Source organism: Pinus tabuliformis, chromosome 8 (assembly GCF_031772625.1).
Source record: "Pinus tabuliformis cultivar Carrire ecotype Pingquan chromosome 8, CPIR1, whole genome shotgun sequence".
Taxonomy (NCBI): Eukaryota; Viridiplantae; Streptophyta; class Pinopsida; order Pinales; family Pinaceae; genus Pinus; species Pinus tabuliformis.
This window is the reverse complement of record NC_142294.1, coordinates 25,460,619-25,748,976: the sequence shown is the minus strand read 5'-3', so window position 1 is coordinate 25,748,976 and position 288,358 is coordinate 25,460,619. Positions and strand designations below refer to the sequence as shown.

Genomic DNA, 288,358 nt, shown 5'->3' with positions numbered 1-288,358 from the left:
ATGGTGGGGACAAAAATAATTATCATGTGGGCAAAAGCCAACACTTGAGCTCTACCCCCTCTTTCGAATATTATCTCTGCCCCTCACTGCAAAAGATCACTTCGATCACTCCTCTAGCGACTATTGTGCTGCCTTCTCTGAGAAATTCGATCTTCTTGATCTCTCTCGGTGTGTTTTCCAAATGACCCTCAACCTCCTTAAATAATCTTCTCGTTGACATTCAACGACTCAAATTAGAAGCTAATCAATGGCTAAGATAATTTCTGCTTGATCCTCGTCTTCTTCTAGAAGTTACACCCACAGTTAGATTAATACCCATTAATTATTTTAATTTCCTAAGTTTAGACTTAGGGACCCATTAAAAAAATTAATTATTTTAATAAAATTGTCTCTGGGTGGAATTTCCCAAAACGCTTTTTGGGTTCTTTGGAATACATGTGCCCAAGCCTCCCTGCAAAAATTGAGACTTAGAGCACATCCGATGCTATCAGAAATCAACATTTCTCTGCCACTTGAGCCAACCATGTGGTCCCTCACCCACCTGTATTGATCGTATGTTTGAAGGTGGGTCTCTCGAATCTAAAGGTATGTCTTGTCATTTGATAATTGAGTATTGGGTTTACTTATCATGGATATTTCTTGGTATGGATTGATGGGGGCATTTGGCGGAAAGAGTGGGCTTAGTTTGTACTCTTGATCTGTTTTGGTTATTACCCTTGAATCGTAGTCCCGTGGGATCTCCTTTATTGACCATTTGGTTCTAGGGTGGTACTACTTGGAAAACCCCAACTTTGGGTGCGTGGTCCCTCTCCTTTAACCTCATATATTACTCCCTTCCCACTCATTATAGCCCCATTCATCATTTCTCCCACCTGGGTCCACATTCCCATTTTGGGTCCACATAGGGCTAGCCTCCCTATCCCCTTGCCCCCACCCTGAACCAGGCCTAGAATGATGCTTCGGAGGTTGAAGCAACTAAAAAAAAGAAGAAAAAGCATAATTGGCCACATTTAACAGGAAATTGTACCACAAAATGCAAAAGATGGTCGGGACAAAAATAATTAGCACGTGGGCAAAAGCCAACACATGAGCTCTACCCCAATCCATGGCCATCACCTTGGTTCCATAGGCCCTAGATGAGCCTCCTTTATCATTCAGGAACCCATGATTGTCCCAACCCCTGGAGGGCAATGAACCACCCTACCTTAAAGGGGGTAATCACTGCTATATCTTACACATCATGCTCTTGTCCTTTGAGCCCCGAGCAGTTAATTAAAGAAAATTCATAAAAGGCAAAAGGCATATAAAGAAGGGTGGAAAAATCAAGGTCGGGGCACCTCATGTACCACAACTGCTCCCTCCTATACATTACATATCCAGGTGTGGGCTTCCCCTTATCTAGCTACTCCTATGCCCCACTATGTGCGCGGGACTGCCCCTCTCATTCCCTATTCCCTCTCATTTATTTGTCACTTACCACCCCCATTAGAGGGATGTACCTTGGACATACTATCTTCTCTAAGGGCTGAAACCACCTAATAAGGTACTTGGCTAACCCCCTTTGGAGCTTGGAGACACTAGCACATGCCAAAGCCCACTACGGAAGGGCATGCCATTATGAAGTGCCCACTTTGTTATCCATGATTTGTAAGCTCTCTTACTCGATTATTTTAATGATTGGTTGTACTCGAAGCTTAGGGGACACATTGAATCTTATGCAAGATTGCAGGTGGGTTCCATTTGTGTTTGGTTTCCCTATATGGGATCCTAACCTCCAGAGGTCTACATTGGCCCATGTAGGGTGTGCACAGAGAGCCATGGACCTCAACAACAACAGACAATACTCCACAGATCTTCATGGATGTTCAGAGATTACTAGCGATCCACTTTCGAGATGATGGTGATATGCTTGGTAAACTATGCCCAGCAGCCCCCCATAGGAGCCCCACACTCTTGGCAAGTGTCCCAGCACTTGCACGATGTCATGGAAATTTTCATTCCACCACTTGGACCATTGCAGAGGATCTATAGGCATCTCTGATTCATATGGAGACCCATGGGGTCATTTATGTGCCCTCAAACTCATCGAGAGCACCACAAGTCTACTACTTGGAGAAGAAGGGGCCACCCCCTTGTCCCTCATATTTCAAGGAATTTATTCCTCAATATGGCACTATAAGATATTATTTAGCCTTTGGAGGGCCCTACGACATGCACATATTATTATTTGGTCCCTTGTGAGGCTTATTTTTACATTTGTGAGCTAGTTTGGTGGGCTTGTTACCAATAGGCATTTTATTTGCACATTATTTTACCATTAGGGGCTGATGTAGTCCCATAGGCTAAATCGAACTCTTTAGGAGGTTATATGTTGATGTTAGATACATTCATTTGTATCATCATTGACTTGGGATCTCTCTAATTGGATATTTTTTGGAGCTAGATGGATTTTGATGCATGGATTTGGGCCATTTCTCTTATCTTGGAGCTTTATTGAGCATAAGAAATGCTGGTTGGATATACTCTATAACGTTGTGAGTACATTTTAATGCTATTATTCTTGTTGCTGCATACTGCTAAAATTAGGGCTAGTTGCTGCATTATTAAAATGTGGAATTGAGCATGTTTTAGCTAATTTAATGTATGGGTCAATGTTATATGAATGAAATTGTTGGAAATTATACTGAGAGGGGGGGTTGAATCAATATTATCAAATCAATTATTTTTATTTCACAATCAGATCTGTATACGCTACTTCAGCTATGGGAAATTGCGTATATACGCTACTATGTCTAAAGAAACCAGTGTATATCAAAAAACTTAAGATTCATTAATTGATGATCTTTAAATATGTGCATCAGGACTTCATTAATCATAAAAACAGTAAACAGGAGTAGTAAAACAGAACAGATCATCACAGACATGGACACAAAGATATAAGGTGGAAACCCAATGTGGGTGAAAACCACCTGCTGCAATTCGTCTCTATCTTCTTTTAATTAGAAACTTCTTTTTACAATGATTCTGTACTGGTGCAGTCTTATACCAGTACGCAGGCTGCTACCTGCAGAAGGCTACAACCTTCTCTTGTTCTCCAGCTTCTTCTGGAAGGGAGCTACAACCCCCTTAGCTCTTGTACTAGCTGAGGTACTAGTACGTAGGTGTTGACTTACAGAAGGCTACAACCTTCTCTTCTCTTTCAGGGACCACGTTTCATAAATTTTTAGACTGGATCCATGAATAACATCAATCAAACATCAAGTATATCTGCATCAACCAATCTCCTTTGCACCAAACAAAACTGAATCAAATAGTCACTTCTCTGAATGTTGTACCCAGAAAATAGTAATAGTAACCAGACACCAATTCTGAACCCAGAACACTGCAGCAATAAACAGAAGTAGCTAAAATATATTTCAAGAGACGTACGCTACTTCAATGTGTACAACTTGCGTGCATACGCTTCTGAATTAAGTCCAACCAGCGTATACGCTATTCTGCATTACAAAACCAACGTGTATACGCTCATTTTCTTCGCCGAACTTGCTTACAAATCTATAAAAGATAATTTATCCTTTTCACTTATTCAGACATCAGTTATATCTAGATTATCAGATTTATAGATCAAGTCATGCGCCAAAATAACAGATCAAAATCACACAAATATACTACTATTCAAGCCTTAAGATCTTGATCCATCAATAGTACTTATCCTTCTTCTTGCGCTCAGGTTCCTCCTTGATTCAGATCCAGCTATGCACAATAACTCAATGACCAGTATTCCAGATCTAGTTTTTCATAAGATATTCAATACTTGAGACAATGCCTTTGCCTAATGATCTCCTTCCCCTTTTATAGTCTTAGGCCTTACACAATACCATGGTCCAAAACCATAAAGAATCAATACCTTGGACCAAATACCTGGGTTCAATACTTCAGACGAGATACCATGGTCCAAAACCATAGGTCCAAATACCAAGGACTAAATACCATGGACCAAAAATAAGTTTTCCCACACGTACGCGCTTTTTCGTGCATGAAAGCGCGTGCAGACGCATACGTGACTTGTGATCGACAATCCCACGTGTATACGCTACTTCGTCAAAGGGAACCTGCGTATACATCTTTTTCTTTCATTCTGATAGCTTGAACAGTGATTTGCCATCTGAGTGAGTTGCCATCAAGGACAACACCTGTGTCATAGTGCCAAACCTGTGTCATAATGCCAACAATCTCCCCCTTTGGACTTGATGGCAACCCCAAGACACTCAAAGTCATTCTCCCCCTTTGACATCAAGGGCAAAGGGTTATGCTCCTCTTGAGTTCATGCTGAAATCTCTGCTCTGCTGTGCTGTCCATGCTCCCCTAACTGTAGGAAAGGTCTGCAAGAAGATGTTGTACAAGAAGATACAGAACTTTATACATCATAAATAACCTTCCTACCACCAAAGACTCATACATACATCCATCTCCCAACCAAGTGGGGATTGACTCATCCACCCAACCAAGTGGGGATACATCAAAAGTTTACACAAGATGAAACAAGAACATTACATAATCCATCCCAGGCATAGTGGGGAAACCAAAGTAGGCCGTTACATGACCTTGATAAGAAGAGAAATACATGACATAGAGACGAAATATCTACAACCAGACTATGATAGTTATCAACAACTATCATCAGCAACATCTGTCAGTCATCATTCAGCAACCATGTTCTCCTTCTGCACCTGTTCCCCTGAAACCAAAACACTGTGAACTTGAACCAAGATCTTCTAGGATAATGCCAACAATGCATTATTAGAAGAATATATATGCTCCCCTGAACCTGTGCCAGATGGTCTCTGTCAGACCCATATCAGACTTCTTTCATCCTGAGCCTGGCCCACTGTTTGTCTTTAAACCAACATATATGCGACTGTATCCAAATAAACCAGCGTATGTACGCGAATTCTCCTCATTAAACTCGTGTACAACCACTTTTCTCTGAAACAAACACGTTTCAACAGCAAGATGATGCATCAACTACTCCCAGCGTCTGTCTGAGGTATTCAAATGTCTCCCTGGGCAGTGGTTTGGTGAGTATATCAACAACCTGATCCTTGGAGGGAACATACTCCAATTTGACCTTTTGTTCAAGCACTTGTTCTCAGAGAAAATGATATTTGATAGGTATGTGCTTGATCTTTGAGTGCATGACTGGATTTTTTGAAATACTAATTGCACTTGTATTATCACATAAAATGGAGATAGGTGGAGTACAAGTGATTTGAAAATCTTGCAAAATTTGCATCATCGAAAGGAGTTGTGTGCAGTAAGATGCAGCAGCCACATATTTCGCTTCCGCTGTAGATAAGGCAATTGAACTTTGTTTCTTGCTGAACCAAGATACTAATCTGGAACCCATAAAGAATGCACCACCACTAGTGCTTTTTCTGTCATCCACGCTTCCTACCCAATCTGCATCTGTATATGCATGAAGTGTGAGATCTGTATCTTTAGGATACCATAAGCCATAGTTTTGTGTCCCTTGAAGATATTCGAAAATTCTTTTAACCGCCTGAAGGTGTGCTTCTTTCGGATTTGCCTGGAATCTTCCAACTATTCCCACTGCATGCATGATGTCTGGTCGGGTCCTATCAGATAGAGCAGACTACCAATCATGGAACTATAGGTTGGTTGATGAACTGCTGCTGAATCATCATTTGCATTGAGGCTGCATCCTGTTACCATAGGGGTACATACTAGTTTTGAATCTTCCATGCCATATTTCTTCAAGATCTCCTTGAGGTACTTGGTTTGTGATAAAAAGATATCGTCTTTATTTTGTTGGACTTGTAAACCAAGAAAATATGTCAGCTCACCAAGCAGGGACATTTCAAATTGTTTCTGCATCACCAAGGAAAAGTTTTGACTCATGGCTTCTTCATTGCTCCCAAAGATGATATCATCAACATACACGACAAGTATTAGCAATTTATCATTATCAATTTTTACATATAGATTGCTATCTGCTGATCCTTTTGAAAAACCTTGTTGATGGAGGTATTTGTCCAGACGATAATACCAAGCCCTTGGAGCCTGTTTAAGACCATAGAGTGCCTTCTTAAGTCTGCATACAAGTTTTGGATCATTTCCAAGGATGAATCCATCTGGTTGCTCAATATACACTTCTTCTTCCAAGTCTCCATTTAAAAAGGCAGATTTCACATCCATTTGAAAATCTTTGAACTTCTGAAAGCTAGAAAGAGCAAGGAACATTCTTATGGCTTCAAGTCTAGCAACTGGTGCAAAAGTTTCTTCAAAGTCTATACCTTCTTTTTGAGCATACCGTTTACAAACAAGTTTGGTCTTATTTCTAATAACATCTCCATTTTCATTCAGCTTGTTTTTGAATATCCATTTTGTCCCTATGACATTCTTATCGTTTGGTCTAGGGACCAACTCCCAAGTGTTATTTTTTTCAATCTGCTCAAGTTCTTCATTCATGGCCTTGACCCAGCATTCATCTTTGCATGCTTCTCTTACATTTTGTGGTTCAGTGGAGGAGAGCAATGCTAGATAACTTGAAGCTTCTGAAATAGTTCTTCTTGTTTGTACACCCGCCTCTTTCTGCCCCAAAATTTGAGTTTTTGGATGATTCTTCTGAACGTACCTGGATGGAGTCTTTTCTTCTATCCTTATCTGTTCTTCTGGTGCCTCATGGGTTTCTTCTTCATCATAAGTCTGATTTGATGTTGAAGGATAGTCCTCATCATCTTCGAAATCTTCGGATTTCACCTGCCTAGGAATGTTTCCTTCTTCATCAATCACTACATCAATACTTTCAACAATTTTTCCAAGTCTTTTATTGTAACACTTATATCCTTTGCTGTGGGGAGAGTAACCAAGGAGAATGCCTTCATCTGCTCTAGGTTCAAACTTGCCAAGGTTTTCATCAGTCCTTTTGATATAACATTTGCTTCCAAAAATTTTGAAGTATTTAACTGTGGGAGTCTTACCATACAAAAGTTCATGAGAAGTTTGAGTGCTGTTCACCCGAACGTTTGTCTTGTTGAGAATAGTAATCGCAGCAAATGTAGCTTCACCCTAGAAGGTTGCGGGAGTTCCAGATTCATCAAGCATAGCACGAGCCATTTGTTGAACCGTTCTGTTCATCCTTTCCACTACTCCATTTTGTTGAGGAGTCCTTGCAGTAGAGAATTCCCTTCTTATTCCATGTTCTTCACAAAAATCGAAAAATTCATCCGAGGTAAATTCCCCTCCTCTATCAGACCTGAGGCATTTGATTTTGCGATTTGATTCGTTTTCAACCAAGGCTTTGAATGCTTTGAACTTTTCGAAAGCTTCGTCTTTATGCTTCAGAAGTCCTATCCAACACATCCTTGAAAAGTCGTCAGTGAACAATATGAAGTATTCTTCTCCTTGAGGTGACCTCTTCCTAGTTGGACCACATACATCAGTATGGACAAGTTCAAGTGGCCTCCTAGCTGATCCTTCCTTCTCAGGGAAATTAGTTCTGGATTGCTTACCACACTGACATGATTTGCATATTGTATTGTCAGGAATTCTGATCTCAGGGAGATCACGAACCGCCTGATATTTGCATGCTTTCCTAATCTGAGAGAAGCTTAGATGCCCCAATCTTCTGTGCCATAGCCAGTGTTCATCATTCTTGCTTAGATAGCATTGTTGTTGTCCTCCCTTGAGAATGTATAAACTATTTGGAGTTCTTATGCCTTTGATCACTGTTTCTCTTGTATCAAGCTCACGAACAATACATCCATTTGATCGAAATATTACCTCATTTCCTTGATCACACATTTGACTGACACTCAATAGATTATGTTTTAAGCCATCAACATACATAACATTTCTAGCCTTGACTTTTTCTTTCAAAATAATAGAACCTTTACCTTTTATGAATGTAGGGGTGTCATTTCCAAATGAGACCTTCTTTTCCTTTTCAAAGGCACTATATGGCTGAAGTTTTTCTTTATCACCTGTCATATGTTTTGAGCATCCACTGTCGACGTACCACTGATTTTCCTGTCCTTCCGCATATAAGGCTATACCACATCTTTCTGGTTGCGGTTTTTTCTTCTTCCATGTTTTGGGACTTAATGAAGCTTGCTCCTTTTGAGTTGTTTGCCGAAACCTACTCCTGCACTCAGAATCTTCATGACCGAAGTTGTTACAAATAGAACATTCTATTTCATTTTCAAGAGTAGAAAAGTTATTGTAGGTTCTTTTCATGATTCTAGTCACACTCCTTTGATTTCGTGCTTCTCTGGTCATGATAGTCTTGTAGGCAACACATTGAGCTGCTTTGTGTCAAAAGTTATGACAAGAGAAACATTGCCCATTGAAGAAATTCCTGCGATTATCAAACCTTTCGTCCAGGTGATTGTAATTTCCATAGACATTCATTCTTGAGGCAAATTGAGAATGATTTACCTGTGGTTGGTTATAGCTTTTGTTCATCCTTGAAGTAGAGTGTCCCTGATTTACTTGGTGATCTGCATTGTGCCTTTGCTGTCGATTGTCAACTTGTTCACTTCTTCTTGCTGCTTCAAGATAACTTTTGGAGGTAGATGGCTTCTGTGTTTGAGATACTTCTTTAGTATACCCAAGACCTGTCTTGATTAGAGGAGAACGCTGCACTTTGATAATCTCATCTAAAGTTTCAGATCCTTTAGCAAATCTAAGATTAAGAGCTTTTGTTTTCTCAATATCTTTTCTAAGTCCCACAATTTTACATTCTAACTTTTCATTGTGTTTTTCCCTTTCAGCAAGTTGGAATGTCAGAGTATCTATAATCATATTCTTTTCTTTTATACAAATTTTAAGTTTAAAAATTTCTTCATAAAGACCACCTTCATCTATAGCATCCAAGAAATCATCATCTTCAAAAGCCATCAGAAGTCTATAATCATTACCTTGTTCATCTTCATCACTATTTGAAAATCCATCACTGTCTTCATGTCTATAATAGTTCTTCTTACTTACATTCTGTTTTCTGTTCCATCTAACTGGTTCCTTACCTTTTTCAAGCTTATCTTTATGAGGACACTTGGTTGCATAGTGACTGACTCTTCCACAAGCAAAGCATTTAAAAGGTAGCTTACCTCTAAATCTTCCAGAACCCCGTTGAAGGTTCTTGAAAAAGTTTGATTCTTCCTCTCCTTCTGACATATGTCCTGACTCATTGTATTCTCCTTTTCATGAGGCTTTGAATGTAGATTCTCTCATGTCTGATGGTCCCCCTTTTCTCATTTCGAAAGTAGTTAGGATTCCGTGCAGCTGTGACATGGTAATGCTTTGAAGATTCTGCTTTTCTTCTATGGCCGAAACTTTTGATTCAAACTTAGAAGACAAATATCTTAGAACCTTTTCAACCAAAGTAGCTTCTTTTATCTCTTCACCCAAGTTTTTCATACAATTAACAATCTCATCTATATGTAAGAAATAATTAGCCACACTTTCATCATTGTGCATTCTGAGATTTTCATATTGGATTCTGAGAGTTTGTAGTTTTGCACGTTTTACCTGATCATCTCCTTCATAGCTTAGAATGATCTTGTCCCATATTTCTTTTGCGGTTTTGAGTTGCATAACCTTGATGAATTCTGATTGAGATAAACTCCCTAATAGAGTATTGACAGCCTTTGCATTTGTTTCATACTGCTTCTTACCAGCCGTATCTGTAGGAGTTGCTGATGGAAATGTGTATCATGTTTCCACGATATCCCAAACTTCTGTACCAAGAGATTGAAGATAGGTTGTGATTCTTACCTTCCAATAGACGAAGTTGCTTCCATCAAAGATTGGTGGCCTGATAGATGCCTCCTTTTCGTAGTTGCTCATGATGATAGATCTTCCTTCAAGCGATCAAGCTTCTTCTGAAGGACCTGCTCTGATACCAATTGTTGGAAATAATACTGAGAGGGGGGGGGGTGAATCAATATTATCAAATCAATTATTTTTATTTCACAATCAGATCTGTATACGCTACTTCAGCTATGGGAAACTGCGTATATACGCTACTGTGTCTAGAGAAACCAGCGTATATCAAAAAACTTAAGATTCATTAATTGATGATTTTTAATTAGTGCATTAGGACTTCATTAATCATAAAAACAGTAAACAAGAGCAGTAAAACAAAACATATCATCACACACATGGACACAAAGATATAAGGTGGAAACCCAATGTGGGTGAAAACCACGTGCTGCAATTCGTCTCTATCTTCTTTTAATTAGAAACTTCTTTTTACAATGATTCTGTAATGGTGCAGTTTTATACCAGTACGCAGGCTGCTACCTGCAGAAGGCTACAACCTTCTCTCTTTCTCCAGCTTCTTCTGGAAGGGAGCCACAACCCCCTTAGCTCTTGTACTAGCTGAGGTACTAGTATGTAGGTGCTGACCTACAGAAGGCTGCAACCTTCTCTTCTCTTTTAGGGACCACGTTTCATAAATTTTCAGACGAGATCCATGAATAACATCAATCAAACATTAAGTATATCTGCATCAACCCATCTCCTTTGCACCAAACAAAACTGAATCAAATAGTCACTTCTCTGAATGCTATACCCAAAAAACAGTAACAGTAATCAGACACCAATTCTGAACCCAGAACACTGCAACAATAAACAAAAGTAGCTAAAATATATTTCAAGAGACGTACGCTACTTCAATGTGTACAACCTGCGTGCATACGCTTCTGAATTAAGTCCAACCAGCGTATACGCTATTCTGCATTACAAAACCAGTGTGTATACGCTCATTTTCTTTGTCGAACCTGCGTACAGATCTATAAAAGATAATTTATCCTTTTCACTTATTCAGACATCAGTTAAACCCAGATTATCAGATTTATCGATCAAGTCATGCGCCAAAATAACAGATCAAAATCACACAAAGATACTACTATTCAAGCCTTAAGATCTTGATCCATCAATAGTACTTATCCTTCTTCTTGCGGTCAAGTTCCTCCTTGATTCAGATCCAACTATGCACAATAACCCAATGACCAGTATTCCAGTTCTAGTTTTTCATAAGATATTCAATACTTGAGACAATCCCTGTGCCTAATCATCTCCTTCCCCTTTTATAGTCTTAGGCCTTACACAATACCATGGTCCAAAACCATAAAGAATCAATACCTTGGACCAAATACCTGGGTTCAATACTTCAGACGAGATACCATGGTCCAAAACCATAGGTCCAAATACCAAGGACTAATTACCATGGACCAAAAATAAGTTTTCCCACACGTACACACTTTTTCGTGCATGAAAGTGCGTGCATACACATACGCGACTTTTGATCGGCAATCCCGCGTGTATACGTGACTTCGTCAAAGGGAACCTGCGTATACCTCTTTTTCTTTCATTCTGAGAGCTTGAACAGTTATTTTCCATCTGAGTGAGTTGCCATCAAGGACAACACCTGTGTCATAATGCCAACAGAAATGTCCTAGAGATTTATTTATCTCAAGAAGGTTGCATCATTTTCTTTAAAGTATAAATGCTTGAAGGTCACTTTTCTTTTCTTTTCTGAACATTGGATTAAGTTGACTTTTCGGGCCTCCTTGATCAGGAAACCTAATTCTTAATCATCATTATCCCAGACTCCATATCCCTAAGTGAACTAGGCACTTATCCCTCAAAAAGGATGATCATTTTAACCCTCTTTTTACCATTTTCCCCTTTTCCCCAAGTCTAGTCCCATTAGGTCACCTAGGGCGTCAATTTCCCGGGAATTGACCCAAGGAAAAAGTTCGATCTCCTATAGGCTATTGCGCTGGTGGGTCCCCTCTCTCTCCAAATTTGAGGCAATTATAATGGTAGAATCTCCGGGAATTCGAAGCCCTAGCTCTAGGGTCGAATTTTGCCTAGGCATCCCCAAGGCTATGTGAAATTTCCTACACTTGAAGGAACCCCTACTGCAACAAATCTGAATCTACTTCACCTACTTGATTTAAATTACATTCATCAAGTTATTCTTTTGAATACTGAAGCAAATTAGATCTGCAACCTACACTAATTAAATATTTGATCTTATGAAACAGAAAACAGAGCAAGAAACAAGATACATAGGACACACTTATTTTTGGACACAATAGTCCCCGGAAAAACCCAATGCGGGAAAACCGGTGCAACAGTTCTGAGAGTTTATTATTATGCAGGAGAAATATCTGAATACAAATCTAGGATGCTCATCTAGCAATCCTTTACAGAGAAAATACTGGTGGAAAATCTGAGTGAGTTTTACCTCACTTCACCCAGCAGAATTTTGGCTGATCTGGCACAAGACTGGCTAAACCCGATACTTCCCTGTTGGCTCTGTGTCAGCCATGCGTCACCTTCTCTGCCCTCTTCATCAGCTCTCTCGACTGTTCCGACAGTTCTTGTCAATTCCCGATAGCTTCGGCTGTTCCGACAGTTCTGGATTCTGTGTGATAGTCAACGTTTCTGCGTTAGCTCTCCCGGTTACTGCGTTGCCTCTACGTCAACTCTCCCAGTTGTTTCGGCAGTTCCCGATAGTTTCGACAGTTCCCAGCAATTTTGTAATTCCCGGCAGTTCCAGCGTTTGCATGACAAACAACTTTTCTGCTCTGCGCCAGGGTTGCGTGGGCCCAGACTGGCCCAGCGTCAGCTTCCCGGCTACTGCGCTGCCTCTCTTCAAGCTCTCTTCGCCTCTCTGTCAGTGTTCTCCGGAAAGTCCTCCCGGATTCTCTCTGCCCCTCTGTTGCAGAATGATCACCTAGTTCCACCTAGTTCGAATTTTTGAGCTTCCTAGCCCCAAAAATCAAGCTCTGGATCAATTCGTTCTCTGTGTGTGTGTTTCCAAATGAACCCCAAGCCTCCATTTTATACTTTTCCGGTTGAGTCTTCAATGCCGAGATTAAGTTTCTAATCAACGAATAAGATTGAAACATGACTTGATCTGCCTTCTAGATCATTTTCACCCATATTTTGATTAATACCCATTAATATTTTAATTTACTTAAGTTTAGACTTAGGAACTCCATTAAAAATATTAATTATTTTAATAAAATACAATCCAGGTGGAATGTCACCAAATGGTTTCTGGGTTCTTTAGAACTCATTTGCCTTAGCCTCTCCACGAATTTTCAAGGCTAGAGCACTTCCGATGCTACCACAAACTAACACTCCCTCTTAGCAAGGAAAGTTCTCTAGCAACAGTGTCCACTTGCATGCTTGCTCTGTTTCTGAAGCGCCTCCTTTCTGCACTGTTGTTGCCACCAACATTGTGCTGCTGCTGCTACTATACCGCTGCCCATGACACTGCCATTGCCACTGCTGCATCTGTACTACAACTCCCTCTCAAACACTGCATCTGCTATGCTGCTAGCATTGCCAATGCTAACATTGCATCGGTACTACAACTCAGTTTATGAGAGAAGCAACTGAAAAACATCCAAAATTAGTTGAACTTAACTGTGTTCAACATAATACAATGAATTTTGGAATCTGACTGCTGTTGATTCTGACTCTCTGAATCTTTTGCATTGCGGCTGACTTCTGCACTGTGCCATCTGCACTGCTGCCAACCTTGCTCTGCGCTGTGTTGATTTGGGGTAGCATTAGATGTGCTCTAGCCACAAAATTTGGTGGAGAGGTTGGGGCACATGAGATCTCCAATACCTAGAAAGGGTTTGGGCAGATTCTAAACAGATCAAGAGATATTAAAATAATTAATATTTTTAAAGGAGTCCCTAAGTTTAAACTTAGGGAAAATAAAATATTAATGTGTATTAATATGAATCTGTGTTAGAATGGTCCAAAAGACATGGATCAAGCTAGATCTAATCTTAGCCGTTGATTAGGGACTTATTTTCAGTTGTTGATATGTCAACAGGAAAGGTATAAGAGGAGGCTTAAAGGTCACTTGGAGAATGCACTAGAGTGATCAGTCATTCTATTCTCTAGAGCGGGGTTTGCTAAGAGAGATAGAATTAGTGATCGGGAGATGCAGCTGAGGGGCATTTGAGTATAGAGAGACAGAGAGGCAAAGATAGTGCTGGGAGAGCAGCGCAATAGCCAAGGAGAGTGACGCAGAGCCAGCCAGGGCTCACGCAGGGCCACGTAGAGGTAGTCGGGAGTTGCGCCACATAGAGGTAGCCGGGAGTTGCGCAGAACCTCAGAGAGGGCAGCGTTGTTGACGCAGAGGGCCAGAGGCCGACGTAGGGCATCCCAGCGCTGACGCAAACGCATCCGGGGTGACGCAGGGCCAACATGAGAGAGAGGGGCTGATGCAGTCCAGAGAGAGGCTGACGCTGGGGTTTTTGGAGCAGATTTGTGCTGAGTAGCTACCAGAAGAATTATCCGAGGTTTTAGCCAGAAAATTTGTCAAAAACTAAGAGGTATTACTGCCAAGGAAATTTTCTAGTGGGAAGGCCAGTTTCGGCACTCAGATTGTATTATGATATTGCTTAATAAGAAAACCCTCAGATAGCTGCACCGATTTTCCCACATTGGGTTTTTCTGGGGACATTAGTCCAAAAATAATGTTGTCATATGGTGTGTTTGTTTTTGTTTGTTTTAGTTGTTGATCTGTAATATGTTGAGCATGCACTAGTGTTTATTTTCAGTATTTACATTGTAAATAACTTGTTAACGAAAATAACAAGTAGGTAGGAATAAATTAGATAAAGTGCATGGATGGTTTCTAACTAAGTAAACTTAGAAACTTCAACATGGTATCAGAGCATCATTGCAGATCACAGGAGGACTAAAGGACATCAGCTGAGCGGAGCAATAGCAGTAGAATATAGCTGTCCCAAGGTGACAAACGTTGTTTCTAGTGGAGCAACAACAAGGGAGGGTGACGCAGTGCTTGCGTCATCAAGGGTGAGTCGAGAAGAGGCAGCGCAGAGGCTAAGGAAGGCAAAAGAAGCCTCACGCAGTAGTTGGGAGTGCTGACGTAGTTGGCTGAGGAGGCCGGGTTGCTAGTGCCGAGATTGCGCAGAGCCTTGGAGCTCTCACCTTCAGGTTGCTGAGGTTTAGAAGGCTGTGGGAATATTGCAGAGTGGAGCTAGTGAGGTATTGTAGTACCTGACAGAGCAAGGCCAGAGGAGTTGCTATTGAGGGTTTCTAGCTGAGGAACCTAGATTCGTGGTGTGGTTGCACAAGATGATCAGAGTAGGGGGCATCTCGACAGTGGCAGAAGGATTTCCAGAAGGGAAATCAGGACTTAGAGGGAGTCCAGAAGAGAACTTCCAGACGGGAGGTAGAGACTCAAAGGAGTTGAACGGAGAACTTCCAGGAGGGAAGTAGAGGAGCATCATGGCACTGCACAGAGTAAGAGACCAGGATAGACTGGATGGAGCATCGAACTTCGTAGTCTTGAAGGCTAGAATCTTATCCATACTTGATAGGAATCGTGTCAAGAATTTCGCCTTGAAGGTAATAGCTATCCCAGTTGACCCCAATGATAATGACAAGTACGAGGAGGCGATGGCGAGGGCCAAGAGAATTATCCTTGACGGGGTCAAGGATCATGTAGTACCACACATAGCCGAGAAGGAAACGACATTTGAGATGTGGGAGGCTCTCAAGAAGCTGTACCAGCATACTTCTGTGCAGAGAAGAATGCTGCTTGAGAATCAGTTGAGGTCGTATCAGATGAAGAAGGGAGAATCGATTGACACCTTCCTCGAAGGACTGAATGAGATCCGAGATCAGTTGACTGCTATAGAGGCGACACCGGATCAGGAGTTGATGGTGAGGACAACCCTGAATGCTGTCTCAGAAGACTGGGAGGTATTTGTCCAGAGTATACTGGGCAGAGGGACTCTCCCACCTTGGGACGAGATGTGGGCAGCTCTTCGCCAAGAAGAGATCAGACAGCAGTTGAAGACAGGTAGCAGCAGCAAGGGGATCAAAGTCAAGCAGGAGGAGGAAGATGTGGCCCTAGCATCTGAGGGAAAGCAGGAGAAGCGAAAGAAGAAAGATCTCTCCAAGATCAAGTGCTTCCACTGTGGGGAGCTGGGTCATTATGCGACCTAGTGTCTAAGGAAGAAGAGTAAGGGAGAGTCTTCCGAGACTAAGGTAGCGCCAACACGGGCAAAGAAGGAAGTTTTGACAGACGATGACTGTGCCATGAGTGCACACGCGCCACTTGAGCGGAAGTGGGGAGACATCGCGTTGTAGTCAGGTGGACTACAGGCGATGAGGGGCAGGATCCTTGAGGTACCCAACCTCTTGGATTAGACCTTGCTACGGGAGCCCCGAAGAGGAGTAGTAGGACCGACTGAGTCGGGTAGAGATGGATGCAGATGGAGCGACAGAGAGAGCTACAGTGCAGGAGTCCCAAGGCAACGTGAGGCTAGCAGGCTGTAGCAGTGCGAGAGGCACAGGAGTGTTGCACTAGTGCAGGATGGCACAGACAGGTTTGCAACAATGTGAGATGTAGGGAGTTGTTGCAGCAACGTAGAGGTTAGAGAGGGAGAACTTGTCAGTGACAGAGGCAGCTTTAGCATCAGTGGTGTCTCTAGCCCAATAGGGGGGTCAGATTGGGAGATTAGTTACTTGCTTCTCAGTAACTGAGTTGCAGTGCAGCAGTGGGTAGCACGATGCAACATGATGAGAGGAGGTGCAGTGCGGATGCAGTGCCGGGAGAAAGGACCAACAACAACACGGATGCAGAGGAAGCTGTCATACAGATGCAGCAGTGGTAGTGGAAAAACCATGGGCAGCAGCATAGGATGCAGCAGTGCAGAGGATGTTAGGCAGGAAGGCCTAGCATCAGCACATGTACCGATGTCGGATGATCAGAGTAATACTCAGTGAGGAGTATTGTTAGAGCACAGTCCTCACTAAGAGGGAGTGTTGATTTGGGGTAGCATCGGATGCGCTCTAGCCACGAAGTTTGGTGGAGAGGTTGGGGCATATGAGATCTCCAATACCCAAAAAGGGTTTGGGTAGATTCTAAACAGATTGGGAGATATTAAAATAATTAATGTTTTTAATGGAGTCCCTAAGTCTAAACTTAGGGAAAATAAAATATTAATGTGTACTAATATGAATCTGTATTAGAATGGTCCAAAAGACATGGATCAAGCCATATCTAATCTTAGCCATTGATTAGGGACTTAATCTCAGTCGTTGATATGTCAACAGGAAATGTATAAGAAGAGGCTTGAGGGTCACTTGGAGAATGCACCAGAGTGATCAGACATTCTATTCTCTAGAGCGGGGTTTGCTAAGAGAGATAGAACTAGCGATCGGGAGATGCAGCTGAGGGGCATTTGAGTACAGAGACACAAAGACGCCGAGATAGTGTTGGGAGAGCAGCGCAGTAGCCAAGGAGAGTGACGTAGAGCTAGCTAGGACTCACGCAGAGCCACGTAGAGGCAGCCGGGAGTTGCACAGAGCCTTAGAGAAGCCAACGTTGTTGACGCAGAGGGCCAGAGGCCGACGCAGGGCATCCCTGGGCTGACACAGACCCATCTATGTTGGAAATAATACTGAGAGGGGGGGGGTGAATCAGTATTATCTAGCAATTTAACAAATCTTCCTTATTTGATCTTTTGAATTATTCTTGCATATCAGTACCATAAAATAATGAGCATGAACAAAGAAAATAGACAGTCACACCAAAGAACACAAGATGTAAGGTGGAAACCCAATGTGGGAGAAAACCACGTGCTGCAATATGTCTCTATCTTCTTTCAATTTAGAAATTCTTTTACAATGATTTTGTACTGGTGCAGTCCTTTACCAGTACGCAGGCTGCAACCTGCAGAGAGCTACAACTCTCTCTCGTTTTCCAGTCTCTCCTGGAAGGGAGCTACAACCCCCTACTTCTTTTCATGAAGAATCAAATGATCAACAAGCATACAACAGTTACAGTCCACTACAGTTATCAGATCAGTAATCACAGAACTAACCCAGAACACCTTATGAACAGAAAAATACAGTCAACAGATCATCTTAAGACAGGGACGCAATTTTTCTTTCTGTGGCCTGCGACTGGACGCAGTTTACCTTCTGCTGCTCTGCGTGCCGACGCACTGTTCCTTTAAACTGCTCTGCGTACCGGCGCATCCAACAATACTATCGCGCCGCGTCTTTCGCTTCAGAGACGCACCTGAGCCCTTACTGTACTGCGTCTCGGCGCACTTGCCCTTCACTGAACCTGCGTCCCTTCAGATATAAAAGATATGAAGACTTCAGAACTAGCCCAAACATTCAGATCTGCAGATCTGAACATGCGCCATAGAGATCACAGTCCATTAGAAGATTCGCCCTCATAGATCTGGACTAGATCTCACCAAAAGATATTCAACCAAAGACCATGCTTAATCCAAATGAACTCCTTTGCTTTATATAGGCAAGCTCCTCCCCAAAACATGGAACAATACCACGAGCCGACACCATAGAAACACAAAACCGTCGGCTAGATACCACACAAGAAACCCCCACGTGCTTTTCTCTGTCTTGAAATGTGTGCACTGGGTGGACGCACCCCCTGAACGGCTGGCCTGCGTCCCTGGACGCGGGTTCTGCATGGTATACCTGCGGGGTCGCACTTTCTGAACAGATTACCTGCGTCCTTCTTAAAAATAGAGAGTTGATCATCAAGAATAGTGATCTACCACCTGAATGGGTTGCCATCAAGGACAACACCTGAATCATAATGCCAACAATCTCCCCCTTTGGACTTGATGGCAACCTCATGATCTTCAGCTTCATTCTCCCCCTTTGACATCAAGGGCAAAGGGTATGCTCCCCCTACGCTCATGCTCCTCCAGATCTGCAACAAATAACCAGAAATCCACCATGAAAGAGATAGAGACATATTGCAGCTATTTCCAAGATCTCCTTCTCCATAATGCCAACAATGCATTATGTGCTCCCCCTGAGCCTATACCACCAATAAGAAGATGTTCAACAATAAGATGATGCATCAACAACCCCCAGCTTTTGCCTGAGGTATTCAAAAGTGTCCCTGGGCAACGGTTTGGTGAAAATATCAGCAACTTGTTCCTTAGAAGGAACATACTCCAACTTGACCTTCTGTTCAAGTACTTGTTCCCGGAGAAAATGGTACTTGATTGGTATGTGCTTGGTTTTTGAATGCATAACCGGATTCTTTGAGATGCTGATTGCACTTGTGTTGTCACATAAGATAGGGATTGGAGGTGTACAAGTGATTTGATAATCCTGCAAAGTCTGCATCATCCAAAGGAGTTGGGTGCAACAAGATGCAGCAGCAACATATTCCGCTTCAGCTGTAGACAAGGCAATTGAACTCTGTTTCTTGCTGAACCAAGATACCAGTCTGGAACCCATAAAGAACGCACCACCACTTGTGCTTTTCCTGTCATCCACGCTTCCGGCCCAATCTGCATCTGTATAAGCATGAAGAGTGAGATCTGTATCTCTAGGATACCATAAGCCATAATTTTGAGTCCCTTGAAGATATTTGAAAATTCTCTTCACTGCCTGAAGATGAGTCTCCTTCGGATTTGCCTGAAATCTTCCAACTATTCCAACTGCATGCATGATGTCCGGTCGGGTACCTGTCAAATATAGTAAACTTCCAATCATAGATCTGTAGGTTGGTTGATGTACTGCTGCAGATTCATCATTTGCACTGAGACTACATCCTGTGACCATGGGTGTACATACTGGTTTTGCATCTTCCATGCCATATTTCTTCAAAATCTGCTTGAGATACTTGGTTTGAGATAAAAGGATTCCTCCTTCCTTTTGTTGGATTTGCAAACCAAGGAAGTATGTCAGTTCTCCTAGCAAGGACATTTCAAATTCTTTCTGCATGACCGAGGCAAAGCTTTGACTCATAGCTTCTTCATTGCTGCCAAAAATAATGTCATCTACATACACAACAAGTATTAGCAATTTGTCATTTTCAACTTTTATATACAGATTGCTATCTGCTGAACCTTTTGAAAAACCTTGTTGATGAAGATATTTGTTCAACCGGTAGTACCAAGCCCTTGGAGCTTGTTTGAGACCATAGAGAGCCTTTTTCAATCGGCATACAAGATTTGGATCATTTCCAAGAATGAACCCATCTGGCTGTTCAATGTACACTTCTTCTTCCAAGTCTCCATTCAGAAAGGCTGATTTCACGTCCATTTGAAATACTTTGAAGTTCTGAAAACTTGAGAGAGCAAGGAACATTCGGATGGCCTCAAGTCTTGCAACAGGAGCAAAAGTTTCTTCAAAGTCTATTCCTTCTTGCTGCGCATACCCTTTACAAACAAGTCTGGCTTTGTTTCTAATTACTTCTCCATTTTCATTCAATTTATTTTTGAAGACCCATTTTGTTCCAATAACATTCTTATCCTTTGGTCTAGGAACCAGCTCCCAAGTGTTGTTCTTTTCGATTTGCTCAAGTTCTTCATCCATTGCTTTCACCCAACATTCATCTTTGCATGCCTCTTTCACATTTTGTGGTTCAGTAGAGGAGAGTAATGCCAAATAGCTTGAAGCTTCTGCAACTGTTCTTCTAGTTTGTATACCTGCTTCTTTCTGTCCCATGATCTGAGATTCTGGATGGTTCTTCTGAACATATCTGGATGGAGTCTTTTCTTCTATTCTTGTTCGTTCTTCTGCGTCTTCGTGAGGTTCTTCTTGAGATTCTTCTTGAGGTTCTTCTTCTTCATTATTCTGTCTTTGAGGGTAGCTTTCATCTTCTTCGATGTCTTCACGATGTATTTGCTTAGGAATGTATCCCTTCTCATCAACCACTACATCAATGCTGTCAACAATTCTGCCAAGTCTTTTATTGTAGCATTTGTATGCTTTGCTATGTGGAGAATAGCCAAGAAGAATGCCTTCATCTGCTCTAGGATCAAGTTTGCCAAGCTGCTCCTCAGTATTCTTGATATAGCATTTGCTCCCAAAGATTTTGAAGTGCTTTACCGAAGGAGTTTTACCACTCCAGAGCTCATGAGGAGTTTGAGTGCTGTTCACCCGGACATTTGTCTTGTTGAGAATAATAACCGCAGCATGTGCAGCTTCACCCCAGAAAGTTGCGGGAGTTCCTGATTCATCAAGCATAGCACGAGCCATTTGTTGGATTGTTCTGTTCATTCTTTCAACAACTCCATTTTGCTGAGGAGTTCTAGCTGTAGAGAATTCTCTCCTTATCCCATGTTCATCACAGAAATCGAAAAATTCATTTGAAGTAAATTCCCCACCTCTGTCGGATCTGAGGCACTTAATTTTGTGACCTGATTCATTTTCAACCAAGGCTTTGAAGGATTTGAATTTTTCGAATGCTTCATCTTTGTGCTTCATAAGTCCTAACCAAACAAACCTGGAGAAATCGTCAATAAATAATATCAAGTATTCCTCTCCTCTAGGTGTTCTTTTCCTGAATGGTCCACATACATCTGTATGTACTAGCTCAAGAGGCATGCTAGCTGATCCTTCTTTCTCTGGAAAGTTAGTCCTGGTTTGTTTTCCAAACTGACATGATCTGCATATGGTGTTGTCAGGAATTTTGATATCTGGAAGATCGCGAACTGCCTGATATTTGCATGCTTTCCTTATTTGTGAGAAGCTTAGATGTCCCAACCTTCGATGCCATAACCAGTGCTCTTCATCCTTGCTTAGATAGCATTGTTGTTGTCCTTCTTCAAATATGTATAGATTATTTGGAGTTCTTTTCCCTTTGAGAACTGTTTTACCTGTATCAAGATCACGAACAAGACATCCATTTGATCTGAATATAACCTCGGTTCTTTGATCACACATCTGGCTGACACTTAGTAGATTATGCTTCAATCCATCAACATACAAAACATTTCCAGCCTTAACATCTTCTTTTAAAGGAGCAATACCTTTTCCTTTTATAGTTGCAGGAGTATCATTTCCAAAAGAGACTTTCTTTCCCTTTTCTAAAATAGAATAAGACTCAAGTTTTTCTTTATCACCTGTCATATGCTTCGAACATCCACTGTCAATGTACCATAGATTTTCTTGTCCTTCTGCATAAAATGCTATCCCACATCTTTCTGTTTGAGGTTCCTTTATTCTCCATGTTTTGGTGCCTGAGGCTTGTTCCTTTTTCCGCTCTTGTTCCTTTCTTTCCTGAAACCTGCTTCTGCATTCAAAGTCTTCATGACCAAAATTATTGCAAATAGAACATTCAACTTCATTTTCAAGAGCCGAAAAGTTGTTATAGGTCCTTTTTGTAATCCCTGTCATACTTCTTTGTTTTTGAGCTTCCCTAGTCATGATTGTTTTATACGCAACACATTGAGCTGCTTTGTGACCAAAGTTATGGCAAGAAAAGCATTGTCCATTGAAGAAGCTTCTGCGGTTATTGAATCTACCAGCCAACTGATTGTAATTTCTATTTTCATCTATTCTTGAACCAAACTGGGAAGATTTTACCTGTGGCTGGTTGTGGCTTTTGTTCACCCTTAAGCTGGATTGCCCCTGATAGTTTCTGTTTGAAGTTTGTCCCTGCTTTACCTGATGATCTTCATTGTGCTTTTGCTCATTTCTTCTTGCTGCATCAAGATAACTTTTTGAAGTGGATGCTTGAGAAGTTTCTCCATTATAGCCCAGACCTGTCTTATTTAGTGGAGACCGCTGCACACTGATAATCTCATCCAAAGTTTCAGATCCTTTGACAAACTTGAGATTAATAGCTTTTGTTTTCTCAATTTCTTTTCTAAGACCAACAATTTCACCTTCTAATTTTTCAAGATGTTTTTCCTTTTCATCAATTTGAAATTGTAGAGTATCAATGATCATGTTCTTTTCTTCTATACATCTCTTGAGTCTAGTAATTTCATCATAAAGGTTATCCACATCTACAACATCCTCATAATCATCATCTTCAAATGCCATTAACAACCTATATTTATTACCTTGTTCATCTTCATCACTGTTTGATAAGCCATCACTATCTTCATGGGTGTAGTAGCTTTTCTTATTTGCACTTTGTTTCTTGTTCCATCTAGCTGGTTCCTTTCCCTTATCCTTATAAGGACATTTTGCAGCATAATGACCTACTCTTCCACAAGCAAAGCATTTGAAAGGTAGCTTACCTCTGAACCTTCCAGAACCCCTTTGAAGATTTCTGACAAAATTTGATTCTTCTTCCTCTTCTTCTGGAACATGGCTTGCTTCATAGTGATCTTCTTTGCCTGATGCCTTAAAAGCAGCCTCCCTTCTGTCTGATGGACCTCCCTTTCTCATTTCATAAGCAGTTAGAATTCCATGTAGCTGAGACATAGTGAGAACACGGAGATTTTCTTTTTCTTCTATTGCAGATACTTTAGATTCAAACTTGGGGGATAATGATCTTAGAATCTTTTGAACTACTATAGACTCTTTTATTTCTTCACCCAAATTTTTCATACAATTAACAATCTCATCTACCCGAAGAAAATAATTAGCCACACTTTCATCATTATACATCTTGAGAGTCTCATATTGAATCCTGAGAGTTTGAAGTTTAGCTTGTTTTACCTGTTCATCTCCTTCATAGCTCGTGATCATTTTGTCCCATATTTCTTTTGCTGATTTGAAGTGCATTACCTTCATGAATTCTGTTTGGGATATACTTCCTAATAGAGTACTGACTGCTTTTGCATTTGTTTCATACTTCTTTTTCTCAGCTGGATCTGTAGGAGTAGCTGAAGGAAAAGCATAGCCTGTTTCTACAATGTCCCAAACTTCTGTACCAAGAGATTGAAGATATGCAGTAACTCTTACCTTCCAATAATTGAAGTTTGTCCCATCAAAAACCGGTGGCCTGATTGATGCTTCTCTCTCGTAGTTGCTCATGATGAACGATCTACCTTCAAGCGATCAAGCTTTTCTGAAGGACCTGCTCTGATACCAATTGTTGGAAATAATACTGAGAGGGGGGGGTGAATCAGTATTATCTAGCAATTTAACAAATCTTCCTTATTTGATCTTTTGAATTATTCTTGCATATCAGTACCATAAAATAATGAGCATGAACAAAGAAAATAGACAGTCACACCAAAGAACACAAGATGTAAGGTGGAAACCCAATGTGGGAGAAAACCACGTGTTGCAATATGTCTCTATCTTCTTTCAATTTAGAAATTCTTTTACAATGATTTTGTACTGGTGCAGTCCTTTACCAGTACGCAGGCTGCAACCTGCAGAGAGCTACAACTCTCTCTCGTTTTCCAGTCTCTCCTGGAAGGGAGCTACAACCCCCTACTTCTTTTCATGAAGAATCAAATGATCAACAAGCATACAACAGTTACAGTCCACTACAGTTATCAGATCAGTAATCACAGAACTAACCCAGAACACCTTATGAACAGAAAAATACAGTCAACAGATCATCTTAAGACAGGGACGCAATTTTTCTTTCTGTGGCCTGCGACTGGACGCAGTTTACCTTCTGCTGCTCTGCGTGCCGACGCACTGTTCCTTTAAACTGCTCTGCGTACCGGCGCACCCAACAATACTATCGCGCCGCGTCTTTCGCTTCAGAGACGCACCTGAGCCCTTACTGTACTGCATCTCGGCGCACTTGCCCTTCACTGAACCTGCGTCCCTTCAGATATAAAAGATATGAAGACTTCAGAACTAGCCCAAACATTCAGATCTGCAGATCTGAACATGCGCCATAGAGATCACAGTCCATTAGAAGATTCGCCCTCATAGATCTGGACTAGATCTCACCAAAAGATATTCAACCAAAGACCATGCTTAATCCAAATGAACTCCTTTGCTTTATATAGGCAAGCTCCTCCCCAAAACATGGAACAATACCACGAGCCGACACCATAGAAACACAAAACCGTCGGCTAGATACCACACAAGAAACCCCCACGTGCTTTTCTCTGTCTTGAAATGTGTGCACTGGGTGGACGCACCCCCTGAACGGCTGGCCTGCGTCCCTGGACGCGGGTTCTGCATGGTATACCTGCGGGGTCGCACTTTCTGAACAGATTGCCTGCGTCCTTCTTAAAAATAGAGAGTTGATCATCAAGAATAGTGATCTACCACCTGAATGGGTTGCCATCAAGGACAACACCTGAATCATAATGCCAACAATCTAGGGTGACGAAGGGCCAGCGTGAGACAGAGAGGGGCTGACCCAGTCCAGGGAGAGGCTGACGCTGGGGTTTCTGGAGCAGATTTGTGCTGAGTAGCTGCCAAAAGAATTATCTGGGGTTTCAACGAGAAAGTTTGTCAGAAACTGAGAGGTATGACTGCCAAGGAAATTCTCTAGTGGGTAGTCCAGTTTCGGCACCCAGATTGTATTATGATATTGCTTAATAAGAAAACCCTCAGATCGCTGCACCGGTTTTCCCAAATTGGGTTTTTTCGGGGACATTAGTCCAAAAATAATGGTGTCATGTGGTATGTTTGTTTTTGTTTCTTTTAGTTGTTGATCTGTAATATGTTGAGCATGCACTAGTGTTTATTTTTAGTATTTACATTGTAAATAACTTGTTAAGGGAAATAACAAGTAGGTAGGAATAAATCAGATAAAGTGCATGGAGGGTTTCTAAGTAAGTAAACTTAGAAACTTCAACATGCTGATCAGTCTCTGGTCTCCGACTACTGCATTTGTCCTCCAAACAATCCACTGCATTATCTGACACTAAGTCCATCTCGCTACTGCTGAATCTTGGGCTCCCGTAGGAAGGAATTGATCCAAGGGGTGGAGTCCTCAAGGATCCTGCGCACATGTATTCCTCCCGACTACAGGTCAATATTGCCCCATCTCCCTCTTGGAGATGTGAGGGTACACATGGCAAACTCATCTTTGTCAATCTTTGTTGGAGCAGGCTTAGGATCATGTTTCTCATCCTTATCCTTTTTGTTCAAAGGACACTGGGATGCATAGTGGCCCATCTCGCCACAACTGAAACATTTCACCTTCGAAATGTCCTCCTTTCGCTTCTGCTTCTGTTGTCCCTTTGATGCTAGAGATGTGTTCTCCTCCTCCTCCTTGGTCTTCGTGCCACTCCCATTGCTACCATTGAGGTTGACCTTAACTAGGTCCCTCCTTAATTCCTCCTATTGAAGGGTTGCCCACATCTCCTCCCATGAAGGTAGTTTGTCCCTGCCCAATATGCTTGGGACGAATACTTGCCATTCATCCGAGACTCCATTCAGGGCTATCCTCACCATTGCGGTTGGCTGAGGAGTGGACCCCACTGCAGCAAGCTGGTCTCTAGTGTCCTGAAGACATTGAAGATAGAGGTTCATCGCTTCTCCTTTCTGCATCAAAGTCCGCTGCAACTTCTGCTCCAAATACGTCTTCCGCTGTTCGGAAGAGCCTTCATACAGAGAAGACAAGGCTTCCCACGTCTCTCGGGTTGTATCCTTTCCCGACAAGTGTGAGACCACATGATCTCGAACTCCATCGAGAATGAGCCTCTTTGCCTTCCCGTGCTCGGCCTTGTACTCCTTCTTTTGATTGTTGTCAACAGGGACAACTACAACACTTTTGACATAGGCCTCAAGATCATATTCCTCCAGAGCAACTAAGATTTTGGTCTTCGACATGACATAGTTGGAAGCTCCTTCCAACCTGTCTTGATCTCTGAGCCCATGTGATGCCATCTCACCCAACTGTCAAACTGACTCCTCTAGTCACTTCTTAGCACTCTGCTCAGCTGCTGAGCAAGTGAGAAATTCAAACTTTCTGGTGGAAAATTTTCTGAGGAGAAAATTCCCCTTCTACGTGTTTTCATTCTTTTCCAACGGATTTTTGGCCCGATAGAAACCGCGGCCTTCAAGCACCGCACTGAGGCTTCGCGTCACTCCCTCTACCTCTACAAACTCACAAACTAAAAATCGTACCTCTCTGTCGTCTCACTCAGAGAGAGATTTCCTTGGATCTGCTTCCCGACAAGGACTGCACAATCCCTTAAAGGGAATTAGAATCGCTGCCAAGTGCATCTTTTGGCCTCACTGCTTAGCATTGGATCTGCTCTTTTTGTTTCAAAATCAATGCTCTGAACCCATACGAAAATTCCTACACTCGAAAGAACCCCTACTGCAACAAATCTGAATCTACTTCACCTACTTGATTTTAAATTACATTCATCAACTTATTCTTTTGAATACTGAAGCGAATTTCTTTTGCAGCATACACTAATTAAATATTTGATCTCATGAAACAGAAAACAGAGCAAAGAACAAGATACATAGGACTCACTTATTTTTGGACACAATAGTCCCCAAAAAAACCCAAAGTGGGAAAACCGGTGCAACAGTTCTGAGGGTTTATGATTATGCAGGAGAAATATCTGAATACAAATCTAAGATGCTCATATAGCAATCCTTACAGAGAAAATACTAGCGGAAAATCTGAGTGAGTTTTACCTCACTTCACTCGGTAGAATTTCGGCTGATTCGTCAGAAGACTGGCTAACCCCAACTATTTCTGCGCTGTCTCTGCGTCACCTTCTCTTCCCTTCGCATCAGCTCTCTTGGCTGTTATGGCAGTTCGTGATAGTTTCGACTATTCTGGCAGGTCTGGATTCTGTGTGATAGGCAACTTTTTTGCGTCAGCTCTCCCAGCTGTTCAGACAGTTCTGACAGTTCCCGACAGTTTCGACAATTCCCCACAGTTTCGATAGTTCTCAGCGGTAATGACTTGTGCATGACAGGAAACTTTTCTGCTCTGCGCTGGCCCTTCTGGCTCTACGTCAGGGCTACATGGACCCAATATTAGCTCTCTCGGCTACTGCGCTGCCTCTCTGCAAGCTCTCTCTGCCTCTTTGTCAGTATTCTCTGGAAAGTCCTTCTCCCAGATTCTCATTGCCCCTCTGCTGCAGAATGATCACCTAGTTCGAATTTCTCAGCTTCCTAGCCCCAGAAATCGAACTCTAGATCAATTTGTTCTCTCCGTGTGTGTTTCCAAATGAACTCCAAACCTCCATTTTATACTTTTCCTGTTGAGTTTTCAACGACCGAGATTAAGTCTCTAATCAACGAGTAAGATTAAAACATGACTTGATCTGCCTTCTAGATCATTCTCACCCTTATTTTGATTAATACCCATTAATATTTTAATTTCCCTAAGTTTAGACTTAGGAACTCCATTAAAAATATTAATTATTTTAATAAAATACAATCCAGGTGGAATTTCACCAAACGGTTTCTGGGTTCTTTAGAACTCATGTGCCTTAGCCTCTCCACCAATGGTTAAGGCTAGAGAGCTTTCGATGCTACCAAAAACTAGCAGGCTAGACCTCAATAGGATCAACTCAACTTTTCTGTTGGAAATACTTAGAGGGGGGTGAATCAGTGTTCCTTTTCAATTGTTATTTTTATCAGTTAAATCATTTATATTTAGAACACAAAATGAACGATAGGGATAAATGCTTTTATTAATATAATCTCTACAATAAATCAAGTACAATGTATATAGGGCTTCAACCAGTTGCCAAGCACCAACTTGTACATTTTGTGAGGCTCCAACCTCTAGGGCACCAACCCTGTCTTGTCAAGGCGCCAACTTTGGATTTAGGAGCACCAACTCCAAGGACACCAATCCTTCTGTTGTATATTGTCTGGATATGTTTGGTAGTTATTCTCTGCTCCCAACCCTGCTAGACCTACGACTTATTTCTATCCTCCTACTCACTTAGCTCTCTCTCCATCTTCGGCTTCTTTTGTACCTTCATCGTCTGCCAGACCTTTGGCTTCTCGACCTTTTGACTTCTTCTGTCATTCGCTTGACCTTCCAGCTTCCTCTGTTCTTTCAAGTTCACGAACTGTTACCTCTTCTCTATGATAGATGCCCGAGATACATTACCCATATGGAGATCCCACATGCCACGTCATTACCTTAATCGAAATCGGCAGTTTACCATCGTTACATTTCATCAAGACTTGCGATATGCGACAGAAGCGATATTCCAATAAGTTATGTCATAGTGGTGTAGTCGGGTCCACCATAATATCGCAATTGCAGTTTTTACTGTGACATCCATTTATGAATTGCGATATGAAAGTTCTGACACAGTAGATGCGATATTACAATAGGGCATGTTATAATGGAGCAATCCGGTCCGTAATAATATCACGATCAGAGGTTTTAACATGACAAGGCTTTAAATGCTTGTGGTATGGCGGATGCGATATTTTTTTAAGATGTATTATAATGGTGCAGCGGGTCCACACTGTTATCTCAATCGACGGTTTGCAGGGCTTTGATTGACACATAGATTAAAATCCGGCCTTAACCCCCGCAGTTGACCGTGATCTAAGGGTTGACTATGAGATCAACGACTAGGATTTAGTGCAGGACTTCAGCCACGATCAAGGAAGTCCATACTTTCCTACCCCCACTCTTTCGATATGTTAACTCCCTGATACTCTGCAATACTCCTTTGTTATCGCTATTCAATTGCTCCTGTTCAATTGCTGGTCAATAGAAGTCAATTGTCCTCTTGCTTCAATTGCTGTTCAATCGACCTCCTGTGTCATTTGCTGTTCAATCGACCTCTTGCGTCATTTTATCATCATGTATCAAACTTTCATCACTATGAGCATTATGATCAATGGGCATCAATGGGCAGTTATTGTATCAAAGAATTTGCCATCACAAACACTGCTATATTGACATCAATGACAACCTAGAATAACAATCTCCCCCTTTGTCATTTATGGCAATATTCTTCTTCTCTCCCCCTTTGACATCAATGGCAAAGGAGTGCACAAGGACTCCCCCTATCAAACTGCTCCCCTGCCATGCAACATCTTTATGACTCAACTTAATGTGATGCTAAAGAAATAACCCCCATCTTTTGACGAAGAATCCTTCTCGAGGAAGAGGTTTTGTGAAAATATCAGCTATCTGCTCCTTAGTATCGATATATTCCAAGTTGATGTTTTATTCAGCTACTTGTTCACGAAGGAAATGATACTTGATTGGTATATGTTTGGTCTTTGATTGCATCACTGGATTTTTGCTGAGGCTGATAGCACTTGTGTTATCACAACAGATGGTGATTGGTTGATTTGTACCTATGTTGACATCTTTCAGAGCTTCCTTCATCCATAATATTTGAGTACAACAATCTACGGCAACTATGTACTCAACTTCAGTTGTAGATAGTGATATGGATGTTTGTTTTTTGCAAGCCAAGATACTAGACAATCTCCCAGGAAGAATGCATTTCCACTAGTACTTTTCCGATCATCGACACTTTCGTCCCAATCAGCATCGGTGTATGCAGTCACTGTAAGAGTTGAGCTCTTAGGGTACCAAAGACCAAAATCAGGGGTTCCTTTCAAGTATCTGAGAATTCTTTTTACAGCCAACAAATGGGATTGTTTAGGAGCTGATTGAAATCTTCCCACCATTCCTACTGCTTGCATAATGTTGGGTCTCGTAGCAGTTAAGTATAGAAGTGCTCCAATTATTGACCTGTAATGAGTTGCATCTATCGAAGGAGAATCATTAGCTTTGCTTAATTTGCAATCTGTGGTCATAGGTGTGCTCATGGGTGTACAATCTTTCATTCCATATCTTTTAAGCATGTCTTTAAGATATTTGGCTTGAGATATGAACATGCCTGCCGTGGTATGAGATACTTGTAGTCCAAGGAAGTAAGATAACTCTCCTATCATCGACATCTCGAACTCTTTTGACATATTTTGAGCAAACTCATGGCTCATCTCATCATTATTACTAGCAAAAATCAGATCATCAACATAGACAAGTGTGACTCGTAATTTATCCTCATCCGTCTTTATGTAGAGATTACTTTCAGTTCTTGCCACCCCTTTCTTGAAGCTTTGTTGTTGTAGATAGTGATCCAATCTTGCGTACCAAGCTCTAGGAGCTTGTTTCAACCCATATAATGCCCTTTTCAACTTACAAACAAAGTATTTTCCTTATGCTAGATTAAACCCTTTTGGTTGCTCCATGCAGACTTCTTCCTTGAGTTCCCCATTCAGAAATGCTGATTTTACGTCCATTTGATAGATTTTAAGTCTTTTTGAGCAAGAAAATGCCAAGAACATCCTTATAGCTTCCACATGAGCTACTGGTGCAAAAGTTTCTTCAAAGTCAATTCCTTCAATTTGTGAATAACCTTTACAAACAAGCCTTCCCTTATTTATGATGATTTGTCCATCTTCATTCATTTTGTTTTTGAACACCCACTTGGTTCCAATTATATTTTTATCCTTCGGTCGAGGTACCAACGCCCATGTCTCATTCTTCTCGATTTGAGACATTTCTTCTTCCATGGCTTTTACCCAATGAGGATCCTTGCTTGAGTAAATGTTTCTGGTTCTGTCATGGATAGAAGAGCAACGTCATTGTTCTTTGGTGTAGTTGTCATCCTTCTTCGGGTTTGCATCCCTTCATCTATATTGCCAATAATCTGCTCTTCTGGGTGATGTTTTTGGAGAAACTTCATCTTTGAAGGGGTTTGAGATGGTTCTTTTTCCTTGTGTTTTTCTTGATCTTTTTCCTCTTTTTCAGGTTCTTCTTCAATGAGAGGGTCAACTTCATGATCTTCAATTTCTTTTTCTGGAAGGTCTTCATCAATCTTCACATCAATGCTTTCCACTATTTTCCATAGTCGATTATTGTAGCACTTGTAGGCTTTGCTCCTTGTAGAATATCCAAGGAATATCCTTCGTCAACCCGAGAATCAAATTTCCTCGTGAGCCATCATTGATTTTTATGAAGCACTTGCTTCCAAAAATCTTGAAATATTTTACTGAAGCAGGTCTTCCTTTCCATAATTCATAAGGAGTCTTCTCATTATTTGGTCTTAGTTGAGTTCGATTCAAGGTATAAACAACTGTCCCGACTGCTTCTCTCCAGAATTTTCGCTGCAAGTCGGCTGCTATTACCATTGTTCTTGCCATTTCTTGCACTGTTTGGTTTCTTCTTTCAATTGCCCCATTTTTCTTGGGTGTTCTGACAGCAGAGAGTTTTGTTTCGATTCCATGTACTTTACAGAATTCATCAAATTCTTTTGATGTGAATTCTCTCCCTCTAACTGTTCTAAGACATTTAATCTTAGAATCCTTTTCATTTTCTACATAAGCTTTAAGATTCTTAAAACATTCAAATGCTTCAGATTTATATTTTATGAAATATACCCACATCATTCTAGTATAGTCATCAACAGATAAAGCAAAGTACCTCTCTCCTTGGAGTGCCGGAGTTCTAGTTGGTCCACATAAATTAGCATGGATGATCTCCAAAGGTTTTGATGTAGAGAACTCCTTGGTCTTGTGGCTAGTTCTAGTTTGTTTTCTATGTTGACATGGACCACATACTCCTTGATCTGGCTTGAATAACTTTGGGATGTCTTTTACTGCGTTAATCTTGCTGATATTGATCAAGTTATCGAAACTTGTATGTCCAAGTCGCTTGTGCCACAACCAACTTTCATCTGTTTGACTTAAGTAACATTTATCTTCTTGAATTTTGTTCAGAATGTAGACGTTATTTGATGTTCTAACTCCTTTCGCCACAAGTTCCCCTGAGGAAGAGTTTCTTATTTCACAGTCTTTAGTGCTAAAGACAACATTATGTCCTTGGTAACACTCAGGAGATTGTGTTTGAGCCCGTTTACTAGCAAAGCATTTTGAGCCTTTCCTTTTCCATTAATAAGGGTAACAGTTCCTTTTCCAACAATTTTGGCAGATCCACTTCCAAAGGATACATTTCCTTCCTTTTTGTTCAATGAGACAAACTTCCTTTTGTCCCCTGTCATATGTCTGGAGCACCCACTATCCACAAACCAATGATTTTCATCACTGTGAGCACATAGAGCTAGGCCACATTTATCCATGTTGGGATTCTCATTTTTTGCTTTTCTTCTTTTGAGAGGGCAATTTTGTTCATTATGTCCATTATCATTACATAACGAGCAAATTGGATCAAATTTGGCCAAGGGATCAAAAGAGTTGTAGGTCTTGATTTGTCCTTGCCCTATGATGCCATATGGTTTGTTTGTTTGATCCTTCAATTTTGGTGTTTCATTCTTACGGGCCATGCAATGTTTAGCTTGATGACCAAAATTTTTACAATAAAAACAATCCCCAAAAAAGATAGTTTTGTACTTGTTGTAATAGCCATGATTTGAATCAACATTCTTCCTTGAAGTTACTCTCTCTTCATTCTTTGGATTTGAGATGGGCCTTTGATGAAATAATCTTTCTTCTTTTGGGTTGCTGGAAAGTATGTCAGCATAGCTTTTTGCATTATTCTTAGTACTTGATGATTCTCCTTTAAAACCTATCCTAGATTTGTCATGTTGAGGTTTTTGATTATTTAGGATAGAATCAAGTTTTTGAGAGCTTTCCCAACCCTTTTTGACTTGCTCCAATTCCTTCCTCAAAGATACTATTTCGGCTTCACGTTCTTCACAAATTTCTTCTTTTTCTTTTAGCTTATTTTTCAAGAGGTCTTCCCTTCTTTTTGTTTCCTCGTTTTCTACCTTGAGAGAGATGATTTTATTTCGTAATTTCTCATTTTCTTCAATGGCACTTATTAACAATTCATCTACATTTCCTTCTAGACCTGAATCATCATCATTTGTGAATGCCATGAATAATACTTCTTGGCTTCCAGCATGGTCATTTTCTTCATCTGATTCTTCATTACCTCCTTTGCGGTGAGGGGACTGATTAGTTGATTTCTTTTTGATGACTACAAATTCACCTTCACTAGACTCATCTTGTTTAGAGAAGAAATTCTTCTTATTGGACCCTTTCTTTTTGTATAGCATCCTTTTAGAATTTTCCTCACCATCACTATCATGCTTATGAGGACATTTTGCAGCATAATTACTTATTCTTCCACATTTGAAACAAATAAGAGGGTACTTACCTTTAGCTTAGATCCTTTCTTTAGTTTTCGTACAAATTGCGCCAATTCGGATTCAACATCAGAGTCATCACTACTGGTATTCCATTCTTTCCCATTTTTTGATTTTGAGGCCTTGAATGCTGCATCTTTGGAACTTGGGATTCCTTTTCTCATCTCATAGGCAATGAGGATTCCATGAAGTTCATCCATCTTGAGAGTATCTAGGTCCTTCATTTCTTCTATAGCACTTACTTTGGAGTCAAATCTGTCTGGGTGAACAATAGTGCTTTCTTCAATGTTTTCTTCCAATCCTTTAAGAAGTTGACCACTTCAGCTACTCGGAGAAAGTATGATGCGATATCTTCTTCATCATCCATTTTCAGACTTTCAAATTGCCTTCTATGAGTTTGAAGATTTGCCTTCTTAACTTTGGAGTCCCCATCGTATAATATAACTAGCTTATCCCATACTTCTTTGGCCGAGTCACAATTCATGACTTTTGTAAATTTAGAATCAGTGATTCCACTAGTGATGGAATTTAAGGCTTTTGCATTTGCAATGTAAGCTTTCCTTTCATCTTGATCTGTTGGAAGAGTGGAAGGAGCTGTGTATTCATTTAAAACCGAATGCCAAACTTCAGGTCTAAGGAACATTAAGTAGTAGGACATTCTTTTTTTCCAAAAACCAAAATTTGTGCCATCGAACAGAGGAGGTCTTCCTGACACTTCTTGATTTCTCATTGTGACTAAGAATCCTTCTTCTAGCTGTTACGCTGATATGAAGAACTTGGCTCCGATACCAATTGTTGGAAATACTGAGACGGGGGGGGTGAATTAATATTCCTTTTCAATTGTTATTTTTATTAGTTAAATCATTTATATTTAGAACACAAAATGAACAACAGGAATAAATGCTTTTATTAATATAATCTTTACAATAAATCAAGTACAATGTATATAGGGCTTCAACCAGTTGCCAAGCACCAACTTGGACTTTTTGTGAGGCTCCAACCTCCAGGGCACCAACCCTGTCTTGTCAAGGCACCAACCTTGGATTTAGGAGCACCAACTCCAAGGACACCAATCCTTCTGCTGTATATTGTCTGGATATGTTTGGTAGTTATTCTCTGCTCCCAACCCTGCTGGACCTACGACTTACTTCTGTCCTCTTGCTCACTTAGCCCTTTCTCCATCTTTGGCTCCTTTTGTACCTTCATCGTCTGTCAGACCTTTGGTTTCTTGACCTTTCGACTTCTTCTTTCGTTCGCTTGACCTTCCGACTTCCTCTGTTCTTTCAAGTTCACAAACGGTTACCTCTTCTCTGTGATAGATGCCTGAGATATGTTACCCATATGGAGGTCCCACGTGCCACGTCATCACCTTAATCGCAATCAGCGGTTTACCATCGTTACATTTCATCAAGACTTGCGATATGCGACGGATGCGATATTCCAATAAGTTATGTCATAGTGGTGCAGTTGGGTCCACCATAATATCGCAATCGTATTTTTTACTGTGACATCCATTTATGAATTACAATATGAAAGTTCTGACACAGTAGATGCGATATTACAATAGGGCATGTTATAATGGAGCAATCGGGTCCGTAATAATATCACGATCGGAGGTTTTAACGTGACAAGGCTTTAAATGCTTGCGGTGTGGCGGATGCGATATTTTTTTAAGATGTATTATAATGGCACAGTAGGTCCACACTGTTATCTCAATCGACGGTTTGCGGGGCTTCAACTGACACATGGATTAAAAACTGGTCTTAACCCCCGCAGTTGAACGTGATCTAAGGGTTGACTGTGAGATCGACGACGAGGATTTAGTGCGAGACTTTAGCCATGATCAAGGAAGTCCGTACTTTCCTACCCCTGCTCTTCCGATATGTTAACTCCCTAATACTCTGCAATACTCCTCTGTTATCGCTGTTCAACTGCTCCTATTCAATTGTTGGTCAATAGAAGTTAATTGTCCTCTTGCGTCAATTGCTGTTCAATTGACCTCCTGCGTCATTTGTTGTTCAATCGACCTCCTGCGTCATTTTATCATCATATATCAAACTTTCATCACTATGAGAATTATGATCAATGGGCATCAATGGGCAGTCATTGTATCAAAGAATTTTCCATCACAAACACTGCTATATTGACATCAATGACAACCTAGAATAACACTTTTGAAGTAAATATTCTTGTTTTGTCCTTTGCCCTCACCTTGTCAAGGATAGGAACATCATTGGTTGCTGCATTCCATCCCCGAACCTGGGCTGGGTCCATTTGGCCCCGTGTGGTCCCGCTTTTCAATAAAGATTATTGTCAAAGACCATTTGGGAATCTAAGTTTCCCAAGGATTATAGGGATTGAGAACCTTGTTTATAAGCCTCTCCTTTCTCCCTCAACCCTCCAATCCTCACCCCTTACCCCTGGTGGACTAAGTACCTTGCTTAAAGAGCAAGTAAGTTCCATTCTTTACTCCATCCTTGGGAAAGGGTTTTCAGGGCAATGTTGCACGAAGCGGGAGCGAAGCGGAAGCGCGAAGCGGAAGCGCGGAAGCGTCATTTTCCAAAAATCTAGGGAGCGAAGCGTCCGCGGAAGCGTCTGCTATATATATATATTTTTTTATATTTTTTTGCATTTATACTCAAAACAAACATCCCAAATACCAAATTAATTGTAGAAGACATGAAAACATGCATATTTTTGCATAAATCAAGATAGATATGGCATCCATGATTCCATTGTAGTTACTAGTATGTACAACAATCATCTATATTCTAGCTATTACAAACATACATCAAATTTTGAAGCATATTATAAAACATAAAACATTTAAGCATATTATAAAACATAAAACATAGAGCATATTATGATTTATCTAGCAAGTGAGCAACTGTCAACATTTGTCATGTCCAAAATTCAAATAATAATGTTTACAAAATATGTCACTTGGTCACCGCCAAGCCAAAAAGGTTCAAAATTCAAATTCACAAGTCTACAAGTCTAATGAGTAATCTATGACAAAAAGAAGTAGATTGTGAATATATCTACTAATCTCTCCTCCTTCCACCACGAATAGAACGTGATGGCGGGCCTCCACGTGGTGGCAATGAAGAAGATGGTCCCTGTGTAAGTCGTGGCACTGGAACTGATGAAGAAGAACCTCCTCTAGTAGAAACCAAGGGACCAGATGGGGGTGGGGGTGGTGGCATATCAACACCCGTGTCATCATCCTAGAATCGCTCAAAAAATTCATGCAAACAAAAAACACTAGTTAACAAAAAAATTAAAAACATGAATTCTTTATAAGGGAAAATTGGAAAATTCATACCACAATGGACATACCTGGATAAGAGAATCCTCTAATTGCTCTAGTCGCAACACTCCATCCTCCAAATTGGGCTCCTCTGGATTCTTGTCCCAAGTCAACAAGTCTTTATTAGACTTTGCATCTTCACAGTAATGGGACAACAATCGCAAGTTGTAATGAACATAAACCAAGCTCTCTGCCCGGTCTAAATTCAACCTATTCCTTTTAACACTGTGGATGAAAGAATAAGAGCTCCAACACCTCTCTGCAGAAGAAGTGTTTACCACCTGTGATAGCACCCGCAATGCCAAACTCTGTAGAAGTGGAGTAGGCCCTCCATGCATGTTCCACCACTCAAGAGCAGAAAAATTCTCTCGATCTTGAATTGCATGCATGCTCGAAAATGGACCAGTGCTGCTCGTATAGTTGCTCACGTGTCTCCGTACCAATGCAGCCTCCTCCTCATCAGGGATTAATCTACTCAATGCAGCCATATATTTTTCGTGAACCTCTTTATCTTGGTGTGGTCTTCTCCTGACTCCCCCCCCAGGTGCTGGTTTTGAAAGCCATGATGGATGATAGTATTTAGGTGTCAAAACATATGCTAATGCATGCAATGGAACATTTAGGCTATCCCATCGTTTTACCACCTCTTCACGAATATATTTGTACAAGGTGGTATCTCTAGGCTCAACAATGTCTTTAATCTGCCCCAACATGCTATCCATTTGCTCATACACCTCCCCAATTACTGGTCGATCTGAATCTGCAAACTTGATCATGTAATAAATTGGTTTGGTGAATTGCAAAACATATTTAACCTGTGACCAAAAGTAACTGTCAAGAACAATGTCCTTGACTTCATTAGCACCATCTGTGTCATTGTTAATTTCATCCCATGTTTCAGCACACACCAGATTAGTTAAAGCTTGTCTCACCCTCACTAGCCGCCTAAAGGTGAGGTAATAACTAGCAAATCTTGTCTTTGCAATTTTAAGCAATTGCAACTTGGAGTAAGTGCCATAGAAGTAGTTTACCCTTGTATGCCCTGTGATGAATTTAATGAGCTGCTTCCCTTTCCTGTAAACCTCAGCAATCCACCCACAATCTTTGTGTTTCACAATATCATGCATCAAAAGGTTCAATGTGTGAACCAGGCACCCAGACCAAAAGATGTGTGGATGAGTACGCTCAATAATTTTTCCTGCTAACTTACAATTTGCTGCATTATCTGTGATCACTTGAATCACATTATTCGGACCAACATCTTTGATTGATTTCAATAGGAGATCTGCAATGTTTTGTGCAGTTGCACTGATGGAGGAGGAGTCATGAGATGCAATAAATACTGCACCACTAGAAGAAACACCAAGAACATTTATCAAATGTTGGTTTCTAATATTTGTCCACCCATCTGATACAATGGATACCCCATAATCCACCCACTCATGTGTAAAACGTGTCAAAGCTCTTTGAACCTTAGCTTTTTCTCTTTCTAATAACACTGTTCTAGCTTTCTCATAGTTGGGGGCCTTGTATCCTTTTGGGGCTTCATTGATGGCCTTTACCATGTCTTGCCAATAGGGAGAGCGAAGCACATTGAATGGTACACCGCAAGCACAAAGAAAACGGACTATCTTTCCATCCACATCATCCCTCCCAGTAACATTAAGGAAATCCCCTATTGTTTTTCTACCTCCAGAGGTTGCAAAAGTACCATGAGGAGATGGGCAACTACCAAATTTAGAGGTTGCACTTGATTCAGAATGAGTTTTTTGTTTCTTGTTTTTTCCTTGTGCAGCCATCTCTAATTTGATGTATTTTTGTCTTTGTTCACTTGAAATGTTTGGGCAAATGTTTACCCCCACGGAACCCTTTCTTTCATCACTGTCTAGCACCCCACAAAGATGCCTCCTCAGACGGGTATATGAACCCGTATATGGTTTTCCTCCATGACAACCATGAGGGCACATCCATTTGTAAGATCCACCACCCTTTCCCCCTTCAAGTTTGGTCACAAAGGTCCACAAGGGATTTGATGTACCTTTCCCATCTTGTGCTTCAGTGTCCTCTTCAAGTTCATCCCCTTCCTCTTCAAACCCTTCCTCCTCATCATACATTGGGTCACTACTATTAGGACCAAGTTCATCCCCTTCCTCTTCCCCTCTATTCCTCACCCTTGCCATCATTAAAACCAAGAGTGGAATGATACATAGAAGCCAAAAGAACACCATCTTGGAATATGGATATAGGTGGTGGACAACCTGTAAATAAAGGAGCAAGTAGAAACAATGGGAAAGAGTAGGAGAGGGAGGAGAAAAATACAATTTTTTTTTCAAAAAAACAAGGGAGTTTGGGGTTTGAACTTACCTCTTTAGCTCTTGTAGATGAAGTCCTCCAAGCTCTTGCTCCAAGCTCCTCCTCCTTCTCCTAGCTCCTCCTCCTTCTCCTAGCTCCTCCTTCTTCACTCCTCCAAGCTCTCCTCTCTTCTCCTCTCCTTTCCTCTCTTCTCTTCTCCTCTCCTCTCTTCTCTTCTCCAACTCTCATAAACTCAAAGTGAGAAAATGAGAAGAGAATGGGGGCTTTATTCTTTTCTAAAGTCACCCTAGACTCACCCTAAACCAACCTAACCCACCCCCTCATGCTAGTTAAGACTCAAGTTAAAACAAATTAAAAAAAAATCAAGTTAAAAAAATGATGCCGCGGGTTGCTTCCGGAATCGCCTGGGAACCGTGCGGGTGGCGTGCGGTTCCGGGCCGGAAGCTTGGCGCCACCCCGTGCCCGAACCGCCCTCGGATCCGCGGTTCCGGGGTGGCCGCAACCTATATGGCAGGAACCGCGTCTAAAAGACGGAACCGCGCCCCCTCCTCCTCAGAATCGCGATTCCTAAAGGGATTCCGGGACGGTTCGCTCCGAACCGCGGTTCCGGGTTTGGATCCTCCGGGGGGGGGCGATTCCTGCAACACTGTTTCAGGGTCACTTCTCACCTATCCATTCACATATACTTTACAAGTGAATCCCTACACTACCGGACTATCGGGACTCGTCCCATCGGTGAAAGTCCATAAAGAGAAGGGAGACTTAGCTGTGGTGACAGTGGGCTAAGCCTCCGTCGTTGCTCTTAACCTAATAGTTGCCCTCTTAGGAACCCCTTTAGGTCCCTTGCTGGTTTGAGTGGTAACAAGACTCAAGGGTACAATAATTTTATTAATGCCCAACGAATGACCATAAATAGGTCAATGGGACTCAAGGATACAGGTAGTATGACTATAATGTGGGAAGGCTAACACAACTCCTAGAAATTGCCAAGGTTAAATCTAGGAAGATATGAAGTAAAAAGGATACAATAATAATAATAAGGCTACCTCATAAACATGTACATAAATGGATCATGTAGAAAGCTAAGTGAGTAAGTCGATGGCTAGAGGTTGATGATGTCAAGAGAGCCCGAGTCTAATAGCTGATAGCAAGGGGGGTGACAGTGGCGATGGCTCGCTATTAGAGCCTTCTAGATCCAACTAAGAGTCTCGCTGCATGATCCTAGGGGAACGTAGGAACAGGGGATACTCCTAACATTCGAGGCCAAAGGAAAGAAGCTCTGGATAAGTCTCTGGTTGCTCCATTGGGGTTGGGGAGGAACTCATCTTTGGGGTGAGGGGTGTTTGGGAACTGTCTGCTACTAAACCCTTTGACACTCTGGGTGTGAGTGAACTTATGTGTTTTTTGGTAGCGCCAAAATGGCCTCCAGGGTACCGGTTGGCCTCTCAAAGGGAGTGGGCTGAGGGAAGACTCGAGGTCTCAATGCTCTACTATTTGAAATACACTAGAACTCTGCTCGTTGCTTGTTGCTCCGATCAGCTAGATCAACTTGGAAGTATGATGTGATTGTTTGAAATGTCTCTGAGTCAGGCAGGGCATGGAGGATCTGAGGTTCGTGTCTAAATATCTCCATAATGAAAAGGGCTTGGCATCTCTGATCAAGATACAAGAAGAAGGTAGAGAGGGATCCTCTCAATTCCCTATATGGGCAATGATATCTTCCTTTGATGTCATAGTATATGGGACACCGAAAGATGAGGTGAATCTTAGTGTCCAACTCCTATAGGTGTCACAATTGGCTAATGCTATTAGATCTTGGTATATGATGATCGGTCTCTACATGATGTCGATGTGACCCAACTTGACACTGCCCCAATGGGATCCTAAGTGAATGCATCCAATGCCTACGTGTATAAGGGGGGGCGGGGGATGAAGTCTAGTGTTGAGTGGATGTAGTGTTGAAAAGTGTAACTAGGTTTGGTCTTCATAATGACATGTGTAATTATGATTTTATGTAATTGATGTAAAGAAGAAAATAAAATTATTTTTGTAGTACTTGAATCATGGGTTTCATGATCAAGGAATTTTATTTTAGTTAAGGTTCCCATTGTGAACCTTTAGGTTTTGTCATCAAGTCATAAAAGTCAAATTGAGTCAATGTCATGTATGAAGGACCCTTCTTGGGCATGTTACATTTTTGTATGAGTCATTAAAAGAATAAGAAGGCCCTCCAAGACCAAGCAAAAACATCTCCTTCAAGTCGGCTACAAGATGGAATAAATGATCTTCACCAAAGGACATGTTGGCTCACCCTCACTCAAGTCGGCTTATTTGATGAGCAAACCACTATAAATAGGGCAACTCAACTTTCATTTGAGGCAGAGATTTTCAGTCAAGCAAGTCTGCAATTAGGAGTGCGAAAAAACACTTAGAAAGGAGTCTTATAGCCAACGAAAGGAAGGAAGAGCGAGGTTGTTTGGGACTGGGTTGATTTCCACTCACACGTGTGAAGAAAAGGAGTGTCACTGTTGCAGAAAAGGGCCAAAATAGAGTGCAGGTGTGAAGCAGAGAAAAGGAAGCCGAATTCTGAAGGGTAGCCGAAAAGGAGGAAGAAGCATAGGTTTGACTATTGTTGACTCAAGCAAGAAAAATCTCATCAAGAAGACTTTGTGTCTTGGTCATGGAGTGGCAAATAGTTCAAGGGTCTTGGTCTTGGTATTCGTCAATTGAAGTCTCTATAAGAAGAAGAATTCATTTGGGTTTTCCTCTGAATTCAAAGAGGTTTTGGCCCTAGCTGATAGCCTGCATTGTGTGTCTCTTGTCTCTTTATGGTTTATGCATTGGTAACGGTTTGATGAAGAAGAACACTATAATAACATAAGTAAAAGAAGATCATAATCTAAGAAGTAAAAAGCATTCACAAGCAGATATCTATCATAGAGAAATCACCTAATTTCTATGCCCTAGATTTCTCAACACCTAGTTGGGTGACCTTGGGGAGGAGCATGAGCACCACAAGTAGAGATTCTCCTAACACTTGAGGCTGAAGAAAAAAATCTTATGATATTGGCCTGGCTTGAGCTAGACCATCTAAGGTCCAGGGAGAAGGTGGGTAATCATCTATGGCATTTGTGTTAACTTAATTGACCCTTGATTGAGTTGATGTACAAAGTCTCATTGGTCTGGTCCTTTCTTTGTCAATTGGTGATTTGTGCACTTCTCAGTGGAACTAGGTGTAGTAGGTTGGCAAAAGAAGGTAATTACCTTGGCAAGGAAGGATCACATGGAAATTGTATGGTGTTCTCTCTAGGAGCCAACACCCCACATATGTATATAGAAAAACACCTCTGGATAGAAAAGATGATCAAAGTGGAGAAAGATTGTCATGATTGCAGAAACAAATGGTGATATCCTCATTGAATCTCATAGTAGATGGGGCATGTGAACATTAAATGTTACTTAGACACCTCTTATAGGTGGCATAACTTACGAATCTTGTCCTCTTGTGGGATGTAATGCTTAAGCTTAGTCCAAAGATGATGAGAAAATACGTTGAATTGTTTGAGTCAAAAGTTAAAACTTGAGATAATGAGACTAATGATGATGAGTATACTCTAGATGAAAAATGAGGCCATCTCTCAACTCTAGAAAGTGCTCGAAATAGGTCAGATTTCATGTTCAAGTTGCATTTGCACTATTTCAGATTTTCCCTTCCTCATTTTGGTATTTATTAATCATTAATGCATGATAGAAGGCTTCTATGTTACAGTAGTTTGGTAAGGGAACGTCTCAGAGGAGGATTAGCTTGAGGAGATGAATGATTCTTATAGAGATAGACATCCTTAATGTCCAAATGGATGGTTTATAGTTAAAGAACAGTGGGACAACTTGGATAGATAAAACTAAGGTGGGTGTCCCTATTTTTGCTCCCAAGTTGTATTTGTTAGAAAATGGGAAATGCAAAAAGATTTTCTTATACTTGATAATTGCTTGTGAGATTCTTGTGTTCTTATGAACTTTCTTATGTTCTTTTATCTTAGTTCATCAAGCAATTACCAAAACATTAGCATGAAGATCAAGGGCACCAAATGTAGGTGGACAACGAGGAAAAAGCCCCAATCTTGGAGAAAACCCAGTCAACAACTCTTCCTTCAATAGTTTTCCTGAGATAATCCAAGACTCTTGAGATAGACACAAACTTCCTCCACACCAAGTCAACCCTTTCCTTTTTCAGCAGATGATCACTTTCTAGTACTGTCTTCGACCTAGATGCAGTAGTAGCAGCAACAACACTTCGATGCAGTAGTATCTTTGACCTAGAAACTTCGATCTTAATGCAACAACTTCGACCTTGAAGCACTTAGCTCTTCGACCTTGAAGCAACACTTCTACCTTGGAGCAACATTTCGACCTTGATTCCGTAACAGAACTTCGACCTTGATGTCGTAACAAAACTTCGACCTTGTTGTTGTAGCCCAGAAAATCACACGTTTGAGAGAGAGAGATAACCCAAAACTTTTGATCCTTAAATTCTCCTTCCACTGCAACTTCGCATTTTTCACGACTTCTTCTAGGAGATCGAACTTGTGTGTGTGATTCTCTTCCAAATGAATCGAAATGCTTCAATATATAGGTTTCTGGTGAGGTCGAATTTACCTTTCTTGAGGTCGACTTGGTGTGGAGGTGACATAATTCATTTTTGACTCGAAAATAATTCTTTTTACATGATTCAAAAGCCCAAGAAGGGTCTCTTTAAATGTACAATGACTCAATTGACTTAGAATAAATCCTATGAGTCCTCAATGGGGACTTTGGCCTAAAACATGACGACCCAAGCATGAAACCCATGCTTTAATAAGTCATAATAATAATAATAAAATTTCTTTTCATTCTTTTTTATAAGTACATTTTATTATGACTCATACAATTATGAAGACCGAACCTTGTTACATTTTTCAACACGCCCTCTTAACTAGGGAGGTATTCATCATATACAAGTACAAGGAAGATCTCCAACTATGTGAACTATGAAGAGTTTAGTCACCGTAGTGCCATGGACTAGATTCGTGACCAGGGAAATCTATCCAAGGTCTCTCAACAATTTAGGCGCTGCAATGCCACGAACTAGATTCATGACTAGGGCAATCTATCCGAGTGGGACTAAGATGAACTAAAACTTTCAACCTCGTTAGGTACCATCAGGCTTACTTGCTAACCACCAGTCCAGGGATCTAGGTGCATATCTGAGGTCAGATCTCTATGACCAACACCACCCTCCTTACTTTGGGATCTAGACATCAACACATAGTGTCGGTCTAATGTCCTCCCAGACAATGCTTCACTCACAAAGCCTCAATAAATCCGATTTTTACAATTAGTGGAAAATCCATCTTGATCAAATAGATCGGTAACAACAAATCTCTCTCGATCAAACTGATCGATAACAACAAGCATGTAAAACATGTTATCAAAACTTATGAGAGATTTACTTGTACAAACACAAACCCAATCAGTAACAATCTTTCAAATGTACAAAAGTAAACACAAACCTCCGGGGTCTTCCAGACAACTGATGTTGCATCTCAATTTATCATAGTAGGACTTCCAAACGAATCTTAACAAAAGATTCCTTAATCATACATCTTCCTTTCCTACTTAACATGCAACAACATATTCTACAAACAGGTCTTGCTTTTCTTATCTCAGCAGCTTCTCAAAATGCGTTCTCCAATTTTCTTCTTTCAAGGTGCCCATCATGACTATAACATGCCCTCCCTCTTGACTAGGGACTTGTTTCCATGAAGACAAAAGTGATGTGTCCGTCTCTCACTCGTGGCCTTTACCAAGACTTGCGGCTGTTAGTCTTAGTCTAGTGCATGACACATGAAGTAGAGAACCATATCCATCACTCCCTCTTAACTAGGCCCCTCTTAACTAGGGAGGATCTAATCATTCCTATACAAGGAATATCCCCAAGCTACCTCTTAACCTAGGGAGATCAACTTCTTTTCTATGACATTAGAGAATCTTTCATGGCTTCCATCCTCTCATCAAAGTTAACATGACCATCATCATCCATATAACTTTCTTCATCATGCTTATCATATCAACTTTACTTATGAACATCTTCACCATCTTGAAGATTATGTACCTACACAACTTAGGTAGCAAGTACAACCAAATCTATAGAAGCATGAAGTTAACTATGAAAATTTCTAAACTGAAATTATACTACTGTAGCAACTGGTTTATTTCACCTACGTATTATTCACAATAAGTTATTTACGAAATCCCTTCATGAAGAGACACTTGCCTGATATATAAGCAAGCCTCTCGTTCTCATTTGTAATTCATTCAATAATTCTTATTCACACATTTAATATATAATGTTTGTATCCTCATGGATATCTTGATATTCCAAGTCTTTTGGAGTAATTAATTTACGGAAGGAACTTTGTTCGCTTCACTTAGAAACCTCAACAGATATTTCATGCTTCTCTATGATGATGTCACGAGCTCTTGCTTTTAATGCTTCTATGATGCCATGATGCGTCGTATCATTTTCTGTAGTGACTCATGATAGCCATATCTTACAACAAAAAACTTGAAATCAGGAACTTGAAAAGAACTAGGTAAGGAAGACTATCTCAATCATAGTAGAGATCTTTTACTTCCTCTTTCTTGGACTTCTTTTCGGCTTCCTCCACTTCTTCGGTGATATGGACTTCTTCTCTACCTCTTTTATTATCGTCCTTCTTGAGCTTAGGACAATCTCTTTTGTAATTTCCATATTCTTGACATCCATAACATTGAACCTTAGCCAGGTTCTTCTTCATTTTTCGAGGACCAAATTTTCCAGAATTTCCTCTTCTCTTTGTCATAGCAGCATATGCTTGATTTTGCTCACTTGACCCCACATCAGTTTTAGCCTTCAACCTGGTTTCTTCAATCTTGCATAGTGACCATAGATCCTGGAATGGAGTAGCTTCTTTCTTCCCATAAATGCTAGAAGTAAAGTTACCCCATTCCTTTGGTAGTGCATTTAATACTACAGTGGTCATCTCCTTGCCAGATATTATTTCTCTCAGATCTTGAAGTTGATCCCTTGTTTCAGATATACTCATAAAGAATGAGGCTATCCCTTCTTCTTTTGATATCCTTAGCTTGTAGAGTTCTTGCCTTAGAGAGATAACTTCTCCTGTAGTGCTTTTAGAAAACAACTGTACCAATTTGTCATATATTTCTTTTGAGGTGTCGAGTTTAGATACATGTGGAATGAGGGGATCCTTGATGGATTCTATGAGAATCCTTTGAGCCCTCACTTGCCCTTTCATAAACTTTGCAAGTGCTTGAGCATATTCCTTCGATGGTTTGGTGATAGAGCCTTTGAGATGATCCATCACGTCATTTTCAGTGAGATTTAGATCTGTCCTCTTTTTCCAAGCAAGATAGTTTGAAGCTCCAACCAATTTGTTGTTTTCCTTGCAAAAAGACATTTTGACAGATTCAGACATAAATATACTTACTTGTGAAGATGCTTCTTCCACTTGTTGCCTCTTTGAATTTTGATGATGATATAGTTAATAATAGATAACTTCTCCTTGATGAAAATACTTCTCTTCAAGAATGGTCCTTGACCCTACAAAGAGGGAGATCATTTTATATCGTTTGATGGTGATGTCCTTGTTGATGATGATCAATGATGGCTTCTTGATGCTTCTTGGCTGATCTTCTACAATGGTAAGGTCCTTGCTTCAATGAGAGGAAATTGCCTTAGAAATTTTGAAGATGATGACAACGTCCTTGATCTTTCTTCTCTAGCAAGAAACTTGATTTATAAGTCCCTTCATCTTGAGTAGGGTCTTTGTGGTCCTTTTGATGACTAGGGGATCCCAAGACTTCTATTGTTGTATACTTCTTCGATCTAGTGTTTTGATACTTCTTTGTAGATCTTGACTCCAAGATGATCTTCTTAGATTTGCTTTAATGTCTTTCTTGAGATTTGATCCTTGAGTGTCCCTTGATAAGATGCCCTTCTTTGACTTTGTCACCTTAGCTCTGAAACCATGTTGAGAAATCTAGGGCATCAAGATTAGGGGATTTCTCTAACGATAACTGCTTGTGAATGCTTTTTACTTCTTTAGATTAGGATCTTCTCTTTACGTAGATTATGATTATGTTATTCGTCATCAAACAACTACCAATGCATAAATAATAAAGAGACAAGAGACACAGAATGTAGGTGATCATCTCGGGCCAAAACCTCTCCAACTTGAGAGGAAAACCCAAACGAATTCTTCTTCTTATAGGGACTTCAATTGACGAATACCAAGACCAAGATCCCTTACTTGTTTCACCTCTTCAGGACCAAGTCACAAGGTTTCCTTGATGAGTTTCTTCTTCCTTGAGTCAATGATAGTCAAACTCCTTGCTTCTTCCTCCTCAGCTCTCCTTCAGAATTTTGGTCTCGTGGAACATATCTGCAACTTTCAGCCCTATTCAGAAGCCCTAACTAAGGTATATGAGAGAGAGAAACACCTTGATTCCCTTCGCTTTGGATGGAGACCTTCTCTCCTTCAACTCGTCTTGAGAATCACTTTGTTTTTCTCCCAAAACTGCCCTCTCACTATGACTGTGGTATCTCGGTCCTTCCTGTAGTAGACAACCTTGGATCTTTGCACGTGTGGAGTGTACTAGCCCAAAAACATATCAAAAAAACACTTCGGTGATGATCTTCCTTACTTCGCTTGGTGATGAGACACTTACTTGAGAGCCTCGCACTTTTGTTCTCTTCTTCTTTCTTGACCGAAAGTCTTGTTCTCAAATGGAGGCCGAGCTGCCCTATTTATAGTGTTTTGTCAATCAATATAAGCCAACTTGAGAAAGTCCTAGGCCGACATGTCATTTGTTGTAGCGTCATTGCTCCATTTAAGGCCGACTTGTTGGAGGTTCTTGAGCTTGGTCTTGGTCTTGGAGGGTCTTTTGACTCTTTTAGTAACTCACATACATATGTAACATGCCCAAGAAGGGTCTTTCATACATGACATTGATTCAATTGACTTTATGACCAATCTTAAGAGCTCACAATGGGAACCTTAACTAAAAATAAAATTCCTTGCTCATGGAACCCATGAGACAAGCATTACAAAAATAATTTCATTCTCTTGTTTTCATCAATTACATATCATCATAATTACACATGTCATTGTGAAGACCGAACCTAGTTACACTTTTCAACACCCCTTAGAGGGGTTTTACCCTATCTTGGAGCCTACATCTTGTGTTCATTGTTTTCTGTGTGATCTTCATGTTTTGTATGCCTTATAATTGATTGATGAAGAAGAAACATAATTAAATTAATAAGAAGCCAACAAATTTCAAAGAAAGATAAATCTAATCTAATTTGCCAACCTCGTGATTTCTCAACAACCCATTAGCCAAAACCCATGTCATTATCATTAGAACCTTTTGATTGGGGTCAACAATGCTATTGTTGGTTTACTAGCTCAACAAGTCGTTACTTGTAGTCATGTCTAGAACCCCTTGACAAATGGTGAAACCCTGGGCCCATTTATCATTCCCACATGTCGTCACATGCTATTGAATGGTAAAACACTTGCCCTATGCTATAAAGAACTCACTCAACCTACTAGCCAAATAACCCTTGGCAATATGGTCAAAATCTGCTCCTTAATGCTACAACATCAACATTCCTTTTAGCCATGGAAAGCATTCTCAACCACTCCAAGCTTGTTCCTGAAGTATACAAATTTCATCTTGGGACAGAGGCTTTGTGAGAATGTCAACAACCTGCTTGTCTGTAGAAATGCATATGAACGTCACTGCTCTCTTTTTGTACCATGTGCTTCGACTTGTGCGGTCGTTTGTAGTATCTAATCAAGCAATCCTGCGAGCAACTTCTTAAGCTACACTTCTCCACAACTCACCAAACTAGCTACAATATACTCGACCTTTGTAGTCCTAAGTGCGATGGATGTCTGCTTCCTTCCCAAGTAGAATCCAAATTGAGTTATCATCTTGATGTGCTCTTCTTGTCTTCACCACTCTCTGCCCAATCTGAATTTGTATGTCTCTACAACTATACTTCATCATTTGAGACATATCTCAATCCATATCCAACTGTATCATGCCGGTACCTCAACACATGTTGTGCCACATGCCTTAGCTCAACCATAAATTGACCGACTTCTTTCATTGGATTTATCATCATGGCTACTTTCGGGTCACCTAAATTTGGTGCTCCTTCTAACACTAAAACATATCTTGTTGTGGAAACCCTGGTTGCTCCCTCAACCACTTAGCAAGTTAGCTTCTTCATATTAGTAACCATAGGAGTGGCCATGTACTTGTTGTCCATCATTCCAAATCGCTGACAGATCGTAACAATATACTTCTGTTCACCAAGGAAGATTGCACCCGACTTCTGCCATACTTCTAGTTCCAATAAGTGATGTTTCTAACCAAGATCCTTCATCTCAAACTTAGAGGTCAGCTCCCTCTGACACTGAAGCAGGGCTTGACTTCTCCCTCTATTAGGGAAGCGAATGTTTTGGCTACTCTTGCTTCCTTTGTCATGTGAGTCTGTAAGTCATATAATAACAAGATCGACCAAAACTCATCAGATATCCGTCAATCCAAGTGTTGTCACCCTTTGAAAAGAGAGTTCTAGTTGCACAAATAGGGAAAAAGTAGAGAGGAGGTTGTTGTGCTTTGCAAATTGGAGATTAAAGGGGGAAGAGCAGGTCGAGCTTAAATCGTTTTGGAGAAGTTTCCATATTTTCTAAAAACCATTTCTTTCACAAGCCCCGTTTTTTCCTTGTTTTTTAAACTCTAGCTATAGTGACCCATTTTTAACTCTAGTCGAGATCCCTTGTATATCCAACTCTTGCTGTGTTTTTCATTCCCCTTTGAAATGTTTTAAAACATTCGAAGATCATGTCGAAACCCTTTTTAAGCGTCGGGACCCACATACCATAATTGCTATCAGCCCTTTCCCTTTTTGTGATACATATCTGCCCGACACCACTCCTTCTCGCCAATTGTGATGGAATCCCTCCTCCGCTGATATCACATATCGCAATGTTCCCTCGCTGATTGCCATATCCGCCCGTCAAAACTGCTTCTCGCTGATTGCGATAATTCTTTCCCCCCCGATTGCGATATCGCAATCAAGGATCGCACAAGTCAAAGTCCCTCCTCCGCCGAAGTCCCCTCCATATTGTGATTGCGATGTGCGAGAACCCTCCCAGATGTGATATTTTATGTATCATGCCTTATTGAAGTTTCACGTTCGGGCAATCAGCGAGCACTATGAAATGTGGTAAAAGGGCCCTCTCCTGTAGTGCGATTGTGATATCCTGGGTGGGCCCAATCCCACATATCAGCGATCGCAATTTTCAAGGGGAGGCACTCCCGTCCCGTAAGGACCTTTAATGGAAAACTCCGATGCGATAGCTCTGCGATGAAGTAACGCAAAGCTTTAAAGGCGTGGTGGGTTGGCAGCTGAGGCATTTAAGAAAGGAGGTGTAGCATTCAAAATCGACATGGGCTGACCCAAAAAAAAGGTGTAGCATTCAAAATCGACATGGGCTGACCCAAAAAGGCCCCTTGTGACACGAAACCAGGGTCGACGAATACAGAGTAAATGAAGACATGGAAGGTCAGGAGGACTTGATGATCCAACATGGTGCTCCACGTAGAGGGAAGATGAAGTACCGCCCAGGGGACCTTTGCTTCTATACCTTGGCATTAAACTGATAGTTGACCGCTCCCAGTTTTGAAGAACGAACGATCCGAGCAGTAAAGGCAGAAGCGATGGGAATCGGCTGAGTGACACAGGTGACCAGACCGTGGGCAAGCAACAACCTGAAGCAAAGGCGATCACAAGGATGGGCATGGAGATATTTTGTTGGTGTGTTCATCTGATTGATTGACTTGTTTTGTTTTCCTGTGATGTGTCGCCATTTATTGAAGCAATTAATTTTTGTAGTCATTTTTGGGCCACAGAGCCATCCCGGGTCGAGACAGCTAGTCGATCTGATAGCTGAGGCTCAGCTGAGATATTTTGTTGTAATCACTGTTCAATGCTCCCCTCTCCAGATAAATAGGGGGAAGCAACACTTCACAAAGGTTCAGAATTCTAAAGAAAGAACTACATGTTATTTTCAAGATTGTATGATTTTATGATATGCGTCTTTTATAATATTAAGAAAATGGTGGTGATTCCTCCTTTGAGTGCTATAGTATGTTATCCTTCTGTTAAATTCCATTATGTTCATGTTTCCTCTCTGAATTCATGTAATCATAGTTGCTAGAAAAGCTTCCTATCTTCTTATAGACTCATTTGTATTGATTCTTTAATGCATGTGCCTGTATGGATATTTGATATTACATCTTTAAAATTGTGCTCCATGAATCATTGCTCCCATCCTCTTTCATCCATTATGTCTACCTTTAGCTCAAAAGTGTAGAATTCTGGAGGCTTCAAGCTCTATGCGATAAGTGTAGAATTCCTAACGCTTCAAGCTCTATGTGATGAGTTACTCTATCTCCTTATCCTCTCTCATTTCTCTGCAAAAAACTTATTAAACTGTATTCCCTTGAGCTACTCGGCCTCCACTAGTTTTCGTATATTTCTGTGAGTCGTATATGTGAAGAAGTACCAAAAATGCATGGCTTACGCCTTTAGATGAATGAACCAACCCCAAGTTGTTTATTATATATATATGAATATATATATACAAAAATATATGTGATGTCTCCAACTTCTTGAGAATCATATGAGACACAAAATCTAAATGTTTTAGGCACTGGTCTTGTAAGCAATCTGAGGCTGTTTTTGGAAGCGACAACATCCTTTGGTGCCGTTGCGGGGGAACTTATTGAAGGATTTTTCCCTTGGGATACAACAAGTTAAGCACTCTTGTGTAGGTGAGGAAAGGCGTACTGATTGCATCCTCATCACCTTGGTGACTCCACAAATCCCATTATCATTTATCATCCTTGCTTTTGGAAAGCCTCACACTTGCTTTGATACCTCTCAGCAGAAAACCCCATTTGTATTTGACCCAGAGAAATCAATTTTCAGGAGAGTTTGGAAGGAGAAAACCCCTACTACCTATGCGACTGTCTGATCATTCTTTGAAGCTTCCTCATCCAGCTCCCAACCCGCTGCTATTCACTGCTCATAATTTGCTCCTAAGATCGTTACATACCCTGCTCTCAGTTTAGCTACTCCAACCACTGTGGCTTTGGCCCAAGTTCCTCTCGCAAATCTCAACCACCCTCCATTAATCCAGATGGTTGTTCCGGGTTTCTTACTGAATAAATATGCCCCTCTTGATTTACCTCAACCTCTAAGTGCTATGCCTCAAGACTACCTAAAGCTTTTGCCTAGGTTCAATGGGGATGATGAAAACACTGCACAGAGACACATTGAAACCTTCTGTGCTTTTGCTGAGAATCTAAATGTAGAACAACTGGACGTGGTCCTAAGACTCTTTGTACAATCCCTTGATGGAGAAGCCAGAAAATGGTTTAAAGCCCTACCCGATGCCTCCATCACTACCTGGGAGGAACTCGAAAACTCTTTCACACAAAAGTGGGGTGAAAAGAGAAATCATGAGTATGTCCTCACAAGCCGGAAGAGGATATTTCAGAATTCATAAAAAGGTTCAATAAGCAGTATAATAACCTGCCTGGTGAGATAAAGCCTCCTCAAGCTGCTGCTTGCGTAGTATTCGTGGGAGCCTTTGAATCTGACTTTGGTTTTACCCTAAGAGAAAGGAAGTCTCGCACTTTGGATCAAATTCAAGTTGATGCTCTTGAGGTAGAAGCAAATTTCACCTCGGCAGGGAAGTCAAGAGGTAAGGATGAACCTATTGAGAAGAAAAGGGGGAAAGAAGAAACATCCTCCTCTGGTCAAGCTAAAGAATCACCATATCTAAAGTGGGAGGAAATGGATAAAATCATCAAGAGTTTATCGCATAAGGTGGTGAATCTTGAGCTGGAGAATAAGAGTCTCTTGAAGCCGAGTTCTAAAGGTAACAACCGAGGTTATAACCTGCAGTATAGAAGGCCACCATTGCAGATACTTTCAAGGGAAAGAAAGGACCAACTTGATTGGATCCCTCATCCTCTATATTTAGAAGATGATCCTGATGAACAATCATCGGATACACATGAGATGCAGGGAAACTTGTATTCCTGTTTCTTTGAAGAAGAACATGAAAATATGGATCGCCAGAGACCAGTCATGATAGAGAAGCAACAACAAATGAGGAGGACATAGGTGATTACTGTAAACAGTTTGCGGGTTTCATGCAAGCACAACTCCACCAAAGGTATGATCTATGATCTTCAAGAAAGAGGTCGAGGGAACCAGAACAACAAGAAGGAATTGCTCCCCAAGATATTCCCCCAGTGCCAAATAAAGGGAAATGTAAGCTGAATCCTAATGCATCCAAGGTAAAAGTCTCCTCAAATAAAGAATGCAATAGCTCCGAGGAGCACCCAGGAAAGAAGGCGTCTGTTCTGATAAAAAGTACCAGTGATAAGGAAAGGGAAGCAGAGGTAGGAGGTGTAGAAAAAGGCCAACATGCATTCAATCATCAGAAGGAACTCGAAAAGGTAAAGGTTCATGTTCCTCTTATCGAACTTCTAAAGCAACTCACTTATAAAGCTCATGTCTCTCAGTTCATGCTTCCATCCATCTCAGTGCCTACCCAGGACTGTTTAAACCTTCAAGAAGAAAGACTAATGGTTGTTGTTGGGCCTCATGTTGAAGAACTTGATCCTTCCACTGCACCCTTCTATGTGACCATGGTAATTCATGACCTCTTATTGCATAACTGCATGTTGGACTCTGTGTTGAAAATAGTGTAACTAGGTTCAGTCTTCACTATGTCAAATTTTGGAACTATGTATTTTTGTATCAAAGAATTATTTTTTTTGTGCTCTAATTGAGAGCCATAGACAAGTCATGTAAATGAAGACAGTCATGTATTATTGTTCATGTAAATGTAATGAATGTAAGTCCTTCTAGATCACCAAAGAAATACTCAAATGTGTACCCACAATTTTACTCAAGAAACTACTCAAAGGAAGGCTATGAAACCATGTTGTCTCAGCTAATCGATCAAAGGTTATGTCGGCCTAATCTAAGGTCATGTTGGCCCAATGTATGAGAGGGCAAGCGTATATATAGGCTATGTGTGGCTCCTCCAAATAGCAATTCGATTCATGTCTCTCATGAAGAAGTGAAGTAACGTTAAGGTCGAAGAAAGAAGATAGTCGCAGCACATGAGGAAGTTTGTCCCCTCATGCAAGTTACCATCGAGCTTGCTCTTCGTCTCGACATACGGATCAGGGTTAGGGTATTGCATTTCATGATTGCGTGAAGGGTTTGAAGGGAAGTCTTGACCTCAAACGAAAGGAGAAGACTGCGGTTGGATAGTGCGAGGGTATCGTAGGGCTAGAAGAGCCCTAACTCCATCCACGTATATGCATACGCTCTGAAATCTAGGGCTTCTCCCTTTGCTGTGGTGACAGTCAACCTTATTACCTTGTGGAAGCTTTGTAAACCAACTCTATTCATAACTGTGACAACTTATAAGACATCTACATGTGGAGCGAGGATAGATCGAGGCTAGGAGAGCCTATCCGAACTGTTTTGGTGCAAACTGTCATAATCATTCAATTACAGAACTGAACAGTGTGATTGGGTACACATTCTGAGGTATTGTCATTTGATGTTGAAGGCATTTCAGAGTCAAGTTTGGGTCATGTAACTTCTCAATAAAGATTTTATAAGAAAGAGTTCAAGGGTTTTTCTTGTAATAAATCTGACCTAAAAATATATGACAATACAAATATACCCAAGAAATAACAAGATTTGAACATAGAAATGTTTCACTTTATTAATCAAACCCTTAAGGTAGGGCAACACCATACATTCACTCCTTAAGGAAGGAGAACACTCCACAAGCCATATGCTTGTTCATACAATAATCCTTGACATCTCTCAAAGGGGAGTCTCTAGCCTCTATATAGGCCTCATACATACATTACCATGGGTCATTACCATGGTTCCCTCAATACCATCTATCTAATACAATGGGCTTATTACATTATTGCTAACTACTTGTGGTCCCTTACATGATACGGGTTAACCACTTTATTTATTAATATGGCCCATCCCATTATTACATTATTCCCTTGGATACCTCGCTCTGTACCCCATACTATCCTCCCTAGGTATACTACATTCCACCCCCTTTAAACATGTTTCGTCCCCGAAACATAAGAAGAACACAAATAATAAGATCTACTCAAAAGAGTAGTTCACTGGTACCATGCATGTGCATCTAGCCATCCAAGATAAAGGTGAACCCTCGATCTCGCTGGTGCCTTGCTTGCTTGAGATGGAAGTTGATCTTGGCGGCTCTTCTGTGTTGTTGTGTAGTAGGTGGATTGTCGCCCCTCTCTATTTGTCATGCGGGGGTTTTTGTCCCTGTGGATAATATGTTGCCATCGTGTTAGTTGTTTTCTTGCAGGGTGATGTGGGTGGTGATATGCTGAAGTTTTAACCAACGGTGTATCTTTCTTTAATTCACCACCTAATGGACTCTGATTGGTATTTGGTACATGTTATGGTGTCTTTTATTGTTGCTTATCTTCCAATATTACTTCAACCACAGATTCCTCATCTGATGTATCCGTACCTGTAACATTTTCTGCTTCAGCCTCCTTGGACTCTACCTGTTTTTCTCGTACCTGGTTTGATGTTTGTGTTTGGTTGTCGACCATCAAGGGCTCATCATCTGATGTGTCAGTCCCTGGAACATATTTTGCTTCAGCCTCCGTGGACTCTACCTGTTTATTGATGGAAATATCCTGTAATGTAATTTTCTTCTTTTTATACCAGAGCTTCAGGAATTTCTTCTGCACATTAATATTGATAGTACCCATAGATTCCATCCAAGGGTATCCCAAAACAACATCCACATTAGACATATCTGAAGCATAAAAATCAGAATGCAATACATACTTGTCCATAAAAATCTTCAAATCTTTATAAAGTTGAACATCCTCATTATCAATCTGTGCGGTTTCAATGTGTTTTGCTAGAACTTGCAATTATTTTGCCAAATTGTTAAACACACACATGGGAGCAACACAATATGAATGATAATCAGGAGAGTACTTTTATTATTAACAAATGATATACATTTATAGTACATTGTGTGACCGTTGGGTTCCACATCCCAAGGTCTCTTGGACTTCCTTAGTCGATTCGGCTTCCACACTAACCCATAGAGGATTAGGTGTCCAACATTCCCCCTCTTAATCCGAAGGGTTATGTATGAGTCCAAGAAGAGAGATGTAATACAAAATGTGCAAAAAATGCATGGCAGCACTAGGCTGAATGTGCTCTCTGAAATGTTGGTATAAAGAGTGGTGGTTTAAGGATGACCACCAACACTGGAATGCTTAGTGCAGTTCCCGGAACTCTTCCAATTCTGGCATGAAGCTCAGGTCTTCCGCTAGAGGAAGTGCTCCTGATGTTTTGAAGAGGGAAACCTTCAACCATGAAAGGGAGGTTTCACCCCGCATAAAAGTGAGAACTTCAACCTGAAAAGGGAAGTCTCAACTTGTGATGGTTTAAGGATGACCAACAACTCTAGAATGCTTAATGCAATTCCTCGAACTCTTCCGAAACTGGCAAGAAGATGAAGTCTTCTGCTAGAGGAAGTGTCCCCAATTCTATTCCCGGAACTCTTCCGAAACTGGCAAGAAGCTGAAGTCTTCTGCTAGAGGAAGTGTCCCAAATTACCAACTGATGGCATGCTCAGGGGCATCTTTGTCTTTGGCTACAACTCTGAAACTGGTGTGACAGGTTGTGGCTCAGGCTTGCCTGATGTGGCTTTGAAGCTTGTAGATGACCATCATTTCCCCCCTCTGACAAGGTGAGATGATGGAGAAAACTCAACTGCAAGACTGTTCAATACTCTTGAACAAGTTCTGACATGTGACTGAAATATCTTCTTGGTTGTTGATGCCCATTGCCAAGAAGCGATCCATCCAAGATGAATCTTTGTTCTTGCAGGAGGTTTGTTTCTGAAGCATCTGTTTGAAGAATGACTGGTTTTATGACAATGCTTACATGGATGAAGATCAAAACAGTGATCTTTAAGATGGCCAACTCGGTCACAGTGTTGGCATTTCACAATCTGTTGTTGTTGCTGTTGCTGTGGAAGAGGGGCAGAATTTGGAACAGCTGGAGGTGAACTGTCATGAGGAGTAGGTGAAGATGAACCGTCCTGAAGAAATCCAGCACTTTGAAATTGGATTGGTTTGGAGTAGTTTGGAATATGAAAGGACACGCCCTTGTCATATCCAAGATTAGTTCTGTGCTTGTTGTGGACAAGCTCTTCCCAAGCTCTGATGACCGACTTAGAAAGTGCAGACTGAATTTCTGCATCTGCATGTACAATTGCTGCTTTGTTGGGCACTGGATCTGAATGAACTTCAACAATATTGACTTGCTGTTTATGGGAGTCTGTTTCATTGTTCTGAACAGAAACAGGTTCAGAATGACAACTCCATTGTTGTAATTCTGCTTGCTGTAGCTGAGATTCAAGCTGCAAAAATTCAATCTTCTCTTGTGCATTTTGTAGACAAGTTCGAATATTAGAGAGACCATTTTTACTAATTTTTACCATATCATGAACAGTGGAATGAATGAGGTTATTCAACAACTCTAATGCATCATCAATTTTAGCCATTTTTCTCAACAAATCAAACTTACACTTCCAACATTGATCACAACTATGAACCAAGAATCAACACCCACTCACAATACAATGTCACTACAATTGGATTATACAACAACTTGCAATTGTCTTCTTAAACATACATATCTTTGTGAAGCAGAATATGCAACAACAATCCCTGCTAATATATAAATTATAGAAACCTCAATTAATATGTTGGTGACCCCGTGTTGCTTCTTCAAAGTGCTCCTCTTTTTGTGCTAAGGGGACCCCTCTAACTGGCTATTATTAATTAGGGACAGCTACAGCCTGTAAGTGCCCCCTTCCTTTGTAAAACCTCTGCAATGAATCGTGGATATTTCTTAGAGAATTGCACCCTCTAAGCCAAGGAGAATCTGCACACACTTAATTATTCTTCTCAGGCTTTCGTTCAGCAATTGTTGTGGACTATACACCCTCAATTTAGCCTCCAATAGCCCTTTCCACAATGCAATTCGACCCTTATTTCACCGCAGGAATTTCAGACACCAATAGAAGGAGAAGTGCGCCCCAATATCTCTGGAACTTCACTCTTCAGATCTGCAATTACAAATTTATCTCATGGCACAACTATTTATGGAAAATTCAAGAGATTAGTACCTCAGTGAGTTGGAAATTCTCACAAATCTGCATCTGTCATTTTTTTCTTCCATGACAATGCACCCAATGGCTGAACCTTGATGATCCAGCTCTAATCCAGCTAATCAATTTCAAGGATGCATTTGTGTTCTCGATCAAATATCATCACCGTCCTCATCAAAATCTAGATTTTACTGCTTTGATGACTTAGCTCGCAGCGGCCTATATCAGGATTAAATTTAAACAGTTGGATTTGCACGCAATTCAAAATTGAAATATTAAATCTGAATCGTTGGATTTGCAATTAATTCAAATTCGACGGCCTCTATATCACAACGCGCAGTATTAAATCTATACTGTCGGATTTGCCATCAATTTACATCGGATGAACTCTATATCAGAAGCCACGGTATTAAATTTTCGTCGAGGGTGGATATTAATGGCGAGAGATATTTCCATGGTAACATACATACACGCAGCATCCACATAGAAATTTTCCGGCAAATAACGAATTACAGGAAACACGGAGTATCATGTACTAATTTGACCATTGCAATGTAAGCTGGATAAAAAAATGTGGCCCGAACAAAATATATCCAACACATATCATTGAGACGACTCGTGAGAGGATAAAGAGTATTATGATAGCAGCGGTTATGAAATAAGTGGTAATACAAAAACTGTGTATTAACCGGACAATGGTGGCAGCCAATGGCGAGTGCCCGTATATATATCCTCCTCTCCTGAACCTTGCAAGAGCACACACACCATTGAAAGAGAAACTGGATAAAGTAAATCTAATTTTCTGAAAGATTGCCAAAGGTAAACGTACTCATGCTTTAAACGACGATATTGCATACATTCTTAGCATCATCAGATTACAAATGCCTTGGAACAATTTCTTATTACGAGACAAATTTGATGTCCAGGAATATCCCCTAAATATCAGAATCCATTGCAGGCAAAGTAGTTATATTTACAAAGTTCATATCCATTCACATACGAATTCCAGTCAAGCAACCTTTCTCTTTAACTGCTCTGCGGATGTACTCTCAAATATCTTATCAGCATTTCCAACTTCGAAACCATCTCGTCTATGCAACTCTGAGATTTGGAAATTCTTCCCTAGATAGGACTTTCTAGCCATTACGGATAAGCATCATGAGCATGTATCAGTGCTCCTCTCCAATTTTGGAACCACACTTCCACTTGACGGGGTGAGTTGTGCACATGGTCTCAGGATGGCCTTAACGCAGAGCCATTACACGACATTACACCAATCCATGAATAGTGTAACTATTGACCTTCAAAACATTTTTCAACGCACAACAACAGGTGAACATACCAATCAAACACACCATTTATCTTCATATTGATATGCCATGATATCCTCGCTTCATATAACTTTCAACGCACTCTCACGGTGTTCCCACACAGCGCCAAAGTTTAACACACAGTTCAACGCACTCTCATAGTTTTAAAGCATTAAAATTTTTTGACAAGCATTCAACCCAAACACAACACCAACAATTTAATTCAACATTTTGAGATTCCAAAGGAACCTGAAACAAAATTTGAGCAGGCAGAGGGCAGAGCATAGTTTTAATGGTAGGAAATAGGATACCATTCCGCGGCGACCTTCAAATGACCATGGCCTTCGAATTTCTCCAGGCAATAGCTCGTTTGCATCAAACAACTTCTACAATTCCGATAGTGCTACCACCATTTTTTTTTTTGAAAATATTCAACGCATAGTTAAAGGCATATGCACTTATGTAGCATGTAATTGATGTACAGAGAGCAGCGACAAGAGCAACGTTTTGTATGCAGGTGAATAATAGTGAATAGCAACAAGTAATTGATGTACAAAGAGCAGCGACAGGAGCAGTGTTTTGTATGCGGGTGAATAATAGACAGAGAGCAACGTTTTGTATGCGTTCAGGCCAGTGGAAGCGTCAGAGCTTCCAGGCTAGCCAGTCTGCATAGGATTCAGAATACCATAGGCAGAATAGGGAGTTACAAAGCAGAGGGAGCCAAAAATGGCACTGGAGAAATGACAGAGGTTGCAGCTAGAATTTAGCTGAGAAAATATTCATGAAATGCAGAAGTGATGGCAGAAACGACCTGCACAGAAAAGCCATAAGACAAATGGCTCAAAGTAGTTATGCAGGGCAAGGATACGCCTGCTCTGATACCGTGTTAAACACACATGGGATCAACACAATATGAATGATAATCAGGAGAGTACTTTTATTTTTAACAAATGATATACATTTATAGTAAATTGTGTGACCGTTGGGTTCCACATCCCAAGGTCTCTTGGACTTCCTTAGTCTATTCGGCTTCTACACTAACCCACAGAGGATTAGGTGTCCAACACAAATTAACACTTATAAGATTTTCTTGCAACTAGGATTTATAGACACAATGATCTTATCCTTCTGAATATATCCATGAACCTGTAATAATGAGATACCATCAGAAAATAGCCCCTTACGAGTCTCATTCCCCTGTTTTCTAGCATGAGACCATTTTTCTAAAAGGATTTCTTCTATTTTTTCATGAGGAAGTCGCAACACTGAATTGTCAAGTGAGTACCACCATTTAGCAGCCTCATCTTTTATATTAAATAGTAGGCAACTTGTCCAAAATTGTTTGTGTCGAGACTTGTGATATTTTATAAATTCTTCAATAGTAGGACCCTTATCGTTCCCTGTAAAAAATTCCTTGCTAGAAGCTATGTTGAGGGTTTTAAAAAAATTCACTCACTTGGCGAAAATTTGAAATGGCCACAATTCAGTCAATATTGCTCAGAATCCCTATTATGACCTGTTTTGGAAATGGAACAACCATTCTGCATCTTCCCATGTGATAGAAATCTCGATCTAGGCACTGAAATTTCAGATTCGCGCTGCAATTGTCCGGCCGTCACAAAAAATTTCTGAAAAAAGCGCTGATTTTAAATCAACGATATCTCTCTCATCCAGACTCTGATTTGATTGATTTTTTTTTGAAATTGGGTACTTTTTTACAAAAAACACAGAGCTTTACTTAGATTCTACAAATTTTGCACTAGAACATATAGATCTGATCTGCAAACTTGCCGCCCTGAAAAATGTCTACAACACCGCTGATTTTTAAATCAACGATATCTCCCTCATTCAGACTTTGATTTTTCCGATTTTTTTTTTCAAATTGGGTATTTTTTGCAAAGAATCTAGATCTGCAATTATATTCTACAAATGTTTCCATCGAACGTACAGATCTAATCTGTAAATGTGCTGCCCCAAAAAATGTGTGCAACACAACTGATTTTTAAATCAGCAATATCTCCCTCATCCAGACTCCGATTCGGTCGATTGTTTTTTTTCAAATTGAGTATTTTTTTGCAAACAACCTAGATCTGCAATTAAAATCTGCAAATTTTGCACCAGAGCGTACATATCTGATTTGCAAAGTCGCCGCCCCAAAAAGCTCCTGCAAAAAAAAAATTCCGCTTTGCCCAAGAAAGTGCTCTGATACCACTTGTAATATATCTGAGCTGAAAATATATGACAATACAAATATACCCAAGAAATAACAAGATCTGAATATAGAAATGCTTCACTTTATTAATCAAACCCTTAAGGTAGGGCAACACCATACAGTCACTCCTTAAGGAAGGAGAACACTCCACAAGCCATATGCCTATTCATACAATAATCTTTGACAGCTCTCAATGGGGAGTCTCTAGCCTCTATATAGGCCTCATACATACAATACTATGGGTCATTAGCATGGTTCCCTCAATACCGTCTATTTAATACAATGGGCTTATTACATTATTGCTAACTACTTGTGGTCCCTGACATGATACGGGTTAACCACTTTATTTATTACTATAGCCCATCCCATTATTACATTATTCCCTTGGGTACCTCCCTCTGTACCCCATACTATCCTCTCTAGGTATACTACATTTTCTCTCAAGTTTTGGAGAGGTTTTTGCCCTGGCATGGTGCCAATATCTTGTGTACTTGTGCATGGTTGATTTTCTTGTTTTGATCGCTGGTTGATGATAACACTTCATGTTAATAATAATATCAATAAAATATAAAGAAAAATAATATCTCAAGCAGTAATCAAACTAAAGAGAGATAGATTGAATGTGTTGCCCTTAATTTCTCAACACTTTGAAGCCTCGCATAACCTCATGCCCTTAGCTGTGATGGAACAACTTGGCTTGCAGATCACAAGGCCCTACAATGACCTATACTCCTTTGACTCTAAGAGGGTCAAATGCTTGGGAATGATAAAAGATTTGGTGGTAAACCTAACACAGATCCCTGTTAAGAGCTTAGTGATGGACAAAGTAGTGGCAGATATTCCCCCTCAATTCGGTATGCTACTATGTAGGTCTTGGGGTTCCAAGGTAGGGGGCTCCATCAAATTAGATCTAACTTATGCCACTATCCCCACTTTTGGAGGCGAAGAAAGGAGGTTGTACAGAGGGTCCAGATTTGTAAAAACTGTGACCCTAGCTGAAGTTTCTAAAAATTCTCCACTGTATGGAAGAGAAAGCGACCTCTCCTACCTGTTCGTAGAGGAAGATGAGACCATCTTAGAAGAAACGCAAGTACATCTAACGATGTCGTTAGACGACTGTATGGAAATTATACTTTGATGGAGCGAATTCCAAAGAGGGAAATGGAGTAGGAGTATCTTTGGTAAGTCTTGAGGGCAGCTTGATACCCCTCTCATTCACGCTGGAGTTTGAGGCAACCAACAATGTGGCTAAGTATGAAGCATTGCTCCTTGGGCTACAAACAAAAAGGAATATGAATATTGAATGCTTAATTGTGCATGGAGACTCCAGGCCTAAGTTGCAAGAAATGTTGGAGAAGGGTCCGTTTTCGGCCAGAAACGAAATGTAAACAAGGAAACTCGTATCGTACAGCCTGGAAACTCATTTCTGGCCGTACTAGTCCATTTCTCGAGGATGAAAACGTGGCCAATATGGCCGGAAACGCGTTTCTAGGCTGTACAGTGGAGTTTCCTCTTCTAACTTGACTTTTTCTTGTATTTTTTTAAATTTTTTTGCTTCTAATTTTTTATTGGGCGACTAAAATATCTTCTGGATGCTTCTAGATGCCTCTAAAGTAAAAGTGACATACTCCTTTATTTTTCATTTTCATCATTTTACTTAAATTTTTAACATTACCATGAAATGACTCAGCATGTTTGAGAGTGGTTTTGCCCTCATTGGATTTCATATGGAGAAAATAGAATTTTAGATCTCACTCAAAATCCAACAGACTTATCTGTTTTTCAGGATTTCAGGATTGGGGGATTGCAATGTTTCCATTGGATTTTGTCATGTACTAGGGTATGGAACTTGTATTTAATCAAGATAACCAAGCACTCTATGCAGGGGAGACTCCTAATAATCAAGAGCACGTAGGGTACTAGGGTATGGAATTTGTATTTAATCAAGAGCACTAAGGTCGTTCGACTATGTAGGAGGAGACTCCGAATCAAGCATGAGACAAAAAATTAGAAATTTCTCGTGGCTAATTTTGGATATTGCTATTTTCATTATGTGATCATTCATGAGTAAATGTGATGTAAATTTAGAAACTTATAGTTTATGCATTGACAATTGACAATTTAATCATAATGTAATAAATTAGAATTTATCATAGATGCTTTATGATTGCACATATTTCATAAATGTCATCATGTATATATATATTGTGTTTCCCCGTTTCCAAAATTTGGGGGGGTCACTTTTCGTACTCGTGCCCGTTTCGGAAACTCGTACTCGTTTCCCTGTTTCGTGCAACTTATCTCCAGGCTGATTGTAAAGTAGATCCGAAATCAGTGCCAGGCTAAACACCCCAAATTGAGGAGTTACTGGAATGAAGTGTGGGATTTGGTTGATAACTTCTTCCTGGCCCCTAATATCCAATTTTTGCCCAAAGAAGGAAACATAATCGCTAATTCCCTTGCTGTAGCAGCAAGCAATTTCAAACCCCCTCAAAATCTGTGTCTCAGGTACGAGGTGGAACACCCCAAATTGAGGACTTACTGGAATGAAGTGTGGGATTTGGTTGATAACTTCCTCCTGGCCCCCCTAATATCCAATTTTTGCCCAAAGAAGGAAACAGAATGGCTAATTCCCTTGCTGTAGCAGCAAGCAATTTCAAACCCCCTCAAAATTTGCGTCTCAGGTACGAGGTGGAGATCAGATATAGACCCTCTATACCTGATAATGTCAAACACTGGCAGGTATTCGAGGATGATGCACGCAGGTCAAACGATTCATAGAAGTCGTTGAGGAGTTTGCTAATTCAACCATTGATCAAGGAGAGGAAAAAGAGGCAGCTCAAGTACCCACTTAGTGGGAAGACACTATGGCTGGACATAAAATTCTACAACTGAAAGGGAATACCATTCCTCGTGGGCTAGTCCCGCTGGAAAGATTATTTAACAAGGATGACGTAGCCTCCAAACCAATGGCTCCAGAGATGGACGAACAAGTAGAAGATTGCAATATCAGCTCAGAGGATGAACCCCAGATGGTCATACTATCAAAAGGAATCCCCTTGCAATATAAACAAAGGTATTTAAATCTTTTCAAAATCTATAAGGATGTTTTTGCTTGGTCTTATGAGGATTTAAAAGCATTTGATACCAACATCATACAACATAAGATTCCTTTAAAGAGTGGTATAAAACCATGCAAGCAGAAGCTCAGGCAGATTAATCCACTCTTAGTCTCCTCTATTGAAAAAGAAGCGAGGAAACTCCTACAGGCTAAAATCATAGTGCCTTTAAGGTATTCAGAGTGGGTGGTCAACTTAGTCCCAATTCGGAAAAAGAATGGAGAAATAAGGCTATGTGTAGATTTTCGGAACCTTAACAGGGAATCGTGGAAAGACAACTACCCGCTACCGAAGATGGATTACATAGTGCAGAAGGTGGTTGGGTCAGTCAGAATGTACATGATGGATGGGTTCTCTGGTTACGACCAAGTGGCAGTCCGCTCTGATGATCAAAAGAAGAGTGCTTTCACCACCCCGTGGGGAACATTCATGTACGCTCGCATGCCTTTCGATTTTATTAATGCAGGGGCCACGTTTCAGCGAGCTATGGATATAGCTTTTGTAGGGAAGAAAGACAAATTTGTAGTGGTATATTTGGACGATATCACAGTTTTCTCTAAGACCGATGAAGAACACATCCTCCACTTGAAGCTCACCTTTGAGAAATGCAAGAGGTATGGTCTTTCTTTGAATCCCAAGAAATCTCAGTTCGCCCTGAGTGAGGGGAAGCTACTAGGACACATAGTAGCGCAAGGAGTGAAAATCGATCCTAAGCGAGTTGAAGCTATTAGTCATATCCCTCTACCAAGAAATAAGAAAGAAGTCCAAGCCTTTTTGGGGAGAATCAATTTCTTGAGGAGCTTTATACCCAACTATGCAGAAATAGCAAACGGTATTACAAATATGCTAAAATAGGAAAATGAAGTCAACTGGAGCCCTGCCCCTGAGATTCTTTCACCAGAATTAAAGAAGCTTTGGCTGAAGCCCTGATACTTGTCAACCTTGACTACTCAATGCCTTTCTATATCTTTTCTTTTTCTTCTCTGCATACTATTGCTGCAGTTCTACTACAAAAGAATAAAGATGGTTATGAACAACCCATCGCCTTCTTCAACCAAGTCTCGAGGGGTGTTGCGCTGAAATATAACATCTTGGAGAAACAATCCTATGCGCTAGTCAAGGCTTTGAAGGCATTTCGAATGTATGTGCTACAATAAAAAATCACAATATTTGTCCCAACAACAGTGGTCAAGGACATGCTTGTGCAAGGAGACAGTGAAGGAAAAAGGGGTAGGTGGATAGCAAAGATACAAGAATATGAGTTAGACATAAAGCTACTAAGCTCATAAAAGGTTAGGGGTTGGCCAAGGTTTTATCAGAATCTAATTACCAAGCTTTAGAGATAAACCTGATAACAGAGAAAGGCAAACCAAAGGTTCAGTAGAACGGGATTAAAACATCAGAGCAAAATATCTATGCTAAATATGAGGGATCACCCTGGCATAAGAATATCATCCATTATCTCTTATTCTTGAGTTGCCCACTAGGGTTGGATAAAGCCAACTACAAAACTTTGAGACTGCAATCTGAAAAATATATCATATCCAATGGTCAACTCTACTGGAAGGACCCGGTGGGAGTTTTGCTATTATGCTTAGTAGAAAACAAAACTCACAAAGTGATTGAGGAATTTCATGGAGGAGTTTATTGAGTTCATTACAGCTGGAAGACCTCAACACACAAAATCCTCAAGACAGGATTCTACTGGCCTACACTGTTAGGAAATGTTCGTTCCCAGGTCAGGTCGTGTCAGAAGTGCCAAGTGTTTGTTGAGAGACAAAAACTTTCTCCTCTCCCCCTGATTCCAGTGCATGTGGAAGAACCTTTCAAACAGTGGGGACTAGACTTCATAGGAGAAATAAACCCACCTTCCAGTGGCCAACACAAGTGGATATTAATGGCCACAGATTATTTCACCAAGTGGGTAGAGGCCATCCTAGCCAGAAACACTACAGACTCAGTGGTAATCAAGTTTATGGAGGAGAACATATTATCTCGCTTTGGTTGTCCTATCAAAATTATCACTGACAATGCTCAAGTCTTCAAATCTGCAAAATTCACCAGCTTCTGCCAGAAATTCAATATCATCATCAGACACTCCACTACTTACTATCCTCAAGGTAACGACTTGGCTGAGTCCTCAAACAAAACTGTGGTGAGAGTGCTGAAGAAGACCATCACTGAGAATCAGAGGAACTGGGACTCCCAATTGAAGTTTTCCCTCTGGGCTAACCGAGTAACTCCTAAACGATCCACTGGAAAATTGCCTTTCGAGCTAGTGTATGGTAAGGCTGCAGTCTTCCCAATCCAATTAGCAATGTCAGTGGCGAAGTTACTACAAGAAGCTGAGGAAGAGCCAAGTGCCTTGACACAAAGGATAAACCAACTGGTCAAACTTCATGAAAACAGAGAACAGGTGGGGGTTAAATTGTCAAATTACCAACAGAAGATGAAATCCCTATTTGACAAGAAGGCCAAGGGTCGACCTCTTGAACCAGGGGATTTAGTTCTCCAATGGGACGTCCGACAGGAAGAAAAAGGCAAACACGGAAAATTCGATCCACTTTGGTTCAACCCTTTCAAAATTTTAGAAGAGAAAGGAAATAACACGTACCTGCTCGAAAATTTGGATGGTGAATTGTTGGAACTGCCAGTGAATTGTCAGATCCTCAAACTCTATTTCCAGAATTAGAGGTACCTGTCTTGCACTCATTGTAAATACCGATGTGTGTATTGTAATTATTATATGAAATTTCCAGTTTCTGTTGAAAATTCCACTTTCATAAAATTATCATTTGTTTAGAAAAGACTCCATGCCCAAAGGAGAAGTTCACAATTTGCAGGTTCTTGACGCATTGCAATCCAATGCCCTGTCCCCAGTTGGAGCCAATGTTGTCACCTTCTGAAAAGAGAGTTCTAGTTGCACAAAGAGGGCAAAAGAGCAGAGAGGAGGTTGTTGTGCTTTGCAAATTGGAGATTAAAGGGGGAAGAACAGGTCCAGCTTAAATCGTTTTGGAGAAATTTCCATATTCTCTAAAAACCATTTCTTTCACAAACCCCATTTTTTCCTTTGTTTTTTAAACTCTAGCCGCAGTGACCCATTTTTAACTCTAGCCGAAATCCCTTGTATATCCAACTCTTGTCGTGTTTTCCATTCCCCTTTGAAATGTTTTAAAACATTTGGAGATCATGCCGAAACCCTTTTTAAGTGTCGGGACCCACAAACCATAATCGCTATCAGCCCTTTCCCTTTTTGTGATACATATCCACCCGACACCACTCCTCCTCACCGATTGCGATGGAATCCCGCCTTTGCAGATATTTCATATTGCAATGTTCCCCCGTTGATTTCCATTTCCACCTGTCAACACTCCTTAACGATTGCGATAATTCTTTCCCCCCCAATTGCGAGATTGCAATCGGGGATTGTACACGTCAAAATCCCTTTGTCGATATCGCATATCACAATGTTTCCCCGCCGATTGCCATATCCGCCCGTCACCACTCCTCACCTATTGTAATAATTCTTTCTACCCCTCCCCGGATTGCAATATCACAATCGAGGATCGCACAAGTCAAAGTCCCTCCTCCGCCAAAGTACTCTCCAGATTGTGATTGGGATGTGTGAGAACCCTCTCGGATGCAATATTTTATGTATCATGCCTTATTGAAGTTTTGCGTCCAGGCAATCGGCGAGCACTATGAAATGTGGTAAAAGAGTCCTCTCCTGTAGTGCGATTACGATATACTGGGTGGGCCCAATCTAGCATTTCAGCGATCGCAATTGTCAAGGGGAGGCACTCCCATCTCGTAAGGACCTTTAATGGAAAAATTTGATGCAATAGCTCTGCGATGAAGTAAAGCAAAGCTTTAAAGGCGTGGTGGGTCGACAACTGAGGCATTTAAGAAAGGAGGTGCAACATTCAAAATCGGCATGGGTTGACCCAGAAAGGCCCCTTGTGACACGAAACCAGGGTTGACGAATACAAAGTACTTGATGATCTAGCATGGTGCTCCACGCAGAGGGAAGACGAAGTACCGCTCAGGCGACCTCTGCTTCTGTGCCTTGGCATTAAACTGATAGTTAACCGCTCCCAGTTTTGAAGAATGAACGATCTGAATAGTAAAGGCAGAAGCGATGGGAATCGGTTGAGTGACACAGGTGACCAGACCGTGGTCAAACAACACCCTAAAGCAAAGGCGATCACAGGGATGGGCATGGAGATATTTGGTTGGCGTGTTCATCCGATCGATTAACTTGTTTTGTTTTCCTGTGATGTGTCACCATTTATTGAAGCAATTAATTTTTCTAGTCATTTTTGGGCCACAGAGCCATCCCGGGTCGAGACAGCTAGTCGATCTGACAGCTGGGGCTCGCCTGAGATATTTTGTTGTAATAATTGATCAATGCTCCCCTCTCCAGATAAATAGGGGGAAGCAACACTTCAAAAATGTTTAGAATTCTAAAGAAAGATCTACATGTTATTTTCAAGACTGTATGATTTTATGATATGCGTCTTTCAAAATATTAAGAAAATGGTGGTGATTCCTCCTTCGAGTGCTACAATATGTTATCCTTCTGTTGAATTCCATTATGTTCATGTTTCCTCTCTAAATTCATGTAATCATAGCTGCTAGAAAAGCTTCTTATGTTCTTACAGATTCATTTGTATTGATTCTTTAATGCATGTGCCTGTATGGATATCTGATATTACATCTTTAAAATTGTGCTCTATGAATCATCACTCCCATCCTCTTTCATCCATTATGTCTACCTTTAGCTTAAAAGTGTAGAATTCTGGAGGCTTCAAGCTCTATGCGATAAGTGTAGAATTCCTGACGCTTCAACCTCTATGTGATGAGTTACTCTATCTCCTTATCCTCTCTCATTTCTCTGCAAAAAACTTATTAAACTGTAGTCCCTTGAACTACTCGGCCTCCACTAGTTTATCATATATTTCTGTGAGTTGTATATGTGAAGAAGGACTAGAAATGTATGGCTTACGCCTTTAGATGAATGAACCAACCCAAGCTGTTTATTATATGTGTGTGTGTGTGTGTGTGTGTGCGTGATTTTGATGTCTCCAGCTTCTTGAGAATCATATGAGACACACAAAATCTAGATGTTCCAGGCACTGGTCTTGTAAGAAATTCGAGGTTGTCTCTGGAACCGACAACACCAAGAATACCATGCCTGAGTTATAATAAAAAGCTTTATTTAGTCTGCAGACATGAGATTCCTTCTCATATACCTCGAAGCCCTAAGGTAGCTGTAAGTACACTTCTTTCTCAATCACTCCATTGAGGAAAGCAGTGTTTATATCCATTTGATGTAACCTTCAATCCCTAACATAAGCAATAGAAATAATAATTCGAATAGAAGTGTACCTGGCAACTCATAGTACTTATGGGAGAATTCTCATGAATCTCACTTTGTACTTCTCTATATTGCCATTTGCGGTCTACTGCATACTTGATCTTGTAGATCCACTTTGAAGTCACCACTGACTTCTCTTTGGCACAATTTCCTCCATCATAACATCCTTCAAATTTGTTGGCTTGCTTGCTCCCTCTTAACTAAGAGCATTTTTGGTCATCTGGCACGGTTCTAGATGTTAGCACAATTTTTACCTCTTGAACACAAGTTACTCTAGCTAATTTTATGCTTGAACCTCGGAGAAATCCTCTTGCCACAACTTTGCTTCGTTCTTCTCAATGCTTCCTGTTACCACTCAATTTAGTAGGGGTCCTAGGAGGGGTCCCTAAGGGACAACTACTAGACCAAATGACAACAATGCGACAAAGATCCTCTGTCACCTTAGTCACTGTTCCCCGCTCTTTATGGACTTTCACCAATGGGAGGAGTCCCGATATAAGGGAAATCACTTGAATGATAGGATCAATGGCAAGGTATGATGTGATTTCCAAGGCCCATCCAAAGGAGAGGGTCAAATAATGGCTCAATGCTTTGAGAAGAACCTAATGGCTCTCCAAGAAAGGCCTATGAGGAGGCCTAGGCCTAGGAAAAATGTTATTGAATTACAAAAGATACTCCTAGCCCTAAGGCTTCTTAAAGAGGGAAGACCTCTGTAATTGTAATATGATGGTCATATAAGGTTTTAACACCAATAGAGAGACCTAGGGAAAATCCAAGCAAGGCCTAGAGCTTATAGTGATTGCAACATAATGATCTTCAATGTGACTACTAGGTCAAGTGAGGAAAAAGGAGAAGGCTGAAAATATTAACTTCCTTTGAGTTTTCAAGTGCTAGTGACCTTCAATGCTACCACTAGCCAAAAAGTTTAAGGGTAAAATCAATGTTGGAGCTAGGGCTTGAGATTTATCTCAAACTAGCCACGGGAATTGTCTGAAATTTGGAAGGCTATTAGAGGACACAATAGCGCAATAGCCTACCAACTCGCTCTAAAAAATACCTCTTGTAAGGCAATTTGTATTAGGCCCTAACTGAACTCCCAGGGTTAGGGAAAAATTCGTAAAGTATGAAAAGAAAAGGGTTTAAGGTTGATCATCTAGCATTAAGACCTAGTTCCTTACTGTTAAAATTGGCAACTAGGGCCAAACTCCATGTGGGTCATCTTATTAATGGCAGCTGACATTTTTCTTGGATCCCTCTCATCGAGAGGTGTAGAATTGATCTAAAAATCATCCAATTCCGATAAGTATTCATGGAGTTATGAATTTATTTGTGTTATAAGACAATTTGTCAAGGTCGGCTAGCAACCAAATAAACCCCACATGTGCTCAACGTTTTAGTATAAAAGGAGATGACTTGAGAGTCATTTCTTACACACACTTCTATCTTGATTTCTCTCCACTTGTCTTGGGTTTTAGTGGAAGAGAAATCTAGGAGTGGAAGACCTAGACGTTAGAGGATAAGAGGCTGCCCTAGATGCAGTCAAGAAGAAATACGCTGCCCTAATCTAGAGGGAGTGCCCTAGGCTCTACGCTGCCCTAATGAAGAAGCCTTAGACGCAGTCATGAAGAAATACGCTGCCCTAATCTAGAGGGAGTGCCCTAGGCTCTACGCTTCCCTAATGAAGAAACACTAGATGCAGGATGAAAGGAAGATCTAGCACGGTGAGGGAAGCCCTAACGGTGCCCTATGGAGAAGCCCTAAACGCTGCGCTATGAAGTAGCTGTAATACGCAGCCATGGAAATGAAGGCATAAGGAGAAGATATGCCCTAAACCTAGTTGCTACGTTGCCTAATGGAGATGGCACTTAAATGCTGTCCTAGAAGAACTGCTCTACACATGGAATGCCCTTGCTGTCATGAAAGGAAAACCCATTATCCTATACGCAGTCATGAAATGAATACCATTGCTGTCATGGAAAGAATGCTCTCACACGTAATGCTGAGATAAAGAAGCCACATCTTCAGCTATCCTTAACGCTGTTCTAAATAAGTATGCTCTAATCTGCTGTTTGGATTGAATCACAGTCATGAATGATAGATCCAAGTCTTATGATGAATGTTGTAACATTACAGACAGCATAGTATATGACAGCAAGACATATGGGACATCAAACTAACTAGTGCAGCAAAATGCGTGGGACAGCAAGGTAACTAGTGCAGCAAAATGCATGGGACAGCAAAGTGACTAGTGCAGCTAAGAAGCATGGGACAGCAAAGTGACTAGTGCAGCTAAGAAGCGTGGGACAGCAAGGCTACGTAGTGCTGCAAAGATGCATGGGACAACAGGCTACATAGCAAAGATGCATGGGACAATACACAAACTTGGAATGAACAGTGGGACAGCTGTATGCCACATAGGACAGCAGTGACTAGCTTGTTACAGCAAAGGCACATGGGACAGCAGCAAGCATGGACAGCAAGGCAAGCATGGTGCAACATGGCAAGCATGGTGCAACAATATGATCTGTGCAACAATATGATCTGTGCAACATGGTCATGAGGTCCAGCATTATGATGGTGGGTGTAGCATGGTGCAAAACGGTGAGGTGCAGCATGATGACGAGATGCAATACAATGATAGGTGAAGGAGTCACCTTGGAGAATCAGTTGAAGCAATATGTCTTCAACTGATCTCATGTATCATCTTCTTAGAAATGATCTATGCTCTTATTTGGATAAGTCAAAGTGTTGATTTCTGTTGTAAATGTACTATCTCTCTCTCTCTCTCTCTTCGTTGAACTATTGAAGAACATATAAGAAGAATTGATCAAGGGTTTCCCCATATTGGGGTTTGTCCCTGGCTAGTGCCACATCTTGTGTCCTTTTGTCTTTCCTTGTCTTCTGCGATTTATGTTTGTGTTCTATCTGCAGTTTACTTTAATGCTGATGTGATTGCTAATTTGGAAAAGATATTGAGCTAACTATGAAAATTGAAATAAATTGCTCTAAGCATAGAACATACCTAAACTTAACATGGTATTGGAGCTGAGGTGAAGACAAAGCCCAAGCAAGAGTGAAAGAGCAATCACTGAAGACCACTGGGAAATGACAAAAGGATCAATGGATTCCTCATCCCTCTTCAAATTCACCAAGGGTAAAGTCGAAGCAGATTATATCATCAGAATGGTGCAGCGGAAGCTTCTGATGGCCTACCTATAGATCACTTCATTGGGAAGTCCAGATCTAAGGGTGGTAGGAAAGGTAGATGCCTTGGTTGCAATAAGTTCGACCACTATGCGAAGGAGTGTCCGAATGGCAGGGACACATCACTTGATGATGATAACAATCATTCCAGGGACATCTTCAATGATTAGAGGAATGACAGGTAATGCAGGTTATCAAGGAAACAACCCACTCTTCAGAGAAAGCAAGGAACCACAGGTATGAAGAATTAAATGTTGTTTCTGATAAGATAAAGAAGCGTTATCTTGTATTGGCTCTCTCCTTCAAATTCTGTGGGACGCTGGCTTATTGATTATAGTGCTTCAAGGCACTTCATCGGATAGAAGGGTGCTCTTTCGAATTTGGTAAGAAACAATCATGGGATTATACTTGGAGCCGATGCCACCTATCCTGGAAAGGGTGTAGGAAATGTTACCCCTCAATTGAATGAGGGTAACTCGATTCATTTACAGAATCTCTTTTATGTACTTGATCGCAAAAAGAACTTGGTGTCCATTTCGGCAATGGAAGTCAAAGGTTTTAGGGTGGCATTCATCGATGGAAAGGTACGTGTTTGAAAATAGAATTTTCAAAGATGCTTTTACTCATGGGTTCAGGGTTAGCAGTTTGTACCAAGTCGCAGGATGGTCCATTGGTGACCATGTCAGTTGACACATCTCATCTATAGCACCGGAGGTCTACTTATGGGGCCCTACCCGATGTGAGTCAGATGGTGACAGGGATGCCTGAATTCAAGAAGAGCATAAAGGTACATGTCTGAGATGTACCGAATGAAAATCTTACAAGGGGACCATTCCCCTTATGTAGCAGGTCCACAGGTTTGGAACAACCCAAGGAGTTTGAGATTCATGATCAGGAATCTCATGTATACAGGTGGAAGAAAGCCCTCTATGGCTCGAAGTAAATCACCCTGGGCATATTATGAGAGGATTGATAGCTGTTTGATGAAGCTGAGATTCACTAAGAGTGAAACCAATCCAAACCATTGCTCAAAGGTTGTGGATGATAGACCCCTCTCATACCAGCACCTTCTATGGACTACTTATTTCTGACAGGTGCAAACCCTCTCATTTGCAGGAGTAATAGGAAGTTGGATTCCGGATGTGGAAAGATAAACTGCAAGCCCGTGACTACCTCGAGGATCTTAACTTTCAAGAAGTTATATGGTAGTGATGCTGGACCAGATTTGGGAAATGCCTCTGGGTTTCATAAACTCATTCGCATTGATGTTCTTAGTGAATTTCCGTCTGGACATATGTTTTGCAGTTAGCATGATGAGCTCGTATACGGTTGAGCCTCACTGGATTGGTGCTAAGAATCTTTTGAGATATCTTCGAGGCACAATCTCTCATGAATTGAGATACACTGCCGGAAATGTGAAGCTGCATGATTATTCAAATGCTGACTAGGCAGGCAGTGTGAAGGATCACAAGAGAACTTCTGAGTGCTAGTTCTCTTTGGATTCTGTTTCGATATCATGGATGAGCAGGAAGAAGAAGTCGGTTGCTATAAGCACTGTCGAGACTGAATACATAGCTACGAGTATGATCTCGTATGAAGTTGCCTGGTTGTGGAAGCTCTTCAGTAAGCTGTTTGTACACATGATGGATACCACCATGATCTTCTGTGACAACCAGGGGGGATTCGAATGTTGAGGAATCTCGTATTTGATGATTGCTCCAGCAGATAGACATCAAATACTACCTTATCTGGGATATGGTAAGTCGATGAGCGAGGAGGCTCCATTGCATTGAGACTGATGTACAAGTCGCAGACATTTTGTCAAAGCCCTAAGGAAAGTTCAAATCTATGACTTTCCTGAATGACTTGGAGTCGTTGAGAGACCTTCGTATAAGGGTCTTGCATGTTGCATTCATTGAGCTCTGGGAGATTTGGGGGGGCTTGGGGTACTTACTGGAGCAACACACGACCATAGGGCGACTTACCCTCCCCTAATGGTGTGCTGTGTACAGGGTGAATAACTCAGCCTTCCCTTGTGATACCCTCGAGGCGACTTTGGGACAGGATGATTCGTTCTCCTATGAGCCAGGATGATTAGTTCTCCTGTGGGACAGGATGATTAGTTCTCCTGTCGAGGCATCCTACCCATGCAATTTGGGACTCATGGGAAGTACCTCTCATTTGATCAATGAGCAGGTAAATGGGGTTAGGCACCATAGTAGTACTATTGATGGACGCATCGTTGTATCTACCGTACTCCCTATGCTAGGATGACCTCCATTGATCTGGGATCAATGTAACTGATTTGGGATCAGTATGAGTGGTTTGAGACACTCTCTTGTGATATTGATCTGGGATCAATAAAATTGACTTCGGGTCAGTAGAGAATGGTATGAAACATTCTCGATCAATTTTTCTTCTTCATGGTTCATCAGAGCAGAGCAGGGCACTAATGGTAGAGTTAGTACAGTCTGGCAGATGGATTAGCGGATGGAGTTCTCCCTAGTTGAGAGGGAGTGTTAAAATTGGCAACTAGGGCCAAACTCCATGTGGGTCATCTTATTAATGGCAGCTGACATTTTTCTTGGATCCCTCTCATCGAGAGGTGTAGGATTGATCTAAAGATCATCCGATTCTGATAAGTATTCATGGAGTTATGAATTTATTTGTGTTATAAGACAATTCGTCAAGGTCGGCCAACAACCAAATAAACCCCACATGTGCTCAACGTTTTAGTATAAAAGGAGATGACTTGAGAGTCATTTCTTACACACACTTCTATCTTGATTTCTCTCCACTTGTCTTGGGTTTTAGTAGAAGAGAAATCTAGGAGTAGAAACCCTAGACATTGGAGGATAAGAGGCTGCCCTAGATGCAGTCAAGAAGAAATACGCTGCCCTAATCTAGAGGGAGTGCCCTAGGCTTTATGCTGCCCTAATGAAGAAGCCCTAGACGCAAGAGGAAAGGGAGATCTAGCATGGTGAAGGAAGCCCTAACACTACCCTATGGAGAAGCCCTAAACGCTGCCCTATGAAGAAGCAGTAATACACAGCCATGGAAATGAAGGCAGAAACCCTAGCCGCAGGTCTAAGGAGAAGAGATGCCCTAAACCTAGTTGCTACGCTGCCTAATGGAGATGGCACTTAAACGTTGTCCTAGAAGAAGTGTTCTACACATGGAATGCCCTTGCTGTCATGAAAAGAAAAGCCCTTATCCTATACGCAGTCATGAAAGGAATACCGTTGCTGTCATGGAAGGAATGCTCTCACACGTAATGCTGAGGTAAAGAAGCCACATCTTCAGCTATCCTTAACGCTGTTCTAAATAAGGATGCCCTATCTGCTGTTTGGATTGAATCACAGTCATGAATGATAGATCCAAGTCTTATGATGAATGTTGTGACATTACAAACAACATAGTATATGACAGCAAGACATATGGGACATCAAGCTAACTAGTGCTGCAAAATGCATGGGACAACAAGCTAACTAGTGCACCAAAATGCATGGGACAGCAAGCTAACTAGTGCAGCTAAGAAGCATGGGACAGCAAAGTGACTAGTGCAGCTAAGAAGCATGGGACAGCAAGGCCACATAGTGCTGCAAAGATGATGGGACAGCAAGCTACATAGCAAAGATGCATGGGACAGTAAGCAAACTTGGAATGAACAGTGGGACAGCTGTATGCGACATAGGACAACAGTGACTAGCATGTTACAGCAAAGGCACATGGGACAGCAGCAAGCATGGACAGCAAGGCAAGCATGGTGCAGCATGGCAAGCATGGTGCAGTAGTATGATGTGTACAACATGGTCATGAGATCTAGCATTATGATGGTGGGTGTAGCATGGTGCATCACGGTGAGGTGCAACATGATGACGAGATGCAACACAATGATAGGTGAAGGAGTCACCTTGGAGAATCAGTTGAAGCAACATGTCTTCAATTGATCTCATGTATCATCTTCTTGGAGATGATCTATGCTCTTATTTGGATAAGTCAAAGTGTTGACTTCTGTTGTAAATGTACTATCTCATTCTCTCTCTGTTGAACTAATGAAGAACATATAAGAAGAATTGATCCATGGTTTCCCCACATTGGGGTTTGTCCCTGGTTAGCGCCACATCTTGTGTCCTCGTCTTCTACGAATATGTTTATGTTCTATTTGTAGTTTACTTTAATGCTGATGTGATTGCTAATTTTGAAAAGATATTGAGCTAACTATGAAAATTGAAATAAATTGCTCTAAGCATAGAACATACCTAAACTTAACACTTACCAAAACTTAACACTTACCAATTGGGAGAATTCGAGTCAAGATTTATTTTGATCAAAGAACTTTACTCTATCAAGGATACCTATGAAGCTTTTGTTACCTCTAAAGAGGCAACAACTTGTCTACAATAGATATTTATACTTCGTTTGGAAAAGATTGATGGAGATTCAAGGATGCAATATGCATAATGAGCCTCTAGGAACATTCATTCACATTATCTATGAGTAATGTATGCAATACTTCAATATCCCAGTGTTTTTATGAATTTGTATTAAATTAGGGCACATAAAAGATCATGACATGATATTCCATACATTAGACATGTAATAATGTAAAAAATATAGCATCAAATTGCACTTACAAGATAATGAGAATATATCCATCCATCGACTTTGCAAATAGAAGCTCCAAGCCATGATAGCGAAATTCCCACACATCAAAATGCATCAAAACATCCAATTTCATCCATCAATTGTAGGTTCAAATTCTTTTACAAGAGAGATCCCAATCTAAATGATGACGATCAACTACAAATGAGGTCTCTTTAATTTATATGAGCCTCTCACAAGTTCGAATTGGTCTAATTAGCCTAATTAAGCCCCTAATAATATTTTAATGTGCAGATAACAACCCTTGTGGTGACAAGCCCAACAAATAGCTCAATAAGTGAAAAATAAGCCATCCAATGCTAGTCGAAATGATATAATAATAGTCAAGAGGGCCATTGGAAGGCCAAAGTGAGTCGTCTAAGTGCTACGATGTAGAGGAGGGCTCCCAAAATGATGATCAAGGGGGTGGCCTCTTGATATTGAAGCAAAATATCCTGTGGTGCTCCCAAGTGGCTGTGGGGCACAACCAATGGTCTCATGGGTATTGAGTGGCTCAATAACAAGTCGATGCTCCATCAGTGATGGTTAGAAGATGATGCATGATCCCCATGTCTCTTCAGATGAGACAGAAACCCATATGGGCCTTGGATCGACAACCAAGTCTCAGCTGCAAATGTGTGGTTGGCTAGGCAACTTGGTCCAAGTGCATCATCATCTCTGTATTACTGGGTCACAAACAAACAATGTGTGGTGTTGAAGAAGTCCATGACATGGCAATCAATGCTTTGCTATGGTGGAGGCCCATGGCTCTCAACGCTCATCCTACAAGTGCCATTATGACCCTCTGTAGTGCTTGGACCCCGTATAGGTAGACCAAGTCCAAATGGAGACCCACCTGCAATCTTGTATAAGATCCAATGCATCTCCTCACCTTCCAGTACAACAATCCATTAGTGCAATTGAGTAAATAAGCTTGCTAACTAGGGGCAAAAGTGGACACGTTATAGTGGCATGCCCTTTCAAATGGGCTTTAGAATGTACAGGTGTTAATAAAGGACCCTATTAGGTGGTTTCAACCTCTAAGGGAGTAATAGGTCCATGGTACATCCGTCAAATGGTGGAACAAAGTGGAGCAACAGGGAAGGCTCCAAGCCACATGCCATGGTACAAGGGTAGCTATAATGAGGGAAGTCCACACATTGGGTGTATGGATGTACGAGGGAGAAATCGTGGTACATGAGTTACCTCGAACTTTGTTTTTCCACCCTTCTTCATATTCCTTTTGCCTTCTATTGATTTTTCTTTCTTTTAACTGCTCGGGGCTCCAGGGGATGAGAGCATGATGTGTATGATAAAGTAGTGATTACCCCATTAAGGTTGGGCAGTTCATCGCCCACCAGGGGTTGGGACAATCATGGGTTCCTTAATGATGTAGGGGACACTCATAGGTGCCCTAGGAACCAGGGTGATGGCCATAGTGATAGGGGGTAGAGCTCATGTTTGGCTTTTCCCACACGCTAAATTTTTATGTCCCAACCATCTTTTGCATTTTGTGGTACATTTCCTATTTTAAGTGGCCAAATTATGCTTTTATCTTTCTTTTCAGTTACATCAACCTTCGGGGCATCATTCCATGCCCAACCCAAAGTGTGGACAAGGGAAAGGGGAGGCTAACACCTTGTGGACCCAATGGACAAATGTGGACCCGGATGGGAAAAGTGTGAAAAGGGGTTATAATGAGTGGAGGGGAGTGAGATATATGGTATTGGGAAGTGGGACCATGCAACCAAAATTAGTGTTTCCCATGTAGTGCCACTCCTAAAGCTAGTAGCCAATAGAGGAGATCCTATAGGACTAGAATACAAGATTAACCACCAAGTTGGGACAAGGGAACATGAGTACAATCCAAGCCCATTCTTTTCACTGAATTCCCCCCACCCCCACTTATCCATTTCAAGAGGTGCCCAAGAAAAGCAACCATAAACACCCAATTACATAATGAAAAGCCATACCTTTGGGGTTGGAAGACCCACCTTCAAACATACGATCATAACAGATGGGCGAGGGCACACATTGGCTGACTTAGTGGCAGAGAATGGTGGCACATCGCGCTATCGGGTGGCTGCTGGCTGCTAGCTAAAGATAAATCTAGGAGAAAAATTCTCCTATAGGGGCCATCCACTGGTGGTGGGTAACACTTCCATCTGCTACTAGAGCCTTGGCAGCCTTCACGATGTACCTGCAATGCTGCAACCCTCATTAGGAGGTCATGGAAGAAACGATTATAACCAAGCAAAAGATACAAAGACAAGAGGCTGACCAAAAATAAGGCAATAATCAAGGAAGAAGGATATAAAGTACTTATCTTTTGATCTGAGGATTGTATAGGGAATTTGTCAACTCCCTCTTGATCCTTGCCTTCTTGCAGAAATCATCGAAATCCATCTGGAATCTCATCATCCTCGTCCTCATGATTAGCTACTAATGCATGTTTCATTCCTTCCTTGCATGAGCAATGATTTCTTTATTTAGCCGAATCATCGATCTAGGTCTAGCTGTTAATTTTAGGTAACAATGGTATGTTCTATGCTTAAGAGCAATTTACTTCAATTTCTTTATTAGCCCAATATCAATATCCAGTTTAGCAATCACATCAGCATGATAGTAAAATGCAGATAGAACATAAATATAAACAGTAGAAGACAAGCCAAGACAAGAGGACACAAGATGTGGCACCAGCCAGGGACAAACCCCAATGTGGGGAAACCCTTGATCAATTCTTCTTATATTTTTCAATAGTTCAGCAGAGAGAGAGATAGTACAAATTACAAATCTGATAATTTATGACAGCAGCAGAAAAGCCCTAACCAGAAAAGTCAACGCTGGTCAAACAGGGCAGAATTCTTCCTCTAAGCAGCTCGGTCAAACCCAGTCAACTTCGGCCTCCAACAGCAAGCTCAATCAGCCCAAAACAGTCCGAAAAAGTCCAGTCAAAGACTGGTCAACGAAAGTCAAACTGCGGCCAGACCTAGGGCAGTCAACACTGGTCAAATGAGAGGTCAAATCACCTCGATTTCAGTGCCCAGATCTGCAGCCTGCCAAGGAGAAGAAACCTCACCCAATCTGCAGCCAAAGGAGGTCAACGCAGCCCAAAAATGCAGCCTCTGAAATTCAGTCAACGCTGGTCAACGAAGTCAAACAGTCAAACAGTCAAACAGAAAATGTCCTCCTTCCTTCGCACGTGTGAGAGATAGCTGCCCAGATTTGCGTACCGAATTAAGTGAGGAGAGAGAGATGTGTGAAGATGAGATGATGATAAAATAACGTGAGGTCTCCTTTTATATGCAACGTTGAGGATGAGCTGGGGGTTTGAATGCCTGTTTTACTTGCTGGCCGACTTAGACAATTTGTCCATAATATAAATAAATTCATATCTTTATTTTTACATGTCGGAATCGGATGATCTTTAGATCAATCCTACACCTCCCGGATAGAGGAATCCAAGAAAAATATCTGCTGTCATAAATAAGATGATCGATGTGGAGTTTGGCCCTAGTTGCCAATTTTAACACTAGCACTAGGGTTTTATCCACAAACCCTATGGTTTTTCTAAGTCATAACCTTTACGATTTTCCTAGGGTTTACATACCCTAATTCTACCAGCTCTTCCAAGAAGAGCTCATACTTTAGCATGAGAGTTATGACTTTCTTTGCTTTATATGAGAGAGTGTTTCTCCACAGCTCCCTCTACCAATGGAGTAACTTTCAATCTGTTCTTGCAAGACCTTAGCAATATATCTCAGTCAATGTAAATTTCAACAGCAGATGCAAGGCATCTCTTACATAAATGAGCAACACTCTTGATTCTGACTCAACAGATTTCAACTTGTTCTTGAAGCTGTCCAGCCAGGCCAAAACATTTGTCCCTTGTCTAAGTTTAAACTTGGCCCTGCTATTCTGCTTTCTAGAGTTCTGTTCAGCCTCTTCAACTGCCATGTCAACAAAGACAAAAATACTGTAGGTCGAGCCTAATCTTCAATAAAAGTAAGATGTCTACAAAAGAGGCAATAAGACCATGGCATTCCAATGTCTTCCAAAAAAAAGCTTGTTTCATCAACCAATCCTCAATATATGTGCAAGTAACAATCTTCAAGTGGCACGAGCATGTGATACTTGAAATGGTCCTATTCAAGCCATATCAGCAATATCTGTCCACAGGTTTTGTAGAGTAGAGGTTTCGGCCCTTCTTCTAGAGCATAAATAAAATATTTTGCAGTTCTTTTAAAAAAACAAATCAGGTTAGCCACTCCATGTCAAATGTAGATTTGTTCTGGTACTTAATAACTTCCAATCACATCAAATGTCATGCCTGAATTATTCAAACTGTAGACTGTCTCACCAATCATTCTTGTAATGGAAGTTGACGAAGAGTTTGACTCCATTTCAACTGTAGGTGTGCCTTCCTGGCTCCTGAGTTCTGCTCCTGAAATGTCCTTAGGATGCATCGTAGAAGATCCTCAGACTTCCCTTGAAAGCAGGCCTAAACAAGCCCTCTGTAATCTAGACATTCAGACCCAACTCTATCAGTGTACTTATCAGCCTCCTTTATCAACCAGATTAGCATAACCTTGTTGGATTTTCCACAGGCTTGAGTTAACTTCACACTTCCTGGCCACCACCTAAGGCTTCTCAAGTTCTCAGCCTCCATGGTTGTCACACTGAGGCTTTTTGGCCCTCCTGAGGTGACCCCTGAGGCTTTTCGTCCCTCTGTAACTCAGACTGAGGCTTTTTTGGACCTCTCAGATCTGAGTTTTCTTCCTGCAGCCCTAAACCTCAGGCTAGGGAAGCCTGCGGCCTTGGCTCTTTTTCACCCTTTATCCATCTGCTAACCTTCTTTGGCATGATTTAATTTTATTCCTGAGGCCTTTCAGCCTGCCTGGGCTGGTCACTGAGGCCCTCAATCCTCTCCTAGGGCCATGACCAAACCTCAAAATAGCCTTAGGTTACTGTGATCAGCACCTTCTCATATAAACAGACTCCCAGTCTTCTTCTGGCAGCCTTGGTCTATCTTATAGTGAACTGAGTCGGGTATTTTTACTCCTATTCAGCCTCAGATCAGGCCAGAACTCACAGAATCTTGGGCTTCTTTCAACAGAACTCTTCTAAACTCGGCCTCTACCAACATATGAGCTACTAGACTTGGCTTGCATGCAAATGCTGATGTCAACAAGTCATTCTACTAGGGCTTGAGAGCTTTATACTATGAAGACACTTTCCCAAACTTGGCTTCTTCAATTTTATTTCATGGCTGCTCTTTAACCTTGCTCTGATACCATATTGATTTTTCATGATATTCTACTTAGATAATTACTTTCCAATGATTTCTTAATTAATTCTTCTTGTGTCACATTCATCATTAAGCAATTATACATAGAAAAGCTCAACCATAAAACAATAATGACAGTAGGATCATGATGAGATAGCCAAACACAAAAGACACAATATTTTACCCTAGGAAAACCCTAACTAGGGAAAAACCCAACAACTGTTTCTTTGGAGAAATTGTTCAATTCAACAAGAGATACATTCTGATTTTCCAGTCAAATTAGGTCAAACAAGACCAGCAAACTATCACAGGTCAAACCTCATCAAACTGCCCAAAAATAGCCTCAGTCAACCTACTGCCTAGACACAGGCCGAATTTCAGCCTGCTGCTGCTGCCCAGAAACCTTGGTCTGCTGCCCAAAACTTCTTCAGAAAAACTCTACTTCTTTCCTAGACTCCTTCGCATGTGTGCACAGAAGATTTGATGCTTCTTGTGAAGATCCAAATTGCTTTTGAAGTGATGAGGTCGAGTGACAATATATAATGATTGGGCTGCCCGAATTGGTGTCTTTTCACTGAGCCAACTTGTACTTTGTTGGAGGGCCGACTTGATTTTTTGGATGCAAAATAAATTCAAATTTAAATTTTAAGTTCCCTCATTTTTTTTCCTTTTAGGGCCGATTTAAGGTCATTTTTTGTTGTTGTGGGCTAATACAATCAATGAATACCGACTGCAGCTACCAACACTCTGAAAGAAGTATCAGGTAGTTTCTGTTATCCATGTTTGTCAAGAAAGGGCATGAAAATAAAGTGTTAAACATCTATCAATTCACTATTGGGCTGGAGCTTAATCTTGAATTAATTAAAAATTCTTCCTTGGAAAACTGATGGATACGATTATTTTTGTTGTTTATGTTATTATGTACTTTTATAACTTTTCTGTCATTGTAGTTAGTAGTTCCTCAGGTTATCTTTCTACTGGTTCCAGTTTGTGGAAGGGGATCATGACAAAAAGTGAAGATTTTGCTGAAGCATTCATCAAATAAATGAAAGATGATCCAAAATCTGACACCAAAGGAAATTGAGAGCACTAAATAATAAATATCCAACTGCTGAAACGATAGGCTCTATAATGAACAAATTTTTTGACTGGTCCTTTATTCACATCATTCTACTGTGTTTTATATGTTTGATGTTACAATGTTGGTGGGGTCTTTCTGTTGCAGATGGGAAACTTTCAAACAACAAATGCAAGCAATGCGACGCCACAGTGATGTTAAAGGAATTGAAATTAGAAAGGTCAATGCTTCAGTATATACCTTTCCTACACCAGATTGCATGTGCCGTGAGAAAAGTTTCGGTTTGGTCTGACTACTATGAACGAAGTATAGTCAAGAAAGGGAGGATTTTACTTTCTTTGTTTGAATTTACCAATGATGCAGCCATGCGGCTTTAATTCTATTGTTTAGGTGCTTGAGACATTCTTTATCAACACAATCTTGCTGCATTGTCCTCAATTTTTTTTATCCTGGAGAAAAGGATGGATTTATTGATCAGTTACTTCAAGATTTAATCGCTGAAAATTCATTGTAGAGCACATTGGCTCTATACAGTTTCCACTTGAGCTTTGATGAGCTATTCGGTAATGGCATTGGAGAAATCTTATCTACGAGCGTGCGGGTATCTATCACGAGGCCAGTTTATGTTTCCATAATCAGAAGAATTCCAAGAGGATCCCAGATCAAAGCTGCAAGGAAAATATTAAATAAGCAGAAGCTTGATTGTATAATATCTGTATACTTTTGTCAGGGAGGTTGTATCACGGCTCATTATTTGGTAACCATTTCAGGGAATGAGTGTTGCCCCATTTTGTCCCTCGGGTTTGGGAGATTGTATCATTTTGTGTTTAGGCTTTGTAAGAATTTTCAGAAGCATGCACGATGGGGAACTTAAGATTAAAGATCCTTGGTGACTGCATGATTATTTCTTTTCTTATTTTCATTTGCAAAAGTCTCTATTCATTTCTGCCTTGGCTCTTTATATCACGTTCTCTTTCTTGTTCATCTAGTTTAAAATACTGCGTGACAAGGTATGCTGTTATTAGAACTTCAGTATTTTAAGAGAAGTCTTAATTATTATTATATTTGTATGTGTAAAATTTATAGGTCACTAGAGACTACCGTGTAGAGGACTATTCTAATGAACGAAGCATTCTTTGTGCTTAAGCTATATAATCTTCTTAAGATGCCCGTTGGTAGGGTTCAGGTTTTTGCTAATCGAGTCTTGTAACTGCAGCAATTTCCTTTGGGTGGTGCTTGAATCCATAATAATCTATGAATCTTCTACTTATTACTCTTCTAAAAGTTCAGATAAGCTCTGGTCTTTTATACAGTTGACAGGATCTGTCCCCCAAAACTGTATGTGTGATTCTCATCTTGTGCGGGTCATCCTTTATAGTTTGTCATAAGGTGAATAATATATGAAATTGGGAAAGATTCATATCCAATATTATGGCTTGACAGGGGCTAGGGTGTTGCCATCAAATCTCTCACAATCATTGCCAATTGCTTTTCCTATTTCTTGGTGTTTCTACAAGAGTGAAATGTTGAGTTTGATATGCACAAATAAGCATTAAACTAGTTACAGTTAGTGCAAAGGTTGCACAACTAATTCAGGACATGTTGCAGACTTGAAGTGCTTTGAATTTCTAAACAGGAGATAATTTTAAAGAACAAAACAATGTATTCTGATAATACGATCTCTGGAACTCACTGACACTTTAGTTATCAGAACTTTTGGTCCTGTTCTGCGTGTTTCATGACAAAATGGGCCCAAATCAGGCTGGAGGCCAGTTCTGTCCCACATTGATCATTTCAACAAGTTTCCAGGTTGAAATGGTCTTCAGTGGACCCAAACAAGATGGTTTGGGACAAAACAACCAGGACCAGTTGCTTCTGTTTGTTCTGGAGTTGGACGAGCCCTTAGTGAAACCCACTTGCTCTGAAGGTGAAAAGTCCAGAAAACTAAAGAAAAAAACAAAACAGCAAAAATATTGCCCATCCCTCACAAACCATAATCCATCACTATATAAAGATGTACACCCACCGCAAGCTGCCCTCAACCCCCACCCCAAACTCCCTTCTTTTTGTCACATTTCTCATTGCTATTTTGTGAGCATTTGGAGATTTTAGAACTGTGGTGTAGGAGTTAGTGCAGGGAGCCTAGTACTGATTCAACATTGTTGGTGGGCTGCTTTTGGTGGATTTGTCATCTACATTAGTGGTCTACATGTCATCTACAACCTTGGAGGAGATTTGAGATCAAATTATTTTGCCATACGAAGGTATTCCAAGAATATTGCAAACCCCTGTTATTCTCATTGTTACTGCATGAAAATGAAAAATATAATGGATTTTATCGGATGCATTTTATCAGCAGTAAATGTGAATTTTGACAGCTTGGGTTTATTGTTCTTTCACATGGTTGAGGGGTGTTTATGTCTTTGGAGGCATGTTTTATTGTTGAATTTACATATTTGGAGGCAAGGGTGCACATGTGGCAAACATTCACCTTATGGCGTAGCTATCTACATATTTTCATGGATATTTCTCCATTGCAAGGTTCCTTTGGGGTATCTTGAATCTTCACATTTTTCACAGTGAAAGTTACATATTTGGAGGCATTTCTCGCCACTGCTTAATCTCACATCACATGAGGTGTTTTTACATATGTTGAGGCATGACTCGTCATTTTGTGGGCTTATTAAAGAGGTTTCTAGAGAATGCCATTATAAAGATTGAATGAGTCTCCTGGAAATACTCTCACAGTGATGTCCAACTTAGTAGATGAAATGGTTGGATGGTAGATTTTGCACTATCCACACCTAGGTTCAATCCCCATCTAGACCTTTGGCCTATTGTGATGAAGCTAGAAGGGTAGACGTCTGCCAAAAGTGTCCCCCGCCCTCTCACCCCCTTGTGGATGTGTCTTTGGACATCTTGGCCCTTACTAAGTTATAAGGTTCTTGCTAGCATTGGCTTACAAGTTGTTGGCATTAGGTATGTCTTTGGATGTCTTGGCTTTTGCTAAGCCATGAGCTCCTTGCTAGTGCTATCTTGTGCATTGCTGGTCCTAGCTTGGGGTTTATAGTGGCAACCACTTAGTTGATTGCCACTATAAATCCCTTTTCACTAAAAAATAAAAACCCTTTCACAGTGGTCAAAGATTATTCAAGGAAGGAATACTGTCATTTTGAGGGATATATAGGGGTTTCATGGCATGGTCAAGGGTCATGTGTAGGAAGGAAGTTGAACACACTAGTCAAGGAAATGACACTTGGCATTCATATCACACATGGCGTAAAGGAGGACATTTGTGAAGAGCGCTCCATTTAGAAACATCTAGAACAATGGTTTTTTCCCTTTTTTGAAGAAGAGCAAATTATCTTTCAATGAAGGTGCTTAGATTGTCCCTTGGTAGATGCATAATGGCTGTGACATTTCCCAATTGTGGTCATAACAAGTTACTTGATAAATATCGAGGGATCTATGGTGTTTTGAAATTTGCTGCCTCAAAACCCTAGCCACATTTGACTATTTTGGGAAGATAAAGCTACCAATTGGTCATTATTGGAGAATACCTAAACTAGGGATGGGACATGTGGTGCATAAACCCTATGGAAAAGGTTAAACATAATGATTTGAGGGAGCACCCTCCATGAGGAAACATGGCATCAAGGAATCATTTGTGCCTTATTTGGTGCATCTTTTCACTTCTAATGAGTGCCTAGCTTGAAGGAGGCTTTTAGACTTCCGTGCCTTTTGATATTATTATTTCTATTAGGATCATGTATATAGAAATTAATAGTGTTTTATTGTAAAATGTTTGACGAGAAGCTCTATAAAAGGAAGAGAGCTCTCATTTGCAGATGCATGGTTGGATGAATGGGATTTCCCCTCCAGACTTGTTGAAGATTTCTTGTAAGACGAAGTTAAAGGTCAATCTGAATGTAAGGTTTCTTCATTTCTCCTTCATCCTTTATAGATGGCAAAGGTCTTGGAGGATGGCCCTTGTATATGTTGCTGAAATAATCTTTATAGAAGGGCATTATTGCTCCAAAAAGAGGATGTTGAGGATGCAATAAAATCCTCAGTAACTCTTGATGTAACTTACAGAAATTGAAAAGATCTGCTATATTGGTTATAGCTATTCATTCATTGTTTGAAGTTTGTTGTAACCATAGTCACTTGGTTTGTGTTTCTAATGATAATGAAATTTGACAAAAAAAAATTGTTACACAAAATCAAGTTCAATGAAGTTCGATATTAAATTCAACTAAGTATACTCTATATATTATTAAAAATAAATTTTATATATTAATTTTATACCATCAATAATTTTGAATAGATATAAATTTATTAAATTTTATATAGTTAGTATATATAAATTTGTATTAAATTATCCATAGCATATATATACAAATTTATATATGTAAATATTAAATGCTTCTAATCTTATTAATTTTTTAAAAATATACTGTAATTTAAGTAACAAAATAGTTACAATTATTTGAAGTTTTAACCCATGAAAATTAATAACTGGTTTAAAACAAAATTGATCTGCTATCCTATGTAATGTCTTATTTATGCCAACAATCTTTACAATTCATGACAACTCTTGACTCGATATACTTACAAACCACCAATAACAATAACAAATTCATGCAAGGTGACATTATCTAGCCCTCCATCCTCCTAAATTCCTCCTGCACCAATCTTCCATCTTTTGAAAATGTGTTGAAGACACTATTGAATTGGTATAAAAGTTCAATGAATTTTTAGGGCATCTTTCAAATCTGCGAGAATTCGAATTTCAAGTTCTCACATAGGTGACCTTGGTGACTTAGGCCTCTTGATCTCATGGTAAAAATGGATTTGAAGATATGATATGTTGTTGGTTGATCATTCAATTAGAGGGCTGCCATGCACAATCTACATCATATGGTTTGATATGTGGTGGTTTCACAAGATAGCACTAGCAGGAATAAGATCATTGTGAAGTAAAAGTGTGCTAGAAAGGAAATGACAGTAAAATAAATATATTCTCCTTTTCAGGAAAGGAAAGTCCTAGATTACTCTTGCAAGAAATAAATCACTCCTTGCTTAAAAGTAAATTGTGGGAAATGAAATCTATATTAGTTGCAGAAATCATCATTTAAGAAGCAAACAATGCAGAAACTAAATGGTGACCTAGCCAAGCCTCATCTCAGAGCATTCATGGGATTTTTTAAGACATAAATCTACTTCTACCATGAATTTGAAGTGAATTTGGGCACGAGAAGAGCTCGAAAATAGACTATTATACGACTCTCTTATGTTATAGGAAACTTTCAGCAAGCTTGTTTGTTCAGTTACCCTGTCAAATTCCTAAGCTAATCAAGTGCAAATGTTGTAGGGTAAATTTTGTTATTAATGTTGAAGAATGTAACTAGGTTCGGTCTTCATAAATGTATTTGAGTCATTATGCAATGTACTTATCAAAAAAATGAAAAACATTTTTTTATTATTATTTCTACAATGACTTATTAAAACACGGGTTTTATGCTTAGGTCATCTTTTATTAGCCAAAGTCCCCATTGTGGACTCCTAAGATTTATATAGAGTCATTAAAGTCATTGTACATTTTATGAGACCCTTCTTGGGCTTTTGAATCATGTAAAAAGGTTTATTAATGAGTCAAATAAGGTATTTAACACCTCCACACCAAGTCGGCATCAAAGAGATCAAGTCAACTTCAAACTGGCCAATTCGACCTCACTTAAAGCATATATATACAAGTAGTTCAAATTCATTTGGAGTAATCTCTCACACAAGTTCGATATCCAAGTGAATGAGGCAGAAAAAGTGCGAAATTCCAAGAAGAGAAGTGCTTGAAGTATCAAGGTTGTAGGTTTTGGGTTATCTCTTTCTCTTTCTTATGCGAAGTTACTAGGTCAATTGTTGGATCGAAGATTTACTGCTAGAAGGTTCGAAATTCTGAAAGTTCTCGTTCAAAGATTTTGTTGTTGGAAGGTCGAAATTATGGATTTGTTGGGTCGAAGTGCCACTGTTGTAAGGTCGAAGTTGCTGGAAGGTGAGGCTGACTTGGTGGTTGGAGGAGATCTATGTCTAGGTTGAAAAGTCTTGGATTATCTCAAGAAAACGATTGAAGGAAGAGATTTTGATTGGGTTTTCCCATAGATAGGGGTTTTTCCATGATAGAGTGTTTACATCTTGTGTCTCATGTTTTTGTAATCTTCATACACACATAATTTGGTAATTGCTTCATGAAAGATAATATAACAAAGAAGTAATTCACAAGTAATTATCAAGAAAGAGAAATCTAACCCTAACTCTAATAGCACTGATTTTTCAACAATTAAGTTGAATGTTTTTAGACTTCAATGCAAGTGGAAGAAACTCAAAAGAGTTTTATTAACACATGTTAAAATTCAGTAGAAATTTACTACTAAAACCCATAAATTTGAGAATAGTGATATAGTAAGCTGATCTAAGTACCCAAATGCATAAGCTAATCAAGTGAAAATGTTGTCGCATAAATTGTGTTATTAATTTGATGTTTTTAGACTTCCATCCGAGTGGAAGCAAGTCAAAAGAGGTTCATTAACATTTACTAAAATTCAACAGAAATTTACGACTAAAACGAGAAATTTCAAAACTAGTAAGCTAATATAAGTAACCCAATGATGAAAATGATTCTATTAAGCTATGCTAGTGATGCATCACACTATTGCTTATCTAAATAAATTGAAAACAAATTGATTTCAATCATTTAATCAATTTAACCTACGAGAAATGAATCATGAACACTAAGTGCGTAAATGATAAATGTAACTAAGAAAATAAATGTTTTTAAAGAAGAGAAATAAAATACATGGCAGGGATCTGAGGTTCGTGGGATGGCCAAACCCAAGGATACTCAAAGTCCTACAAAGGAAACCAAGCCTTAGAAGTTGAAAATGAAATCAAACTTCAATTTTCATTTTTCTTTGATTGGAGTTGTTAATAGATATTGGAAGATTCATAGATATGAGTTTTGATATCGATGTTTTAGAGAAACTATCAATGTTTTAGGGCCATTATCATTATTAGAATCAAGTCAAGTACATCCGTGCTGGAAATGAAAATAGAATTACTAAATAACAAACGTTCTTCTCAAAAATACCGAAAATTCCCCCCCTCTCCAAGGCTAATTCAATTTGTAGCTATACAAGTTGATGGGGAAAGGAGCCTACTTGAAAGGAGGGTTGCTTGCCCCTCCAAAATCCCTCAAAAAGTGGATCTGGTCCCCAATACTAGGAATATTCATTAAATGTTGAGTTCTAACTTCTCTTATAGCAAGGAACACATCCCTAGATTTCTTCAATCAATGGCTCTTCAAAATTTGTTTAATAATTTCATAATATCTTATTCATTTACTATCAAATCCTGGTCCATCCTATAGTAGGGACTAAGTCCCTAAATTTCCTCATTTTGTAGATCTTCAAAATCCGCCCAATATTTTCACAATATTATGAAAAATAATTAATATTAGACACGTAATAAGCAAACCATCTTTAAGCCTTCCTAAGAACATATTAAAGCTGAAAAATACATTAGTAAGTGTAGAAGGTGTTGAATTTGTAACTATGGTTGATCTATATAATGCACTTTCAGTCACTTGATGTAATTATATTTATCATTGTAAAACATATTTATAAATACCTGAGTCAAAGAAAAGTTTATCTTGAGTCAAAGTCCCATTGTGAATTTTAAAAGATGTAAATTTGAATGTTTGAAATGTAATTTTTGGCTCCATAAAGTAACAAGTTGGCTTTCCTTCAAGTCAAGTCGCCCCTGGCCAAGAGACGCGCCTATTAACCTAAGACATACTACTATATAAAGGCAACTCGAGCTTCTCATTTGGCAGATTCACATTCCTCACTCAAGACAACATCTGGGCAAGCGAAGGAGGTCAAGAAGGATGAAGAAGGAAAAAGAAAGAAGGTTGAGTTTCTCTCTCTCCTCTTTCATCAATTTGCACATGTGGATAAAAGTCTCTCTCTATGATTCACACTATTTATGGGCATTCTGTTGCAAGGGGGCCAAAATTTTATGGGTTACTAGGCAATTTCTAGGGGTCAAAATTTTGGGTTACTAAACAATTACTGGGAGGCCGAAATTTCTGGATTAGGAAGGCAAAACAAAATGCAGGATCCTTTTGGGTGACTCAACTTGGAGGAGAAGATTAGGTTTGACCATAGGTATACGTGTGTCTCTTATTGGACAAAAATAATTTCACTATTGAAAAGGTTGCTGGGTTTTTCCAGGGTAAATCTTGTCTCTCTTTTGTGCGTTATGATCTCTATTTTTGAATTTCTGAAGTATAATTACTTAATTATATATTGAAATAAGATAAAGGAAGATCTACATCAAAAGTAATTATATGAATTTTAGAAACACTATGCTAACCTTAATTGCACTAGAAAAATCAACATGGTATGAGAGCTTTGGTGACGAAAGAAAGGTATATTGAGATTTCTTTTGCAGAAACCCTAGAGAGAGCATCTTACACTAGCACAAATGGGGCCAAAATATGATGCACGTTCGTTGGATATTCAACTCGTTGTCGTCAGTTATTTGACACATACGAGTCATAATTTTCGCTGGTGAGATTTTGTGGGATATTCGACACTTTACTACTCATCTGATGATCAACGATATTGAGCCAAACATCTGCCTCCTATGATGGCCAGTCATCGAACATTTTGCTGATGACTTGCAGTAGGATATCCAACGATGTAGTTTTATGTCAGGTATTCGAAAATATATTTCACTAATCATCGAGTATTTTTGATGGCTTGCGGTCGGAAAATTGATGTTAACCTTGTTGGCTTGTGTCGGACATCTGATGAACATTAGTGTCAGATATTCGACGTCTTAATAGCACGTTCGACAGTAATTGCATGACTATGACAATTTGTTTCGTCGTTCTAGAGTCGAATATTTGACGATGTTGACACCTAATCCTCTGCGATTGGGAGAATTTGGAATGCGAACTGTCATCAAAAGATGAATTGAGCAGTCACATTCTTTGTATATAACAATAGCTACCTAATGAAATAAATTGTATCAGTTTTCTGCCAAACTGGAGTTACTCCTGGCCTGACATGGTATCAGAGCCAGCTCCTTTTTAGCTCTCATGCTCCTTGTAACTCCTCTGTCTGCTCTCCATATACCTGCGCTGCTCCTCCAGAGCTGCTCCTGACATTGCCTGCGCCCTCTGTTTGTCATATTCTATATACTCAGGCCTGACATGGTGGGCAGGTCTGAACGCTGAACGCCATAACATTTTCTGCCATTACCTACGCTCTGCCCAGCCATGGTTGAAGACTGAAACTTCAGTAACTGCGTTATTCCACAAACGGTGGTATGGTGAACCTAACGTGAAGCAAAAAGACTGTTCTGCGGTGATTGCTGGAGTATGCATTCAATCCTGTCGGTGATTGCTGGAAGCCCAGACGCTGTCACATGAATGTTTGCTAGAGCAGAACGTTTGAGATTCTTCAAACAGAGGCTGCGTGAATGGTCGAAGGAGCCATTTCATTTTTCTGGAAAAAGACAGTAAAACTTTCAGGTAACAAAAGATTGTATCACCGTAGGATGGATTGTGCATGAAACAGTGCGATTTTTGGAACCTTTGTTGTGAGATATTGCTAAAGTTATTTATTTCTGCGCACACAAGCTTGAAAGAATGTCAGTGACAGAGCTGGGCTTTGCGTTTAAAAAAAAAAAAGGCTCATTTGAATGCGTTGAATGATGGTTTTAACGCTGTCCAATTTTTAACACAGCGTTTGAATTGTTGTGTACGCTGTTAAATTAATGTTTATATGGTATTTGAAACGCTGGTATGGTGTATTGAACTGCGTTGAATGTGCTGACATGGTATTAACGCTGTTTATATGGTATTTGAAGCGCTGTGGGTTGTATTAACACTATGGTTTATGTGAGCTGTGCGCTGTGGGTTGTATTAACACTGTGGTTTATATGAGTTGTGCGCTGTGGGTTGCATTAACGCTGTGGTTTATATGAGCTATGCGCTGTGGGTTTATATGTGCGCTATGGGTTTATGCGTAGAATGGTATATATTAACCAGCATATATATTGAATGATATATATTGACCAGCATATATATATTGAATAGTTTGTAGATATGCGTTGAATGGAATATGAACTAAGTTTGTAGAATGGAATATGGTGGATGTATTATATGAGGATCCTTTTATAAACATTGGAGGGATTTGAAGAAACATAGTACATAAAAGTATTTGAAATCTTTTTTCCCTTTTGAGTACAATTTCACTGTATATCAGCAGAAGTATTTTTTCTATCAGCAGAAGTTTTTTTTTACAGAATGCATTCAATCATCTCTATGGTAGGAATAGTTCTCACTGGCAAGGAGAACTATCCTGAATGGTCCCGGATGATAAAACACACCCTCATCTTCAATGAGTTGTGGAAAGGAGTGTGTGTCGGAGAAGGACACAATGACCTAGTACAGCCTACCTCAGACAAAGAGCTCGTCATTTGGGAAAACAAGAACAACAAAGCCTATGCATTAATCGCAGCATCTGCAAATGAAGAGGTGAGTCGCCATATTTCATCATATTCAATTGCCTTTGAAGCTTTACAAAAGCTGAAAGAACTCTATGACTCACATTCTGCACTTGAAGTTGTTCAGCTCATGATTAAAATCCACTCTTGAACTGAAAAATAATGATCCTCTTGCTCTTGCATCGGAAGTAAAATCTATAATGCATGATATCAAATCCACTAAGGTTGAGCTGGATATCCCTCTTATTGCTTTTCTCAAGGCACTCTATCCTACTTACTCCAATTATCTTGAGTCTTTACAAGCAAATGGAAATCTTAAAGATATAACCTTTGACTCTCTTGTGAAAAAGTTTGCTGAAAGAGAAAGCCTTTGGAAAGAAGATAGCCCCTGAATCTTCTGAAGAGACTGTGTGCCTTGCTCATAAAGAAAAGCATCCTGCTCAAGATTCTACAAGAGGAAGAGGTGGACGAAGAGGAAGAGGAAGATATTTCAGAGACAGGGCGGGCAGACATTCTCAAGGAGAAAAGGCAGACTTACATTGCATTCGCTGCAAAAGAAATGGATCACATGATGCCTCTACATGCAAGCTACCATGGGACAAAATTGAGCAGAAAAGAAACCAACAGAAAGGTAAAACTGATGATACAGACAAAGGTAAAGCACCTGAATCCGCTCACTATATTGAGGCACAATGTAACATTGGAGTAAATGAAGATTTGTTTAATGCTTCAATTGCTTCTTCGAAAAATGATTGGTTGCTTGATTCAGGAGCAACCTGTCATATGACTCATAGAAAAGATTTTTTTGAAGATTTCACTGATAATGTTGATGGAGCAGTATACTTTGCAGATCAGTCAAAAATCAAGCCATCAGGGCTTGGCACAATCAGGCTTAAACTGCCTGGTCTTCCAGACTTTCTTCTGGATCATGTTCTATATTTCTCACAGCTCAAGAGAAACTTGCTGTCCTTGGTCCACATCCGCCAGCAAGGTCACTCCATTCATATGTTTGATGGCAAGCTTGAGGTAAGAAAAGCTTCTGGCCACTCACTTGTCATGAGGGGAATACAAGAAGAAAGGCTTCTCAAACTGCAAGGAACCTCTGCTCATGCACAACATTTCTCATATATTTCTCATCATGAAGAAGGTACACTTCCATCAAGTTTATTATGGCATGCTAGATTTGGACATTTAAACTATGACAGTCTCCGCTTATTGAAGAAAAATGGTGTTGCTGGTTTGCCTACAATTCCTAGGAAACATAAGCAATGTGATGCTTACATTCTAGGAAAGCATAACAAACAGAGTTTTCATGATTCACATTCAAGAGCACATAGGAAGCTTGAACTCATTCATTCAGATTTATGTGGTCCAATGCCTGTTCCTTTTGCAAATGGAAATAAATATATCATGACATTTATTGATGATTACACCAGAATGTGTTGGGTTTATTTATTGAAGAACAAATATGATGCCTTTCAAACATTCAAGAATTTTCATAAATGGATTGAAAATGATGCACAATCTCATATTGGGTCTATTCGCACTGATAATGGAAAAGGATATACATCAAATGAATTTGAAAACTATCTTCGCCAACATGGGATCAAACATCAAACAACTGTGCCTTATAATCCCCAACAGAATGGTGTAGTTGAAAGAATGAATAGAACAATCTTGAATATGGTACGATCCATGCTTTTCTTAAAAAATGTAAAGATAATGTTTTGGGATGATGCTGTTCTGTGTGCTGCATATATAAAGAATAGATGTCCATCTAATGCTATAAGAAACAAGACTCCTTATGAATTATGGTATGGACATGTTCCTTCGGTAAAACATCTCAGGATCTTTGGTTCCACCTGTTATGCTCTGATACCAAAGGTACATAGAAACAAACTTGGTGCTAGAAGTCGTAAGTGTATCTTCCTAGGGTATTCAACAACCTCCAAAGCATACCGCCTCTATGATGAAGTAAATAAAAAGTTTGTTGTATCTAGAGATGTAATTTTTCTTGAATCATCCAAATCTGACAATGTTGTTGAGCGGCAACTTGATCGCTTGGATAGATTCGTAAAAACAAAATCATTTCAAGAATTTGATAATCAGATTCCACATCTTGAATGGGGGATTCCTATACTAGATCAACATGTGGAATCTTCTTCTGAAGAACACTCTCCCCCGAATGAAACTCCAACAATGGATGATGCTTTAAGTGATGTAATTGATAGAATTGGGAGACTCAATCTTGATTCAGTCCCAACTTAATCAACAGAGCAGCCTGGTCCATCTCAGAAAGGTCCCCCAAAGTTGCTGACAAAGACACTTGAAAGTGGAGGTGATGTAGATGACTCTAATTCACCTGTTGATATGGATGTTTCTTATGATTGTGAATTGAAATTGTCTACAGATTTTGAACCAACTTCCTTCAAAGAAGCTGCTTCTCATGATGAATGGAAAGAAGCGATGCAAAAGGAGTATGATGCCCTCATAAAGAACGACACTTGGAAGTTGGTTGATCCTCCATTTGGAACCAAACCAATTGGCTGCAAGTGGGTCTACAAGAACAAGTACAAAGCTAACGGCTGACTTGACAAGCACAAAGCTAGGCTTGTGGCAAAAGGATTTGCACAGAAGGAAGGGGTCGATTATGAGGAAACTTTTGCCCCCACAACAAAATGGGCCACCATCCGGACACTCTTTGCACTAACAGCTCAGAACGGTTGGAAAGTCCATCAAATGGATGTAAAAATTGCCTTCTTGAATGGAGATCTAAAGGAGAATGTTTTTATGTCCCAGCCTGAAGGATTTGCTGTGAAAGGACATGAACAAAAAGTATGCAAACTTGTGAAAAGTCCTTGTATGGCCTCAAACAAGCACCACGAGCCTAGTATGAAAAACTAACTGAGCATCTTCTGAAACTCAACTTTAATCATTTTGATCTTGATGATGCAACTTTATTTGTCAAGAAAGTTGGCAAAACAGTTGTATATCTTTTGGTATATGTAGACGATCTTTTAATGACAGGGAACAATGAGAGCTACATTGCATCCATAAAGAAGGAAATGGGGAAAAGTTTTGAAATGACTGATTTGGGATATGTTCATTACTATCTTGGCATTGAAGTAACCCAACATCCAAAATCCATATTTCTTTCTCAAAAGAAATATATTGGAGATTTGTTAAACAGATTTGGCATGACAGAGTGCAATCCTCTTTCTACTCCAATGGAACAAAACTTAAAGCTCACATCTATTGAAGGAAAGGAATTTGAGGATGCAACAAAGTATAGACAACTTGTAGGAAGTCTCATCTACCTCACTATTACCAGACCAGACATTTCATTCGCTGTTGGAATCCTCTCCAGGTTTATGCAAAAACCTTGTGAGGGACATTGGTCTGCTGCAAGAAGAGTTATAAGGTACTTGAAGGGAACTCAAGACCTTGGAATCAAGTATACACAGATGGACGACTTCAACTTGATTGGATACTCTGATTCAGCCTTCGATGGAGACAAAGAAACTGAGGTATCTACTTCAGGATATGCTATGAGTCTTGGATCAGGAGCTGTCTCTTGGAGATCACGCAAACAATTAGTTCCAGCAGATTCCACAACAGAAGCAGAATACGTGGCAGCAGCGGAAGCAACGAAAGAAATTGTGTTGCTCAGGAAAATTCTTGAAGATTTGCAGGAAAAACAAGTACAATCAACTCCACTCATGATTGACAACACCTCTGCAATAAAGTTGGCCAAGAACCCAAAGTTCCATGATCGTACAAAGCACATCAATACTAAATATCACCTGATCCGACATCATGTTGAGGCCAAAACAATCCATCTCCGTCATTGTTCCACAAATGAGCAAATTGCAGACATCTTCACCAAAGCGCTTGGAAGAGAAAAGATTGAAAGATTCAGAACAATGCTTGGACTCACCAACATCCCTTCAGATTAAAGGGGGGAATGTTGACACCTAATCCTCTGCGATTGGGAGAATTTGGAATGTGAACAGTCATCAGAAGATGAACTGAGCAGTCACATTCTTTGTATATAACAATAGCTACCTAATGAAATAAATCGTATCAGTTTTCTGCCAAACTGGAGTCACTCCTGGCCTGACAGACGATCGTATATTATCATTGTCATAAGATATTCGAGGGTAACTAATAACAATTAAATATTCGACAGTGCTGAACATTAAAAAAATAAAATTGATCCCCATTCCTGTGGCCAATGAAGCAACCCATAACTAGCATTTGCACTAAGAGGTGCAAAGGGCATGTCGATTTTGTTTTGGGTTTTTTTTTACCCTTAAAATATATATACAATAAAATATGAAATAAAAGTGTTTCTAATGTCTCACTAAAGGTTGCAGATCGATTGGTCAAATGGGCTTGGAGGTTGGTTGGTCAAACGAGCTTGGAGGTTGGGTATCTCTTCAAAAGTCAAATGTGTCGAGGGGCTTGACTATGTGGGATGCCATTTTATAGAAAGGGTTGTTACCTGGAAGGAGATTGTAGCTACACATAATCTTCTCTATTTCTTTGTGATTAGCAATAGCTAAATGTTACTTTTTTGTGTAACTTTTTTTTTATGAAATCTACAAGCATTACTGCGGTTGATATTAGTTGGAGTCAAATCACCAGTGCCCTAGACAACTATACGTTCTATCAAATGCCAAAACAGTTAAAGGTGATAGGTCCCTATCACAAGTTCCATCTCTTTATGCAATTATGTTTGAGCCATATGTTGAAAAGTGTAACGAGGTTCGGTCTTCATAATGGAATCTAATTGTGGCTTTTGTAATTGATGTAATAAAGGAAATAAAATTATTTTTGTCAGCCTTGCTTCATGGGTTTCATGAGCAAGTGATTTATTTTAGGTGGCTCCCATTGAGAGCTTTAGGATTTATCATTAAGGTGAAAGAATTAATGTCATGTATGAAGATCTCTTCTTGAGCATATGTAAAATGTATAGGAGTCAATCTAGTGTCTAGAAAGCTCTCCAAAAGACAAGCACAATCCTCTTGACTTGATGTCGGCCTACAATATGAAGAAAATAACTTATGTTGGCTCACCCAAATGTCACACCTATTTGGATGCTAAAGTCGGCTTAATATATGGTCGAATCACTATATATAGGAGGCTAGGGTCCTCACATAAACACAGGGGAACAAAATTCACATAGCTCTGAGATTTCGGTGAACAGAGTCAACATAGAAAGTTCAGATTCCTTGTTTCGGTGATCTATTGCTATGGAGAAGTTCGAATGTCAAATCATTGTTCAAAATTCAGACAAGTAAAGACAACAAGGCATATCTCTGTGGTTTTCAGATAGGTAACAATAGAGGGAAGTTCGTGTCTATATCTCTGAAGATTTCGGGTATCAAGATCTGTAAAAGGCTACAAAAGTTCAGATGCAGAGATCAATTCAGATTAGTCTAAGGACTAATCTCAGGAATAGTAATTTTGAAGGAGAGTCTTGGTGCTACAATAAGGAGATCATAGATTGGTAAATACCATACTAATGACCTCGGTATAATCTTTGTATTACAACAAAGAGGACTCGGTGCTATCTCAGGAAAATGATCACTGGTATGTGACAAGGTCTCAGTACTATCACATGATGGAAGATCTAGATGTGAATAAGATCGAAGTGGAAGAGAATCGAAGAAGAACACTGGTAGTGAAGAGGACGTGTGTCTTGGTCTTGGAGAAGCTACTAGGTCAAGGGTCTTGGTCTTGGTACTCGTCAATTGGAATTTTTGAAAGAAGAATTTGTGCAAGTTTTCCTCTCAAAGAGTGAGAGGTTTTGGCCTTGGAATATAGCCTACATGTTGTGTCTCTTGTGTATTTATGTTCATGCATTGGTTACTGTTTGATGAAGAAGAACACTAATAATCTAACATGAAGAAGATCCTAACCTAAAGAAGTAAAAGGCATTCACAAGCAGTCATTCATCAAAGAGAAATCATCTAATACTAATGCCCTAGATTTCTCAACATGGTATCAGAGCTGAGGTGCTAAAGTCAAAGGAAGGGCATCAAATCAAAGAGACACTCAAGGATCGAGTTTCAAGAAAGGCATCTAATCATGTGGAAGGTTATCAAAGAAAAATATCAAGATCTACATTGAAGAATAAAACCCTAGATTGAAGAAGCAGTGTACAACAACAATTTCTTTTGGATCCTCTAGTCATCATCAAGTTATCTACAAAGCAAGATAGCTTGAAGAAATTTAAAGACAAAGATCACATCATCTCGAAGAAAGTCGAAACCCTAGAAGAAAATCTGATTTGCACTCATTCACTACTGAAGAAGTCAAAGTATCTTGAAGGCTAGAAGGCATTGTCATCATCTTCAAGGTTATAAAGCAAGCAAGGATCCTTTCCTTGTCCTTAAAGAAGATCATCTAAGGAAGCAACAAATCATCCTCATCAAAAGGAGCAACCTTATTTATCGAAGAAAGGTTTTTTCATTTGGAAGATCATCCTAGAGGGAGCACTAATACATCTTCTTCAACCATCATCAAAGTGATCAAGATGAATATTTCATCTTCACTTGTCAAGTAAGTATCTTTCATTCCTTATATAAATTTGGTAAAGTGAATTCATGTTTGCAAGGAGATCTATAAGTTGGTTGGGACATCGCAATTCCTTACATGAAAAAGGATGATAGATATAGTCCTCAAAGAAAGTGAAGTCATTGAGCACATCAATTAGAAAGGTCTCCTCTGAATTTATGGAAAGGGATCCTTATGAAAGGTCCCCTCATATAGAAATATTGGAGACATCAAGGAGATATGATATGCTCGTAAGAATATTCTTTGAAGATGCGATAAAGGTGGTCACATGGCTTAGATCTGATCTACACAAAATTGAAGGTATCAAAGAAAATGAAGGGATATCTTCATAATATCTCAATTGTGGGATCTGGAGAGATGATAAGAAGATAATCATCATTATTTTAAACGCACTAACTCATGAATAAGGTAACAAATGTCGATGGGGATAATAAAGTTACCTCATTCGACAACTTGTGTTTTATATGCATGATAGAAGAATACAAGTTGAGGGTAAAAGTGTTGAAGGTTACTGGACTCAAACATTTGCAGGAAAGAAAGGGAAGTTTGGAAAATTATGGTCCTCAGAAAAGAAAGAAGAGCATAGTTGAGATTCAATGCTATGGAAGTAAATACTATGGACTTTACAGGAAAGATTGTCCTAAAGGGACAATATCAAAAGAAGAAAAGAAGCCCATATCACTGAAAAGGTGGAGGAAGATGAAAAGAAGTCCAAGAAAGGAAGTAAGAGATATCTACTATGTTTGAGATATTCTCCCTCACAAAGGGTGTTGACATAGCTTCTAAATCTTATGTTATAGGATATGGCTATAATAAATAATAATATGCATCATGGAAACATTAGAAACAAGAGCTCATGACATTACCATATGAAACATGAAGGATGCATGATAGTCAACTTTGAAGGATATGGCTCTTGGTGACCTCATTGAAATATTCAAGGAAGAAGTCATCTAGGACAAGTCTCATCATACATAAGTTTAAAAGGGAAACATCTGCTGAATAAGGATATGCGAGATCGAATCCTCATTAGAGGATTCAACGATCTAGAGAGGAAGAAAAGAATATTCTTTGTGGGACTGGGGAGTCCAAGAAAATAATAGTCCTTATGGAGCATATCCTGAGTGAACCCGGGTGGGGTATGTTCCTAGAGAGAAAATGATTAGTATGTATATAAATCAATGGTCTCACCAGCATTGTGCTCTGATATTGTGGAGAGATAGAGTTGTTAGTCAAGGCCTTGCTATATAACAATGTTGGTGGATATGATGCTATACAAATGAGTTACAAATCCGTATTCTTCTTATGAAAAATTCTTCAGATTGAGAATGACCAAGTACCATTATGAATACCTCCCTAGTTAAGAGGGAGTGTTGAAAAATGTAACTAGGTTCGGTCTTCATAATGACATGTAATTATGACTTTTGTAATTGACGTAATAAAGGAAATACAATTATTTTTGTAAGCCTTGCTTCATGGGTTTCATAAGCAAGCGATTTTATTTTAGGTGGCTCCCATTGAGAGCCTTATGATTTGTCATTAAGGTCAAAGAATTAATGTCATGTATGAAGAGCTCTTCTTGAGCATATGCAAAATGTATAAGAGTCAATCTAGTGCATAGAAAGATCTCCAAAAAGACAAGCACAATCCTCTTGACTTGATGTTAGCCTGCAATATGAAGAAAATAACTTATGTCGGCTCACCCAAATGTCACACCTATTCATATGCTAAATTTGGCTTAATATATTGTCGAATCACTATATATGAGAGGCTAGGCTCCTTGCATAAACACAGGGGAACAAACTTCGCATTGCTTTGAGATTTCGGTGAACAAAGTCAACATAGAAAGTTCAGATTTCTTGTTTCGGTGATCTATTGATATGGAGAAGTTCAGATGTCAAATCATTGTTCAGAATTCAGACAAGTAAAGAAAGCAAGGCATATCTATGTGGTTTTTGGATAGAAAACAATAGAGGGAAGTTTGGGTCTATATCTTTGAAGATTTTGGGTATCAAGATCAGTAAAAGGCCACAGGATTTTAGATGCAAAGATAAGTTCGGATTAGTCTAAGGACTAATCTCAGGAATAGTAATTCTGAAGGAGAATCTTGGTGCTACAATAAGGAGATCACAGATTGATAAATACCACAGTAATGACCTTGATATAATCTCTGTATTACTGCAAAGAGGACTCGATGCTATCTAAGGAAAATGATCACTGGTATGTGACAAGGTCCCAGTACTATCACATGTTGGAATATCTAGATGCGAAGAAGATCGAAGTGGAAGAGAATTGAAGAAGAAGACTGACATTGAAGAGGACGTGTGCCTTGATCTTGGAGAAGCTACTAAGTCAAGGGTCTTGGTCTTGGTATTCGTCAATTGGAATTCTAGAAGAAGAATTTGTGTGGGTTTTCCTCTCAAAGAGTGAGAGGTTTTGGCCCTGGCGTATAGCCTACATACCCTGTCTCTTGTGTATTTATGTTCATGCATTGGTTAATGTTTGATGAAGAAGAATAGTAATAATCTAACATGAAGAAGTTCCTAACCTAAATAAGTAATAAGCATTCACAAGCACTCATTCATAAAAGAGAAATCACCTAATATTAATGCCCTAGATTTCTCAACACCATGAGCTTTGTTAGCTCAAAATCAAAAGTTTATTCATCTTAGTAGTTGGAGGGATGTAGTTGAAAACAAGTTAACTAGTCACTATAGCAATCAGTGTCTTAAAAATACAACAGTGTGCACCAACAAATGCCATTGTAGATATATGATGTATTTAAATACATGAGATATAAATGTTACCTTCAAAGAATATGTTGTGACTTGTATTTTGTTGTTTGTTTTATTTATTATTTCATTTGAAAATCACTTGAAAATCATTTTAAAAAATAAGGCAAGAAGGAGGGGCAATAAGATATATATCGGAATCCAAATACATGAAAGAAATAAAAGAAAATGTTAGAATTACAAAAGGAGCACGTATAAAGGAAATGACCCATGTGATAAAGTCAAATCGTAGTGATATGGAGCGGGCCTTATATATATGTGTGTGTTAACGATGCGATTAGATCGCAATATCAAGAGGTGCAGCAGACAGTTACATGAACTATACCACAGGAATTGCCGATCGCCGATTGCGATTCTTGAAAACTGTGCAAAGCTTTGAAAAGGCTAAAGGTTATATGGGCACACACACACACACACACACACACACACACACACACATATATATTGCAAACATAACTCTATCGAAATCAAAATACAAAGGGAAATGAAGAAATAAAGCACATTTTCGAAGAAAACAAGTGTTAAAAGGACCAGACCTAAAATATTATATGCTACATTTTAAAGTTCGGTGGGTCCGTGTCAGGGACGGTGGCATCACAGATAAACGCCGATTGTGATCAGCAATTGGGTTACGGACCCGAAAACTTATATGGTGTATTTTATAAAAGCGGCGGGTCCAAGGGATATGAAACACTTATGTTATATCAAGTGACCCTGCCAATCACGATATGCGATAAGGGTCCGACCCAAACGCATATACATCATGTTTTAAAGTCCGGCGGGTCTCCCCTTTATGCGTATGTGTGTTGATAAACGCCGATTGCGATTTATTGAGTCCGGACCATATATTTGATGTATTGATTTGATAATCCCTCGCGTCCGATTATATTATGGGTCATAAAGGTTTATGTGATATTCATATATATTGCGTTGACGCAATTTTATATAAAGTTTTATTACAATGGATTATAATAGAAGGGTTAGACTTGAAAACATGTATGTGTTATATTTTAAAGCTCGGCGAGTCCACCACCGTTGTGCAACACTTTATATATATAACATGCTGACTGTGGGCCGATAGCGATATATGTTGTGTTATATCAAAACTTGACAGACCATTCAATCTGAAAAGCATAGATCAACAGTGGAGTTGAATTCGCAGGAAGGATGCCTTGGGAATTGCGCTAAGTTACACCTTATCATATATTTTCATGATAAACGCATAATTCCAGTATTTTCATGGTTATTGCAGCCGGGTGCATAAGTTAAGTTCCTACAGGGGTTTGGGGCTGATTACGATTTGCAATAGAAGACGACAAAGCGTTGAACAATTATAAAACCGGATCTACTCTTGTTGAGTTTCAGATTAATGAAAAATGTTAATCGCGCTTTGTAACGTGGAAAATCAGGGATTAGAGCCAGGGTTGAAAGGAGAACAAATCTGATATATATTTCTTGGCATTTTGTCCAATCAGAATACAATGTAAGCCCAAGATTATGCAAGCATCATTATAGCGTTTACAAAGGCATTCAACATTAAACCGATAGAGCAAGCTAGCAGTTACCATCTGTTTCTAAATTTAGTTTTGTTTTTGTTATTTCTTGTTCTTCGAGGTGTTTTTACCCTCTATAAATTCTGTAGCAGTTTTATTCATATAGTTAGAAAGCAGTTAGATAGGTTTCAGAAATCAATAACTGTTCCACATGTATAAAAAGTGGAAAATTTACTAAGAAAGGGTTGGAATTTTGGAGAACTAGGCCACTGTATTTTTTATAACATCATTGATTAATAAAACAACCAGAAGTTTCCAGGAGTTGTTACATATAATTTGTAAGTTTCACTATCATGTGTCATGCAATGTTTTCTTCTTTTTAAGTGTAGTAATGAAGCTGTAGGGTCAAATCCCTTAAAGAGAGCTCCTATACTTAAAGTCCTCATTTCCTTTCTAAGTTATAGACAGTAGTTTCTGTGAGAGATCATCATATTGTCTATGATTATTCTTCATGATCATAATTCCTCTAAGTTACAGATAATAGTTCCTGTGAGAGATCACCATATTGTCTATGATTTATTCTTCATGATCATAATTCCTATAAGTTACAGATAATAGTTCCTGTGATAGATCAACATATTGTCTTTAACTTCCCTTTCTAACTTCCTTCATTCATCATTTATATTTAGCAGCAAATGACATTCTGATAATTTCTGATCATACATGTATTAAGAGTTTAAGGCCAAGTTTTCCAAGTCCTTCATTTGGTAATCTAATAAACAATAAGTGACAGTAAATAATCTTTATTAATGTCTTAAGCACAATTTCCCTACAACCAGGAAATTGGTTTCTTAAGGAACAACATAATACATAACCATATTCAATGGAACACAACTAATTGAAGATTTTCTTAGAATATAACTCTTCATCGTTCACTCAAAAGGAAAATTGGCATTTCCTTTGTTACAAAAAACTAGGCATAAGTGATAAGAAACAACAACTCTAAATCATGACTTAGTGTATAGTTTCATGTCTTAACAAACATAAACTATGAGGAAGATTGTATATGCACTACACATGAGCTTACAAAAGTTTAATATAATTACTCTTTTTTTTTCAAAACTGTTAACTTCGTTTTTACAGAAAAAATTGACAATAATAAAAAATGGTTCACCAAATTCATCAAGAACCTTATGTTGGTTAAATGTTAAAAAAATTCATAAAAACAAATCACTTCATATATTGGAGTCCAAAGATGATGGTAGACTTCTGGAATTTTAAGACTCATAATTTGGGGCAGGCTAGATCATGCCCATTGCATTTCTCCCATGTAGGTACTTCATCAGACCAACTATCTTGTTTTTGAAACAATATATAAATTTTATTCTTGATGAACTTCACAATATACAAACATAAACTATAACTTTTTTCTTGTACAAGAAAACAATTTTATAGCTCGTTGTGTTATCCCATAAGCACCTTATGATAAAGTAAATAAGTAATCTACCAAGTCAACTGCATTTTTGAAATGAAAGAGGAAGACACATACAATAATATTTATCTGAATTGATGCAATCATAACCTCAAGTTCATTACCATAAAATATTTCATGGTTGTCTCGATCATTAGCATGTCCCATATCTGTTGACAGTCACAGAAACGAAGGCACACGAAAATGTCAATCAAAAGGCCAACTGAAATTTGAAATAAGGTCTAAACACTTTTGGTAGTTGCAAACTCTGTCTAGTTCTCATATGGGATAAAATGGATACATCACCCAATGTCAACTCATTTTAAGTCTAATACATGCAGTCAAGTCAATTCATAAGATGGGCCAACCAATGTTTAAAGTTGTCAAAGAACAATAGCTAACAAGTGGAAAGTCTACTCTTAGTATATGACAAAAACATGGGTGAGAAAAGTTTTATTTTACATTGATGCGAGACACACAAATAAGACAAAGGCAAGGAAATTTTGTTGAATTATTTTTCATTCTAAAGTCTACAATTTTTCTTCCCACTCCTCTTACCTTTCTTGCTTAATTCCCCTCCTAAAAATACAAAATTGAAATAACCAATGTGCCTTTAAGGTAAAGGATAAAAAGAACACCATACTTTTAATCCAATTAATGGGTAGAGGATATTGTATTTACTTACATGATGCAAATTACTCCTTTTTCTGTACCAATCTAATATGATTTTATTTCAACCTTCATCTGTAATGAATCCCACATGTAAAGGTTGCAAATATATTTTTCATCTCCCAAGAGAAATAGTAAAGATTCTATTAAATTCTCTGCAAGTTATAAAAATGGCTATTAGCCTCCATTGGTATTTGAATTAGACCACATTCAAATATAATTCACTATGAAAACACTTTGAGATGTAAAACACATGTCACAGATAGAGAACTCATTGTAAGATGATGGCAATACAAGATAAACATACATTTTTCTCTGTCGACTCTGTTGCCATAAGTTTGAAGCTGAGAAGTGTAATTTTTTATGGCACCTTCAAGGCACATGCTTATTTCTCCTTGGGCATTATGGCAATCCCCTGTTTGCAAACAAACAGAAAAATTCTAAGATCTCTAATAAGGTTGTTACTAAGATATTTCTTATAAGTTAAAATCCTTCAGTTTATCATGAAGATGAGATAATTCTCTTGAGAAATTCATGTTATACCCATCTTATGATGGTAAACACAGATACATAAAAGTACAAAATTGATGGGAAATCCAAGAGTATTTGACTAAAAACAAAAACGAAAACCCAAATTAAAGTAATTAATTATGGGATGAAGTTTATATTAGATAGAATAACTTACTGGAATAAACATAAGAACACTTATTGTCTTGTTGTCAATGAAGTGTAATGGACTTGACTAGGGATAGTGGAATCACATATGATCAACCCACGAACAAAGAGAAGCAAGATCACCCTCTGCATACTCAGGGAGCAGTTTCTTCACTGCCATTGATGCTTCTTCACTTAGGAGTGGTTGCACTTTCCCATAAAACACTAGTCGTTGTAAGTATCAAAATGTCTATGTAAGTATATATATAACTCAAACAAATATCCTCATCTAGGTAATAGTCCCTAGACTCCCAACTAAACAACCAGTTTTAAAGATTGACTAGGGCGGCTTGGGGATGGATGGTTTATTGTCCTTACCTGTTTAGAATCATTTAAAATTAAAGGCTCTTTCTCATGTTGTGTGGTTATTTGGTTTACAATTGTTTCCAACAATGGATAGAGAGGATGCTTAATGCTTGGTTTGTTGGGTAAGGTTAAGGAGCCTTATGGTGGCCATTTACTTGGAAGGTGGGGGGAGTCTTGAATAATGTAACTTGTTTCGGTCTTCATAATTGTCATTTTTTACTCATGTGATGATGTAATTCTTATGTATCTATAAAAAGAAGAAATAAAATGATGTAAAGGTCAAAAGAAAATATTTTTTGTATAGCATGGGTTTCATGTATTAGGTCAAGCATCCATTGAATGCTCCTAGGATTTGTCATGAGTCAAGATTCCTTGTCATATTGTAAAAGATCCTTTTGGACACTTGTATCAAGAAAAGGAAAATTATTTTGAATTTAGAAGTGTCTAGAAGGCTCCCAGGACCAAGTCGGATAACCAAGGAGAAGTCGACCTAGAGAGGGTTGTTCGAGCCTCTTGGAAAGCTATAAAATTAGGCACTTTGACCTATTTGAGATACTCTCAAGAATACACATCTTGGATTCAATCTGAAGTTGAAGAAAGGGTGTGAAGACCTTAGAAAGAAAGGAGAAGGACAACAAAGCAAGGAAGAAGCCCTAGTAAAGTTTAGAAGTCTGAAATTTTCCTTCTACTGGTCACACGTGCAAGTACCCTAGGGCTTCTAGGGTTTCCTCAGGTTTGAAATTGCAGGAGGTGTTACAGAGTGCCTTGGTGAGCACAAAAGGCTAGAAGAGCCCTCATCTTGAGAAGATTTTTTTTCGCTACCCTTGGAGACTCTGCCTTGCAGATTGGCTGGTTGACTTAGTTATTGGTAGGAGGCTTGGTCTAGGTTTTTGGTCTTGGAAGTCTCCTTTGAATTTGTTCTATAAGAAGAGAAGTTATTTCTGGGTTTTCTCCTTTGAGGGTTTTTTCCCTGGCTTGGAGCCTATATCTTGTGTTCATGGTTGCGATATTCATTGTTTTGGCATTTGTTTGATGATGAGAACATAAGCATAAGTAATAAGAAGAACATAATGTCACAAATAAATGTCAAGTAAATGGAAAGTGAAATTAAAATTCTACCCTAATTGATTTTCCAACATGGAATCAGAGTAAATGTAAAAGGAATAGGTAGCTAAAAGATCACTATTATTGGGACTATTTGTCCTTAAAGCCAATTTGATTAAGAATAAATCTAGATGTGAAGTAAAAAAGCAATTTTGGGCACACAATTTTGAGAAATGTCTGTGATCAAGATCAAAAACATCTGAGGATCAAAAAACTATTTCAAACCTCTGTTTAAGGGCTAAATCAATTGAGAATAAAGGTCGCAATACTATATAAGGCTGAGAAGCATATTAGGAAGACCATTCTAGGCCAAGGGTCCTATACATTTTCATATGAATAAATGAATTTTAAGCCTAGTATCAAGGTTATTATAGTGACAAACAAAATCCTAGCTAGAGGGACGAGGTTGCAGAGTAATAACACAAGTCTGGATCACATGAAATTGGTACCATATCTATTGTTGAAGGTTCCGAAATAATAAAAGGCTTTGAAGCAAGGATATGTAATAGAATCCCTAGTTTGAGGGCCGAAGTTTCAAGAAAGGCTTCAGAAGTACCAAGATATATGTTGAGTCTCAAAATTGTCTTCCATATTCATCCATATTTCCATCATTTCATAACCATTTAGCCCTCATTTCATAACTATCTAGCCTAAAACCCTACATCAAGTAACCATATTCATGATTATATGGGTTAGGATCCTTGTTTTCCAAAGTTATTTATTTTATGTATTTAAAGTGAATTTATGATTAAAAACTAGGAAATTAACATGGTTTCATACATCTATATATGCGTTATGAGTTTTGTGACATGTGTAGGCTTGTTTGGAGGTTCTAGAAGGATATTACTTGGCCCCCCAAGCACAAATTCGAATTTCAACTCAAGAGGTGGACCATATTCCAACGATAAAGGTCATGGGATTTGTATAAAGTATGTAGGGATAAGTTGAGACAAGTATGGATCTAGTAGATATTCAAGGGATTTACATTTATTGAGAAGATATCTCTAATTAATGTATAAATAAGAGGAGCATCCTTCAAAGGAAGCCAACAATTATCAGTTATTCATTAGCATCGGATTTATGATTGTTCATTTAGCATGAATAATATCATTTTGTCAAAAATTATGAGTCATGAGTGTTGTTTGATTCTTAAGGTGTGATAGCTATTCATGTGTGCTCATTGAGGAATGGAAGGATCCCCATACCAAGCAAAATACACTTTTTTGTAGAGTAATGTTCATAGTTGTGAATATACTAGTTTTAATTCTGGATGTTCATCTTATTTCTTTGCTGTAAATACTTGTAGATAATTTCAGTATGAATTCATGTTATGGCCATGTTTTGTTGTGTGAAGATTGATCTCCTTTCAATAATTAGTTTGGATGTGGAAGGACAACCAGGACTCTTAGAAAAGAGCCTCTTCTCCGTGAACTAGGACTAGACGGAATCAAGATTCACTTTCTTATATGCTTTCCTAGACTAAATTTATATGCTTTCATAGTTACATTTCATCATGCTTTCTTAGATGTTTGGCAATGTTATTATAGAAGGAATGTGGAAGGACAACCAGGACTCTTGAACAAGAGCCTCTTCTCCGTCTTCTAAAATAGACTAATCTCATTGACCAATCATTTATATGCTTTCATAAAATAGATTTAAATATTTTATTTTCAAAATAGTTTAGATTTGTAATATGAATTTCCATTCTAAACAAACTTCCTACAACAGTTTCATCTGAGGTCCCATATATTTTGGTTTTCTTCTAAGTTTATGAAACCCTTGGGTTGACAAATTAAATGATAGGGATTTAGCATATAATTAAATCACCCTACAATATATATAGACCAGAAATAGGACCTATTGTTAAAAAAAATCAAATTAAAGAAAAATAATCCACAATTATTTGAAGAAGGATAAGGATGAGTTAGAAGGAATTTAATGGTAATTACAGTGTACCCTAACCAAAATACAAAAGGAGCAACAACTTGGCATCCCAGACAAAGGAATTTTTTATGTGTCTTGGGATAATTTAAAGCAAGCCTACAATTGAAATGAATCTTGAAGTGAGTCTTGGTAGAAATATAGTAACAAAAGTGGAAGTAATCACATTTTGATTGATGTAATCAATATTTTGAGATCTTGAAGGTCTGGTAGCAATGTCCAAGTGATCATGAAAGACAAAGGTACTTGTCTAGATTAAGATAAAGGGTCGTTAAAGAGATTGAGGTTTTTGTAACATGTTTTGTATGGCTAGAATCTATGGTTCATGAACTTTGCAAGTTTTGGTATCTATGAACCCTAGATGGAACTTGGACTAGAAAATCCTAGTTAAGTGAAAAAACCTAACACTAATCTATTTTTTCCTCATAGAAACCCTAACTCTTGATATCTAGGCTTTGTAGATAATATAGGGTATATGGTAATCTTTAGCAAGGGTGAAATTGTATGAAATATAGGATACCACATCAAAACCCTAGGGCTGATGTTTCCAAGAGAAATATCAAAGGAATTTAGGGTTTTTTTCACAAGAATCCTAGGATAATTCCCTCTATGAAAACCATGGAAACCCTAGATCATCATCATTCTCTTGTATTTGTATATTTTACTTGGTTGTACTTGTCAATGAATATTGCAGGTACATAATAAAGGAAGCAAAAATGAGAAGGATGGATAAGCAAAGTAGTCGTTGTGCTTGTTAATGATGAGCACGGTGAAAGGAGGGAATGGTAAGGACTCTAAAGAAATTGATAATAACAATTTCATTAAAGGAGTAAGCATGAATCACTGTGTTTTCTAGAAGCATATTGATTGAGTATGGCATCATAGATATAAGCACGTAATGGTAACATATTTATAATCTACTTGATTGAATTTCTTTGCAAGGATTATCTAATATTTCAAGAATGAGAAATTTGGGGACCATTTTGCGTAATGTTTATCCATAATTTTTTTCTAACATTATGTTAGAGGTAGTCATTTTGCCAAGGTTGATCCTCAAGCTCCTCTAAGAACCATCATTTTGGGAGGTTCTTGGAAAAGGCATTATTCCAAGGATTAGTATATATGACATATTGTTTGGAAACAATACTTTGAAAACGATTAAAGGTTGTGATTGACCAAGTTGCAGGCTCATTATGAGATACATATAGCTAAATGGTTGTGTGAAAGATTAATAATGCATGTTTAAAGTAACTTTTTGTAGGATTCATATAATCCTATAAGAAAAGTTTGTCATAAATTATGCATGGAAAATATTTCATTTGGTTAAATGATTCCCACTAGGATGAATTAAACTTACTATAGAATGAATGAAATATTAAGACTTTATTGCTAGAAAAATAATCAACATCTAGTATAATCTCCAGAAGAAAATTGTAACTTGGTAACCAAGTTCGATCCTTGGGCACTGATTGATCTGAAAATGGGGCTCTTAGGATTCTTGTCTAACTTACAAGAACCTCTCCCACTTCCAAAGCTTTAAATTTTCCCAAGTCTTAATGATTAACCAATGCGGAATTAAGAAATGCTTGAAAATAAGGTGTATGCTGGCATGTGTTTTTAATTGTTTATGTGCTTTTAAAATTCGGTTGTTCGTGCTGATATGTAAATACATATGACAATAGACAAATGCAGTAATAAGCAAACACATAAGACAGCGATTTAATACGAATTTCACCCGAAACGCTTGGGCTAAATCTCCTTTAGCTCTAGTCAACTCGATTAGGCTCCTTGGGATTATGGCAACAATTCTTTTACAAGTTCCACACTCAACTCCAATGTTTTACACAGGAACATTGGGCTCAGAACACCATCTTATCCCTTGGCTCTTGGAGCTCTTTGAATTTCTGGCTCTGGCTCTTGGCTCTGGCTCTAGCTCTTGCTCTGGCTCTTGGCTCTGACTCTAGCTCTGGCTCTTTGGCTCGGCCTCTGGTTTTGGCTCTCAGCTCTCACTTTTGGCGCTTGCTCTGGCTCTTGGCTCTGGCTGTGGTTCGTGGCTTTCTACTCTGGCTCTCTAAGCTCTTTCTCTCGGCCTTTTGCATGCCTCTATGATTCGATCGACCTCCAAGCCACTTCAACAACAATATCGAGCTCTCTGGCTTTTCACTCGACCTTCGAGTGACTCCAAATAATCTCTGCGCATTCAACTTTTTCTCGTTGTTTGCTCTCCTCTCTTCTTCTCTCTCCTCTATCTATGTCAGTCTGTGGCTTTAAGCCATCTGCTTGCTCACTGTTCGTTTCCACTTTCAGCTCTCTCATTCCCTGCCTTTGTCCATTCGAATCCCTTCTTCAACTGTTACAGTCACTGCATCACACCTCACAGGGAAGTGGCCACCTATTCTGTAACAGATAAGTGTCAGGTTCACTGGAAACACTCGATCGTTTGAAACAGTCGTTATTTCTGTTTACTCCAAGAATGCTCGCAAAACACGAATCTCTGCCAACTCATCGTCCACGTCGGACTTCAAAGTCCCACACAATCTGCTTTATGACTTTGTCAAATCTGGTCATCCATCGGTCACATCTCCGCCATTGATCTGGAGCCTCTAGATCCTATGGTCTCCATCCATATCGCGCGGGTAAGTTGCGTGACCTTTACTCGCGCGATGTGAGTGGTTTTCTCTCTCATCCACTGGACACGTGTCACCCAGTGTATGGAATCGCGCGGGACTCGGTCGAACCCGCTTACCGCCTGAAGTGCTCGCGATATCCTGCCAGTTTTGGTGCGGGACCCGCCTTTTGATGGAATCGGCGATTCCCGTACGGTTTTATGCCTTTTTCTCATGACTGAGAGCTTGGGACTTTCCTTCACTAAGGGGGATTCCCTGTGATGCGCAATCGCGTATCAGAAATTGCCTCTGTTTTTGGATTTGGCCTCCCAATTGCCAATTTATGCTAGTGCATGGTCACCATGGGCCAACAATCTGCACGCTTTGACCGAGGGTCCTCGTTGTTCCGTGATGACCACGAATTTCCATTGTTCAAAGGTTATTTCTGATAAGCTCGATATCCACAAGACTTTGAACTTCGGCATGAGTTTCTTTACAGAGTTTGGGTAACTTTAAGAGAGTTTAAGGATCCAATTCGGATCACTGATGCATGAAGGAAGATTCATGAGGAGATGGACCTTGAAGATGTTGATGAGAAAGTTGTCATGATGAGGTAAGTATAATGTTAATAATTATTATTGGTTATCTAGTTAACATGTTGTTTTTCTACCTGGAAGAATGTTGCAAGAGCTCATGATGATAGTTAAGGAAAGTTCAACTATATGAATGGAATACATGAAGAATGTTGAGAAAAGCTCAATATGTGACATCTGGAGACTATGAAGTCAAGATGTACTCATCTTGGGATTGAAAGGTAGTAGTGTGAAAAGATAATCTGAAGGTCAAAGGAGATCACTTTCATGAGGAAGTTATGATCAACAATATGCAGGCTATAACTTCCAGTCACACATTTGTTTTCTAACTTAATAAATCTTGTAGTGAATTTAAATAGAAACTTAAAGATACACAAATGATGAAATCATAAAGCTATAAAGTATGGTTATTACAAAGATGAATAATGAGGGTGATTTAGTTTGCATATGTTTAGAGAGTTAAATACTAAAGTAGATGGACTATAAAAGGATGGAAATCAAGTTGACGTAGGGATGTTACATTTGGAGGAATCCCTTGAGGGGGATATAAATTTGTTTGTTGTACTTGTTTAATCACAATTTTTTCATATTTAAATCTTAGCTATCTAATAGAGTATATGAAATAGGGGAACAAACTGAAGCAAGTGAAATGACAAAGTGAATAAGTGGACATATTTTCAATATTTGGTAATAAATTTTTTTTTTGATAACAATAACGAAAAATTGAATGCTAAATGTAATGTTACCATTTTGAGCTATATTCTTCCAATAGTTGTTTCACTTCAACATCTAAATTGATACTAGTTGTCCTACACATATTCATGAGACCAATGAGAATAACTTAGATTAAATTTGACCAAATATTAAATTTAATTGCATGAACGAATAATAATTAAAAATACTTGAGTGCATGAAGACTTGAATGAGCTCCTCTCGATTTCTAGAATAAATTATTGGAGTAGTTTAAATTTGGAGCAAACCTCCATCTACTTGATGAAGCAATAGAGAAGTCAACATTGACTTTGTTGTTGCTTTGTTGGATCGAGGGTGTTTTTCTCCAATATTATCCGAATCATAATTTATTCTCTAATAAACAGGGCCAACCATATGAAGGTGGATGCTCTCCCGCCCCCCCTCACATCACTCTCAATTCCCCAATACCCAATCTATCTACTAGGAAATAGTTGAAAGTAAGACATACATAAAGAAACAAATAGTAAACATTTATTCATTCGTTCATTTGTAGATCCACAAAATATTTCATCTCAATAAATTTTATCAACAAAAAATATGTTTACATAATATGAAACGAGATCGTTCTAATTATGTAACAAGTACAATAATTTATTATTCGGCCTCTTTCTCTTTTTTAGGAATTTAGCAAGAACGTAATCTTCCCCTTTAGTTGTTATGGGCTATGTATGTCTTGCTCCCAACCTGGTCATATGTGTATATTGTTGCAAGTGGGGAGGAGCATCAACTGCAATAAGAAAAAAATGTTAAATTCATAGTTATAGTTATTATTATTATGATTGTTTTATTAATAAAAAGAGCAGTAGAGTGTTCTTTACCTACTTCAGTAGTGGAGGGAAGTGGATTACTTAAAGACATGGCCATATGTTCCTCCCCTTTTTTGGACTCATCCTATACATGCTATGGAGTAGAAACAAGAAAGGTTATAATTAATACACCATTTGCATTAAATATTTTGAAGAATCTAGGGCAGTTAGAGTTAATTAGATTCTCCTTGCATGATAAATATTTGTGAGTTATTTAACTTGAATTCTTCACTTTTCATTATTATTAGAGTGCGTCTTCTTAGTTCATCAAATAGCTATAAAAAACAAAGAGACAAGAACACACGGCATTGGCTTTTTGCCAAGGCCAAAACCTCTCCCTCTTGGAGAGGGAAACTCGCACACAATTCTTCTTATAGAGATTCCAATTGACGCATACCAAGACCATGACCCTTGACCTACTAGGCCACTCCAAGACCAAGACATGAGTCATTTTCTTACTGATAAGGTCATCATCATCATTACTAATTCATAGAGGTCTTCACTACTGCTGCACTATCAAGGCCATTACTGAGATTGTTACAACATCTTTATGGAGGACTTTACCATAATAACGAGATCATTGTTGTTGTACCATAGATGTGTCTTCACCTATATCCTTGCTACACTCTCACTGAGATCATGTTCATATCAACGAGGTCTCTATAATGTATGAGATTTTCACCGAGATATATGATTACCACCTTACTGAAGTCATTATTGTGTCTAGTATGCCGAGAATGCATCATTGTGGGATCACCGAGCTTCTTCTTCTTATCATTATGCCAAGACCGCTGAGACATGACCCTTATCCTAACTAAAACACCGTGTTGCTCCTTATTCGAGATTCCTGTAACCCTGAATGTGACTAAAGATGTTACTTCTCCTTATCTGAGATTACAGAGGATCACAGATTTTGTCCTTCTTGTACCTATCCAATAATGAAGGTACTTAAGGTCTGTACTTATCCGAAGTTTCAGTGATATCCAAGTTCTCTAACAGACATCCGGAGATCTCAGACAAGTCCGAGTTCTGTAATTCCTGTGGTGCCCCTAGTGGGGTATTAATAGGTGTTTTTCCTCGATAATTAGCCAACGTGTCCATGAATCGTTGTGTCTATTATTTGAGCCAACTTGACTGCCTTTTAATTCGATTTCCAAGCCGATGTGATAGAGAGGATGGGGCTTGTCATTTGGAGGGCTACTTGACATTGTTTATGACTCAAAAATATTTTTTCTCATGCTCAAGAAGAGTTGCTTCATACATTCTTTGACTCTTTGACTTTCCTATAACACTTCAACATATGCTAGACCTATTCAATGAGAAAGAAACTCGTCTTTTTATAATTTACAAAAATAATATTTATTTTCTTTTCCAAGTACAAAGATCAAAATTAAATTTATGAAGATCAAATCTAGTTACACTTTCTTCAACACTCCCTCTTAACTAGGGACGTATTCATAATGGTACTTGGTCATTATCAATTTGAAGAATTTATCATAAGAAGAACCAGATTGGTAACCCATCTGTATAGCATCATAGTAACCAACATTGTTTCCATAACCATGCCTTGATTGACAACTCTATCTCTCATTAGATTAGAGGACAATGCTGGTGAGACCAATGACTATATACACCTTCATAATTGTATCTCAAGGTACATACTCACCCAGGTGTTCACTAAGTATGAACTTATAGGGATATTCTTATCTTAGGTTCCCAACTTTCAAAGAATATTGGTCCTCTTTCCTACTCTTGTCTTGGATGCCCTACACATCCTTAAAGAGCATAAAATGCCAGATGATTACCCAATCCTCCATTGTTTCTTCCAAAGTGAAGACAAGAATGCTGTGTCTATCTCTCCCTCTCAATTGGGGAAGATATGCCCAAGTTTCCTCTAATTAGAAACTTTCCCAAGCTCCCTTTTAATCAAGTACTTTTCAGAGCTCCCTCTTAGCTAGGGACGCTTCTATACACCAACAAATTCTTCTTCATGGGTCCTTCAACTTCTCTTCTTGAGGTCATGAAATTCAGTTGAGCTTCTTCCTTGTAGGGAAAAAACCATCGATCGGTTTGCTCCTTCGTTCGGCATGTCATTCCTTTCTTCATGGAAAGTGGCCGCCTTCATATTTGGAACCTTCGTCATACGGCTAATGCTTTATCATGCTTTTTCTATCCTTCACATGAATGCTAGTCGTACTTGTATTTACAACTCTTGTCTGAGTAGCCTTGCATGAACTTATCCATATATTATTCAATAAATCAAAACATATCATTAAATCAAATCATACCTTACTATATGGCTCTTCATCATGACATCTTTCTATAGGTATCATCCTCCTTCATACATGTTGACACATATCCCAAAGATATCTATGGTCAAGGGTATTCATCTTTTCCATCAGAGTCTTCATATCCTTTTGGGAGATTTCCTGGTCAAGTCTTCTTGGTCTTTTGGATGTTAATTACCTTCATCAGGGTTGCTTATCTCATAATCTTCTCCTTCTCCACACATTCCATTCCTAGGTACTTTCATAGTTTCTTATTTGTAGTCATATTATGTTGATTTCATCTAGTGTGTCTTATTCCTTCCTCAAAGGAGGATATCCTTTTTCTCTTGATCATGCTTCTTAAGATAGAAGTAATGATCCATGTTACCTACAACCATATGGCATGACATTATAATATTAAACACAAGCATACATACCTTATTTCACCTTTAGGTCATTTAGGCTTCTTCCAACAACTTCCTTGATTGAAGTGTCTTCAACCCCTTGATCTACTTCTTCTCTTATGTCACCATACTATCATCCATGAGTTCCACAAGTTGGAGTTCTTAATGAAACACTTGCTTCCTCTCTAGATTAGTGAACCCTACGATGAGGATTCCATTAGAGATTTTTTAGGATCTTGTATATCGCCAACTGGAAGATGTTTCCTTTTTGACTTGATGTATGATGAGCCTTGTCCTTGATGACTTATTCCTTTCCTTTAATGTCCACTGAGGTTTCCAAGAGCTATATCCTTCATGTTTGTCTATCCTGGATTTTTGTCCTTCATGATTCCCATGGTGATGTTATGAGCTCTTGTTTCTAATGATTCCATGATGCCACGATGCATCTTATTATCATGGTCATATATGTAACACAAGATTTAGGAGCTTATGATGGGACCCTTTTGTGAGGGATACCATCTTACTCATAATAAATATTTGTTACTTCCTCTTCCCTTGGCCCCTTTTCTTCATCTTACTCCATCTTTCCAGTGATATGAGCTTCTTTCTTTAATGTTTTCATAGCCTTCAATCTTAGATATACTTATTCTGTCTTGCTTGAGGACCAAACTTGCCTTTCCTTTTTGCACATGTCTGAGTTCCTTTAACCATCAATACTTTTTCCATCATCTGGTCTTTCTCTATTTAGTGTTGATTTTGGGTAGCATCAAATGTGTTCTAGCCATGAAAATTGGTGGAGGCTAAAGCACACGAGATCTCCAAGACCTAGAAATGGTTTGGACAGATTGTACCTGTTAGAGTCGGTCTAGTAGCCCTCCACCAGAGATCAAAGCTCTTTGCATTTCATGATTAGGTGTCCCATCAGTGTGATCATGTTGCATTCCATTAGGCATGCCATAATCCTGGTGGAGGGAGTTTGTTTCGTTATTCCCCTCTTGTTTGGCACTACTGGTTCAGGTTTGTTCAAGTAAATAAAATCCTCAAAGGGTCATTCATCTTGCTTTAAGTTTTAAGGTCTTAGGTCTAGGGTTGAGTCCATTTTTGTCTTGAGAGGTCATAAAGGACCAGCAGGCCAGAGGGATGTCCTTCATTAAACATTATTTCAAAAATTCTCATCATTGTACAACTAAATTTTCACCTTGTTCTCAAAAACTCTGTTTTTGAAAACAAAGGTCATTATCTCATTTTTTAAAAATTCTCAAAATTTCAAATTCTTCAAATGTCGAAGTGAAGCCTTGGTCTCCTTTGCCAAAGCATCCTAGAAGCTATCCCTACAAAAATTTTCAGAAGAAATCATCATTTCAACCATTTTTTTCAAAGAAAAGAAATCAAAGGTCAGAGCCAATTAATTCAAAAAGTGTCAACACTCAAAACATTACAAAGTGGGTTTTGGGCAAGCAAAAATCAAAAGGAAACCTATAAAAGCGCATCACTCCTCATTTGCAACTCATTTTCCTCTTACAAGCTAAGTGAATCCTTGCAAAGTCGATTTTAGGAGTTCTTGAGCAAGTTGAGCAGTTTCAGAGGCGTGCTACGCGTCAGGAGAGGCGCGCTACTCGTCAGGGGCGCGATACGCGTTTGGGGTGCGATATGCGTCAGGGAGATTTTTTCATTGTTATTTTGCACGTGCGCTATGCGTCAGAGGGGCGCTACGCGTTGGGCAGGGTGCTCTACGCGTTGGGAAAATTTGCCAGTTTTGCATCTTCAGCACAGGAAAACGCAACAGTGACTAGTTTTGACTTTTTGGTTGGATTTTTCATCCTCCTTGATGTATTTGATGTAATTTCATGATTGACATGACACTTTTTACCTATTCTAGAAGATTCATTCATAAAATGGCAAAAATTTAATGAATGAATTGGTTTCCTAGCTTATAGAGGCAAGTTGTTTTGATTGCCTAGATTGTAGTGCTCAGTTTAGAATTGGGTGAAACAGCTCCTAGGATGATGAGCTCGACCCCTAGAGGAAAGGAAGTGTGTTAGATTGCCTATATTATGTACTTTCTTAGTAATTTTCATGGTTGGACTCTTGAGGGATAATCTTAGACTGTTTTATACATTGTATCTCTGTAATTTTGGCAAAGGAAAGACCAGGGTTTTGCAGCACTATTTGGGATTCCTGTGGTTATTTGTGTTGATGGTGTGTTTCTCTCATGTACTTGTAAGTTTGTTATTTGCATCATTTTCCTACTCTTCTCTTCTGAAAATTAAGTAAATGAAGTGTTAATGTAGAATTCATGGTTTCTATGCTCTGCCTTTAAGTTTGCTTAATATCAATGTTTTCATCTGTTTAAGGAGAACTCTCGATGGTTTCTTTCTCTCCTTGACTCCTCACCAGTCATATCTATCCATTAAATTATTTCAAAGGCATCAAGACAATCTCCTACCTTGCCCCAAAAATACCTCTGCAAAAACTGTGTCTCATCCCCGCACCCAAAATTGTCGTGCTCGGTTTTCCAACAAAACCCTAAAAATTTAAAATCAAACTTTCCCTATCAGTTTACTAGCCTAAAATCAGTGTTCTTTATTGGTCATATCCGCCCTTTGAAGACCTTTTGCCGAGATAGACCCGGAGAGAGCCCTCTCCTGTCCCCGTAGGGCTAGCTACGAGGCTAAGTGGTTTGATGTTGCCTTGGATTTTGTCTTTTTCAGCCTGAGGCCAAATTCAAGCGCTAACATATTGGCGACCATACTGGGGAGAAAAACTTGTTTGTGGGTTGATGTGTTTGTTTCATAAGTCTTAGACGGAGCCTGAAGTTATGCCAGGTAGCCTTCGAAACACTTTTGATTTGCATAAGCGGAAGTAGATAAACGCTGCTTCAGTCCATCTCCGTGAGCTTGTGAATACAACACTTCGATTGTATTTTTACCCCAGTATATTTGTAAACTTTGAACTTTTGATGATAAGTTGAGAGTTTGCACAGGCTGATTGGCTATTTGTTCCTTGATATCCAAACTGGATTCAAATTCTAGTCATATATTCAAATCTCATTCATGTCCAACTGTTTTTGAGTATCTTGAAGACATTGATTTTGACGAGAATTTTGAGTTGTCCTTGTTCAAAACCAAATCTGAAAGTGCACTTGGTTCTCTAGTTCCCAACCCTGATTTTGCTGCTGCCCTTGAAATCGAGAGACACAATAAATTGGTTGAAAATTTCATCCTAAGACACCTTCAGACGGATATCCAAGTCACTAATCTTGCTGATTTCCTCGAAACTATATCTAGCAATATTGGATCTACTATCACGGCTTCAGTTCCGCACGAACAGACCAATCCTCCTTTTATTTCTATATCCCCTATAGTTACACATCCTGAATCCACAGTCAATTCTCCCTCTTCATCACATATCGCTTCTCCTTTGCCTACACCTCCCTATACCCCTCACACTTCAGCTACACCTACTCCACCTGCTACTCCTAGACCCAATCTACCTAAAGCAATGGCTGCTCGGTTTGCCCCACTTGCTCTTCCTCAAAATCTGCATGATATGCCAGTTGATTATCAGAGTAAAATTCCCATGTTTGATGGCACTCCTCAGGGTGTTTCCGCTCAGCAGCATATAGACAAAATGACAACTTTCTTTGATCTATATGAGATAGATGAAGAAGATGTAACTATGCGTTTGTTTGTGCAAACATTCAGAGGAGAAGTAAGAAAATGGTTCAGAGGTTTGACAGCTAGAAGCATACCCACATTGGAAGAACTTCAGAAGCAGTTTCTAGATCGATGGGAAATCAGAAAAGATCCACTTCAGATCAATGCTGAGTACAACAATCTCAAACGTAATCATGGTGAGTCTGTCCAAGATTACATTATCAGATTTAACACAGTTTACAATGCTATTCCAGATGATTTAAGACCATCTAGAAAATCAACACTTCTCAAATTCCTGGATGGCTTTGATCCGGAGATGGCTTATTCATTGCGAGATAGAGATCCGCCTACCTTGGAGGATATGCAGAAAATCGCTGTTAGTGTTGAAGCGAATTTGAATGATAAAAGAGCAAGGATGAAAGCCAAAAAGCGAGTGACAATCAAAGAAGAAGCTTCTACATCAGATCAGCTCCTTCGCAAGGTAGAAAGGGTAGAAAGGTTGCTCGAAAACACTCATCTCAACAAGCCGGAACCGTAGATCCGTAATCCTAATTTCTGAGGTCCACAACGGCCACAATACAAAATTAAGCAGCGTGAAACAAGGGCACAAGAATCAACAGCTCAGCAGAAAATAAAACCTCCACTTCAGCAGAATTTTGTTAGCCAAGAATCAGAGGATGAAGGTGATACTATCAGGGAGGAAAATCATTTTTTCACTCTTGATGATCTACCTAATTATATTACAGAAGAAGAAGAATTGGTGAGAAACTCCATCATCCAACAAGATGAGGATTATATCTTATCAAATGATGCAGCCCTCGTGGAAGAATCGAAGGAGTACCAAAGAGGATATCTCAATGCTTTGTCCGCTCAGCAGAGACAATTAAGAAATCGAGCTGTTCCCATAAATCCCATTCAGAAGAGGAAAGATAATTCATCAAAAAATGATTCAGCTTCCCCACAGACAAAAGGAAAAGATATAATTGATCCCCCAGCAAGTCAATCATCTTCAGCGGATAAGGTAAATCAGCCACCAAGCACAATGAGGGATGTTGAAAGAAAAGAATTTCCGGCCAAAGAAAGTGAAAAGGTTTCAACATTTAGTTTGGAGAATGAAATTTCAAAGCTGAAAGTGTCTATTTCATTGACTGAAATCATGAAAAATACCAGCTACCGAGGTCAAATTTCCAAAATTCTGAATATTGATCCAATGCTTGACATGGTAAATGTAGAAGATGATCAGCCGGAATTAATTTTTGGGCCTGCTTTAAATGGTGAGTCTCCTGAAAATGATGTTCCTACCTTCTATATCATTTTGAGGTTGCACGAGTATATTTTACATAATGATATGTTTGACTCGGGTGCTTCGCACAATTTGATGCCAAAAGCAATCATGGAAAGGCTGGGATTGGACATCACAAGAAAATATCATGATTTGTATTCATTTGATTCCAGCCGGGTAAAGTGTATCGGATTGATCAAGGACTTGGTGGTAAGCCTAGATCAAATTCCAGCTAAGAATGTTTTGATGGATGTGGTTGTGCCGGATATTCCTCCGCATTTTGGTATGTTGCTTTCAAGATCTTGGGGAGCTAAGTTGAAAGGTACACTTCAGCTAGATTTTTCTTATGCTACAATTCCAGTCTTCGGTCAAATGAGAAAGTTATATCGGGAGCAAAAGATGAAATACATGATAACTAGCAAAGAAAAGCCAATAAATCATCCTGTAAACTATGTACATACAGGTTTGGAGTCGTTCGTTTTGTTTGCTGATAATTTTAATGAGATACTAAGGGCATGTTTTTATTGGCCTTCATTGTTTTCAGATGTATATAATGCTGTTAAGAGTTGTCATGAGTGCCAAATTTTTCAAGGAAAACAGAAATTACAGCCATTGCCTCTCAAACCAATTGAATTCAGCGCACCATTTCAGCAGTGGGGTTTGGATTTTATCGGCGAGATTCATCCGGAATCATCAGGACAGCATAGATGGATATTGACAACTACCGATTACTTCACAAAATGGATTGAAGCCATTCCCACCCGGCAGGCCACGGGTGCGGTAATTATTTCTTTCCTTGAAAATAATATACTGTCACGATTTGGCTGTCCAGGTAAGTTAATTACAGATAATGCAACAACATTTAAATCAAAGAGAATGGTTGACTTTTGCTACAAATACAATATTAGCTTGGGGAATTCTACCGCCTATCATCCGCAAGGAAATGGGTTGGTAGAATCTTCAAATAAGTCCTTGGTAAATATCATTAAAAAGTTGCTAGAAATCAATATAAAAAGTTAGTGAATGCACTGTGGGCTGATAGGGTAAGTCATAAAAAGTCAATTGGCATGTCTCCTTTTGAGTTGGTGTACGGGACAGATGCAGCGTTTCCTACTTCGCTTGCTATTCTGGTAGTCAAATTGCTTCAAGAAGCTGATAGTGAGGAAGATCCCATGCAGAGGCAGATTAATCAAATGATTTATTTACAACAGACACGGGAGGAATTTCTTCACAACACACTCAAGTTGCAAGAGTGCATAAAGAAGATTTATGACAGGAAAGCAAAATCAGATGACTTCCAAATAGATGATGTGGTCTTGAAATGGGATGCTCGGAATGAAGACAAAGGGAAGCACGACAAATTTGATAATTTATGGAAGGGTCCCTATAAGATCGCAGCATATCGTGGCCAAAATGCTTTTCTTCTCAAGGAAATGAACGGAGATGATTATCCCGGAGGGTCGATCAATGGTCGGCTGCTAAAGAGGTACCATGTCTGAGTATTTTCTGTTCTTGTCACCATCATTGTATATACCGTTTTACTTCTATTTTATCACATGTGTGTACTGATCTTTCATCCTCAGTCTGGGGCCCGCGGTGAAGGCTATAATTCTGAAGATGGAGATTGGTTGGTTTGAGGTTTGTCAAGGTGTTTTTATCAGTCCATTTTCTGTCCACAATTGAGTTAGTTTGGGTCAAAGTTGTGTCCAATTTTCAGTCAAATCTGCAGTCACTAAAGCTGTCAGAGTTTGTGTCAAATGAGTAAACAATGACTCCATCGCCCAATGGTGGAAAGCACTGGTCTGCTCTCCCAGAGGTCTGCGGTTCTTGGCACCTCCAAGGAGCTACCATCCCCATTAGAGCCAATGTTAGAGTCGGTCTAGTAGCCCTCCACCAGAGATCAAAGCTCTTTGCATTTCATGATTAGGTGTCCCATCAGTGTGATCATGTTGCATTCCGTTAGGCATGCCATAATCCTGGTGGAGGGAGTTTGTGTTGTTATTCCGCTCTTGTTTGGCACTGGTGGTTCAGGTTTGTTCAAGTAAATAAAATCCTCAAAGGGTCATTCATCTTGCTTTAAGTTTTAAGGTCTTAGGTCTAGGGTTGAGTCCATTTTTGTCTCGAGAGGTCATAAAGGACCAGCAAGCCAGAGGGATGTCCTTCATTAAACATTATTTCAAAAATTCTCATCATTGTACAGCTAAATTTTCACCTTGTTCTCAAAAACTCTGTTTTTGAAAACAATGGTCATTATCTCATTTTTGTAAAAATTATCAAAATTTCAAATTCTTCAAATGTCGAAGTGCAGCCTTGGTCTCCTTTGCCAAAGCATACTAGAAGCTATCCCTGCAAAAATTTTCAGAAGAAATCATCATTTCAACCAATTTTTCAAAGAAAAGAAATCAAAGGTCAGAGCCAATTAATTCAAAAAGTGTCAACACTCAAAACATTACAAAGTGGGTTTTGGGCAAGTAAAAATCAAAAGGAAACCTATAAAAGCACATCACTCCTCATTTGCAACTCATTTGCCTCTTACAAGCTAAGTGAGTCCTTGCAAATTCGATTTTAGGAGTTCTTGAGCAAGTTGAGCAGTTTCAGAGGTGCGCTACGCGTCAGGAGAGGCGCGCTATGCGTCAGGGGCGCGCTACGCGTCAGGGAGATTTTTTCAGTGTTATTTTGCACGTGCGCTATGCGTCAGAGGGGCGCTACGCGTTGGGCAGGGCACGCTACGCGTTGGGAAAATTTGCCAGTTTTGCATCTTCAGCACAGGAAAACGCAACAGTGACTAGTTTTGACTTTTTGGTTGGATTTTTCATCCTCCTTGATGTATTTGATGTAATTTCATGATTGACATGACACGTTTTACCTATCCTAGAAGATTCATTCATAAAATGGCAAAAAATTAATGAATGAATTGGTTTCCTAGCTTATAGAGGCAAGTTGTTTTGATTGCCTAGATTGTAGTTTAGAATTGGTTGAAACAACTCCTAGGATGATGAGCTCGACCCCTAGAGGCAAGGAAGTGTGTTAGCTTGCCTAAATTATGTACTTTCTTAGTCATTTTCATGGTTGGACTCTTGAGGGATAAGCTTAGACTGTTTTATACTTTGTATCTCTGCAATTTTGGCAAAGGAAAGACCAGGGTTTTGCAGCACTATTTGGGATTCCTGTGGTTATTTGTGTTGATGGTGTGTTTCTCTCATGTACTTGTAAGTTTGTTATGTGCATCATTTTCCTACTGTTCTCTTCTGCAAATTAAGTTAATGAAGTGTTAAGGTAGAATTCATGGTTTCTATGCTCTGCCTTTAAGTTTGCTTAATATCAATGTTTTCATCTGTTTAAGGAGAACTCTCGATGGTTTCTTGCTCTCCTTGACTCCTCACCGGTCATATCTATCCATTCACTTATTTCAAAGGCATCAAGACAATCTCCTACCTTGCCCCAAAAAGACCTCTGCAATAACTGTGTCTCATCCCCGCACCCAAAATTTCCGTGCTCAGTTTTCCAACAAAACCCTAAAAATTTAAAATCAAACTTTCCCTATCAGTTTACTAGCCTAAAATCAGTGTTCTTTATTGGTCATCTCCTCCCTTTGAAGACATTTTGCCGAGATATACCCGGAGAGAGCCCTCTCCTGTCCCCATAGGGCTAGCTACGAGGCTAAGTGGTTTGATATTGCCTTGGATTTTGTCTTTTTCAGCCTGAGGCCAAATTCAAGCGCTAACAGTACCCTGTTTGGGAGATATTAAAATAATTATTATTTTTAATGGAGTTCCTAAGTCTAAACCTAGGAAAAATAAAATATTAATGGGTATTAATATAAAACTGGGTTAGAAGATTCCAAAAGTCATGGATCAAGCCAAATCTAATCTTAGTCATTGATTAGAGATTTAATCCTGGTCATTGATGGACCAACGAGAAAAGTATAAGAGGAGGCTTGAGGTTCAGTTGGAGAACACACCAGAGTGATCAATCATTCACTTTGGTAGAGCGGGGTTGCTAAGAAAAAGTGAATCAGTGATCAGTAGTGAGGGGTAGTGACTACGAGGCAGAGAGGTAGGGACAATACTGGGAGACCAGCACATAAGTGGAGAGAACTAGAGCAATAGTCAGTCCAGGCTATGCAGAGCCTAGCAGAGGCAGCGCAAAGCCCTGAGAGATTGCGTCATACATGCAGAGGGCAGAGCGAGTGACGCAAAGGCTCCCAGAGGTTGTTCAGTGCCTCATAGGGCTAACGTAGAGGGTCCTATGGATGACACAGGTCAGTAGGAGGCTGACGCAGTGGCTAAAAGGGCCAGTGTTGAGCTTTAGTTATGCTGGAGAGGGTTTCGTGGGACAGGTTTTTTGAATACATGTTTCCAGATATAGAGGTATTGTTGCCATATATTTTTCTCTATCGGGTGATCTCGTTTAGGCACCCAGTTGTACTCTGATAAATTGCATAATAATATAACCCTCTGAATAGCTACATTGATTTTCCCACATTGGATTTTTCCAGGGACATTGGTCCAAAAATAATGGTGTCACTTGTGTGCTTGTTTTCTTTTAGTTAATGATATGTAGATGTTGATACTATACTTGTGTTTATTTTCAGTATTTACATGGTAAATAACTTGTTAAGAAATTAAACAAGTAGGAAGAAATAAACCAGATAGTACATTAAGAATTTCTAACGGGTTAAACTTAGAAATTCCAACATGGTATCAGAGCATGGTTGCAGATCATAGGAAAACTAAAGGCATCAGCCAAGCAAATCATTTGTAGTAGATTCAACTATCGTGAGTGATAGAGTTGATCCTTGTAGAAGGCGAAAGAGGAAGGAGTGACGCAGAGGGAATGCATCATCATTCTGGGCCAGAGAAAGGCATCACAGAGGCTAAGGGAGGCAGAATCACACAGAGGCCAGGAGGGCTGACACAGTTGGCTGGGGGAGCTGATTTTTTGGTTCCAGGATTAGGTAGAGCCAAGTGGCTCAATCCTTCAGTTGCTGGAGTATAGGAGGTTGTGGGTAACTTGCGGAGTGAAGATGGTGGGGTACTATGGTCAGAATAGTACTTAATAGGGCAAGACCAAGGTGGAGGGAGTTGCTACCAAGGCGGATTTATAGCCAAGGTGTTAGGGTCAAACCCTAAACCCCTTATTTATGTAATAGGATCAAGTCATAGTTATAGAGTCAATAAAGCCCATATTAATAATTGTAAGTGGTTAACCTGCTTTTAATGAAGGGACCACAGTTAGTTGCAAATGGGCCATGGTATTAGATAGATGGTATTAATAAGAACCATGGTATTGCATGTATGAATCCTGTATAAAGGATAGAGACTCCCCTAGAGGAGCATCGTGTCTTATTTTGTAATTGAGCTCAGCTCTATAGGAGGTTGCCCCCTCGAAGAGGCAAGTGAACATTGCTTTCTGAATAATAAAATACTTGTTGTTACTTCTCATTGTTCTATGTTCTGGGTATATTTCTTCGCATATTTGGTATTCTGGTATCGTCTTGCAAGTTAAGAGCATAACAAGTGGCATCAGAGCACTTTCCAGGGCCAGCGGGATCTCCAATTTTTAGCAATTTTTTTTTGGCTAGAGACGTGTTCCGACGTCTTTAAACCACGGGATCTGTCGTTAAGCGCATAAACCTGTGGATTTGGGGAGGCATGCACGCAGGAAATAAAAGAGGTGGTCACACTTGTTGGACTCCCTTGTAACCCCTATGGGTACCCCTTCGAGTAGTAGCACATTAGACAGAACCGCGCATGAACTATCTTCCAAGTACCCTCTAGGTATATCGGAAGCCCCCTAGCTCCCTTGAAACCTCACCATAAATAAACCGTCGGCCGTCTTGCTGCTACACTACACCAAGAACAACACTCGGAGAGACCACTCGTGCGTATGATAGGGTAGTCGGGTTGTATGGCTAAGGATACAGTTGATCCTCCTTGGTTAGTGCCATGAAAAATTGGGCCGAGTACTACTATCAAACCCTTATGTATATTTCGATCTGTAGCACCTGACACTCCTGGACACCATAGTTCCCTTCTCTATCTCTGGATCATGCATAATATCTGCTAGATCAGATCTCGCAAGTGGGGTTCTATCACAGTAACAACAATCAGTTCCGTCGTTCAGATCTATCAGATCAACCATTCAAATCTATCAGATCCATCAGATCCACAATAGCAATCTGTTCCGCTAGATCAGCCATTTAGATCTCTTAGATCCATTAGATCCACCATCTAGATCTAGCAGTTTGGGCTCTGTAGCCGTCGCAACAATCAGATCTGCTATTCAGATTTGACTAATTGTGTGGGTTCCTATACCTGGGCGTGATTTTCGCAGGACTTTGGGCAGCTTTGACATTTCTGGGATTCAGCTACTGCGAGACTCGTCGGGGCGCTTATTGGCAACTTAGCCCATAAGAATCAGGTCGACGAGCTGAGCAAGGTGGTACCATTCAATTGTTAGTGCCAAAAATTTTGGGCGGTCCCAAATTTCAAGTACATCGGATCGGTGCATGGTACAAACTAGAGCTCAAGCTATGGCCAATGAGAAGATTGACAGCCTTGAAGCACAATTGAAAGATGTCATGTTGCGACTGAAGAAATTAAATGAAACACTCTCTAAGGGCAAGGTGGAGGAATGCACGGAGGCATATATTGGCAATGAAAACATTGAGGGCGAGTCTAGTGAGTCTCTTCACCTCTTTGGCACCCACCAACAATCCCATCCGCGACCACCCAAGCTGGACATGTATAAATTTGATGGCTCTCACCCAGCTGCATGGATAGCACAAATGGAGCAATATTTCACACTGAATTACATCTTGGATGATGCGACTCAGCTTAGTGTGGGTATCATGTACTTGGACAATGAAAGATGGCAATGGTGGCAATGGCATCAACGTTGCTATGGAAGGCCCTTGACTTGGCAGACATTCAAAAAAGCTCTTACGAATCGCTTTGACCATGAATCTGATTTTTTGGGTCGTCTCACTAAGCTCTGATAGACAGGAACAATGAATGAATATATTGCAGCCTTTGAAGCCTTATCTTTCCGCACTGGAGGTCTACACGACAAGTTCTACGTGGAATGTTTTGTCAATAGTCTCAAAGAATCCATACAAGCCCACGTCCGACTGGACCACCATAGCTCATGGCTGCATGCTTGCAGGATAGCTCGTGAAGTCGAACGTGTGTTAGCAACCCAGTCCAATTGCCGAAATTTCATCGCCAAGGGTTGCCCTACACAAGCTCAAAGCACTACCCAAACACTCAAGGTTCAAAAGGTGTCACTAGCAGAAATGGCGGAAAGAAGAAAGCAAGGATTGTGTTACTACTTTGATGAGAAATACTCCCCCAGGCATAAATGCAAGGAGCCCAAATTCTTTCAAATTGATGCTACTGATCACAATTTATCAGAGGAAGCCCCACCACTTGAGGAACCAGAGGAGGAAGAAGAGGACAACCAACAGGACAATGTACTTGAAGAACTAGTTATCTCGTTGCATGCTTTGGCAGGGATTTCTTCTCCCCAAACTCTCATAATCAAAGGTTTTATCAAGCATCGCCCAGTAGTAGTCTTGATTGATAGTGGCCATACACATAATTTTATCCATCAAAGAGTTGCAGAAGCAGTGCATTGTTTTGTCCGAACAGTTTCTAACTTCCAGGTCCAAATTATTGATGGGGGGACAATGGAATGTGAAGGCTGTTGTGAAAATGTCAAAATTGAAATGGGGGATTATCAGTTAAAGACCCACATGTTTGCCATACACATGGGAGGGTGCGACATTGTCTTAGGTACTGAATGGCTTCGCACACTGGGCCCAATCACAATGGATTTCCAGGAGTTATATATGAGCTTTAAGCAGAACAACCACACACATACCCTCCGAGGACTCCAGGCGGGAGCTCCCTCTATCATCAGCTCACATCGGATGGAAAAATTGTTAAAAAAGGGCCACCATGGAGTTATAGCCCAATTTAATGCCATCCAGGCCTGCGAACCCAATTCTCTTCATATTCATCCTGAGATGCAATAGATCTTAAACAACCATTTGCCAGTCTTTGACAAGTCTCATGAGCTTCCACCCTTGAGAGGGGAACATGATAATAGCATTACTTTGGTCCCAGGAGCCCAACCACCAAATGTGCGCCCTTATATATATCCGTTCGCCCAAAAGAATGAAATTGAAAAAATAATCAAGGAACTCTTAGAAGCAAGCATCATTCGACCCAGCATTAGTCCTTATTCATCACCGGTGGTCATGGTGCTCAAGAAAGATGGGGAATGACGTATGTGTCCAGACTTTAGGGCCCTCAATAAGTTGATAGTAAAAGATAAATTTCCCATCCCTGTTGTCGATGGTTTGCTGGATGAACTAAATGGGGCTCAATTCTTTACTAAGCTCGACCTTCGCTTGGGCTACCACCAAATTCGCATGAAAGAAGTAGACATTCCAAAGATTGCTTTCCGAACTCATGAAGGCGATTATGAGTTCCTGGTCATGCCATTTGGTCTTTGTAATTCCCCATCCATTTTTCAGAGCCTTATGAACCACCTTCTCAAACCATATCTCAGAAAATTTGTCCTTTTTTTCTTTGATGACGTCCTCATCTACAGTTGCACTTGGGCCACACTTCTTCAGCATGTAGATCTGCTCTTGCAACTGCTCCACAAGAATAAATTATTGGTGAAGATGTCCAATTGTTCTTTTGGCATGGAAGAAGTTGAGTATTTGGGCCACATTGTGGGGCATGATGGTGTCAGGGTGGACCCCAAAAAGATCCAGACAATGCAGGATTGGCCTCAACCAAAGACCTTGAAGAGCTTGAGAGGATTTTTGGGCCTCACATGCTACTATCGCAAATTTGTCCACAATTATGGTCGCATTGCTAGGCCCCTCACTCAACTCCTCAAGAAAAATTCATTCATCTAGAATGATGAAGCACAACAGGCCTTTATAGCTCTCAAACATGCCATGTGTTCCAGTCCAGTCTTAGCACTACCCAACTTCACCAAATCTTTTGTGATTGAATGTGATGCTTTTGGTACGGGTATTGGGTGGTCTTAATGCAGGAAGGTCGACCCTTGGCCTTCACGAGCCAACAACTAAGTGGGAAGAATCTAGGACAATCTACGTATGAGAAGGAGATGATGGCCATCTTACATGCAGTAGATACCTGACGACCATTCTTATTGGGGTGACGTTTCCAAATCCGCACAGACCATCAAAGCCTTAAATATTTTTTGGAGCAACGCCTATCCTCGCCACAACAAAATAAATGGCTTAGCAAAATTTTGGGATATGATTATGAGATAATTTACAAGAAAGGGCACGAAAATATTGTACTAGATGCATTATCTTGCCAATTTGAGGAGGAAAGTACCCTGCTCGCAATTTCCCTTCCCATTCCAGAATGGATTGAAGAGGCTCGCAAGGAATGGTTTTCACATCCTTGGCTCTCCCAACTCATTAATCAATTGCAGGCGAATCCAAATTCCACAGCGGGCTACTCGTGGTAGGATGAGATTCTTCACTACAAGGACAGAGTCATAATATCACCAACATCCACCCTCAAAAGCTGCATTTTGGTGGAGTTGCACTCATCTCCCACTGTAGGACATTCAGGCTTTCAGAAGACGTATGCTTGCACTCAAAGATCAATTTTTTGGATAGGCATGAAAAAGGACATTCTTACTTTTGTAGCTGAATGCGATGTCTGTCAGTGCCACAAAGGAGAAATAGTCAAATCCCTAGGCACATTACAACCATTTCCCATCCCGGACTCAGTGTGGATGGAGGTTTCTATGGATTTCATTACGGGTCTTCCAAAGTCAGGAAACAAGTCAGTCATCATGGTGGTTGTGGACAGACTTTCTAAGTATGCTCATTTTTGTGCCCTACCACACCCTTTTACACTGACTTTGGTCGCTCAATCTTTCATGGATCAGATCTTCAAATTACATAGCATGCCCACTTCCATTGTGTTTGATCATGACCCGATCTTCACCAGTAACTTTTGGCAGAAACTCTTCCAGCTACAAGGTACCCAAATACAACTCAGTACTTCCTATCATCCACAAACTGATGGTCAAAATGAAGCAGTCAACAAATGTCTAGAGACCTACCTGAGGTGTTTCACTTCAGAAAAGCAACATCTCTGGGTACAGTGGTTACCTCTAGCCAAATGGTGGTATAACACCAACTATCATGCCACCACCAAAATGACTCCATACGAAGTAGTTTATGGTCAACTCCCTCCTTCCCCTACTTCTTATATCAAGGGATGCTCGAAGGTACAAGTAGTGGATCAACTCCTACAGAACCACACAACCATGCTAGCCCACCTTAGAGAGAATCTTCATCAAGCCTAGAATCGCATGAAGCAATAGGTAGATCAACATCGCTCAGAACGCCAATTTCAAGAAGGGGATCAGGTATTTTAAGGCTGCAACCATATATGCAAACATCACTCAAAGACAAGGGTTGTCAGAAATTATCTCCAAAATTCTATGGACCATATCAAGTACTTCAGCGCATTGGATAAGTCGCCTACAAGCTAGCTTTGCCACCCATTGCAAAAATCCATCCAGTATTCCATGTCTCATGCCTCAAGAAAGTGATTGGGAACCATTGCAGAATTCAAACCAGTCTACCTGAAGTGGATGAAGAAGGATCAACTTGGCTCCAACCTGAACAGGTTCTTGACACACGAGAACGACACCTGCGTGGCCGCACGATCAAGGAAGTCCTTGTCAAGTGGAAAGACACCTCTCCGGAAGATGCAACCTAGGAGCCAGCTACTATCCTTCAGCAGTTTCTGCAACTTCAGCCTTGAGGACAAGGCTATTATTATGGGGGAGGGCATGTTAGGGTCCAACCCTAACCCCCTTATTTATGTAATAGGATCAAGTCATAGTTATAGAGTCAATAAAGCCCATATTAATAATTGTAAGTGGTTAACCCACATTTAATGAAGGGACCACAGTTAGTTGCAAATGGGACATGGTATTAGATAGATGGTATTAATAAGAACCATGGTATTGCCCCATGGTATTGCATGTATGAATCCTATATAAAGGATAAAGACTCCCCTCGAGGAGCATTGTGTCTTATTTTTTAATTGAGCTCAGCTCTATAGGAGGTTTCCCCCTCGAAGAGGCAAGTGAACATTGCTTTCTGAATAATAAAATACTTGCTGTTACTTCTCATTGTTCTATGTTATGGGTATATTTCTTCTCATATTTGGTATTCTGGTATCATTTTGCAGGTTAAGAGCATAACACAAGGAATCTGGATTAGTGGTGTAGTTGCACAGATGATTGGAGTGGAGCAACTCGACAGTTGGTAGGAGGATTTCTAGGAGGGAAATCGGGACTCAGAGGGAGTCTAGAAGGGATCTTCCAGACAGGAAGTAGAAAGACTTGGAGGAGTCAAACCGAGAACTTCCATATGGGAAGTAGAGATACTTAGCAGGAGTCGAACCAAGAACTTCCAGGCGGGAAGTAGAGAGACTCAGAGGAGTCGATAGAGAAGAGCAGAGAGATGGTTGTGAATGGGCTGAGGGATTAGGATAGGCTAGACGGAGCGTCCAATTTTGTGGTCTAGAAGGCCAGGATGCTATCCATTCTAGACATACATTGTATCAAAGGCTTCGCCTTGAGAGTAATGGCTATCCCAGTTGACCTGGTAGCTAATGAAAGGTACGAAGAGGCAATGGCTAAGGAAAAGTGCATCATCCCTGATGGAGTCAAGGATCATGTGGTCCAACATATTGCCGAGAAGGAAATGACAAAGGAGATGTGGGACACTTTGAAAACATTGTACCAGCATACTTCCGTGCATAGGAAGATGCTACTGGAGAATCGGCTAAGGTCATTCCAGAGCAGAAGGAAGAGTAGATAGATCTCTTGCTCGGTCGGTTGAAGGAGATCGTGACCAACTGACTTCCATAGGGACCACACTGGATTAGGAGTTGATGGTGAGGACCACACTTAACGCAGTCTCCGAGGAGTGGGAGATATCTTTTCAGAGCATACTGGGCAGGGCGAGTCTTCCAGATTGGGAGGAACTGTGGGCGGATCTTCATCAAGAAGAGATCATATGGTTGACCAAGACGGGGAGTAGCAGCAAAAGGGTCAGGATCAAGAAGGAAGAGGAAGAGGATGCAACTCTAGCATCTACGGGAAAGTAGGAGAAGAGGAAGAAGAAGGAACTCTCCAAGGTCAAGTGCTTCCATTGTGGAGAACTAGGTCACTATGCAAATGAGTGTCCAAGGAAGAAGACTAAGGGAGAGGCTTCTGACTCTAAGGTAGCACCAACGAAGGCAGAGAAAGAAGTTGAGGATGATGATGATTGTGTCATGAGTGCTCATGTGCCACTTGAGAATAAGTGGGGAGACATCGAGCTATATTCAGATAGACTACAGGCGATGAGGGGTAGGATCCTTGAGGTACCTAACCTCGTGGATTATACTATGCTACAGAAGCCCCGAAGAGGAGTAACAAGACTAGCGGATGTCGGTAGAGACATATGCGGATGAAGTGGAAGAGAGTGCTACAGTGCAGGAGTCCCCATACAGTGTGAGGCTAGCAGGCTACAACAATGCGAGAGGCATAAGAGTGCAGGATGGCACAGAGAGGTGTGCAATGGTGCGAGATGCAGGAAGTTGTTGCAGCAGCACAGAGGTCAGTAGAGGGAGCACTTGTTAGCGACAGAGAGAGCTTCAACATCGGGAGTTTTTATAGCTTGACAGGAATGTCAGAAGTTGGGTGGGTCAGTTACCTACTTCTTAGTAATTGAGTTGCAATGCAGTAGCACAATGCAACATGATGAGAGGGGGATGTAGTGCAGATGTAGTGTTGGGAGGACGGACCAGCAGCATCACGAATGAAGAGGGATCTGCTGTATGGATGCAGCAGTGGCAGTGGCAGGGAAATGGGAAGCAGTACAAGATGCAACAATGCAGAGGATGTTGGGTGGGGAGGCTTAGCATCAGCATAGGTACTGGTGCCGTATAATTAGAGTGATTCTCAGTGAGGAGTGTTACTAGAGCACAATCCTCTCTAAGAGGGAGTCTTTATTTGGGGTAGCATCAGATATGCTCTAGCCATGAAAATTGGTGGAGGCTAAAGCACATGAGATCTCCAAGACCTAGGAATGGTTTGGACAGATTGTACCCGGTTTGGGAGGTATTAAAATAATTAATATTTTTGATGGAGTTCCTAAGTCTAAAATTAGGAAAAATAAAATATTAATGGGTATTAATATAAAATTGGGTTAGAAGGTTCCAAAAGTCATGGATCAAGCCAAATCTAATCTTAGCCATTGATGGACCAACGAGAAAAGTATAAGAGGAGGCTTGAGGTCAGTTGGAGAACACACCAGAGTGATCAGTCATTCATTTTTCTAGAGCAGGGTTGTTAAGAAAAAGTGAACCAGTGATCAACAACGAGGGGCAGTGAGTACAAGGTAGAGAAGCAGGGATAATACTGGGAGACTAACACAGAAGCAGAGAGAACCAAAGAAACTGTCAGTTCAAGCTACACAGAGCCTAACAGAGGCAGTGCAGATCCCAAAGAGATTGCGTCATACATGCATAGGACAGAGGGAGTGACACAGAGGCTCCCATAGGCTGGGCAGTACCTCAGAGGGCTGACGCAGAGGGTCCTGGGCCTGACGCAGGTTAACATGAGGCTGACGTAGTGGCTAGAAGGGCTAGTGCTAAGCTTCAGTTGTGCTAGAGAGGGTTTCGTGGGGCAGGTTTTCTGAATACCTGTTTCCGGATATAGAGGTATTGCTGCCGTATATGTTTCTCTGTCGGGTGAGCCAGTTTAGGCACCCAATTGTACTCTGATAAACTGCATAATAATATAACCCTTTGAATAGCTGCACCAGTTTTCCTGCATTGGGTTTTTCTGGGGACATTATCCAAAAAGAACAGTGTCACTTGTGTGCTTGTTTTCTTTCAGTTGATGATCTATAGATGTTGATACTATACTTGTGTTTATTTTTAGTATTTACATGGTAAATAACTTTTTAAGAAATTAAACAAGTAGGAAGAAATAAACCAGATAGTACATGAAAAATTTCTAACTGGTTAAACTTAGAAATTCCAACATTTAGCATAGAGACCATAAGTCATCGAATGAGGTAACCTTCTTATCCCATGGATATTTGTTACCTTGATTATCTGTTAATGCATTATAAATCAATCATGGTTATCTTCCTTCCTAGATCTTGTAGATGAGACCTTATGAAGATATCCTACATCCTTGATACCCTTTACTTTCATGTAGATTAGATTTCATGTGATCTTGTTCATTGTGCCTTCAAAGAATGAGTTTATCATATACATGTCTTTGATGTCTCTAATGTTGTTATATGAGGGGATCTATAAGTATCCCTTTCATAAATTCAGAGGAGACCTGTTAATATGTTCAATGACTTCAGCTACTTATAGGACATGTTTGTCCTTCTTCTATATATAAGGAATCTTGATGACCCATCCAACCTATATATGTCCTTGTAATCATGAAGTCATTTAACCAAAATTGATTATAGGGAAAGATACTTACTTGGCACATGAAGATGAAATCTGTTGGAAATAATACTGAGAGGGGGGGTGAATCAGTATTATCACATTAATAGAGCTTTTTCATTTCCATATTCAGATTCATATATGCTACTTCCACAACTTCTTATGATTCAGTTAGTTGATCCTTAATGAGTGCATTAGAACATTATCAACCATATTAACAGTAAACTGGTGCAGTAAAATAGAACAGAACATCACACATAAGTCACACACATGAACACCATCATATAAGGTGGAAACCCAATGTGGGTGAAAACCACCTGCTGCAAGTCATCTCAATCTTCTTCTTAATAAGAAAATCCTTTTACAATATTAGTACTGGTGCAGTCTTATCCCAGTACGGGAGCTACAACCCCCTTCGCTCTTGTACTAGCTTAGATACTAGTACGTAGAAGCCAGCCTACAATCTTCTCTCCTCCAGGTACCACGTTTCATACATTTTCAGACTGGATACACCTGAAGCAAAATACATAATCTGAAAGGCCACGTTTCATCCAATTTTCATACTGGACCCTTTAATATCATTGAAGCACATAATTCTTTTGAATCACCCAATCACTAGATCAATACACTTTACAAGGATAGTATGTATGATCGCAATCAGATCTAGTTACCCAAGCATCAGATCCATATACATGACAGTTATCACCCGATTTAGTCAACAGAGGCTGATATTAAGACCCAAAAAGAGGATTTACATACTGCTGCACACCTAGAGGCTGTGGGTGACCGCTCCCACAACACCTCCTGAATAGCGATTCTCCACACCCGAAGAGACTTCTATCTTTTGCGTGTCTGCGGCTGCACAGTTTCCTTAAGATCTTCAATTCATAATCGATCCATTACCACCGGATCCCCTTTCTCTTTATATAATCACACATTTGATAAAACCATGAATCGAAACCATAGGATCCGAAACCTGAGGCGCAACTATTTTGACCAATTATCTTAAGAGAAGGCTTAAGCAGGAAAACTATGATAGCGGTCCAAAACCACAAAAGGCGGGATTTTAACTTAATGCATCCAAACTAATAATATATCGGGTCCAATCCTTATTGCTATCAGCGCCTTCCCATCTCATGGTTTATTCCTGACGTCCGATCTGATGGATCGGATGCGACATGCCCCATTAACCGGCCTTTATTTATATATCGGGTCCGCTCCTCATCGCTAACAATACATGCCCGGTGTCCGATCCGATGGATCGGATGCGATATGCCCCATTAACCAGCCTTTATTTATATATCGGGTCCGCTCCTTTCATCGCTATCGGCGATTTGAAGTGGGAGGCTATTATAAGATGGGTGAACACCGCGGATGCGATTTAATATGAAATGCTTTTAATTCCTTCATCGGGTCCAACCCCTCTTATCGCAATCGGAGGATTGGGGTGGGCGACCCTTTATGTATTCCGATATATTGTGGACGCGATATTATTATACGTCAAGTTTAATTCCACCATCGGGTCCGCTGAGTTATGCCATCGGGTCCATATGTGCCGAACCATATTTAACTTGTGTTGTTTCCGCCAAAAAGGAAAAAGGCCTTTGATTATTGTAAAAGCATATATATATGGGTTTTACGCACCCAACCAACTCCCGATAATATAAATGCATGCATATATGGATTTTGGGTGCCCAAATACCTCCGATAACATTAATACATGTGTATATGGCCTTTCTTCTCTAATACATGAGTATATGGCCTTTCTTCTCTCCTCTTGGCTCTTCTTGTCCCCATCATGGTGTATATAAGAGAAATGACCGTCCAAGAGAGGGTTGCCATCAAGTTCAACATATGTTCATAATGCCATAATGCCAACAATCTCCCCCTTTGGACTTGATGGCAACAACACCATCCAAAAAGCACTCTCCCCCTTTGACATCAAGGGCAAAAGGCGGATATCTGCTTCTCCTAACTATTTCTCCCCTAGAGAGATTGCTCCTCTTGATTTTTCCCCTCTGACTTTAGGACAGAAGGTCGAGCTATTCTGGCTATATATAAAATAGGAACCGCGCTATACTGCCTACATATAAGATAATTCAACATCTTTATTGTGGATAGATACAGTTCATTTACCCAACATGTTCCTCCTTCTATAATACGATAATGCCAACAATGAATTATGCTCCCCCTGAACTTTGTACGCGTATACCCCATCAGAACCTCGCGTACAAGTACCAATCTGAGAATTAACAGCAGGATGATGCGTCAACAACCCCCAGCTTCTACCTGAGGTATTCAAAGGTCTCCCTGGGTAATGGTTTGGTAAATATATCAGCCACTTGTTCCTTAGAAGAAATGTATTCCAACTTGACCTTTTGTTCAAGCACTTGTTCTCTGAGAAAATGATACTTTATCGGTATGTGCTTGGGTTTTGAATGCATGACTAGGTTCTTTGAAATGCTGATTGCACTTGTATTATCACATAAGATGGGGATAGGTGGAGTACAAGTGATTTGGAAATCCTGTAAGGTCTACATCATCCAAAGAAGTTGGGTGCAACAAGATGCAGCAGCTACATATTCTGCTTCAGCTGTAGATATGGCAATTGAACTCTATTTCTTGCTGAACCATGATACTAATCTGGAACCCATAAAGAAAGCACCACCACTTGTGCTTTTCCTGTCATCCACACTTCCAGCCCAATCTGCATTTGTGTAAGAATGAAGTGTGAGATCTGTGTCTCTAGGATACCATAAACCATAGTTTTGAGTTCCTTGAAGATATTTGAAGATTCTCTTTACTACCTGAAGATGAGTTTCTTTTGGATTTGCCTGAAATCTTCCAACTATTCCAATTGCATGCATGATGTCTGGTCGGGTACCTGTCAAATAAAGAAGACTTCCAATCATAGATCTGTATGTTGGTTGATGAACTGCAGCTGATTCATCATTCGCACTAAGACTGCATCCTGTAACCATGGGGGTACATACTGGCTTTGAATCTTCCATGCCATACTTCTTCAAAATCTGCTTGAGGTACTTGGTTTGTGTCAAGAAGATACTGTCTTTATTCTGTTGGATTTGCAATCCAAGAAAGTATGTCAGTTCACCTAGTAGGGACATTTCGAATTCTTTCTGCATTACCGAGGCAAAGTTTTGACTCATAGCTTCTTCATTGCTGCCAAATATAATATCATCTACATACACAACAAGTATTAGCAACTTGTCATTTTCAATTTTTATATAAATATTGCTATCTGCTGATCCTTTTGAAAAACCTTGTTGATGAAGATATTTGTCCAAATGGTAGTACCAAGCCCTTGGAGCCTGTTTAAGACCATAGAGAGCCTTTTTTAATCTGAATACAAGATTTGGATCATTCCCAAGAATGAAACCATCTGGCTGCTCAATGTATACTTCTTCTTCTAAGTCTCCATTCAGAAAAGCTGATTTCACATCCATTTGAAATACTTTGAACTTTTGAAAGCTTGAGAGAGCAAGGAACATTCGGATGGCCTCAAGTCTTGCAACAGGAGCAAATGTTTCTTCAAAATCTATTCCTTCTTGTTGGGCATACCCTTTACACACCAGTCTTTCCTTGTTTCTAATTACCTCCCCATTTTCATTCAACTTATTTTTGAAGATCCATTTTGTTCCTATGACATTCTTATCCTTTGGTTTAGGAACCAACTCCCAAGTGTTGTTCTTTTTTATCTGTTCAAGTTCTTCATCCATTGCCTTGACCCAACATTCATCCTTTCATGCCTCTCTTACATTTTGTGGTTCAGTGGAGGAGAGTAATTCCAAATAGCTTGAAGCTTCTACAGTTGTTCTTCTAGTTTGTACGCCTGCCTCTTTTTGTCCCAAAATCTGAGATTCTGGATGATTCTTCTGTACATACCTAGATGGAGTCTTTTCTTCTATCCTTATATGTTCCTCTGGTGCTTCTTGAGGTTCTTCTTCTTCATCATTCTATCTTTGAGGGTAGTCTTCATCTTCTTCGATATTTTCATGATTTACTTGCCTAAGAATGTATCCTTTTTCATCAACCACTACATCAATGCTGTCAACAATTCTTCCAAGTCTTTGTTTGTAACACTTATATGATTTACTATAAGGTGAATAACCAAGGATAATGCCTTCATCTGCTCTAGGCTCAAGTTTGCCAAGCTGTTCATCAATATTCTTAATATAGCATTTGCTTCCAAAAATTTTAAAATGCTTTACCGAAGGAGTCTTACCATACCAGAGCTCATGAGGAGTTTGAGTGTTGTTTACTCGGACATTTGTTTTGTTGAGAATAACAACCATGACATATGCAGCTTCACCCCAGAAGGTTGCAGGAGTTCCAGATTCATCAAGCATGGCACGGGCCATTTGTTGGACTGTTCTGTTCATCCTTTCCACCACTCCATTTTGCTGAGGAGTCCTTGCTGTAGAGAATTCCATTTTTATTCCATGCTCTTCACAGAAATTGAAAAATTCATTTGAGGTAAATTCCCCACCTCTGTCAGACCTGAGACACTTAATTTTGTGATCTGATTCATTTTCGACCAGGGCTTTGAAGGATTTGAATTTTTCAAATGCTTCGTCTTTGTGTTTCATAAGTCCTAACCAAACAAACCTGGAGAATTCGTCAATGAATAATATAAGGCATTCCTCTCCCCGAGGTGTCCTTGTCCTAAATGGACCACATACATCTGTATGAATAAGTTCGAGAGGTTTGCTAGCTGATCCTTCCTTCTCAGGGAAGTTAGTCCTGGTTTGTTTACCAAACTGACATGATTTGCATATTGTATTCTCTGGAATTTTGATATCTGGAAGATCACGAACTGCCTGATACTTGCATGCTTTCCTTATTTGTGAAAAACTTAGATGCCCCAACCTCCGGTGCCATAACCAGTGCTCATCATCCTTGCTCATATAGCATTGTTGTTGTTCTTCTTCAAATATGTATAGATTGTTTGGAGTTCTTTTGCCTTTGATCACTGTTTCACCTGTATCAAGATCACGAACACGACATCCATTTGATCTAAATATTACCTCGGTTCCTTGATCGCACATCTGACTGACACTTAGAAGATTATGTTTCAATCGATCAACGTACAAAACATTTCCTGCTTTGAGCTTTTCTTTCAATTGAGCAATACCTTTTCCTTTTATGGCAGCAGGAGTATCATTCCCAAATGAAACTTTCTTTCCTTTTCCTAAAGCAGTGTATGATTCAAGTTTTTCTTTATCACCTGTCATATGCTTCAAACATCCGCTGTCGATGTACCATTGATTTTCCTATCCTTCTGCATAAAATGCTATCCCACATCTTTCTGGTTGAGGTTCCTTTATTCTCCATGTTCTGGTGCTTGAATCTTGTTCCTTTGTTTGCCGAAACCTACTCCTGCATTCAGAGTCTTCATGACCAAAGTTATTACAGATAGAGCATTCAATTTCATTTTCAAGAGCCGAGAAGTTGTTATAGGTCCTTTTTGTAATCCTAGTCATATTTCTTTGTTTTTGAGCTTCTCTAGTCATGATTGTTTTGTAGGCAACACATTGAGCTGCTTTGTGACCGAAGTTATGGCAAGAGAAACATTGGCCATTGAAGAAACTTCTGCGATTATCAAATTTACCAGTCATATGATTGTGATTTCTATTTTCATCCATTCTTGAGGTAAATTGAGAGGATCTTGGTTGATTGTAGCTTTTGTTCGTGCTTAAGGTGAATTGTCCCTGATTTGTCTGGTAGTATTTGTTTATTCTTGATGAAATTTGTCCCTGTTTTACCTGGTGTTCTCTGTTTGGCTTTTGCTCATATCTTCTTGCAGCATCGAGATAACTCTTCGAGGTGGATGCTTGAGATGTTTCTCCATTATACCCCAGACCTGTCTTAATTAGAGGAGAGCGTTGTACATTGATGATCTCATCCAGAGTTTCAGATCCTTTAACAAATTTAAGATTGAGAGCCTTTGTTTTCTCAATTTCTTTTCGAAGCCCAACAATTTCACATTCTAACTTTTCAAGAGATTGTTCCTTTTCATCAAGTTGGATTTGCAGAGTCTCAATGATCACATTCTTTTCTTCTAAGCATGTCTTAAGTCTAGACATCTCCTCATAATAGCTATCTATATCTAGAGCATCCATGTAATCATCATCTTCAAAAGCCATTAAAAGTTTATAGGGATTACCTCGTTCATCTTCATCGCTATTTGATAGACCATCACTGTCTTCATGGGTGTAATAGCTCTTCTTATTTGCATTCTATTTCTTGTTCCATCTAACAGGTTCCTTTCCCTTGTCAATCTTATCCTTATGAGGACATTTGGCAGCATAGTGACCTACTCTTCCACAAGCAAAACATTTGAAGGGTAACTTACCTCTGAATCTGCCAGTACCTCGTTGAAGATTTATGACAAAATTTGATTCTTCTTCTTCTTCTGACACATGACTTGATTCAAGGTACTCTCCTTTGCCTGAAGCCTTGAAGGCATCTTCTCTCTTATCTGAAGGACCTCCTTTTCTCATTTCATAAGCAGTTAGAATTCCATGCAGTTGTGACATGGTGAGAGTTCGTAGATTCTCCTTTTCTTCTATGGCGGACACTTTAGATTCAAACTTGGTGGAAAAGGATCTTAGAACTTTTTCAACCACAATAGCCTCTTTTATTTCTTCACCCAAGTTTTTCATGCAGTTAACAATCTCATCTACCCTAAGGAAATAGTTAGCCACACTTTCATCATTATACATTCTGAGATTCTCATACTGAATCCTGAGGGTTTGAAGTTTAGCACTCTTTACCTTTTCATCTCCTTCATAGCTCAAGACAATCTTGTCCCATATTTCTTTTGCGGATTTATATTGCATAACCTTTACGAATTCTGATTGAGATAAGCATCCCAACAGAGTATTGACTGCTTTAGAATTTGTTTCATATTTATTTTTCTCGACCGGATCTGTAGGAGTAGCTGAAGGAAAAGTGTAGCCTGTCTCTATGATATCCCAAACTTCCGTACCAAGAGATTGAAGATAGGCAGTAACTCTTACCTTCCAATAATTGAAGTTTGTCCCATCAAAAATCGGTGGCCTGATTGATGCTTCCCTCTCGTAGTTGCTCATAATGAACGATCTTCCTTCAAGCGATCAAGCTTCTCTGAAGGACCTGCTCTGATACCAATTGTTGGAAATAATACTGAGAGGGGGGTTGAATCAGTATTATCACATTAATAGAGTTTTTTAATTTCCATATTCAGATTGATATATGCTACTTCCACAACTTCTTATGATTCAGTTAGTTGATCCTTAATGAGTGCATTAGAACATTATCAACCACATTAACAGTAAACTGGTGCAGTAAAATAGAACAGATCATCACACATAAGTCACACACATGAACACCATCATATAAGGTGGAAACCCAATGTGGGTGAAAACCACCTGCTGCAAGTCATCTCAATTTTCTTCTTAATAAGAAAATCCTTTTACAATATTAGTACTAGTGCAGTCTTATCCCAGTACGGGAGCTACAACCCCCTTTGCTCTTGTACTAGCTTAGATACTAGTACGTAGACGCCAACCTACAATCTTCTCTCCTCCAGGTACCACGTTTCATACATTTTCAGACTGGATACACCTGAAGCGCAATACATAATCTGAAAGGCCACGTTTCATCCAATTTTCATACTGGACCCTTTAATATCATTGAAGCACATAATTCTTTTGAATCACCCAATCACTAGATCAATACACTTTACAAGGATAGTATGTATGATCACAATCAGATCTAGTTACCCAAGCATCAGATCCATATACATGACAGTTATCACCCAATTTAGTCAACAGAGGCTGATATTCAGACCCAAACAGAGGATTTACATACTGCTGCACACCCAGAGGCTGTGGGTGACCGCTCCCACAACACCTCCTGAATAGCGATTCTCCACACCCGAAGAGACTTCTATCTTTTGCGTGTCTGCGGCTGCACAGTTTCCTTAAGATCTTCAATTCCTAATCGATCCATTGCCACCAGATCCCCTTTCTCTTTATCTAATCACGCATTTGATAAAACCATGAATCGAGACCATAGGATCCGAAACCTGAGGTGCAACTGTTTTGACCAATTCTCTTAAGAGAAGGCTTAAGCGGGAAAACTATGATAGCGGTCCAAAACCACAAAAGGTGGGCTTTTAACTTAATGCATCCAAAATAATAATATATCGGGTCCAATCCTTATTGCTATCGGCGCCTGCCCATCTCATGGTTTATTCCTGACATCCGATCCGATGGATCGGATGCGACATGCCCCATTAACCAGCCTTTATTTGTATATCAGGTCTGCTCCTCATCGCTAACAATACATGCCCGGCATCCGATCCGATGGATCGGACACGATATGCCCCATTAACCAGCCTTTATTTATATATCGGGTCCGCTCCTTTCATCGCTATCTGCGATTTGAAGTGGGAGGCTATTATAATATGGGCGAACACCGCGGATGCAATTTAATATGAAATGCTTTTAATTCCTTCATCGGGTCCGACCCCTCTTATCGCAATCGGAGGATTGGGGTGGGCGACCCTTTATGTATTCCGATATACTGTGGACGCGATATTATTATACGTCAAGTTTAATTCCACCATCGGGTCCGCTGAGTTATGCCATCGGGTCCATATGTGCCGAACCATATTTAACTTGTGTTGTTTCCGCCAAAAAGGAAAAAGGCCTTTGATTATTGTAAAAGCATATATATATGGGTTTTACGCACCCAACCAACTCCCGATAATATAAATGCATGCATATATGGGTTTTGGGCGCCCAAATACCTCTGATAACATTAATACATGCGTAAATGGCCTTTCTTCTCTAATACATGAGTATATGGCCTTTCTTCTCTCCTCTTGGCTCTTCTTGTCCCCATCATGGTGTATATAAGAGAAATGTCCGTCTAAGGGAGGGTTGCCATCAAGTTCAACATATGTTCATAATGCCATAATGCCAACAAAATCTTCACTTTGATGCTTTCTTGAATAATCTCTTTCAATGAGATTCTTGCTTGAGCTGACTGGTACAATTGAGTTCTAAGATTTTCCTTGAGACTTCCTTGCATTGTTCAGTACCAAGCACAACTGCTTTTATAATATGTTGAAATTACTTGATTCCTCGACTATGTATGATATCGAAATCAAGAATTTTGAGAGAACTGTGATGATGCCCATCGGAGATGTGGCATTTTGTTCTCCTTCTAAAGTGATATTGTTGTAATGTATGATGTGATTCTATATCCTTATGGTCTTGTTGTGATTCTCTTTGTGGGAGTAGAACCTTTCTTGAGTTGACTAGCATGAACAAATATTTCCTTCAAGAAATGTCCAATACCAAGCATTGAAACTGCTTCAGACTTAATTTATTGAGATCTTTGTGGTATAGATTGTAATGACACACAATTTGGGGCTAGCACCGAAACTATGAGAGGTACTGTGTCTTCCTTCTTTTGACTGTGATCCGAGTTCCAAGCACTAGCATTGAGACTTCACTTTGACTGAGATTAATTGGTCATTGTACCAAAATTATCTTGAATTGTCTTGCTCTTGTAGACTACTTGTTGAAGACTGATTTTTCAATTCCTTCAACTTGCTTTGATGCCCTTCTTGAATCTGATCTTTGAATGCCTCTTTTTCTACACTTCCTTTGACTTCAACACCTTAGCTCTAATACCATGTTCAAGGATCTAAGGCAGTTAGAGTTAATTAGATTCTTCTTGCATGATAACTATTTGTGAGTTATTTAACTTTACTTCTTCACTTGTCATTATTATTAGAGTGTGTCTTTTTAGTTCATCAAATAGCTATCAAAACCAAAGAGACAAGAACACACAATGTTGGCTTTTTGCCAGGGCCAAAATGTTAGGTCCCTATACTACTAGTGTAGCCCCTTATTGTTATTAGTACAACCCCCTTATTATATTGTTGTGCCCATGTAGTCCCCATATTGTTATTATTGTGCCCCATAGAAGCCCACTATTGTTATTATTATGCCCTTATATTATTATTGTTATGTCGGCTTCGATTATATTATGACCCCTTAGAATCTTATATATAGAAAGGAAGTCTTATCATTTGTATCATCCAAGAATTGTTCATTTGTGTAATGTAAAGGAGGTTTTCCCCTCAAAGAGGCTGAATTCTAAGGTGTTGATCTATCTTTTTTAATCTTTTTGTGAGCTGGTTTCATAACATTTGGTATCATAGCTTTGGATTCTAGGGTTTTGCTACTCCAAACAGGTCATTGTGGAATTTTCGCCATAACTTTTTCTCTACGAAGTTTCAAAAGCTATAAAATAATAATTTGAGAAGTAATTAGTCTGAACCTCGGATCCGAATTTCAGATCTTGTCTCCCTATATTTGCGGAGATATGATATGAGGAAGTTATGGTTTTTGCAAGCTCCATAATTTCATCTCAAACATGTCATCATGGAATTTTCGCTATAATATTTTTTCTACGAAGGTTCAAAATCTAACATTAAAACCCATTTGAACCGAAATCTTGGTGAAGCTCGGGTCCAAATTTCTGACCTTTTCTCGTTATATTTTCGTAGATATAATCTGAGGAAGTTAGCATTTTTGCAGACTCCCGAATTACATTCTAAACAGGTGACCTTGGGAAACTCCTCATAACGTTCTCTATGAGCATCAAATTGAAATTTCGTAAGAAGTTACATAAAGAGGACAGACCATAGTTTTCTGTGTATAGTTTTTAGATCCTAAGGTTGAAACAATGACACATGGTACTTTGTACAAGTACGCTCTACTGAACCAGTCTATAATCAGGGCATCGTGGGAGATTTGACATAAAGCCTCCTTGCAGAATCCAATCTCGATTAGACTTGCGGGGTTAGAAAGAGAATGCATAGGGCTACTGCAATATGAAATTTTAGAACTTAGAGATCTGAAATTACAGAGTTACAGCCGTTTCAAGATTGAGCACCTAAAATCAAGAAAAGGCGATATGAGGAAGTTTGATGGCAAGGATTCGGTAAATTGGATACTAGAGATGGAGCAATATTTTGATCTACATGAGGTGAAACTATTAAAAAAGGTACGTATTGCATCTTCATATTTAGAACCGGATCAATTTTTATGGTATAAAGGGATTTGTTCTCGTAAACCACTTGTAATGTGGTCAATTTTCATGGAGGAAATGATAGCACATTATGAAGATACAAAGAGCAACACCTTCTTTATCCAATTGATAAATCTCAAACAAAAGTGTTCAATGGAAGAGAACATTGAGGACTTTCAAAAATTGAATATAAGAGAAGATGATATTCAAGAGAAGTAGAGGATTGATGTCTCCATAGGGACTTTAAAGGATAACATTCAACATGAGATTCATCTTTGGGAACCTGATTCATTGGAGAAGGCATTCAGGTTGGCAACAAAATTGGAAAGCAAAATTATGGCAACAAGGAAGTCTACCCTTCACAACTATAAAGATGGAAGTGTTGTTTCTCCTAGCCTTCCACAACCTACAAGGTTGACACCACAACAATTGGAAGAAAAAAGAGCAAAAGGGATTTGTTACAATTGTGATAACAAATACATTAAAGGTCATAAGTGTGTTGAGAAGAAATTATTTTACATATATTGTGATGAGGAGGAAGAAAAGGATCAAGAAACATCAAAATAAGAGGATATACACCAGGAACCGACCCTAGAGAAAGAATAAATGAATCCAACCATATCTTGTAAAGCATTGGAAAGAATTACCACTCCTCAAACTCTCAAGATAGAAGGACATATCAAGAAGAAAAAGGTTCAAGAAGTGAAAGATTACATCGAGAAATAAGAAATGAATCCAACCATATCTTGTAATGCATTGGAAAGAATTACCACTCCTCAAACTATCAAGATAGAAGAACATATCAATAAGAAAAAGGTTCAAGAAGTGAAAGATCACATCGAGAAAGAAGAAATGAATCTGACCATATCTTGTAATGCATTGGAAATAATTACCACTCCTCAAACTATCAAGATAGAAGGACATATCAAGAAGAAAAATGTTCAAGAAGTGAAACATCACATCGAGCATCAGGAAATGAATCCGACAATATCTTGTAATGCATTGGAAGAAATTACCACTCCTCAAAGTCTCAAGATAGAAGGACATATCAAGAAGAAAAAGATTCAAGCAGTGAAAGATCACATCGAGCATCAACAACGAGTTCTCCAAATTTTAAATGATATTTCCACTTTGGTACAAAATCGAATGAAACAACAGGCGGATCAACATCGCAATGAAAGAAGTTTTGATATAGGTGATTGGGTATTTTTATGGCTACATCTCAAGAAAGCTATTTATAAGAAGGAAATGTTGGAAATACTACATGCACTTAAGAAATAGCGACCTTAACTAATGGGAAGACATTTCAAGGTAAAAATGGATTATGATAGTCTTAAATGCTTTTTAGAAAAAATATTATCTTTAGAAGAACATAAAAAATGGGTCACAAATGTGTTGGGTTATGACTTTGAAATCATCTACAAAAAAGGGAAGCAAAATGTTGTTGCAGATGCACTCTCAAGAAAGGATGAGGATGTGGAAGCATTGTTTTATGCTATTTATATTATCCAACTAGATTGGATAAATGAAGCAAGGGATGAATGGAAGAAGGACGAAGAAGTGTGACCACTCATTCAAAAGTTGCAGATGATCCCAGTTCAAACAATATTGCCAGAACTTGATGAGGAAGGAAAAATCATATTGGAACCTGGAGCAGTCACAGAAACAAGAACCTAACAGCTATGAAATCGATCAATTTCAGAGTATATCATCAAGTGGAAGAGCTTATCCGCTGAAGATTCCACATGGGAGGACAAGAATTTTATACAGAAGCATCAAGAACTACTCAAGCGTTGAGGACCACTTTTTTAAGGAGAGGGGCATGTTAGGTCCTTATACTACTAGTGTAACCCCTTATTGTTATTAGTAAAACCCCCCTATTATATTGTTGTGCCCATGTAGTCCCCATATTGTTATCATTGTGCCCCATATAAGCCCACTATTGTTATTATTGTGCCCTTATATTATTATTGTTATGTCGACTCTAATTATATTATGACCCCTTAGACTCCTATATATAGAAAGGAGGTCTTGTCATTTGTATCATCCAAGAATTGTTCATTTGTGTAATGTAAAGGAGGTTGGCCCCTCAAAGAGGCTAAATTCTAAGGCATTGATCTATATTTCCTATCTTTTTGTGAGCTGGTTTCATAACAAAAAACCTCTCCCTCTTGGTGAGGAAAAGAGGAAAACCCGCACAAAATTCTTCTTATAGATATTCCAATTGGCGAATACCAAGACCATGACCCTTGACCTACTAGGCCACGCCAAGATCAAGCCACCAATCCTTTTCTTATTGCTAAGATCATCATCATCATTACTACTTCACCGAGGTCTTCACTATTGCTGCACTATCAAGGTCATTACTGAGATTGTTGCGATATATTTATGGAGGACTTTACCATAATAATGAGATCATTGTTGTTGTACCATAACTACTTCTTCACCTATATCCTTGTTGCACTCTCACTGAGATCATGTTCATATCAACGAGGACTCTATATTGTATGAGAGCTACACCAAGATATATGATTACCACCTTACTGAAGTCATGATTGTTTCTAGTATGCCGAGAATGCATCACCTTTAGATCACTGAGATTCTTCGTCTTATCATTATGCGATATTTCTGAGCCATGATGCTTCTCCTAACCGAAACATTGTGCTGCTCCTTATTAGAGATTATTGTAATTGCTAGGGTCCAACCCTAACCCCTTTATTTATGTAATAGGGTTGAGTCATAGTTATAGTTAGTTAAAGAGTCAATAGAGCCTGTATTAATAATTGTAAGTGGTTGATCCACATTTAAGAAAGGGACCACAGTTAGTTGCAAACGAGCCATGGTATTAGATAGATGGTATTGAGAGAACCATGGTAATGACCCATGGTATTGTATGTATGAATCCTATGTAAAGGATAGATACTCCCCATTGTGGAATGTCATGTCTTATTTTGTAATCGAGCTCTGCTCTGCTAGAGGTTGCCCCCTCAAAGAGGCAAGTGAACATTTCTTTCATCTCTGAATAATAAAATACTTGTTGTTTTTCTCATTTTGTTTCGTGTCTCGGGTTATATTTTGCGCATATTTGGTATTATGGAATCTTCTCATAGGTCAAGAGCATAACAAGTGGTATCAGAGCGCTTTCCAGGGCCGCTGGTACCTCCATTTTTAGGCTAGAGACACGGTACCTCTCTAGCCTAGACACATGCGCCATTCCCCATCTTTCTTGAGCACCATGACCACTGGTGATGAATAAGGGATGATGTTAAGACGAATGACACTGGCTTCAAGGAGTTCCTTGATTTTTTCAATTTCATTGTTTCAGGTGAAAGGATATCAATATGGCTGCACATTTGGAGGTTGTGCCCCTCGGACCAAAGTGATGCTATGATCATGTTCCCCTCTAGAGGGTGGAAGCTCCTTAGGTTTTGTTAGTGTTAGTCTTTCCAGCCTTCCTCCAGTGATCAAATATGCTCTTACAAAGTGGTCTCAGAGTGTCCAGGTCAAATTTTATCATTTCAAAGAGTTTTCAAGCAAAATTTGGTCACTAGGCATTAGGTCTAGGGTTTGCTTTCACTCCTTCTAAAGTTGTCCAAATGTCGGTCCATGTCATCATTCTGCTGAGTTTATCATCATTCTGCTGAGTTTATCATCATTCATAGGGTTGTCATTATCATGTCAGTGTCTAATGAGTCATTTTACACCTTGTTCATGCTTCAGTTGCGCCTAGGTAAGTTCATTTCCCTCTCCTAGGGTTTTGAAGGCAATTTCTCTTGGATGGACAAATCATCAGCAAAACTTATATCCTGATGTTCATACACCTTCCCCTATCCTTAAAGTACCTTATAAAACACTTTCCATCACTGAGATTCCCCAAATTCTTCATTTTTGCACAAACCCTAGTTTCTTGCCACAACTTGGCAATTTTCTAGGCTAGGCCTGTGTTTTTCCCTTTTGGACCCCTTCCCCTCGCTCGATCTCTGAGATTCCACTTTCCCCTGCTTCCTAACATCCCTCCCTACTTCCAAAAATTTCCCCAAGAATTTAGAAGCCCCTTATCCCCTTCATTTCGCTTCATTTCGACAAAATCCCTTGTTCCACACATCGGGATAAGTTTCACTCAAAAGATGTTTCGGAGCAATAAAAGATGAATTTTCGAAAACTGAGAGAGGTTTTTTTCCACCACATGCCAAAGAAGAAAAACCTCCTTAAATTTTTACAAAGGTGTCATGGTTGTGGAGAAATGTCAAAAATACCGTTGCCTCAGGAGAATCGAATGCACCTCTGTAGTGACCTTGGGAAAATCAAGTTTTCTCCTAGCTTGGTTGGCCAAATGACTTTCATGATGAGTCAAATAATAACTAGACACAAAGAGATTTCCAATGAGCTATCATGAGCTCAATTTGGAGTTGAGGAAGGCATTCAAAAGTTGACTGCAACAGCACTCTTCCTTGAGGCAGCCTCATTTGGCACATTTTGACCAGTCTTGGGAGATTTGATCTTTTACAAGGAAAATGAACTCAAAATTGAAAAATTCTAGTTGGGTTGGAAAGGACCTTTCCAACGAGCTATCGTGTGTCTGATTTCGACACCGGGAAGGCCTCCAAAAGCCTCCTGCAAAATGCACTATGTAGCTGGGTGCGCGCTACGCATCAGGGAGGGCGCGCTACGCATCAGGCTGCCTTTCTCAGAACAAAATTGTTCGTGCGCTACGCATCAGAGGGGCGCTACGCGTTGGGGTTTTTGCCCAATAAACTGCCAGCAAGCTACCAAATCCTCTTTTCTCTCAAGCAAATCTCAGGTAGGCCTCTCCTCCATGGCTAGTTTTGGTTTTGCAAAGATGAATGAGAAACTAATATGTTAAAATGCCATGAAAATGAGAAGTCAAAACCCTACATTGTTGTGGAAGATTTAAAGACTTAATGGTGCTAGGGTTTCAAAATATTTTGTTGTCCAAGGTTGCCCATTTTTGATCCCTCTTTTCCCTCATTTTCATCAATATTCTCCTTCAAATTTTCCCATAAAATTTTATAATCTTCCTCTCTAAAATCCTTAAAACCTACAAAATTCCCAAACCCCATTTCCACCTTAAAGTCCCACAATATTATGATTTCCCATGTTTCTTTCCCTAAATTCCTTATTTTTGTTTATTGTCCCTAATTCCCTCATGTTCCCCTTTCCCTAACAATCCCCTTGTATTTATGTCCCCTTGGTGACAACATTTGACAAAGTCAAACAACAATTAATTGGGTGCAAAGTCAGCATTACATTTCAGCCATCTTGCCTTCAAAACCATGTCAGAAACCCAATCAGATTATGAGCAGAGTTATGACAGTGATTCAACACCGGAGGTAGAAGTGCCAAGGAGGCATCACAAGGGTGGTAAAGGTGGTCGGCATGTCAGGGAGGAGCCCACTTCTTTGGCTCATTTGCAAGCTTGTCCACTTGCAATGACATGTTTTCAGTATCAATCATGCTTTGGATATTGTGAGCGGATCTCACAAATTCAACATCATAGAGAACTAGTCCGCTTGTTTGTCCTACATTTACACAATGGTCATGTGAACCTTGCAGGAGTGGATTTCACCCTATCACCCGAAATTGTTGCTCAAGCCACTGGGATACCAAATGTAGGGGAGGAACGGCTGAAAAGGGCCGATAGAGATCATGCATTATTGAAACACATGGTTATGCATTACAAGGTCTGGAACCTGGTTTGCAAGGCGCGAATTAGGAGTCTTAAGGCAAAATTGAGGAAAATGTTCAAGAAGCAAAAACGGCAAAAGGAGCTTGATAGTCTTCGGATTTTGGCCAAAGCCTCTTTGGCTGAGCATAGTACTTGATTGGGGACCCCCAGCCCAAATTTCAAGAAATTTGGTGAAAATTTTGTCAATTTTGAAATTTTTATGTAAAAAACAGGTTTTTGGGCTCAACGCGTAGCGCGCCGCGTGCTACCATGAAGATGGGGAGGTCAAAATCATGAAAGGTTTGCATTTTTGGATTTTTCATGATAAAATACACCTTCTCAGCCACTGCCAAGACATTTCATCATGTTTTGGGCCCCCAAAAGGTCAAAAAACATGCAAAAAATGACCTTCTGCCCCTTTTTGGACACACAAGAAGTAGTCTTGGGAGAATTCATTTTTGGAGGGGCAAACGGCCACCAAATTGAGAAATTCCACTTGGGTTGGAGAGGTTGGACTCTTGAGGGATAAGCTTAGACTGTGTTACTCTTTGTATCTCTGCAATTTTGGCAAAGGAAAGACCAGGGTTTTGTAGCACTATTTGGGATTCCTGTGGTGATTTGTGTTGATGGTGTGTTTCTCTCATGTACTTGTAAGTTTGTTATGTGTACCATTTTCTTACTCTTCTCTTCTGCAAATTAAGTAAATGAAGTGTTAAGGTAGAATTCATGGTTTCTATGCTCTGCCTTTAAGTTTGCTTAATATCTATGTTTTCATCTGTTTAAGGAGAAATCTCGATGATTTCTTGCTCTCCTTAACTCCTCACCGGTCATATCTATCCATTCACTTATTTCAAAGGCATCAAGACAATCTCCTACCTTTCCCCAAAAAGACCTCTGCAAAAACTGTGTCTCATCCCCGCACCCAAAATTGCTGTGCTCAGTTTTCCCACAAAACCCTAAAAATTTAAAATCAAACTTTCCCTATCAGTTTACTAGCCTAAAATCAGTGTTCTTTATTGGTCATCTCAGCCCTTTGAAGACCTTTTTCCGAGATAGACCCAGAGAGAGCCCTCTCCTGTCCTCGTAGGGCTAGCTACGAGGCTAAGTGGTTTGATGTTGCCTTGGATTTTGCCTTCCTCAGCCTGAGGCAGATTCGAGCGCTAACAGGTTTGTCAAATACTTGCTGGTGTCAATTCAAGACCTGTTGCATGTCAGGATGAATATGAAGAGTAGTGGGCTTGATGGCCTGGATGGCATTAAAATGGGTGATATCTCCATAATGGCCCTTTTTCAACAACTTTTCCATGCGATGAGAGCTAATTATAGAAGGAGCACCTGCCTAGAGTCCATGGAGGGTGTGCATGTGGTCATTTTGCTTAAAGCTCATATATAACTCCTGGAATTCCATGGTGATTGGGCCAAGTGTGCAAAGCCATTTAGCACCCAAGACAATGTCACAACCACCCATGTTAATTGCAAACATGTGGGTCTTTAGGTGGTAATCTACCATCTGAAGTTTGATATTTTCACAGCGGCCTTCACATTTCGTTGTCCCCCCATCAACAATCTGTACCTGGAAATTAGAGACTTCCTTGACAAAATAATGAATAGCTTTGGTGACTCACTGATGGATAAAGTTATGAGTGCTTCCACTATCAATCAATACTACTACAAGGTGATGTTTAATAAAGCCTCTAATTTTGAGAGTTTGGGGCACAGAAATGCCCACTAATTCATGTAGTGAGATAACTGGTTCCTCTGGGAGTTAATTTTCCAGTTGTGTTTCCTCGACTTCGTCATCTGGTCCCTCAAGGGGTGGGGCTTCCTCAGATGAGCTATGATCAGTAACATCAATTTGAAAGAATTTGGGTTCCTTTCATTTATGATCGGGAGAGTATTTGTCATCGCAATAGTAGTACAATCCTTGTTTTCTTCTTTCAACCATTTCTGCTGGAGACACCTTTTGAACCTTAAGTGTTTGGGTAGGGCCCTGAGCTTGGGTGGGGCATCCCTTGGCTATGAAGTTTGGACGAGGAGATTGGGCAACTAAAGCATGTTCCACTTCAATAGCCTTGTTGCAAGCGTCGATCCATGTAGGAGGCTGGTGCATCTAGACATGTGCTTAGATGGAGTCTTTTAGGCCACTTATAAAACATTCCAAGTAGAATTCATCTCCTAGACTGTCTGTGCGGAAGGCCAATGTCTCAAAGGCTGTAATGTATTCTTTTATTGTGCGTGTTTGTCGGAGCTTAGTAAGAAAACCCCAAAAATTAGATTCTTTGTCAAAGCAGTTATAAAGAGATTTTTTGAACACCTCCCAGACTTCACCAAATCTTTTGTGATTGAATGTGATGCTTCAGGTACTAGTATTGGTGTTGTCTTAACGTAGGAAGGTCAACCCTTGGCTTTCACTAGCCAACAACTGAGTGGGAAACATTTGGGACAATCTACCTATGAGAAGGAGATGATGGCCATCTTACATGCAGTCGATACCTGGAAACCATACTTATTGGGGCGACATTTCCAAATCCACACAGACCATCAAAGCCTCAAATATTTTTTAGAGCAACGTATATCCTCGCCCCAAAAAAATAAATGGCTAGCCAAAATGTTGGGATATGATTATGAGATAATTTACAAGAAAGGGTGAGACAATGTAGTAGCGGATGCTTTATCACGCCAATTTGAGGATGAGAGAACCCTTCTATCAATCTCTCCTCCCATACCAGATTGGATTGAAGAAGCCCGCAAGGAATGGTTTTCACATCCCTCTCTCTTTGATCTAGGACTGGCTGTGAAGAAGGACCCTTCCAAGACCTTTTACTTTCATGATGTGTTAAATTGCAATTTAAAAAAACATTAATGAATACATCTGCATGCGGAAAAGAAGAGGAACATAACAATCATCAACACATGAAAACATAAGCCATTGATAATGGAGTTCATCTAGGAGGGACTATGTCTCCGGGCCCCGGTGTCAAGATGGTGTAGGCCACTGCATTAAGTGTTGTCAATAATGGTGATGCACACAAGAGATGATGTCGTGATCATACAAGGAAAAATTCCCCCATGCAGGAGTGACTCTAAGAGATGTTCCACAACTGGAATTCTCAATTAAAAGACTCCTATCATTATGACACAAAAACATGCATGATGAGCATCCCATCAACATGGCATAAAAAGGGATTTCAAAAACAAACATGCATGACGACAACAAGAGTATCCCAAAAAAATACAACAAGGGATCTGAAAACATAACATGATGAGTTATGACAACAAGTACATCACATAGAAGATTCCGCATCAAATCAAGCAAGGAATCATGACAACATGTAATAAACAAGATTTTGCATCAACATCAATCAAGGATCTGTGCAGCATAATGCATAAAGAAGAAGTACATGAACAATAATCATATACCTCACTACAAAGGGGCCATCTGAAGCTTGATGTTCATATCCTTAGCAAAAACAATCCACAGTGAATAACGTTGTTCACATTGTCGATGCGTGGGCAGGGCCCATTACCAATCTGGACTTTGGCTCCCCTTGCATCGATAGTTTTCTGGCTTGTCACAATCAGGGCATCTGAAACAGAAGCTGTCAAAGTGCTGAAGCTTGCTGAACCATCGATCTCACAGCATCGATCGTAAGAAGAAGACTGCTCTAGACTCTCTGTAATGTAGCTCTCTGGCTATCTGGCTTTGTAGTGCTTTGGCTATGTCACTGCAATTCTGCGGCTTTGTCTGACCCTCTAGTTCTTTGGCTCACCTTCTCGCGCCGTCTCGATCAAGATCCGTGGCTCTACGATGCTCTAGCTTTCAAGTACTTTGAGTGACTCGTGGCACTGTCTAGCTATCTCTGTCTTTGTCTAGCCCTGTTGTTCTGCAGCTCTCCGTTGGGTGCAGCCTCCTCCTTGTCTCTCTGGCACTCAGGCTCTAGCGCACCTCCCCTGCCTCGGCTCTCTGAATTCATTGTGTTTTATAATACGCTTTTGTGACAAGGCCACTTAAAACGTGGAGTTCGTTGGTTTAGAATAGAAGCCGTTCGAATGGAAGGTTTGGTTGGCGCAACAAAACCCCAAAATGGCCTTTTTTCATTCAAATTGGAAATACACAGAAAAAATTGAAAAATCCGAAAAATCGGACTTCAAATTTCATGAAATCGAGTCTATAAATCCATCGAGTTCGACCCTTTATCGCTATCGCTATCACTGATGTCAATGGCCCTGTATATCGGGGAATCGTCGATACGTCGATCCACCAATCGGCAATACACCGATTAGATCTGGACCGTTGATCTGTTCCTTGATCGGACGGTCCAGATTGCATCACATGTTGCTATTGCATCGCCCCTTGGTATCTAGGATCGCCGATCTCCTGACCACCGATTTAATCCTGGCCATTGATTTGTTTTCTGATGCAATGACAGAGATCGTGTGTCGCTGATCGGCATATTGTAATCACTGCGGCACAAGGGTTCTTCCCTTTTCATACGCCGACGCCAATCGCCCATTGCCGATCGGCCTATCATTCTGATCACTGATATTGCAATCGTAAGTCGGCTCTGCTCGGGTCCTGATGTCGCGTGCCTGCCTTCCTTCGACCTAATATATAGGAGATCGCCAATTTGGGGTTCTAAAGGCCCGACCATAAGTCCGCCCTCCCATTGCGATTTGCCTTATAAGGCTTTTAGACCCATTTTTAGAGGAAATGCCTCCTTTTTCAAAGGAAGCAAGGCAAACTCTTTTCGTGATAACTTCATCATCTGGACTCGGATTGGAGTGTCGTTCACACCGTTGGAATCAGGATGACGAGATCTACACTCTGGTCCTGGGTCAACATCATTATGAACACTTTGATTTTTGAGCGTTCATAAACCCTCTTTGTCCTGTGTGTTTCTGGAGCCACCTGGATCAATCCTCCCCATTGAGGAGCTTTTGGGCCTCCAAAAGCATGAAAAATAATCTGCAACTCTCTCTGTACCCTTCCTGCATCATAAGCGTCCTGAAAAGGTCTCGCTTCCATCTCCTTCAACTTTTTTCTTTGGAGCCTTAAGTGACGAACCGACACTTGCTACCTTTGCATCATGTAGTACATTGTTTTGCTTATCACATGCTTGAATGGCATGACCAACTAATGACCCAAAACGTCCCACACTTGCCACGAGTTTATAACACATACTCGGTGGTCAAGCTTACATCAAGATGGGTGCAAGACCTCAGTTATGGCAACAAGGCCAAACTATCATGGTTGCTTCAACAAGTGATGGAAAACACATCATCACTGCAACACATGATTTACATACATATGGCCAGACACTATTGTTTTGACAAGTGATGGAAACATAACATCACTTTCAGAGTGTACAATACGACTCAAAACATGACCAAACATCATTGTTGCTGACCAAATGATGGAAACACATCATCACGTTTACATTTTAAAATGCAACAAGTGATTTACAAAATAATGACCATGAAATGACAACATGTCTAGAAACCATTTTTCACTTATCACGGTGAATGGGTCACCTCCTTGTGGTGATTTTGCTTGTCGAACAACTACTCTTCCTGGTTCACACATCGACGCTTTGTCTTTAAGGCACTGCTCTGGATGGAGCCTCCAACAAGTGGCTCTTTGATGGCCATTTCTGTCGCAATGACTGTAGTAGGTTTTCTTCTCCATATCTTCTTAACCTGTTTCTTTTCATGCTGTTGAGAGGGTCTTTCACGCCTCATGAGTGCTGCCATTCTTTTCCAACGCTTAGAAAATGTATGGTTAGGAAAACCACAAAAGGTACATTTTTTTCGATGCCTTGATCTTCATTCCTTATTAACAACATGATCATAATCAAAATGAACATTCGAAGATCAAAAATGGTTATACCTTCCCTTGCTGTCTCTGATGTCAGTATGGCGATGAGAGCTTGCCTCAACTCTCTCCCTGCAATGGAAACTGCCATGGGATGATGGGGATGTTTTCCCATCATTATCTTTCCCCGACGATGTCTCGGATGAATCTAACACCTTCGAGCACTCTTTTTTAGTGTATCTCGAGCTTGAAAATCAATGTTCGTGCACAACCTCCACAGGTGGAGTTATGCCTTGGTTATTAACACCAAGTTCTTCTTTCTCCTCGTGCCTCGTCCTTGTAAGGAGCCTCATGTTTGTCCCTGTAATTGGGATCTCCAAATCTCCAACGTACATCATACTATGAGAAGATGAAATCGAAAGGAAATCTACATCTTTTACCTCCTCTTTTGATTTGGAAAGAACCGATGAGGGTTTCTCATCATCCGTTGTTGGTGGTTCGCTCGTTACCTCAGTGCATTCCCCAACTTCTTTCCTGACATACCCAAGTCTTGCCTGATGGGGTAATTCCTCTACTTTGATGGGGTTGACAATGCCTTGGCCATTTATGCCTAAGCTTTTCCTTCATACCCCATTCTCTTCAATAGTTTGGAGCCAATTCCTATGGTATGATTTTCAAACATAGCGAAATCATCATCAGGAAACATACATGAAGATGGAGAACTACTTTTTACCTCGCATGGGTTACGCTACAGCTTTTCCAAGGCCTTGTCCTTTACTTGTAGCTGTCGTAGTAAACTTTGTTTCTCCTATTTCTCTTCATGTAGGCATATCATCATTCTCTGTTTGAATATTATGCTTGTTTTGCTTTAGCTCCTCCATGGCCTCTTCTGTGGCTTGCAACTGAAGTTGTAATCGCTCCTTTTCCTTTGTCTCTTTCGGTAGAGTTTCATACACGATTTCCAATTTCTTGGAAATGTTGACCATGGTCTCGTACATCGCTCTTTCATCCTCTGTCATTGTTCACACTGCAATTCACATCAACGCAAAGACCGCTCCGATACCACTTGATCCAAGTTCGGGTGTGAAGAAGGACCCTTCCAAGACCTTTTACTTTCGTGATGCATTAAATTTCATTTTAAAATAACATTAATGAATACATCTGCATGTGGAAAAGAATAGGAACATAACAATCATCAGCACATGAAACATAAGTCGTTGATAATAGAGTTCGTCCAGGAGGGACTACGTCTCCGGGCCCCAGTGTCAAGATGGTGTAGGCCGCTGCATTAAGTGCTGCCAATAATGGTGATGTACACAAGAGATGATGTCACGATCATACAAGGAAAAATGCCCTCACACAGGAGTGGCTCTAAGAGATGTTCCACAACTGGAACTCTCAATCAAAAGACTCCTATCAGTATGACACAAAAACATGCATGATGAGCATCCCGTCAACATGGCATAAAAAGGGATTTCAAAACAAACATGCATGATGACAACAAGAGTATTCCAACAACATACAACAAGGGAACTGAAAACATAACATGATGAATTATGACAGCAAGTACATCACATAGAAGATTCCGCATCAAATCAAGCAAGGAATCATGACAACATGTAATAAACAAGATCCTGCATCAACATCAATCAAGGATCCGTGCAGCATAATGCATAAAGAAGAAGTACATGAACAATAATCATATACCTCACTACAAAGGGGTCATATGAAGCTTGATGTTTGTATCCTTAGCAAAAACAATCCACAGTGAATAATGTTGTTCACATTGTCGATGCGCGAGAAGGGCCCATTACCAATCTGGGCTTTGGCTCCCCTTACATCGATATTTTTCTAGCTGGACACAATCGAGGCATCTAAAATAGAAGCTTTCAAAGTGTTGAAGCTTGTTGAACCATTCATCTCACAGCATCGATTGCAAGAATAAGAATGCTCTCGACTCTCTGGATATCTGGCTTTGTAGCGCTCTAGCTATGTCACTGCAGTTCTGCAGCTCTGTCTGACCCTCTGGTTCTTTGGCTCACCTTCTTGCGCTGCCTCGATCAAGCTCTGTGGCTCTGCGACTCCGCAACGCTCTGGCTTTCAAGCACTCTAAGTGACTTGTGGCACTGTCTAGCTATCTCTTTCTTTGTCTAGCCCTCTCGTTTTGCGGCTCTCCATCGGGCGCAGCCTCCTCCTTGGCTCTCTGGCACTCAGGCTCTCGTGCACTCCCCCGCCTCAGCTCTCTGCATTCATCGTGTTTTATAACACATTTTTGTGACAAGGCCACTTAAAATGTGGAGTCTGTTGGTTTAGAATAGAAGCCATTTGAATGGAAGGTTCGGTTGGCGCAACAAAACCCAAAAATGGCCTTTTTTCATTCAAACTCAAAATACACAGAAAACATTGAAAAATCCGAAAAAACCAGACTTCAAATTTCATGAAATCGGGTCTATAAATCCATCAGGTCCGACCCTTTATCGTTGTCACCATCACTGATGTCAATGGCCATGTATATCGGGGAATCACCGATCTCCAATTGCCAATACGCCGATTGCTGATACACCGATTAGATCTAGACCGTTGATTTGTTCGTTGATCGAACGGTCCAGATTGCATCGCATGTCGCTATCGCATTGCCCCTTGGTATCTGGGATTGTTGATCTCCTGATTGCCGATTTAATCCTGGCCGTTGATCTGTTTTCCGATCCGACGGCGTAGATCATGCATCGTTGATCAGCATATTGCAATCGCTGCAGCTCGGGGGTTCTTCCCTTGTCATACACCAAAGCCGATCTCCGACCGGCCGATTGTTTTGATCGCTGATATCACAATCACAAGTCAGCTTTGTCTAGATCTTGATATCACGTGCCTACCTTCCTCCGACTCGATATATCGGAGATCACTGATTGGGGGTTCTAAAGGCCCGGCCTTAAGTCTGCCCTCCAATTGCGATTTTCCTTATAAGGCTTTTAGACCCATTTTTAGAGGAAATGTCTCCTTTTTCAAAGGAACCAAGGTATACTATTTTCGTGATAACTTCATCATTCAGACTCGAATTGGAGTGCCATTCACACCGTTGGAATCAGGACGACGAGATATACGCTCTAGTCTTGGGTCGACATTATTCTGAACACTTTCATTTTCGAGTGTTCATAAACCCTCTTTGTCCTGTGTGTCTTTCTGGAGCCACCTGGATCACTCTGCTAACTCATTAATAACTTGAGAGCAGATCCTCATTCCTCAGTTGGCTACTCTTGGAAGGATGAAATTCTTCGCTACAAGGATAAAGTAGTTATATCACTGACATCCACCCTCAAAACGCAAATTTTGGCAAAGTTTCACTCATCTCCCACTGCAGGTCATGTAGGCTTTCAGAAGACTTATGCTCGCACTCGTCGTTCTTTCTTTTGGATAGGCATAAAAACTGAAATTCTTACTTTTGTAGCTAAATGTGATGTGTGTCAATGCCACAAAGGAGAAATAGTCAAGTCACCAGGCACCTTACAACCATTGCCCATCCCTGCTTCAATTTGGATGAATGTTTCTATGGATTTAATTACCGGTCTTCTGAAGTCAGGCAACAAGTTAGTCATCATGGTGGTTGTGGAAAAACTTTCTAAATATGCTCATTTTTGCGCTCTACCCCACACATTTACCCCCACTTTGATGGCTCAAGCTTTCATGGACTAGATCTTCAAACTACATGGCATGCCCACTTCCATTGTATCTGATCGTGACCCGATTTTCACCAGTAACTTTTGGCAAGAAATTTTCAAGCTACAAGGCACCCAACTCCATCTAAGTACTTCCTATCATCCCCAAACTCATGGTCAAACTGAAGCAGTCAACAAATGTTTGGAGACATCCTAAGGTGCTTCACTTCAGAAAAGTAACATCAATGGGTACAATGGCTACCTCTAGCTGAATGGTGGTATAATACTAACTAGCATGCATCCACCAAGATGAATCCATATGAAGCAGTGTATGGTCAACTCCCACCTTTACCTACTTCTTATATCCCTGGATGCTCTAAGGTGCAAGAAGTGGATCAACTCCTACAGAACCGTGTAGCCATGCTAGCTCGTCTCAAAGATAATCTCCATCAAGCTCAGAATTGCATGAAGCAACAGGCAGACCAACATCGTTTAGAGCACGCATTTCAAGAAGGGGATTAGGTAGTCCTGTGGCTGTAACCATATCAGAAAACATCGCTCAAAGAAAAGAGCTGCCAAAAATTAGCTCCAAAATTCTACGAACCTTATCAAATACTTTAGTGCATTGGAGCAGTCGCCTACAAGCTAACAATTCCACCTACTTCAAAAATACATCTAGTCCTCCATGTATCATGCCTCAAGAAAGTGGTGGAGAACAATTGCAGAATTCAAACCAATCTACTTGAATTGGATGAAGAAGGTTCACTTTGGCTAACAGGTCCTCGATACGCGAGAACAACATCTGCGTGGCCGCACGATCAAGGAAGTCCTTGTCAAGTGGAAAGACACCTCTCCAGAAGATGCGACATGGGAACCCACCACTATTCTTCAATAGTTTCTGCAGCTCCAGCCTTGAGGACAACGCTGCTTTTTATGGGGGAGGGTATGTTAGGGTCCAACCGTAAACCATTTATTTATGTAATAGGGTCAAGTAATAGTTATAGTTAGTTAAAGAGTCAATAAATCTCGTATTAATAATTGTAAGTGGTTGACCCACATTTAAGAAAGGGACCATAGTTAGTTGCAAACAGGCCATGGTATTAGATAGATTTTATTGAGAGAACCATGGTAATGACCCATGGTATTGTATGTATGAATCTTATAAAAAGGATAGAGACTCCCCATTGTGGAATGTCATGTCTTATTTTGTAATCGAGCTTTGCTTTGCTGGATGTTGCCCCATCGAAGAGGTAAGTGAACATTGATTTCATCTTTGAATAATAAAATACTTGTTGTTTTTGTCATTTTGTTTTGTGTTATGGGTTGTATTTGGGCATATTTGGTATTCTAGAATCTTCCCGCAGGTCAAGAGCATAACAGTAACCCTGAACTTGACTGAAGATGTTACTGCTCCTTATTCGAGATTGTAGGATGTGTGAGGTTACAGAGGATTCAAGATTTTTTCCTTCCTGTACCTATCTGAGATTGCAGAGACTTAAGGTTTGTACTTATCCAAAGTTTCTGTGCTATTCGAGTTCTCTAATAGACCTATGAATATCTTAGACAAGTCATAGTTTTGTAATTTCTGTGGTGACCCTAGCGGGGTATTTATAGGTGTTTGTCCTCCATAATTAGCTGACGTGTTAGTGAATTGTTGTGTCTATTATTTGAGCCAACTTGACTGCCTTTTAATTCGATTTCCAAGATGACATGACAGAGAGGATGGTGCTTGTCATTTGGAGGGCTACTTGACATTGTTTATGACTCAAATATATTTTTTCTCATGCTCAAGAAGAGATGCTTCATACATTATTTGACTCTTTGACTTTCCTATAACACTTCAACATGTGCTAGACCTATGCAATGAGCAAGAAACTCATTGATATAATTTACAAAAATAATATTTATTTTCTTTTCCAAGTACAAAGATCAAAATTACATTTATGAATATTGGACCTAGTTACACTTTCTTCAACAAAATTATCATGGTGTATTAATTTAAGTTGAACATCAGTTTTAGGAGGCACTGCACCGTCACTAGGCTCATATGTTCCATTATTACTTGGGACATTTGTATCTACATTACTTTCCTTCTTTTTACAATCAAGAACATTACTTTATGGCAAAAAATAATAGCTAATAAATTGTACAAGTAATAATTTATAAATGATTTTCCCTGCTTTTATTTACTTGAGTGTCAAGTTGGGTGTCGGAAGGCTATGTAGACCCCAAGCTTGTCCTATTTTTAACCATGACTTGATAGCCATGCTTGTAAGCAAGCTTGAGGTATTCCTTCATGGGAGCCTCTTTGAATTGTGCCCCCTGCAATTTTGCATGAGAACATGAACTTTTCTTCTTCTGTGATATTAAATTAAAATTGCTAAGAATTTATAATTTGAATGCATTTTTTTTATGCTTTCAATTGTTGCTACTAGTTTTGAGTAATCACCATGGCCAAGATGTTGATGCCCATGTTTAACTATTCTAGCACTTTGGATGTATTTGGGAGCCTATATTGAAAATATTGAAAAACTTAATTAGGCATCACAATGATGATAAAGAATCAAATTACATTCTTAAAAGTACCTCATTCCTTCATGGTCTAGGTGGTGTCTTCCCTTCATTTTGAAGCACCTTATCAGTTGCATCTGCCATGAGGGATTTCCAATCCCTCTATAGAATTGCTGGAGGACACTCATACTTATTGTTCTTTTGCAAATGAACCCTATACTGGTCCCACAAATGTTTTAATTGTAAGCCTTCCTTCAAGGTAACTCCAACTTTGTTGAAGGCACCCTTATTGAACATGCCAACCATCTTATTCATAAGTCCATCCTTCAAGATTTTCCAATTTGTGAAAATGGTGGGCCCAAAGAGTTCCAAGGTTACATCATGCATGCACATATAGAATACATTAATTTCTACAAAATGATAGATCTTAGTTTAAAATAATCACAAACTATATGTAAATTTCAATTAGATTATACTTAATATTTAGAACACTTCTTAAATACCTGGAAGCTTATCTAATTTCATGGGGACATGGTAATCATCTACCAAAAATGTAATCGATAGTGTTCCTGTGTTAGTAACATGGGAAGATCTTGGAAAGATCGCTTCAAAATGTGTGATGGGATCACGCTCTGCATCCATACCATCATGTGCAGATTTGGGCGTACGTTGTTCAAGGGGTGCAGATCCTAGCATGTGTTGTTCAAGGGGTGTACTGGTCTCATTGACTAGTGTGTCACTCACATGTAGAGGAACGACATTAATATAACAACGAACCCCATAGTCACACTATGAGGATCATACTCCCTCAAAAAATCCTTTAAAATAAAGAGTTTTTAAATAAAGGGTGAGATAATTAAAATCATACATAATTAAAACCATAAATAAATAAATGGGATAATTAAATGAGTTTCTTACCCCATAGTGATAAATTTGGCCCATCATGGTTTTGATTTGGCCTCTTATCTCTTCTGTCTGCGGTTGAATAAGAATTAAAGAACTTAGTTTCTTGTTTAATTTGATTTGAAGCTTACTTATTGTTTGGATTAGATTGGTCGATAAAAAAATTGCTTCTTCATTAAGCACTTCCTCAGGAGCATCTATGGACTGCTATGAGACTAGTTCCTTCCCCTTATCACCCTGTTCATCAAATAAGTGTAACTTGTAATTTTTTCCCACCGTCCCCAACTATAAAAATTCAAATATTTGAATTTGATTAAATATTTTAGATCAATACAAATTTCCATTTTTTATATAAGAGGGGAAGTTTAGGCAGTTAAATGCTTGCTCGTAAATATTATGATACCTTGAAAGTTTATTATGACACATTAAAAAAAATCAAGCAATTCACCTACAATTTATCATCACTATATTAATAAGAAAACCACTACTGACATATCTCTAAGTTTATATAGAAACTTCATGTTATATCATGGCCAATATAAAAGGTTCCAAATTTATAAAAACTTCATTTCATATCATTATATTAATATATGGACCACTCATATTATACAAAGAAGTGTTGAAATTTATGGCAACTTCATTTACTCCTACTGTTAGCCTCCTGCTACAGCAGGTTAATCATCTTTCATGATCGACATTTTTACATGCCAAATATGTCATACTTTGCTTGCTGCAATGCTCCATATTTGATACAGAGGGCTAGAGAAGTGTCCTTGAGAGTGTGCTAGTCTAAGTGCCACTGCTGTGTTCTGGTTTTGATGAGTAATCCATTTTGATCAGTTTTCAAGTATAGGGAGGTCCAAACAGCTTAATCTTGGCCTCCATAGGTTTCAATTTCCTGTTGTAGAATATAGAGAATGAACATCTGTCCAAACATCTTAATCTTGGCAGATTTGTAGATAGGTAGAGAAACAAGGGTGCTCAACAGCTTAATCTGAGCCCCTCGATGCAATAAGTGTAGTTGAAGATAGGAGGACAGCAAGAAGAAAAGAACAAAAAGTTGGGTATGCTAGTTCAAGTGCACCCAAACCAAAAAGAAGAGAAAATGCTAGATGAATAGGCCGGGTAGCTAGCTTTGTGGTTGCAGACTCATGGCTTTTGATCCATTTCATATTGTCAAGTACTATATCTATCATATCACAAGTTGAAGGTGATTTTTCAGTTGGAGGACTTCAAGAAATGCATGTCTAACTTCCCTTTCTCCCTCTTTCCCAAATCACTCACTAACTTCCCCTAAAGAGGTCAAGATCTGCTTGATACCTCTTAGATTCATCATTCTCCATGTCATCTGCCTTGGTGAAGATCTACTTCACTAAAGGAATGTTCACACTTCTTCTATCAGTCATTTTCCCCCATTGATAGCCTAAGACTTCATTCTTAGCGCTTTTTCTCATCATTATCATATTAACTACTAACTTTATTATATAACTCCCTATCTCTTTCCCTTCCCCTACTAAAACTATCTATATAACTCCCCTATATACTTACCCCTTCCCCCTGGTTGAAAAATAACCATATACATCCTTGGGAATTGCTAAGTTTATCTGAAACTTAGCAAGAACCCTCATTGACCCCTCTGACCATCTTCCAAATGCATAAGGACTCATTCCTTTGCATAGTTTCCCTTCATATGTATAAAAATCATCTCTTTGGCCTTGGTTTGCCTTTATAAGGCATGAAACCCTCTTTGGCCACTAAACCCCTCTCAAAACCACATCACTTTCCCCCTAAGTGCCTTTGGACTCCTTCCAAGGCAGAAGAATACAAAAACCATGCAAAAACCATGAAAAACCTTCAAAAAAGGATAAAATCCTCCCTTTTTGGGCTATCGGACCCCTTCCAATGCCTTAGAATCCATGCCAAACTATAAAGCAACCCTTCTGATTTCCCAAAAAGGCTTGGCAGTTCACAAAAACATGGGTCCGATATAATAAAGTTTCATTTGGATCCCCTCCGATGCGATATTGCTATCGGGAGGGGGAAGTGGCATATATAAGCGAAAATAGCTAAGTCTCAAGGCATGGGGCATAGTGCCGATGGGCCGGACCCGAAAACATATAAAGTGGACCGGTAATAGTATATCGGGTCCGCCATATTTCGGCGATCACATATATGCTCCCCCCCGGTCCCTCCGACTGCCGATCCGCCGACGGATCCAGGACCGTTGGATCGGGCCCCAGATCTGACGGCCCAGATCTTGTCGCGCGGCCCCCCACTTCGCATCGCCCCATATACTGCTCCGATTTGGCGGAGCCGATGAGTTATCAAATGCAGTGTTAAGGGTTTTCGGGTCCGCGGACCCATTCCACTGTTAAAACCGCCGATTTGGGTCCCGCCGATGGGTCGGACCCGAAATAAAATAAAGAGGGCCTGTATAACTTATCGGGTCCGATGGGTTTTGGCATTTTTATGTGGCAACCCCATGACCCCGACGATAGCGAATTGCCGAGATAGTCTTAGCCGCCCATTCAGGCCCAGAGATCAACGACCCATATTTAATCGCATCACTCCTATATGGCTCCGACCAGCGGAGCCGAAAAGTAATAAAGCGCGGCATATAAGCATTTCGGGTCCGCGGCATTTCAGAGGTTTTATGTGTTGGGACCAATGGTCCGCCCCGATGCGAGTTAGCGCCAGCCGTTGGATCCGCCTTCGCACGATCCAACGGCCAGGATTTAATCTCCGCTATAGTGCCGCTCCCATCTATGTTTTTCACAAATTTTACATAGAAATTGGTCTTTTTTTGTGTAAAAGAAAAGACGACATTTGTTCATATTTTCACATATATGCCCGCGCCCGGCTCCCGATAAGGGAATTCATGCATCCCTAAGCTTTCTGAGATCGCTCCAAGGCCCAGTTTTGCTTCAGATAGCCAGTTTCAGCCTCGGCACAGTCGGCAACACTTTTTCCTCATGTTTGCACCATTTTTTAAAGTTTAAAGATAGTTTTGATCGGCCAGAGCGCCGATAGCATTCCAATGGCCACGGAGGACATTAGCAGCAGTTATTTTTGCATTAAAAGGCAGAAGGGGGCGATGGGACAGTTTAAAGAGTATCAGCGGTGAGAAAAGGCCCAGATTCAGTGCCAAAGTGTATCAGGATGCGACAAAGAGTATCAGTCCAGTTTTTTCAAAGCAGATGAAAGAAAAGCAAGCCCAGCAAAGTCAACAAAGCATCATTCAGCCATTAAGGCTCACCAACACTTCTTTTGTTGCTTTAAATCCACCTAAAGGCATAGATGAAGGCTTTCAAGGCAGAGTTATTGCAGAGACATTGTTCCCAGTCATATTTTTGGAGCAGCGCTGCTTCCTTAATTGCGCAGTTATCACACAGAGGACAACGCGTGGATCAAGGCATTCTTTCAGTCCATTTTTGAAGCTGCAGGACCCTGTGCAGCCCTAAAGAGCCATTTTGATGAGGTTGCTCCCTCATGTGCAGTTGTTTTAGATATTTTATTGCATTTATTTCCAGCACAACTTAGCATTAGAAGCAGTTATTGCACAGATCTCTTTTGGCTCTGTTTTGATAGATATTTTGAGATATTTTCTCCTTTGACACTTGTTCAAGGGATGTTTGTAAATATTTTCTATTTAAACAACCCTCTGTATTTATGTAAAGGGTTGGTTGGTCGATAACTTCCTCTCTAGACTTGCACTGTATTTTCTGAGAGTCTCTATAATCAAAGATCGCTGGAATGTTTGGGAGATGAATTGGCTGTTGTGTTTTAATGACTAAAGAGTGACTATGGAATCCTAACGCTTCTACATAGCCCAATAAGTGTTTCTTATCTCTGTTTACAGTTTATATGTTTTATGCCATCATTGTTTCACTATCTAAATAGCAGAAAGAAAGAATAGTTCAGATCTCACTTAGTTGTATTCTGTTCTCAATTTCTGTGATTTATCTATGTTTTCCTCTAAATTAGTCCTGAATATGAATACTGGTTGGCTCATATTTACACTAGTTCCTTCATATATGAATGTTGTTTAGGAATCCTTGATTGCTCCTATATAAATGTTCATTCACCTTCCCTCTGTTAGCATAATGAGAGCTACTTAGTTGCCTTTCATTCACTGACCTTCATTCCATCCTTATTCCAGCTTGATATTGTTTTATGTGTAGCTATCCTGCTTTGTATTCCTCTTGTGACCAAGAAAACGCAACAGAAAGCCTAATCCACGACTCCATGCCCAATGGTTTGAACTTCTCACACTATGCATCCCAACTCTGTTTGAAAGAATCCCCCATCCCACCAAACATAAACAAAACCCCCTTGAACTCATTAGCTAGCCTAATATCATCTTCAACAAAGCTAAATTATAAAGAGAGAGCCCTCTCTGATTGCAGGTAGGCTAGGACTTGCAGTCCAAAGATTGGTTTGTGGTTACCTCGGCCATATCCTTTAAGGAGCTTTAAGGACAACCTGAGTGATAACACCTACCAAAGAACATGATTTAATTAATTATATTCACAACAAAAAGTGATGATGACAAAGTAAAATAAAGAGCATTTCAATAACTTTGTTCTTTAAATTCAAACCAGAATATTCTTAAAAAAGGGAATGAGAAGGTTGAAGTGAATCTCGTGGTTATATTATTTTACGTACAATTACATTGATGTTTATCTGTTGTGAGGTCGGTGCCCTTTGACCTTGATCAACTTGCCACAATATTATAACCATGATATATTAAAATGTTTCCTTAACTTACAATATGCATGACAATATATTGTAGTAAATGACAATCATATCATATAATAAACATTGATTACAAGTTGGGTAAAATAGAATACATACCGCCCCCATAATAGCAATGTTTGTATCTAGTTAATTCAAATTATAATCAATGAGAAACTCTTCCTCTGCAGCCATTGATTTTATGTCACATACGAATGCATAATTTCCTTTAGGCCCTGTTAACTCTCAGGTTGTTCCCTTTGACTCCCAAGGGAATACGGCCGAGGTAACCACTAACCAATCTTTGGGTCACAGGTTCTAGCCTACCTATGACCAGAGAGGGCTCTCTCTTTATGTTTTAGCTTTGTTTGTGTAGTATTTTTAGGCTAGCTATGATGCTCAAGGTTTGTTTTTGGACTTTGTTGGATGATGATTTCAGTCAAGATATATATGTGCTCACTAGAGTGTTCTAGGCCATTGGGCATGGAGTCAGTGGTCCTTTAGTTATTTGATGTGCTGTGTTGATACAGTAGTGATGCTGCAGAGCTAGATAAGTGTCTGAGAAACAACGCTTTGAAATTGTGATTAAGTGTGATGTATCAAGTTTATAAAAGGCAATTAAGAATCTTCCAATAAACGGATATGCAGAAAAAGTGAGGATATCATTTAGAAGCAGTGTAGAATTTCTAGATAACATTCATATTTATAGAATTAATGAAAAAACATGAGAAATTAAGAATTCATGTCCATAGTTAATTCTGAAGAAAACATTTACAACAATAAAAGATTGAGCACAAGGTGTAACCAAACATATCCTGCACTATCCCTTTTCTCTATTGCTAGATCAGTGAAAAATGAGCATGATTTAATAACATAAGAAGACAAAACAGAGATTGAGAAAAACTTATTATTCCATCAGACAGCACAAGAATTCTGTAACAGCACGCATGTCATCAGCAAGACATCAAATTTTCAGGAAATCACTGAGCTGGTCCAGCCCTTTGTATTAGATAATCTGAAAGTATACAATACATTTTCCTCAGAGTGAAAATCACCAACCCCTAATGCGTTGCTAAGGGGGGTATATATACAAAATTTACATGAGAAAAATATCAAGGAAATGACTTAATGGCTCATTAATGTTATGCCAACTCTTGGAGCTTTGTAGCTGAGAAAGTTAATGCTATAATAACTCTTCAGTGCTTTAGCTGTCCAAAATAGTTAGAAACTTTTGACTTGGTGGCTGTTGGAGTCGGCTGAGGATACGCTGTCCAAAATTTGCGCATTTTCTTATCCTTTCGGCTAGCTGTCGTTGTCCATGTGCTGAGTCACCTTTCAGCTGCCTTAAATGTTGACTTTATTTTGCTGTTTGTCTTCTAGTGAGTTGGAGCTGGCAATGACCGAGCAACTGAGGCTATCGTGGCAAAATTTGAAGCATTGCCTGCCACCAATCCTCCTTGGGCAACTGATGTCTTCGAATTTTTACTAAAGTTTCATCGGCCTCTGTATATCTGTAAAAATTTGGAGGAATTTCAAAAAGGTGCTTTACCTCATTTTCAATAAAAAATAGGCCTTCAAGTTTATTGTATAGGCTCTGTCCTGTTAGAGGCCCTGTTTCCACAGAAGTACTGCCAGATGCAGTGATTTGATTTTCAATATAAGTTGCCATTCTGTTGGTATATTGCTCTCTGGAGATCAGTATTCCTGCACCGCTTAGTAGGCTGGGCAGTCCTTTTGCTTGCAATGCTGCCATTTTGAGTTGGTACTCATCCACCTCAGCCTGTATTTCATAGCACTTCCTCTCCACAGTTTGTACATAATTCCTGAGAGTGAGTACCTTCTTAGCTGTGAGGACAGCCTCTGTTCTGTTGACTATGCCAATGGCTGCCAGTTCCTCCTTTTCTTGTCTGTTCAAAAAGTCTATCATTCTATTGGCCTGGTCAGGCCTGTTTCCCAGCACTGTTTTGGCCCTCTGAATCTCTGTCTGTGCTTGGCCAACTAAATCCATTTGTTCATGTATAGTTTTAATTGACTTCCATTGTTTAGTGATGGATTGGTCAATTTTGGCCCATAGAATTCTTTTTATTTCAGCCATGGTGCTTTCCAGATTCAGCTCCTTCTCCAAGGCCTTTATCTTTTCTTTTAGGGCCTTTATTTCTCTGCCTTGTTCTGCCACAGTCATTTTTGATTTATCATATTTGGCATCTAATTCTGCCAATTTTTCCTTGGCCTGTTTTATTTCATTTGCCTGGAGCTCCATTTCTTTAATGGCCTTAGTCAATTCTTCCACGCTTGTGCTGGAATCTAGAGCTGTTGTTGTTGCTGCTGCTTCTGTTGTGGGAGCCACTGTTGCCTCTGTAGTTGTTGCAGTGGTTGAAGTAGTTGGAGGAGCTTGGGATGTGGATTCCCCCTGCTTATCTTGTAATGCTCCTTCAAGCTCCTTCTCTAAATCGATGACTTTTTGGTTGAGCTGCATTATAAGGTCAAGCTGCTCATCGGCCTGTTTTGCCTGCTGTAATTCTGCTGTTTGAGGGTGCTCTGTGGGCAGCAGTCTCAACCTCTTCTTTAATGCATTGAGGTCATCCTCCTTTTTCTTCATAAGGGCCCTTACACCCTTTGGATCCTTAGGATCATGTCCTAGGTCGATAATGATGTCCTCAAGTGATTTTATTCTGTTGTCTTTGGCTAGGGAGGACATTCTTTCAAAATCCAATTGAATGTTGGTATTTTTCAGTGACTCTTTTAATTCATGGGCCATGGTTGCCCTGTCCACCAAGGTTGCATAGACCATCTCTCCAGTTTGCTTGTGGAGTTCGATTTGGTCCATGGGATGGATGTCTTTGGCCATGACCTCCACCCTTGTCTTCACATAATCTGCAGCTGATTTTGGATGGGGCACTGTAGGTTTGAAATGACTGAGGATCATTTTCTCCTCTTGAATGTCATATATAGACATTAGCCTTTCTTTCTGGGCTGGTGTTGCATTTAAAAATTGTTTATAGACTTCCACCATCAGCAAGTCATTCTGTGCCTTTATTTTCTTGAAAGAAGCCTTAGTGCTTTTGGCCTTCTTGCTCTACTGAGAGGAGGAGGACACCTCCAAACCAAGTTGTAATCCTTGCTCCTGCTAAAAGGAGCTTGTACCTGTATGTTGGCTGCCCTCCCTGTCTTTCCTTGAACTGTCAAGGACTTCTTCAGTGATGTCTTCTACCTCTGGGGAGTCAACCCTTTGCCTTTTGGTTCCCGGTTGCTGGGAGGATCCACTAGAAGGAGTGGACTCTTCTCTGTCTCTTTTCGTACCCCTCTCCTCCTGTGCTGGGGTCTGCAAAATTGGAGCTGTTGGTGGCTCAGTTTGTGGAGGGGGAGTCTGCTCTTGTTGTTGCCCTTGTTGCTGCTCTGGTTGCTGCAGACATTAAGGGGCAGGCTTTTCTTTCACGGTTTCTTCTTTAGCACCCATTATTCCTTTCCCTTTGTCTGTACCTGGTGCTGCTGTAGAAGGTGCCTGTGTGGCTGGTGCAGTTGTTGTGGCCGAGGTCCCTTCTCCTGCTGAGTGTGGTCGTTTGAAGGGTACATGCTGCACAGAATCTAGGTCAAGAGTCTTTTCCAATTCCTTGACATTCTTTTGCATTATCTCTTCTTCAGTTAATTTTTCAATTAACGTATCCTGCTGCCATTCTTGCTGGTTGGCATATTTTTCAATGTGTGGATATTTGCAATGCTTATAACCTAGTAGCCTGTACTTGATTCTTCTAGCAGTAATGAAGCCTTCAGGGTCGTAAGGGACCCACTGGAAACTGTGTGATAGCTTGTATTTGTCTTTGAGGATTAGGTTAGCATCTTCCCATCCTTCTTTTTTATTCATGATGAAGGGGCCCAAGTGGTGCTTGAACTTGAGATGGGCTTTCTTTTTGGAGCTGTGAATGTGAGTGAGGTCAGAGTGAATTAACTTCCTATAATACTCCAAGGCAAATATCCTCATAGGCACATATTTTGGGAGCCTGTATGGACAGAGCTCACAGCCATAGACTCTAATGACTGTATGATCCTCATATAGGTACCAATCACCTATTTTGTAATTCTTGGAGAGCTGCAGGACCTTCTGTATTTCAAATGATATTCTGGGAGGAGGGGACCTCATCAATAAGCAAGAGATAGGGTATACAAATTGATCAATAAATTCACAATAGGAATAGGGTGAATTTTGGACTTCGTGAAAGACAGATGTCCAGAAGATAACAGATCTTCTTTCCCCTTTAGAGTCCAGCTTTTTGATGTAGCATGGAAAAACCTCGGACTGATAGTACATGAAAAGGTGATAGATATAAGATGAATACTTGAAGACGCCCTGTCTGTCTATTTTGCACAACTGATCATGAATCTTGTTAGCTATGAACTTGGGAAAGTTATATTTGCGGGCAGGGGGTTGGCCTGGGCTGTAAGCAGCTAACAATACCAGCATTGTTTCATCCACATGCTCACTGGTTCTGTATTCCAACACATAAGCAATCATGTCCAACAAAAGTCTGCCTACCTCAGTAAAATAGACATCCAAGTAGGGAGGTGGCCCTGTGGGCTGGCATTCAGGCCTCATAAATGTCTTGGTGATTTTCTGAATATCCTCACTGGTCATCTTGGCACCAGTGTCCAGCAGATAATTCATGGAAAAAGGGAACAACAGCTCAGTTTGATAAAAGTTGAGCATCTTATTGATGGATTCAGGATTAATGTGAAAGAGGATGCTCCCAGACGGAGACTTAACAGCTCTGTGTTGTACATCATAATTTTCAGCACATAGGCGGATAACCTCTGGAAAAATGTTGACAGAGGGGAGACAGTAGTGTGGTAGGTTTGATTCCCATATACCATATGTATCCTTGCCCTTCAGGTAGTCATCTGTCAATTGCCTGAAGGTTTGCAAATGGTCCTTGTTACCTACAAAGTCTTGGATGAGGTAGTCCCTGTCAGCAAGAGGCAAGGACTCCAGGTCTTTATTTGGCGGATTGATGGGCGCAACAGTGAGAGCTGTGGGTGCAGGAGCAGCCATTATGAAATTTGTGAATGGAACAAGGTAAGTGCAATGGTTTTCAAGGTTCCTCAAAGTGACAGGCTTACTGTAGATAATGCTTGAAATTTTCTTCAAAGTGGAATAAGCAGGCTTGGCAGACTTGTCTCTGCTGTTTCTTGGTAAGTTCACAGGGATTGTGAATTGATGAGGATGATTGCAGAGGGTATGCGGGCTTCAATTTGGTGACATGCAGACTTGGGCCTCCACCCGGCAAAAGGGAACAATGCCGGGAAACTCGGGGCTAAATTTGTGATTTTCAAGCCGTGAATTATAGTTTGAATATCAAATTCATGGAGCTGGGGCAATGTGGGTTGATTTAATTGCAAATTAAGCAGTAGACAGTGTGCAATTTAGGATTTGACCGATGCTTATTGGAGAATTCACATAGAAATGGCATGCATAGGGGCGAAACAAGGAACTTGCGGTGAATACCTGAAAAATAACACTGAACGCCTTCGGGCCGAGCAGGGGGAGCTCACTGTAGCTGGATTGACAAGTTATGGCAGCCGCAACTTTGAATTTTATGGCTCGGAAGCAATTTCGCAGTGAACAGGTTAACAGTGGTTGTGTCCTTTTCGCGTGAAAATGACGATAAACGGCTAGTTTGGGCGTTTTTAACGACAAATTGGGACAAAAAGGGTCATTGGCGCTTTTTCCGCCAGTGACGTCAGCATGATGTCATGGCGGGCCCGAGGTACGGAGGGTGACGTGGACGCTGAGCTGGAGGCCAGCGTGGCTAGACACGGTGGTGGGCGGAGGCGGTGGCAGGGCTACGTGGAGGGCCACGGGGCGCAAGTTTGCGGGGAGTGGCATTACGTCATGATGACGTGGGGGACGACGCGACAGTGGAGGGGCGGTTTCAGGGAGGGTGGTAAGCGGTCTCCCCGCACCACCTTTGGGAAAAGGCGGTATCGGGGAGGGGGGCTCTGAACAACCCCGCCGCTTTCCACGTGTCTTGGGTACGACCCCCAATACCGCCATCTCCCCGGAGGTTAAAGGGCGACGGGTCGAGATCTAAAAACGACCGCCCACCGTTGGATCGGGGGCGGCGGACGATCGACGGTTGGCGGGCGCTGTTGATCAATCGCGCAGTTTGGTTTGGGTCCCGCCCGACTATTAAAATATTCAATTTAATATTTGTGGCGCGGGACTATAGGTTTTGGGGTTTTTGTGGGTTTTTTCGGGGCATGAGTTAATCTGTGGGGGGGAAAGAGGATTAAAAGTGGGTTTAAGCAGAGGGAAAGAGGTTTTTGTGAAATTTTCGAAAAGAGGGGAAGTGAGGGCTTAGTATAGGTTATTACTCTGACCAAAGGTTAGAGTAATCCCAAGGCCGCGTTGACCATAGTCCCTGGTGGACTAATGTTTCCCTTAGACAAACTTATTTAGCTATAGTGCTAAAAAGGGGGAATATTATACATGTTTAGGGGTTTATACACCATGGTGTTATAATAGTACGGGAAAAGGAAACATAAGGGATTTAGTGTAGATACAGTCAGTAGTTAGTACTGGGAGGGAATGAGAATGGGAAATGGTGTTTACTAAGCTTTTTGGGACTCAAACTTAGTTAGGAAGTAGATCAAAATGAAAAGAATTTTTACACAAGAAATGTGGCTTCTTTTCAAAGAAAGAAGTCATTTATGACATAAAATTTGTACAAATGAAGAGTATAAGGAGGACTGATCAGGCAGACCCTGCAGTGCTCATGGGAGGTTAGTAAGAAACTTTGAGGGGAATGAGGGAAGTTAGTAATGATTTAGCACTTTGCCACTTAGGCCATTGCTCTTGCCTTTTCTGCTGATGGCCACTTCGACTTACTCCAAGTGGTGTCCTTGGATTTAGCTTTCTGCAACCTTCCACTGCCTACCCTGCCTATTTCCTAGCATTTTTTGTAACTTCAAGGAGGGTGCACTTGGACTTGCAAACCCTTAGGTGCCTGTTCTTTTCCTTTGGATTTTCTTTTGATTTTCTATCTAAGGCTAACCTTATTGCTTCCAAGGCCCCAAATTAAACAGTTGGGAACCTTCTTTCTCTACCTAACTAGTTTGTATGCCAAGATTGAACTGTTTGGACAGACTTGTTTCTCTAATCTATAACAAAAATTGAAACATGGCCTGACCCAGCTTAGGCTGTTGGATCACCCATTAAGAAGTAGGGCAGCATCAACCAAATGTAAATGTGTGTCTTCCATCAGAATATGAGATCTTTGCATCACCAAAGTAGATCATATTGGCACTTCCCATGCCAATCATGAAAAATGAAACCTATTGGTATAGGTAGCTAACAGTGGCTCCACTTGGGGATGGTTTTTCTTCTTGAAAGACCAAGAACAACAGGTCAGAATGCCTTGGCCCTTGATCTGTTCTTACCAAAATTTGAAAATTCTCTCTTTGTACTTCAAAACTAGCGGCTATTACCTCTGTGGAATTTCTGGCATGTAAAGCCCCTTTCTGCTTATTTATAGTAACTTCTCAAACTGAACTATTTGTATGCTGAAAGAAAATATATACAGCTGATTATGTACAGAAGGGGAAACCCTGTTATGTACATGGAAATTAGTCGAAATAGTGCCTCAACATCCTGCCGTTTACAGGACCTTCACCTAAGTCAGTGCCATCCAAATTTTCCAAAAAATAAGTGTTATTTCCCTGTAGTGCTTGTATGACAAAAGGCCCTCTCCAAAGGGAGTCAAATTTGCCATGCTTACCCTTGTCTTCTCTTCTTGAATCCCACTTAAGCACTTTGTCCCCTATGAAGAAATCTTCAGCCTTAGTTCTTCTGTCAAAGGCTTTCTTCAGCTTTACTTGTAGGATTTGAACTCTGCTATACACTGGATCTCTGGTTTGTTGCAGACATATTATCTGATTGATCCTTCTCTGCATGTCATTTGGCTCAGCTTGACTTTCTTGGAGTAACTTCATGACAGATACCCCAGTGATGAAGGAAATTTGGCTTCTAATCCATAAACTAACTCATATGGGCTAACCCCAATGGACCTCTTGGTTGTTAGTCTATCTGCCCATAAGGCATTCACAAGCTTCTTATGCCAATTCTTCTTATTTTCTTCCAACACCTTCTTTATGATGTTCACAAGGCTTTTATTTGATGATTCAGCTAGGCCATTCCGTTGAGGGTAGTATGCAGTGGAATGGCCCAAAGTAATATGAAATTTGTGGCAGAAGTTCACCATCTTCTTGGATCTAAAAGCAGCAGCATTGTCTGTTATTATCTTGTTGGGGCAGCCAAATCTAGACAATATGTTGTTCTCCAAAAACTGAATGATTGTTGAATCATTTGCCTGTCTACATGGGATGGCTTCAATCCATTTGGTGAAGTAGTCTGTGGCTGTGAGGATCCATCTATGTTGGCATGAAGATGAGGGATGAATTTCCCCAATGAAATCCAAGCCCCACTGCTGAAACGGTCTCTCTGTTGCAATAGGCCTCAAAGGGAGTGGCAGTAACTTTCTCTTTCCCTCAAATATTTGACATTTGTGGCATGAGGTAGAAAAATTTTTAACATCAGAGAACAAGGTGGGCCAATAGTAACCAGCCCTCAGTATTTTATCCATAGTGGACTTCCAATACAAGTGTCCACCACAATCACCTGCATGAAATTCTTCCATGATTTTGTTAGTCTCACTCTCAATTAAGCAGTTTAACAATATACCCTCATGGTTTTTCCAAAGCAAATTTCCACCCATGACACAAAATTTTGAAGCTTTCATTTTTAGGAACCTACATTTAGTTCTGGACAATCCTGGGGGAGCACACAGGTTTTGTAACACATAACATATATCAGAATACCAAGGGGATTGTTCAAAGGCTACGTTGATCTTTGGAGTCGCCAGCTCCGGTTCACTGTCCAGTTGGTTAATGTCTAAGGCTTTAAAGTTTGCTTCTGTCATTAGTTTGGCCAAACCTTGCCCTTTTATCAGTTTTGTAGGTTTTATTTCAATATCAAATTCCAAGATGTTGGCAATCCATTTTCCTCTCCTGCCCTCTAAATTCTCTTGAGTAAGTATGTCTTTCACAATGGGACTTGGTACATAAGCTATAACATGGGAGTATAGGATGTAAATCCTAAAATCTTTGATGGCTTTGACCAAAGCATAAGCTTGCTTCTCCATGATTTGATATTTCAGAGGTGCATCTCTAAGAGCTCTACTAAAGAAAGCAATGGGTTTCTCATTTCCTTGGTCATCTTTCTGTAATAAGACAACAACAATGGTATGCTGGGAGGCAAAAGAGAAAATGATGAATTCTCTATCAAATTGAGGATTTGTTAAGACTGGAGCTTGGGTAAGGGCCAATTTTATACCTTCAAAAGCTTGATTTGCTTCTACCGTCCATTTCACTTTTGAATCCTTCTTTAGCATGTTATTCAGTAATCTGATCAATTCTGCTAAGTTTGGGATAAACCTCCTTAAAAAGTTAATCTTTCCCAAGAAGGCTTGTAATTCTTTGATGTTTCTAGGGTGAGGCATTTGTAAGATAGCCTGTATCCTATCTGGGTCAATTCTAATGCCATCCTTTGAAATGATGTGACCTAACAGCTTACCTTCTTCTAAACCAAACAGGGATTTCTTGGGATTTAAGGAAATTCCATATTTCCTACAAGTTATGAATATTTGCCTTAGATGTTTCAAATGTTCTTGGTCAGATTTTGAGAAAGGTGTGAGATCATCTAAATAAATGACAAGGAAGTCATGAATCTCTTTAGCAAAAGCAATATCCATTGCTCTTTGAAATGTGGCCCTTGCATTTTTCAATCCAAAAGGCATTTTGACATATTTGAAGGTTCCCCATGGGGTTGTAAATGTTGTTTTGTCCTGATCATCAGGGTGAACTAGGATCTGGTTGAAACCTGAGAACCCACCAAGTAAAGAAATTCTTGAGGCCCCCACTACTCTTTGCAAGATGTGATCCATCTTGGGTAAGGGGTAATTATCTTTCAAGGACACTTGATTCAAGTTCCTTAGATCAACACAAAGCCTTATTTCACCAGTTTTCTTTCTGGTAGGAACCAAATTTGAAACACAATCAGAAAATATGATTGGTGCTATGATGCCAGCCTTAAACATTTTTTGTACCTCTTGCTCCATTGCTGGGAGAAGCATAGGATTGATTCTCCTCAATTTTTTCTTAAAGGGTTTTTGATTTGGCTTGAGAGGGATAGTGTGTTGAATAACAGAGGTGTCATAGGATTTTAAATCCTCATAACTCCATGCAAAGACATCTTGGAATTCTTTAAAGAGTTCAATGTATTTAGGCTTCTGATCAGGTGGTAAAGATGCAGACAATTTAATTATCTTGGGTTGTTCGACAGTTCCAATGTTATACTCTTCTATGGTAGTATTGAGGGGCTGCAATTTTGGCTTCTTGAGAATATCATTTGAGTCAAAAATGTCTTCCAAGGGAGTGAGGTCTTTTGGGAGGAAATTGTCTTTCAGTTGTATAATTTTAACTTCATTGTCAGCTATCACCTCACAACTGATTTGTTTAAGTTCTTGTAGGTTTTCTTTGTTAAAAATGGTTGGATGTAACATTTGGTTTGCTGTTTTTGGGTGAAATACTTATACTTGTTTGGTGTTGTTCACCTGGTGTTTGTGAATCACTTGCAACCTCCATATCAATGTTTAGCCCTGAAAATTCTTGCTGCAAAGTCAAAAATTGATTTATGTGGGTATCATCCTCAAACACTTGCCAGTCCTTGACATTGTTTGGGATAGAAGGTCTGTGTTTTACCTCGGCTGTAAAACAATGCTGGGGTTCAAAAGGAAGTTTACAAGTGCTTGCAAATGTAGCCAAACTATGAGCATGCAGGCTATGGGTTCTAGGAATTTTGGTAATTTGAAATTCAGTGAAGGACTTTAGTAGTTCAGCAGCAACAGATCTATAAGATCTCAGTCTTTTGTCATTGGTGACAAAATTACCCTTTACTTGTTGGATAACTAGGTCTGAGTCTCCTAGGATTGAAAATTTTATGGCTTGTAAGGATTTTACTAGCTTGAGGCCTAGTAAGAGAGCTTCATATTCTGCCATATTGTTGGTGCACCTGAAGTTTAACCTATAGGCTCGGCCTTCTGCATGACTGTTTTGTTTATTATGTATCCAAACCCCTGCTCCTGCCCCTAATTTGTTGACTGACCCATCGAATTCAAGAAACCAGAGGACTTCTTGGTTAAGGGAAGCGTTGTCAACTGTTATGGGAGTTAGCATCAACAACTTGAGATCTTGGCTTACATTTGGTTTTCTTTCTTGAATAGTTTTGTTAATTGATTTCTAAATCATTATTTCTTGAACAGCAGTTTCTTCATTTATATGCTGATCTTGTCTGAGTGTCTGGTTTTCTTCATCATTTGTGGGACCCGTTTTATCATTGAAGAGAATATAGGAGTCTATGTCAGAATGGACAGCATATATGGGAAAGTTTTGAGGTTTTTCTTCACTGTTGACCATGTATTTCATAAGTGACTCTCTATATAACCTCTTGGGTTGACCAAAGACTGAGATGGTGGCATATGACATGTCTAATTGTAGGGAACCTTGGAGTTTAGCCCCCTATGATCTTGATAACAGCATCCCATATTTGGGTGGGATATCAGCAACTACAACATCCATTAGAATTGTTTTATTTGGGTACTGAACAAGGGACACACATAAGTCTTTTATTAAGCCTAAACACTTAACTTGGCTGGAGTCAAATGAGAATAGGTCCTTATATGGTCTTGCAATATCTAGATTCAATCTCTCCATGACTGATTTAGGCATCAGGTTGTGAGAGGCACCTGAGTCAACATTGCATTGTGTAGTATCTTATCATGAACATGCAGGCTGACATAGAAAGGTAAGATCCCTGTAACTGTTGTCTTTCCATCAACCTCTGGACCGAAAAGCAATTCTGGGTGTCATCCAACACATTGACATTATCTTTATTACGAGTAAGTTGTAGGGAATTCTTGATTTGTTGTTTATAAATGTCATTCTTGGCTAGTTCTGAAAGAGGAATAGCTACCTTTAATTTGCCAATTTCAGCTTCTAAGTCAAAGGGTCTTTCAGATTGGATCTTGGTGTTGTGGGTGACAACCTTTTCCTTGTTCACTAGGTTTTCTTCTTGATTCTTATCTTGATCTTGAGGCTTGTCCTTCTTACTCATCTCTTGAGGAGTGTTACTTGGATTAGGCTGCAAGGGTGATGTAGCCATAGGCTGTTGTTTTGAGGGCAATGGTTCAGTGACTTCTTGAATGGTTACTTCATTTGTAACTGAATCAGTTGTGTCATTTGGCTCTGTGACTATGGCTCTTTTGGGCTGCTGGCTATCCTTTGTTTTTTCAGGCTGTGTTACATTTATAGTTCTGCTTCTTAGCTTGTATTGCTTATGAACTTCATAAACAGCTGTGTCATAGCCTTGTTTAAAGTCAAATGACTCACCTGACCTGGTTTGGAATTGCTGAATGTCATCATCCTTATGATCATATTGACTCAGAAAAACTTGCTGCTCATCATTCAGGCCCATCAGGTTAATGTGGGTGTCATCTGTTTTCTCATTCGAAGTGGATGCCTCAGTATAGTTTTCCTGGAATGGAGGTCTTATGTCTGGATCAGAACCGGCCTTGCCAACATTTGGGTTTTGATTTCTCCTAAAATTGGGATTCCTGATAGGGTTATTTTGTGGTGCTTCCCATGATGACTTTCTCTCAACTGATTCTACTCTATCACCCAATCTCTTCATACCAGTGAGTATTGCATCCAGTTTTTGATCAAAGGCTGAGGGTTCTTCTTTGAAGGTGGTTCTCTTTTCCAATCTTGCCCTGTTTCTTTTGGCAATCAGGTTAGCCTCTACTGTGACAGAAACCTTTTGGGCATCTTCAAGGGTTTCAGGGGCTCTTCCCTTCAACTGATATGCCATATCAGGTTCAAAATCATCAGGAAATTTGTACAAGGCTAAATCGGGAGGAGGTCTTAAATTCTGTGGTATTGCGTTATATACATTGTTGAATCTTGCACAATACTCCAAAACGGTCTCTTGAGGACCTCGTTTGATTGTATCATATTCACCAAGTATGTGCAAGGGATCTTTCTTTTTCTCCCATCTGTTAGTAAAGGCTCGATAAAGCTCATCAGGAGTTGTGATGGTATTTACAGCCAGTGATCTAAACCAAGTTCTTACATCCCCCGTCAGGCTCTGAACAAAGATTCTCATTCTCACACTGTCATCATCTATTTCATAGTTCTCAAAATGGTCTTGCATCCTCTTGGCATGATGAATTGTTGTAAAAGGGCCAGTGGAGTCAAAATATGAGATCTTGGATTGGTAGTCCTGAGGTAGAGCTGCAGCATTAGCAGGCAACTGCAGGGGTGCATATCTATTAGCCATATTTGTAGGATTTATAGGATTGACAGGGATAACTGGGATAACATGAACGACTGGTACAACAGGGGTAATGGGAACGGTAGAAACTAGAGTGTTGGTCAAGGGAATATGTGCAGTGGATGGAGGTGTGAAAGGAGGGCTTTGAGATGTGGATGGTGAACTGGGGGAATCAGGGGTAGACCGAAATAGAACCTTGATTGGAGTTGGAACAGGGTCTGGGTAAGCTGTCTCAGGACTCAAGTCAACAAGAGTTTCCTGTCCTTGCTGCTTCCTAATGATTTTAGGGATTGTATTAGGATTTTCAAAAACAGTTGGTGGATTGGGGTCAGGATTTGACCTTGTATATCACAGATTCTTCTTGGGAGCCAGCTTCTGAACTTGTTTTTTGAGTATGTTTTTAAGGAGGTAGTGATCTTTTGATAGGGGTTGGTCAGTTATAGCACAACTATATGAAAATTAATACTGAATAAAGATTAACTGAGGCAACTTTTATATACTCCTACAAATGCAAAGCAGAGGCAGTTTCTAAGGCTATCTGGCTGTCACCCAGGCTTTATCTACAGCATTAAGCATCAGATAGAAGATTGCAAAGTTTATCCAGTTCACCAGTGGAGTCGCCAATTATGTTAACTCTTAGGTTGTTCCCTTTTACTCCCAAGGGAATACGGCCGAGGTAACCACTAACCAATCTTTGGGTCACAGGTTCTAGCCTACCTATGACCAGAGAGGGCTCTCTCTTTATGTTTTAGCTTTGTTTGTGTAGTATTTTTAAGCTAGCTATGATTCTCAAGGTTTGTTTTTGGACTTTGTTGGATGATGATTTCAGTCAAGATATATATGTGCTCACTAGAGTGTTCTAGGCCATTGGGCATGGAGTCAGTGGTCCTTTAGTTATTTGATGTGCTTTGTTGATACAGTAGTGATGCTGCAGAGCTAGATAAGTGTCTGAGAAACAACGCTTTGAAATTGTGATTAAGTGTGATGTATCAAGTTTATAAAAGGCAATTAAGAATCTTCCAATAAACTGATATGCAGAAAAAGTGAGGATATCATTTAGAAGCAGTGTAGAATTTCTAGATAACATTCATATTTATAGAATTAATGAAAAAACATGAGCAATTAAGAATTCATGTCCATAGTTAATTCTGAAGAAAACATTTACAACAATAAAAGATTGAGCAAAAGGTGTAACCAAACATATCCTGCACTATCCCTTTTCTCTATTGCTAGATCAGTGAAAAATGAGCATGATTTAATAACATAAGAAGACAAAACAGAGATTGAGAAAAACTTATTATTCCATCAGACAGCACAAGAATTTTGTAACAGCACGCATGTCATCAGCAAGACATCAAATTTGCAGGAAATCACTGAGCTGGTCCAGCCCTTTGTATTAGATAATATAAAAGTATACAATACATTTGCCTCAGAGTGAAAATCACCAACCCCTATTGCGTTGCTAAGGGGGGTATATATACAAAATTTACATGAGAAAAATATCAAGGAAATGACTTAATGTCTCATTAATGTTATGCCAACTCTTGGAGCTTTGTAGCTGAGAAAGTTAATGTTGTAATAACTCTTCAGTGCTTTAGCTGTCCAAAATAGTCAGAAACTTTTGACTTGGTGGCTGTTGGAGTCGGCTGAGGATACGCTGTCCAAAATTTGCGCATTTTCTTATCCTTTCGGCTAGCTGTCGTTGTCCATGTGTTGAGTCACCTTTCAGCTGCCTTAAATGCTGACTTTATTTTGCTGTTTGTCTTCTAGTGACTTGGAGCTGGCAATGACCGAGCAACTAAGGCTATCGTGGCAAAATTTGAAGCATTGCCTGCCACCAATCCTCCTTGGGCAACTGATGTCTTCGAATTTTTACTAAACTTTCATCGGCCTCTGTATATCTGTAAAAATTTGGAGGAATTTCAAAAAGGTGCTTTACCTCATTTTCAATAAAAAATAGGCCTTCAAATTTATTGTATAGGATCTGTCCTGTTGGAGGCCCTGTTTCCTCAGAAGTACTGCCAGATGCAGTGATTTGATTTTCAATATAAGTTTCCATTCTGTTGGTATATTGCTCTCTGGAGATCAGTCTTCCAGCACCGCTTAGTAGGCTGGGCAGTCCTTTTGCTTGCAGTGCTGCCATTTTGAGTTGGTACTCATCCACCTCAGCCTGTATTTCATAGCACTTCCTCTCCACAGTTTGTACATAATTCCTGAGAGTGAGTACCTTCTTAGCTGTGAGGACAGCCTCTGTTCTGTTGACTATGCCAATGGCTGCCAGCTCCTCCTTTTCTTGTCTGTTCAAAAAGTCTATCATTCTATTGGCCTGGTCAGGTCTGTTTCCCAGCACTGTTTTGGCCCTCTGAATCTTTGTCTGTGCTTGGCCAATTAAATCCATTTGTTCATGTATAGTTTTAATTGACTTCCATTGTTTAGTGATGGATTGGTTAATTTTGGCCCATAGAATTCTTTTTATTTCAGCCATGGTGCTTTCCAGATTCAGCTCCTTCTCCAAGGCCTTTATCTTTTCTTTTAGGGCCTTTATTTCTCTGCCTTGTTCTGCCACAGTCATTTTTGATTTATCATATTTGGCATATAATTCTGCCAATTTTTCCTTGGCCTGTTTTATTTCATTTGCCTGGAGCTCCATTTCTTTAACGGCCTTAGTCAATTCTTCCACGCTTGTGCTGGAATCTGGAGCTATTGTTGTTGCTGCTGCTTCTGTGGTGGGAGCCACTGCTGCCTCTGTAGTTGTTGCAGTGGTTGAAGTAGTTGGAGGAGCTTGGGATGTGGATTCCCCCTGCTTATCTTGTAATGCTCCTTCAAGCTCCTTCTCTAAATCGATGACTTTCTGGTTGAGCTTCATTATAAGGTCAAGCTGCTCATCGGCCTGTTTTGCCTGCTGTAATTCTGCTGTTTGAGGGTGCTCTGTGGGCAGCAGTCTCAACCTCTTCTTTAATGCATTGAGCTCATCCTCCTTTTTCTTCATAAGGGCCCTTACACCCTTTGGATCCTTAGGATCATGTCCTAGGTCGATAATGATGTCCTCAAGTGATTTTATTCTGTTGTCTTTGGCTAGGGAGGACATTCTTTTAAAATCCAACTGAATGTTGGTATTTTTCAGTGACTCTTTTAATTCATGGGCCATGGTTGCCCTGTCCACCAAGGTTGCATAAACCATCTCTCCAGTTTGCTTGTGGAGTTCGATTTGGTCCATGGGATGGATGTCCTTGGCCATGACCTCCACCCTTGTCTTCACATAATCTGCAGCTGATTTTGGATGGGGCACTGTAGGTTTGAAATGACTGAGGATCATTTTCTCCTCTTGAATGTCATATATAGACATTAGCCTTTCTTTCTGGGCTGGTGTTGCATTTAAAAATTGTTTATATACTTCCACCCTCAGCAAGTCATTATGTGCCTTTATTTGCTTGAAATAAGCCTTAGTGCTTTTGGGCTTCTTGCTCTGCTGAGAGGAGGAGGACACCTCCAAACCAAGTTGTAATCCTTGCTCCTGCTGAAAGGAGCTTGTACCTGTATGTTGGCTGCCCTCCCTGTCTTTCCTTGAACTGTCAAGGACTTCTTCAGTGATGTCTTCTACCTCTGGGGAGTCAACCCTTTGCCTTTTGGTTCCCGGTTGTTGGGAGGATCCACTAGAAGGAGTGGACTCTTCTCTGTCTCTTTTCATACCCCTCTCCTCTTGTGCTGGGGTCTGCAAAATTGAAGCTGTTGGTGGCTCAGTTTGTGGAGGGGGAGTCTGCTCTTGTTGCTGCCCTTGTTGCTACTCTGGTTGCTGCAGACATGAAGGGGCAGGCTTTTCTTTCACGGTTTCTTCTTCAGCACCCATTATTCCTTTCCCTTTGTCTGTACCTGGTGCTGCTGTAGAAGGTGCCTGTGTGGCTGGTGCAGTTGTTGTGGCCGAGGTCCCTTCTCCTGCTGAGTGCGGTCGTTTGAAGGGTACCTGTTGTACATAATCTAGGTCAAGAGTCTTTTCCAATTCCTTGACATTATTTTGCATTATCTCTTCTTCAGTTAATTTTTCAATTAAAGTATCCTGCTGCCATTCTTGCTGGTTGGCATATTTTTCAATGTGTGGATATTTGCAATGCTTATAACCTAGTAGCCTGTACTTGATTCTTCTAGCAGTAATGAAGCCTTCAGGGTCGTAAGGGACCCACCAGAAACTATGTGATAGCTTGTATTTGTCTTTGAGGATTAGGTCAACATCTTCCCATCCTTCTTTTTTATTCATGATGAAGGGGCCCAAGTGGTGCTTGAACTTGAGATGGGCTTTCTTTTTGGAGCTGTGAAAGTGAGTGAGGTCAGAGTGAATTAACTGCCTATAATACTCCAAGGAAAATATCCTCATAGGCACATATTTTGGGAGCCTATATGGACAGAGCTCACAGCCATAGACTCTGATGACTGTATGATCCTCATATAGGTACCAATCACCTATTTTGTAATTCTTGGAGAGCTGCAGGACATTCTGTATTTCAAATGATATTCTAGGAGGAGGGGACCTCATCAATAAGCAAGGGACAGGGTATACAAATTGATCAATAAATTCACAATAGGAATAGGGTGAATTTTGGACTTCGTGAAAGACAGATGTCCAGAAGATAACAGATCTTCTTTCCCCTTTAGAGTCCAGCTTTTTGATGTAGCATGGAAAAACCTCGGACTGATAGTACATGAAAAGGTGATAGATATAAGATGAATACTTGAAGACACCTTGTCTGTCTATTTTGCACAACTGATCATGAATCTTGTTAGCTATGAACTTGGCAAAGTTATATTTGCGGGCAGGGGGTTGGCCTGGGCTGTAAGCAGCTAACAATACCAGCATTGTTTCATCCACATGCTCACTGGTTCTGTATCCCAACACATAAGCAATCATGTCCAACAAAAGTCTGCCTACCTCAGTAAAATAGACATCCAAGTAGGGAGGTGGCCCTGTGGGCTGGCATTCAGGCCTCATAAATGTCTTGGTGATTTTCTAAATATCCTCACTGGTCATCTTGGCACCAGTGTCCAGCAGATAATTCATGGAAAAAGGGAACAACAACTCAGTTTGATCAAAGTTGAGCATCTTATTGATGGATTCAGGATTAATGTGAAAGAGGATGCTCCCAGACGGAGACTTAATAGCTCTGTGCTGTACATCATAATTTCAGCACATAGGCGGATAACCTCTGGAAAAATGTTGACATAGGGGAGACAGTAGTGTGGCAGGTTTGATTCCCATATCCCATATGTATCCTTGCCATTCAGGTAGTCATCTCTCAGTTGCCTGAAGGTTTGCAAATGGTCCCTGTTACCTACAAAGTCTTGGATGAGGTAGTCCCTGTCAGCAAGAGGCAAGGACTCCAGGTCTTTATTTGGTGGATTGATGGGCGCAACAGTGAGAGCTGTGGGTGCAGGAGCAGCCATTATGCAATTTGTGAATGGAACAAGGTAAGTGCAATGGTTTGCAAGGTTCCTCAAAGTGACATGCTTATTGTAGATAATGCTTGAAATTTTCTTCAAAGTGGAATAAGCAGGCTTGGCAGACTTGTCTCTGCTGTTTCTTGGTAAGTTCACAGGGATTGTGAATTGATGAGGATGATTGCAGAGGGTGTGCGGGCTTCAATTTGGTGACATGCAGACTTGGGCCTCCACCCGGCAAAAGGGAACAATGCCGGGCAACTCGGGGCTAAATTTGTGATTTTCAAGCCGTGAATTATCGTTTGAATATCAAATTCATGGAGTTGGGGCAATGTGGGTTGATTTAATTGCAAATTAAGCAGTAGACAGTGTGCAATTTAGGATTTGACCGATGCTTATTGGAGAATTCACATAGAAATGGCATGCATAGGGGCGAAACAAGGAACTTGCGGTGAATACCTGAAAAATAGCACTGAACACCTTCGGGCCGAGCAGGGGGAGCTCACTGCAGCTGGATTGACAAGTTATGGCAGCCGCAACTTTGAATTTGATGGTTCGGAAGCAATTTCGCGGTGAACAGGTTAACAGTGGATGCGTCCTTTTCGCGTGAAAATGACGATAAACGGCTAGTTTGGGTGTTTTAATGACAAATTTGGACAAAAAGGGTCATTGGCGCTTTTTCTGCCAGTGACGTCAGTATGACGTCATGGCGGGCCCGAGGTACGGAGGGTGACGTGGACGCTGAGCTGGAGGCCAGCGTGGCTGGACACGGTGGTGGGCGGAGGCGGTGGCAGGACTACGTGGAGGGCCACGGGGCACGGGGGCGCGGGGAGTGGCATTACGTCATGATGACGTGGGGGCCGACGCGACAGTGGAGGGGCGGTTTTGGGGAGGGTGGTAAGCGGTCTCCCCGCACCACCTTTGGGCAAAGGCGGTATCGGGGAGGGGGGCTCTGAACAACCCCGCCGCTTGCCACGCGTCCTGGGTATGGCCCCCAATACCGCCATCTCCCCGGAGGTTAAAGGGCGACGGGTCAGGATCTATAAACGACCGCCCACTGTTGGATCGGGGGCAGCGGACGATCGACGGTTGGTAGGCACTGTTGATCAATCGCACAGTTTGGGTTGGGTCCCGCCCGACTATTAAAATATTCAATTTAATATTTGTGGCGCGGGACTATAGGTTTTGGGGTTTTTGTGGGTTTTTTCGGGGCATGAGTTAATCTGTGGGGGGAAAAGAGGATTAAAAGTGGGTTTAAGCAGAGGGAAAGGGGTTTTTGTGAAATTTTTGAAAAGAGGGGAAGTGAGGGCTTAATACAGGTTATTACTCTGACCAAAGGTTAGAGTAATCCCAAGGCCGGGTTGACCATAGTCCCTGGTGGACTAATGTCTCCCTTAGACAAACTTATTTAGCTATAGTGCTAAAAAGGGGGAATATTATACATGTTTAGGGGTTTATACACCATGGTGTTATAATAGTAGGGGAAAGGGAAACATAAGGGATTTAGTGTAGATACAGTCAGTAGTTAGTACTGGGGGGGAATGAGAATGGGATATGGTGTTTACTAAGCTTTTTGGGACTCAAACTTAGTTAGGAAGTAGATCAAAATGAAAAGATTTTTTACACAAGAAATGTGGCTTCTTTATAAAGAAAGAAGTCATTTATGACATAAAATTTGTACAAATGAAGAGTATAAGGAGGACTGATCAGGCAGACCCTGCAGTGCTCATGGGAGGTTAGTAAGAAACTTTGAGGGGAATGAGGGAAGTTAGTAATGATTTAGCACTTTGCCACTTAGGCCACTGCTCTTGCCTTTTCTGCTGATGGCCACTTTGACTTACTCCAAGTGGTGTCCTTGGATTTAGCTTTCTGCAACCTTCCACTGCCTACCCTGCCTATTTCCTAGCATTTTTTGTTACTTCAAGGAGGGTGCACTTGGACTTGCAAACCCTTAGGTGCCTGTTCTTTTCCTTTGGCTTTTCTTTTGATTTTCTATCTAAGGCTAACCTTATTGCTTCCAAGGCCCCAGATTAAACAGTTGGGAACCTTCTTTCTCTACCTAACTAGTTTGTCTGCCAAGATTGAACTATTTGGACAGACTTGTTTCTCTAATCTATAACAAAAATTGAAACATGGCCTGACCCAGCTTAGGCTGTTGGATCACCCATTAAGAAGTAGGGCAGCATCAACCAAATGTAAATGTGTGTCTTCCATCAGAATATGAGATCTTTGCATCACCAAAGTAGATCATATTGGCACTTCCCATGCCAATCATGAAAAATGAAACCTATTGGTATAGGTAGCTAACAGGCCCATCGAATATGGAATTGGGTTTCTTATTTGTGGTGCCTATTTATAAACCCTGCAATATTAATCCCTGCTGCTTTTGGCCTTCTATCAATATGCATAGTTGCACCTTTATTTTGGTCATTGTCTTTTAGTTGTATATAATTTGTGACCACACCATATCTTTGCATACTTTTGGTATATTGGACTAGTCGTACCCAATCATTGTAGACATAACAGGGTTTGACATACTCCATCAATTCAGTTAATCCATCGTAACATACCTTTACGTCATCCATGGAAAATAGCCCCAAACCATGTAATGACGATGGGGCAATGTGGTATATCCTTTCATTGATAGAAAAATCAATGTTTATTTTAGGAAGATCCTTGGGTACCCATCATTTCACTAGATGTTTGTACCTCAAGGGCACCTCAATGTCATCTATGCTCTCATTATCATAAGAAATAACCTCCTTTAGCAAGAAAAAAGTCCATGCATTTATGGAATTTTCTTCTAATGTTTTCACCTCTAGTTGATCTTCGCCTATTAGATGACGTACCATATGTTTGGTCAGTTTCTTCTATCCTACCTGAAGTTATGTCACTCAACAAAGATAGATATGACAAATACCTATTTGGTTGAACATCCTATAACACTCCATCAAATGAGAGACTGTTAGCGAGTGTCATAAGGTATGTTGAGAAACGTCTTAGTGAAACCACAAGAACATTATAATAGTACAAGTTACTTACAAGGAAGTTCTCCGTGTTTAAAATATTCAAGTAATATTTAAAAACTTGAAAGCTTGAGAACCTATTCATTCTAACTTATGAACTCACTCAATAAATTTAGAACTCAACATAATCTGATAGCATTTAATCTTCCACTACAAAATAATACCCACATACTTCAATATGTTGAAAAATGTAACTAGTTTCGGTCTTCATAATTTTCATTTGAGTCATGTCATGATGTAATTCCTATGTACCTATCAAAAGAAGAAATAAAATGATTTTTGTAAAGCATGGGTTCCATGCTCAAGTCACTTTGTCATTAGGTCAAGCATCCATTGAATGCTGCTAGGGTTTGTCATGAGTTAAGAGCCCTTGTCATATTATAAAAGACCCTTTCGAGCATTTGTATCAAGGAAAGAAAAAATATTTTTAATTTAGAAATGTTTAGAAGGCTCCCAATGTTGAGAATCAAGATTGTCGTTAGACCAAAAACCACAGGTGTTAGTCAACGACCACATCGCCAGAGATAAGGATCCACGAGATGCGGTTAGTCCATGTCACAAAACACACGGGGAGTGTTGGTTTATCCAATGTCCAACAATATCCCCCCCAACGCGAGCTGAGGGTGTATCGAACTTGTGACCCATGATTAGATTCCACTTGTTGGGAATCAAGGTTGTCATTAGACCAAAACTCGCAGGTGTCAGTCAACGATCGCATCGCCATAGATAAGAATCCATAAGAGGTGGTTAGTCCATGTTGTGAAACACACAGGGAATGTTGGTTTATCCAATGTCCAACACCCAAGGCCAAGTCAACCAACCAAGAAAAAGTTGGCCTGGAGAGGGCTAATAGAGCCTCTTGGAAAGGCTATATAAACATGGATCTTTTACCTATTGAGAAACACATCAAGATTTCAGAAGTCTGTAATTTGTCTTCTATTGTTCACACGTGCAAATGCCCTAGGTTTTCCTCAAGTCTGAAATTGCAAGAGGTGTTGCAGGTTGCCTTGGTGAGCACGAAAGGCTAAAAGAGCCTCAAATTGAAGAAATCTCATTTCACTGCCATTGGAGACTTAGTCTTGCATTGAAGATGAAAGATTGGCTGGTTGACTTGGTTCTTGGTGATGGGCTTGGTCTAGGTTTTTCTCTTGGAAGTCTCCTTTGAATTGATTCTATAAGAAGATAAGTTGTTTATGGGTTTTCCCCTTGGAGGGGTTTTCCCCTTGGAGCTTATATCTTGTGTTCATTTTTTTGTATGGATATGATCTTCATTTTTGCATTTATTTGATGATAAGAACATAATGTCACAAAATTATGAATGTCAAGAAAGGAAAATTAAAAATAAGATGTTGCCCTAATTGATTTTTAACATGGTATTAGAGATAAGGGCAAGAGTATAGGCATTTGGAAGATCACTAGAAGAGTTTTGCATTACTCCAAAAAGGAAAAAAAGGGACTATCTGCATATATCTTAAAGGAAGAAATGATAGACCTCTATCACGAGAAGGTCATCCTTCTAATAGGGAAAACCTCTGAAATTTTATCAAAGTTCTATTCAATATTGTACTAAGGGTTTTGAAGAGGTTAAAAACATTCACCTCAGGCAGTGACTTCATCATTTCAGGAGATTTGAGAAGCAAGTTAATAGGCCTATAATAGGCTGAGGACACTGCAAGGAAAGATGAGGCCCAAAGGAAAGTCGAGACTTGTCCTAGAAGCAACCTTTAATCCAACGAAGAAGTCTCCTTGAAGAAAGAAGAGGACCACAATTTTTTGGAAGGTGTTTTAAGCCTGTTTATGAGGTCTTTTAAGTGGTTATCGAAAACCTATCCAAAAGGTCAAAGTTACCATACAACATTCAGAAATACCGAGATCTATAAAACTTAATAAAAGGAAATGAGGTTTTGATAAGATAGGTTGAGACCTATAACCTCATTTCTTATGGAATCCAAGGCTAGTAGTAGCCGTATAGTCCAACAAAGTAAGGAAAATTGTAGAAGATACAAGACCGCAGATTGAAGAGGCATTTATAGTGACTATAGTAAGCCCTAACTAGAAGGGCCGAAGTTGCATAATGATAGCATAAATCTATCATCAATGGCATCGAAGTAAGAAACAATTGTTGTATCCCATACAAATCTTGTTTGAAGCAAGGGGTTGTAACAAAAGTGTAGCTTGAAGATTTGTAGCAACATCTAAAATATGCCTCAAAAATACAAGTACTACTACATCTATGAGATCAAAATTTTGTCCTTGGGAAGCAAATGAAGTCATCTAGAGACCAATTCTTTGCAAGAAATGATAATTTGAGGCTATAATGAGGTATGTATAATTGCTTTTATACTTATCTAGCTTATGTTAAATAAGGGGTCTGCATAATGTAATGACATGGAATGCATTAGGGTTCTAAGGTTTTTAGACTTCACTTTGTCAAAGATTTCTAGGTGTCTAGGGATTGTAAAACCTAGATAAAACTTGGATTAGAAAACCTAACCCTAATATGTTTTTTCCCTCATAGAAACCTTAGTTCTTCACTTCTAGGGTTTTCATATAATCTAGGGTATATGGTAAACCTTAGCGAGGGTGGAATTGAATGATATATAGGATATGACATCAAAACCCTAAGGCTGGTGTTTCTAATTGAAATATCAAGGAATTTATGGTTTGTGTCTAAGAACCCAAGAGTATACCCTCTAAGATAACCATGGAAACCCTAGATCATCATTATGCTCTTGTATTTGTATATTTTGCTTGGTTGTGCTTGTCAGTGAATATTGCAGGTACATAATGAAGGAAGAAAAATGAGAAGGATGACTAAGCAAAGCAGTTCTTATGCTTATTAATGATGAGCATGATAAAAGGAGGGAAGAATAAGGACCTTGAAGGAATTGATGCTAACAAATTCATTAGAGTAAGCATGCATCATTGTGTTTTCTATATGAATCTTGATTAAGTATGGTATCATAGATAGAAGCATGTGATAGTAGCATATTTAGAGTCTACTTGATTGAATTGCTTTGTAAGAATCATCTAGTCTTTCAAGAATGAGAAGTTTGGGACCATTGTGCATAAGGTTCATCCATACATTGTCTAACATTATGTTAGAGGTAGTCATTTTGCTAAGATGGATCCTCAAGGTCATATAAGAACCATCATTTTGGGAGGTTCTTGGAAAAATCATTATGGCAAGGATTAGTATATATTCCATATTGTATGGAAACAATACTATTAAAAGGATAAAGGAATGTAGTTGGTCAAATTGCGAAGTCATTGTGTAATACATATAACTAGATGATTGTGTGAAAAATTAAGAATGCATAAAGTAACTTTTGGGTAGGATTCATATAATCTTGTAAGAAAAAGTTAGTCATAAATTATGAATAATGAATCCTTCATTTAGTTATATGATTCCTAAGAAGATGGATTTGACTTACTCTATAATGAATGAAGATTTAGGAATTATGCCGTAGTTATTATGTGTAGTAAGGAATTAACCCCTATATGTTTAAGCATATAAGGATCAAACAATGTGCTACATCATACAATGAAACCATGGCTCCAAGGGTTAACTCTATTAATAAATTCTCTTGCACTAAGTCCACAAAGGTCTTAAGATTAAATCTCATTGATAACCTTTGGGGTTTCCAACCATCTATGCAATTGGTTATCAATATGCCTTCCATCTGGAAATTCTAGGAAAAATGGGGATAACTTCATGAAGGTTAGAATGGTAGAAATACCCATATTCTTTGCTTAAGTCTATGAGGATGAGGTGGCATTGTTTCCTTGAAAACGAATAGAACCAAAATACTTAGTGCACCAAAATACTGAGTCAATATTGTAAACCACTCCTAAGAATTTTTCATATAAGGCTCTTTTTTTCATACTTGAAGGATTTATTTAGTTAGAATACTTGTCCCTGGTGTGACTAACATTAGAATGAGGCTAGTGTCACACTAAAATCTCAAATATTATTTGTGGACCTTGTGTTATTTTTTGAGAACTAATGCATGCCTTATACAACCTAGCATTATACTTTAGGGATAAAGGCCTTAGTTTCTAGCCATGAATGATTCAAGGGGCCAAAATCTCACCCTTGGTGCACCCAAACTTAGAATTCATCTTATGTGCCACTTGAGGGACACATATTTCTTATGGAGGTCCTACGTTATGTTCGAGAATCTAAAATTTTCCCATGAAAACTAAATGCATTGTATAGGGCCTATGATCCTATATTTTATCATAAATTAGATAAGTAGAATTATACCCAATATTTTGAGCTTCATACTCATGTGAATATTCCACTTATGGGATAAATACTCTTTATAGAGGTATTTGTATTGACCAGGGGCCTTATGCATGTAACACAAGAGTAGTGCATAGTGCTAATGGTGATGATAATTCAATTAGACAATGAATTTAATGAGAAAACCCATCCTTAGTGTGTCATACATTAGAATCAATCCAGGTCAAACTCATCAAGAAAATATTCCTTCTAGACACCTTATGTTATTGTTTAAGCCCCAATATATGGATTAAAAAACTTAAAAGTCGTGTTTAAGGACTAAACTAGTAGTTTTTACCCCTTGATGATTCCTTGGTCCACAAGACCTATCATTGGTGCACTAGGGGTGCACCAAACCTTATGATTAGTCTTGTATGTCACTTGGGATACACATATTCCTTCCATAATTTCCATGTCAACATCAAGGTCCCATGATTTTTCCATAAGCCCTTGAAGATTTGATATCTACAAGTAGGTTTTGAGTGTGTGTTATAATTTTATGCGGACCCAATAATAGTTGGGGACCCAAGGATGGGGGTGCAAATGCAAAGATGGTGGGTGAACCTACCCATGGTTTTGTGCATGGCTTTTTCACATGGTTTTGGGCGTGATGGTTTTCTGCCCATGGTATTATGTTGATCCTGTCAAGGGAACTACGATTAAGTTCTAATCTAGGGTTAATGGATTGGGGTTTATGAATGTTTCGACATGTATATATATGTATTGTAACATTGAAAGGAACATAATGAAAAATCAATCTGGTAGTCTTGGTTTTGGGATCCAGGGGAAAATGTCTCTGTATATTTGTTTTCTATTCTTGCCATTGTTTATTTTTTTGTTTGAAGAATTCGTTTGCAGGTAATTTATGTACAAGGAAACCTACAATAGGGATGTCCATATAGATGAAATATAGGTTTTGTGATAATTTTGAAATATACAAGGGAAAGACATGGATCCTAAATGTAATACAATAGATCTAGTTCTTCTTAAAGATGAATTTTAGGTAGTTCCTAAAGATTTATTATTTATAAGAAGATCTTTAAGAGGGACTCCACCTCTTTAAGTTCAAAGAATTAGATGGGAACTATAAAGTCTAAGACCCTAAATGACACCAGTTGAGACCTATTGAAATTTAGCGTGAAGTGAAAAAGTTGGTGATGAAGGCCTTGGTGTGAGCATTGGAAGAAAGGTTTGTGAGAGGCAAAGAAGATACTTATTTCAAGTGCTAAAAAATAGTTAAACATGAGAAAGTAAGCAACATTTGGAGAAGATTTAAGTAGATCCATGTGACTATTGAGAAAAACAAGATGATCATCTTCTTTTGGAAAATATAAGTAATATAAGAGAATCCAAATAAAATATGCTAATTTAGGGTAGAGTTAACACAAATTGGAGGGAAAATTACTTCAAACCTTCGGGGAAATTTTGAAGAGTTTAACTTGCATGAGCACTTGAAGGACCAAAAAAAATGTCATGAGTTTAAATGGGCTCGAAGAGACTTTTAATTCCTTAGTGGTTATGGTATATATGGCAGCAAGATAGAGAATATTTTAAGTGAAATATATACTTTCATTAAATGTCATTTTTATCACTTTGTTGATCTCTTAATGAAGTGAAAGAAGTTTATTTTTAGAAGCATCCAAATAATAATTGAAATTCAAATTAGAAAAAATGGAAGAAAAATACTTAAACTTACCATTTTGGGTTTGTTAATCACTGCTTCACAGTGCAGGTGGTGTCAGCTTATCCTTGGATGGATTTGTAAGTGGGGTTGTGTAGCCTCCTACAAAGACAATAACACAATTGAATATAAAGAAAAACCTCGACTTTCTTTGAAAGGGTACTGCAAATTTCTTAGAAAATGAACCAGAGGCAAAATTATAAACCAATTATTGATATTGTGCCATCAAAGAGCACTCAACATTGATACATAGAAAGGGAAAGTTGAAAGAAATCCACTGGAATTATTTGCAAAATGAATCACATACTTACATTAGAGTCCATGGTCAGAATACCAATGGTCTACAAAATAATTACATACTGGTCGTGAGAAGGAAGGATCTCCATTCCTCACCAAAACCCGAGAACAAAACACAACGAGAGTCAAACCATAATCCTATAGAGAGAAAATATATTAAAAAAATCAAATTTGGGAGCATAAGGTAAAATGCTTGATGGTGAATACTTGAAGGGACAAATGTTTGAGTAAAACCCTTGAACCCCACAAAGCTCAGGGGCATTTATTCATTAGAATGAATAAAAAACAAAGGAAGAAATTTCCAAGGATGTATATAACATCTACACCTCGTATCACCTACATAGGAAACTTAGAAACTAGGTAGATCACTATAACAAAGGAGAAAAAACAATAAATTAAAATCTGATGAAGTAAAAGAGAGAATCACGCTTGTACGGAAGCAATCACTAGTTTGATAACTAGAATCACGCATAGTTTGATAACTAGAGGTTTGAAACATCATCGTGGATTGACATAACTAATCCATTGGGGCAACAAATCATGGCTTGATAGAACGAATCCTTGGGGGTGGCAAAGTAAAACCTCAAACGCAAATGAACATATGCACCGAGGATTATAACCATATACACTTATAATTAACCATACGCACCCTTGTATACTCTTTTTTGATTACAGAGGAATTGGCAATTGGAGCAGCCTCGTAACTCGTGTAACACAGGGTTGATTCTGACTGCTACCACTATAACCCCTGGGAACTGCGCTCGCCCTTCTCCATAGCTCTGGGCTAGTCTGGGGGATTTGAACTCATGACCTTCAGTATGGAGCCCGCCTTTCTAATGAACTTCACCGCATTGTGATTACCAACTCGCCTACCCCCGTGGGGCTAAAAGGTGAGCGGGCTTGGCCCAGGCAAGTCACTCATCGCGACTAGTCAACACCCTCACTTAGGTTTGAGCACAATACCTCACCATCTTTACAAGTCCGACTTTACCAACCAGCCGCCTCCGCCGACCTTGCACCCTTGTATACTCTAAAAGGAATATGATATATATATATATATATATATATATATATATATATATATATATATATATATATATATATATATATATATATATATATATATATATATATATAGATATATATATATAGATATATATATATATATATATATATTGTAGGTAAGCACCCACGGGGAAAAAGAATATGATATTAATTTAATTTAATTATAATTAATAATTAAATTATTTATAATTAATAGTTTAATTAAATTATAATGAATTATTTATAATCTTTTAAAACTAAATAGTTTAATTTTAAAATATTAAATTAAAAGAGGTTGAATAAATATAAATAAGTTAATTTTAATTGAATAAAAATTACAACTATTTTTTTTCTAAAGGAAACAAGTTAAAATTTAATTTTAAAATAAATAACACTAAATTTATAGATGGTTTATGTTGGGCATGTAATTAAGTTCAGTCTTCATAATTGTAGCCAAATGAATTTTATGTAAAAAGAAAAAAAATGAAAACAATATTTTCAAGCATTGGCCCAATGTTGCATGATAATTTTATGAAGAAGTTTTCATTCAAGTAGATGAATCCTCCCACCCATCCCATGGAGGGTGAGAGGTTTTCCGCACCATCTAAAAATGCCCATGGGAAATCCTCTTGAATCAAAATGTCCAAAATACAAACAATATTGGTTGGTTGAGGGGGAGCGTACATGCTAATTTTGCAAAGCCAAATTGTTAAGTGCCACTTTTAAGAAGGAATTACCTTGATTATTGAATATGGCTTGGTTCCTTTCTATCAAAATATGCTACTCTACAGTCAGGGGTAGGCCTTTGTGTTGAGACTTATGTTTTGCAACTAGCTAGGACTTTAGGTAGTCCTCTATATAATCTCCTTTCCAACTGCATGATGGTCTTTCATGAACTTGTATTTCATGCCATATGGCTTACACAAAGGGGCAAGTGATAAATAAATGAGCAATGGTTTTCGAATCTGATGTGCATAAAGGGCATATGCTTGTGCGATTAAAAGATATCTTTTGTAGTGTGCCTTAGGTTGGCACCTTGTTTTGAAGGAGACACAAGAATAATTTTTTTCAGAGAGTTTTTTACCTTCTATAATGATTTCCCCCACCAAGGAGGCTCTAGGGGAGCATAATTTTGTTCTTGAAAAAATTATCTGAATTTTGGGGAGTAATCTCCATGAATATTTTGGGCCCATATTAGAAGGTATTCACCCATAATGATATTCACCATTGATGTCTATAATAAGGAAGTGAATACAGTCCATTCCTCAACTAGGGGACCCTCCAAAGACAACTTGGTTGTAGAGAGCCACACTTGATGCCCTTTAATAGTGATTTTGGATGATACTTGATTTAGATTAAAAAAACCTTCTTCATTGAGTTTCTAAATTAGAGGTGTTAATAACATATGGGTATTTTTACTTCCTATCCAGGGGTCTTTTCTAATGAGAATATTTGTCCCATTTCCAACCTTTTGCCTAAGATACTTACGAATGAGAGGGAAGTCATGAACTATTTCTTTCCAAATAATTGATCCATTCTTTGGTGATTTTACTAGTGAGTGAATCCAATATTGAATTGAAAATGGAGAATTGTATTTGATGTGCATGACATGTGACCAAATACCTAAACCTTTAATATGTTTCTAGACACTTACAATAGCTAGGAATTTTAAGAAACATTGAAGGTTTTTTAAGCCCCACCATCCAAGTGATATGGGGGAAGCGATGTTAAATTTTCTTAAGGAATCATTGTTCTTTGCTTTGATAATTTCATTTATATATACTTTTTATTATTTACATATTCATTCACCTCTTAACATCATCAAATTCAATTATGTAGAAATAACAACATCATCCACGTTGCAACAGAATAACAGAAACATCATATTAAGATCACACACACACATAAAGACACCAGGTTGGTTGGAGACTAGGGAAAAACCCCACAAGGCGGAAAAAACGAAATTATTCTTCTTCTTCTATTAGAATTCATGAATTTCTTCGTGAGATTCAAAGTATATCTATAGAACAAATCAACATGAAACCAAGAGGACTGTGAGAGTTTCTTTCACATCAGAGACTTATGAAAATAGATACCAACAAGATCTAATATTAGGGTTTCACATCAAGGTTGTAGGTGACAAGGGTTTTGCATATATGCATAATATGATAATGCCAATAAGATGTTGCCATATCAATATTCAATGATGCTTTATGATGCCAGATCAATATGCCCATACCAATATGTTGAGCAATCTAAGGCAATGAGATGCAGGTGATTTCTCTTACTTGATAATTGTTTGTGATGAATTTTTACTTCACTTTATTATCTTATCCTTTATCTTGATTATTATTAGTATTCACTATCATCAAACAAATACTTTAATCATAAATAAAAATGAGACAAAGGACACAAGATATAGGCAATTAGCTAGGGATGAAACCTCTCCAAGCTTGAAAGGAAAACCCACGAGAATTATTCTTCTTATATAAACTTCAATTGGCGAATTCCAAGATCTAGACCCTTGATCAACAACCCCTCCAAGACCAAGTCAATACTTCCTTGGACGTAATTCTTCTTCTTCAAGTCAACGCTAGTAATCTTGTGCCACAACTTTAAATTTTGGCCCTAACTCAAAATTTTGGCTAGTTTTTGCAGACCTTCAATTTTGGCTCCTTCTATAGAAACCCTAGGTCACACGTGTGGCTACAATATGGACATATTTGCATGTTTTTTACTTCGCTTGACCTTGATTTCTTTTCTTGACAATTTAGATTACTAAATAGGCACCCTTTTATCCAAAAACTTCATCTCTTCTGTGGTGACTGCAACTTAGTATTCTCTGTTGCAAGATGACATCCTTACTTTATCATGTGTGGAGGAATTTATCCCAAAACAAATTAGAATTACTTTGATTTTCTTCTTGTTTTGAATGTCCTTCTCTTCACTCCTTTAGGTCTTCTTTCTTTCCCTAGATCAAACTTCTTGTTTCTTAATGAGTGTGTGCTTGAATGGGGCTGACTGCTTCTTTATATAGGCTTATCAACTTGTTCAATAGGCCGACATGTCTTCTTAGGTAGGCTGACTAGCTCTTTTGTAGGCCAACTTGATCATAAGAATTTGACAATGCCTTGGAGGGTTATTTGACTTGAATTTGACTTAAATATGTTTTCTTACAATATGTAACATGCCCAAGAAGGGTTATTCATACATGAAAATGACTCTTTTGACTTTATAGACTTAATGACAAATATTAGAAGCTCTCAATGGGAGCTTGACCTAAAATAAAATTTCCTTGATCATGGAACCCATGCCTCAAGAACAATAATAATAATTTTTTTTTTTCTTTTCATTGAATACATAAAATCAACATTACATATGTCATTATGAATACCAAACCTAGCTACATATTTCAAATCTCCCTCTTAACTAGGGAGGTATCCATGATCCATACAAGGTACTTGGACATTCTCATTCTGAAGAATTCTCATAAGAAGAGTAAGATTGTTAGCCCATATGTTTAGCATCATATCAACCAGCATTGTTACGTAGTAAGGCCTTGAATAACAACTCTATATATCCACAAGATCATAACACAATGCTGGCGAGACCAATGATTTATAGACACCGTCATCATTGTCTCTCTCGGAACAGACCTGACCTGGGTTCTCTTAGAGTATGTTCCGCCAGGAGTATTCTTATATTGGATTCCCAGTCCTCAAAGAATATTTGTCCTTTTTTACTACTCTTATCATAGATTCCCTACCACATCCTCAAAGAGTATTTGATGCCAGATACTTACCCAATCCTCCATTCTTTCTTCCCAAGTGAAGACAATAATGATGTGTCTATCTCTCCCTCTTAACCAGGGAGGATACACCCATTCTTGTGAAGGAATGTACCCATTCCTATAAAAGGAAAGCATCTAAGCTCCCTCTTAATTGGGGACTTGACCAAGCTTCCCCTTAACCATAGACTTACTTCCAACAACTCTCTAGGTGGAGATCATGGGACAACCACTTACTTGTAGGAATCCCTCTTTCTATGTCATGAATTTCTTCTTTGTTATGGAGACTACATATTTTTGGACTTCTTCATAGGTCATCAACCATCCATCACTTTCATTTATGAATCATGTCGGTCATGTCATCCTTCCTTTCATCAAAAAGTGATCCATTAGTCCATATCTGGCCTTCCTTCATACCTTGCTACCTTCTTCACATCATGTTTCTTTTAGGATATTTCATCCTACCACACGAGTATAAGTTGGAGATGATATCTACAACTCTTCCTTTGGTAGCCCTGTATTAGCTCACCCAGATATTGTTTAAAAATAAAGAATGAACATTAAATCAAACTTATCTTTGTGATGGTATTTTCATCATTACATTTGCTTTTTGTATCAACATCCTGCATTGATATTAGCACATCTCCAAAAATATATTAAATGTCAAGGGTCATCTTCCTTTCCAAACTTCTTCGGAGTCTTCATACCTTTTCCATGGTGAAGTCACGATCAATTCTTCTAGTTATCAGATGTTGGTTTCCTTTTCTATGTGAAAGTAGTTGCATCTTTCATGATCTCTCCTTATTTTCTTCACATATTGTTTCTCAGGAACTTCCATTCATAGTTCTTTCATTTTTATCAACCACCTCATATTCCATATGAGGACTTATTATGTTGGTTCTTATCTAGTGAATATGTGAACCATGACTTTATGCATCCTTCCAAAGGAGGAGACCCTTTTCTTTTGATCATGCTCATGAGGTGGATTGATATCTTGAATTATATGACATGACTCAATTTTATCAAAGACAAGTATACATACCTCATCTATTCCTTTTGGTCATCTAGACTTCCTTTAATAGCTTCCTTGATTGAAATAATGTCAATCACCTTGACCTACTTTACTTCTTTTGACATCATACCATCATTCCATGGATCCCATACAAGGTAAAATTCTTGGTGAGACACTTGCTTTTTCTAGTAGGTGAACCCTCCAATGAAGATTCCAACGGAGGATCTTGATCATCCCCATCCTGCAAATGCTCCTTTTGAATGATGTATGATGAGATCTATACTATATTAATTTATTTTTCCTGCAAGTACAACTTATGATTATAATGAGGTTACCAAGAGCTACATCGTTCTATAGGTGGCAGCCATAGAATTCTATTTCAACTATATTTCATGCTTCTTTATGATGATGTCACAAACTCTTGCTTTCAATCATACACTTCTATGATGCCATCTCCTAACATGATTCATCCTATCACACTTCTAATGATTCCTACCATGATAAATATACTTTACAACATAAAAAACTTGAAACATAAACTTGCAAAGAACTAGGTGAGGAAGGCTATCTTAATCATAGTAGATATCCTTTACTTCCTCCTCCTTCGATTTCTTCTTTTCAGGTTCTTTCACTTCTTTAATGATATGGGATTCTTCCCTTCCTCTTTTGTTTTTTTCCTTCTTGAGCTTTCGACAATATCTCTTGTAGTTCCCATATTCATGATAGCCATAGCATTGAACCTTCAATATGTTCTTCTTTTTCTGAGGACCAAGATTACCAAACTTCCCTTTTCTTCTAGTCATGGAAGCAAATGCTTGAGCTTTCTCTCTTGATCCTACATCGATTTTTGACTTCAACCTGATTTCTTATATCTTGCATAGTGACCATAGTTCATTGAATCAAGTAGCTTCGTTCTTCCCATAGATGTTTGATGTGAATTTTCCCCATTCTTTCGGTAGTGCATTGAGAAGTATGGTAGTCATTTCCTTGTTAGACATTATTTCTCCCAAATCTTGTAGTTTGTCCCTTATTTGAGACACCCTCATAAATTATGAGGCTATTCCTTCTTATTCACATATATGCATCATCTAAAGTTATTTCCTTAAGAAGATCACTTCTTTTGCAGTGCTTACGGAGAACAATTCTACAAGTTTGTCCTATATTTATTTTGATGTTTCTAATTTTGATACATAGGAAATGAGGGGATCCTTGATGGATTATATGAGAATCCTTTGATCCCTTACTTCCCCTTTCATGTACTTTGCAAGAGCTTCAGCTTATTCCTTTGAAGGTTTTGTGATTGAGCCCTTAACTGTTAATCTAGGTTTTCATTGATGTCAATTTGCATTGAAAAATATTCTTGACATGCCAGAGGATGACTGTAACTCATGTTCGATAAATATGTCAAGACACCTTGATGATCTAGAAGCTCTTGATGACGTATGTGACATACATATGATGACATGTCCTACCTCTAATAATCTTGATTAAAACACATGATGACATGGAAAACCTTTGATAATGTGACACCATAATCCTTGATGGCCTTACCTCTGGTGATCCTAATAATGGAAGACTATATGATGTAGCATATGTTTGACGACATATCATTTATGATATGGTGACCCTATGATGAAGAAGTCAAGGACATTTTGAAGAAGGAAAATGACCCTACTTCCAATTCCGCACCAATAAATGACCAGTCCAATTAAAAATTATTTTTTACTACCTTAGAGGCAGAATTTATCTATGAGACCTTCACCATCTTTTAGAGCATATTTTTAACTTTCCAATGAGCTCTTACATGGCTTGAAACTCCAAATAGTTTGGGAGATATTGATTTTTTAAATTAGGAATATTAATCTGGTGCTTGAGTTGACTTGTGCTAGGCCTATCATGTCGGCCTCCTTCAAATAGAAGTATCCCTTCATATTTTAAGGAAATCACAGTATATATACAATTCAGAATCCTCATTCTAGCATCAATTTTTGGTGAAGATTTTAGAGACAAGGCAAAGAAACAAGACAGAAATCTGACGAGGATAGTTAAGGATATTTTTGGGCATACTTCAGCGTTAGATATATTTCAAGATGTGGAATCGTAGATCTATGAAGAACTCAGATCTGCTGTGAAGTACAAAGTTTCCGCCTTACTTACAGACATATCTGTGATAGCTCGGATCTGTGATTTCGGCCATGTGAAACAAAATTCGGGCTTCCAATTTCATTTTTAGAACTGTGAATATTTCTGTAAATTTTGCATATAGTGGAGACTGTATCTTTGACCCTTTTTTTTGGAGATGAATCTCATACCTTCGGCCATCACCTTGGAGTAGAATCTTGGCCTTGTATGATCTTGTGAAGGGACGTTTAGACCTATGCATAAGACTGTGGAAATTGCAGACATACATATATTTTTGAGCTTGGATCTGTTAAGACACTTCAGAATTCAGACTTAATAACCTGTGAAAAAATCTTATTTTCGGACCTGTGTTAAGAAGTTTCAAACCGCAGTCCAGTGGTGTTAAACTTTAGAACTGTGCTATTACACCTTGAAATTGTAGATGGTAATATAACCATAGTGTAGAGGCTCGAAGGGTATTTATGTGGTAATACAATAGAGGCATTACAATTGTGGAGGCCAAGAAGGGTTATACATGTTTAGGTTATCATTTGAAGAGAGTTGAAGAAGTCACCAACGTTGAAGGATTATTTAAGGGCTATCTATGTTGAGATTGGACTGTTGAAGGCTTAGACTTATGTGAGGGCTATTATACTCGTACCTTGTGATAGATTTGGAGTATGAAACATCATTAAAATTTGAAGAAGGCTTGGATAATGTGGACAAAGAATTTTTGTGGGTCAAGTACAATGGACAGTGACGTAGATGGTTCAGTTTGTATGAAGCATTGAAGGAACAATGTTGTGACAAATGTTTCTCTCAGACTGTGGAGATAAAGCCTAGATTCAAAGTTGAATTATGATTGCAGCATCAACACTCTTATTTCTACAGTGAAGATATAGCTACAACGAAGGAAGGTGGTGGAGACCTATATTGTAGAGTCAAGAACAATTTTTCGAACTCATCACACAACTGTGGAATAGCCCTCTTATGGTGAACTCCTGTGGCGATCTATGTGATCGGAAAGAAACAAAATTGGAATACCTTGAAGTCACCCTTGAAGAATATCATTGAACATCAATGAAGTATATGGAGATTTGATAGTTGGAACCCAAACTAAGTGAATTTGAGAGCGTGTACCAGTGCAAAAACTTTGGAAGCCCTTAGACAATGAAATATTAGGACCTTTGGAGCAATGAAATACTTAGAACTCTTGAAAAGTACTTGGAGCACATTGAGGACACCTTGGAGCATCTTGTGAAGATACTTTTCGAGATCATGATGCATCGCTAATGTCATCATGAGGTGACCTTGGAGAATTTCCTTTTTAGGTACCATGAAAGAAAACAGAGACACCTGAAGAAGACAAGGTTGTCATTGATGAAGTGATTTGAAGAAGGCATTTCTGAAGAGATTGACAAGCATTGTTGAAGATGATATTGGGAGCCGTGAAGTATAACCAAGCACATCTTGACATAGTGAAGCTAAGGGTTGGAGCCCAATAGGTTGGAGCCTCGAAAATACAAGGTTGGTGCCTTGAAGGATAGGGTTGGAGCCCTAGAGGATCAGATTCCTCATGAATACCAGATATAGGGTTGGAGCCCTTGGGGTTGGTGCCTCAGAATTGACAGGGTTGGAACCTTGGAAGTCCAAGTTGGTTCTTGAAAAATATGCTTTGGAGCCTGGGACATTGAATATTGGTGTCTTCATCTAGGATTGGAGCCCTATATATATTGTACTTGATTTATTGAAGAAATTAATATTTATTCTTATTGTTGTTCATTTTGTGTTCTAAATATAAGTGATCTAATTGGTAAAATAACAATTGAAAAGGAATATTGATTCACCCCCCCTCTCAATATTTCCAACAATCAGTATCAAAGCCAGTACCTTCATTCAAAGCCTAGTAGTTTGAAGGTCGATCCTTAGAATACAAATGGCAAAGCAAAGGAAAAAGTCTCCAATCCTCCTAAAGATGTGTCTCCCTCAACCACCGAGATTGAATTCAATCAATTTGTGAAGGTTCCATTCTTCAATGGAAACTTTGGTATATGGGAGGCAAGAATGAGGAATTTCTTAAATACTCAAGGCATTGAAATTTGGAAATTGGTGATTGCTGATAGCATGATGGATGGAGAATCCAAGGAACATAATACAAGAGCAATGAAATCAATATTGAATGGTTTACCTGATTCTATGAAGGCCAAATTTGAAAATTGTTTGTCAGCAAAAGGCATATGGGATAAACTTCATGATCTTCACTCAAAAGTAGCATCGACAATGATCTATAGTCAATAAAATGATGGAAAACAAGAAAGAAATCCAGAGCCCATCAAGGAAGCTGCAGATACGAGTGATAACATCAAGGCTAGAGAAGACATAGAAGATGAAGAGAATGAAGAAGATTTTGAAGAAGATCTCCTCACTAAACTTATGGTTGCCATAGAAGAGATTAACAATGTTATAGCCTAAATTTACCTCAGGCTGAGAAAGGCAGGTCTAGGGTAACATCAAACCACGCTTAACCTAGTAGCTAGCCCTACCAGGTCGGGAGAGGGCTCTCTCCTTATCAATCTCAAAGAAAATATGACAAGCAAGGCATGATATGACTGATATGAATACTAATTTTAGGCTAGGTATATGCTCAGAGGAATTTGATTGATTTTAATGGTTGTTTGCTGGATCAGATGAGGAAGGCAGCTTTGGGTTTGGGAAATCAACTCAGATTTGCAGAGGTTTCTGTGGGGCGAGGTAGGCAAGTGTTTTAGCACTTTGAAATGAATGTAATGGTGAGTCTAAAGACTGGAGAGGAGTTGGAGAGGGCATGAAAATATCATGAGTCCTCTTCAAACAATAGAAAACATTTAAAACTAAATAAACCCCAAGGCAAAGCACTGACACACCAATGGATTCCACCTTTTACAGTTGATTCATTTAGTTATGCAGAAAGAGAGAGATGATGGGACATATAAAAATAATATAAACTAAATAACAAAGAAGAAAACAATGCTAATTCACATTACCATAAGAATCCCATAAAATGCTGCAAAACCCTGGTTTATTTCCTTGCTAAACTGCAGAAGTGATGTACAATAGTGCTCAATGCATCCATAAGAGTCCAACCTTAAATGACTAAGAAAGTACAAGATATAGGCATAAAACCATCTATGCTAGGCATCAGGGGTCGAATCCATGAGTCAAGGAGTTGTTTCAACAAGATGTAAACTAGGAACTAAAAAATAGGCAGTGGAACAACTTGCCTCTAAAACTATGGAAATTGATTAATTCAGCTCAAAACCACCTATAACTGATGTATCTACTTCATTAAGTTATTTTTCATAATTTTTACATCTTAGTACATCAATTTACATCATATTACATCATAAATTTCACCATGAGAGAAGAAAATGTCAAACTGGTAGAAAACTACGTGAAATTATGAGTTTTTGAGCAAAATTGGCAAAATTTTGCCTGATGTGCAGTGCCACTTCAAGGCTGAGTTTGAAGGCCCTCCCTTCACCAAATTAGCTCCAAGATGGCTTGTTGGAAAGCTATGTCTGTCTACTTTCTAGGACAATTGGAATTTTTGGATTTGGAGTCCATTTTCCCCTTAAAAAATCACTTCTCCCAAGATTTCTTCCTGTGGGTCCAAAAAGTGGCAAAGAGGGCATTTTTAGGTGTTTTTTCCCCTTTAGGTGATCTAGATCTCTCCAAATTTCATGAAACTTTCTGGGTTTCAGTATTTTTCAGAGTAATCCAAAAATGTAAGCCATTTGTCAAAATTCCAAGCCATCTCAATGTGTAGCGCTAGTGGCGCTGTGCATCAGAGGAAAATTCATGTGTTTTGCAATTAAAATTTGTGAAATGACAAAAATTTCTCAAAATTGCTTCAAATTTGGCAAGAGGTAAGCTTACTAATTGCTTTGCTGAGCCAAGGAAGCTTCAGCCAAAATTTTAAGTTTATCTTGCTCCTTTTTGGCTTTTAAGGCTCTTTTTAACTTAGCTTTTAGGCTTCTTATCCTTGTCTTGCAAATTTTGTTCCGGGCCAAATAGTGATAAGCCATGTGGCGCAACATGTTCTTCTCTTTGTTAGCCTTATCAAGCAGCTTCTCAAGGTGGATATTCACTCTTTCCAACCATGATTCTTGGTCAGCCTCTATTTCTTGTTCTAGTGATGTCATCTTGTTTTTCCTTCTTTTTGCCACTTTCCGTTTTTCTCTAATGGTATGCAGCTCCATGATTGTTTGTTTGTCCTCCAATTGCTTGTTCTCTTGCTCAAGGAAGTTAATGATCCACTTAGCCCTCTCAAGGTCAAGTGATAAGGCTCGGATCTCAGCTTCTTTCTCTTTGATGACCACATCCTTGAGTCTTGAGCTTTAGGAGCCCAAATCAGTGTCATCTTCCTCAACCAAAACAAAATCTCTATCCTACCCTTTAGTAGGCCCTTCATCATGCAATTTTTTCTTTCCTTTGTCCTTTACTTGTACTTTTGAAGAAGAAGGCAAGGCCCCTTTCATCCCAGGTGAAGATAGCATTTGCATGTGATCCGGTGAAGAAAATGAGACCCCTTCCACCCCTGGTGGAGATAATACTCGTTTGGTAGCTACCAAAAGTCTTCTTGTACCTTTTTCATAAGTTATAAACATAGGAATGTTGTTGAAGGGAAAAGTGTCTACTCAGAACGCCCCTATCCAACTAAGGTGTGACAGTACCTTAGCAACAAACAAGGAAAACTACTTTCGTATTCTTCTTTATGAACTGTAAACGAAGAGGAATAGGATGAACCAACCTGTGTCTTGCGCTAGTCCTTTGATCCAATCTCTCTCCTCTTTGACAGCTTCCAGCTACCTGCTCCCTTACTTACCCAGCTTCACCAAGTTCCTGCAAGATCACAGAAGAGGAAAACTACACAAAGACATGGATTTACATTCATAAATAGCTTAGGATCAGATTTAAGCTAAACATGCAAATATAACAAAACATCATTGATACACAAGCATGTAGGAGAAACTCAAATAGTTTTATTGATATCACAAGAAGGTCCAGGAGGAGTTACAACCGATGATTCCTGATCCAGCATCAACCCCCCAGCAAAGGAATCCCCTCTTCACCTCCAACAAAGCATAAATCACCCAATGCACTGATCTTTATCTCAAAACCAACAACAATTCTCTGCAAAGTACAAAATTCCAGCCTCTGGATCTCTGGGATGAGGGATCCATATATAGATGTATGCAAAGAGGATGAGTCAGCTTATGATTTGACTAGTGGCCTCTCTCTGACAGTTCTTTCTTCCACTTGGAGACTGAGAGCCTCTTACTCATCCTTGGTCGAACTCAGTGAGGCAAGTGTCATTGGGGAAGATTCTGGAAGCTTCCATTGTCTATCCACCTCGCGGAATGACACTGCCATTTGTCATATCCCGCTCAGCGTACCCTGGTAGTGCATTTAGGTGCGTTGCAACGCACCTAGCTAGTGTACTGGGGTGCTATGCAACGCAGCTAGCTAGTGGAGCAGCTGAAATGATCCTGATTTGACTGATTCTGAGCAGTTTCTGGTGGAGAACTTCTGGGAGAAGCTATAATTGGTTGACCTTGTTCCTCTAGGGGTAGGAACAACACTTTTAGGGACTTAGGATCCCTTGGTTTATGGACATTTCATGCTTAGAGATGTAAGGCACAAAAATGTCTATAACAGTTGCCCCCTAAAGTATGAGGCCGTTTATCGGGTGAAATGCTTTATTAGGAGGATCCGAAGTTCTTTCAATGCTGGGAGGAGACCTGTAATAAGATACAATACAATACATTATCCTTATACTGTTTTCATGATCTAGCTGAGGCGGGCATTCCCATGCTCAGCTTTATAAACTCATTTTTATGTACACAGGATAGACAATCGTCTGATGGTAGACTGATGATTCTGATGAAGTCATCATCCTTTTGGTAGGATGATTATCTGTGCTACAATGCTGTACATGTCAATGTTTTTATTTTTCCTGAATATATATCGCAGCCCGGATGGATGAAACTAGATCTGGGGTCTTCAATCTCGTCTGATCTTCACTCGAAGTACAAGTCGATCCATGTGAGAAATTTTTTGAAGTCGAACATGGAAAGACATCGCTTGATTACCAGTCGATGATGTAAACTGTTAACAAGCGCGAGAGGAATCACCGATAATGATGATGACCCTCAAGGTACTGCGGTACAATTCACGTGGTGTGAATAAAGGACTTGACGTCGAACACCACGCAAAATCTTTCGGTCGAAGGTCATTGATGTATACCTGTCACCGGAAGTGAGAAACTTGCCATTGAGGCATGCAAGCTTCAAAGTACTGAATGGGGTGTTCCTAGATCAACTTCTTGGATAATGAGCTGATGTCGACAAGAAGCGATACGTCAAAGGAGGGCCTTGATGAATCCCACATCAATGACACTGAACGGAGCAAATGATTTTGATGGAGGTGAAAACGATCTGATGATATATGGTTCAGGATGGCGGTCATGAAGGAATGAAGTATAATGTATGGTAGTGGATGGGACACGGGTGACTTCTCTGGATGACTTCTCTTGAACATGTCGGCGACACTTATGTGATGGATTGGTAGCATTTACCCCAAATGTGGATGGTATGGCGTGACCATGGTGATGTGACCGGCGAATGAAACAACCCAACCCGACTCAGGCACGGAGTGGAAGTGTCATGTTCAAGAGCGACTTGCTACCAATAAAGATTCTTTGAGTTTCTTCCCAATTTTTCCCCAGTCATTGCTGACCAGTACCTCTTTATTTTTGTCAAGCTTGAGGAGGATAACATATGCTTGTTCTATAATTTGCCCTTCGGGCAAACCCATCGCTATGTTTTAATGAGCCTAGCGATAGTGAAACTCATTCTCGTCTAAAGACAAGTTTGTCGCTATTAATCTTTTTAACGAGTTTAACAACAAAGATAACTCGGTCCTTTTCATTTTTAGAGAGTCTGAAAAGGTACGTAAAGGTAACTCTGAAATTCCTTTTTCGTCATCTAATCCCTTAAGTCCGAAAAAGTATAAAACAATACAGAAGGGATCAATTTTCGATAGTTTTAACGAGCCGAACAAAACAAGCGCTCGATCTTTTTGTGCAATAATCCCTCAGGTCCAAAAAGATTAAAATCTAGAGGAGGGATAGAACTTCCGGTCACTTTAACGAGCTGGAAGGCCAAAACTTGGCAATCTTTTCATATTTTATGAGTCAGTTGAAAAAGAGCTTAAAGAAGACTCGTCTTTTGAGGAACAAGTGATAAAATGGGTAGCAGCTGATTCCAGGTAAGGTTTGGAATTTTCCAATCACGACAGTGTCACAAGGATGGCTAGTGAAATCACTCTTCGCAGCTGTTCCTCAAAATGCGTAAACAATCAAATGGAGGTGAATGATCGGCCAATGGAAAAGTGGAGGTGACGGTGCAAACACGACCAAGGCTTTAATGGCTGATAATGCTACATTCACGGTGGTTATTTACCGGAGGATAGTTCATTTTTTAACGAGCTTAAACGCGGATTGAAACACTTGCTCATGTCTTATGTTTATTTTTTAACGAGCTTGAACTATGTGCTAAAACTGCTCGATTAATCCAATCATATGATAAGAATGTCTCATATAAAACAACAACTTTTAGATTTTTGCCCCACATCCTTTCTTTATGCAAGTTAGGTGACGACTAATCCTACGAGTTTAAAGGGTTAGAAGTCCTAAAAATTTAAAAAATAAATAGCCGCCCCTCGCTTGCACTCCAAAAGGTTTGCATGCCCCCAGGTATAAAATATGATTTCAAGGTTACCCCTCAATTTGCAGACAAAACATTTGTTCTATCAGGAAAGGCCTACCTCTTACAGGTCACCCAAAGATTGTTCGATTCGTGGTGCAAACAAAACACTTCTTCGGCGGTGTCTACCGAGATAAACAAGGGTGAGTGACTTAGTTCTGTCAACTCACATAACTTTGAAAAGAGAATCTTGTTCCATAATAACCCCTTTTCCACCGACAGACGGGGTACAGACTAGTCATATTCTCCCGCTGAAACCTACCCTATACCCGAAGTTTTCCTACCGAAGCAGACCAGGACGCATGCTCCCTGGGTTTCAGTCATATCCCTCCGAATTACTCGCGCTCATCGAGAGGACGGACTGGAGATTGAGACATTTCTTACGTGAAGAGACCATTCATGGATGGTATATGACTATTTGCTATGCGTGATCCGGGAAATGAAAGCTGGTCCACGAGCTTGACCACTCTTCCTTCGTGCGGAAAACACATTACTCTAAAGAGTGAGGAGATGATGGCTCCCATGCAATAAATATAGTCTCGTCCAAGGAGTAGGTTATAATCCAAGGGTCCTTGAACTACCATTACGTTCATTTGAACTGTCTTCCCTCTCAATGTTATGGGCACATTGGTAAGGATCCCTAAAGGTCGACTGGTTCCTTTATCAAAGCCTGTCAGATTTCTCATCTCAGGCAACAGCGATGGCGAACCAAGCGCTTTCCAAGCAATAGAGGAAAGGATACTCACAGAAGCCCCCTCATCTATGATGGTACCATCCATGACCATTCTATATATTTGAACGATAATTCAGAATGGTATGCTTGCTGGTAAACGGGGTCTGCCTAGTTGATTCCAGTCGAAGGAGACAACTAGGTTGCTTGGATGTGGGACCGAGTAGACGGCCGGGTATGGCTCTGACGAACTTCCCTCCTGCGGTAAGGGAATGGGTGGATTGCCCCATGTTCGTCGGAGTCTGCGTTGATGAAGAGAATTTGGACGGTGTCATCCTTGTTCTCTTCAGTGACTGTATCATCCGAAGATAAAACCTCTGAAGGCAAAACCGGGTCAACTGCCGCCTTGACCCTTTGACTTTCGTCTATTATGGATTCAGATGGTTTATCTTCGATGATAGGTGCTTCAGCCGACCACTTGAGCGGGCCAGCTGGATTCTCAACTAGCGACGGACTTGGCAAGAGTTTTTTATATCCAGGAGGAAGTCATAACAGTAAAACCGAACGATCATACAAAACTCTCTTCGTTTCGTCTAAGAAGGGACAACGGTGGACGACATGATTGCCTTCGCACATTTTACAGGGAAATCTAGCTTTCCATTTTTGTCCTGGGGCTTCACTTTCGCTAGTTGACGGTGTGCTTTCAACATGATCATCAGAGGTTGATGACACCGGATTGTGCAAACAAGGAGACCAGTCCCTTAGTATCCGAGGGATACAAGGACAATCTCTGTGAAAGTGGTCTCCTCTGCAAATGACACTTGGCGATTTAGGCCTGGTCGGTGCAGTGTGTGGATTTTTGTTAGACGACACTCATTTTCCCCCATTCGCCTTTGGCTCCTTCTTCTTCTTCTCTTTCTTCTTCTTCTCCTTCTTCTCCTTAGGAACTTGACTTTTGGCTTTGCCAGCCCCATCAAGCGAAGAGGAAGGGGGAGAGGAAGAATTAGAGGAAGTAGAAGGTTGGTGGGCAACTCTGGACTCGTCTGGTTGCTGATTCGATTGTTCAGGAATAGTGGTGTTCTGAACGACATTGGTTGAGAAGAGCCAGATTGAGAAGACAATTGTCAGTCCTGGAAGCGACAATGTGGCCATATGGGGTGCACCAACATCTCCCCAAGAGGAGAAGGGACTAGGATTTCCACCAAGGGGAATTCCTTGGTTGGTAGACTCCATTTTCTCAACCTAAGATCAACGTAGGAAAAGGGTATGAATATTCCGTATAAAATAAATTTTACGACGCTTGGACACAACTTGTTTTTTCAATTTTAAAGAGTCGAGAAAAAACAAAAGATGACTCTAGTCTCCTTCGATTTTTAATGAGCCTGAAGTGACAAGTGCTCAGATGGACCTTTTCCGTTAAGGAGTCTGAAAAGGAACGAAAGGGACTGCTCTGGAGATCTAGGTAGAGGGAGTACCAAACCAATCACAAAACTGCAGAATACGTTTTACAGTACGGCAGTCAATCTTCCCGAATGTTGTGTTCGGTGCATTGCGATCAGTAGGGTGGCCGACACAGCTTTATGGATAAAAGGTTTTAAGCCTATAGGGGTCTCCAAATATATACTCGACGGTACGTGGGAGCACAAGTCCGTACTGGCACTTATCGTCTCAAAGTGGAGGAATCACCCAACCATCAGTGAGGACAACAGTTACCAGGCTTTACGACGCTGGAATACGTCTCTAGCCTAGACCTCTAAATGTTGTGCGTTAAGTTCCAAAGCGTTGTTAGATTCATTCAATTTATTTTAAGTTGATCTTTCTTAGAAGTTTGCCTTTTGGGATCACCACGAGATGTAGATGTAATTCCTAAAATGCAATCTAAAGATGATAAGCAAACTTTTATCTCTTTTCAGCAATGAAAATCCTAGCTACAAGGGGAAAAGAAAGACACAATATTTTCTCAAAGAGCAAGGAGCACACTGTAAATGCACTTTTCCTAAATCAAGCCAAACAGACTATCAATATGCAAATGCACATATGCATGTATTTGTTTTCACTTTCTTAATATTGATGCCTAAAAAGAAAGTTGACGTACAAATCTGAATTCGCTTTCAAGTGAAAAACACAAACAAGCTTCTTTTCGAAATCAAAAGGTAGAGAAGATTATGACACTTTATGATTTTGAAATAAACACTCGTTTCGACACTAGAAAGTGACAAATTCAAACCAAAGGCAAAAGTAAAAGTATAATCAATTGTCAACAGCAAACAAACTTTCTCCTAAGATCAAAATCGACACTTACGACAGATCTAAATCTAAGGACGACAGTATGACTATTCTACTCTTTCAATGGAGAACTGTAAATGATGTAACAAACACACAAAGAAAATCTACATTCTTTTTGTACAAAGGAGGCAGAATTAAGGCAAATAAAAGGGGTTTTTAAACAGACACACACTGATCATAGGCTGCAAAATCAGAGACAAAACTGAAAAAATGAAGCTAAGAACCTCAGTTGCACAGGGCTAAGCTGATCAGCGCACCTGTTACACAGAGAAACTGAATTGCAGCGCAGGTATCCCTCTCGGGAACTGCGTTGAAATGCAGAGTCTCTTCACAGTGCCTATGCTGGGGTAGAAACGAGACTTCTATTCGGGTTCTGGGTCACGGTTTGCAGTTTAATCTATGGATTTTGGCCGAGTAAAAGCAATCAGTAATGCACAATCAGAGGGTGGATTTAAAGGAGGTCTAAGAGCTATCACAAAGGGTAATCAAATCATTTTTGAATCAGTTGTTCAAATCATAAACAAATCCAGTGAATGGATTGAAGTAGCAGGTGTCTACTTTTCATTTGATAATGGCAAATGCAGTTCGATTGCTACTTCTATGTTTATGAAACAAATAACAAGAGAAACACAAACAAACTAACTAGACACGATCCCCAGCGGAGTCGCCATTTTGTTGACGGGAAAAGTGTCTACTCAGAACGCCCCTATCCCACTAAGGTGTGACAGTACCTTAGCAACAAACAAGGAAAACTACTTTCGTATTCTTCTTTATGAACTGTAAACGAAGAGGAATAGGATGAACCAACCCATGTCTTGCACTAGTCCTTTGATCCAATCTCTCTCCTCTTTGACAGCTTCCAGCTACCCGCTCCCTTACTTGCCCAGCTTCACCAAGTTCCTGCAAGATCACAGAAGAGGAAAACTACACAAAGACATGGATTTACATTCATAAATAGCTTAGGATCAGATTTAAGCTAAACATGCAAATATAACAAAACATCATTGATACACAAGCATGTAGGAGAAACTCAAATAGTTTTATTGATATCACAAGAATGTCCAGGAGGAGTTACAATCGATGATTCTTGATCCAGCATCAACCCCCCAGCAAAGGAATCCCCTCTTCACCTCCAACAAAGCATAAATCACCCAATGCACTGATCTCTATCTCAAAACCAACAGCAATTCTCTGCAAAGTACAAAATTCCAGCCTTTGGATATCTGGGATGAGGGATCCATATATAGATGTATGCAAAGAGGATGAGTCAGCTTATGATTTGACTAGTGGCCTCTCTCTTTCAGTTCTTGCTTCCACTTGGAGACTGAGAGCCTCTTACTCATCCTTGGTCGAACTCAGCGAGGCAAGTGTCATTGGGGAAGATTTTGGAAGCTTCCATTGTCTGTCCACCTCGCGGAATGACACTTCCATTTGTCACTTCCCGCTCAGCGCACCCTGGTAGTGCATTTAGGTGCATTGCAACGCACCTAGCTAGTGTACTGGGGTGCTATGCAACGCAGCTAGCCAGTGGAGCAGCTGAAATGATCCTGATTTGACTGATTTTGAGCAGTTTCTGGTGGAGAACTTCTGGGAGAAGTTGTAATTGGTTGACCTTGTTCCTCTAGGGGCAGGAACAACACTTTTAGGGACTTAGGATCCCTTGGTTTATGGACATTTCATGCTTAGAGCTGTAAGGCACAAAAATTTCTATAACAAATGTGAGCCTCTTCAGTTTTTCTTTCATGCTCTTTTTGTTGCCCGGAAGGTCCACCTTCCTCTTGAGGATCTGCAAAAATTTGAGGCCCCTTGAAGATTTCATGGGCAATGAAGGTGTCCCATGGCACTCCCAACTGAGTAAGCTGATGCACAACAATAATCTTGATGACAGCAAAGTGATAAATACTGTTAAGCTGTTGTGGGTATGGTTTTCTCTTTGCAATCACAGTCATCCTCTCTATGTTCTTGCAAATGAAATATGGAATACTCATCATTCTAACCCTGGTGAAATGCATAAGTAATCTGATATGATAGGCATAGAGTCTCGAGAACCTTCCCTCACATGTGAAGTATTTGATGATGAGTTTCATGAGTGGAACATACCGGTCCTCCAAGAACTTGAAAGGAAACACCCTACTCAATTTACCATGATATTTGGCCTTAATGTATGGTTCATAATGCTGTTTGCTGATATTTTGTCTTTTGTTCCACCTTTCCCCTACATCTGGCATTCTAGTTGCTTCTGCAATAATGGCTGGTGAAAGTGTGAAATTGATGCCAACAAGGTTTACCATATTGTTCTCCATGTTGATGACAAATTTCCTTGCCAATTCATGATGATACTTAACCCTCTCAACCATCTCACAAAACTCAAAGCAAGATTGGTATCTGAAACAAGTGGTAGCAAGGGGGCAAGCAAGGAGTTCAACAATGTTAATAGGTTCCTCTCTGATAATTTTCCCACCCTTGTGAGGACTCCTAGGCTGTACATTCCTTTCTCTTGAACTGTCACTTAGTGTCTCCTTTTCATAGCTTGACTCACTGTTTCTTGCCATGGTGCTGGTGCTTGTCTTAGGGAAGGGATGTAATGATGATATGGTGAAAAATGGTAATGAGGGAGGACAAGAGTGATGAGTATGAAGAGATTTTACTAATGGAAATGGAGTTGGGGGATGAAGGGATTAGTTTTGAGAAACTAGGGTTTAGTGAGGGATTTAGGGTTTGGTGAAGGGAATGAGTTGTTTTAGGGGAGTGGGATATGGAAAATGGGATAAATGGAGTGTTTTAAGCAAATGGAAGGGAGGAAAGAGTTTTAATGATATGGATTGTGATTATGGAGTGAAATTTAACAATGAAATGGAGAATAGTGGAGACAAGCTAGGGTTTAACTTTCAACATGCAAAACTCATGAAGAACAGTGGTAAGAGATCAAATTCAGCTTGAGGATGATGATAACTTACTTGTAGAGTGGAAATACAACGTTTTTGAGGGTTATTGAACAATTTGGAATGATTTGGGAACTTCTAGACTGATGCGCAGTGCACTGGGCCCAATGCACAATGCCCTCCTGATGCGCAGCGCCTGTGCAATTTAACACTGGTAGAAAGTCACTGATGCGCAATGCACTAACTCTGATGCGTAGCACCAGACAAGTTTTCTTGAAAAATAGGGTTTTTGACCTCCAAAGCTCAATATTCCTCCAAATCACGATTTTTTGCTCTCTAAGGGTATTTTGCACAATAAAATGATAAATGGCACCCATTTCACTTTATATATGGATGGATTTAATTTTTTTTACTTATTCAAACCCACTTTTCTAATGTCCAAGTCACTTTTGGACATAAGCTCTGGTTTTTCATTTAAATTGACTTTTCTTGGTCACTTGGTAAACTAAGGCATTGATGCTTTTGCTTTTGTTTGCAGTGGCTGGAGTTGGCAAAGTGAGCAACGGCAGTAGCTGGAACTTATTACATATAGAAAACATTTCAAATTACATAAATTTTGTACATAAAAATAAAAAACTCTGTTTTCACCTCAAAACAGAGTTTTGAGGTAAAAATCACTTATGAGAATATCATCATTGAAATTTTGATCTTGTGAACTTATATGACCTCCTCATGTGCCTACTGACCCTTTATTAGGTTTTTGATGACCATGGTGACAAACCCTAGACCTAGTGAGCCCTAAAACCCTAAAAATGATTTTGGTAGATGGAATGAAATAAAATATCAGTAAATGACCTGAAAATGTGAAAATAGGCCAACATGTAAATTCCATGAGGGAAAATGACAATGAACACTACCATCAGTTGATCCATGACCTAATTGAATGTCGCTGATCAGATGGGACACCTAACATGCATGTGAAAAGAGAAATTTGATCACTGATGGAGGGATGAAGATACCGACACTAACATTGGCTCCAATGGGGATGGTAGCTCCTGAGAGGTGCCAAGAACCATAGATATCTGGAAAAGCAGACCAGTGCCTTCTTCCATAGGGCACGATGGAGTCAATAACTTCTAAAGACTAAAACAAATTTCTTGACTCAAAACTGACTCAATTACAAAGACTGAAAATTGACTCAAACTGGCTCAAAATTGACTCAATCAACGATCACTAAATAATGAAAGACTAAAGCCAGACATTCAGTTTTATAGCCTTCACTTTGGGCCCCAAACTAAATGAATGACGACAACACATACTTTGCAATGAGAAAAATAAAATGGTATGTACAATGACAAATGTGACAGCAGAAAATTTCTCAAAGATAATACCATTTTAGAAGCCGACCATTGACCGGCCCTCCTAAAAATCTTCCCCGTTCATTTCTTTGAGTAGAAAAGAATTTTGACCCTAATATGCAACAATTCTGTATGGTCCCTTCCATGGATTCTCGAACTTGTCGTGCTTGCCTTTATCCTCGTTTCTAGCATCCCACTTTAGCACTATGTCTTCAATTTGAAATTTGTCCATCTTTGCCTTCCGATCATAAATCTTCTTAATTCTCTCTTGCACCCTAAAGGTATTATGAAAAACTTCCTCTCTTGTCTACTGTAAATGGATCATTTAGCTTATTCTTTGCTGAAAATGATCTTCCTCGCTGCCAACTTCCTGCAGAAGTTTTACAATCGGGACTGCGAGAGATGTTGGGAACACCATGTCAATACCATATACAATCTTGAACAGAGACATGCCGATTGACTTCTTCTGACTTACTCTATCTGCCCATAGTGCATTAACCAATTTCTTATGCCAACTCTTTTTGTTTGTTTCCAATAGATTTTTTATGATGTTGACCAATGATTTGTTTGAAGATTCAGCTAATCCGTTACCTTGCGGATAATATGCAGTAGAATGTTCCAAGGTAATTTTGTATTTGCTACAAAATTCAATCATCTTTTTGGACTTGAAAGCTGCTGTGTTATCTGTAATCAATTTGTTAGGATAGCCAAAATGTGACAAAATATTATTTTCAAGAAATTGAATTATTACCGAGTCTGTGGCCTACCGAGTGGGAATCGCCTCAATCCATTTGGTGAAATAATCTGTCACTATTAAGATCCACTTGTGCTGAGTTGAAGATGTGGGATGAATCTCTCCAATAAATTCTAGGCCCCACTGTTGAAATGGAGCATTAACTTCGACCAGCTTGAGAGGTAGAGGCTGCAACTTTTTCCTTCCCTGAAAAATCTGGCATTCATGACAGCTTGTAACAATTTTATGAACATCAGCAAAGAGGGTAGGCCAATAGTACCCTGCTCTCAAAATTTTGTTAGCCATCGTCTTTCAAAATAGGTGACCTCCACAGTCTCCCTTGTGAAAATCATTCATGACCTGTTTTTCTTCCTCCTCAACCAAACAATTCAGCAAAATGCCTCCGGGATCTTTCCAATAAAGTGCATTGTTCATAATACAAAATCTAGCAGCCTTTAGTTCAAGAGTTCTACCTTTATTTTTAGCCATCCTCAGTGGCGGTCAAAGGTGCTGAAGCACGTATACAATATTTGAATACCAAGGAGAATGGAGAAAGATTTCAGATACCTGAACAAGTGAAGTATCTTCATCTTCTTTGGACATAGAAGCAATCAAATTTACGTCCAAGGCATGCAAATTAGACTCAGCCACCAATTTTGCTAGACCCTGTCCCTTGATTAGCTTTGTTGGCTTTATCTCCAATTCATATTCTAACAAAGTTGCGATCCATTTGCCTCACCTCCCTTCCGGATGTGTTTGTACCAAAACATCTTTGACGGCTGCGTTAGGGACATAAGCAAGAATATGAGAGTGTAGAATATATACTCGAAAATATTTCAAAGTTTTCACCAAGGCAGGACCTTGTTTCTCAATAATGTTATATTTTAAGGCTGCATCTCTTATTGTCCTGCTAAAAAAGGCAATTGGATTTTCAAGCTAATCTCTTTTCTGCATTAAAACTGCTGCCATAGTATGTTCAGAAGTGAATGAAAATAATATGAAATCCTGGGAATAATCCAGACTAATTAAAATCAGAGCTGAAGAAAGAGCCAACTTTACCAGGTTGAAAGACTTCATGGCTTCTTTGGTCCACTTGACCACACTATCTTTCTTCAACATATTTGTAATTTCCCTCAAGTGTTTAGCTATATTTGGCACAAAACGATGTAGGAAGTTCATCTTACCGTTAAATGCGTGGATCTCTTTCTTACTACGAGGAAAATAAATTTTCTGGATGGCTTCCACTTGAGCAGGATCAATGTGGATGCCCTCTGATATTATGTGACCAAGAAGCTTTCCCTCGTCCATGGAAAACAAACTCTTTTTGGGATTGAGTGAAATTCCATATTTTCTGCAACGCTGAAAAACAATTTTAAGATGGTGAAGATGCTCCTCAAATGAATTTGAAAAGAAATTCAAATCATCAAGATATACTACTAGAAACACATCTTTTTCATTTGCGAAGGCGATGTCCATGGCCTGCTGAAATGTTGCACCAGCATTCTTTAAACCGAATGACATCTTGGCATAGTGGAATGTTCCCCACTGAGTGGTGAATGTTGTCTTGTCCCTATCATCCTTATGAACCAAAATTTGATTATAGTCGGAATACACATCGAGCAGCGACATACGAAATGCCTCAATTACTCTTTGGAGTATGTGGTCCATTTTGGACAACGGATAATTATCTTTCAAGGAAACCTTATTCAAATTTCTGAAATCAATGCACATTCTAATCTCACCTATCTTCTTTCGCACGGGTACTAAATTGGAGATCCAATCTGAAAATCTTATCGGAATGATTATACCAGCCTTGTACAATTGATTCACCTCTTTTTCTATTGATGGCAGCAACTTTGGATTTATCCTTCTCAACTTCTGGCGAAATGGCTTTTGATTTTGCTTGATTGGAATGATATGCTGAATTATACTTGTATCGTACTCCTTCAAATCTGTATAGTCCCATGCAAATACATCAGAAAGTGAAGACATTAAACTAATGTATTTTTCTTTTACCTGAGGAGGTAATGCCTTTGACAACTTCACCATCTTTGGATTTTCTACTGTTCCGATATTGACATCCTCAACTCCTTTCTCGATTGGCACTAAGATTGGTTTGCAGGCTACATCATCTTGATTAAATAATTCCTATAAAGGTATAAGGCCTTTAGGGATGACATTATCCTTCAGCTGCAAGACTTCCATTTTATTTACCTCTATTTTAGGTTCACCATCATCTTGCTCGCCATCTATAGAAGTGTCTTTATATTTTCCTTCATTTTGCAGAAAATCTTCAATCTCTTTGTCATCCTGAAACACTTGCCAATATCTTTGATTATCAGGGACAACTGGGCGATGCTTCACATGAATTTCAAACTTATTGTTTGAATTCATTGGGATCTTTAAGTTACTTGCAGCTCTGCCAAGAGAATCTGCAATAACATTTTGTGTACGAGGGACACATGTCAAAGTATGATCTAAAAACAACTTTAGAATATCTAAAACTGCATTAGGGTATGCCCTCATTCGAGGATGTTTGGCTTGGTATTCACCCTTGACTTGTCTGATTACTAATTCGAAGTCACCATAAACCGAAATTCTCTTTGCATTCAACTTATTGAGGATTTTCAAGCGAGCAATCAGTGCCTCATATTCGGCTTCATTATTGGAACAATTAAAAGCCAATTTATATGAACAAACTCTTACATTACTCAGGACTTTATTTGGTAGGAAAACTGGCTTTGTATCCAAATACCAATTCCTGCACCATCCTTACCTACTGCTCCATCAAAATCCACACTCCACAAACCCGCTTCTTCCACCAAGTGTTGGAATTCTGCCTTCTCTTCTACCTTTTGGCTGCTGTCCATCAATTTTCTGCCGCTGGTTGAATATTGACTGTTCAACAGTACTTTCAAGCCTTTGTCTCTCTTGATCAAGTACTGCTATGAAATTTTCTGTTATCTTCGGAATATCTTCCACTTCAACTAATTGACTATTCACATCATTAAAACCAATGTCAGAATAAAGAACAAAAGATTCTAAATCTGTATGTACATAATTAATTGGATGATTCAAAGGTTTCTCCTTGCTTGTGATCATATACTTCATCTTTTTCTCCCTATATAATTTTGTCAACTAGCCAAACACGGGAATAGGCATAGGAGAAATCTAACTGTAATGTCCCTTTGAGTTTTGCACCCCACAACCTAGATAAAAGCATGCCAAATCTAGGGGGAATGTCAGCCACAACTACATCCATGAGAACATTCTTTGCTGGAATCTGATCTAAAGTCACAACCAAATCTTTAATGAGACAAATACATCTGAACCTACAGGAATCAAAGGAATAAAGATCATGATACTTGCGAGTGATGTCCAAACCCAATTTTTCCATAATTACCTTTGGCATCAGGTTGTGAGATGCTCCTGAATCAAACATGGCGTTGTGCAAAACATAATCATGCAATCTAAGGCTGATGTAAAATCGGGCTACATCACTATATTTAGATTGAAATTCTAATGCCAAACCAAAAATAAGCTCGGGTTCGTCATCTTCCACATTAACCATATCAAACAAGGGATCTATATTCAAAATATTTGACACTTTACCTTTATAGCTACTATTCTTCATTAATTCAGTCAAAGGTATCGACACTTTTAACTTAGGAATCTCATTCTCTAAGCTAAAGGCTGTAGTTTTCTCTACCTCTTTGAGTGGAGCATCCTTCTTTTCAGACTTCTCCTTTGCTGCACTTGGCTGATTTGACTTTTCATTTGCTGATTGTGCTTTGTTGGAAGTAGGATCTGCTGGCTCCTTTCCTTTCTTCTGAACATTTGGAGAATCATTCTTTGATGGTGCTGCTTCCTTCCACTTTTGAATTGGATTGATTGGTACATCCCTGCTCCTGAGTGAATACTGTCTTTGTTGCACTGTCAATGCATTCATATATCCCCTCTGATATTCATCTGATTCTTCTTCTAGGACTATTTCATTGGCTAATATAAAATCTTCATCTTTTTGTACAGTTGGGCTTTCTAAATACTCTTCATCCTCCGTGATATAGATTGGAAAACCATCTGGTGTAAAAAAGTGATTTTTTTCTCCTATTGGATTCTCATCATCATTTGATTCTAGGCCATGGACATAGTTCTGCTATAATGGTGTTTTAACTTGTTGCTGAGCTGATTGATCTTGCTCTCTTTGCTCCCGTTGTTTAATCTTGAACTGTGGTTGCTGCTGACCACAAAAATTTGGGTTTTTGACCTATGTCTCGGGCTTATCTTCAATGGTTATTCTATCAAACATCTTCTCAATTTTACGAAGCAAATGATCTGAGGAAAAAGCTTCTTCTTTTATGGTCACATTCTTCTTGGTGTTTGTCCTAGCTGTCTTAGCTAGCAGATTTTCCTCCACACTCACTGCAATTTTCTGCATATCCTCCAATGTAGCAAGATCTATTTCTCTCAATTGATACGCCATGTCGAGATCAAAGCCATTAGGAAATTTTATCAAAGCCAACCCCATTGGTGGCATGATATCAGTTGGAATAGCATTATAAACAATATTGAATCTAACATAGTAATCCTAGACACTTTCACCAACATTCCTCTTTATGTTTTCATACTCGGAAAGAATTTGGAGTGGATTTTTCTTTACCTCCCAACGATCCAGAAATTGTCTATGAAGAACCACCAATGTATTGATAGTCCCAGCAGGAAATGCTCTGAACCACTTTTGCACTTCGCCTCCAAAAGTTTACACAAATAATCTCATAGTCACATTCTCTTCATCTATCTCATGAAGGTCAAAGAAATCACTCATCCTATCAACATGCTGCTACGCTGTGATACCTTGGGTAGCATCAAACAATGGAATTTTACTTTGGTAATCAGCAGGCATAGCATCCAAGTTCTGTGGAAAAACGAGAGGTGCATATCGGGCAGCCATTGCTTAACGTGGATTTGAAACTAGCCTTGGGGATGTAGGAGGAGTTGGAACAACAATAGCAGTCGATGTAATGGGTGTATGAGGTGTAGAAGGAGGTGAAGAAATTTTAGATGTTTGAGGTGTTGAAGGGGTTGATGGGGAAGAAGAGACAGTGGACCTCTGATCATATATGGTGGGTTGCATGAGAATGGTGGGGATAAAAGGAGTTTCAGTAGGAATTTCTGAACTAGACACAACAACAGATGAACCAAGAGTAGCAGATGCAGATTCTAAGAACTCGAAAATATTGGTAGCCACAATGAAAGTTTGAAGATTCAAAATATAAGCATCAATTGATCTATTTTCCCTTTCAGTTTCAAGATATTTGACAAACTCCGGATTTAGAACAATAGCACCAACTGCACTTTCAGATTTAGTTTCAAACAAAGATAGATCAAAATGTTCATCAAACTGGAGATCTTCAAGATATTCAAAAAAAACTGGGCATGAATGAGATCTGAAAACCGATATCACAAAACTTTCTTGTCGGAGAATTCTTGGAATGAGATTTGGGTTTTCATACACGGGAGGAGGATCAGGATCAGGATTGGCCCTGGTGTATCGTCTGGAAGCCAGTGTGTTGAATTGTTCCCAAAATTCAAATTGACATTACAATCTTGTCAGCCTACTGAATTCTAAACTCATCATCCAAAAGTTTATAATTGTTTAATGTACTGGGGTAATAGTTTTCAATTCTTCCCCAGTATGGTCGCCACTATGTTATAGCCTAAATTTACCTCAGGTTGAGAAAGGAAAGTCTAGGGTAACATCAAATCACACTTAACTCGGTAGTTAGCCCTACCAGGTCGGGAGAGGGCTCTCTCCTTGTCAATCTCAAAGAAAATATGACAAAAAAGGCATGAGATGACTGATATGAATACTAATTTTAGACTATTTATATTCTTAGAGGAATTTGATTGATTTTAATGGTTTTTTGCTGGATTAGATGAGGAAGGCAGCTTTGGGTCTGGGAAATCAACTCAGATTTGCAGAGGTTTCTATGGGGCGAGGTAGGAAAGTGTTTTAGCACTTTGAAATGAATGTAATGGTGAGTCTAAAGACTGGTGAGGAGTTGGAGAGGGCATGCAAATGTCATGAGTCCTCTTCAAACAACAGAAAACATTTAAAACTAAATAAACCCCAAGGCAGAGCACTGACACACCAATGGATTCCACCTTTTACACTTGATTCATTTAGTTATGCAGAAAGAGAGAGATGATGGCACATATAAACATAAGATAAACTAAATAATAGAGAAGAAAACAATGCTAATTCACATTACCACAAGAATCCCACAAAATGCTGCAAAACCCTGGTTTATTTCCTTGCCAAACTGCAGAAGTGATGTACAATAGTGCTCAATGCATCCACAAGAGTCCAACCTTGACAAATGACTAAGAAAGTACAAGATATAGGCATCAAACCACCTATGCTAGCCATCAGGGGTCGAATCCATGAGTCAAGGAGTTGTTTCAACAAGATCTAAACTAGGAACTGAAAAATAGGCAGTGGAACAACTTGCCTCTAAAACTATGGAAACTGATTCATTCAGCTCAAAACCACCTATAATTGATGTATCTACCTCCTTAAGTAATTTTTCATAATTTTTACATCATAGTACATCAAGTTACATCATATTACATCATGAATTTCACCATGAGAGAAGAAAAATTCAAACTGGTAGAAAACTAGGCGAAATTCTGAGTTTTTGAGAAAAACTGGCAAAATTTTGCCTGATGTGCAGCGCCATTTGCTTGATGCGCAGGGCCATCTACTTGATGCACAACGCCATCTTCCTGATGCGAAACACCACTTCAAGGCTGAGTTTAAAGGCCTTCCCCTTCACAGAATTAGCTCCAAGATGGCTTGTTGGAAAGATCTATCTATCTACTTTTTAGGACAGCTGGAATTTTTGGATTTGGAGTCCATTTTCCCCTTAAAAAATCACTTCTCCCAAGACTGCTTCCTGTGGGTCCAAAAAGTGGCAGAGAGGGCATTTTGTTTGGTGTTTTTTTTCCCTCTTTGTGACCCAGATCTCCTCCAAATTTCATGAAACTTTCTGGGTTTCAGTATTTTTCCATGAGGAATCCAAAAATGTAAGCCATTTGTCAAAATCCCAAGCCATCTCATTGCGTAGTGCTAGTGGCGTTGTGCATCAGAGGAAAATTCCTGTGTTTTGCAATTAAAATTTGTGAAATGACAAAAAATTCTCAAAATTGCTTCAAATTTGGCAAGAGGCAAGCTTACTAATTGCTTTTCTGAGCCAAGGAAGCTTCAGCCAAAATTTTAAGTTTATCTTGCTCCTTTTTGGCTTTTGATGCTCTTTTTAACTTAGCTTTTATGCTTCTTATCCTTGTCTTGCAAATTTTGTTCCGGGCCAAATAGTGATAAGCCATGTGGCGCAACATGTTCTTCTCCTTGTTAGCCTTATCAAGCAGCTTCTCAAGGTGGATATTCACTCTTTCCAACCATGATCCTTGGTCAGCCTCTATTTCTTGTTCTAGTGATGTCATCTTGATTTTCCTTCTTTTTGCCACTTGTCGTTTTTCTCTAATGGTTTGCAGCTCCATGATTGTTTGTTTGTCCTCCAATTTCTTGTTCTCTTGCTCAAGGAAGTTAATGATCCACTTAGCCCTCTCAAGGTCAAGTGATAAGGCTTAGATCTCAGCTTCTTTCTCTTTGATGACCACATCTTTGAGTCTTGAGCTTTGGGAGCCCAAATCAGTGTCATCTTCCTCAACCAAAACAAAATCTCTATCCTGCCCTTTAGTAGGCCCTTCATCATGCAATTTTTGCTTTCCTTTGTCCTGTACTTGTACTACTGAAGAAGAAGGGAAAGCCACTTTCACCCCAGGTGAAGATAGCATTTTCCTGTGATCCAGTGAAGGAAACGAGACCCCTTCCACCCCTGGTGGAGATAATACTCGTTTGGTAGCTGCAAAAAGTCTTCTTGTACCTTTTTCATAAGTTATAAACATAGGAATGTGAGCCTCTTCAGTTTTTCTTTCATGATCTTTTTGTTTCCCGGAAGGTCCACCTTCCTCTTGAGGATCTGCAAAAACTTGAGGACGCTTGAAGATTTCATACCGGTCCTCTAAGAACTTGAAAGGAAACACCCTGCTCAATTTACCATGATATTTGGCCTTAATGTATGGTTCATAATGTTGTTTGCTAATATTCTGTCTTTTGTTCCACCTTTCCCCTACATCTGGCATTCTACTTGCTTCTGCAATAATGGCTGGTGAAAGTGTGAAATTGATGCCAACAAGGTTTACTGTATTGTTCTCCATGTTGATGACAAATTGCCTTTCCAATTCATGATGATACTTAACCCTCTCAACCATCTCACAAAACTCAAAGAAAGATTGGTATCTGAAACAAGTGGTAGCAAGGGGGCAAGAAAGGAGTTCAACAATGTTAATAGGTTCCTCTCTGATAATTTTCTCACCCTTGTGAGGTCTCCTAGGCTGTACATTCCTTTCTCTTGAACTGTCACTTAGTGTCTCCTCTTCATAGCTTGACTCACTGTTTCTTGCCATGGTGCCGGTGCTTGTCTTAGGGAAGGGATGTAATGATGATATGGTGAAAAATGGTAATGAGGGAGGACAAGAGTGATGAGTATGAAGATATTTTACTAATGGAAATGGAGTTGGGGGATGAAGGGATTAGTTTTGAGAAACTAGGGTTTAGTGAGGGATTTAGGGTTTGGTGAAGGGAATGAGTTGTTTTAGGGGAGTGGGATATGGAAAATGGGATAAATGGAGTGTTTTAGGCAAATGGAAGGGAGGAAAGAGTTTTAATGATATGGATTGTGATTATGGAGTGAAATTTAACAATGAAATGGAGAATAGTGGAGACAAGCTAGGGTTTAACTTTCAACATGAAAAACTCATGAAGAAAAGTGGTAAGAGATCAAATTCAGCTTGAGATGATGATAACTTACTTATAGAGTGGAAACACAACATTTTTGAGGGTTATTGAACAATTTGGAATGATTTGGGAACTTCTAGACTGATGCACAGCGCACTAGGACCAATGCACAATGCCCTCTTGATGCACAATGCCCGTGCAATTTAACGCTGGCAGAAAGTCATTGATGCGCAGCGCCAGGGAAGTTTGCTTGAAAAAAATGGTTTTTGACCTCCAAAGCTCAATCTTCCTCCAAATCGCGATTTTTTGCTCTCCAAGGGTATTTTGCACAATAAAATGATAAATGGCACCCCTTTCACTTTATATATGGATGGCTTTAAATTTTTTACTTATTCAAACCCACTTTTCTAATGTCCAAGTCACTTTTGGACATAAGCTATGTTTTTCATTTAAATTGACTTTTCTTGGTCACTTGGTAAACTGATGCATTGATGCTTTTGCTTTTTTTGCAGTGGTTGGAGTTGGCAAGGTGAGCAAGGGTAGCAGCTGGAACTTATTACATATAGAAAGCATTTCAAATTACATAAATTTTGTACATAAAAATAAAAAACTCTGTTTTCACCTCAAAACAGAGTTTTGAGGTAAAAATCACTTATGAGCATATCATCATTGAAATTTTGATCTTGTGAACTTATAAGACCTCCTCATGTGCATGCTGACCCTTTATTAGGTTTTTGATGACCATGGTGACAAACCCTAGACCTAGTGAGCCCTAAAACCCTAAAAATGATTTTGGTAAATGGAATGAAAAAAAATATCAGTAAATGACCCGAACATGTGAAAAAATGCTAGCAGGTAAATGCCATGAGGGAAAATGACAATGAACCACTACCATCAGTTGATCCATGACCTAATGGAATGCAGCTGATCGGATGGGACACATAACATGCATGCAAAAAGAGAAATTTGATCACTGATGGAGGGATGAAGATATCGACACATGATCTAACTGGTAGAATAACAATTGAAAAGGAATATTGATTCACCCGCCTCTCAATATTTCCAACAATTAGTATCAAAGCCAGTACCTTCATTCAAAGCCTAGTAGTTTGAAGGTCAATCCTTAGAATACAAATGGCAAAGCCAAGGAAGAAAGTCTCCAGTCTTCCTAAAGATGTGTCTCCCTCAACCACCGATATTGAATTCAATCAATTTGTGAAGGTTCCATTCTTCAATGGAAACTTTGGTATATGGGAGGCAAGAATGAGGAATTTCTTAAAGACTCAAGGCATTGAAGTCTGGAAACTGGTGATTGATGATAGCATGATGGATGGAGAATCCAAGTAACATAATGTTATAGACATTTTTGTGCCTTACAGCATGGAGCATGAAAATTCCATAATCTGAGGGATCCAAAGTCCCTAAACATGTTGTTCCTACCCCTAGAGGAACAAGGTCAGCAAACCACAGCACTGAATAGCAGTTCTGCACCTGAAAACACTAAAAAACAAGCTAATTCTGGATCATGTCAACTGCTCCACTGAGAATCTGCGCTGAATGTCAACTGCTCCACTGTCTACCTACGCTGAATGTCAACTGCAAAGAAAGCTACCTGCGCTGGGCAAGTTGGGACATGTGGCACAGTCATTCCTCAAGGTGTCAATGCCCAGGAAGCTTCCAAAATGACACTTGGATCAAGGAATTCGACTGGTGATGAGTAAGAGGGTCTAGATCTCCAAGTGGAAGCAAGAACCTCCAAGTGGACTCAAGAACTGAAGAATAACTGAAGTGAGAGAGGACACTAGTCAGCTTCAAGCTTACTCATCCTTTCTCCAAAACCCTATATATAGATCTCTCTCATGAGGTCTAAGGAGGCTGGAATCTTGTGAATGTAAGGAAGTGTTGTTGGTTTGAGTTTAGAACTATTGGGTGATTTGCTTTGAAGGAGGTGAAGAGGAGATTTCTTTCTGCTGGGAGGTGATGCTGGATTGGGCCTTTTATGGTTGTATCACTTCCTGAACTTTACTTCTTCCATTAATAAAGCATTTGAGGTTCTTCTATATGCATGTGTTTCAATGGTGTATTGTTATGCTTGTGTATTTGATTTATTCTAATCCTTGAATCAATTATGAATGTATGCTTCTTGTAGTTTCCCTCTCTTGTCATTTTGCAGGATCTTGGTGTAGCTGGGTCAGTGAAAGAGCAAGGAGTTGGGAGCAAGCAGCAAGGAGAGAAGATTGGATCAACCATTAGCGAAAGACATCGGTTGGTGGATCTCTTTCTCCCCTATTTTACTTTCATAAAGAAGAAATCTTAGATAGCTTTGCTTCGATTGTTGCTGAGGTACTATCACCCTTAGAGTGGGATAGGGTCATTCCGTATTGGATACTTTTCCCAACAACAAATTGGCGACTCCACTGGGGATCGTATCTTGTTGGTTGTTTGTGTTTTTGCTATTCATTTCCTAAACACAGGGAGTACCGAATCGAACTGCATTTGGATTTTTCAAATGCAAAGTAGAGGGCAGCTACTCTAGCTCAGTTTCTGGGCATGTTTATGATTTGAAGAGCTGATCCACAAGGACTCTGAACAGCTCTTAGTGATAGCTTTTCATCCTCCTAATTACCCTTTAGTGTGTACTTGATTGATAGCCTCTGATTTGGCCAAAAACTGTGAATTTTTGAGCAATCTGTGACCCGGAAACTGAGAAAAACGAAATTTTATCTCTTCATTGCAGGCACTGTGAAGGCAGTCTGCATTTCATCGCAGGTCCCGAAGGGTCTACCTGCGCTGAAGGTCAAACTGACAGTGTACTACCTGCGCTGAACCAGTTTTGCCTAGTGCTACTGGGGTTCCCTCCTGTTTATTGCCCTGTCTTCATCCTTGTTTTTGTAACATGTTATCAGTCAATGTACCTATCTGAAACCAACCTTCCTTGCCACTATTCCGCCTCGGTTGTATAAAGAAACTGTATTTGTTCTTTGTGTATTTCTTATATCATTTGCAGTTTCCCATAACGAAAGTGAACTAGTCTTGCTGTGGCCTCTTAGATCTAGACCTGTGATAAGTGTCGTTTTGATCTTAAGAGTTAGTTTGTTTGTTGTTCATAGCTGATTGAGCTTTTGCTTTCGTCATATGGTTTGAATTTATGTATTTCTAGTGTCGAAACAAGTAAATCTTAAGGTGTATTTTGATTTTGGACAAAAGCTTGTTTTCTTTCACTTGAAATTGAATTCAAAATTATACAACATCTTTCTTTCTGTAATACATCAACATTAAGAAAGAGAAAAGAAATACCTGCATTGTGCATGTGCATTTTGACAGCTTGTATGTTGATTTAGGGAAAAGTGCGTTAGTGTGTGCTCTATGATCTGTGTGAAAAGATGATGTCTTTATTTTCCCTCAGTAGTTAAGATTTTCAAAGTTTAAAGATTGAAAAGCTTGCTTATCATCTTAGACTGCATTTAGGAAGTTGTATTATACATCTTGTGGTGATCCATAAAGGCAAACTGCTAAACAAGATCAACTTAAAATGAATTGAATTTACATAACAACGCATTGAAACATAACGAAAACACATAGAGGTCTAAGCTAGAGATGTGTTCCAGCGTCGTTAAACGTGATATCTTAGCGTTGAGTGGTTGGGTGATTCCTCCACGGTGAAGCGATAAGTATCAATACGGACTTGTGATCCCACGTACCGTCGCGTATATATTGGGAGACCCCTATAGGAACAAAGCCTTTATCCATAGGAAACCGTGTCGGCTGCCCTACTGATCGCAATGCAGTGAACACAGCATTCACGAAGATCGACCACCCGTACCGTAAAACGTATTCTGTGGTTTTGCGAAAAGTTTGGCACACCCTCTGCCTAGATCTCCAGAGCAGTTTCTTTTGGCCTTTTTCAAACTCTATAATTGAAAAAGTCCATCCGAGCATTTGTCACTTCGGGCTCGTTAAAACATCGAAGGAGACTAGAGTCATCTTTAGCTTTTTCTCGACTCTTAAAAAGTGAAAAAGCAAGTTGTGTCTAAAGCGTCGTTATAAAATTTATTTTAAACGGAACATAATCACCTCCTATTCCTGCATTGATCTGTAGGTTGAGAACATGGAACGCTGAATGGTCTATTCAATCAAGAAATATCTCCACCCCCAGTCCTCCTTCCCGATGAGTGCGAGTGATTCGGAAAGATGGGACTGGAACCCAGGGGGCATGCATCCTGGTCTGCTTTGGGCAGAGAAAACCTTGGGTATAAGATAGAATTTCCACGAGAGAATATGACTAGTCCATACCCCGTCCGTGGATGGAAGAGGTGTTGTTCTAGAATAAGATTCTTTTGTCAAAGCTACGTGTTTGACAAAGGTCATTCACCCTTGTCTATTTCGATAGACAGTGCCGAGGAAATGTTTTGTTTGAAAGATTAATGAAACAATCTTTGGGTAACCAGAAAGAGGCAAGCCTCCCTCAATAACACCAATGTTTTGTCTTTGAGTAGTGTTCTTCTCTTGTCGCAAGTAGCTGCTCTCTTGTCACAAGTAGCTGTTCTCTTGCGATCTTGCGAAAGATCTGTTAAAAGTTGGGCTGACGAGAAGACAAGTATCGCGTAAGACCCGTTAAAAATAATGAGAAGACAAGTATCGTTAACATTAGACTGGCAAGACGACAAGTAGCTGTGAACACCCAAAGAAAAATAGAGGTGGGAAGGAGGAGGGGCAACCTTGAAATTGTATTTTATACCTGGGGGCATGCAAACCTTTTGGAGTGCAAGCAAAGAGCGGTTATTTATCTGCTTTTTGGATTAGTCGTTTCCGAACTTGCATAAAGAAAGGATGAGAGGGAGCATAGCTTTGGTAAGGCGCAAGCTCTATAAAAAATGGGATCTTTCAGGAGATATTTCTTATCTTATGACTGGTATAATCGAGCAGTTTTAGCATAAAGTTCATGCTCGTTAAAAAACAAACGCAAAGATCCGAGCAGTTTTAACGCGGTCTTCATGCTCGTTAAAAAATAAATAAAAGCAGTGAGCAATGTTTCCCCCAGAGTTTAAGCTCATTTTTAAATAAAAAATGAACCTATTCCGGTAAATGACCTCTGTGATCGTAAATTTATCAGCCATAAAAAGCCTTGGTCGTGTTTGCACCTGCCACCTCCACCGTCATTTGGCCGATCGTTCACCTCCATATGATTGTTTACCCATTTTGAGGAACAGCTACGAAGAGTGATTTCACCTAGCCATCCTTGTGACACTGCCGTGATTGGAAAATTCCAACCTGTACCTGGAATCTGCTGCTATCCCTGTTTATCACTCGTTCCTCAAAAGACGAGTCTTCTTTGAGCTCTTTTCATCTGACTCGTAAAATATGAAAAGTTTGCCGAGTTTTGGCCTTCCAGCTCGTTAAAGTGACCGGAAGAGCTATCCCTCCTCTAGATTTTAATCTTTTTGGACCTGAGGGATTATTACACAAAAAGGGCGAGCGCTTGTTTTATTCGGCTCGTTAAAGTTATCGAAAACTCATCCCTTCTGTATTGTTTTATACTTTTTCGGACTTAAAGGATTAGATGACGAAAAAGGAATTTTGGAGTTAACTTTCTGTACCTTTTCAGACTCTCTAAAAATGAAAAGGACCGAGTTTTCCTTGTCGTTAGACTCGCTAAAATGATTAAATAGCGAAAAACTTGTCTTTAGACGAGAACGAGTTTCCCTATCGCTAGGCTCGTTAAAACATAGCGATGGGCTTGCCCGAAGGGCAGGTTATAGAACAAGCATATGTTATCCTCCTCAAGCTTGACAAAAATAAAGAGGTACTGGTCAGAAATGACTGGGGAAAAATTGGGAGAACCTCAAAGCTTTAATGGTAGCAAGTCGCTCTTGAACATGACACTTTTCCTCCGTATCACATCGGGTTGGGTTGTTTCATTCACCGGTCTCATCACCATGGTCTCGCCAAACCATCCACATTTGGGGTAATGCTACCGATCCATCGCATCAGTGTCGTTATATGTTCAAGAGCTGTTGTTCAGAAAGAGTCAACCGTGTCCCATCCACTGCATACATTATCCTTCATCCATTCATGACCGCCACCCTGAATCATATGTCACAGATTGTTTTCACCTCCACTAAAATCATTAGCTCTGTTCCATGTCACTAATGTGGGATTCATTAAGGCCCTCCTTTGACGGATCGCTTCTTGTCGACTTCAGCTCATTCTCCAAGAAGTTGATCTAGGAACACCCCCCTCAGTACTTTGAAGCTTGCATGCCTCAATGGCAAGTTTCTCACTTCCGGCGACAGGCATACATCAATGACCTTCGACCGAAAGATTTTGCGTGGTGTTCGACGCCAAGTCCTTTATTCACACCACGTGAATTGTACTGCAGTACCTAGAGGGTCATTATCATTATCGGTGATTCCTCTCGCGCTTGTTAACAGTTTACATTATTGACCAGTAATCAAGCGATGTCCTTCCATGTTCGACTTCAGCGCAATTCTCACATGGATCGACTTGTACTTAGAATGAAGATCGAACGAGTTTGAAGACCCCGGATCTAGTTTCATCCATCCGGGCTGCGATATATATTCAGGAAGTATAAAGACATTTGACATGTACATCATTACAGCAGATGATCATCCTACTCAAAGGATGATAATTTCAGCAGAGAATTATCAGTCTACCATCAGACGATCGTCTATTATATGTACCAGAATGAATTTATAAAGCTGAGCATGGGAATGTCCGCCTCAGCTAGATCATGAAAGCAGAATGAATCATAATGTATTGTATTGTATTTTATTACAGGTCACCTCTCTGCGATTGAATGAACTTCGGATCCTCCTGATAAAGCATTTCACCCGATAAACGACCTCATACTTTAGGGGGCAACTGTTATAGACATTTTTGTGCCTTACAGCATGGAGCATGAAAAGTCCATAATCTGAGGGATCCAAAGTCCCTAAACATGTTGTTCCTACCCCTAGAGGAATAAGGTCAGAAAACCACAGCACTGAATAGCAGTTCTCCACCTGAAAACACTCAAAAACAAGCTAATTCTGGATCATGTCAACTGCTCCACTGTCTACCTGCGCTGAATGTCAACTGCAAAGAAAGCTACCTGCGCTGGGCGAGTTGGGACATGTGGCACAGTCATTCCTCAAGGTGTCAATGCCCAGGAAGCTTCCAAAATGACACTTGGATCAAGGAATTCGACTAGTGATGAGTAAGAGGGTCTAGATCTCCAAGTGGAAGCAAGAACCTCCAAGTGGACTCAAGAACTAAAGAATAACTGAAGTGAGAGAGGACACTAGTCAGCTTCAAGCTGACTCATCCTTTCTCCAAAACCCTATATATAGATCTCTCTCATGAGGTCTAAGGAGGCTGGAATCTTTTGAATGTAAGGAAGTGTTGTTGGTTTGAGTTTAGAACTATTGGGTGATTTGCTTTGAAGGAGGTGAAGAGGAGATTTCTTTCTGCTGGGAGGTGATGCTGGATTGGGCCTTTTATGGTTGTATCACTTCCTGAACTTTACTTCTTCCATTAATAAAGCATTTGAGGTTCTTCTATATGCATGTGTTTCAATGGTGTATTGTTATGCTTGTGTATTTGATTTATTCTAATCCTTGAATCAATTATGAATGTATGCTTCTTGTAGTTTCCCTCTCTTGTCATTTTGCAGGATCTTGGTGTAGCTGGGTCAGTGAAAGAGCAAGGAGTTGGGAGCAAGCAGCAAGGAGAGAAGATTGGATCAACCATTAGCGAAAGACATCGGTTGGTGGATCTCTTTCTCCCCTATTTTACTTTCATAAAGAAGAAATCTTAGATAGCTTTGCTTCGATTGTTGCTGAGGTACTATCACCCTTAGAGTGGGATAGGGTCATTCCGTATTGGATACTTTTCCCAACAACACATAATACAATAGCAATGAAATCAATATTGAATGGGTTGTTGGAATAATACTGAGATTGGGGGGTGAATCAGTATTATCAAATCAAGCACCTTTTCATTTTCATACTCAGATTCATATACGCCACTTCAGTGAAGGGAACCTGCGTGTACATGCAACTGTGTCTAATGCAACTAGCGTATATCCAGTAAACTTATGATTTAGTTAATCCATTAAATGTTGATCTTTAGTTAGTGCATCAAAACTTTAATTAACCATATGAACAGTAAACAGGTGCAATAAAATAGAATAGATCATCACACACAAGAAGCACACATGAACACCATGATGTAAGGTGGAAACCCAATGTGGGTGAAAACCACCTGCTACAAGTCGTCTCTATCTTCTTTTAATAAGAAACTTCTTTTGACAATATTTATGTACTGGTGCAGTCTTATACCAGTATACAGGCTTCTACTTGTAGAAGGCTACAACCTTCTCTCGTTCTCCAGATTCTCCTGGAAGGGAGCTGCAACCCGCTTAGCTCTTGTACTAGTCGATCCTTTTACTAGTACGTAGGTGTTGGCCTACTGAATACTCCAACCTTCACTCGTTTTCTTGCTGCTACTGGAAGGGAGCTACCACCCCCTTAGATTTTGTACTAGCTGATGTACTAGTACGTAGGTGCCGACCTATAGAAGGCTACAACCTTCTCTTTCTTCCTCCAGGTACTATGTTTCATAAATTTTCAGACTGGATACTCATGGAACACATCATCATAATTTGAAAGCCACGTTTCATGCAATTTTCATACTGGACCCATCAATATCATTGAAGCACATAATCAGTCAACACTAGCATCATCAATCTCTGAATCACCCAATACTGAATCATTGAAACCCAATCAACAAACTGCAATCAGCAGAACATAGAGTAGAACACAGAACTCTGCAACAATGTTCAGATCTAACAAAAATCATGTATCAGAGTGCACACGCTACTTTGAAGAGCCAAACCAGTGTGTATACACAACTTCACCAAAGCGAACCAACGTATATGTCATTAATTACTTACTTATGTCTCCGCTGCACTTCCTGACTTCAGACATAACCAGATCATTACATATACAAGGATAATACGCATGTTAGAAACCAGATCTAGTCCATTAGATCACATAAAGATAAGTCATTATGATCCTGATCCATTATAGATCTCATCCATCAACACTGAAGCTAAACACAATCAACCAAACTGAATATGCAGAATACTGACACCAGTAAACAATCATCAGAAATCATCAACAACTAGAACCACCTGTAACTTGAAACATCATAGTTCATATGGTATACTCTACTTAGATGTATCTAACCTACGTATGTACGTGCTTTTATCATAGTCAACCAGCGTATACATCTATAAATATTCATTCATGACTTGCAGATATTCCAAAACTTGAGTTATACCTAGATCATAATATTTACAGAACATTACATGCGTCAGTATACAGATCTAGAATAAGCTTGATCAAACCGTATAGAGGTGATTCATTCCAAGCCATTATATCCCAATCTATCCTTAGATCTTGTTCTCCATCAGCTGCTGAGATTCCTCCTTAGCAAAGCATTATGAACCCATAACCTGCATACTAGATTGCATACTTCATCAAATATTCAAGACTTTCTGAATGCTTTTGCCTAATAATCTTCTTCTCCTTTTATAGTCTTAGGCCTTATTCAATACCATGGTCCAAAACCGTTTAGAACCAATACTAGGGACCCAATACCTGGTTTCAACACTTCGGACGCAATACCAAGGTCCAAAACCATAGGTCTAAATACCACAGACCCAAAAATAAGCTTTCCCACATGTACGCGCTTTTATGTGCATGAAAGTGTGTGCATATGCATACGCAACTTTTGATCATCAATCCTACGTGTATACGCGCCTTTGTATATAGTGAACTTGCGTGTATACACTACTTGGTATATAGTGAACCTGCGTATATATGCGACTTGGTATATCGTGAACCTGCGTGTGTACACGACTTGGTATATAGTGAACCTGCATATATACTTTTCTTTCTTCATTCTTTGTAGTTTGATCATCAATTCTTTGCTACTGACCTGCTGCACCATGATCTGTCATCTGTGTGAGTTGCCATCAAGGACAACACTTGTATGATAATGCCAACAATCTCCCCCTTTGAACTTGATGGCAAAGCTAACTTGTCATACTGAGAACTGTCATCTTAATGAGTTGTCATTGCTCATTACATCTGAACTGATTCCTTTGAGTTGTCCTACATCCCATGTATTCTGTCACATCTGGTATCTCTTCTGTAGATTCATCTAGTTATATATAAGTGAGTTGTTCTTCTACGAGTGGGTTGCCATCAAGTACAACACATGCATCATAATGCCAACAATCTCCCCCTTTGGACTTGAGGGCAACAACACCAAATCACTCTCCCCCTTTGACATCAAGGGCAAAGGGAGGACCAAGATATTATCTTTCCTTTATAAACATTTTGATGTCCATACTCCCCCTGAGTGTAGGAATTTACAGGGTAAGTTCCTCAGACAGAACACCAAAGGACACCGCTCACAACTAGATCGCAGATCAATACACCAGTATTTTTGACGTGGTTAAAACCCTCAAAGAGGGAAACAGTCCACGACCTGAGCCAACGTAGCCACTTCAGGAAATTTATTAATAAAAGAATGAAAATTTACATATGTTTCTCTCAGGCACAGATTACCCTACAAATGACCCTCCATGCGCTTTAAATAGAAATCATGGACCAATCGGGTGTCAAGCCACGGATCAAGTGTCAGCAATACCGAGGAGAGAATGAATCGTCGGATCACTACATATCGTGACCGTCAGATTGTAAGTTACAAAATGTACAACGGTAAAGAAACACACTTTACCTAACTCTATACCTAACTCTATACTAGACCAAGTTGTACTTAACTATTTCCTATGTGTCGGAATATCCTAACATCCCCCCTTAAGAACAACTTGGGATAGGATTGAAGGATTTACAGATATGACACAATAGGAGAAGGAAGGAGGCACTAGAGCCTATCCCCCCTTAGTGACAACTTCCTGAACTCCAACCATAAATCGAAGTTTAGTGAACTTCGCCTCTGTGAGAGCCTTTGTAAAGATGTCTGCAACTTGATCATCTATTGAACAATATTGCACTTCAAGAACATGGTCATGAATGAGCTTTCTGATGAAGTGCATGTGAAGTTCAATGTGTTTGCTACGCTAATGTTGGACTGGATCTTTGCATAGCTGAATGGCACTTTGATTATCACACCAAAGTGTAGTCGGATGCTGCTGCTGAAAGTCAAACTCTGACAGGATCTGACGAAGCCACAAGGCTTCCTTACTAGCTTCTACGGCACCACGATACTCTGCTTCTGCTGATGAAAGAGAAATGGCACCTTGTTTCTTGCAAGCCCATGTAATAGGTCCTGAACCAAGAGTGAACACATAACCGGCAGTAGACTTCTGATCATCAGGGTCACCAGCCCAATCAGAATCAGTGAAACCAACCAATAGAGGAGCTGCTTCGGAACTGTAATGAATCCCAAACTGAATTGTACCTCGAACATAACGAAGTATTCTTTTAGCTACTTTCCAATGACTTTCACGTGGGTTTTGCATAAACCAAGCAACAAGGCCAACAACAAAGGAAAGGTCAGGACGAGTATGAGTTAGATACAAGAGTTTTCCTACAAGTTGACGGTATAAGGTAGCATCAACTATAGGAGAAGTACAAGTGACTGAAAGTTTGACTCCAGACTGAAAGGGAGAAGGGGCTGGCTTATAGTCTTCCATGTGAAAATGACGTAGAATATCACAGGCATACTTGGACTGGGAAAGGGAAATACCCTCCTTAGATTGCAAGACTTGAAGACCGAGAAAATAATGTAAGTGTCCTAAGTCTGTCATTTCAAGTTTCTTTTTAAGGCTGGACTTCACATGGTTTATAAGGTTGGGATCACTACTGGTAAGGATAAGATCATCAACATAAAGAAAAAGAATGATAAGAGACTTGCCCACTTTCTTGGTGTAGACAATATTGTCAGAATGACACCTAGAAAAGCCAGAGTCTAAAAGAAAGCTATCCATTTTGGCATACCAAGCTCGAGGAGCTTGCTTGAGACCATAAAGGGATTTCTTAAGCCGACATACAAGGCTGGAGTCTGTTTTTATGAAGCCAATGGGTTGTTCCATGTAGATTTCTTCATGCAAGTCCCCATGCAAGAAGGTAGATTTAACATCCATCTGATGGAATTCCCATTTGAATGAGGCAGCAAGGGAAAGAACAAGGCGGATAGAGTTCATTTTGGCAACATGGGAGAAGGTTTCAGTGTAGTCAATGCCTTCAACCTGTGAAAAACCTTTAGCAACAAGACAAGTTTTATGTTTATCGACTTTCCGATCTGGTCCATACTTGGTTCTATAAACCCATTTGCATCTAATAAGTTTTCGTCCCTTTGGTAGAGGAACAAGATCCCATGTATCATTTGCCAATAATGAATGATATTCTTCATTCATAGCTGCTTCCCAATCTGGATGGCTTGAAGCTTCTGCAAAGGTGTCAGGATCATAATTTACTGGAGCTTGAGCCAGTAAAGAAGAGGCTCTCTCGAACTGAGAACGTGTATGGCGCTGATCTGTAGGATCACCGACAAGATCACCTGCTGCATCTCGAGTAGCACGAACCCATTTTGGAAGCTGAGGAGCTGAAGGAGGATCCTGAGATGGTGGGGGAGGATTGTCATCCTCACTTTCATCATCTGAAGAAGAAATGTTTTCAAAAGTAGAAGAGATAGGGAGAGGTGTCACATCCGCCGGACTAGGCTCGCAGGCCGATATATTTTCATCAAATTTTACATCTCTTCTAATGATAACATTTTTGGACTTAAATGGAATAAGTCTATATCCTTTGACATCTTCAGAATATCCAACAAAAGTACATTTTTCACTCTTAGGTTCTAAAGCTTTATGCTTTTCATCTGGAATATGGGCCCACGCTTCACTTCCAAAAACACGAAAGTGACTTACATCTCGTTTGATTGAGCTCCATGCTTCTTCTGGAGTGATATTCTTTAAAGCCTTAGTAGGAGTGTGATTTATTATGTAATTTTCACAGTTAATTGCTTCTGCCCAAAAACTAAGACCAAGTCCTTTAGATTGTAGCATACAATTAGCAATTTCCTTTAAGGTGCGATTCTTCCTTTCAGCTACACCATTTTGTTGTGGAGTATATGGAACATTATGTTGCATTTGAATTCCATTCTCAATGCAAAAGTTGATGAATATGTTTTTAACATATTCCCCGCCATTATCAGATCTTAGCTTAAGAATTTGATGTCCAGATTGTTTTTCAAAAAAGGCCTTGAAGGCCAAAAATGTGTTAAATACTTCACTCTTGAGTTTTAAGAAGTATACGCAAGTGCGTCTGGAGAAATCATCAATGAAAGTTAAGAAATACTTGCAGCCAGAGAATGACACAACTGGAAGTGGACCACATAAATCACTATGCACAAGCTGTAGAGGGGTTGAGCCGTGCCAAGAGGCACATTTTTCAAAACTGTCCCGATGATGTTTTCTGAGTACACATCCGGAACAAACACCATCTCTGCAAGATACCATAGGAAGACCTGTCACCATGTTTTCTTTACATACGTGCTGAAGGGAGCGATAGTTTAAGTGACCAAATCGCTCATGCCAAAGTTTGCTCACTTCATCGTTATGAGCAACAAATACTGAGGGAAGATTTGATGACCCAAAGTTGTGAAACTTATACAACCTTGTAGAATCATCAACAATGCCAGTAGCTAAAATATTTTTAGGATCTCTTAGGTCCTTGATTACAACATCATGAGGTGAAAATTCAACGATTTTACCTTCACCTGAATGAGTTATCTGATATACAGATAGAAGGTTGCAGGATAAGGTTGGAACACATAATACATCATTAAACTGACCATTGTCTAGATGAACAGTTCCAGTCCCTACAACACTAAGAGATCTATCATCACCAACATATATATTTTTGGTGTTACAATCATTTAAAGAAGAAAACATGGCTTTTTTTTTGGCCATGTGATAAGAAGCTCCAGAATCAATGAGCCACTCATGAGAATGAGAAGAAGAAGATACATTTAATGCATAGCCAGACCGAGATTCTTGACAACCACATGCAGAAAGTGCCATTCCTGAAGATGAAGTTGAAGTTGAAGATTGCCCCAAATGGATGTTATGCTTCTTCATTGTTGCTTCCAAGGCTTCCATCTTCTTAAAGCATTTTGATTCTAAGTGGCCATCTCGATTACAAAAATTGCAATGTCTATCAGTCTTCTTCCCTTTGTTTTTATTTGTCTTATCATTTTTTTGAAATGATTTTTCATTTTGGGGCTGAAATTGCTTAGGACCCTTGTTTGGTTTAGGACCATTCTTTTTAGGATATGACTTCTTAGGATTCTTTGAATTTGGTTGCTGCTGGGCAGCTAACGCTTTCTTGGAAGAGTTTCCAAGATTAAGAAGACCAAGGTGTAAGAGTTTTTCTTGTTCTCTTATTAAAGAATCACAAAAAGGGTCAAAGGAAGGGGACTTGTAGTCTGTTCCTTGAGAAATGAAGGCTTCTCTTGTAGAATGGAAGGTGGAAACAAACACAGAGTAGGCTGGTCCCAACTTAGTAAGAATGGAATAGATAAGGTTACTATCTTCTTTCTTAACTTTAACACCTTCCAAGAGATATCTAAGGGTCTTGAACTTGGACAAGAAATCTTCAATGCAAGAAAAATTATTAGGGTCCAATGTAAGCAACTCATTTTCAAGTTGATGGGCTCTAAGTTCATTTTTAATCCCAAAAACTTTATTGATTTGTTTCATTGCTTCATCAGGAGTATTAAGTTCTGCAATATGGAATCTAAGATCTGGAGAAATAGACATCCCTATCAATCCACGTGCTTGATCTTGCCTATTTTCCCATTTAGCAGCCTTATCTTCATCCTTTGGTTTCTTTTCTTGGCCTGAGGCTATTCTGTAGAGACCTTTACTTCTAAGTAAATCCTCAATGTAGGACAACCATTGGAAGTAGTTGGTGCTGTCAAGGGTAACTTGGTATTTACTTTTCATTTCAACGGAAACTGAAGCTAGAGATGCTGAAAATAAGTGTTCCAATGGATAGATCTCGAAAAATTAGGTTGGTTTAAAAAAAACGGCTTCCGGATGAAGAAGTTATGGCTTTTTGAAAAAAAGTTGATGAAGTTGCTGACGAAGTGCGGGAATGTGCGGAAATGAAAAAGTCCGCCCCCACAAAATGGAGACTTGAACCCAAGACCTCTACTCTCTTAAAATAGCTTTGAACCAATTGAGCTATACAAAAAATTTGAGAGAGAGAGAGAGGGGGGGGTGCTTTTGGTTGTGTGCTTGCTTTGAGAAAGCTCTTTTTCCCTACAAAACAAAAAACACAAAACCCAACACGGACATGCAAAGAAAACGAACCTTACGGATCGAAGTTAGCATTAGCCGAAAAACTAAATATTTTCAAAAATGAACCTTGCGGCTCAAAGTTAGCTTTAGCCGGAAACTAAATATTTTTCTCAATGTTTCTGATTTTCCGAGATCACGCTAAGGCGCGGGGAAAAGAGCATACGCATGAGAAAAATCATTCCTTTCTGTTTCTGATTTGCCCAGATCGCACAGGGTCACAGGGCAAAGAGCATACGCAGAAATGAAAGGTATAGATCCGGTAATAAAAAAGGCTAAATAAACCGGAACCGAAATAAACAGAGAGAAAATAACTGTAAACTGCAAATAAACATTGTATACCTCCAGATCTTAAAAATGACGCAGCTAGGGCTACTGGAAACCTTTTCGCATGAAACGAAAGGGGTTCCTCACTGGAACAGATGCTCCCAACACAACAAAGCAGTCTTCTCGGCCGGAAAGCAGTCAGAAACAGTAGATCTAGGAAATGGCAGTCGGATGCAGTTCTACCAGCTTCAGATTTGGATCACCAACGGACGCGGCCCTCAAATAGCTCTGATACCATGTAGGAATTTACAAGGTAAGTTCCTCAGACAGAACACCAAAGGACACCGCTCACAACCAGATCGCAGATCAATACACTAGTATTTTTGACGTGGTTAAAACCCTCAAAGAGGGAAACAGTCCACGGCCTGAGCCAACGCGGCCACTTCGGGCAATTTATTAATAAAAGAATGAAAATTTACATATGTTTCTCTCATGCATGGATTACCCTACAAATGACCCTCCATGCGCTTTAAATAGAAATCATGGACCAATCGGGTGTCAAGCCACGGATCAAGTGTCGGTAATACTGACGAGAGAATGAACCGTCGGATCACTACATATCGTGACCATCAGATTGTAAGTTACAAAATGTACAACGATAAAGAAACACACTTTACCTAACTCTATACCTAACTCTATACTAGACCAAGTTGTACTTAACTATTTCCTATGTGTCGGAATATCCTAACACTGAGTACCTGCTGAAATCTCTAAATAAGCTCCCCCTTTGTATATGCCAAGGTGTACCAATTTGTCCATGCTCCCTCTGAGTACATGTTGAAATCTCTGCTCTGCTGAAGTGTGCTATTCATGCTCCCCATGAATGTAAGCAAGGTCTACAAAAATATGTTCTACAAGAAGAACATGACTCTATCATACTTACATCCATCTCCCAACCAAGTGGGGATAGACCAATATTGACTCATCTAGCCAACCAAGTGGGGATATACCAGATACCAATTGTTTGTACATGACTGAAATATTACATCATTCTTCCCATGCGTAGTGGGGGTACAATTTACATCATATGACCAAAAGGGATTCATCAAATGACTACAATAGATAGAGACAAACTATTACATCATGAGTCTTGAAATGATATACATGACATTTATAACAGAGACCAAACATCTAAATAAGACCATGATAGTCATCAGCAACTATCATACACAATGTATGATCTTCTCCATAAGCATATGTCAACAACATCTAGACCAACAACCTATATATGTCCATTAGTGTATAAGTCAACAACCTGTAACAAGGTATGTCTGCATATAGATATCAACTCATCCTTTTGAACATTATCATAGCCTTCCATGAATGAATTCTGCATATGACATACAAAATAATTCACATTATATCATATGTGAAAAACACCATAGCCATCTCATCAACATCAAGATCTGCATGATCTTATATATCATCCATGTATCATCACTTGGGAACATCTGCATCAATCAACATATGTAAGTATCAACCTGTCATCATATGGGTAAGAATTCATCATCATCATGTCTCCAACAATGCAACTTTGAGTAATCATCCATGTAACCAGCATACTGTATATAGAAATATGTATCTTGAGCTCAAGATCTTTTGTCAAAACTTCTTGATATCATCAACAGCAACAATCCTCATCCATGTGAGCGCCAAGAACTATAGGAATCCTGCATCATAACTATGTTATATGTCGACAACAGCATATGAGTGACTCATCATCAAGTAATGAAGTTGTGTATTCAAGCTTTGTACTTCTCCTTATCCTTATGAAGATCACCATGTGAGCATCATATATGCATCATCAGAAAATCAACCACAAATATGATCTGAACACCAACTATGTAACCCCAAGAATCATATGAGATTTTATCATGGACAACTCATAACCATATCATAGCAAGATGTATCATTTATCCATATAAGCATCATCACCAAGGACTACTAACCATAATGCCAACAATGCATTATTAAAAGTATATGCTCCCCCTGAACCTGTGCCATCTTGTTTACTGTCAGATCTGATCATGCATATATCAGCAAGAAGTATCAAGGCATCATCATCATCAAGTTTGGATCAAAACACTTCTAAACATCTTACAAGTATCAAGACATTTCCACATATCATCAACAGATTGTAACCATTATCAAACAGATAAAATAGTGGACTGAATCATATCAGACCCTTTTCCTAAGCCTGTCCCACTGCTTTTCTCAAACTGACATATACACAACTGTGCACTGTCTAACTTGCTTATATACGCAACTTCTCCTTTTGAAACTTGCATATCAGATTGAGAACACTGAAGTTTTACGCTTTCAGCTTCATCTGAGTCGGTTATGTTTGTACATTGTGTTGTGCCACATCTTTCTTACTGTACTTCCTTCTTCTTCCATATCTTCAAGTGTGATGATGTTTTCTCCTTTTGGTATGGTCCCGTACTTTGTTCCTACATTCCCTTGCTATATGTCCAGGCTTGTTACATGCATAACATCTTACATGTTTTATATTCCTTCTGTAGCAATCAATAGCTTTGTGACCAAACATATTGCAAGAAAAACAATATCCCTTAAAGTACATGAAATGTGATGATCTTTCTGTGTGATGGTCTTGAACCATTCTACTTCTGCATCTGGCTGCAACATGTCCAAGATTATGACATACATAACATTCAACATTATTCATTGGAGGAGTAAAAGATTTTCTTTGAAGAATTTCTTTCCTTGTTCGTTGATGGGATTGACCTCTCATCTCCTTGTTGAGTATTTCACATTGTGCATTAGAGTTCCTTGTCTTATTTTGTGAACTAGATTCACCTTCAACATATTCATGAAAACCAAGACCAATTTTGATAGCAGGTGTTATCACTAAACAAATTTCAAAGGAAAAGGGTAAGGTAAGAAAGATTTGGTCTTGGTTATTGTCATGCTCCTTTCATGCATAAGAAGCACTTGGCAAACTCAGGGTCAGCATTCACGAAGTATAAGTGTCTAGCAAAGGCAAAACAAGGAAAGGAAAGACTTTTATGACCTCCAAATTTTTATGTTATGAAAAGGTAGTCAACTTCCAGGAGGTCTCTAAAGCAACTGAAAGCCTATTTTGGGAAATGGAAAGAGGTTTTTATTCCTAACAGACTGAACTAGAAAAACCTCCTTCAGTTTCCTCAAATCCATTACGATCTGAGAGAAATTAATGACCAAAGTTGCGCTACGAAACTGCTGTAGGTGCAGTTTTTCATCTCCTGTTTTACACCTGTTTTTCAAAGACACATTCTGGGCGGTAGGGAAGGTGTTTCAAAAAACCAAGATAGGTTTTTGTTCAGCATGAATTTTTTCACAAACGCCTCCTTCAGTTTTTCCAAATACGTTTTTTGTGAGAAGTTATGAGCTCTGTCCCAAGCCCTATTTTTCAGCCAGAATAGAAGCTTATATCTCATGTCATCTTCACTTATTGGCAATGCAAGAAAAAGGAAGCAAGGCATCATGATTTAGTTCCAGAAAGGGGTTGGGAAATCAATCTAGATCAACTTCATACAATTGCAGACAGCAACACAGTGGCAATGGTTGTTATCAATCCAAGCAACCCATGTGGCACCACTTTTACCCATGATCATTTGGCTAAGGTTGCAGAGACAGCTAAAAGGTTAGGTTTGTTAATAATCTCAGATGAAGTATATACTCATATTGTCTTTGGTAAGAAGCCATTCATTCCAATGGGATTCTTTGCATCAATTATACCAGTAATTACTCTTGGGAGCATATCGAAGAAATGGATGGTTCCTGGTTGGCAGATTGGTTGGTTTGTGACATGTGATCCAGATGGTATTCTGAGGAAATCTCAGATAACTGAAGGCATTATTGCAACCCATTTAATTGACTAGGCACTAGATAGGTTTGTTGCTGCAGCTGTCCAGAATCCTATGTGTAATCTCTCATTAATGGTTGGCACAACAGATGATTGGTGTTATGTGGAGGCATATGGAAAGAATGGGGTCTATATATATATATTCAGTTTGAAAAGCTTCAAGGCACATGAAAAGAGAAATTTGAAGATAGCAAAAGGCTCAAAATGAAAAAAAAAATTGGTTCAAAGCTGTGTTTTTGTAATTACACAGCAGTTTCGTAGCGCGCTACGAAACTGCCGTAGGAGCATATTATGAATTAGTGGACCAATTTTGAGAGACAAAGGGAAATATTTTCAAAGGGGAATCTCTGCAAAAGATCAATTACAAAGTGTCAACATTCAGCAAGGGCAAAACAAGTAGAAGGAGGACATTTTTGTTGAATTCTAAGCTACATGTTATAAAAGTGGAAATTGTTTCATAGCTAGATGATGCTTCAGGCAGCATTAAAGGAGCTATTTGTCTTAATTCAAGTGTGGGATCAGATTTCATGGTTGATTTAATGCATGTCATATGATTAAAGAGACAGCATGGTCAGCAGAAGGATTCGAAGATGAGCATAAGAATGAAACTCTAAAAAGGAGGAGTTTTGTTTCCCTGTTTTTACTAGTCAACTTCTAGAAATGTTTCGGAGCATTTGAAAGCTTATCTATAAAACATGAAAGAGGTTTTCATTCATAAGATACTGAAATACAAAAACCTCTTCCACTTTCTTCAAATCCATTATGATTTGTGAGAAATGAATGATCAAACTTGCGCTATGAAACTGTTGTAGGTGCAAGTTTTCCACAGGCATATTTCTCTGTTTGACACCTGTTTTTCAAAGAAATATTCTGGACGGTAGGAAAGGTGTTTCAAAAAAACAAGAGAGGTTTTTGTTAAGCATGGATTGGTTCACAAAAGCCTCCTTCAGTTTTTCCAAATACATTGTTTATGAGAAGTTATGAGCTCTGTCCCAAGACCTATTTTTCAGCTAGAACAGAGCAAGGGACAGTTTCCTAGTTTCTAGGAACAACAAAAGGATGAGTCATTAAGGGCCAGCTGGAAGGTTATGGGCTTCATAAAATTCGACTTCATGGAGTTTTATGTGTCAAAAGGAGTGTTTAATGCTTAGATAAGGTTGTTGTAATCATGATAAGGAGTCACACTCCTAATTGTATTAGGTCTGTAGGACTGCTAGTTAGGTGTCATTTGAATTTAATAGTTAGTTTTGAGTGTCATTAGGTGTCAGGTCAGGTAGAATTCGAATTTTCCTCTTCCTAGAAGAGGAATCTAAGCATGTAAAAGAGCTCTATATATAGCAGAACATCTGATGTACAAAGGGTTGGAAAATTTTATGTAAAAGCTCGTATTTGGCCTATGTAAGACTCATTTTCAGTAATACATGCTTGACTTTACTTCTCAGGATTCATGAAGGATTTTTTATGTTCATAATATGTGATGTTGTCCTTTTCTTAATTCTTACAGTGGTATGGATGTATAATCACTCAGAATTCACTGAATGTGCTCTGACTTCCTGTATACATTTATAAACTGTGTGGTCCCATATGAGTTTATGTTCTGAATGTTTAAATGTTGAATGCCCTGACTTCCATGTAGGGTTGAGTTCATTGTTATATTGAGGTGTTGTTGACTCCATAAGCCCAATGGATAGTTTTGTTTAATGTGTTTCCACCATTCATATTTTTCACAGTTGTTCTATAAGAGTTAGCCATCTTATCTTTAATCAAAATCATTAATCCATCAAGAGAGAGCCCTCTCAGGTTGAGGAGGCTAAGCCTCAGCCTAAAGTAGGTTGAAATAGTTACTTAGAGTCAACCTGACCAGCAGCCTATCAGGATCTGATTTTGAGATAACATTTTGGTGCGTCTGTCGGGAGCCTGAAGTCTATTCATTCTCGAAATTAAGAGGTTGAACTTCTGAAGGTAGCAAGAGCTCAGACATCTATTTGAGGCTGCAAAACTACCTTGGCGACTCCACACATCGAATAAGAAATTGGAAGGTGACTCCACTGCTAGAAGATCAGTAGCTTGATGAAGTTTCAAGATGAGTTCCACTGCAAGAATGAATGCCAGGTATGCTCCTATGAATCGGTCTCATATCCCTCGTTTTCCAAATCCTATGCCAAAGTGATCCGGATTTAAACAGGAACGCAACAAATTACAGAGATAACCATATACACAAAGATGCAGCGGAAATAATACTTCATTTCATTAATGGAAAATACTGAAATATGCTTACAGACAGAAATGGAAATAAACTAGCTAAGGCGATGGTAGCTTATCTCTGAGAAGAGATGTGATGGCTACATGCCTCTGAACTGTGTTACAATGAGGCTCGAAGGCCTATTTATTGTTGAGAAACAATGGAAAAAACCTTAACATTCCAAAACCTAACCCTAGGAGATGAAACGCCAAACTGTGGGCCCCGTTTGGGGGTAAGTTGGTACATCAACTTCCCGGGGTCGTAACTTTGGCATATGATCTCCGTTTGACGCGTACAATAGCTCATTAGAAAGATCTATCCGAGCACTATCATTGTTGGAACGGGCAACACCAGTCCATTCCATGGACTCGTGTTGCCCCGGATTCCCCAAAAAACGTCGTTTAGGGCCTCAAAACGGCTCCGGAAGTTCAGGACCCGAAAAACTGCTAAAAATAGTAAGTTGTGCTACATTTAAGGAAACTGAAAATGCTGAGAAAGACAATGGTGGGGGTCCAGGTGGACTTGGCAGGTGGCCACCAATATCCACCTGGATCACAAAGGTTGATTGGTTAGATGATCTTCCAATATTCAAAGATGAAAAGAAGGACAATGTTGCTCTTCATTTGGTTAGGTTCCATATGCATGTACACAGTCTTAAGTTTCATTTCCCTGAAGATTGTCTCATGAAGATGTTTATGACCACTTTAGAAGGAAAGGCATGGTCTTGGTATAAAGGTTTGGAAAATGGTTCAATATATTCGCTTGCTAATTTTCATGATGAATTCTATGAGACGTATAAAGAATGTCATCCTTCCTTATTGTTGCTCAAAGATTGTTGTAGACATTATTTAAGTCTTATTCAGTAATTGGAGGATTGTTATGATGATGATGAATTTATGGATGAAGAAATTTTAGAGGCTCTTCATAACAATGCATTTCAACACCAAGAAGAAAGTATAACATCTCATGAAATGCAGCATGAAGATCAGCAGGGGTTTACTTATGAAAATCATATTACATCCTCTGAGATTGATGTAGAGATGCAGCATATTTGTCAGGCTTCAGATCATTATGAGTATGAAATTGATTGCAAACAGCAAGAAGAAGTACTGGAAAATAGCTTTTATAGCCCTCAGGCAGAGGAAAAGGTTGTTCAATTTTGTAATTCCTTGCAGCAGCTTACTTCAAAGAATGATCACAATAGTGAGGAAAATTACATTGTCTATGAGAATCATGCAGAAAGGCAGTTGGATAGCACATCAAAGGAATTTTGTGTGGCTGAGGATCAGTTGTCTGAAGAGATAGAATGTTATGATGATTATCAAAATAACCATGTTTTCTTTGACCCTATAAATGAATACATGGCAAAGTTTTGCACATCAGTGTTTCATTTTCATTTGCATTATGAAGATCATATACATTATAAGTTGATTTGGTCATCTCACTATCATGGTTATTTTGAGGTTGAATGCAATCAAGAGCCTCCAATATCAGAAAGGACAATTGATTGGCTTTATCGGAAATATCATGTTGCTTGACCTAAAGTGGAAATTGCAACTAGTAGGTAGGTAGGAAAATGCAAATAAGCTCAAAGTTGACTGAGCATTTTTTTTCAGTAAATATAGATTTCTTTCTCCTACAGTGGTCATCAAGCTTAAGCCCGAGGTGAAGGCTCAAGAAGCTTAAAGGGAACACTTGTCAAGCAAATTTTAGTTTTTCATAAAAGGATAAAGCACTAGACCTGCGAGTTCCTAGTGTACTACAGGAGCACACTATCACAAGTGGAGCCACTCTTATCACTAAACAAATTTCAAAGGAAAAGGGTAAGGTAAGAAAGATTTGGTCTTGGTTATTGTCATGCTCCTTACCTTACCTTTCTAAGAGAAATTAATGATCAACGTTGCGCTACGAAACTGTTGTAGGTGCAGTTTTCCATCTCCTGTTTTACACCTGTTTTTCAAAGACACATTCTGGGCGGTAGGGAAGGTGTTTAAAAAACCCAAGATAGCTTTTTGTTCAGCATGGATTGGTTCACAAAAGCCTCCTTCAATTTTTCCAAATACGTTTTTTGTGAGAAGTTATGAGCTCTGTCCCAAGCCCTATTTTTCAGCCAGAATAGAAGCTTATATCTCATGTCATCTTCACTTATTGGCAATGCAAGAAAAAGGAAGCAAGGCATCATGATTTAGTTCTAGAAAGGGGTTGGGAAATCAATCTAGATCAACTTCAGACAATTGCAAACAGCAACACAGTGGCAATGGTTGTTATCAATCCAAGCAACCCATGTGGCACCACTTTTACCCATGTTCGTTTGGCTAAGGTTGCAGAGACAGCTAAAAGGTTAGGTTTGTTAATAATCTCAGATGAAGTATATGCTCATATTGTCTTTGGTAAGAAGCCATTCATTCCAATGGGATTATTTGCATCAATTATACCAGTAATTACTCTTGGGAGCATATCGAAGAAATGGATGGTTTCTGGTTGGCAGATTGGTTGGTTTGTGACATGTGATCCAGATGGTATTCTGAGGAAATCTCAGATAACTGAAGGCATTATTGCAACCCATTTAATTGACTAGGCACTAGATAGGTTTGTTGCTGCAGTTGTCCAGAATCCTATGTGTAATCTCTCATTAATGGTTGGCACAACAGATGATTGGTGTTATGTGGAGGCATATGGAAAGAATGGGGTCTATATATATATTCAGTTTGAAAAGCTTCAAGGCACATGAAAAGAGAAATTTGAAGATAGCAAAAGGCTCAAAATGAAAAAAAAAATTGGTTCAAAGCTGTTTATTTGTAATTACATAGCAGTTTCGTAGCGCGCTACGAAACTGCTGTAGGAGCATATTATGAATTAGTGGACCAATTTTGAGAGACAAATGGAAATATTTTCAAAGGAGAATCTCTGCAAAAGATCAATTACAAAGTGTCAACATTCAGCAAGGGCAAAACAAGTAGAAGGAGGACATTTTTGTTGAATTCTAAGCTACATGTTATAAAAGTGGAAATTGTTTCATAGCTAGATGATGCTTCAGGCAGCATTAAAGGAGCTATTTGTCTTAATTCAAGTGTGGGATCAGATTTCATGGTTGATTTAATGCATTTCATATGATTAAAGAGACAGCATGGTCAGGAGAAGGATTCGAAGATGAGCATAAGAATGAAACTCTAAAAAGGAGGAGTTTTGTTTCCCTGTTTTTACTAGTCAACTTCTAGAAATGTTTCGGAGCATTTGAAAGCTTATCTATAAAACGTGAAAGAGGTTTTCGTTCATAAGATACTGAAATACAAAAACCTCTTCCACTTTATTCAAATCCATTATGATTTGAGAGAAATGAATGATCAAACTTGCGCTACGAAACTGCTGTAGGTGCAAGTTTTCCACAGGCATATTTCTCTGTTTGACACCTGTTTTTCAAAGAAATATTCTGGATGGTAGGAAAGGTGTTTCAAAAAACCAAGAGAGGTTTTTGTTAAGCATGGATTGTTTCACAAAAGCCTCCTTCAGTTTTTTCAAATACATTGTTTATGAGAAGTTGTGAGCTCTGTCCCAAGACCTATTTTTCAGCCAGAACAGAGCAAGGGACAGTTTCCTAGTTTCTAGGAACAACAAAAGGATGAGTCATCAAGGGCCAGCTGGAAGGTTATGGGCTTCATCAAATTCGACTTCATGGATTTTTATGTGTCAAAATGAGTGTTTAATGCTTAGATAAGGTTGTTGTAATCATGATAAGGAGTTACACTCCTAGTTGTATTAGGTCTCTAGGACTGCTAGTTAGGTGTCATTTGAATTTAATAGTTAGTTTTGAGTGTCATTAGGTGTCAGGTCAAGTAGAATTCGAATTTTCATCTTCCTAGAAGAGGAATCTAAGCATGTAAAGAGCTCTATATATAGTAGAACATCTGATGTACAAAGGGTTGGAAAATTTTATGTAAAAGCTTGTATTTGGCCTATGTAAGACTCATTTTCAGTAATACATGCTTGACTTTACTTCTCAGGATTCATGAAGGATTTTTTATGTTCAGAATATGTGATGTTGTCCTTTTCTTAATTCTTACAATGGTATGGATGTATAATCACTCATAATTCACTGAATGTGCTCTGACTTCCTGTATACATTTATAAATTGTGTGGTCCCATATGAGTTTATGTTCTGAATGTTTAAATGTTGAATGCCCTGACTTCCATGTAGGGTTGAGTTCATTGTTATATTGAGGTGTTGTTGACTCCATAAGCCCAATGGATAGTTTTGTTTAATGTGTTTCCACCATTCATATTTTTCACAGTTGTTCTATAAGAGTTAGCCATCTTATCTTTAATCAAAATCATTAATCCATCAAGAGAAAGCCCTCTCAGGTTGAGGAGGCTAAGCCTCAGCCTAAAGTAGGTTGAAATAGTTACTTAGAGTCAACCTGACCAGCAGCCTATCAGGATCTGATTTTGAGATAACAGCAGGGGACCTTTGACTACTAAGAATATCATCCAAGATCTTAGTACTATCTTGAAATCGTAAGAGCTTATCCTTTTCTTCTAAGTTGTCTTTTAGAATATTTGCCTCAACCTGATGTTGCTCTTCCTTTTCACGATACTGCTTCTTCATGTTTTCTTCAGCTTTTCTTCCTTCTTCCAACTGATGTCTTAATTTAAGAACTTTGTTTTCTTGTTTTTCAAGAGCTTGGAGTAGTTCCTTATTCTGCTTATTTGATTCTTCAAGATCTTCTTTTAACGAGAGGATCGTAGCCTCAAGACTTTCATGATAACTGGATCTTTCTCTGAGTTTCTTGATTGTTGTGCTCCTTTCATTTACTTCATTTATTAATGATGTCACTTCATCCTCCAGCTTTTGACATTGATCTTCCTTTTCCTTGAATAGCTTCCTTACCTTGATTCCTTCCTCTAGTTGAGCTTTTAGTTTGGTAACTTCTTCTTTGGAGATACATTCCCTTTTGTGCAATAGATCTTGTTGATCTCTAATTTTGTCTGTAAGACTTTTAAATTCTGCCTCTATTTGATATCTTTCTTTCTCACCCATAAGAGAAAATTCAGTTGTTTCACTATCACTTTTATCACCTTCAAATGGATAGATAAGTGTATTACCAAAGGATAACAACTTCATACCTAATAGTTCTTTTGCTTGTTCATATTCATTCTGAAGTGATTCTGAATCTGAAGTGCTTCTTCCACATATTCCCCAAACAATTCTCCCACTGTCATAGTTCTTCTGATATGTCTTCTTCTTCTTAGGTGCTTTCTTCTTAAGCTTCTTTCCCATTGTTCTACGGATCTCCTTCAAGCGATCAAGCTTCTACCAAAGGACCTACTTTGATACCAATTGTTGGAATAATACTGAGAGGTGGGGGGTGAATCAGTATTATCAAATAAAACACTTTTTCATTTTCATACTCAGATTCATATATGCTACTTCAGTGAAGGGAACCTTCGTGTACACGGAACTGTGTCTAATGCAACTAGCGTATATCCAGTAAACATATGATTTATTTAATCCATTAAATGTTGATCCTTAGTTAGTGCATCAGAACTTTTATTAACCATATGAATAGTAAATAGATGCAGTAAAACAGAATAGATGATCACACATAAGAAGCACACATGAACACCATGATGTAAGGTGGAAACCCAATGTGGGTGAAAACCACCTGCTGCAAGTTGTCTCTATCTTCTTTTAATAAGAAACTTCTTTTTACAATATTTCTGTACTGGTGCAGTCTTATACCAATACACAGGCTTCTACCTAGAGAAGTCTACAAACTTCTATTGTTCTCCAGCTTCTCCTAGAAGGGAGCTGCAACCCCCTTAGCTCTTGTACTAGCCGATCCTTTTACTAGTACATAGGTGTCGACCTATTGAATGCTCCAACCTTCACTCGTTTTCCAGTTGCTACTAGAAGGGAGCTACCACCCCCTTAGCCCTTGTACTAGCTGATGTACTAGTACGTAGGTGCCGACCTACAGAAGGCTACAACCTTCTCTTTCTTCCTCCAGGTACGATGTTTCATAAATTTTCAGACTGGATACTCATGGAACACATCATCATAATCTGAAGGCCACGTTTCATCCAATTTTCATACTGGACCCATCAATATCATTGAAGCACACAATCAATCAACACTAGCATCATCATTCTCTGAATCAACCAATATTGAATCACTGAAACCCAGTCAACAAACTGCAATCAGCAGAACACAGAACTCTGCAACAATGTTCAAATCTAACAAAAATCATGTATCAGAGTGCATACGCTACTTTGAAGAGCCAAACCAGCGTGTATACACAACTTCACCAAAGCAAACCAACGTATATGTCATTAATTACTTACTTATGTCTCCGCTGCACTTCCTGACTTTAGACATAACCAGATCATTACATATACAAGGATAATACGCATGTTAGCAACCAGATCTAGTCCATTAGATCACATAAAGATAACTCATTATGATCCTGATCCATTATAGATCTCTTCCATCAACACTGAAGCTAAACACAATCAATCAAACTGAATATGCAGAATACTGACACCGGTAAACAGTCATCAAAACTCATCAACAACCAGAACCACTTGTAACTTCAAACATCATAGTTCATATGGTATACACTACTTAGATGTATCTAACCTACGTATGTACACACTTTTATCATAGTCAACCATTGTATACATCTGTAAACATTCATTCATGATTTGCAGCTATTCCAAAACTTGAGTTATACCCAGATCATAATATTTACAGAACATTACATGCGTCAGTATACAGATCTAGAATAAGCGTGATCAAACCGTATAGAGATGATTCATTCCAAGCCATTAGATCCCAATCTATCCTTAGATCTTGTTCTCCATCAGCCGCTGAGATTCCTCCTTAGCAAAGCATTATGAACCCATAACCTGCATACTAGATCTCATACTTCATCAGATATTCAAGACTTTCTGAATGCTTTTGCCTAATGATCTTCTTCTCCTTTTATAGTCTTAGGCCTTATTCAATACCATGGTCCAAAACCATTTAGAACCAATACTAGGGACCCAATACCTGGTTTCAACACTTCGGACACAATACCAAGGTCCAAAACCATAGGACTAAATACCATGGACCCAAAAATAAGCTTTCCCACATGTACATGCTTTTCCATGCATGAAAGTGCGTGCATATGCATACGTAACTTTTGATCATCAATCTTGCGTGTATACATGCCTTTGTATATAGTGAACCTACATATACACTTTTCTTTCTTCATTCTTTGTAGTCTGATCATCAATTATTTGCTACTTACCTACTGCACTATGATTTGTCATCTGTATGAGTTGCCATCAAGGACAACACTTGTATCATAATGCCAACAATCTCCCCCTTTGAACTTGATGGCAAAGCTAACTTGTCATACTAAGAACTATCATCTTGATGAGTTGTCATTGCTCATTACATCTGAACTGATTCCTTTGAGCTGTCCTACATCCCATGTATTCTGTCACATCTGATATCTCTTCTGTAGATTCATCTAGTTATATATAAGTGAGTTGTTCTTCTACGAGTGGGTTGCCATCAAGTACAACACGTGCATCATAATGCCAACATGGGTTACCTGATTCTATGAAGGCCAAATTTGAAAAATGTTTGTCAGCAAAAGGCATATGGGATAAACTTCATGATATTCACTCAAAAGGAGCATCAACAATGATCTCTAGTCAACAAAATGATGGAAAACAAGAAATAAATCCAGAGCCCATCAAGGAAGCAGAAGATACGAGTGATAACATCAAGGCTAAATAAGACATAGAAGATGAAGAGAATGAAGAAGATTTTGAAGAAGATCTCCTCACTAAACTTATGGTTTCCATAGAAGAGATTAACAATTTGAAAATGAAAATGAGAAACTTAAGAAGAAACTACAAGTTGGTGACCAAGACAAGACAAGGAAGGAATTTTACCTTTTCAAGCTTCAAGTGTTAGAAAATTATATATTACGGAGCAATGGAACACATAAAATATTGCAGAAATATAAACACAAAAAACACATAAAACAAGAGAGACACAGATATACGTGGTTCACCCAGTTTGGGCTACTTCCACCCCGAACAGCCAGTCCTTCCTTTCTATTATCCAGCAAAATGAAGAGACGGAACCTACAACAGATCCATTGTAATATCCTCTGTTTTCTCTCACAGTCTCGCCTCTCTGTTTCTCACTCAGAGAATACATATCTATTTTCACAGCCTCAAATACAATGCCCTCATACAAAGAGAGGGGGTTGCCTTCTAGGGAAAAAAAATCATAAACTAAACATAAGTTCTACTGTCAGATCATTTGCCTAATGAACGGCCCGGATTGACTAGAAATTACTATACTTTTACAAGGCAATTTTACATCTATTTTTGGCTTCAGGGGCGCTGCCCCCATGCCCCCGCCAGGGGACCGCTGGCCCCCAGACCCCCCAGCCCGGGGCGATCGGCCCCCTCGGACCCCTGTGAGGGGGAAAAGTCCCCCCCACATGGAGGGGTGTACAAAATTCCTGGGGTATACATCCGGCTGAAACAAAGACCTCTGAACAATCATGCTCCACACACAACAATCTCACACTTGGAGAATGATTGTAGCAACTTCACCGCTGCTTCATTTGTTGGACAATGACTCCTCTTTGGACCTGGTTTTTCTCATCTTCATCGTCATCCTTGAAGGCCAATTGAAACTGAGCATATTATCAGTTTATCCTTGGTTACAACTTTTGTTAGCATATCTGTAGGATTCTAGCTAGTGTGTATCTTTTCCAGCTTCAACTCTCCATCTTCCAACACTGATCGTATGAAATGGTACTTGAGCTGTATGTGTTTAGTCCTGGAATGAAATGCTGAGTTCTTTGCAAGATGAATGACACTTTGGCTATCACTGTATAACGTGCCCATATCATGCTCCTTACCCAATTCACCCATAAACCTTTGTAACCAAATAATTTTTTTACTAGCCTCTGTAGCAGCAACATACTCTGCTTCTGTTGTTGAAAGTGCAACAACACTTTGGATTTTTGAAACCCAACTGACAGCTGTTCCACCAACAGTAAATACATATCCTATAGTGCTCCTCCTGTTATCTCTGTCACCTACCATATCTGCATCAACATATCCCTGTAGAGAAATGTTTGAACCACCAAAGCATAATGCTTGATTTGTGGTACCTTTCAAATATTTGAGAATCCATTTCACTGCCATCCAATGTTCCTTTCCTAGATTGTTCATGTACCTGCTTACAACTCCCACTGAATGTGCAATATCAGGCCTTGTGCAGACCATTGCATACATTAAGCTTCCAACTGCTGATGCATATGGAACTTTAGACATATAATCCATGTCTTCTTAGTTCTTTGGGCACATTTCCTTACTAAGTTTGAAATGGCTAGCAAAAGGTGTACTAACTGGTTTTGCATTGTGCATATTAAATCTTTTCAACACCTTTTGTATGTACTCATTCTGAGACAATGTTAATTTGCGATTTTTCCTGTCTCTAGTTATTCTCATACCAAGGATTTGTTTTGCAGCTCCCAAATCCTTCATTGCAAATGAATTTGTCAATTTTCTTTTGAGCACATTTATTTCTTGCATGTTAGACCCTGCAACAAGCATGTCATCTACATACAATAACAATATAATATAGCTGCCATAATTTTGCCTTTTCAGATAAACACGATGATCAGAGCGACATCTAGTATAACCTTGTTCAAACATAAACTTGTAAAAGTTTAGATACCACTGCCTTGGAGCCTGTTTTAAGACATACAAGCTCTTCTTCAACCTGCACACTAGTTTCTCCTTCCCTTTTATCTCATATCCTTGTGGCTGCTGCATATATATCTCTTCCTCCAAATCCCCATGGAGAAAGGTTGTCTTTACATCTAACTGCTCAAGATGCAAATATTCAGCAGCTACTAGACTTAGAATAGTTTTGATTGAAGTCATTTTAACAACAGGAGAAAATATTTCATCAAAATCAATACCTTTATTCTGTGAAAACCCCTTCACCACAAGTCTAGCTTTGTACCACTTTTTTCCTCCATCTTCTTCCTTCAGCCTGTAAACCCATTTATTCTGCAATGGAGTTTTACCTGTAGGCAACCTGACTAAGTCCCAAGTCTGGTTATGCATTAAGGAGTCCATCTCTTCTTCCATGGCTAGCTCCCACTTCTTCCTGCGTTCAACCTGCATTTCTTCTTCATAACATTCGGGTTCACCAGAATCAGTCAACAATAAATAATATAATGAAGGAAAGTATCGTTCAGGGGGTCTACTTATCCTGGTAGATCTTCTAACACCACTTTCAGGTGTTTGGGGTGCCTGTTGCTATTGTGGTGGTTGTTGTTGTTGTGGTTGTTGATTATTATTATTTTCAAGCACCTTTACTTTTTCAGTAATTTCATCAAGAACTGCGTATTCCTTGTCTTCTTTTTCCGGTTTCTTTTCCTACCGCTGATTCTTATACAAGACCTTTTCATTGAATATTACATCTCTGCTCCTAATGATTTTGTGATTTTCGTAATCATATAAGCGATAACCAAAATCATTAACACCATATCCAATAAAGGTACATTTCTTTGACTTTGCCTCAAGCTTTGTTCTATTTTCTTTATCAATATGGACAAAGGCCTCACAACCAAAAGGCTTTAAAAAAGGAGTAGTTTACCTTTTTACCTGTCCATGCTTCCTCTGGAACACCACCATCCAAGGAACTTGAAGGCTCTCTGTTTATTAGATAAATAGCAACATCTACAGCATTTGCCCAAAACTGTAAAGGCAATCTTGCATGCAATCTCATGCACCTTGCACGCTCCATGATTGTTCTGTTCATCCTTTCTGACACACCATTTTCTTGTGGTGTTCTTGGAACTGTCTTCTCTCTGCGAATTCCATGCTCTAAATAGTACCTATCAAACTCTTTGCTGCAATATTCACCTCCATTTTTTGATCTGAGACACTTCAATTTCTTTCTTGTCTCAATCTCAACCAAAGCTTTCCATTTCTTGAAAGTATCAAATACATCAGATTTATTCTTAATACAATAAATCCAAGTTTTTCTAGTTGCATCATCTATGAAAGTAACATAATAATGAGAGCCACTGAGAGATGATACCTAAGTAGGTCCCCATACATCTGTATGCACAAGCTATAATTTTTCGCTCTTCTTTTCTTTCCCAACTCTGAGAAATCTGACTCTCTTCTGTTTTCCATAAATGCAATTCTCACAGAATTCAAAATCACCATTCTTCAAACCTGACAACAAATTCCTTGAGTGAATAATCTTAATCCCCTTTTCACTCATGTGTCCAGGCCTATGATGCCATAATGCTGCATCTGCTCCTTTGGAAGTTAAAGCATTAACAGAGTTAGAAATACCATTGCATAAATACAATGTACCAACCTTTTCGGCTTTTGCTATTACCAGGGCTCCTTTGGTGACCTTCTAAGCTTTATCTGTGAAAGTTGTCACACAACCTTCACTACCTAATTGCCCTGTTGAAATCAGATTTTTCTTTAGATCTGGAACATGCCTTACCTCCTTTAGTAGCCATTGGTTTCCATTCTGCTATTTTACAAGAACCTTACCCATTCCAACAATTTTACGGGGTTTATCATCACCCAAACGAAATTGTCCAAAATCTCCTTGAACATAGTCATGAAAGTATTTCTTATCAGGTGTGGCATGGAATGAGGCCCCTGAATCTACCACCCAAGAATCAGTAATATTTTCGAAAGAAAGAATCAAAGCATCTTGTAACACCTCAGCTGTCACATTTGCTACATGATTAATTTCTTGTTGTGCATCTCCTTCTTTTCCCTTCCGAGATCTACAGTCTTTCTTTAGGTGTCCTTTCTTTCCATATTTCCAGCATATTATCCCCGATCTGGACTTGGATCTGCTTTTCCTTGATTTACTGTGATATCTTGAGCTCTTTCCTCTTTTCATTTTTCTTCCCCTAGACTCTGCACTCAAAGCATTACCCGATGTCTCACCGGAGCTTTTCCGTCGCATTTCCTAGCTAAGGATAGCATCGACAACATCATCAAACTTTAAAGTACTAGATCCAGAGATAGAGTTACTAATGGCCATTACTAAACCATTCCAACTTTCTGGCAATGAGCACAAGAATAACAGAGCTCTAACTTCATCTTCAAAGTTTACCCCTACAGAACTTAACTGACTTGTAACTGTATTAAAATCATTTAAATGATCTACAACAGATCCACCTTTCGACATCTTCATATTAAATAACTGTTTCATAAGAAATACCTTGTTTGAGGCCAAGGGTTTTTCATATAGTTTCGACAACGCCTGAATCAAACCCTCTGTCGTTGTTTCCTTCAAAATGTTGAAGGCGACTGATGTAGCGAGGCACAACTGTATTGTTCCAAGTGCCTTTCTATTGAGAAGGTTCCATTCTTCATCTATCATAGCCGTCGGCTTCTTTCTCTTTCCGCTCAATGGTAGGTACAGATCTTTCTGATACAGATAATCTTCCATTTGCATCTTCCATAACGAGAAGTTTTGGTCGTTAAATTTCTCGACCCTAAACTTACCATCTTCCGCCATTGCTCCCACTCGAATGAGGAACCCTTCTTTCTTGTAAGTTTATCAGCCAAATAGACCTTCGACTCTGATACCAGTTGTTAGAAAATTATATATTACGGAGCAATGGAACACATAAAATATTGCAGAAATATAAACACAAAAAACACATAAAGCAAGAGAGACACAGATATACGTGGTTCACCCAGTTTGGGCTATGTCCACCCCGAACAGCTAGTCCTTCCTTTTTATTATCCAACAAAATGAAGAGACACAACCTACAGCAGATTCGCTATAATATCCTCTATTTTCTCTCACAGTCTCGCCTCTATGTTTCTTGCTCAGAGAATACACATCTATTTTCACATCCTCAAATACAATTCCCTCATACAAAGAGAGGGGGTTGCCTTCTAGGGAAAAAAACCCTAAACTAAACATAAGTTCTATCATTAGATCATTCGCCTAATGAACGGCCCAGATTGACTAGAAATTACTATATTTTTACAAGGCAATTTTATATCTATTTTTAGCTTTAGGGGCGCTACCCCCGAGCCCCCGCCAGGGGACCGCTGGCCCTCGAACCCCCCAGCTGGGGGTGATTGGCCCCCCCGAACCCCCACAGGGGGGACAAGTCCCCCCTGCACCCCCCCGCGTGGAGGGGTGTACAAACTTCTTGGGGTATACATCCGGCTGAAACAAAGACCTCTGAACAATCATGCTCCACACACAACAATACCAATTGTTAAGAAATTTACTGCATAACATAAATAATTACTAAGAGGAATAAATATAAAAAATAACCAGCGAAAACCATAAACACATAAACACAAATGTTTATCCGGGAAAACCCAAAATCTGGTGAAAAACCCAACCTAGTAAGATATCATTAGCATTGGCCAAAACCCTGGCCAATCCGACCAAGCGAGCCTTCACCGCTCACCTCTAGGTCTTGCATTACAATGAAGTCCTTCTAGTGTTTTATAAGCTCCATTACATATAATACCACAGACAAAATACTATGGGTGCACAATACCACGTGCCCCAAAACCATCATTGTTTAACCTGGTCAACTTTGACTCTATCTCAAGTCAAGTTTACCTAACATCAAGTACAAGAAAGAGATGAGGAGCTCGCCAAGATTAAGGAATAATTTCATCAAAACAAGAGAAAGCATCATGAAGAAGTCATATCCATGAAAAGTCAATTGGATAGGGAAAAGAAATGGGAAGATACCTTGTCAAGCCACCTTGGACAAAGGCACAAGAGCTTGAACAAAATTGAAGAAGAGATTGGTAAATACAAGGAAGAGGGGTCCTCCCTTAGATCTCAACTAGAAGAAGCAAGGAAACAAGCACAAGGAGCTGAGAAGGTGATGGAATCTTTGGCATTCATAGAAGGATAAGTTGATGAAGCAGAAAAGGAGAGAAACACCATGATGTACCAACTAGAAGAAAAGGATGATGACATCACCAAGTTAATATTAGAATCACTTCGCTTAAGCCCCAATCATGTGAAGCAACCAAGATGAAGGAAGAAATGCAGATCATTCTATCAAAGAGGGATGAATATTGTGAAAATTTGAAAGGAGAAATTCTCTTTCTTAAAAAGGAAGTTGACTTGCTGAATAAGAACTTGAAAAGTTCTCAAACCATAGATGAAATCCTAAATAATCAAATGTCTCCCCTTGATAAACCAGGTCTTGTCTATGCAGGTGAATCCTCAAGCAAGAATGATAATGCTTAAAACAACAAGGATGTGAGGAAGCCTGTAAGAAATGTTGATGCTCCCAGCAAAGGAAAGAGTCAAGTTGACATTGGAAGAAATCCTACTTCAAGAAGAAATGCAGATGGTGTCAAGGATGCAAGAAGCAATGGTTATCATCAAAGGATCCCAAGGAAAAAAGACTTCAGAAGTACATCAAGGAAACCTTCTTCTCCCAGGCACCAAAGTATATTTCTTGGTTATTTCTATTCTTGTAAAAAATTTGGGCACATGGAAAAAGATTGTAGGGCATATCACAAAGACATATTTAATGGTCCCTGTTAATATTCGAGAAGCAATTTTGTAAGAATTCATGAATTCTTATTCATGAACATCATAGAGCGCTTCAAGTGTCATGACATTGGACATATGGCACATGATTGTAAATTGACTTGGGCCCCTACACAAGCTATAACTGTTCCAGAGAAGAAAGTTACACAAGTATGGAGAAGGAAGAAAATTGAATCCAGAAGTCTCTTGAACACTCCAGGGAACAACACATGGCGTTGACCTGATGAAGTTATCCTTGATATTCCAAGTATTTGATGGTGAGACTCTGCCAAAAGGAATACCATGCATATAATTGGGGGGGCTTATGATGATTAAGAATTCTTGCAAAAGCCATCCATGAATGGGCCTTATGAAATCCTAGATGAGCTATATTGACATTCATTCTTTGATAGATAATTTCTCAGGAACACTCCATTGAATAACATGATCTCTTATCTATCCAATGGACTATTGTTGAAGATGTCTTCCACTTGATCACTAAGCAGGTAATCTTTCCTAAGCTAGAGAAGGTTGTGCAGATTGGGGGAGTTGGTTCATCACATAAAGGAATCTAAGCACGTCTATTATGAACCACATTGCCTGAAAGAAGAGCACCATGCCAGGGGGAGTAACATACCCATGAAGAACTGCTATTTGTGAAGAAAATAAGCATCTTGAAAGGGGGAATATTTAGGCACCCTGTCATCTGGATTTAAACAAGAACACAACAAATTACAGATATAACCATACATACAGAGATGCAACAAAAATAATACTTCATTTCATTAATGTAAAATACTGAAATATGCTTACAAACAGAAATGGAAATAAACTAGCTAGGGTGATGGTAGCTTATCTCTGAGAAGAGATGTGGTACCTACATGCCTCTAAAATGTCTTACAATGAGGCTCAAAGGCCTATTTATTGTTGAGAAACAATGGAAAACCCTAAACATCCAAAAACCTAACCCTAGGAGATGAAGCACCAAACTATGGGCCCCGTTTTGGGTAAATTGGTACATCAACTTCCCAAGGTCGTAACTTTGGCATACGATCTCCGTTTGACGTGAACAATACCTCGTTAGAAAGATATACCTGAGGAATACAACTTTGGGAAGAGAAACATTAGTCCATGGACACATGTTTCTCCTATTTTCCCCAAAAAACCGTTGTTTAGGGCCTCAGAACGACTCTAGATGTTCAGGACCCGAAAAACTGATAAAAATAGTAAATTGTGCTACAATTAAAGAAATTGAAAAATTGAAAGAAACAATGGTGGGGGTCCAAGCGGAATTTTTGGGTGGCCACTAATATCCACCTATTTCATTCCTCCCCCCTTAAGAAGCAATGGTCCCCATTGCGTTGAGTTCCTCCATGAGACGAGGAAACTTCTGCTGAAATAGGTCCCTGGTGAGCCACTTGCCCTGGTGAAGGAGTTGGCCTGCCTTGAAAACTCAATACAATTGGATCTTTTGCTGGTGAGTGTGCTTGATCTATGTGTCCATGATCTGATCAGTTGCAGCTTGTTCCATGCAATCTGGATTTAACTCTGTTGGTGTGAGCTGTTTTGCAATGTTGGATGTGTCTAGTAGTGATGGAAAGTATGGCTGAAGGTGGTCCACATTGAACACTGGGTGCAGGTCAAGGAATGGGGGAATGTTGAGCTCAAATGCATTGTCTCCCACAACCTTGGTGATAGTGTAAGGACGATATCAGAGTGTTCTGAGCTTCCGATAGGCTCTGGTAAGGTGTTCCTTTTGGAAATGAAACCAAAATTTGTTGCCCACCTGAAACTTGTGTGGCACCCTATGTTGATCATGTCACTGCTTGTACTTGGCATTTGATTTCTCCAAAATGTCGTGGACCTGCTGGCGGATATGTTGGATGTGCTCAATGAAGTTGTTTGCCTTATCTGTTTCGGATTTGACATGAGCCAAATCTGCATGAGTAGTTACAAATGGCATGGCCACATCAAAGGGACATAGTCGTTGGAATCTCGAGCCCACTTGAAAAGGGTTGTGGCCAGTGGAGCTCTCGAGAGACCGATTATTACTGTGTTGAACATAGGGGAGGCTCTCATCCCATGTGCATGGATGCTTTGAGTTGTACATGTGCAGAATGTGTACAATCATCCTATTGAAAACCTCTATCTGGCCATCATTTTGGGGATGGAAGGTTGTGGACTTAATGAGTTTGGTGTCCAGAATCGACTAGAGACTAGACCAAAATGTACTAAGGAGCATATAGTCTTGATTTGAGATGACAGACTGTGGGATCCCAAAGTGTACCCACACTTGTTCAAAGAAGATTTTAGCAGTGGCTTCTACTGTGATATTCTTATTGCAAGCTGCCATAATGTCTATCTTCGAGAACCTGTCAACGACCAAAAAAACACTGTCATTTCCATGCTTAGTAGAAGGAAGGCCCGACATGTAATCCATGGAGATGGATTCCCAAGGTCAACTAGGGGTAGGCAGCGGGGTAGAGAGGCCTTTCTTCTTGATGGTCGTTTTGGCAATGGCACAGGATATGATGTACTTCCTGACATCTTGTCGAAGATTCGGCCAATAGAAATACTTCTGCAGTACTGCCACCGTTTCCTCGATCCCAAAATGCCCAGTGGCTCAATTGTAGTGTGCTTCCCAAATCATCTTGGCATGCTCGCTTGAAGGAACACAATTGTGACCCAAGTGGCATAGGAGGGCATCCTGGAGCTAAAAATCTGGAACATCCTAACCCTCCAAGAGTTTCTAGTATGTGTGGCCGAATTCTAGGTCGCTTTTATAGAGAAGTGGCCAATCAGAAGTCTCATGCCCACAAGAGTTGAGCACGGTGGTTAATGCCATGATCGGTGGTCAACTGAGGCAATCTGCAGAATTATTGGTGCTACCCTTCTTATACTTGATATTCAAATGGAACTATTGTAGTTATGTGGACCACTTCTGATGGAAATCATTCGAAAACTTCCCTTCGGTTTGTATGAACTGCAGGGGTCGGTGGTCTGTGTGGATGACCATTTCCTTCCCCAAAATGTAATGCTTCCATTGTCAGCAGGTCTACACAATGGAATACATCTCTTTGTCATAAGTGGGATACTTTTGGACTATGTCTGAAAGTGTCTCACTGTGATATGTGACTGGATGCCCGTGTTGAGTAAGGACTGCCCCAATAGCATAGTCAGAGGCATCTGTCTCGATCTCAAATGGTTGTTGCAATTATGGTAATACGAGCACTGGTGCCGAGCAGAGGTGATGTTTCAACTCTGTGAATGCCTTCTGTTGAGGTTCATACCAAAATAATTTTGCTTGCGCTCCTCCCTTGGTGACTTGACTCGAGGGCCAAGTGATATGAGAAAATCCCAACACGAACCTGTGGTAGAAGTTGGTGAGACCCAAAAAGCTACAGAGCTCTGTTAGAGTGGTTGGAGATGGCCAATCCCGAATGACTTGGATCTTGGTTGGATCCACATGCACCCCTTGTTCATCAATAATGTATCCCAGATACTGAACCTGGGTCATGCCAAAAGTGCATTTATCTAAATTGGCACATAACTTGTGTTGCCACAGTGTTTGGAGAACTTGTTGGATGTGGTGGAGGTGCTCTTCCCAACTATGGTTGAAGATCAAGATGTCATCCAAGTATACCACTATAAATGAGTTGGTGAATGGCCGCAAGATGTCATCCATTAGCCTCATGAAGGTTGTAGGAGCATTCATCAACCCAAAATTCATAACCAGCCCTTCGAAAAGGCTCTCCTTGGCTTTGAAGGCAATCTTCCACACATTAGAGGGTTCGATTGGTACCTGGTGATATCCTGACTTCAAATTGATCTTGCTGAAATATTTTTCTCCCTTCAGTTGGTTCAGAAGGTCATCAATCCGTGGGATTGGGTACCTATTCCAGACAGTGATCTTGTTCAGTGCCTGATAGTCAATATAGAGTCTCCAAGTCCCATCCTTCTTTTGTACCAACATGATCGGGCTCCCACAGGGTGATGAACTCGGTCGGATGTGACCTTTCTACAATAGCTCCTAAATCTACCTCTTAATTTCATTTTCTCCAGAAGACTACACGATAGATTGGTCCATTTGGAAGTGGCGCACTTGGGGTCAAATCGATGGATTGCTTGACTTGACAGTGCAGAGGAACCCCTGCGGGGGAGGTGAAAATGTCCTCGTAATCCTCCATGACCTTGTCCATCTGTAGTTGTTGTGTGGAGGGGCCTTGTATAGAGTTCGTGGCCACAATCTTCTTCTTTCCTTGAGGGCGTATCATCAAGAAAACAAATTTTCCTGTTTTGGAAATGAGCTTACTGCATTGTTTTGCAGTAACCAAAGAGATGGCAGTAAGCAGTGCTACCTCTGGTATCCTGTACAACTTATTTCCCAAAGTAATAATAACAACATGAGGCCTTGATTCGTACACAACATGTCACTTCCAAAAGTATGGTTGGCTTAATAATACATCACAAATATCAAGGGGAGCAACGTCACACAATACCTCATGCGTGAAGGGCTTGATGTTGTATGGAAGGCGACACTACTAGCTCACACGAAGATCCCGTCCTTGGTGAAGCCACCTGATGGTGTATGGTTGTGGATGTGTTGTGGTCGGTAAGCCCAACCGCTTCATGACCTCTACCGAAATGAGGTTCTTCTGGCTCCTGCTGTCGACAATGAACTATAGAGGGGAGCCCTTTACCCACATTTGGGAATGGAAGAGGCGCTCCTCCTCCTCTAGATCATTGGGCTGCTATTCCTGGATCTTCGTGGTGAGAATGGTGGTGTTGGGCTCCGCATCGATAATATTCTTCCCTTTGTCATTCCTCTTGTCAGGTTCTAACTCAGAGTCGAAACATGCATTTGATTTTGAAGCCTTTAGCTCAGCGATCAGTGGCTGCTTGGCCTGACACTTACTTGTGTTATGAGTGGAGCTCTTATGGAACTCACACCACTTTCCCATGTCCTTTTTTGGCTTTGCAGTGCTATTCTTCGCTTGCAGCTCTGGCGGGTTGTCTTGGGCCACCCCACCTTGTCTTTGTACTTTGTTCTGCAGTTTGGGGAAACCTTTCCCTTGCTTTGGATTCACAAATCTAAAGTCTCGCTTCTTTTGTTTAAACTTTTTCTCGATCTTGATGGCATATCGGTATGTCGTACCAAGCGACGAGATGTTTAAGGATTCTATTTCATCCTCGACATACCTATGTAGGTAGTTGTGGTATTTGAGTACTAAATGATGCTCTGAATCCTTGATACCCAAGTTTGTGCTAAGGGTATGAAAAATACTGGCAAACTCCGGCACGTCTTGGTCCCTTCCCTACCGCAGCATGGTCCACTTTATGTATTGATCCTCATAGCTTCTTACAGTGTAGTATTGCTCCTTGATGGCAACCCGGAATGAATTCCAAGTAGGTGTGGTTGAAAACAGTGAGGTTGTACTTTCATCCTTCTGCTCGCAGTAGGTTTCCCACCAGTCCTAGATGTGGGGGGCGGCTTTGAGAAAAGTGAAAGTAATCTTTTCCCGGCCGGAAAATCATGAACAGAAAAATACCCTTCTAGTAGATTTAACCATTTATCTACAGCGTCTACATCTATCTGACCCTCAAATATGGGAATGTCAAATTTAACTTGTACCTTAAAGGGTGTGGTGCTTCCAGAGTAGCTACTGGAAGTAGATGTGTTGCCCCTTGGTAGCCGTTGAAGGATCTGGGAAACGTTATCCATCATCGCGTTCCTTTGTTGCTCAAGGGCCTCTTCAAGCAAGAATTTGATAGGATCTTCTGCCTGCCCCGTCTTTCTTTTCATCCGCCATGGGAGGTCGTTGGGAATTGTGAGGTTGGTCTTGCAAAGGTTTGACCAGTTCAAGCCCTAACTCCTTATATCCCGACCTCGTTGTGGACATGAAAATAAAGACACGGAGAGAGAGAAGACCGCTCTGATACTACTGATCTGGATTTAAATAGGAACACAACAAATTATAGACATAACCATACATACAGAGATGCAAAAGAAATAATACTTCATTTCATTAATGTAAAATACTGAAATATGCTTACAAACAGAAATGGAAATAAACTAGCTAGGGCGATGGTAGCTTATCTCTGAGAAGAGATGTGACAACTACATGTTGGAAATAATACTGAGAGGGGGGGGTGAATCAGTATTATTAGATCAATCAAACTTTTCAATTTCATACTCAGAAACATATACGCTACTTCAATTAAGTGAACCCGCGTGTACACGCTACTGTGTCTAATGAAACTCGCGTATATCCAGAGATCTTATAATTCAGTTAGCTTAATCTTCAGTAAATGCATCAGATCATTATTAAGCATATTAACAGTAAACAGGTGCAGTATAACAGAGCAGATCATCACACAAAAGCCACACACATGAACACAAAGATATAAGGTGGAAACCCAATGTGGGTGAAAACCACCTGCTGCAAGTCATCTCAATCTTCTTCTTAATAAGAAAATCCTTTTACAATATTTGTACTGGTGCAGTCTTATACCAGTACGGGAGCTACAACCCCCTTTGCTCTTGTACTAGCCGATCCATTTACTAGTACGCAGGCTACTACCTGCTACAATGCTCCAAAGATCTCCTTTAGCTTTTGTACTAGCTTAGATACTAGTACGTAGGTGCTTGCCTACAATCTTCTCACCTCCAGGTACCACATTTCATCAATTTTCAGACTGGATACACTGAAGCACAACACATAATCTGCAAGGCCACTTTTCATCCAATTTTCATACTGGACCCATAACTATCATTGAAGCTCAAAACAATCATCAAACTCTGAATCACTGAAACCCTGTTAACAACAGTCACCAGAACACAGAACAGATACAGAACTCTGTAATAACCATCAGATCCATCTGCAACTTCAAATATCAAGCTTTACAATGTATACGCTACTTCGATGAATCAAACCCGCGTGTATACGCGCTTTTACCAAAGACAACCCGCGTACAGATCTAAAAATAATTTCTCATAACTTGCAGCTGTACCAGACATCAGTCATACTCATAACACTTATAGAACAATACATGCGTCAGTATGTAGATCTAGAATAAGCATCATAAAGATAGTTCATTTCAAACCATTTGATCCCGATCTCTCCTTAGATCTAGTTCTCCATCAACCGGTGAGATCTCTCCTTAGCTCAGATCAAGCAATGCATCATCAACCCATAACCCTGCATACTGGATCTAATGCTTCATCAGATATTCAAGACATTTCAGATGCACTTGCCTAATGATTTCCTTCCCTTTATATAGCCTTAGGCCTTGTTCAATACCAAGAGCCAAAACCATAGAAATCCAATACCATCAACTTCAAAACTAGGGATCGACACGCCCGTCGAGACACAATGGTCCGAAACCATAGGCACAACTTCCAAGGACTAACCGCCATGGACCAAAGGTACTTTTCCACATACACGCGCTTTTGCTGAAGCCAACCTGCGTGTACACGCGACTTGGGCTTAACGAACCTGCGTGTATGAACTTTCTCTTCTTCTTATAGTCTGATCATCAATTCCTTGCTGCTGACCTTCTGTACTATGATTTTTCATCAGTGAGGTTTGCCATCAAGGACAACACTTATCTCATAATGCCAACACTACATGCCTCTGAACTTTCTTATAATGAGGCTCGAAGGCCTATTTATTGTTGAGAAATAATGGAAAACCCTAAACATCCAAAAACCTAACCCTAGGAGATGAAGTGCCAAACAATGGACCCCGTTTTGGGCAAATTGGTACATCAACTTCCCGGGGTTGTAACTTTGGCATACGATCTATATTTGACGCGCAAAATACCTCGTTAGAAAGATCTATCCAAGGACTACAACTTTGGAAAGTGAAACAATGGTCTATGGACCCATGTTGCTCCCAGTTTTCCAAAAAAAACATCGTTTAGGGGCTCAAAACGGCTCCGGAAGTGTAGGACCTGAAAAACTGCTAAAAATAGTAAGTTGTGCTACAATTAAGGAAAGTGAAAAAATGAAAGAAACAATGGTGGGGGTCCAAGTGGAATTTGTGGGTGGCCACCAATATCCACCTGGATCACCCTATTTTCCATTGATGTCAAAGGGGGAGAGAATGTTGGAAGGGAAAGAATATTGCCATCAATGACAAAGGGGGAGATTGTTAATCTAGGTTGTCATTGATGTAAATTTGGCATTGGAAAATATTCTTGACATGCCAGAGGATGACTGTAACTCATGTTCGATAAAGATGTCAAGACACCTTGATGATCTAGAAGCTCTTGATGACTTATGTGACATACACATGATGCCATGTCCTACCTCCGATAATCTTGATGAAAAACACATGATGACATGACAAACCTATGATAATATGAAGCCTTAATCCTTGATGACCTCACCTCTGGTGATCCTAATAATGGAAGACTACATGATGTAGAATATGTTTTATGACATATCATTTATGATATGGTGACCCTATGATGACGAAGGAAAGGACATGTTGAAGAAGGAAAATGACCCTACCTCCAATTCTGCACCAATAAATGACTAGTCACATTAAAAAATATTTTTTACTGCCTTAGAGGCAGAATTTATCTATGAGACCTTCGCCATCCTTTCGAGCATATTTTTAGCTTTCTAATGAGCTCTTACTTGGCCTGAAAATCCAAACAGTTTGGGAGATATTAATTTTTTAAGTTAGGAATATTAATCTGGTCTTAATCGGTGAAGATTTTAGAGACAAGGTAGAGAAACAAGACAAAAAGCTGAGGAGGATAGTTAAGGATATTTTGGGGCATAATTCAGTGTTGGATATCTTTCAAGCTATGGAATAGAAGATCTATGAAGAACTCGGATCTACTGTGAAGCAAAAAAAATTCACCTTATTTACAGACATATCTGTGACAGCTCGGATCTGTGATTTCAGCCTTGTGAAACAGAATTCGGGCCTGCAATTTCATTTTTAGACCTGTGAATATTTCTGCAAATTCTGCCTGTAGTGGAGACTGTATCTTCGACCTTTTTTTGTGGAGCTGAATCTCAGACCTTCGGCCACCTCCTTGGAGCAAAATATTGGCCTTGTATGAGCTTGTGAAGGGACATTTATACTTGTGCATAAGACTGTGGAAATTTCAGACGTACATATATTTTTGAGCTCTGATCTATCAAGAAACTTTAGAATTCAGACTTACTAACCTGTGAAAAAATATTATTTTTGGACCTGCGTTAAGAAGTCTCAAACCTTGGTCCAGTGGTGTTAAACTTCAGAACTGTGGTGTTACACCTTGAAATTGAAGATGGTAATACAACCATAGTGTAGAGGCTCAAAGGGTATTTATATGGTATTACAATTGTGGAGGCCAAGAAGGGTTATTCCTGTTTAGGTTATCATTTGAAGAGAGCTGAAGAAGTCACCAATGTTGAAGGATCAGTTAAGCACTATCTATGTTGAGATCGGACTTTTGAAGGATTAGACTTATGTGAGGGCTATTATACTCGGACCCTGTGACAACTTTGGAGTATGCAACATCATTAAACCTTGAAGAAGGCTCAGATACTATGGAAAAAGACTTTATGTGGGTCAGGTACAGTGGACAATGGCTCAAATGGTTCAATTTGTATGAAGCATTGAAGGAACAATGCTATGACAAATGTTGCTCTTAGATTGTGGAGATCAAGCATAGATTTAGAGTTGAATTATGATTGCAGCATCAACACTCTTATATCTATAGTGAAGATATGGATACGACAAAGGAAGGTGGTGGAGACCTATATTGGATAATCAAGCAGAGTTTTTTGAACTCGTCACATGAATGTGGAATAGCCCTCCTATGGTGATCTATGTGATTGGCAAGAAAGACAATTGGAATACCTTGAAGTCACCCTTGAAGCAAATCATTGAACATAATTGAAATATATGGAGATTTGATAGTTGGAGCCCAGTCTAAGTGAATTTGAAAGCTTGTACCAGTGCGGCAGCTTTGGAATCCCTTAGACAATGAAGTATTAGGACCTTTGGAGCAATGAAATACTTAGAATTCTTGAAGAGTACTTGGAGGACATTGAGGATACCTTGGAGCATCTTGTGAAGATACTTTTGGAGATCATGATGCATTGTTGATGTCATCATGAGGTGACCTTGGAGAATTGTGTTTTGGGTACCATGAAGGACAACAGATACACATTCATGTGAATAAGATAAGGTTGTCATTGATGAAGTGATTTGAAGAAGGAATTGCTGAAGAGATTGACAAGGCTTGTTGAAGAAGACATTGGGAGTCGTGAACTATAACCAAGCACATATTGACATAATGAATCTAAGGGTTGGAGCCCAAGAGGTTGGAGCCTCTAAAAGACAAGGTTGGTACCTTGAAGGATAGGGTTGGAGCCCTAGAGGATTAGAGTTCTCAAGAAACCAGGTCAAAGATTGAACCAGATATAGGGTTGGAGCCCTTGGGGTTGGTGCCTCAGAATTGAAATAAGGGTCTTTTGAGATATTCTTCTTTGAGATGATGATTTGGGTGAGGTTCCCAAGAATGCTTCAAGTATCGACTCTTTCCTCGAACGAGCTAGGGTAGTGATACTTTATTCAAGATGATGATGTAGTCTTTGTCTTCAAAATGCCTTGGAGATAATAGGATCTTCTTGGTGCTTTGAATCCCTTTATATTCTTCTTCAGTCCTTGAATGCTTGAGTGTCCTTTATTTAGCTACCCTTCCTTGACTTGTTACCTTAGCTCTGTAACCATGTTGATAAATCTAGTACAATGAGATGCAGATGATTTCTCTTACTTGATAATTGTTTGTGATGTATTTTTACTTCACTTTATTATCTTCTTCTTTATCTTGATTATTATTAGTATTCACTACCATCAAACAACTACCAAATCATAAATAACAATGAGACAGAGGAAACAAGATATAAGCGATCAACTAGGGCCAAACCTCTCTAGTCTCGAGAGGAAAACCCACGAGAATTATTCTTCTTATAGAAACTTCAGTTGATGAATTCCAAGACCTAGACCCTTGACCAATAATCCCTCCAAGACCAAGTCAATTCTTCCTTGGATGCACTTCTTCTTCAAGTCAACGCTAGTAAAACTTGTGCCACAACTTCAAATTTCGATCCTAAATCAAAATTTTAGCTAGTTGTTACAGAATTGCAATTTTCTAGGAATTTACAGGGTAAGTTCCTCAGATAGAACACCAAATGACACTGCTCACAAACAGATCACAGATTGATACACTAGTATTATTGACATGGTTAAAACCCTCAAAGAGGGAAAAAGTCCATGGCCTGAGCCAACACGACCACATCAGGAAATTTATTAACAAAGAAAGAAAATTTACATAAGCTTCTCTCATGAACGGTCACCCTACAAATGACCCTCCATGCTCTTTAAATAGAGATCATGGATCAATCGGGTGTTAAGCCACGGATCAAGCATTAGTAATACTGAGGAGAGAATGAACCGTCAAATCACTTCATGTCTAGAACATATCGTGACCATCAGATTGTAAGTTACAAAAGTACATAGTAAAGAAATACACTTTACCTAACTCTACACTAGACCAAGTTATACTTAAATATTTCCTATGTGTCGGAATATCCTAACATCCCCCCTTAAGAACAACTTGGGATAGGATTGAAGGATTTACAAATATGACACAATAGGAAAAGGAAGGAGGCATTAGAGCCTATCCCCCCTTAGTGACAACTTCCTGAACTCCAACCATAAATCAAAGTTTAGTAAACTTCGCCTCTGTGAGAGCCTTTGTAAAGATGTTTGCAACTTGATAATCATATGAACAATATTGCACTTCAAGAAAATGGTCATGACTCAAATTTCTGATGAAGTGCATGTGTAGTTCAATGTGTTTGTTGCGCTAATGTTGGACTAGATCTTTTCATAGTTGAATGACACTTTGATTATCACACCAAAGTGTAGTCGGATGTTACTGCTGAAAGCCAAACTCTGACAGGATTTGACGAAGACACAGGGCTTCATTACTAGCTTCTATGGCGCCACGATACTCCGCTTCTACTAAAGAAAGAGAAATGGCACTTTGTTTCTTGCAATACCATGTAATAGGTCTAGAACCAAGAGTGAAGACATAACCTGCAGTAGACTTCTGATCATCAGGGTCACTAGCCCAATCAAAATAAGTGAAACCAACCAATAGAGGAGATGCTTCTGCACTGTAATGAATCCTAAACTAAACTGTACCTCAAATATAACGAAGTATTCTTTTAGCTGCTTTCCAATAAATTTCATGTGGGTTTTTCATAAAGCAAGAAATAAGGCCAACAACAAATGAAAGGCCAGGATGGTATGGGTTAGATATAAAAGTTTTCTTTTAAGCTGACGATATAAGGTAGCGTAAACTTTAGGGGAAGTACAAGTGACTGAAATTTTGGATCTACACTGAAAGGGAGAAGGGGTTGGATTACATTCTTCCATGTGAAAGTGGTGTAGAAGATCACATGCATACTTGGATAGGGAAAGGGAAATACTCTCCTTGGATTGCAAGACTTGAAGACCAAGAAAATAATGCAAGTGTCCTAAGTCTGTCATTTCAAACTTCCTTTTAAGGTTGGACTTCACATGGTTTATAAGGTTGGGATCACTACCAGTAAGGATAAGATCATCAACATAAATAAAAAGAATGATAAGAGACTTACCCACTTTCTTGGTGTAGACAGTATTGTCATAATGACACCTAGAAAATCTAGTATTTGAAAGAAAGTTATCCATTTTGGCATACCAAGCCCAAGGGGCTTGCTTGAGACCATAAAGGGATTTCTTAGGTCAACATACAAGGTTGGAGTCTGTTTGTATAAATCCAGGAGGTTGTTCCATATAGATTCCTTCATGCAAGTCTCCATGCAAGAAGGTCAATTTAACATCCATCTGATGGACTTCCCATTTGAAAGAAGTAGCAAGGGAAAGAACAAGGTAGATAGAGTTCATTTTGGCAATAGGGGAGAAGGTTTCAGTATAGCCAATGCCTTCAACTTGTGAAAAGACCTTAGCAACAAGACGAGTTTTATGTCTATCAACTTTTCCATCTAGTCCAAACTTGGTTCTGTAAACCCATTTGCATCTAACAAGTTTTCGTCCCTTTAGAAGAGGAACAAGATCCCATGTATCATTTGCCAATAATGAACGATATTATTCATTCATAGTTGCGTCCCAATCTGGATGGCCTGAAGCTTCTGCAAAGGTGTTAGGATCATAATTCGCTAAAGCTTGAGCTAGTAAAGAAGAGGCTCTATTGAACTGAGAACGTGTACATCGTTGATATGTAGGATCACCTACAAGAGAACCTGCTACATCCCGATTAGCACAGATCCATTTTTAAAGCTGAGGAGTTGAAGGAGGATCCTGAGAAGGTGGGGGAGGATTGTCATCCTCGCTGTCATCATCTGAAGAAGAGATATTTTCAGAAGTAGAAGGGATAGAGAGAGGTGGCACATCCGTCGAACTAGGCTTGTAGGTCGATATATTTTCAACAAACTTTACATCTCTTCTAATGATAAAATTTTTGATTTAGGTGAAAGAAGTCTATATCCTTTGACATCTTCAGAATATCCAACAAAAATACATTTTTCACTCTTAGGTTCTAAGGCTTTATGTTTCTCATCGGGGATATGGGCCCATGCTTCACTTAGAAAAACACGAAAGTGACTTACATCTGATTTAATTGGGCCCCATGCTTCTTTTGGAGTGATATTATTTAAAACCTTAGTAGGAGTGCGATTTACTATGTAATTTTCACAGTTAATTACTTCTGCCCAAAAACTAACAATAAGTCCTTTAGATTGAAGCATATAAGATTTAATTGAGCTCCACGCTTCTTCTGGAGTGATATTCTTTAAAACCTTAGTAGGAGTTCAATTTTCTATGTAATTTGCACAGTTAATTGCTTTTGCTCAAAAAATAACAATAAGTCCTTTAGATTGAAACATACAATTGGCCATTTCCTTTAAGGTGCGATTCTTCCTTTCGGATACACCATTTTTTTGTGGAGTATATGGAACAATATTTTGCATTTGAATTCCATGCTCAGTGCAAAATTTTATGAATTTGTTGTTAACATATTCTTCATCATTATCAGATCTTAGCTTAAGAATTTGATGTCCAGATTGTTTCTCAACTAAGGCCTTAAAGGCCAAGAACATGTTAAATACTTCACTTTTGAGTTTTAATAAGTATACCCAAGTGTGTCTGGAGAAATCATCAATGAAAGGTAAGAAATACTTGTAGCTAGAGAATGAAACAACTGGAAGTGGACCACATAAATCACTATGCACAAGTTGTAAAGGGGCTGAGGCATGCCTAGAGGCACGTTTTTCAAAACTATCCCGATGATGTTTCCGAGTACACATCCGGAACAAACACCATCTTTGCAATATACCATAGGAAGACCTGTCACCATAATTTCTTTACATAGATTTTGAAGGGAGCGATAGTTTAAGTGACCAAACCTCTCATGCAAAAGTTTGCTTACTTCATCATTATGAGCAATAAATACCGTGGGAAGAGTTGATGACCCAAAGTTGTTAAAATTATACAACCTTGTAGAATCATCAGAAATTCCAGTAGCTAAAATCTGTCTAGGATCTCTTAGGTCCTTAATTACAACATCATGAGGAGAAAATTCAACGATTTTACCTTCACCTGAATGAGTTATCTGATATATAGATAAAAGGTTGCAGGATAAGGTTGGATCACATAATACATAATTAAATTGACCATTGTATAAATGAATAGTTCCAGTCCTTACAACACTAAGAGATCCTATCATCACAAACATATATATTTTTGGTGTTACAATCATTTAAAGAAGAAAACATGGCTTTGTTTTTGGCCATGTGATAAGAAGCTCCAGAATCAATGAGCCACTCATGAGAATGAGAAGAAGAAGATACATTTAGTGCATAACCAGATCAAGATGCTTGACAACCACATACATAAAGTGCTATTCTTGAAGATGAAGTTGAAGTTGAAGAGTGCTCCAAATGGATGTTGTGCTTCTTCATTGCTGCTTCCAAGGCTTCCATTTTCTTAAAGCATTTGGATTCTAAGTGGCCATCTCGATTACAAAAGTTGCAATGTCTATCAGTCTTCTTCCCTTTGTTTTTTTTCCTTATCATTTTGTTGAATTGATTTTTCATTTTGAGACTGAAAGTGCTTAGGACCTTTGGTTGGTTTAGTACCCTTATTTTTAGGATGCTACTTCTTAGGATTCTTTGAACTTAGTTGCTGCTGGGCGCCTAAGGCTTTCTTAAAATAGTTTCCAAGATTAAGAAGACCAAGATGTAAGAGTTTTTCTTGTTCTATTATTAAAGAATCACAAAAGGCATCAAAAGAGGGGGTCTTTTAGGCTTGTCCTTGAGAAATAAAGGATTCTCTAGTAGAATGGAAGGTGGAAACAAACAAAGAGTAGGCTAGTCCTAACTTAGTAAGAATGGAATAGATAAGGCTACCATATTCTTTCTTAACAATAACACCTTCCAAGAGAAGTCTAAGGGTATTGAACTTGGACAAAAAATATTCAATAGAAGAAAAATTATTGGGGTCCAACGTAAGCAACTCATTTTCGAGTTGATGGGCTCTAATTTCATTTTTAATTCCAAAAACTTTATTGAGTTGCTTCATTGCGTCATCAGGGGTGTCAAGCTTTGTGATATGGAATCTAAGGTCTAGAGAAATAAACATCCCTATCAACCCATGTGCTTGATCTTTCTTATTTTCCCATTTGACTTCCTTATCTTCATCTTTAGGTTTAGACTCTTGGCCTGAGGCTATTCTAAAAAACCCCTTTACTTCTAAGTAAATCCTCCATGTAGGACACCCATTGGAAGTAGTTGGTGTTGTCAAGAATAAATTGGCATGGAATTCCCATTTTAATAGAAACTGAAGTTGTAGATGCTGAAACTAAGTGTTCAAATGGAAAGATCTCAAAAAATTAGGCCGATTAAAAAAATGGCTCTGAAAACAGCTTCCGGATGAAGAAGTTATGACCTTTTGAAGAAACGTTGTTGAAGATGTCGACAAAGTAATTGAATGTGTGGAAGTGAATGATAATATTATATTTAAAAAAATACCCCCCCTTTCCAAACTTAATCTAATTAGCTCACTTTAAAAAAAAAAATATGTGACCCACTTTTATAAATAAGTGAAAGTCACTTTTACAATGGTATGGTATGAGCTACCCACTAAATTGTAACTTAAATACAAGATAAAGAGACTTTAGAATTATAAGTGACTCACTTTTTATAAAGGGTGAGAACACTTTTAAATAAAGTGACTTTAAAAGATAAGTTACATGTTTTTTTTTTTTTTTTTTTTTAAGTCACTAAAGCTTTGGAGTGCATTCTTACTTAAAAAAACCCTTTTTGCCTACAAGAAAAAACACACAACCCAACATGAACATGCAAAAAAAACCAAACCTTATGGCTTGAAGTTAGATTTCACCGAAAACTAAATATTTTACTCCATGTTTTTGATTTTCCGAGATTACACTAAAGCGCGGCGGAAAAGAGAAAACACATGAGAAAAATCCTTCCTTTCTATTTTTTATTTTCCCAAATCCCACAGAGTCGCGAGGCAAAGAGAATACACAAAAATGAAAGGTATAGATACGGTAATAAAAAACAGAGAGCTAAATAACTCGAAATAAACAGAGAGATGAATAACTAAAATTGCAAATAAAGACTGTATACCTCTAAAACCTAAAAATGACGTAGTTAGGGCTACCAAGAATATTTTCACGTGAAACGAAAGGGGTTCCTCAATGGAACATATTCTCCTAACACAATAGAACAGTCCTCTCGGCCCAAAAGCAGTTAGAAACAATAAATCTAGGAAACGACAATTGGATGTAGTTGTACAGGCTTCGGATTTGGATCGCCAATGGATGTGGCCCTCAAATAGCTCTGATACCATGTAGGAATTTACAAGGTAAGTTCCTCAGATAGAACACCAAAGGACACCGCTCACAAACAGATCACAGATCAATACACCATTATTCTTGACGTGGTTAAAGCCCTCTAAGAGGGAAATAGTCCACGCCCTGAGCCAACTCGACCACTTCAAGCAATTTATTAATAAAAGAAAGAAAATTTACATAAGCTTCTCTCATGAGCGGTAACCCCACAACTGACCCTCCATGC

General features: G+C 39.5%; 1 protein-coding gene and 1 pseudogene across 1 annotated transcript in view; one reads left to right on the top strand and one right to left on the bottom strand.

Annotated features, from left to right (window-relative positions):
* Positions 1 to 86,039, top strand: part of LOC149233965 (protein ESMERALDA 1-like) — a 105,497-nt gene extending 19,458 nt beyond the window's left edge. Inside the window, exon 7 of the mRNA XM_089368108.1 lies at positions 85,241 to 86,039. Coding sequence (XP_089224234.1) covers positions 85,241 to 85,385 — 145 coding nt within the window. The 3' untranslated portion in view covers positions 85,386 to 86,039. The remainder of the gene's footprint in view (positions 1 to 85,240) is intronic.
* Positions 86,040 to 107,816: 21,777 nt separating this feature from the next.
* Positions 107,817 to 229,853, bottom strand: LOC149233964 (endonuclease 4-like; annotated as a pseudogene).
* Between the last annotated feature and the right edge of the window lie 58,505 nt (positions 229,854 to 288,358).